The sequence below is a fragment of the Canis lupus genome, chromosome 25 (genome assembly GCF_048164855.1).
Source record: "Canis lupus baileyi chromosome 25, mCanLup2.hap1, whole genome shotgun sequence".
Lineage (NCBI taxonomy): Eukaryota > Metazoa > Chordata > Mammalia > Carnivora > Canidae > Canis > Canis lupus.
The window spans coordinates 5,108,884-5,337,128 of NC_132862.1; the positions used below are offsets into that span (position 1 = coordinate 5,108,884).

A 228,245-nucleotide genomic window follows, 5' to 3' on the forward strand; every position below is an offset into this window, starting at 1 on the left:
TGTGGGAGTATTATCTACAAAAGGAACTAGGGGAGAAGGGAAGAGCAAAGCAGGGGAAAAAGCGCTCGACACAAAAGATGGAAAAAGCACCCCGCCCCCCAAAGCGCAGGCGGAGTCAGTCACTGTGTGCAGGGGGTGAGAGCAGGTGGCTGTCGAGGAACAGAGCCCGGGCCCCTCCCCTCGCCTCCCCTCCTCCCGCTCTCCCTCCTTTCTGGAGGTCCCCAGCTCTGCTTCCAGCCCGGCTCGCTCAGCCACGGTGGCCAGGCTCCGCCTAGCTGAGTTGAGCGGTGGGAAATCCTCGGGTTTTCAAGTCAGGCTGGCCTGGATTTGAATTCTGGCTCTGCCGCCAGTGACCTTGGCGGGGACAGGGACTTGCGCTGTTAATCTCCGAGAGCATCATCAGTTCCTTCATTTGTGAAATGATCGCTCCTCAAAGGCTTGGGATGAGCTTAGCAGGTGGTTGGGGTTGGTGCTCTGGGGCCCTGGCCCTGGGTGCTGGGAACATGGAATTGGGCTCAGGAGGAAGCCTCACCGAAGGTGCCCCGTCTCCAGCAAAACAAACGAACATTTTGGAAAATGTTGAGGCCTCCAGTACTTGGCCACTCCTTGGCTGTCTCATTCTGGGTCATTCCTTTTCTGTTAGTGGAGGATCCTAGCTCGTGTGAGTAAACCATAATAAATTTTCAAACAGGAGAATCCTGGAAGATCCATGGTTTTATTTACAGATACGGAAGCTGCTGTGTACCACGGGCTAGTAAGCGGAGGAACCAGATCTGAATCAAGATTTGACTAGGTTGACAGATTGTTACCGCGCCGCCTTGCTGGGGTGCTTTGTCCTGTCCTTGGGTGAACAGCCTATTCAAAGGGGACAGTATGGTCATTTTGATGAGCGTTCAGACTGTGACCTGTAGTGCGTGCCCACGGGGCACAGCAACCCGGCCCAAGCCTCAGTGGTGGTGGTGGTGGTGGTGGTGGTGGTGGGACGACGCTGCTGCAGTTGACTGCAGGCCCCACAGGCCCCAGGTGGGGTGGGCTGGGGTGAGGGGGTGGGGGAGGGGGGAGGGGAGGCCTACTGCAGTCCTGCCCCCGTGGCAGGCAAGGGAGCGGTCTGGGAAATCTCCATCTCAATCTGCGTGTTCTAGCAATACCAGAAAAACGGATTTGTTTGAAATCAAGTTATAGAGAAAGCCTAACTGGGTTAAGTTGAAGAGAGACATAAAAAGGAGACCTGACTTCTCCCTGAGGAATCAGAGTGGGTGGTATTTGTTCCTGCTGTTTTGACGGCAGTGAAGGGGCGGCGGGCTGGAGAACAGTTGTGCTGGTGGTAGTGATGGTGGGTGAGTTTCCTCACCCAGAAAGATCCTCGGGTAGCGGAGAGCGTCTCCCCCTTGGTGAGGAGCAAAGTAGGAAGCAAAGCTGCCTCAGCACCTGGATGGAAATAAGGTTCCCTGGCTGCCCCTGGGAGCCCCAGCTCCGGCCCCACTCCTGCATGCTGCTGTGCTGGACCCACCCAGGTCAGCTCCGCAGGCAGTCTCTGGCCCCCCATCCCCCAGCTCAGAAACCTGGGGAGGCTGTGCTTCCCTGGCAGGCCGAGAGGGGTACAGAGCTCACCCCCGGGGGCGGGTATGCACGCAGGAGGAAAGCTACAGAAGGAATAGGCAACCGTCTTTGTTTTGTTCTGTTTTTGTTAATAGGTCCGTGTGGCTGGAGATAGACGTCTTTCGTCTTTCGTACGCTTTAACAGGTCAGAAGGAAAAGGCAAGGCGCTCTGGTGAGTGAGTGTTCCACTTGGCACTGGCTAGCGTAGGGCAGGGCGCGGCGTTCTGATGCGATCTGATGCCTGATGCGATCGCAGCCCCCGGCTAGCCACCTGTTCTCACCCCTCCCTGACGTAGCTGCCACTGTGTCCCCGTTATAGTTCAGGGAGAGGCTCAAAGATGTTATCTGCCCAAGGTTCCTCGGTCTGTAGCTAGCAAGTTGTGAAGTCAGAATTAATATTCAAGTATTGGGCAGCCCGGGGTGGGGGTGTGCTCAGCGGTTTAGCGCCGCCTTCGGCCCAGGGCGTGATCCTGGAGACCGAGGATCGAGTCCCACCTTGGGCTCTCAGCATGGAGCCTGCTTCTCCCTCTGCCTGTGTCTCTGCCTCTCTCTCTCTCTCATGAATAAATAAAATCTTAAAAAAAAAATCAAGTATTGTCTCAAAAGTCTGGAGCCTTTCCACTCTCCCACACTCGTAGCCACCATGCACGCCTTCTTTAAAGAAAGTGGCTGAGGACAGAGCTGGAACCATTTATCTTTGCCTCGGAACTCAGCATAGTGCCCAGCACGCAGTCGGTGCCTCGATGTTTGAGGGGAAGAATGTGCTCAGGTGGCTAATGCAAGCACAAGTCCAGCCTGACTGAAGTTATGTTGGGGCTGGCACTAGGAACTGGCCAGAACAGTGACAAAACAGCTTCTTGGTTGGTGACCTCCAAATATGTACTGATTTGAACAGCTTTTTCTTCCACGTGTGCTGCCTTATGGATATAACCGCCATCACGTCGGACAAGGTGGGATGAACCCTATAAATCGGGCCAGACAAATCCTCCACTGATCTCCACAAGTATAGGTTAGTTCACAGACCTAATCATACACGCTGGCTGGCTTCTCCAGGTCACTCCCAACCTAAAATAGTTTATCCTGCTTTTCCCTATACATACATTCATACTCACATGACTGTACTCTGGTTTGGGATTCTGCAACATGAGGTCACCCTACACATAAGCCATGGAATGAAGGCCTGACCGTTCCTTGGTATAGTCGTACTGTAAGCAGAGGACCCAGCCCTAAGTGTAGTGCTTCCTCCACTGTGCTCACACCAGACAGGCGGGCTCCTTCATGCAACACTACTAGTTCTTGTTGCTTTATTGCATGTGTCAGCTCCCAACTAGTTTATTAATTTTTTTAGAAGATTTTATTTATTTATTCATGAGAGAAAGACACGGGCAGAGGGAGAAGCAGGCTTCCTGCAGGGAGCCCTATATGGGACTTGATCCAGGATCCTGGGATCACTCCCTGAGCCCAAGGCAGATGCTCAACCGCTAAGCCACCCAGGCATTCCCCCAACTAGTTTAGCCGCCCCTTGAAGAGCTGCGGTTTACTTATCTTTACCTCTCCTCAGCTTCTAGGTTAGCAACTGTACAAAGCACTGCCAAACGTTGGTGAGAGTGTAAATCCATGCATCTTTAAGAGGACTCTTTGAATAACTATATGGCCCAGCAATTCCATCCTAGGAATCTACCCTGAAGACATACCCTCACAAGTAAAAAATTGTATTTGTATTATAAGATGTACATTTCAGCAATACTTGTAATAACAAAAAACCAAAATCATCATTAGGGATGGGTTAAACTAATTATAAGTTTGTACAATGGGATATCATGCAGGAACAAAGTATATTTATGAATACTGACATGGAAAGAGATCTAAGTTGTATACGTTTTTTTTTTTTTAAGATTTATTTATTTGAGGGGGGTTGAGGGGAGGAGGCACAGAGGGAGAGAATCTCCAAGCAGACTCCCCACTGAGCAAGGAGGCTGACACAGTCTGATCCCAGGACCCATGAGATCATGACCTGAACAGAAACCAAGAGTTGGAGTAGGCCCTACCAACTTAGCTACCCAGGTACCCAGAAGTTGTGGACATTCTTATGATGTATGCGTGCTAGTATAGAAAATCTCCGGAGGGGTATACGAGAAACTTAGTGGCTGCCTCTGGGGAAGGGACAAATAGTCCATAGTGGGGTGGAGGCTTATTTTTCTCCACATATTCTTTTAAACTGTTTAGTTGTTGTTATTGTTTACCATTTATATATATTGATTTTTCTTAAATACTAGCTATAAAAGAAGTGAAAAAAGCAAGTTATAGAGGAGTAGGCATAGTAGGATTCCCATTTATGTAAAAGAGAAAAATATATATTTGCGTGTTTGGATTTAAAAAATTTGTGGAAAGATATATAAGAAATTTATCAGTGATTTCTTCTGAGGAGTGGGACAAGGTAGGGGAGGATTTTTTATTTCCCATCGTGTATCCTTTTGTACCTTAAAAAAAAAAAAACTTTTTTTAAAAAGTGAATTTTTAAATTGCCATCATTAAGGGGCTTAGGAAGTATTTGGTGTTTGTAATGAAGCCAGGCTAATTTAAATTTTCTCTCTCAAGTGGCATATAACTGACAGAACTAAACCACCTGAAGTTTCGGTCCTATCCCTAGGCTGGGAAAGGGCAAGACACTGATCCCTAAGCAAAGCAGAAAGGAAGGAAAATGACCATTAGGCAGGTCGTCTCGGAACACACAGCAGGCGGAGCCCCCTTCTCTTGGGAAGCTCAGAGCTATTACAGGGAGCAAGAAATGGGCTGTACAAAAAAATTAAAAAAAAAAAAAAAAAAAAGAAATGGGCTGTACGGTTCAAACTTAAGTCTAACTTCTCTTCACTGAAAAAAGTCCAACTGACAAATTTAGGAGAACATCTACAACACAAAATCCTAAAGGAATTATGGCTTAGATATATTGTTTTTAAAGAGAATTATCAAATGCATATTGTATCCTTGTTTTTTTATTTTTATTTTTATTTATTTATGATAGTCACAGAGAGAGAGAGAGGCAGAGACATAGGCAGAGGGAGAAAAAGGCTCCATGCACCAGGAGCGTGACGCGGGATTCGATCCCAGGTCTCCAGGATCACGCCCTGGGCCAAAGGCAGGCGCCAAACCGCTGCGCCACCCAGGGATCCCTTGTATCCTTGTTTTATAAAAAAAAAAAAATTAAAAGCCTATGTATCCATGGGTATGTGCACGTATATGCTCTGAAAAAGATCTATAAGGATAAATGCCAAATTACTAAGTAATTACTCTGAGGAATAGAATGGGAGGGTAGAAAACTTTAACTTTTTTTTAAAGATTAAAAAAAAAGATTTTATTTATGTATTTATGAGAGACACACACACACACAGAGGCAGAGACATAGGCAGAGGGAGAAGCAGATCCCTGTGGGGAGCCTGATGTGGGACTAGATCACAGGACCCTGGGATCACGCCCTGGGCCAAAGGGAGACGCTCAATCACTGAGCCAACCAGGTGCCCACTTTTTAAAGATTTTATTTGAGAGAGAGTGAGAGCTAGAGGGAAAATGCAAGAACACACAGAGGGAGGGAGCAGCAGACTCTGCTGAGCAGGGAGCCCCACGTGGGATTTGATTCCAGGACCCTGAGATCATGACCTGAGTGGAAGGCAGATGCTTCATAACTGAGCCACCAGGCGCCTCACTTTAACTTTTTTCTTTTACATTTCTGCATTTGCTATTTTATTTTATTTTAATTAATTAATTAATTAATTTTTTATTATTTGCTATTTTAAATGATAATTTTGGGGCAGCCCAGGTGGCTCAGCTGTTTAGCGCCGCCTTTGGCCCAGGGCCTGGTCTTGGGAGACCCGGGATCGGGTCCCACATTGGGCTCCCTGCATGGAGCCTGTTTCTCCCTCTGCCTGTGTCTCTGCCTCTTTCTCTCTCTATGACTCATGAATGAATAAATAAAATCTTTAGAAAAAAAATGTTAATTTGTAATTAAAACCAAAATGTAAAAATAAGGTGTAATTTTGGTATGACATTTTATGATCATACAAAAAATCCTCAAATATTTCTCTATAATGAGATTTTAATTTCAACATCAAGGTGGGTTTTTTTTTTTTCCCCTTAACTAATCTTCCCCCCCACTGTGGGGCTGGAACTCATGACCCTGAGATCAAGAGTCACACACTCCACAGACTGAGCCAGCCAGGCACCTCTCTTCAAGGTGGTTTTGATAAACATGTGGCCTCCCGTCCACCTAGGAGGTTAAATACAATCTCACCTGGTTACAGGGATAGACCTTACAATCCTTCAAGGTTACTTCAATCTCTGGATTTTTCTATAAACTACAGGGAAGCAATTAATCAGAAAGGCAGGGCTTTTCACTGACACTCAGTGGGCTGATGGGTGTTGCTGGACAAATTCCCCAAAATAAGGTGATCAGCCCTTTAGAAAATGGCTTCCCAGTATTCCTTGACTACTTTTTTTTTTTTTTTAACCGAGACACACATACACACACACACTCTCTCTCCTCTCTCTCTCTTTCTCTCTCTCAATCTGTTCACCCAACCTGAACCCGGGCAGCAGCTAGCTCAGCTGCAGCTGAAGAGCCAAGGGAAGCCCTGAGGCAGCGAAGTTCTGCACCACTGCCGCTTACAGCCTGGACTTCAGACTCCAGAGGACAAATGCTGGAGAAGGAAAAAGCTCAGCTGTTACTCAGTCATGGATGCTGGGGGCGGTGTGGGGTGGAGGGGTCTGGCCCCAGTGCCACCTGCTAACATGCAGTAGCTCAATTATACCGTTACATTCACTACTCCTGTCAAGGGGCAGGCAGCAGAGGAGAGAGGGTAGCCCAGGAGAGCCATTGGCAACGGTGGTTTTTCAAAACTGGCATGCCTCCCTTGGAAAGTCACTGTTCCCTATACTATGAATCCTGTCCCGCAACAACAGCTGCATTTGCTCATGCTGGCCTTCACATTTTCATCTGGTTCCAAAGCTAAGCGGTGGACAAATGACTCAGGAAGCAGCCACCTTAATTTAACCCCCCAAACAAGCTGCCCAAGATACCTCTACCCCACGAGGCCCAAAGAAAACCAGATAATGAAACGGAGGCATTTGCTGCTGTGAAACAGAGATGGGAACATTTACACAGTTGTTTTTATTTATTCAACTATAAAGGCCGTGGCCATTTTTTGATGGGTAACACCTTAGATCAACACTAATTATATTGCTATAAATGTGGTTGAGGATCAGAATAGGATTCAGGAACAAGGGGAAACAATAACAACAAAAATCTTCAAACATTGAAACAAAGAAATACTTTTTTTTTTTTTTCCTTTAATTAAATGCTACTTTCCCGTAGACTTCCCTAGACTGGTCTGCAGTCTAAGGTGACAGGAAACGAGGCTGTGGGCATTCTGAAGAGACTGCAGGTGAAGCTACGGTGCCAAGCAGGAGACTGAAACCCTGATCTGAGTGTCAATCTCAAGCACATTCTGGGAGCAGAGGCAGATTCTCAGTTTCTAGTGTTCTTTCCTTTTCACCAACTGAATTTTCCCTTCTCGGGCTAATTCAGTACAGTACACAAGCCCCTCGCTGCGCTTCCTGGTTACACTGTCGTGTAGAGGGCACCGACTGGGATGTGTGGCTTCTGCTTTGGCTGGCAAGGCAGCTGGCCCAGCCCTGACCCACCTCCCCCTGAGAGCCTGTACAGAGGGAGGGGCTGAGGAAGGCCTCTTCCGGCAACTGAAAGGTGCACCCAGAACGGCACTGATGACCCTCGGGAAACCTGGCATCAGTTGCCCGTGATTCCTGGTGGAAATGACCCATCAGAATCAATCCATAACATTGGGAAAGGTCAAGGGAATAAACACCTTTCCCTCCAAAAACAGTAAAAGAGAAAATGAGGAGAGAAGAAACCAAAAATATTTAGAATGGCATAAAAAGTGATATGCGTAAACTTCTTTTTGTTATTACATCTAACTATAAGTTTCCTAAGAAGTCCAGTTACCAAGTTGAATTGTGTGGGATAGAGGAGGGAGGCCAACTGGAACTGCCCTCAAGAGTTCACAGCCCCAAGCTGAGAGGTCCTAGGTTTGCGCTGGGGGAGCCCCTTTTTGAATGAGGGCTTGGGTGGGCTGGGCTCCATGCTGGCTCCAGTTCCATTGGTCCCTGCAGAGTGGGCCTGGCCCCGCTCACTAATGTTTCCTGATGCCTGGGTTGGAGCGCTCTGATACCTGGAACCAGATGAATACCATGAGCTATTTCTGTAACGGCCCACACTGTCATGTCGCCCTTGGTTCATCGGGTCATTGGACTTTTGGCCTTGTGGCCTGTAGCCTTGTCCTCCTCGTCTGTTCCCTGGCAATACCTGAGGAAAGAAGAATACAATGTTCAAAGCACTCTGGCATTATGGCACCCTGTCTGTTCCAGTTCAGCTTACAGGAGTATTCCAAAAGCCTAAATTGTGGTATCCCATGCTCGGGACTCAGCTATCGCTAAGACTCCCAAAATTCTGTCAGCCAATCCAACCTAGCCATGGCACCAGAATTAATAAATCCTTCCCTACTTTTGCCCCACCTTTCACCCCTAGGCTCTCCACCTGGCGTTCACTTTTCTTTAGCTGGGCAAGTATCTTATCACATGTCTGAACTCTGCAGATCACAAGCCCTTGGTAAAGACAATGAACATCTGGAATAATAAAATAGACATCATTGTAATCTGTTTTGCTATACATCATTGAACCATAGATGAAATCATGCTGCTCTGACATTCAGGACATCTTTCACATTACAAACCAGAAAGCTGCTGGCATGGGGTGTTATTTTTGTCCTCTACTTTCAATGTAATACCAGTTCTGCACAGCGCTGCTTTGAATTGATCTTGTGTATCTTCTTCAAGCCAAGAAAAGAAACTACGGATTATGCTTCAACTTTCTGGTGTTTGTTCTCCAACACCACCAGGTTCACACTCTCCCTCCCTGATATATTCCACACTGTGCTTCTATAGAGTTGCTGCTTCAGATGCACTCTGGTGAACCTGCCACTGTGGTGCTCCTCTACCTCGAGATGGGTGCATGACTCCCTGTGTGACTAATTACCAGGCAATACTACCTACAATAGCTAGGATCGCCGCCAACATCAGAAAGTCAGCAGTCTTGGCAACAGGAAATCTAGCTAGCTGGTGGTTTGGAACAAATGTGCCAAATGCTTTCTCTGGAACTAACTGGGCCTGGAGAGATTCAAAATAGGTGTGGAACGGGCATCGAGAGAGGAAGGTAATGTACTGAGCTGTCAGCATTTAGACTGTAATGATCCGGTTACTTTCCTCCATAACTGGCTTACTGTGGAACCTGGGTTACCTCTCGATGAGGCTGGTAGGGCCGGCCACTGGGGTTTGCTATGGCTGCAGGCGTCTCTCCTGGTGCCGAGTTTTTCTTGTTAGCACTTGTAAGGCTGGTTGCAGAGGCACAGGTGGAAGAGGAAGCAGCAGAGGCATCACATGGGCTACTCAAGGACACAGATGTAACTGAGCTACATCGAGATCTGGTTGAGTAGCTGTTCTTTGGATGGGACACTGAACAAAAACACGAGAAGTATGTTGTCATATGATGGAAGAGCATAATGGGTAAGGTTTTTCCTATTTCTCCATTTCACAATAAGCAATTTAAGACAAAGAACTGTCTGCTTGAGTAGTTGTAAAGATAAGCTTATAAAATGGGTAACAGGAAGCAAAATCTCTGCTTTCTTCTTCCACTCCTTCCAAACCCCCACTTCTTTGCTTTTTTTTTTTTTTCTTCAAGTTTTTATTTAAATTCCAGTTAGTGAATCTCCACTGCTTTGTAAGGGAACTGCTCAGAGACAGGAGAACAGTGTGAGATCGGAGAAACCGTTCCCCCACCAACTAATGACTCCTCAGCATTTCCTACTAAACTCCTGGCTACAGCTCCAGCAGCTGACTAAGCCTAGGAACAATAGTATGGGCCATATGTTCAGTTTCCTATGCAGGAACATTTTGAAGTACTGACTTGACAAAGAAAGAAAGAGGTAAATAAAAAGCTAAATGCTTTTTTTAAAAAAATTTGTATGATACAAGATATAAATAACCAAGATTAGTTAAATATGAACAGAACTAGTCTTTATAACATGTATCTTCTCAAGGTTTTTTCTGCAAAAATAATCCCAAATTCAAAATACCAATGTATCTGAAAAATATGAATATTTTCACTTCAAACTTTGTCAGAATTCAATGACTTAAAACAGCCTCTTACATATTTTTCTTGATTTTAAGCCTGGACTGATGTTGAATTCACAATCACTGCTCTAGGTCCAACTTCACTTTTATACTGACACAGAAAGAACAAAGGAGCTGGGCTCAGGGTTTAACTGGTGCATCCCTATAAGCTCTCACCTTAGGGGACGGCTCCCCCTCCCCTTAAAGCCAGGGGAGGGGGAGCACACCTGGCACACCTACTCTGTGCCAGGCCAGGCAGATATCATTATCTCTCCAGTTGGGAGAGGAGTGAAATGAAGTTCCAGAGGTTAATATAAAGGCAACGATTCAAACTTGGTCTGACTCCAGAGCCTCAGAACATTGCAAATTTAGGGAGCTGGAAAACACCCATCTTCTGAGCTCAAAGAATTTGCATCCAGTGACTAAAGTATCTCAGAATTACTTTTCACAAAAACAAGCAAACAAACAAAAACACAAGAGTCATTAAAGACGAATCCGTGGAGAAGCCACAACTTTGGTCTCTGATGGGTGGTCTTCTCATTACCACCTTTAGCACCCAGAATCCCTCTCCATCTCACCTTGTCCAAATGACTCAATGTCCTTCTTTAGAGTCTCTACATCGCAGGTGAACCGAGCTACTCGTCCCAGATCCTCATCATATTTACGCTCACTAACAAAGTGCTGGAGAAAGGACAAAGAAGAGCCTCCAGGTGAGACAAGCAGGATACATGGGAACCAGAGCTTGCTATAGAGAGATGAAACAGAATTGTTTTCCACTGTCTTCTTTTTTACTGCTTCAAATTTTGCAAAATGGCCATTATATTACCTATGCTGGGTGACTGACGAAAATTCAGTCATTTCCTTAAGGCCCAAAGAGAAGTCTATTGGGGAGCTTTATGAAATGCTACATCATGGCCAAAGTCCATTAGGTATAAATCAAGAGAAATAAATTATAAAGATAGAAGAAAAAGTTTATAGTAGAGGGCCATCTTTCCACTATTGGCTACTCTCTATATTGTTCCATTTTATACCAAAGCCCAGAGGCAGCAAAAATGCTCATAAGTTACAACAATGATTCCATGTAAATAGATGGCTTGGTGTTTTTTAATAGGGACTTCCTTAGGAAACCCGCTTCATCCCTTTATAAAGTAGGATTTGTTATAGTCCTTGAAGTGGTGACAACTTCCTGAGGTGGAAAATCATTCGTGTGAAAAGCCAACCTTGCAAATGAGAAAGGTTTGTGCTGCAAATAATTTAATCCTTCTAAGCAGACTGTACTGAGAAGTAACCAACCCCTCGGGTCAAAACTAGCTAGAGACTGTGGGACGAGAAACATATCAAGAATAAAGCGCTTCTGGGGGTGTCTTTCAGTAAACAATCTCCAACGTAGCTTGACATAATTTTTTTTTCCCAGATGAAAAGGAGGCGAAAAAGAAAAGTTAAAAAGGCCTAGATATAATTTACAAGAATTGAACTCTCAGGCAGTCCTCTAGTAGGTGATCTAATTCCACTTTGGATTTTCAAGGGTTACAATCAAATGCATCAGAATCCCTGGGATGGATCTACAAGCAGTAAAATGGGAAAGGAGACATCAAAATTCCCTCTGAGCCTTGAAGTCCTAAAGCTTCAGAGTACACTTTGGCTTAGGAAAGCACATGAAACTCTAACATAAAGCCTTCAGACATTAATATCAGTCAGAGTAATTCTGAAACAAATTCTAGGGTTTGTTGAGCCAGAGACATAACAGGAATGACGGAAATAAAATGATCTGGAAATAAGACATTTAACTTGCACAGCACCCACTTCAGTACACTGAAAACGTGGAGAGAAACAGATCCTTAGTCAGCCTGCAGAAATATTTCTAGCAGCTTTTTAACCATGTGGGAAGGAGAACAGATGAAGCCTGTGAGAGCCAGAACTCTCGTCTAATTCCAAAGGGGTTTCCGGCTTCTCCCAGATAGTTGAATGAGACTGACTAGCATCAATGTGAAACGACGTTCTGTAATTTTTAGTAATATAGTTCTAGTTAATCAGAAACGGTAATTTCATATTGGCATTACTTTGCTATTTCAGCCCAACAGAGTCTAAGGGGAAGGAGTTAAAGACTGGGTCAGAACAGTAACAAGGATACCTGAAAAGGCTTAGATGATTTTCCACCTGCTTTTATTTTACAAAGACTGTGAAATCACCTCTGAGACAAGCATTCCTCTTAAAGATGGCAGTAAGTCTCATGCGTTTAGAAAGAACAGAGGTTAAGGACTCAGGAGAAGGGACAGACAACTCCTCTTGTTCACACAGCTCACAAGTTATAAACAATCATTTAGAATGCCAGTGTCCACAGCTACCCATGAACACCTCAACCTCTTTCAGGCTTCTACCCTTAGTCTCAGAAACATTGTTCTTTTATATAAAGAATTTAAGATATAGGAGTGTTGAACCTAGGTCATCTTTATAAACAGATTACAATATAATCAACATCTCAAACTGCTCACTTTTCTCATAAAATCAGAATCAACCAAAAAACCATTTAAGTATTTACTGAATACCCACTATGTGCCAAGGCACTATACTGGAGTTATGCTAGTTCCTGCCACTGTAAAGTTCACAATCTAGTTGGGAAGACAGATCAGTCAAATAAACACAAAATGATAAGTATGCTATGAAAGCACAAAGTAGGGGATAAGACAGGAAAGTCAGGAAGGATGAGCAGGTCACAAGTCCCCTGTGTGCTGGGAGTGGGAGTTTTGTTCAGATTGAAAAGCATATGCAATAGCCTTCTAGCAGGAGGGAACAGAATATGTTTATGGAAAGGAGAAGCTAAGATGGCTAGAGTATAGAGAACAAGGGGCAGAGAGGGCATGGTGTGAAATGAGATGGTGGCAGAACCAGACCCTGCACAGCCCTACAGGCCATGTTAAGGATTATAGTCTTTATCCTAAAAGCAATGAAATGTTTGAAGCAAGTGACTGTAGCGTGAGGAACAGATATGGAGGACTGGGGAAGGTGGGCAGTGGCAAAGTGGGGGGTGGAATCAGTTAAAAGGCTATGATGGAAGTCCAAGCGAGATAATAGTAGCTTGACCATGATGGTGGTGATGGAGATGGGGAGAAAAGGTCAGATCTGAGATTTAGCAGGAGGTCAAATGGACAGGATCTGCTGATAGATTTAATATGGGAAAGGAGAAATTTGCTAAGGTTTCCAGGTTGGACACCTGGATAGATGACAGCACCACTTATAGAGAAAAGGAACACGGAAGAGGTCCAGGTTTGAGAGGAGAAGATTTTGAGTTCAATAATTAGGCATGGCCATGAATTATGGAGATTTGCTGCTTTAGTCCCCGAGGATAAGAAGCAAGGCAGAAAGGAGAAGGAAGTTTTACCTTGATATCAGCTCTGAGCTCAACCAATTGCTCCTCTGACATTCGAACAGCCACATCAGTCATCTTCTTTAGAAGTTCAGCTTTCTTTTGTCGGCTGAGCAAAATTTCCACTATGGAGAAAAAGAGAGTATGACTCTTACATTCTGCTAAACAGGATAAAGAAAAATTGGAAATATGGGCCTTACAGTATGTATTTGGACAGCCAAAGGCTTAGCTGCCCACCCATCCAGAAAATGAAAATATCAAAGGTCCCGTTTCCACTTTCTTGAGGGACTCTGAAGTCAGTTAAATGGTAAACACTTTTTATGAATCATAAAGACTCATAAATCATTTGTCATTTCTCTTTCTCCTCAGTTAAAAAATTTTTTTATCAAGCAACATATAAATTAAAACAGAAAATATGTACCCATGGTAAAAAAAAATTCACCTAGAATAAATGGGTGTAAGATGAAAAGTAAAAGCGCCCCTCCGACCTCTGATTTTGTAGTTCCCTTCCCGGTAGAAAAATCAATGTTAACAATTTCTTATGTATCCTTCCAAATGTATTCTATGCATACACAGCAAATCTCTGTCCCTTTCCCCTCTTTTCACGAATGGGAGTATATCATATACATGATCTTTTCCTTTACCTTAGCTATTTTTACTTAACATATCTCAAAGTTCACTCCCTATTAATACGCTGGATCTCCCTCACTGCTAACAGCCACACTGTATTCTACTATGTGGCTATACTATCATTATTTACCAAGTCTCCTAATGGTGGACATTTAGGTTGTTTATATAAGAAGTATATTCTTAGGCATGCTCCCAGATATATAACTCAGATATGGCCATCAAAGACAACAGACAATTTGAAAAAAAAAAAAAATCTTTCAGAGTAGAGAACCAGGGGATACAGAGGACAGGAGCCAAAGAAACCCTCCAAGGAAGCAGAACCAGGAGCTGCCATATGAACCAAGGAACTTTCTCTACCCAAGGGCAGGGACTCTGCTATTCCTGTCTAGTAAGTTTGGATCATTGCTTTCCCAGGTGGGAATTTTTACTATAATTATTCTCTTCTTTCTCTATCTGTATAATATTGGAGAAGGGGGCATTTAGCTTTTCTTTTAACATATGGGATCCCAGACCACAACATGCCATGTTCAGACCTGTCAAAAGATCTGAAATTACCCAGCAGTTCTGGACTTTCAGCTGAATATATTAACTAGATGAGTCTTTGGAGGTACTGCCATTGAGGAGGAGGTTGAGTGTGTTCCCAGTTTTCTTTTCTTTTCTTTTTTAAAAGGGACGTTGGGTAGCTGAGGGGTGGATTGTAGCAAAGACTGTTAGCCAATTGCATATCCATTCTCCTCTTCCTCTTACTGGAAGTCCAATGTTTTGGGTACCAATCTGCTTAGGTAAAACTCTACATTTCCTGCCTTTGCTACAGATAAGATAGTCATGTGATATGGTTTGGTCACTGAGATCTAAGCAGAACTCACGGGGTGAGGTTTACTAGGATAACTATTTATTTATTTAGTTTTAAAGATTTTATTTATTTATTCATTCATGAGAGACACACAAAGAGGCAGAGACACAAGCAAAGGGAGAAGGAGGCTCCTCATAGGGAGCCTGATGTGGGACTCAATCCCCAGACCCAGGGATCATGCTCTGAGCTGAAGGAAGACGCTCAACTGCTCAGCCACCTAGGCATCCCTACAGGAAAACTCTTTAAAGGAGTCTTAGCCAGCATGTAACATTTTGCCTCTCCTCAACTGGAGCCTTAGGAAGTATCTTTTGACCATAAGCACACTCCGAGGATGGATGGGTACAAAAACAAAGAAGCCTGGGTTCCTCATGTCATTTTGGGGATGTCTTGCCGGCCCTAATCACTTACCTCTGGACCTTTCATTTCATGGGAGAAAAATAAATTCTCGTTTATTTAGGCCATTCTGTTACATGCAAACTCAGTTCCTAACTGTTATACATAGAATCCTGTAACCTACTTAGAAATTAGCCAAATTTATGTTAGAAAATAAATAGAATTTTCCAAGAGCTACATCAGGTATTCCAAAGAGCTGAATGTCTTCAGCAATTTTGCTTAACCTGACTGCCATGTGTATGCCACCCATGGGTTTTGCCCCTCCCCAAATCTGATTAATCCCCTTTACCAATAAGTGAGGAATGTGCCTACAAAAGTTTCTTGACACCAAGGTCCAATAGCTACAAATGATCTACTTGGTCTGGCTCCCAAGATAAAACCTATCTGCCATTTATGTCAAATTTACTTGCTTCTCAGCTACCATACTCTAGGATTCTAAGACAAAATCATAGATCCCAACATGGAGGAAATGTGTCAAGATCTCCATACATATCAGAGGACCCAATTACATAACTTTGGACAAGTCACAGTTTTTCCAAAGGACTAGTTTTTTCATTTATTGAATGAAACACAGGAAAATCTAATTACCTCATAAGGTTAATGTGAAGATCCTAGATAAATGAGTTTTAAAAACTCTAAGCTGTCAAGTACTATGAACATATAAATTAATAAAACGATTATGTGTAAAAAAGAAAAAGAAGCACCTTCTTGATAGTATTGGTAAAGGAGTAATTACATTTAGTGACATTGAGAACCAAGATTTTTAGCATGAGAGAAAGGAGATACAGATATACAATTGATGAAATTAAGTAACACTCTGTATGTCTTAATTTGATAAAATAAGATTGACCATGAATTCATAATTAGTTGAAACTGGATGATGGCAGTTAATTATATTAGCCCTTCTATTTGAAGTACGCTTGGAATTTTCTATAAAAGTTCTATTTTTTAAAAAAACATCTTCTCAAATGTAAGGATTATATCGTTTTACTAGTTCATCTGAAACTTCATCTTCAAAATAGAACACATAAGTATAAGAATGGAGTGAAATTGTCACATTTAGACATTTCAGGATATACCACTCGATTTAAATGAAATATCACCTCTGAAAAACAGTAGAGTACCTGTTCGACATTTCAGGTCAAAACTGAACTCAGCTCAGTGCCTCCTCTGACCCATGACCATAAACACAAATGATTTAATTGTGAGTCATCATCTCAACCTATTTCCATTCTTACCAGTTTGAGAGCAGGTTAAAAGAAACAGCCCTCCTAATTACAAATCTAGCATTCAACTCATGAAGGTAAAATCTGCTGCTGAAAAGCCCCAGATCAATGCCTTTGTAGAAGCTGCAATTGACATTCTCTTCTTTTCATACAGCTGTGTATCTTTTACCTAACCTTTAACAGAAATGACAAAAAACAGGTATCTGGTTTTTCGCTACAAAAACCTCACAGATTACCCAAGTTAGACTCTACTCTTTCAGAATCTTTTAGTAAGCTTTCAAGGAACCCTAGTCATGATATCCTAAAATCTTGTATCATTGACTTCCCCAACCTGACGATCACAGACACTGAGTGAAGACTGTTCTACAAATCGAGAAAACAAAGAAAGTTCTGAGGTACGTAATGACAGTAATGTTTACACTAATGTGTGGGTAACCCTGGGAAGTCTCTTCTGATTATGCCAAACATTTTTTGCCAAGTAAAAAACAAAAAAACAAAGAAACAAAAAAACAAAAAAACCAAATGGACTTGTTCAATCACTGAAAGCTACAAACAAAATAAAACAAAACCCAGGCACCTGGAAGGATACTTTCTTCCCCTAAGTTGATGCTGTGGTGGTAGATACCATGATGCAGTGGACTTTACATTCAAAGTACTAAAATTCAAAAATATTACAAAAACAGGTTCTTACAAAGTTGTTTCACTTGACAGGATTCAAATGCCAGGGCAATACAACTGCTCAAGATTGTATAAATAAATAAGTAAACTCTTATAGTGGCTGGCATTTATATGGAGCTTTTGTTATGAGGGTTGGAAGGCAGATATCTACTAACTGGCAATAGCTTTAACTACAGATCAATCTTACTTGCTTCAGCTTTCACTTTGTCCATTTCAGCAAGCAATGCAACTTCTCGATCCATTAAACTAGGAAAAGACAAAGGGAAAAAAGGTTTGATCAGAAACTCAAACAGATAAATAGCACATTGTTAACAGTGGAGAGAGACTTAGAGTTTGTTCACTAAAAGTGTACTACAAAGGAAACCTTGTGTGGACCACATAAAAATTCTGTCTCGCTCTCAGAAAAAATATTTTAAGGATTCCAATAAACAGACCTAATTTCCTTTTATTTCTATGTATTACAGTAAACCAGTAGCTAGAAATACAAGAATTGAGAACCAGTAGGTGGCAGTAGCAAGCTACAGAACAATTCTCACTAATTCTGTGCTAAAGCAAATGTCCTTATGGAAGTTACAAATTTCCACTTCATGCTCTGATGTTTTAATTTTATATTTTGGTCTATAAAATTGGACAGCTTTGCTTCTAATACATTTTACAAGGCAATACTCCTTCTAGGGCATGATAAATTTATTCACAGTAAGGATCTGTACACTCTCAACATTTTACCACAGTTGTACTAAGTCACTGACACTTTAGTCTTTTTTAAAAAAAACACTATTTGAATTCCAGTGAGTTAAAATACAGTGTAATATTAGTTTTAAGTGTGGAATACAGTGATTCAACACTTCCATACATCCCAGGGTGCTCATTACAAGTGCCCTCCTTAATCCCCATCACCTGTTTAGACCTCCCTTCCTCCCAACCCCCTTCTGGTTTGTTTTCTGTAGATTAAGAGTCTGTTTCTTAGTTTGTCTCTCTCTCTCCATTTTTTCCCTTTGCTCCTTTGTTTTGTTTCTGGTACTTTAGTCTTTAGAAGGCAAAGTAATTAAAAGACATATATACACTGTGCTGGTTTCAGGTAGGCTTTTTATAGAAAAAGAACATTAAATGGGTAATTAGAATTTTCTCCACTGCAAATGTAAATGGTTTGAAGGGACAAAAAACTTTCTATGTCCTTATAAAAGAGTCCACCGCCTTCAACATATATAAAGACAGTAGTCTGTCCTATTCTTCAACCTCTGGATACCAAGTTAATTTTCCTTACTGTATTGGTTTTATCAGTTATGAAAGAAAAAATCTACAATTTTAATGTCTACACAGACAGGAAAATGTTCTGACTCTCTTCAAATTTGCTATTCATTCTGATTTCCCCTTTTGAATAGGAATGTATCTATGGGGTTAATAAAAGATGTACTCTTGTTTATGACTGTAAAACTAATCATACATACATATATACACATACACATATATGAATACTGATTCAATTTAGCTCACTATGTAATGATGTTACCACCAAGTAGTTAATACAGAGACTACAGTGTGAGGTATACAAAAAAAGGATAAGGCAGGGTGGGGTGGGTGGTCAATCCCTCAAGGAGCAAAATCTTTTGTAGTGAAGTGCCAGAAAACATAGGCTTAATAATTATTATGCATATTAATAAATAGACTTGTAATGAAACAAATTTGGCTGGCATATTAATCCAAAAGCACCAGACTGGAGAGAAGATCCACACTCTTACAGGGTAATAATAATACTTTAAGAAAGCATTTCCCAGGGGATCCCTGGGTGGCTCAGTGGTTTAGTACCTGCCTTTGTTTGGCTCAGGGCGTGATCTTGGGGTCCTGGGATCGAGTCCTGCATCAGGCTCCCTGCATGGAGCCTGCTTCTCCCTCTGCCTATGTGTCTGCCTCTCTCTGTGTGTCTCTCATGAATAAATAAATAAAATCTTTAAAAAAAAAAAAAAAAAAGCGTTTCCCAAACCTTGGCAATATTTTGCTCCAAGAACTCTAGCAGCATTTGGAATGCCTAAAAGCAAAACAAAAGCACAACTGCGACAGGAGCTGCCAGGCCTCAATTTTGACACTACCCCTTTTCTGTTGCCGAATCACCTTAAGATGCAGACACTGTGTCCACCAGATGACAAATCTGTCTCTGGCAAAGCTGGTAAAATATTTATTAAAAGACTTCAGCAAACAAGTAAGCTTTCTGCAGCTTACAATTTTTATTATGAAAAACAAGAGTGTCATATGACATGTTTAGCAAGAAAAAAGTTCTGCACAGTCACAACCAGACTTTTCTGTGGTAGTAGGAGCCAGAAGTACATTGTGTTGGCTTTTTTCTTTTTCCCTGTAGGAATGACTAGGATCCATTTAAATAAACTCTGTTTTTCAGTGGACTCACTGGTGATCACAAGGAATTCAGAAGCAGTTACATGGACAGTCATCTGATCATGCCATGAAGAAAAGTTTACTTTTTCATGCCAAAAAAACCCCACTAAAAAGCAGTAATTGCTTCTATTTCTTGATTGTTTGTGATGTCTTGCCATCTACTGGTAACACCTATTGAGAGGTCCTGTGATGTCAGCCAAGAATTAAACAGAGGAATCTACTGGTTAACTGAGGTTGTTGGGATGCTTTCTCAGAAAAAAGCCTAATGAATATTTGCAACTTTCCTTAAATTTTCACAAGTCTTTATTGTACAAAAATGAATAAATGTTAAAATATAAATGGCAACGTTAGCTGACTGTAGTATAAGTGCTGACATTAAGCTTTTCATTGCTGAGATCTCCATTTCAAAGACATCTCAAATAAACAGACTGCCAGCTACACAACACAGCCAGGCTGCCCCACACATGAAGTCTCTCTTTGAGAAAGCCCTGAGTGACCCACATAACTTGAGTGGCCCTACTTTTTTTTTTCCTTCCAATGCTTTAATTCTTGCTCTTGTTTTAAATTCATCAGTAAAGAGTGAGCCCACAAAATCTCAGGAAACCTACCATTAACCCCCAAAAAGGCATTAACGCTATGTCTGTTCTCTATTTAAGCATACCCTGCTGTGCAGCCCTGGGCATGCCATGTACCCTCTAGGACATGTAAATAATAAACCCTATGTTTTTTACAAAGTTCTCTAATAGGCTAAGGCGTGTCTTGCAATCATAAGAAGCAGGAGGGCTGATCTAGTCATAATACAGCTTAAAAATGGGCTCATCACAAGTAATGTGGGGCCCAGGTCAGTGCCACCCAGCATCTCTGATAGCATCACCAGTATCATAGTCTGAGATTGATACAAAACAATATAATAGTAATTTTCTTATTAAAAGTACATCACAGGGATCCCTGGGTGGCGCAGCGGTTTGGCGCCTGCCTTTGGCCCAGGGCGCGATCCTGGAGACCCGGGATCGAATCCCACATCAGGCTCCCGGTGCATGGAGCCTGCTTCTCCCTCTGCCTATGTCTCTGCCTCTCTCTCTCTCTCTCTCTCTGTGACTATCATAAATAAATTTTAAAAAAATTAAAAAAAAAATTAAAAGTACATCACATAATATATTGCAATTGTGTAGAATGACCATGTTTTTAGGTCATCCATTATGTAAAGCATTTAGAAATGACATGTCATGATGCCTGCGACTTCCAAATGGTTCCACCAAAACACAACACACACACACACATTACTATCCTAGCATCTTTTTTGTATCTTTGAAAGTTTTCATAATAAAAAATTAGGGAAACACACTGTATCACCAAATAGGTAGAGAAGGTGTGGGAAGAGTTCAAAAGTGAGAAATATGTTAAGCATAAAGATAAATAGCAAAGACTTTTAAAAAATAATTAAAAACTATAGTTTACTGTAAGACAGCTTTCTAACAATGTGTAAGCTTAAGCTCAAGTTTTTCATCTGTTCCTAAGCTAAACAGCGGTCCCCGAATAGATCTGTGGCCAAGAGATTCAAAAGTACCTGTGGTTTGAAGTAAAAGTTTTTAGAGGCCATAAATGCAAGCAATGAGTCCTCTCAGAAAGTGATGAAAGACTCACTCAGAAGGTCAGATTTTCTCTTACCTTGCCAGTACATGAGGGCACTAAGTTCAAAACTGTTCTCTCAAGGTTTTCTTTATTATTTTTAAAACTTTTATTTATTTATTCATGAGCGACACAGAGAGAGAGGCAGAGACCTAGGCAGAGGGAGATGCAGGCTTCCTGCAAGGAGTCCGATGCAGGACTCGATCCTAGGACCCTGGGATCACGCCCCCAGCTGAAGGTAGATACTCAACCACTGAGCCATGCAGGTGCCCCTCTCAAGGTTTTCCTGAATGGAAACACACTGCAATAAGCATCTGATACACTGGATTCTGAAACTGCTAATGAAATTCAGCTAAATATGGCTGGAACTTTATTTAGAAAGACAGTAGGTCTTATTAAGCCTGAGCCTCATAACATATGCATAGAGAATTTCCATATCTTTTCTTCAATTATGAGAAATAGTTTTAGATGACTTGTCACTGTCACTAAGGGGAAAGACTGGTAAATGTCTGAATGTTCCGTATCTCCTTCCCTCCTTACCAAGACTTTTTACTATCTTCACATTTGCTCAACTTATTCTAAAGCTTTTATGTAATTTATTTAGTTGCTCAGAACAGTTTTTCCTATAGTATTATCATTCATATCTCTAAGACATATTGTATGTCTATCATTTGAAGCAAGTCCTTTAATCTTTTTTTTTTTTAAGATTTATTTATTTATTCATTCAGAGAGAGTGAGAGGCAGAGACACAGGCAGAGGGAGAAGCAGACCCCATGCAGGAAGCCCGATGTGGGACTTGATCCCGGGTCTCCAGGATCACATCCCAGGCCCCAGGCTGCAGGCGGCGCTAAACCGCTGCACCACCAGGGCTGCCCAAGCCCTTTAATTAATATGATTAACATGTAGATTATTGATTCTAGCTATTGCCTTCGGTATTCCTTGGTACCAAAAATTGTTAACTATCATTTGCTTATGGTTGTAGTTATATGTTGTCATTATATGTCGTTCTAATGTTATAATGGAAACACATCTCTGGCAATTTCACAGCCAATTATTTTTTTAAACATTTAATTTATTTATTTGACAGAGAACGTGCACTTGCACAAGCAGGGGGAGTGGCAGGCAGAGAAAGAGGGAGAAGCAGGCTCCCTGCAGGGCAGGGAGCCCAACATGGGGCTCAATCCCAGGACCCTGGGATCATGACCTAAGCCAAAGGCAGATGCTTATTAACCAACTGAACCACTCAGGTGCCCCCCCAGCCAATTATTTTAAGGGACAATACTCTAAACTACTCAATAATGTTAGGAAATATTTGTACTTGATTATATTTGCTGAAAACTTAAAACTTGTTTATTCTAACTCTACTAGCCAGTCAAAGCAGAAATCCAAGCAAAGCCAAAGCAAACACCTTTATTTCTCTGAAGACACTTACACTTCCCTCTTCTCATAAAAACAATCAAGAGAGAGAACCGTCAGTAGTTTTTATTGGCAGAAAATTAATGACATCTCAAGTTTTACAGAACCCCGTACTCCCAGCACTGGCCTTGGTGGAATATGGTACATATATATAGGCTCAAAACAGAAACAAAAAAACCTCAGTTAGATAGTAGCCAGGTCATCATACTGAGTTGAAAAAAGAGGTAGAATTAATTAAAAGAACTAGCTTATTAAATCAAATTTGGATCTTATGAAAATTTTGGTGGGTTCTTCCTTTTTTTTTTTTTTTTTAAGATTTATCTATTTATTCATGAGAGACACACAGAGAGAGAGAGAGAGAGGGGCAGAGACAAAGGCTGAGGGAGAAGCAGGATCCCTGTGGGGAGCCTGATGTGGGACTTGATGCCCAAACCTGGGATCACACCCTGAGCTAAAGGCAGAGGCTCAACCACTGAGCCACCTAGGTGTCCCTGGTGGGTTCCTCTTTATCAGGAGTCCTTTACAAAGCATGTAGACATGTGATTTCATATTTTAACAGTCTCAAGGAGCTTTTAAGAAGTTAGGATGTGAATATAAGCTGAACACTTGGAACAGGCCCTCAATAGATTACTTTTTTTGCTCTTTCCCAGTGGTAAAAAAAAGCATCTCAATTATAAAGTAATACTATAGACCACAGAACTTGAGGATATTTTACAATATATTTAGGAAAAAAAGAACCAGTAGCAATCTAGATTACCAAGGAGTTTATTATTCGTTTCTGGTTGGTAAGGAAAAATGGTTAGAATATTAAGCCATCTAGCCAGTAGCTGACTAGATCCTCATGTGAAACAGTATTGTTTTTTTTTTTTTTAATCCTGTCTCTAAAATTATGATAGCAATGTCTAGAGGGAGATAAAGACTGAAAAATAAAGGCAAACAGAAATACCTAGTAAGAACCAGAAAAAGGAAGCAGAGTATAGTAGAAAAGTGTCACTTAATACCAAGTATGACTTTGGGCAAATTATTTTTTTCTGTGCCCATCTTTTCTCATCTATAAAATGAGTATAATAGTACGAGTGATATTGTTAAACAGATTATAGAGGTATGTACATAAGAGCTTCTGACATACCATAACAGCTCAATAAAAGGCAGCAACAGTTATTATTCTAATTTCTGTACTCATCTTGATTCTTCAGTTTCGGCAGAATATATATTTAGTAAGATGCTTTCATATTAACTTTGGTTAATTACTATACATTCCAGATCCACTGTCTAGAAATTCTTAAATGAACACATACACACCCTAACACAGTGTAGGCAGTTATAGAGAGGTGAATCAAAGGTAACTTTATGTGAAGAGATTATATTACAAAATTACACTATGATTACAACTATTAAGATTATGTATGCATGTAGATGGGCGACACAAGGGAACACAGAAAATAAAAAATTAATTATTTGTTAAGTTGGTAGAGTTACATGACTTTTATTCCTATTTTTAAAAACTACTGTTATAATGATGGGATATATAGTAAACATAAGGAAAAATGGAACCTTAAAAACGGAAAGAAAAACAAAATTCAGATTCCTTTATCAAATGCTCCCATTTTACCTTGGTCTCCGACTTCATCCCCTATTACTTTCAACCACCGTCCCCTTTGCTGTAGCTGTGGAGTCCCTACAGATCCCTTCCGTGCCCTTGCTTAGATCAGATCTCCTAAATGCAGTGTTCTCGTCCCATCCTTTCTGCCAGTGTAAATTCTATCTGATGTTCAAGGCTTAATAATGATTCATTTCCTTTAAGAAATATTTTCTAATTGACCCCTCTCCATTGTAACTTTCCTTTAATCTTCACACCTTCCCCGCAACCAGGATCCTACCTGAAGGAGATGTGAATCACAAAATCACTGTAAGTTGTCACTTACGAAGGATGATTTAGGGCTTCTCAATTACAAAGTAACATTTGGGTGGACTATTTCTTCTTTTAGATTTATTTTTTGAACTAAAAAAAATACTTATATAGGCTCAGTCTTTCATAGGCTTAATATGGCTCATAGGCTTATATAGGCTCAATACTTTCATAGGCTCAGTCAAAATCTTGGTCCTCCTCATTCTAACCCTGTTCCATAATGACAAAATTCCTTAGTCCCTAAATTTCCTCACATAGCCTTTATAAACGCTGAGAAGGAAATAATACATGTGATTTATACATGTGCAATACAAGTCTCTAGCATTGTTCCTAAGCTTTAGTGAGAAGTGGGCTATCAATGATAAATGGGATGACAATCATGGGTTCTGGGAGCCAGAATACAGAGATTCAAACACTGAGTCTGCAACTTATGATGTCATTAGACAAACTGCTTAATCTAAGACTCACTCCCTTTTAAACAGTAAAGTTGAATTTAAAATTCCTACTTTGCAGGACAGAAACCCAGATAAATAAATCAGATAATATGACTGGATATGTTTGGTAAGTTGTAATTTTCATGTGTTACTAGTTATTTTCACAGATGGTTAAGGAGTTCAAATTTTATTTTTTTTTATTTTTTAATTATTTTAATTTTTTATTTATTTATGATAGTCACACACACAGAGAGAGAGAGAGGCAGAGACATAGGCAGAGAGAGAGGCAGGCTCCATGCACCGGGAGCCCAATGTGGGATTCGATCCTGGGTCTCCAGGATCGCGCCCTGGGCCAAAAGCAGGCGCCAAACCGCTGCGCCATGCAGGGATCCCCAGGAGTTCAAATTTTAAATTAAAGAAGATTGAAAACCATGCAAACCTAGGCCTAGTAGTATCATGTACTGAATATGCAAAAACTGAAGAATAATTTAAAGCTATGGAGTGGTATGGACATTTTTTGGTAATACATTATTATATTAGCCCATTCCTTTCTTTCTATGCTTTTCAGCAATTAATGAAAATGTTTTGGTTCATAAAATGATACCTAAGTTTTCACTATCTTTATATGGACTGTAATTTTTTTTTTTTTTAATTTATGATAGTCACAGAGAGAGTGAGAGAGGCAGAGACACAGGCAGAGGGAGAAGCAGGCTCCATGCACTGGGAGCCCGACGTGGGACTCGATCCTGGGTCTCCAGGACCACGCCCTGGGCCAAAGGCAGGCGCTAAACCACTGCGCCACCCAGGGATCCCTATATGGACTTTAAATTTAAGTATCTAAAAGCCTTAGGTAAGACTATTGGTAGCTTAACATGAGAGGAAAAGGGAAATTCAAACAAACGGAAGTAACTTTTCTAGGTGAATGAGGAATTAGCTAGGAAAAATTTCAATCTTAAGCACAAATATATTGACTTTATGTGTTGTAGAATTTCAGATTTCTTATCCATATTCACCTTTTAATAAGTATCTTCTTACTCTTGATAAAAGAGAAGTTTTTATTTAAAAGGCAAGTTGAGAGGATCCCTGGGTGGCTCAGTGGTTTAGCACCTGCCTTCGGCCCAGGGCGTGATCCTGGAGTCCCCGGATCGAGTCCTGCATTGGGCTCCCTGCATGGAGCCTGCTTCTCCCTTTCTCTGTATCTCTCATGAATAAATAAATAAAATCTTAAAAAGAAAAAAAGGCAAGTTGAGTGGGATTCCTGTTGGCATTTTCACCAACACATTATGTGACAATTGTCCAAAATAATTTACCTCCTTTAGCTTCATGTTCCATTCCCTATCCTGTTCCTTAATAGCCTAAAACCTAAGTCAACGAATACCTCCAACAATGTAAGTCAGACAAATTTTATGTATGAACAAGAAAAGTAAACTTGGGTCTAGAGATGATTACTGGATATCATCAACAAAACAGATTTTAAGTTTTATATACTGGAAAGCCTCTGATTTTATCTTCCTACAGGTTTGTGTCAGCTTTCATTTGGCCCCCAAATGAAAGCAGTTATCCGTATTAATTCCCCTAGTGCCCCATAAGGGGTAATGTAATCTTACCGCTGCAAATTTGTTAAAACACTTTTATTTTCTTTTATATTATAACCAATACAAAAAAAATAGCTTCCTAAGTGACATTAACTCCAAGCTCTGGTTCAGTGCCAAATGGAGTTAGCTCACCTGCCAATTATATCTTGAAGTAGCAACACAAGGGGCATTGAAATAAGGTAGTATAAAACCCAATCAGCCACAGAGAAGGGCACCAGCAGGAAAGTGCAGGTAAATCTCTTTCCTCAAGTTAAAATGACATGGTTGCCACGTCTGCTAATCAATCCTAAATATATAGTTCCCGGGCAGGAAACTGTTTCATTTGTCATTTATTGAAGGAGGCTCCCTTTGGCTGGGTTCCATGTCAACAGGAACTCACAAATCTCTCTCCCGGAACTGTGTTTCCTGGTTCAGGCTGGTTCTGAATAGAATCAGATCCTGTGACTAAGTAATCAGTAAGCTAAACAATCATGGAGACCAGAGGCTTATCAAAGCAAAGTTGTGATGACCTACTCTTAGCTCTTTTTTCTTTTCAAATGAGTCAATAATATCTGATATGATAATAACCCAGGGCAAAGGATTTGGTGCTTCCTCCCGGAAGGTTTAGAAGGAGTAGAAGTAGAAACCAATTACTTAGAAATATTTCCAGAAGAGTTAGAGCTTAACCTAATGTAAGTTTGGGAGAACTGGTTGGATTTAGAGAAGTATAAAGATACAGAAAAATATGTTAGGATAGAAAAGTGGCAATAACAATTATATGGAAGAAAAAAAATAACAGTTATATGGAAAAGGAAATGTGAATGTTAAGACTTGAGACAAGTAATCTGGCTGAAGTAAACATATATGTAAGAAAAACAGAAGATACGACATTAAGTTTCTGGCTCTAAAACCTAAAAGGGAAAACTCAGGATTCGGGACAAAGCATGGGTAGACTAGCAGATGAATTATCTATCTTAAAAGTACGTTGGTTATGATGATTTAGTGGACCATTCCATATTTTGCAAATGATAAAAGTGGGTGTCAGCAACTTTTGGAGGCTTTTTTTTTTTTTTTTTTTTTTTATTTATGATAGTCACAGAGAGAGAGAGAGAAAGAGAGGCAGAGGGAGAAGCAGGCTACATGCACCGGGAGCCCGATGTGGGATTCGATCCCGGGTCTCCAGGATCGCGCCCTGGGCCAAAGGCAGGCGCCAAACCGCTGCGCCACCCAGGGATCCCTGGAGGCTTTATTCTACATCTTCATTAATTCACCCCCTCTTCAATTCACAGGAGGACTGAATCTACCGATATTCCCTCTATCTCGTTTCTTGTGGCATGAAGTGACCAATCTGGTTTATGAACAGAAACATGGCTGAATATGACCACAGACAGGCAAGATAATGGATGGCTGGGAAGAGGAGTGGGGTAGTTCTCTCTATTCATGAACCTCTCCTCTCATATTTCATTTTTTTTTTAATTTTTTTTTTTTTTTAATTTATGATAGTCACACACAGAGAGAGAGAGAGAGAGGCAGAGACACAGGCAGAGGGAGAAGCAGGCTCCATGCACCGGGAGCCCGACGTGGGATTCGATCCTGGGTCTCCAGGATCGCGCCCTGGGCCAAAGGCAGGCGCCAAACCGCTGCGCCACCCAGGGATCCCTCCTCTCATATTTCAGATCTAGGTAAGTCTTACAAAGAAGCAAGGTAGAAGAATGGGAGAAGATATTTGCAAATGACATATCAATAAAGGGCTAGTATCCAAGATCTATAAAGAACTTATTAAACTCAACAGCAAAGAAACAAACAATCCAATCATGAAATGGGCAAAAGACATGAACAGAAATTTCACCAAAGAAGACATCACATAGCCAATAAGCACATGAGAAAATGCTCTGCATCACTTGCCTTCAGGGACATACAAATCAAAAAAACCCACAATGAGATACCACCTCACACCAGTGAGAATGGGGAAAATTAACAAGACAGGAAACAACAAATGTTGGAGAGGATGTGGAGAAAGGGGACCCCTCTTGCACTGTTGGTGGGACTGTGAACTGGTATAGCCATTCTGGAAAACTGTGTGGAGGTTCCTCAAAGAGTTAAAAATAGAACTACCCTACAACCCAGCAATTGCACTGCTGGTGATTTACCCCAAAGATACAGATGCAGTGAAACGGCAGGACACCTGCACCCCAAAGTTTATAGCAGCAATGTCCACAATAGCCAAACTGTGGAAGAAGCCTCGGTGTCCATCGAAAGATGAATGGATAAAGAAGATGTGGTCTATGTATACAATGGAATATTACTCAGGCATTAGAAACGAGGAATACCCACCATTTGCTTCAACGTGGATGGAACTGGAGGGTATTATGCTGAGTGAAGTAAGTCAACTGGAGAAGGACAAATACTATATGGTTTCATTCATTCAGGGAATATAAAAAATAGTGAAAGGGATTAAAGGGGAAAGGAGAGAAAATGAGTGGGAAATATCAGAGAGGGAGACAGAACATGAGATACTCCTAACTCTGGGAAACGAACAAGGGATAGTGGAGGGGGAGGTGGGTGGGGGAATGGGGTGACTGGGTGACAGGCACTGAGGGGGGGCACTTGACGGGATGAGCAGTGGGTGTTATACTATATGTTGGCAAATCGAACTCCATAAAAAAATATCCAAAAAAAAAAAAAAAAGAAGCAGGGTAGACAGTCTTAATCTCCAAAAATCAACCTAGCTGCTTGACTTTCTACTACTTTACTGATTTTGATCCTCAGGGCTTTTCTTTCTTTCTTTCTTTTTTAAATTTTATTTATTTATTTAAAGATTTATTTATTTATTCATGATAGAGAGAGAGAGAGAGAGGCAGAGACACAGGCAGAGGGAGAAGCAGGCTCCAAGTTGGGAGCCCGACGCGGGACCCCAAGCCTGCTCTAGTTCCACCTTAATTGACTGGGCCAAAGGCAGGCACCAAACCCAGGAGCCACCCAGGGATCCCCTAAAATTTTATTTATTTATTCATGACAGACAGAGAGAGACACACACACACAAGCAGAGGGAGAAGCAGGCTCCGTGCAGGGAGCCCGACGTGGGACTTGATCCTGGGTCTCCAGGATCACACCCTGGGCCGAAGGTGACGCTAAAACTGCTGGGTCACTGGGGGTGCCCAGGGTTTTTCTATTTTCAAAAAAATCCTTTACAAAATGCAAGTACCTCCCTGGAATGGAGTTATGGTTTCACTATTAGTTAACACTTAAATATAAAGTAGTTAAAACAGCTTGCCTTTTTTTTTTTTTAAGATTTTATTCATTTATTCATGATAGAGAGGGAGAGGCAGAGACACAGGCATATGGAGAAGCAGGCTCCATGCAGGGAGCCTGACGCGGGACTCGATCCCAGGACTCCAGGATTGCGCCCTGGGCCAAAGGCAGGCACCAAACCACTGAGCCACCCAGTGTTCTAAAAAAACAGAAGACTATATTTCTTCCCCCAAAAGATTCTATAATCAAATACACTTGAGAAACAGCATAGTATAGCTTCTTGTAGATTCACAGTGCACATCAGCATTGAAAAAGCAGATAAGAAGTCCAGGAGTAAAAATATTTCAAAAGCATTTTCAAACCTCTTTACCAAACCCTATTTCCCCTACAGAATACATATTAATATACTTTAAGATAGTATTATTTATTTATTTATTTATTTCTAAAAAGATTTTAAAATTTATTCATGAGAGACACAGAGAAAGAGGCAGAGACACAGGCAGAGGGAGAAGCAGGCTCCCTGCAGGAGCCCAATGTGGGACTTGATCCCTGGACCCCAGGATCATGCCCTGAGCCAAGGGCAGACGCTCAGCCACTGAGCTACCCAGGCATCCCAGGTGAGTATTTTTTAGAACACAGTTAAAGAATACAAAATTAAAACAAATCAATGACTAATAATAAGGCACAAAAGAGATAATTATGGCAGGTTGCATTAGGAAGGATGACAGGAGGCAGGTAAGCAAAGAGGTCTTTCCTACTTCATTACTTTGTTCAAACTCATCATGTCATTTGTTGCAGGTTCCTGGTTTAAGAGACAGACCCTGAAGTAAGGATGCAAGACTCATAATTATTTGTCCTTTTCCAAACACTATCAACCTCAGACCCATTCCTAGAACATAATGAGTTCTCTGTACCACTGATTTCTATACTGTGACCAAAAGGAGTTGAATGAAGCAGAAAGCTAAATATACCATAGGACTTCTAAGTTTCTCCCTACTATAAAGAACAATTAAGAGACAGGAATTAAAGAACCTGGTGAAGGGCTGCCCATCTTCATAAGTGATCCTTTTTGTGCCAATGTGATCCAATGCAACTTAACTTACCAGCTCTGCAACTCAGCAAAAGCTTGTTTCATTTTCTTAATGGAAGCATCCATCTCTTCTTTAACTACAACTCGATACCGTGCAAGAGACACTGTGCAGCGCTGGAGGTCTTTCACAGACTTTTCAATATTGGAACCTTGAGGGAAAAAACCCAAGGATTAATATTAAAAAAAAAAAAAAAAAAGGAGCACAGATAACTTGAAGGGTAGATATGAACACCCACACATGTAAAGTAACAAATGTCACGTGGACTAAGAATGTTCCCTGAATGGCCACCCTCCTCAACAAAAAATTGATGTTTTCATAGATTAAAAAAAAAAAAGTATCCTAGCCAAGATGGAGTAATAGGAGTTGGATTTATCTCCCTGTTTTAAATAACACATACACAAAGACAAAACATATGAAACTAGGTTTTTATACAACAGGCAGTAGGCAGTACTTTTTCCCTGAGAAAACAGAAACAAATGAAGGGAGGCCTATGACTGCCCCAATTTACTGCCATGAAAGTTTCCAGGCTGCAACGCAAGGAGGAGAAATCCTAATCTAATTGAGGGGACAGAGTTGAGAACTGGAGAGGCCCAGGCGACTAGAATTCTAAAGGCAGAATACGGGATCCCTGGGTGGCGCAGCGGTTTGGCGCCTGCTTTTGGCCCAGGGCACGATCCTGGAGACCCAGGATCGAATCCCATGTCAGGCTCCCGGTGCATGGAGCCTGCTTCTCCCTCTGCCTATGTCTCTGCCTCTCTCTCTCTCTCTCTCTGTATGACTATCATAAATAAAATAAAATAAAAAAAAAGTTTAAAAAAAAAAATAAAGGCAGAATACTGGAGAGGAGAGCTACACAAAGATGAGGAAACTGTAGAGATCACAGAGCATTATGAATGCATTGGGGTGAGGAAACTACCTGAGACAGGAAAAAGAACCACTGGAAAGGAACAGAGAGAACAATCTCAAGACTTCACCCAGGCCACAAATAGTTTATGTTCACACCAGCCAGAATGGGATACCAGTAGAGCACTTGGAAGGGTACTGCCTCAGCAATGAGGCAAAATTAGCTCTAAAGGCTGCTCTAGTTCCACCTAACAAAGCTTTTTAAAAGCAAGCCCCAAACTGTTACCAAATAACAGTCCCAGAAGAAATCCTAAGAATACTTAAATAGGGCGTCTGGGTGGCTCAGTCAATTAAGCATCTGCCTTTGGCTCAGGTCATGATCTCAGGGTCTTGGGATTGAGCCCTGGGTCAGGCTCCCTGCTCAGTGGGGAGTCTGCTTCTCCCTCTCTCTCTGCCCCTACCCCTGCTCTCTCTCACTCAAATAAACAAACAAAATCTTTAAAAAAGTACTTAAATAAAACAAAATATCTAGCAATCGACAAAGAAAAATTCACGTCTGGCATCCAAGAAAAAATTACTAGGCATACAAAGAGGCAGACAAACATGACCCACAGTGAAGAGAAAAATCAACTAACAGAAGCAGATTCAGAAATATCACAGATGTTCCAGGGGCACCAGGAGGCTGGTGCCACAGGAGGGAACTCAGGCAGCTTCCCACCCCTCGTAGGTGCCCCTGTGGGCTGCCGTGCTGCCCACCTCCCAGCGTGTGTGCTGCCAGCTGATTCTGTTCTCCACGATTCAGCGCCCCACCCTTGGTGTACTTTAAAAGGAGTTTTGTGTGATTCTCCCAACCCCTTCATTTGCGTTAAATTGTGTAATACTGATTTAAGGAAATAAACCTTTGGAATTGAAAAAAAAAAAAAAAAAGAAATATCACAGATGTAAAATCAAGTAAACAAGGACATCAAAACAGCTAATATAATCAGATACTGTATGTTCAGGAAGGCAGAGGAAGGCATAAACATGTTAAGGAGAGACATGGATGATACTTTAAAAAACCCCCAACTGAACCTCTAGAGATGAAAAAAGACAGTGTCTGAGATGAAAAATACACTGGATGGGACAAACAGCAGATTAGAAACTGTTAAAAAAAAAAAAAAAGAGTAATGAATTTGAAGATGGCAACTTCAGAAACTGTACAAAATGAAATAAAACACAGTGAGCAAAAAGGCTAAAAAAATAAGTATTTGAATAGGTACTAAAGTTTCAAAACTCTCTAAATGACAGGATTTAGTAGAATATAATTCACCATGCAGACATTACAAAATTCTCTGTAGTACAGTGTGAAGCATTATATGTGAATAAGCCAATTTTGTAGATAAAGATGAAATATACTTAACCTACCCAACATATTCTAACCAGTTTCCAAGAGTTCTACTGACCTTTCTATATTCACCAATGTCAAAGTTACATATACAAACTGAGAGGTGGAATCATGGATCTAAGAAGTTTATAATGTGCCAAGATACACTTTTTCAACTTTTAAAAAAAATTCCTTCTCATTTTGATTTCTTTCCAAATCTACTTAAAAGCTTTCAAGTCTCATCCTTTTATTTTTGTTTGACTATTTTTGATGTGCTTTTCTACACCAAGCTGAGGGTTATGTTAGATTTAAAAGGAAAGCTTCACTAATTAAACTTAGCTTGTGTGGAATAAATAATTCAATAAAGAGCTACAGGTTACGAGTATCTTTTACATTTCTATGTTTCATTTGTTTAGTGGAGTGGACCACCATGCTTAGATGTATGACACTCAGAGAGGCTAGTATCTTTAACTGTTTCATTGTTAACTGATTATTTAAATGATTATTATAGTTAAAAAAAAAAAAAAGCAAAGAGCTACCACCAATCAATGCTGAGCACTTAAGAGGAAATGATCTTGTTTGAAGCTAGAGTCCGACCGATATTAGTGAGAGCATGAAATTATGACGAAAAATGAAAATATTTCTTTAAAATGTCATGTCAGAGATAGCAGTGGTTTTTCCTGGTAAGTCAACCAGGAGATAAAAATGAAGGAAACGGTACAAAAATGTTGCAATAAAGCAAATAAAAGAAACAAGTTAATGTTAACAGAAGAGTTATCTGGGGGAGCATCTGGGTGGCTTAGCAGTCTGCCTTTGGTTCAGGTCGTGATCTGCCTGTTTCTCCTGCCTAACAGGCGTCTGTACACTTTGAATTTTTCCATAAACTGGTCCTTGGATCATTAAATCTTTAGAATTGTTAGGAACCAAGGTCCTCCTTTCAATTTTTCCCTAATTCCAACTACCTTTCAAGTTTGCTCAAATTTGTGGGTGGCTTCATCCCCTCCACTACTCGACATTTAGTCCCTATGTTAGCTTGACATCACAGAAGTCCTGAAATCAACATCAGTCCAATAAATTACAAACTAGTCATGAAAAAAAAAATACTATCAAACTCCAACTGTGCACATGGGAGTCAGAGAGGGGTAGTTACTGCGTTAAAAAAAAACAAAAAGAAAAAAAAAACACAGAAAAAGTATTACCTGCTACTATCTTGAGACCTTATCTGTGGGAACAAGGAGATAATTTGCCCTCACTAGTCAAAAACAGATTTTTTTTCTTCCTCTCAAAGGCAGCCTTCTGATTTACCTAGCTTTTTGTTGGTGGATGAGAGTGGAACATCTTCCATCCCCAGATTGGAAAACTGCAGTGCTGTGGTAGGCCTTGAAAGAGATTTGGCAGCATTCCTATTTTGCTGAGAATTCTGAGTAGACTGCATAGTCAAAGACTTGGGCTCAAAATCAGAGATGCCATTCTCCAGCGTGGATCCTGTCAAAGAAAGAGTCCAGAATTTTAAGAGTAAAATTTAGGAGTAGATCAATCAAGCAGTCTTAAGTATAAACAAATAAGAAAGGAAAAGTGTTTCAGGCCAAACTATGCCTCTTAAAGGTTGTGAAAAAAACAACTGACAAAATAGAACAAAGAACAGAATCAGCTGGATGAGGCTATGAGTAGTGTCTGGCTTAGCCCTAAACTGTATTCTGGATGAAGATGACAAGTCTATGGTAACTGCTAGATAAGTTAGTTTCTTCCCTGTATCTTGGTAGCTCTGGGCACAAAGAAGTGAAGAGAGTCAACAGCACTATTTCTGATAGCTTCTGTAAGTTATGTTGAGGAAAAAAGAGTTTTACACTGTTCCAGGGAATGAAGAATTTTTAAAGCTTTAGGAAAAGGGCAAAGAGTTAGGAAATAAGAGGAGAGCTCGCTCAGAAAAAAATGGAAGCCATGGACTGTCTTCGGTTTGTCTGAGGTCAGTATAGGTGCTATATTTTTCTCTTTTTGTGTAAGCAAACTAATCAATTAAAGAACTTCTAAGAAATACAGAATAATTCTTAAATTCTCATTACACTGATAAGGCTAGCAGCAACAGAGCAAGGGGAAATGGACTAACAAACAAGTAATTAAAACACCAACCTTAAAAAGAGATATTTCCAGAGTGCCTGAACGGCACAGTCAGTTTAGTGTCTGACTCTTGGTTTCGGCTCAGGTCATGATCTCAGGGTTTTGAGATCAAGCCCGATGTTGAGCCCTGTGTTGGGTTCCACACACAGCATGAAGTCTGTTTAGGTTTCTCTTTGGCTATCTTTGTGCCCCTCCTGTACATGAGCACCCCACCAAATAAATCAATCTTTAAAAAAAGTAGAAGAGCTATTCCCAATATTCATCAAAATGGTGGGCAAATAATGTGCCCACCACATTATGATATGTGAATTTACAACTAACACTAAGCTTAAATCTTTATTAGAAAACAAATGTGGGCCTATAAAAAACCAACAGTCTACTTCTGAAAGCCATGGAATTACAGTTATTACTATATACTCCTCATTGTGTTTCTTGGAATAATATCACTGACATCAACTCATCATCGTCATTTTCCTTAGTAAGTAAGCAATTAAAAAAAAAATCTTAAGGTTGGGACATCTGGGTGGCTCAGCAGTTAAGCATCTGCCTTCGGCTCAGGACATGACCCTGGAGTCCCGGTATCAAGCCCCGCATCAGGCTCCCTGCATGGAGCCTGCTTTTCCCTCTGTGTGTCTCTCATAAATAAATAAATAAAATCTTTTTAAAAAAAATCTTGGGCAGCCCCGGTGGCTCAGCGCTTTAGCGCTCCCTCCAGGGTGTGATCCTGGAGACCCAGGATTGAGTCCCACGTTGGGCTCCCTACATGGAGCCTGCTTCTCCCTCTCCCTCTCCCTCTCATGAATAAATAAATTTTTTAAAAAATCTTAAAAAAAAATCTTAAGGTCATCTTCTGTAATCTCTAACTACTAAAGGATTATTAAGTTAGATTTCCACAAGACTTACTTAAACTAAAATTAAAATACGAGACAATAAAGTAAAAATTGTTATTTTTCTTGGCCTTTGATAATTACAGTTGACCTAATGTGGGAGTTGGGGCACTGATACCCTTGCAGTTGAAAATCTATATGTAACTTTGACTCCCCCAAAACAATATCCTACTGTTGATCAGAAGCCTTACCAATAACATATAAAGTTGATAAACACATATTTATACTTTATATTATATTCTATATTCTTACAATAAAGTCAGCCAGAGAAATATTAAGAAAGTCATTAGGAACAGAAAAACATATTTATATTACTGTATTGTATTTTTTAAAAAAATCCACATGTAAGTAGACTTACACAGTCCAAACCATGTTGTTCAAGAATCAACTATACAAAATGTGACTCTTTCACATAAAAAGCAACAAAAACTAAAAAGTAAAAGACTAAAACTAAATGTAATTTATTGATTGCTTTCTCAACTAGGAAGCCCTAGTTGAGTATTTTTCAACAGAATGCAACTTTTAATAAACTCACCTGTTCTATCCAGCATATCTGGTGTGGCAGACTCAGGATCTTCCAATTCTCTGGCATCTATTGAAAGTATCTCCATACCCTCACTGAGAGAGTCCACAGACTCAGTATCATTGATGGCACCGTTGACATGGTAACCATTAATACCACCTTTCTCTGAAGAAGGTGCAGACTGTTCGTCTTGAATGGAAACCGATTTACTGGAATCTGGGATACTGTTACTTGGTTCTGCTGCAGGCTTTGGTTTGCTTTTCTTCTTTTTGTTCTAATGATTATTAAAGATTTGAAAAAGAGAAAAGAAAAAGAAGACCTCCCCCCCCCCGCAACCCACAGAGGTAACACTAGCCATCTAAAGATAATCAGTGTTATCCATTTCTCATATGCTCTTCTGGATATTGAAGACATTTTTATATATGTTGAGCTACTGACTGAAGTAACTATGTAAAATGCTTTGGATGAACTCAAACACATAAATATAAAAATTTACACGTGGTAAAACCCACCATAAGCAAAATCAAAACATAAATTTTAAAATGTGAAAAAATATATCCAACTTATACACAAAAAACTAAATTTATACAGAGTTCTAACAAAAACCAAGAGCTAAAAATGGTATAGGATGTAAACATATCCTATGACGTGCAACCTCAGTCTAATAAGAGACATAAATTAAAAATGCACTGCAGAGGATTCTGGGAAGATGACAGAGAAGGAAGCACCAGTCATCTGTCTTTCTAGACAGATATTACATTGGCAGAATCTGTCTGATTTAACTATTTTGGAACTCTGGAGTCTGTTGAAGGCTTGCAATTTGATGGTGAAAACCTGGATAGTAAACTATGGTTAATTTCAGTCAGCATCAGCTCCTGGTATAGAAGCAGTTACCCTAGGATACGGGCAGCTGTGCACCTGTTCTTGGGGGAAGCTTGCACAAATTATGGGAGTCTGGGTAGACAAAAAGAACCCTCTTCTCCAAATACTAGGGATCTGTGCTCTGATCACTGACTGCTGCTTTTGACCACAGAAGTGCAGAGGAAGAGGTAGGCATCCATTGTTGTACCTCCTCCCATGGTTGTACCTCTTTCCATTGTTGCAAGTCCCACCCCTCTTTGGCTGAGTGACTTTCAGGGGAATAGAAAGAGCAGTGCCCCAGAAAACTAACAATAACCAAAAATAAGCAAACGCTGAGGAAGAGGGGGAATCTAATTTCCAAAGTTAACACATTGTTAGATTCAAATGTCTGATTTTTTTTTTTTTCTTTTAAAGATTTATTTGACAGAGAGAGACAGCACAGGCAGGGGTAGCAGCAGACAGATGGAGAGGGAGAAGCAGACTCCCCATTGAGCAGAGAGCCTGATGAGAGGCCAAACCCCAGGACCCTGGGATCATGACCTGAGCTGAAGGCAGACACTGAACCAAATGAGCCACCCAGATGCCCCTTAAATATCCAGTTTTCAACTCAAAATCACAAGGCATAAAAATCACACAAAAAACAAGTTTAAAGAAAAAAAAATCAACAGAAACAGCCGCTGAAAAAGATTTGTTGGCAAATACATTAAAGACTAAAACAACTGTCTTACTGTTATCTATAGAAAACAAACTGATGGTTACCAGAGGGGAGGTGGGTTGGGGGGATGGGTGAAATAGGTGATGGCAATCAAGGAATACACTTGTAATGAGCATTGGGTGATGTATGGAAGTGTACTGTACCCCTGAAACTAATATTACACTGAATTTTAACTAACTGGAATTTAAATAAAAACTTAAAAGAAAGTAAAATAACTGTCTTAAAGATGCTCAAAAAAATAAAAGAGGGCAGCTCGGGTGGCTCAGCGGTTTAACGCCACTGCCTTCAGCCCAGGACCTGATCCTGGAGACCCCGGATCGAGTCCCACGTCGGGCTCCCTGCATGGAGCCTGCTTCTCCCTCTGCTGCCTTTGTCTCTGCCTCTCTCTCTCTCTCTGTGTCTCTCATGAATAAATAAAATCTTAAAAAAAAAAGAAGAAGAAGATGTGGAGAAAATCAAGAAAACAAAGTATGAGCAAAATGGAAACACCAATAAAGAGACAGGAAATCCAAAAGAAGTTAATAAAGAAATGCTGGAGCTGAAAAGTACAATAACTGAAATTTTTAAATTCATAAAGGGATTCCAAGGAAGATTTCAGCAGATAAGAGAAAAAATAATAAGTAAACTTGAAGACTGGAGAATGGAAATTGCTGAGTCTGAGGAACAGAAAGAAAACATTGAGGAAAAGCAAAGAGAAGGTGACTGGGTGGCTCAGTCGGTAGAGCATGCAACTCTCAACCTCAAGGTCATGAATTCAAGCCTTAAATCACATGCAAGACACTGTGGTACTCTATATACACAGCTGTGTTTCAATGTCACAGAAGACTTTTTAACCAGATGAAAGTGAAGTGGTATAGGTAAATCTTTTCAAATATTTTTGCAGGGCCTAAATTTCTTAAATAATACACATATCAATATCATACTTTTAAATTTAATTCATTTTTACCTTTTTCTTGCCTGTTACTGTCCATTCTTTGAGTACTTCACTGGCACTCCCTGTAAAATAAACCAATTACAGATTTTCTCTCCTACCATATACGTGGTCAACAAGGATTTAGTGTCCTTGCAGTTTGTCATTGTTGGACAATTTCCATAGTTCCTCATAGGAAAAGTTAAGGTTCAAGCTTCTGAGCTAATGTAGTAAGACAATCACATTATGTTTACCTTTTGGAATACCTGTCCATTTAGATCCCTCTTCCTTAGTAAGTTCTTCTGAGAGCAATGTAAGCCTGATCATTTTGAAGATTCTTTTTATTTATATAGTTTAGACCAAATACAAAGATAACTGGTTTCAGCCCAAATATGCCATCGCCTCTCATCTAGAAGATCACATATCACCTTGGCTATATTGTTTCAGAGACAGCTATACACTACCCTTGGCTCAAATACTAACATTATAAAGAAAATAGATGATGATAAAAACCTTACAGTATTTGGGTCTGTTTATAATACACTGACAAATGCAGAAGAATAGAAACAGAAGACCTAGTCTGACGTTGCTGTTCAACAAAGCAATAGCTTCAGGCAAAGTTTTTCTCAAACAAGTTATGTGGAAAGAAGTTTATAAAACAATTCTCAACTCTATACTGAAAGCTTGACTAAACACATCATTCTTCTGTGTTAGGTAAGGAAACTCACACCCATACATTTGAGTCACTTGCAGGAACCAAACTAAATGGTACAGGGGCCTGGGAGAGAATGCCGAATCCCTGATTTTGTTATCTATTGCTGGGCCACTGGATCACTGCTTTGTCACTAAGAGTTTCTTAAATTCTTATTCAACCCAATTCCAATCAACTCCCTTCTACCACTAGCCACACAATTTGTTCTTAAAACCAATAGATAGCATTTTGAATAAAATGATGAGTTTTCTCAGTTTGTGTCTTATTCTAAGATATCATACAGCTTATGAATGAATTACTTGTAGGGTTGAAAGAGGTTATCTTTAAAGAAAAACGCCATGTTATCACCGGGTCTGCTATATCATCTATAAAACACTGAATTGCTGAATGAATGTTATAGAAGTCTGAAGCAACTTCTATTTGAACAAACTTATTAAAAAAAACAAACTAGGATTACCTTCCATGAATGCTTGTACTGTTTTGTCCACACAATTATCAAAGTGCTGCAAAACCAGGATGATTTCATTATTGCTCTTATTGGGAACTATTGCACGTACTGCATTTATCTGGAAAAGATGACAGTCATTGAATTATAGCATCAGTTCATCAGTTGGCAACTGATGCCTATTACGGAGAGTAACGGAAAAAATGATATGTATCACTCTTTAATGTCAGGGAGAGTACATACAATTACCTCACTGGGAATGATTAATAGACAAGTGATAACAGTACATTAAAAATTAATTTCAAAATTTAGAAAAGTAGAACATTTCTAGAAATAGAAGGTCTGTGCTAGATGTTATTCCAAGAAAATGTGGTTTAATTAGGTATCGGTATTAATTTAATATCAATATTTCCTCATCTTAGCCTACTATGGAGAAAGGTAGAAAGTTTAATGAACCACCAACAGTAACAACTTACATTTTTCAGTATTTTTCAAGACATTTTTACTTAAAATTTTTTTACTTCATAACATTTAATTGTATAACACTATAAAGATAATTTATTATAAACTGTTTCAGGCACACAAAACATGATGAACACTCACTATATGATAGTCAGTTTAACACAACAGATGGCAATGAAGTCCCCTTGAAGTCCTCATGAATCCCCCATCTCCTTCCTCTTCAGAGATTTCTGCCTTGAATTTGGTATTATCCTGATACATGTTTTTGCACTTTTATTATTTTTTTTATTTTTTATTTTTTTAAATTTTTATTTATTTATGATAGTCACAGAGAGAGAGAGAGAGAGAGGCAGAGACATAGGCAGAGGGAGAAGCAGGCTCCATGCACCGGGAGCCCGACGTGGGATTCAATCCCGGGTCTCCAGGATCGCGCCCTGGGCCAAAGGCAGGCGCCAAACCGCTGCGCCACCCAGGGATCCCTTTTTGCATTTTTATGATATATGTATATATCCATTGGTAATATAACTATTGTCTTGCCTTACATAAATATCATATCATACATATCTATATTCAATTTGCTTTTTTCACATAACATCATTTTTTTAGATTTTTTTTGTGTGTTGATAAATGCATATCTTATTTATTTTAACTGCTACACAGCATTTCCATTGTATGAATATAGCCAATTTATTCATTCTCCTGTCGATGGCCACTTATATTGTTTCCAATGTTTGGCTATTATGAAAAATGCTGGAATGAACATTTCTATGCTTATTTGCTGCTGAATTTTCAGTGCCTAAAATAATGTTCACCACACTATAAGCAATTAAAAAAGAAAATAAAAATCACATCTTCATTGAACAGTGAGAGAATGTCTCTATTGTGTATAGCGACTAGAATTCGCAAATATTAGGGCATTTATAAATGCATTATATAACATCAAACTGCTCTTTATAATAGATATGCCAAGGGCAGCCCCGGTGGCGCAGCGGTTTAGTGCTGCCTGCAGCCCAGGGTGTGATCCTGGAGACCCGGGATTGAGTCCCACGTCAGGCTCCCTGCATGGTGCCTGCTTCTCCCTCTGCCTGTGTCTCTGCCTCTCTCTCTCTAGCTGTGTCTCTATGAATAAATAAATAAAATCTTTAAAAAAAAATATAATAGATATGCCAAGGAGCGCCTGGAGGACTCTTGATTTCAGATGGGGTCATGGTCTCAGGACATGGGATCTAGCCCCCCCAGCAGGCTCCATGCCTAGCAGGGAGTCTGCTGGAGGTTCTCTCTCTTCCTCTCCCTATGCCCTTCCCTCTGCTCATGCATGCTCTCTCCCTCTAAAATAAAATTTAAAAATCTTTTTTAAAAAAAATATACCAATTTTGCCGGATTTATTCCTAAGGCTTTTTTTTTTAAGCATACAATGTTAATTTTAATTTTAGGTGTATAATATAGCGACTCAAGAACTCTACACATTTTTTAGTGCTCATCAAGATAGGTGTACTTTTTTTTTTCTTAAAGATTTTTATTTATTTATTCATGAGAGACACAAAGAAAAGGCAGAGACATAGGCAAAGGGATGCAGGCTTCCCATAGGGAGCCTGATGAGAGACTCAGTCTAAAAGATCTGGGATCACAGCTTGAGCCAAAGGAAGATGCTCAATGCTCAACCACTGAGCAACCCAGGCATCCGTAGATAGGTATACTCTTTTAATTTTTTTAAAGATTTTATTTATTCATGATAGGCAGAGAGAGAGAGAGAGAGAGAGAGAGAGAGAGAGAGAGAGGCAGAGACACAGGCAGAGGGAGAAGCAGGCTCCATGCAGGGAGCCTGACATGGGACTCGATCCCGGAACTCCAGGATCATGATCTGGACCAAAGGCAGGCGCCAAACCGCTGAGCCACCCAGGGATCCCCTAGGTATACTCTTAATAGCTTTTAACTATTTAACCCATTCTCCTCTCACCCACATCCGTTCTGGGAGATTTGAGAATAATTGCATATTTTATTTTCACTTTTGTATATCAATTTAATATCCAGCAACCTTGATGAATTCTTACAATTTCTTGCTTTCCCAGTTTTTCTATGTAGATAGAAAATAATTGAAAAAAAAAAGAAAATAATTGTAATGTCTATAAATAAGTTTTTTTCTTCCTTTCTAATCCTTACAATTTTTTAAAAAAGATTTATTAATTTGAGAGAGAAAGAGAACACACAGAGGGAAAAGGAGAAGGAGACTGCCCGCTGAGCAGGGCACCCAATGTTGAGCTTAATCCCAGGACCATGACCTGAGCCGAAGGCAGACACATAACTGATTGAGATGCCTCAATCTTTACAATTTTCATTTCTTGTCTTACTGCACAATGTGAAGAAGACCTGGCTTTTTTTTTTTTTGGTAGGGAGTAATAGTTAGAAACCAAGGTCTAAAAGCTGTGTGTGTTTGTTTCCGGGCAGTCATTATTTTTAGGGTTTTTTTTTCCAGTGGATAGAGCTAGGAGATTTTGTTTTTTACAACATGAGTTCATAATAACATCTCTAATTCAAATTTAATATTAAAATACTTTTTAAGATTTTATTTATTTATTCATGAGAGAGACAGAGAGAGGCAGAGAGAGGCAGAGACACAGGCAGAGGGAAAAGCAGGCTACATGCAAGGAGCCCGATGTGGGACTTGATCCTGGATCCCAGGATCACGCCTTAAGCCGAAGGTAGATGCTCAACTGCTGAGCCACCCAGGCGTCCCAAGACTTTTTCTTATATAATTTTAAACACGTATCTCTTTTCTGTACACTGAAAGTTTGTACTAATTTGCTTTATTCTGTAATATTAAAAATATTAATGTACTACAATATTACCAATGATAAAACATTTAATACAATTAAAGATTTATTTGCAATTCTTTTTGTCTTTTGATGTACAGAGTAATACCATGTAATACCAGTAAGCCAGTGGGAAGATTTGTTCTAGTTCACTCTCTCCCTGAAGGTGAAATACTTTTAGCCCTAACTCAGGACAAGCCTTGGGCTTCAACAGCCCTGTGTGGTAAAACTCATTTTTATTAAGACTGGCAAAACACATCAGAGTTACCTAGCTCAGGTGTATCCACTCTGGTTTTTAGTGCCCTCTAATACTTTTGGTCCCTAGGGATATCCTTTACTTTTTTGTTATGATATGCATTTTAAATGACATATATTATTTTTCATTCTATATATTTTAGATATTTTATACCAGGAATGTTTTCAGGTTCTTTAGTCAGCCAAACTGCTTGAAAAGGAAGTACTTTTATATATGAAGAGAAGTATCTTGTCAAAATAATATGCCCAGTCTGTATTAGAACCTAAGTTTTCTTTAGTACACTTGCTTTTATATCATTCTACCCTTTTTTTCGTCTCAGGCTTACCTGAACAATGTCAAGGTTTAAAACCATACAAAGTGGGAAAATATATAATGTATAATCCAAAGAGGGCTATTTTATAATATACATTTTTGAGATGAGCCTAAAACTTAGTACCGATCACTATAAAATGGACTTTAGACAAAACTTACAGATTCAGGGATAAAAGTAAGATTCTGGTAACTTAAAATGTGAAAGTGCTTACATTATTCAACCTATATAGTATATCTGTGACTCCATAATCAACAATATACTTTTATTAATAAGAGAAAGCACATAAAGCTTTTACATTTTTCTCAATAAAACTCATTAAGGGTTATATAACTAAAAACACCTGGTTTTCTTCCACAGAAATGTTACTTGGAAGATCTTTTCTTGTGTTGTCTGAACTCTCCAAATGAATAGAAAGATCCTACTCAGATTATTCCTTAAAGAATGTTGCCAAATGAGATACACACTAGCCATATATATATTGTTATAATATTAACTAATACTTATGATATTTGTTATGCAAACAAAATCATATTTCACTTTCTTAATGAGTCTGTGTAGCTGCTGATTGAATTAGCATCTAAATTTTACTGTGACTAAATAAATAAATAAATAAATAAAATTTTACTGTGACATTCAAGCTTACTATCCACAGTAAGTAGTCATACCTTCTCTTTCATGTTCTCAAAAGCTCCTCCCTGGGCCAATACAGTATTGGACTGCAAGTCAAAAATGAATCCTGATGTATCTGCAAGAAGAAGGAAAAAAATATGTCCAACACAATCCAAAACTAACATGTGATCCATCTCCCAAATGGAAGGACCATACCAGCGGCTTTCCTCTCATAAACAGTTAACAACTTAGTTGCTATTTTGTAAATTCTACTCTACATATAACTGATAACTACATTTCAGTTAAAATGAAAAATTTGATTTTAACAGAAACCATCAAGAACTACAGAAAGAGGGATCCCTGGGTGGCGCAGCAGTTTGGCGCCTGCCTTTGGCCCAGGGCCGGATCCGGGAGACCCTGGATCGATTCCCACGTCGGGCTCCCGGTGCATGGAGCCTGCTTCTCTCTGCCTGTGTCTCTGCCTCTCTTTCTCTCTCTGTGACTATCATAAATAAATAAAAATTTAAAAAAAAAAAAAAAAAAAAAGAACTACAGAAAGACACTAATTACATCAACTATATTAGACTGTCCAGTAATCCTTGATATCTTTGTTAACTATCCTAATTTAAAAGGCTCTTTAAAAATGTTGCAAGGAAATAGCTCCCTAAGGTAAAATTTAACATTAATGAATCTGAAAACGTGAATATGAAAAGCTTCTGTACCATTAATAATAACACATAAAACTAATTTCCATTTTCTAGACTGTACCACATACATGTTCTTACGGCTATCAAAATCCCTGAATACATTCATGTTTGCATCCCCAACATAATGCTTGACAAAGCAATGTATCTGAGCTTACATTATCAGCACAATATGGGAAAACTCACTGCAAAGCGATTGATTATAGAAGAGTTTGTCTTTCTTATGCTTATAAAGAAAGGTTATCTGCAAATTTACCTGTGACTATGTAATCAATAAACTACTTCGGCTCTAACACTTGATAGCTTTGTTTTAATCTAATGAGATGTGATGGCAGGAAACAGAGTGCTTCTCAAATTCTGATGTGGATATTTATCATCTGGGGAATCTTAGGTTAAAATGCATGTCTGATTTAGTAATTTGGCTTATGGCCTGAGATTTGTATTCTCCAGTGGTATATCAACAATGCTGATCCATGCACCATACTTGAGAATATACCATACTTGGGGGTTAGAATTTCAACAAAGCAAGTAAAAGAACAAATTTTGAGAAAAGAGGTCGCTATGTTTAAATATTTGTTTTTTTTTTAAGATTTTATTTATTTATTCATAGAGACAGACAGAGAGAGAGAGAGGCAGAGACACAGGCAGAGGGAGAAGCAGGCTCCATACAGAGAGACCGACGTGGGACTCGTTCCCGGGTCTCCAGGATCACGCCCTGGGCTGCAGGCGCCGCTAAACCACTGCACCACCGGGGCTGCCCAAATATTTGTGTGCCCACCTCCCACACCACCACTAAATTCATGTTTTTTTTAAAAAGATTTATTTATTCATGAGAGACACAGAAAGAGAGAGGCAAAGACATAGAGGGAGAAGCAGGTGCCTTGCAGGGAGCCCGATGTGGGACTCGATCCTGGATCCTGGAATCATGCTTTGAGCAGAAGGCAGCCGCTCAAGGTTGAGCTACCCAGGAGTTCCTAAATTCATATGTTGAAATCCTTAAGCGTTATGGTTATATAATCGTATTAGCAGGTGGAACTTTTAAGAGGTGAATAGGTCATGAGACTGCAGTCCTCATGATGAGATTAGTGCTCTTATAAGAGAGACCCCACAGAGCTCTCCACCCTCTGCCATCCTAAGAGGACAAATGAGAAGCAGTCTGTAACCCAAAAGAGGCCCTCACCCAACTATGCTAGCACTCTGATCGTAGACTTCGAGGCTTCCAAACTGCGAGAAATAAATTTCTGTTGTTTATAAACTACTCAGCCTGTTATGGCAGCTAGAATAGAATAAGATAGGGGTATAAAAAATACAGTAATATTCTAGTACACTTTCCAAATTCTTTTGCTATTATAATAGATGTGTTTTAATTAAAGCCTCTTTTCAGGGATAAAAAGTACAGCACCGGGAATATAGTCAATGGTATTGTAATATTGCTTGGTGACAGATGGCAGCTATATATGTGGTGAGCATAACATAATGTATACAGTTGTCAAATCACAATGATATACACCTGAAACTAACGTAACATTGTGTGTCAACTATACTTAAATTAAAAAAAATAATAAAGAGTCTTACAGCTTAATCCTGGGTTTTCAAATCCTTCCTAGATTCTATAGAAGACTGGTAATTCATAAGGTAGAATGTTAAGAGCATTTTGGTATTAAAAGTGGAAAAGAGGGATCCCTGGGTGGCGCAGCGGTTTGGCGCCTGCCTTTGGCCAGGGGCGCAGTCCTGGAGACCCAGGATCGAATCCCATGTCGGGCTCCCAGTGCATGGAGCCTGCTTCTCCCTCTGCCTGTGTCTCTGCCTCTCTCTCTCTGTGTGTGATTATCATAAATAAATTAAAAAAAAAAAAAAGTGGAAAAGAGGGATCCCTGGGTGGCGCAGTGGTTTAGCGCCTGCCTTTGGCCCAGGGCGCGATCCTGGAGACCCAGGATCGAATCCCACGTCGGGCTTCCGGTGCATGGAGCCTGCTTCTCCCTCTGCCTATGTCTCTGCCTCTCTCTCTCTCTGTGTCACTATCATAAATAAATAAAAATTAAAAAAAAAATAAAATAAAAGTGGAAAAGAGGGTATGAATAGAGTCAATGTCATTCCAAGAGAAACGATGCTTGCCAATTGCCAATAAAACCATGAATTAATTTATATTTAACCTCCATAATACTGGCAGTTTTAGACTGTTATCTAAATTAAAAATTAGGTTATACTTAAGAAAAACTCAGTATTTAAGTCTGAGTTTTCCAGATGACTACATAATATGGTTAACTTTCAATTATCTTTATTAACTAAGAAAAGACACAATTTTGAAGATCCTATATAGTCAAAATACTACCCAGCAACCGACTTAATTACTATAGGCTACAAATGATTTAACTTGGATGTTATAAGTACTCTCCCTCAAAGACAAGCTAATGAGCAATGAGATGATACAAAGGATGCCAATAATCTTATTAAAGAATCAAACTATCAACCTCTTTTTTTTTATCAACCTCTTTTAAAGTGGAAGCAAAACAGCATTTTGGGGTCTGTATTTATTTTGGGATATTTAAATGAAGCATTAGTATTACTAGCTTTTAACACATCATCTAACATTTTTTTTCCCTTTAACAACATATTAGATTCGACAAAGTACAAGGAAAACAAAGGTTAGTTCTGTAAACACCTTCAGCTATTGCCCCCCTCAATTAGCATAAGTAATACTAAGGTTTATCTGGCATACATACATACCAGTTAGGATAATGATTAAAAATACATAAAGCAGTCAGGATCCCAGCAGGAAACAAATTGCGCACTCAAATTGGGCAATCTAAGGAGGGTTTAATAAAGGGACTGTTTTCAAAGATTGCTAGTAAGGAGTACAGAAATCAAAAGATATAGTGCAGTACCCTCCACTAATAAGCAATGTATCATGCTACTCTGAGGTTCAAAAGAAGTGTAAGCAGAAAATAATTCCTGGATCCTAGAGACACAAGGCTCTTTCATCTCTGTTTAATCTGGTATGGAGAGGGCCACAAGACCATAGCTATGACTTTTGGTCAAAGGACAAGGTAAGCCCACAGGTAACCTCCCCTCAGGGAAAGATTGGGAAATGAAACCACTACCTTCGCTGTCCTCCCTGGCTCTGGTCTCCTGCCTATGCTGTGTGCCTAATGGCCAAACCCAACTAGGAGCCTGAGAGCAAGAGAACCACTGAGGCAGTGCATACAGGTCGGCCTCCTGAAATTAGCACAAATGCCAGTTTCATATCTATATTCTAAATCATAAGTTCACACAAAAGGAAAGCAATAATTCAACATTTCAACTTGCCTACTCACCAGCTAACATCGCCTCTTTTAGCTTAAGCCAACAACTCAAGTACATTCAAAACCGTGCTTCAATGAACTGGTGCTTAAGTGCCTCTCAGCATTACAGACAAAGTCATTTTTAATTCCCATCAACAATATTTAGTAATTTAACAATTTTCTTTTTTCATGCAAAGGAAACCTAAGATTTACTTAATTCCACTGGTAGGAAATCAGGCAGGATCTCAACTTTTGATATCAAGCCTATGATAGAAGAGCATGTATACTCTGCAGGAAATAAGTTTTTATTTTTGTTTCTTTTTTAAGATTTTATTTATGTATTCATGAGAGACACAGAGAGAGAGGCAGAGACCCAGGCAGAGGGAGAAGCAGGCTCCATGCAGGGAGCCTGATGTGGGACTCAATCCGGGGACTCCAGGATCACAACCGGCCGAAGGCAGGCACTAAACCACTGAGCCACCTAGGTGTCCCAGGAATGAGTTTTTAAAGAACAAAAGTTAAATGCTACTCTCACACAAGACTCATAAAAGATACAAGGAGGTTTTTTTTTTTTAATTTTTTTAAAGATTATTTATTTATTCACGAGAGACACAAAAAGAGAGGCAGAGACACAGGCAGAGGGAGGAGAAGCAGGCTCCATGCAGGGAGCCCGATGTGGGACTTGATCCCAGGAATCCAGGATCATGCCCTGAGCCAAAGGCAGATGCTCAACTGCTGAGCCACAAAGGCATCCTGATACAAGGAATTCTTGAGATTGAACTTTCTTATCATTTATTTCACTCTATCAGGAACCACCTCAGAAGTTTCTTCGAATGCTTTCAAATAGCACACATTTAGGAACATTTTGGGAAAAGTATGTTATTTACAAAATCACTGACATATTTGCAAATATTGCAGGCTTTGTTATTGTTTTTGCTGGCTTCAAAAATCAGGCAAAAGTTGTTTTAGGCATTGAGGATGACATAAATATCTGAGTTTGATAATACCATGTGTCAAACCAAACTTGAACAAGTTTTTTTTTTTTTTTTTTTAACTGAGGTATAATAGACTTCTATATAAATCACTATATTATTTTCAGGTGTACAACATAATGGTTTGCTATTTTTACATACTGTGAAATAATCACCACAATAAGTATAGTTAACATCTGTCAACATACATAGCTACAAAATTTTTTTCTTGCAACAGGAACTAAGATCCACTCTTAGCAACCTGCAAATATGCAACACAGATTATTAACTAGAGCTACCATTCTGTATATTACATCCCTATGACTTACTTTTTTTTTTTTTTTTTATAACTAGAAGTCTACTTTTTGACCCCCTTTATCCATTTCACTCCCTTTCCTCTCTGGTAACCACCAATCTGTTCTCTGTATCTCTAAGCTTGTTTTTTTTTTTTTTTTTTTTTTAAGATTTCACATGTAAGTGAGATCATAGGGTATTTGTCTTTCTCTGTCGTTCACTTGGCATAATGCCCTCAAGGTCCACCATATTGTTACAAATGGTAAGATTTCCTTCTTTTTATAACTACATGATATTCCACTGTCTCAGAATTTCCTTTGTTTTTAATGGTGAATAATATTCCATTGTGTATGTGTTTGTATACACATTTTCTTTATCCATCCATCTATGGACACTTAACGGTTGTTTTGATATCTTGCTATCGTAAATGATACTGCAATAAACATGGCAATGCATATATCTTTTCAAGTTAGTGTTTTTGTTTTTGTGGGATAAATACCCAAAAGTAGAATTGCTGGATCATGCAGTAGGTCTAATTTTAATTTCTTAAGGAACTTCCATACTGTCTTCCACAGTGGCTATACCAATTTACATTCCCACTAATAGTATGTGAGGATTTCCTCTCTCTACATCCTAGCCAACACTTGTTCTTTTTTTTTTTCTTGTAGGATTTTATTTATTTGAGAGAGACAGCATGAGCATGAGGAAGGGCAGATGGAGAGAGAGAAGCAGACTCCCCACTGAGCAGGGAGCCCAACAAGGGGCTCAATCTCAGGACCCTGTGATCATGACCTGAGCCGAGGGCAAATGCTTAACTGATTGAGCAATCCAGTTGTCAATAACAACCCAACACTTGTTATTTCTTGTCTTTTTGATTATAGCCATTCTAACAGGTGTGAGGTGTTATCTCATTGTAGTTTCAACTGCATTTCCTTGCACCTTTTCATGTACCTGATGGCCATCTATCTGTAAGTCTTCTTTGGAATTGACGGGCACCTGGGTGGCTCAGTGGTTGAGCATCTGCCTTTGACTCAGGTCGTGATCCCAGGGTCCTGGGTTCAAGTCCCACATTGGGTCCCCACAGGGAGCCTGCTTCTCCCTCTGCCTATGTCTCTGCCTCTCTTTGTGTCTCTTGTGAATAAATAAATAAAATCCTAAAAAAAAAAAAAAGCCTTCTTTGGAATTGCATATGTATCTTTTTAATACATGTATCTTAAACTTTGAAAGTCTAAATGTGTTAATTTATAATTTTACCTGAAGACCATACTGTACTGAATGTTTTATAATTTATTTGGTTAAAAGTTCTGATTATACTCATATCTAACAGAATCACCATCAACAAAAGAGAGAGGGAGAAAGCGAGAAAGAGAGAAAGAGAACAAGGGTTGAGAAGCATGTAGAGAAATTGGAATTCTCATACACTGACCATTTGGGAATGTCAAATGGTATAGCTGCTGTGAGAAGCTACATGGTGGTTCCTTAAATAAGTAAACAGAATTATCATAAGACTAAGCAATTCCACTTCTGAGTATATACACAAAAGAAGAGCAGTAACCTAAACCAATATTTATATATCTATGTTCACAGCAGCATTATTCACAATAGCCAAGATACAGAAACAACTCTTAAGTGTCCATCAAGGGGCTAATGGATAAAGAAAATGTATGTTAATGTACACACACACACACACACACACACACACACACACAATGGAATATTATTCAGCATTAAAAAGGAAGGAAATTCTGACAAATAAATGCTACAGTATGGATGAACTTTGACAACATTAGGCTAAGTAAAATAAGCCAGTCACAAAATGACAAATACTATATGATTCTATTCATGTGAGATACCTAGAATTGTCAAATTAATAGAGAAAGTAGGGTGGTCTTTACTATAGGGGTTGGGGGAAGGAGGAAACAGTGAGTTGTTGTTTAGAATTTCGATTTGGCAAGGTGAAAAAGTTGTGGAGACAAATAGTGTGATAGTTACACAGAATGTGACTATACTTAATGCCAGTGAACTGTACAATTAGAAATGTCTAAAATGGTAAATTTTATAGAAGTTTTAACTACAAATAAATTTTTAAAAAATTTCTGATTATAAAATATACTAAGAAAATAGCATTCTTCTAATGTAAATTTATTTTTATTTTTATTTTTTTTTTAAGATTTTGTTTATCATGAGAGACACAGAGAGAGAGAGAGGCAGAGACACAGGCAGAGGAAGAAGCAGGCTCCAGGCAGGGAGCCCGACATGGGACTTGATCCCGGGACTCCAGGATCACGCCCAAAGGCAGGCACTAAACCACCGAGCCACACAGAGATCTCTAATGTAAATTTTAAAATGTAAGGATCCCTTGCTGAGATTCCAAATTAATTCCTGCAATAAATATTTGGTAAACACCTACCATGAGCCAAGTTAGGTATTAAGAATACACTAGTGAATAAGACATCTATGTTTTCTGGTCTCTTAAGGAGTTTTATATTCTAGTGCAGGGGACCAGTCAAAAATAAATAACCATCTCAATAGGATAGCAACTGTTCATCAGTTTATTAAATTGCACAGTACTAAATACATATAATAGCCCCCACAATAGCACTACTATCAGGCGGAGATTATTAAAAGTTCTACTACTCAGGGTCCTAAAAAGGTTTACCAGAACTAATTTTATATATATATATAATTTTTTTTTTTACCAGAACTAATATTATGAACACACAGTAAGTGTGTGTTGAAAGCACTGAAGTGAATTCAATCTGATTATGAGCAGGCTACCTACTTTGTTGGAAAAGCCTGTCCCCCAAATTCCAGGTTGCTTATCGCAGAATGGAGTATAGTGGGGACTCACAACGAGGCATGGATTCTTATAGGAGCTACTTAATTTGTGTCTTTGAATTCAACAACTAAAAATTTATGATTTTTAGATTGTTTATATGTTTTTCCATTAACATAGATGGCAAATTACTGTGCTATCCCTTCTGACGAGTGAAGAGAAATATGGAATTATAATCCCCCCAGAATACTTTAACTCAATTTTACACTGATGAGAAAATCAGTCACAGTACCATTTCTTACCCAAAGTCACATAAGAAACCTACAGCAGAATCAATGACAGAGACAAAAGCTTAATGCTATACAACCTTAATGCTGAGCTCACCAAACTTAACTAGTTCTCAAGTTGCCATTATTTTAACAGTATCTTGGTATATCACCTTTCTTCTAAAGCTCTCAGATTCTTGTTATTACACACTGATATTCTTTACACAAACATAAAACAAGCTGGATAACAAAATTATTCATATTTCACCATAGTCAAAGAGAGGCCATAGAGTAAGATCCTCCAATTAAATGCAAATAAACCCACAGGTAAGAAAACCTAGATGTAACCTAACAATGACTACGATCACTTGTCATATTTTCTCAAACTGTATCAACTTCCTCTTAAAAATTAAAAGGTAGACTCAAGAGAAGAGGTTATTTAAGTGTCAATTCTTATGGAAATGTATCTCATGAGCAATTAAATAACCTGAACACAGCCAATACTCAACCACCTAAAAGACAATAACCAGGCTCTTGAAATTGTTTTTTCTCATGACAGTTTTGAGAATAATTCACATATAAATCACAAATAAAATGACAAGTAGATTTCAGTTTCTACATGTACACTAATGACAAATATGGGACACAGGTTATATTATATAAATGTGAATGCAAGGAGAATAAAGTTACCGACATAGACATGACTAGCTAAAGCTTAGAGTATATTCACAACTTTGAAACTTTGAAGAGGCCACCAACTTCAGTTCCCTAGGTCACAATTTTCTCTTCTGTCAATTTACCACCTAAGCTTAGAAGAATTATGACTGTTTTTGTAAGAAAAAAGACATATAAAAGATAAAGAAAATATGTGAATAATGAAGAGTCAGGGATCCCTGGGTGGCTCAGCAGTTTGGCGCCTGCCTTCGGCCCGGGGTGTGATCCTGGAGTCTCAGGATCGAGTCCCACATCGGGCTTCCTGCATGGAGCCTGCTTCTCCTCTGTGTCTCTGCCTCTGTGTGTGTGTGTGTCTCTCATGAATAAATAAATAAAATCTTAAAAAAAAAAAAGGAAGAGTCAGACTTGGAAAGGGAACAAACCTTAGATGGGAAATTTAGAAAAACTATGTCAAAATGCCATTTTGTAAGATGTCTAGTACTGTTACAGCCTTCTGAAATGCTAACACTTTTTTATATTTAGTTCTTTAAAAGTTATTTAAGAAATTTCCATCTTGGTTGCCGATGGCCAAACAGAAAAATCTTCTCAGTAGACTGCAAGGATACAGACTTACAGTCTTATCAACTGGCCTTCCTAGGCATCTCAGATACTACTATGTTTTACATGTTCAGAAAAATCCACACTTCAATTACCAATTTGCTAAGTGGGTCTTCAATGAAAGAAAACGGACTTTTGTTTTCCTTCATTTTTCATATAGTCTTAACAGCTGATTAAATTTTTCTTTGTTCCTTTGAATGCTTCAACTACATTCTGAAGGATGTTGTGCCTCTTCTAAGACAAAGCAATTACACTGGGAAATTTCCAAACTTTTACAATGAGTTTTAATTTTTCCAAGTGGAGCTTGCTGGAAAGTCAGGGTTATTATTAAAGACACAAACAAGCAATTGAATCCTACCTTACTCTTACCAATATATTTTCCTAGGTTTCCATCAAGTGTAACAGAATAAGCTTCTTTTTCTTAAGTTCCAAGAATTCTTGGGGGTCCTGTTGTTTAAAAGGTTTACTGGCTCAAATAATAAATTCCTCCAAGAATGGTGACTGGATAGGAAATTTTATCCACCTTTCAAAAATCTTCTTAGTAATGTACTCTTGAGAATAGCCAGGAGGCAATGATACTGATTTTAATGCCCAATCTCTTCTGTCTCCATGCCACCTTCCATTAGTTTGGAATTAGTTCTCCCACATATGAAATGAAACACATAGCTTTAAAAAAATTCTTTCCGGGATCCCTGGGTGGCGCAGTGGTTTGGCGCCTGCCTTTGGCCCAGGGCGCAATCCTGGAGACCCAGGATCGAATCCCACATCAGGCTCCCAGTGCATGGAGCCTGCTTCTCCCTCTGCCTATGTCTCTGCCTCTCTCTCTCTCTCTGTGACTATCATAAATTAAAAAAAAAAAAAAAAATTAAAAAAAAATTCTTTCCTACTCCTTATTGTCCTTGAGATTCTCAAGAATTCTACTAGCTTTTCCAGGAAAAAAAAAATCAATTTTGCAAATTAAACAAATTAAAGCATTTGAGAACTATGATTTTTTTTTTAAAGGAAGAACACAAATCTTCAATTACTAAGATCACCACACATCCTTTGCTGATTCTAGATCATCTCTGAGTAATGCCTTATTCACAAAATATTTTATGTAGTTCCAGAGATTACACGAATTTAAATAGTTACTTAAAAAATTATGAAGCCACATGATGATTATTTTGGTATCTATTTACACCCAATTTGCAAACTCTTTAATGGAATGGGGCGCTAAAGTAGAATAAAAATTAAATATTTAGTTAAATCTTTATTTCCAAGTAGTGAAAAATACTGTCATGAGTTTTATGTTTCTACTTGCTAATCTCTCCTTGCTTTAGGGGAAAGGAAAAAATAAATTGTGGGGCACCTGGGTGGCACAGCGAGTTGGGTGTCTGACTCTTAGTTTTGGCTCAGGTCATGGTCTCAGAGTCCTAGGATCAAGCCCCACATCAGGTTCCATACTCAGCATGGAGTCTGCTTGAGTCTGCTTCTCTCTCTCCATCTTTCTCTGCCCCTCCCATTCGTGCTCTCTCTCTAAAATAAATAAAATCTTTAAAGAAAAATAATAAATTGTGATGTGGTTAAAACATGGACAGCCAGTAAAAACAGGAGAAAAAAAGAGAAGGAATCTGGATAATCAGAAAACCAGAAAATCAGTCTGCAAATGAATCAAGTCGTATAAAATGCCTGTGTGAGCTGGTCACTTAAGTCTAAAGAAAAATATAATTTTAGCTACCAAGGGTCTATTTTCTGTCTCTCTTAAGTCAAACCCTCATTTTTAGATTTAAATGAAATTTCTCTGTTTAATGAGATTGTTAACTCCTGGATGTTATACAGTATATGCCATAGTTCTGGGCTTGGCTTAACATGGATTAGGTGAACTGAATGTACCATTAAAAAAAAAAAATTAGTTCCTACTCCTCACTGTCTTTTAGATTCTCAAGAATTCTAACCAGCTATCTTAGGAAAGAAACTTAGTTCCAATGAGTCAATGTAATTAAAGCATTTAAGAACTAAGATAGTTAAAAAGTCAAATAAATCTTCAATTACTAAGCTCAGTACAGACTAGCTGCTAGAATTCCTGAGAATCTAAAGGAGAGCGAGGAAAAGGAAATAATTTTTTAAAACACTGTGTTTCATTTCATATGTAGGAGAACTAATTTGTTTAGATCTGAGAGATATTCTTTTGTCATTGTAAAATATTTTTGCTTTGGATGTTCCTTCTAGCACTGTAAAAATCTTTCCTTTCCAGCCCATCCCAATCCCTGTGCTTCAAAGTATAGAAATGAACAAGCAATCCTAATTGCATGATCTATATCTAACAAAACCACCCCATCTCATAAAACCAAAGCACTGCAAAATCTGTTACTCTTTACTCATTAGCCTTCATGCAAGTAAGAATTAAATCTGTCTGCTTCTTCTTTCTTAAACTAGAAAAATTATGGATCAGTTATCTACTTTGATTATAAATATTTCTATTTCCAAATAATCATTCAATTACCATGAGGTGGATACTAGCTTTTAAGTGTTATACATGAAGACACAAATTACCTAAATAATAAACTTGTTTAAGTTCGTCTATCCTTTTTTTAAAAATTTTTATTTATTCATGAGAGACACAGAGAGACAGAGAGAGAGAGAGGCAGAGACACAGGCAGAGACACAGGCAGAGGGAGAAGCAGGCTCCATGTAGGGAGCCCGACATAGGACTTGATCCCAGGTCTCTAGGATCACGCCCTGAGCTGAAGGCAGCGCTAAACCGCTGAGCCACCCAGGCTGCCTAAGTTTGTTCTCTCCTAATAAAATATCTTAAAAAAATTTTTTTTTTTTTTTATTGTGGGGGTGGCTGGATGGCTCAGTAGTTAAGCATCCAACTCTTGATTCTGGCCCAGGTAATGATCTCAGAGTTGTAGGATCTAGCGCTGCTTCAGGCTCCATGCTTACCATGGAGTCTGCTTGAGATTCTCTCTCCTCTCCATCTGCCCCCTCTCCACTCACACTCATGCTAAAACAAATCTTTAAAAAATAAAAATAATTTTATTGTGAAATATAGCATATTTATAGTGTACACACAGATTAATGTATCACAGCTTGATAATTTATCACAAAACAAACACTCAAATACTACTACTCAGGTTAAGAAATAAAACTGAGGAATATGAGAAAGATCTAGTACCCCAGATGCCTTCCTCATATCCCCCTTCTCTTAGTATCTCTCCCCACTCACCAAAGGCACCATTCTCCAAACTTTTCTTCATAGTTGATACCACTGAAGAAGGTATACCTACATATTATGGTTTAGTTTTACTTTTATCTATGAGAGTAATGATTCTGCATGTATTTTATTCTGGTGCATGGGTTGTTTCAACACTGTGTTTGTAAGATTTATGCATATTTTTGCAAGTAAATGTAGTTTGTTCATTTACCTTGAATAATATTTCACTGTATTTCATTATTTATTTATTCTGCTAGAAAACTGATGGACAAATGATGAACAGCTGGGCTGTCTGCTAGATAAATGATGGACAATGGGTTGCTTCTAGTTTTTGGTCAATACCAACAATGTTGTTTTTAATATTCTTGTACAAATCTCCTGATGTACCTGGGAATGCATTTCTGTTGAATACTCAAGAACAAAACTAAATCATAGGGTATGCTTATCTTCAATTCTAGTACATATGTCAAACAGCTTCTCAAAGTAGCTGCACCAATTTAAACTCCCAATAGCAGCTTTTGAAAGTTTTTATTATTTCATATATTCACACTCATTAATATATTATTAATCTTTTTAATTTTAGCCATTCCCGTGCAAGAGCAGTAGTATCTCATTGTTCTAATTTTCATTTCATTTGTTTATAAATTTTGTTATTCTTTTCCCTGACAATGACTACTCTAACCTAGCTTTTGGAGGGAGAATTGTCTTTTTCTTATTGATCTGCAATAGTTCTCTATCATTTAAACATGATACAAATTTCTTCTCCCATTCTGTGACTTCCTTGTACCTCTCTTAACTGTTCCTTCTGATGAGAAGTTCTTAAATTTTTTAAAAAGATTTTATTTATTTATTTATAAGAGACACACAGAAAGAGGAAGGGACACAGGCAGAGGGAGAAGCAGGCTCCCTGCAGGGAGCCTGATGCAGGACTCAATCCTAGGACCCCAGGATCATGACCTGAACTGAAAACAGATGTTCAACCACTGAGCCACCCAGGCATCCCAGAAGTTCCTAATTTTAATGTAATAAGGCACTGACATTCACTCTTCTCCTTTATGATTAGCGCTTTTTTTGTCTACTTAAAAACTCTTTCTCATGGTGCCTGGGTGGCTTAGTTGGTTGAGTGTCTGCCTTTGGCTCAGGTCATGATCTTGGGGTCCTGGGACTGAGTCCCACATTGGGCTTCCTGGTCAGCGGGGAGTCTGCTTCTCCCTCTCCCTCTGCTGATGCCCCCCAACTCATGCTCTCTCTCAAATAAATAGATAAAATCTTAAAAAAAAAAACAAAAACCTCTTTCTCTGAGATAATGTTAGAAACTTGTTTCAAAATAATCCCCTGGGGGTGGATCAAAGTATAGCCAAAAATGATTGGCAATGTGTTGTTAATTATTGGACCTGAGTTATGAGTATTTGGGAGTCCATTGTATTTTTCTATTTTTTATAAGCTTACAAATTTCAGTAACAAATTTTTAAAAATTAATGTTATTAAAAACTCCTGGATCTTTTAAGTGTTTATATAGCAAGGTTGCAGGATACAAGGCTAATATACAAAAGTCAGTCATTTTCCCATATAAAAACAATGAAGAAGTGTTTTGAATTTGAAATGAAAAACAATACTATTTATATTAGCATCCTACAAAATGAAATACTTATATATAAATCTAACAAAGTATACATAAGACCTTTAAAACTATAAAACCGTGAGGGAAAAAATTAAAGCATTGAATAAATGGAGAGGCAGTCTATGTTTGCAGATAGGAAGGCTCAATATTGTCAGGATGTCAGTTCCTCCCAACTTGGGTCTACAGAATAAATGCAATCCCAATCAAAATTCTAGCAACTTATTTTTGGTTATCAACAAAGTGGTTCTAAAATGTATATGGAGAGGGAAAAGACACAGAATAGCCAACACAACACTGAAGGAGAACAATGCTGAAGAACTGACACTACATGAATTCAAGACATATTATAAAACTACAATATTCAAGGCAGTGTAGTCCTGGTGAAAAAAATAGACCAAAAAAATCAGTAGAACAGAATAGAAAGCCCAGAAATAGACTGACAGATATAAGGCAACTGATCTTTGACAAAGGAACAAAGGCAATACAACTGATGTAAGAAAGTCTTTACAACAATGGTGCTAGAACAACCAGACATTCACATGCAAAAAAAAAATGAATCTAAGTATAGACTTTACGTCCTTCACAAAAATTAACACCAAATGGATCACAGATGTAAATGTAAACTACAAAACTATAAAACTCCCTAGAAGATAATACAGGAGAAAATCTAGATAACTTTGGATTTTTGCAATGACTTTTTAGATGCATCACCAAAGGCATAACCCATGAAAGGAATATTGATAAGCTGGATTTCATTAAAATTAAAACTACCTACTCTGCAAAAGACACTGTCAAGAGAATGAAAAGACAAGGCACAGACCAGGAGAAAATATTTGCAAAAGACACCTGATAAAGGGCTGTTACTCAAAATATAAAAAGAACTCTTAATTTTCAACAATAAGAAACAACACAATTTAAAAATGGGCCTAAGACCTTCACAGACACCTCCCCAAAGAAGAATATAGAGACGGCAAACAAGCATATGAAAAGATGCTTCACATGGCATCAAGGAAATGTAACTTAAAACAACGAGATACCACTACACATCTCTTAGAATAGCCCACATCCAGAACACTGACACCACCAAATGCTGGCAAGGATGTGGAGCAACAGGAACTCTCCTTCATTGCTGGTAAAAAAGGAAAATGGTACATATAGGCTCTTTGGAAGACTTCAGCAGTTTCTTTTTTTGTTGTTGTTGTTGTTTTTAAGATTTTATTTATTTATTCATGAGAGACATGGAGAGAGAGGTAGAAACATAGGCAGAAGGAGAAGCAGGCTCCCTGTAGGGACCCCAATGTAGGACTTGATCCCGAGACTCTGGGATTGTGCCCTGAGCCGAAGGCAGACGCTCAACTGCTGAGCCATCCAGGCGTCCCCAGTTCAGCAGTTTCTTACAAAACTTACCATGCAATCTAGCAATCATTCTTTTTGGTATTTACTCAAAGGAGCTGAAACCTTATACCCATACAAAAACCTGCATATGGATGTTTATATCAACTCTATTTATAATTGCCAAAAATTAGAAGCAACCAAGACGTCCTTCAGTAGGTAAATGGATTAACTATTGTACATCCATACAATGGAATGTTATTTAATGCTAAAAAGAAATTTGTTTACAAGCCATGAAAAGACATGGAGGAAATTTAATTGCTTATTACTAATTGAAATAAGTGAATGTGAAAAGGCTACATACTGTATGATTCCAGCTATATAACTTTCTGGAAAAGGAAAATTATAGCAATAATAAAAGGGTCAGTAGTTGCCAGGGGTTAAGTGGAATGAATGATTAATAAGTAGAGAACAGAGGATTTTTAGGGGAGTGAAACTACTCTGTATGATACTATAATAGCAAATACATGTCATTATACATTTGTCCAAATCCAAAAAATGTACACCACCAAGAAAGAATCCTAATGTAAACTACAGACTTTGGGTGATAATAATGTGTCAATGTAGGTTTACCCACGGTAACAAATGTGTCACTCTGGTGAATGATACGGATCACAGGGGAGGTTATGTATCTGTGGGGGTAGGAGGTATACAGGAAATCTATACCTCTCCTCAACTTTGCTGTAAACCTAAAACTGCTTTAAAAAACAAACTCCATTAAGACATTTAAAAAACCCTATTAAGGAAAAAGGTTTAAAAAGGAAAGAATCCTTCCTTCTTTGAGGTCTTAAAGATATTCTTCTAAATTATCCTTCATAAGCTTTATTGTTTTACCGTTCACATTTAGGTCTATAATCTAAACCGTAAATTGCTTCAGAGGTATGAAGTAAAGGAACAGTTACATTTTTTCCATATGGATTTCCAAATATCTCAGAATTAAGTGAAAAAAGATCACCTTTTCCTCAAAGCTCTGCAGTACCACCTTTTAGGAAAATAAAATCTCCACAGATGAATAGCTCTGTTTCTGGGCTGTTTCATCCGTCTACATTTCCATCTGACATATCTTTCATTGAATTTCTTTCTATGTTATACTTTTGACACAATTGTAAATATCCCGTTTTTAAATTTCATTTTCTAATGACTTATTGCTGGTATAAGTAGGTGTGAACTGATTTTTGTAGAATAATTTTATATCTAGCAACATTGTTAAAGTCACTAATTCGAAAAGGTTACATTCTGTGGCCTTTCTATATAGGGTATCCACAAAAATCATATAGTAAACATCAGCGTAATGGTGAATGCTAAGCCCTTTTCCTTTGAGATGAGAAGACAAAAATGCTTGCTTTGTTACTTTTTTCCCTCCTAACCTTATTGAGAAAAAATTGAAAAATATATACATTTAAACTGCACAATGTGATAAGCTGATATACATAGCTACTGTTGGAATAATGACCAAGACCAAAACAATTAACACATTCATCACCTCACATAGTTAACTCTTTTGCTTCATTACCTCTAGACAACTGGAGATCTAACAACTACAATAAAGCAAGGAAAAGGGGAAAAAATCATAAATATTGGAATCCCATTATTCAAGAATGATTTTATTTCCTTCTACATATTTGAAGAGATTGAATTTTCTAACTTTTTCCTAATTTCCTTAGAACTTAGTTCACTTATCTATAGCCTATCTTCTTTTCTAATATATACATGTAAAGCTAAAAAAGAAATAAAAAATCCCTCTAGGGATCCCTGGGTGGTGCAGTGGTTTGGCGCCTGCCTTTGGCCCAGGGCGCGATCCTGGAGACCAGGGATTGAATCCCACGTCGGGCTCCCAGTGCATGGAGCCTGTTTCTCCCTCTGCCTGTGTCTCTGCCTCTCTCTCTCTCTCTCTGTGTGACTATCATAAATAAATAAAAATTTAAAAAAAAATCCCTCTAAACATGGTTTTAGCTGCACACAAGTTTTTATGCATAAATCTCTATTATTCTATTTAAAATATTTCCTAATTTCTGTTTAATTTTTTTGATCTATTATTCAAATGTATATTTCTTAAATACTCAAATATTTGGAGATTTTCTAATTAACTTTTGGATAGCAAGCTTAAATGCACTGTGACCAAATAATAATCTGAATGATTTTAATTCTCTAAAAGTGGTATAAATTCACTTTTATATCCTTATTAATCCCACATCTTTGTTTTTTCAGTTAGAGAGATCTGTGTTAAAATCTCTTACTATAATTACGTATTTCTCCTTTTAATTCTGCCAATTTTTGTTTTAAATGTTATTAGAGGGGCACCTGGGTGGCTCAGTTGGTAAAGTGTCTGCCTTTGGCTCAGGTCATGATCTCAGTGTCCTGGGATGGAGCCCCACACTGGGCTCCCTGCTGGATGGAAAGTCTGCTCCTCCCTCCCTTTTTGCTCCTCCCCTCGTTTGTGCTTTTTTTGTCTCTAATAAACAAATAAAAACTTCAAGAAATGTAAATCTGTTATTAGAATTATTTTTTGTTAAATTAAATGATTTATCATTACGAGGTGCCCCTCCTTCATCCCTAATGATGCTTTTTTGCCTTAAAGTCTACTCTGGCTGAATATTAATATATCCACATTCAGAACAGTTTTCTTTTGTTTAGTCTCTTTTTTAAAATTCTGGTTAAAAAAAGCACAGCATAAAACTTACCATCTTAACCATTTCTAAGAACATAAGTTCAGTAGTGTTAAGTATATTCATCTTATTATACAACTAATCTCCAGAACTTTTTCATCTTACAAAACTACATCTCTGTATCTATTCAGCAACAACTCCCCATAACTCATTATACTCCATAACCCCCAAACTCCTAACAATCACCATTCTACTTTCTGTGACTTTAACTATTGAAGATACCTTATATAAATGGGATCATGTATTATACGTATTTTTATGACTGGCTTATTTCACTTAGCATAATGTTCTTAAGGTTTATCCATGCTGCAGTATGCAGTGACCAGTCTTTTAATTTAATAGCTTCCCTGGAGATTATAACATCTATTTGTGACTTGCAGAATTATACTATTAATTGGCAGTTTTACTCTCTTCCTTGATAAAGCAAGGAAGCATATACCTCTCCTAATTTATAGGCCATGACTACTTTGAAGTTAATTCTGTGTATTTTTGTTTTGTTTTGTTTTTTAAGATTTGAGAGAGTGAATGAGTTGGGGGAAGGGCAGAGAGAGAAAATCTTCATATAGACTCTCTGCTGAACAGGGAGCCCGACATGGGGTTCAATCTCACAATCCATGAGATCATGAACTCAGCCAAAACAAAGAGTTGGGACGCTCAATCGACAGAGCTGCCCAGGCACCCCATAATTCTCTATGTGTTTTAAAATCCTAATAAAACTTTCTTATTGTCTTATATAATCAATATTCATTTAGACTTGGCCATGTATTTGTGGTTTGCTTTGCTATTCATGCCTTGTTCCATCTCCAACCTTCCAACTGGGTCATCTTTCTTCTGTATTCAGAATATCTTCAGGATTTTTTCAGTGGGGTTCCAATGGTGACATCTTTTTGGTTTTATTTTTGTGTTTTTTTGCTGTTTTTTAAAACTATTTCTGGGCAGCCCGGGGAAGCTCAGCAGTTTAGCGCCACCTTCAGCCCAGGGCGTGATCCTGGAGACCCGGGATTGAGTCCCATGTCGGGCTCCCTGCATGGTAGCCTGCTTCTCCCTCTGCCTGTGTCTCTGCCTCTCTCTCTCTCTCTCTCTGTCTCCCATGAATAAATAAATAAAATCTTTAAAAAAAAAAAAAAAACACCTGTTTATTTCCACTTCATTCTAGAAGGATATTTTCACTGTATATGACATGTGTAGAATTGCAGACTGGCAGTTATTTTAATTCAGACCTTTAAAGATATCATCCCACTGTCCTCTGACTTCTATTGTTCCTATTTGAGAAGTTATCTCTAGGTTTGATTGTGATCTTTTTAAAACTGTGTATTTTTTTTCCTCTGGCTGCTTTTAAGATTTTGTCTTTGTTTCCTAGAAATTTTACTATGATGTTCCTATGATGTTTACTATGATGTATTCTGCTTGTGATTGATACTTCTTGAATCTGTGGCTTGACGGTTTTCATGAATTTTGGAAAGTTATCAACAATATCTCCTCAAATACTCTTCCTTATGCTCTTTCTTCTGCAGTTCCCATTACACATATGACATAACTAATCTCTGTAGGCCTCTAAGTCTTTCACCGTCTCTTCTGTATGTCCTCATATTTTGACTTTCTATGCATGATTTAGTTTCTTCTAACTTATGCTACAGTTCACTGATTCTTCTCAGATAATACCAATCTGTTTTTTAAAACCAGACACTGAGTCCATAGTTTCAATTACTGTATTTTTCAGATCTAAAATATGCATTACAAAGTAGTTTGCCAGTTGTCTACTGAATTTCTCCATGCTGTCTTTATTTCCTTGAATCTTTTAAGAATAGTTATTTTAAATCTGGTGACTCCAATATTTAGGTCTCCTGTGTATCTGTTCTATTGTCTAATGTTAGAGACAATATTCCATATTCTTATTGTTACATCTCCTCATGTTTCTAATTATTTTTATTGTGTACTAAACAATCTATTTTTAAAAACTGATAATGAAAGTAATCTGTGAGGATTTCCAGAGAGGATCTATTTGCTTTGCACCTATATTACCTCAAACCAATTTCAGGTACTGAAATAATTTAAAACTAAGTTGCAATTCCTACAAGGGTGAGTCTATTTCCACTCATCTTTACTGCTAGGACTCAGTCTCTTGGGGGGTCCTACGCCAGAGCAAGGTGGGGTGGGTGGTCACTAGTTCCTGCTCACACCCCAGAAGGCCCTGAACATCAATCACTGGTCTCTTGGCTCCAGGAATTTGTCACCATTCAGCTTTTCAACTGCTCTATCCTTTTTGCCTATGTTATTCTCCCTTCAAAGTGTTTACCTTCCCTATCTTTGGTCTAACAGATTCTTGCATGCACCAAGCATACCCTTCTGGAATAATTTTAAAAATAATACACTAGAAAAACTTGGGGGGTTTCTTTTTTGTAGTAAGCACATAAATGAGCAGTATAAGAAATAATTTAAACTGGTTCTTTTTTTTTTTTTTTTAAGATTTTATTTATTTATTCATAGAGACACACAGAGAGAGAGAGAGAGAGAGGTAAAGACACAGGCAGAGGGAGAAGCAGGCTCCATGCAGGGAACCCGACGTGGGACTTGATCCTGGGTCTCCAGGATCACACCTCAGGCTACAGGCGGCACTAAACCGCTGTGCCACGGGGGGCTGCCCTAAACGGGTTCTAAGGACAACCAATTTTTTAAATTGCCTAGGGTAGAAAGATAAGCCACATTTACTTACTTGTTTCCCACCTTTATATTAGATATTTTACCCCTAAAAGGAAAGGAAAAAGAAATATGTGGCCAATTATTTCTAGATATCTTTTGTAGAACAGTTAGCTAGAGCCTAAAATAAAATGTCCTCTTTATTGAACTTCTAAAAAGAGATGGCATTTAAAAAGTATATTAAGAGTATGTGACTTTCAACAAAGAGAATATGGTTGAGAGCAATGAACTAAAAGGCCCAAACACTTGCTTTGGTTCTGTATTAGTTTCCTGTGGCTGCTAAAACAAATTACCACAAATATGGTAGCTCAAACTATGGAAATTTACTGTCATAGTTCTAAAGCCTAAATGTCCAAAACCAGTTTCACTGGGCTGAAATGAAGCTAATGGCAAGGTATAGTCATTCTGAAAGCTCTAGAGAATTTGTTCCTTGCCTTTTCCAATTGCTGGTAGGTGTAGGCATTTCTTGGCTTGCCATATCACCTCAATCTCTTGCCCTCATGGTTATGATGCTCTCTCTTCTATCTGAAATCTCCTTCTGCCTCCCCCTTATAAGGATATTTGTGGCTGCACTTAGGGCTCACCTGGATGATCCAGGATAAACTCCCCATCTCAAGATGTTGACAGATGGTAGCTACACCTGTGGTGAACATACAGCATCATGCATAGTTTTCAAATCACTATGCTGTACAGCCTGAAACTAATGTAACAATGTGCATCAACTATACTTCAATTAAACTTAATTTTTAAAAAGAAAAAAATCTGAAATGTTTTTAAAATTATAAATTAACATAATTTGTTTCTAGACAGCCTACAATGTATCAAAGTACTAAGCTAGGTGTTAGAAAGACATACAAGAACAAAACCCAGTTCTTATCCCAACAGGCTCAGAGTCTAATAGGCAAAGACAGGCATACAGTGAATGTTTATAAGTATCACAGATGAAGTGGAAGACACAAAGAATAAAGAGGTCAGTTCTGATAGTTATTAAAATTTCTTTAAATTTAAAAATTTTATGACTTTATAAAAACACTTTGTAGTGCTCACATCAGTGGTAGCACATATATTAAAATTGGAATGGTACAGACAAGATTGGCGTGGCCCTCATGCAAGGATGACATGCAAATTCATTAAGTGTTCCATAAAAAAAATAAAAAATAATTAAAATTTAAAAATAAAAACAGGTTATAACTCTTGTCTTTAAAAGGAAGTCCTCGGGACGCCTGGGTGGCTCAGCGGTTTAGTGCCTGCCTTCGGCCCAGAATGTGATCCTAGAGACCTGGGATCGAGTCCCACATCAGGCTCCCTGCATGGAGCCTGCTTCTCCCTCTGCCGGTGTCTCTGCCTCTCTCTCTCTGTCTCTCATGAACAAATGAAATCTTTTAAAAAAATAAAATAAAAGGAAGTCCTCACATCCGTTAGGATAGCTATTTAAAAAGCAAACAAACAGAAAATAACAAGTGTTAGAGATAATGCAGACAAATTAGAACCCTGTGTACTGCTGGTAGGAATGTAAAACGGTACATCTCCTACAGAAAACAAAATGGCAGTTCCTCAAAAGATTAAACAGAACAACCATTAATCCAGCAATCCCACTTCTGGCTATAAACCCAAAAGAAGTGTAAACAGGAATTTCAAAAGACATCTGTACACCCATGTTCATAGCATGTTATTTACAATAGTCAGACAGTGGAAACAACTCAAGTACCCATCCACAGATAAATAAAATGTGATTAATACATACAATAGAATATTATTCAACTTTAAAAAGGAAGGAAATTCTGATACATGCTACAACATGGATTAACTTTGAAGACATTATCCTTAGTGAAATAAGCCAGTCATAGAAGGACAAATACCATATGATTCCATGTGTATGAATTATTAAGAGTATCAAATTCACAGAATCAGAAAATAGAAAGTAGGATGGTAGTTTCCAGGAATTAGGATAAGAGAAAGTAGGGAGTTATTGTTTAATGGATACAGGGTTTCAGTTTTGTGAAATGAAAAAAAGTCGGGGAGGGCAGAGGAAAGGAAGAGAGAAATATTTAGGTAGCTCTATATAAAACAAAAAGTAGTGAAGCAATTAAGCAATAGCACAGTACTGGGATTGAGAAACCGTTCATGCAAATCAACTATGAAATTTAAGTCAGCTATTTTAATGTTTCAGAGGTTTAAATATCAAATGTGAAGGTGTTTTGTAGTTGAATAGTTTTACAAGTGGGAAAAGAGGAAGAGAGAGAACTAATGTTAAGTGCAAAATGAAGTTAACAAAAAAAGTACATTGCTCTTACCATTATCATTATAATTTGATAAATATAGAGCAAACACGGTTTTTAGGTCCAGAAAAATATTAGCAAATCTGTTTAAAACAGTCTAGTGTACTATCCTCAGAGATAGTGATTCAAAAACAATTTTTTTTTAATTTCTACGATGATTCTGAGATACAGTCAATTTTGAGAGAAAAAGATTACCTAACCATAATCAGGGTTCCTAAAAATGTTAAAACTACAATCATTTTGTCTCATCGTTCTCTAGTCTCTGAAGACTCTTCAAAGTGAAAATTAGGATCATTAGTAATCTGTGGGAATCAGAACTAAACCTATTCCCAGCCTTGGATTACCCTCAGAATTGGGTTTCTTTTATCTAGTGCTTGATTCAGATATCAGTCAGGAAATGGTTAAAAGTTATGCATAATTGGGATGCCTGGATGGCTCAGCAGTTGAGATTGAGCATCTGCCCTTGGCTCAGGTCCTGATCCTGGAATCTGGGATCGGGATCGGGTCCTATGTTGGGCTCCTTGAGGGGAGACTGTTTCTCCCTCTGCCTGAGTCTCTGCCCTCCCCCCACCCTGTGTCTTTCATGAATAAACAAAATCTTTTTTTAAAATTATGCATAATTATCCCACTATAAATTCATATCATGAACCTAATAGGTTCTCAAATATCTGCTATGGGTTCTACTCAAAAGCTCTTTTATTTACTTTTTTTTAAAAGATTTTTTATTTATTCATAGAGACACACACACACACACACACACACAGAGGCAGAGACACAGGCAGAGGGAGAAGCAGGCACCATGCAGAGAGCCTGACGTGGGACTCATCCAGGGTCTCCAGGATCGCTCCCTGGGCAGCAGGCAGCGCTAAACCGCTGTGCCACTGGGGATGCCCAAAAGTTCTTTTATTTGATTTTCAACATCTGGGTGCCCAAGAAACAGTTCCAGTAATCCAAGGGTAAGGCCCACAAGAGATTTTTGGCAGAAGCATTTTTTACCTAACTAGTAAGCCACATAAACCATAGGGCACTTTCTAAAGACTTGTCCTTTGTTGCCACTATTTACATAGCTATTCAAGCTACCAGGTATGAAGAACTAGTTGTTTTTATTGTTTTAATTTCTAAGCGCTGAGGACCAGTACTTTTCTTTTTTTTTTTTTTTTAATTTTTATTTATTTATGATAGTCACAGAGAGAGAGAGAGAGAGAGAGGCGCAGAGACAGAGGCAGAGGGAGAAGCAGGCTCCATGCACCGGGAGCCCGATGTGGGACTCGATCCCGGGTCTCCAGGATCGCGCCCTGGGCCAAAGGCAGGCGCCAAACCGCTGCGCCACCCAGGGATCCCGACCAGTACTTTTCTAAAACAATAAAACTGGGCTTGAGGGTGGCATGAAGAGGTTACAAGTTCTCTCCTTAAAACACATGTATTAAACTGAACAAAACTGTCAGAAACAACCTTTTCAGGGCTGTAGAAATCAAAGGCCACAACAAATTACTGAGAAACTGCTAGTGTCTTAGGTGAAGTCTGTACCCTTCTTGCCTAGGACTGCTCCCATTCACATCTCCTGCTCCATGGAGAACAATAGCTTTAACCAAGACAGGGCTAGCTATAAAAATAGCAGCTTTATTGCCAAAGAAGGCTAACTAGAGAGGAGGGCAAAACTCCACAGCTCTCTCAGATAAAGTGGATAACTTAGAAATAAATGTAAAAAACAAACAAACAAAAACAAAAACAACAAAAAAAACCCACCTTGCTGCCTTGCTAGCCTGAAGTTGAAGTGTTGGTTAAATGAGTGGTAAACAAATAAGAAATTTAAAAGGGAAACCCTGGAAATAAAGAAAAAAACATAGAAAAGCTGTATTTGTTCTCTACACATTCCTAGCTAAATGGGAAACGAGAAACTATGCACGTGCACGGGGAATCCTAAGAGCCAGTGGAAAGTAAAAGTGAAAACAAACTTAAGATCAGCCTGAACTTTGAGGTCCTCCTCAACCCACAGTTTAATCAGCAGAAAATAAAAGCTTATGCATTTTAGATGTTTAGCAAAACCTCAGTCTAAATCACTGGCTGACCAATAAACACTGCAGACACAGGGACAATCCCTAAAAAGCAAAAGTAAAAAATAAAAATTAGAATTTAAAAATATGTGCAGATACATTTGTGACTGTACACATGGGACAGGTAGAGGTAGATATCCTAGTTTATGTCCAGGCTACTTATTTTTAAAATACCTTCAAGAAAAAAAAAAAAAAAAAAAAAAAACTTCAAGAAAATAAAATAAGAATCCAGAGTTAACTATCTGTTTAAAAAAAGCCAAGAAAGAGGGCAGCCCTGGTGGCTCAGTGGTTTAGCGCCGCCTTCAGCCCAGGGCCTGATCCTGGAGACCGGTGATCGAGTCCCACATCGGGCTCCCTGCATGGAGCCTGCTTCTCCCTCTGCCTGTGTCTCTGCCTCCCTTTCTCTCTGTGTGAATAAATAATGAAATAATATGAATGAATATTATTCATTCACTCATGAATAAATAAATAAAATCTTAAAAAAAAAAAGCCAAGAAAGAAAGAAAGACTCATACATAGGAAAAACACCATCAATAGAAACGTACTCTTAAAGGGTCCACCAAGTTGGTATACCTAAGCAATAAAAACTTCAAAACAGCTAATAAAAATATTTTCAAAAAATTAAAGGAAAATACAGTCCTAATGATTTAACAAAGAGAATCCCAATAGAGAAATAGACACTATAAAACTAAAAAGAAATTCTAATTGAAAATATAATACCCAAATGAAAAATTCACCAGACTTAATAGCAAATTTGAGACAGAAGAAAAAAAAATCAATGAAATTGAAAAGAGATCAATAGGAATTAAGCAATCTAAATAAAGGAAGAACAATATGAAAAAAAATTTGAAGAAAAAAGAAAAATGTTCCTTGGTCACCTGTAGGATAACATTAAGCTTACCGATATACACATCACAGGATTCCTAACAGGAGAGGAAAGAGAGAAAGGGGCAGGAATAATTTTTTTTGATGAAACAATGGCCAAAATTTGATGAAATTCCCAAGAAATCCATACCAAATTCCATCAGTCAAACTGCTAAAGACAAAGAGAAAATCTTGAGAAGAAAAAAAGGACTCATAGCAAACAGAGGAACAACAATATGACATATTTAGTGGAAAAGCACATTCTAAGTGCTGAATTCTATAGCCAGCAAAACTATCTTTCAAAAATTAAGATAAAATAAAGATATTCAGATTTAAAAAAAAGAAAAGTCTGAAAGACTCCATTCCTGTCAGACTTGTGCACAAGAAAAACTAAATCCTTCAGGCTGAAAGGAAATAAAACCAGACAGTAACTCAAATCCAGAGGAAGGAATTAAGAGTACTCAAAATGGTAAATATTTGAGTAAATATAAAGACTACATATATATTTTTTCTCTTTTCTCCAAATTTCTTCAAAAGTAATAATTCTTATTTCTTTAAAGTAATAATTATAACAACATATTGTTGGGGATATATATATATATATATATATATATATATATATATATATGATAGTATGAAAGTAGGGAAGAGGAAACAAGGCTATATTGGAAGAGAGTTACTATATTTTACCGGAATTAAGTCAGTATTAACCTGAAGCTTGTGACAAGTTAAAGACGTATAACTGCAATCCTAGAGCAATAAAATTATTTATTTTAATTAATAAAATAAAATAACTAATAAAATAACTAAGAAATAGCTTTTAAAAATCAGAGGAATTAATACAAAGAAGTATAAAATATAAAGTAATATAAAGATAAAATACAAAAATATATAAAAAGGCAGCAATAAAGCAGGTGCAGAGGAACGAAAAAATAAGATTTAGGAAACAGCAAATAGCAGACATAAACCCAATCATTCTGATAAATACACTAAATGTTGAATGGATTAATCAAAATGCAGTTGTGAGACTGGATAAAAAGGCAAGATCCAACCATATGATGTCTGCAAGAGACACTTAAGTTCAAAACACACTGAAAGTGAAGGTTGAGGGTTTCAGTACCACCCCCACCAAAAAAAAGAAAGTAAGAGGATGAAAAAGATAATTCCTGAAAACAATAAGTATAAGAGAGTGGGAAAAATTAAACTTTAAAGACATATTCTTAGGGCAGCCCTGGTGGTGCAGCAGTTTAGCACCTAGCGCTGCCTGTGGCTGGGGGTGTGATCCTGGAGGCCCGGGATTGAGTCCCACGTCAGGCTCCCTGCATGGAGCCTGCTTCTCCCTCTGCCTGTGTCTCTGCCTCTCTTTCTCCCTCTGAATAAATAAATAAATAAATCTTAAAAAAAAAAAAGACATATTCCTAGAGACAAAGAACATTTCATAATAAAAAACAATATATCAACAAGATAAAGCAATTATAAATGTATATTACTTAATAGCAGAATCCTAAAATATGTAAATTTAAAACTGACAAAACAGGAAAAATACACAATTCAACAATCGTAGCTGAAGATTCAATGCTAACTTTTTAGATGAAACTGTTTTATTTTAAAGTCTGGAGTCCTATTTTTACTATAGTATTTCTCATCTGTAGGAGGAAAACAGATAATGTTTCAAACATAACTGGGAAGAAAGCAAACTGAACCATGACAAAGAAGAAACAAACTTTGGTTATAAAAACTTTTCAGTTAATAATCTCATTGCATAAAATAGCTCTTAAGTAATCTAACCATTCCTTAGAACTCAGATTTCCTTTATACAGATTTACTATACAATGAAACTGCAGCTTTCAAAATCACAAGCAGCTCCAGTACATTATTTTCTTAAAATGAGGTTTGTGAACTACCAAGTCAAAATTAAGTTTAAAAGCATTTTCCTTCATATTTAACACATGAGACCTAGATCTACACCTTTGTTTTGAATGGAAGAACATTAACTTTAAATTGAAAATTAAACTCAAAGAGGGAAAAAAGCCAGGATAGCTATGGTCATTCTTCTAACAAATATATTCTAGTTATTGTATAATAATAGTTCTAGTGCTACTGTTAAATTTGTCCCTTTGCATTTTTGCAGCTATTCTAAAAAAGGTGAAAAAGGGATCTTATAGTCTTTCCCAACTATTCTTGGTATTTGATTCTTTGATCTTGTATTTTACTTTAGATAAGAAGCTAGAGTGAGTAATAATCCTGGAAGGAAAGCTAAAGAAGGAATCTAAAACTAGAAGCATTTACTCTTGCTTCATTTCCTGTCTCCAATGAAAAAAACCATCAACTCACAGGATATAGAATATCCTGCAGTAAAAGTTATCTTCCACCACCGCCCCTAACATATGTCCATACTTCAGAAAGTGTATTTTCTAGATGCAGTTGACTTTCCTGCAAATATATTCCAATTTAATACATTTATAAAAGTAGAAAAGCAATTGCTATATGAATTAATTCCCAAACTGGAAACACACAAAACTGTAATCTAATATACACAATTACTTAGATAATTAAAGAGATAATGGATAAAGTTGTGAATGTTCTTACTCCTCTAAAATTAATTGCAGTCAAGATAGAGACAGATTATACCTATCAGAAGTACTGCATTGGGTGAGGGACAATATAACCATTCAAAATACATTAAGAGAACCTTTTAAAAATATATAGATCACCATTCTACATCTATGCTTTTAACAATTTATACCCACATGTAATCTTACCCTTTGAGTTTTGTTTTCTAGACATTGTGGTTTCTTTGATCTCAAAAAATACAGATGAAAAGTATCCTTTTGCCTTGTCTGGGTCCTGACGTAGTTATCTCTGATTTAAAAGCAGGCAACGGAAGTCTGTAGTTGGAGGTGATAAATACCAAATGCTGGTTATCTGAAATTCTGCTCACTAGCTGTTGATCTCTTTTCCTTCTCTTGTATCAACTTCTTGTCAGGAAATATCATTGCAGACATTCATGTCTCTTTCTCCATGGAGATTCTGGAGGGAAAACACACAAATACATTCACTATTACAGTTAACAGCTACGTGTATAAAATTTCTAACAGATACCCAAAAAATACCCGGTATTTTTTCTAAATAAAGCTAGCTATTAAAAGGAAAATACTCTAGAAAGAATGTAGTCATAAAAAGCATATTTTGCTCCAAAAGAAACTTTAATCTTAGGGAAAAAAACAAACCAAGAAACAGATTCTGAACTATACAGAACACATTGCTGGTTACCAGAGGGGAGGTGAGCGGGGGGAACGGGAAAATAGGGGATGGGGATTAAGGAGTGCGTTTGTGATAAGCACCGTGTGTTTTATGGAATTGCTGAATCACTATATCACACATCTGAAACTAATATAACATTGTATATTAATATTAACTATACTGGAATTAAAAGAAAAAGAAATTTTAATCTTAAAATCAGACCATCTTCTTAGTTCAGAAAGAAGTTGCCTTATCTTCTGTTATCTCAAAAATCTTATCCCCATCTCCACTTCACAAAGTAAAATATTACCTCTTATTACTACCTAAAATCTTTCTTACCACCTGCTTGTCCTACCCAAATCAAGGGTCTTTTTTCTGTTCTAGGATTTCCTGTATCTAACCTCTCTTCACGTTTCCCAGGTCAAATATAGCTGCAAGAAAACTGGGGAATGAGGTGAGTGAATGGGAAGAGCACAAAGGAATTTTAGTAAGAAAAACTGGAAACAGTAAATTTCTATTAGTCAATAATGCAGGAAGCAAGTTGTAAAGATACAAATGCTACTTTTTCCCATATCACTGAACTTAAAAAAAAAACAGATCCCAAGATTTCTGGGTAAAGAAAACATGAGGATCAAAGCAACTCTTATATTTGGACACTTGACAGGAAAACCCCAAGAAGGAAATGAGAACAACCTTATATGAAATACTTTCCAATACAGACGGAAGAAAATGAAGACTAAGTAGACAGCTATAGTAAAGTTAAAAAAAAAAAATTCACCAAGAGCCTCAACGGATATAGAGAAAAGATTGGTGGTTACCTGAGGCAGGGGGAGTAGATAATGGGTGAAGGGGGTCAAAAGTTCAAATTCCGAGTTATAAGATGAGTAAGTCCAGAGATGTACAGACAATAAGGTGACTAGCTCATACTATGTTCCATATTTGAAAGCAGCTAGGAGAGTGGATGTTGAAAGTTCTTGTCACAAGAAAAAACGTTTTATATATGAGAGATGTTAACCAGACTAATTTTGATGGTCATTTTGCAATATATACAAATTCTTTTTCTTAAGATATTTATTTATTTATTTGTTTATTTATCTAATTTATTTATTTATTTAGGCACAGATTGATAGAGAGACAGAGACACTGGCAGAGGGAGAAGCAGGCTCCATGCAGAGAGCCTGACATGGGACTCGATTTCAGGTCTCCAGGATCAGGCCCTGGGCTGCAGGCGCTGCTAAATTGCTACGCCACCAGGGCTGCCCTATATACAAATTCTGAGTTATTACATTGTACACCTGAAACTAATACATCACATCAATTACACCCCAAGAGTAAGAGTCTCTACAAACCACTATGGGACTTGAGGAAAGACAGGCTGAACCTCTGGAGCTTACTATCTGTCAGAGAATTGAGCCAAATTGGGAGAATCAGCCAAAGCCTATGGAATTACATGGAATTTACCATTGGATAGAGTGGACCTGATAGAAAACACTTTTTGAGATTTAGAAGAAAGAATAGAATTTAGATCTACCACAAAGGATTAAACTCTTCAATGGCAAGCTCTTCTCTACCCTCATTTCCTCAGCATAAAGACAAGAGAATGAGGGGCACCTGAGTTGGCTCAGTCAGTTAAGGGTCTGACTCCTGATCTCAGCTGAGGTCTTGATCTCAAGGTTGTGAGTTCAAGCTCTGCATTGGGCTCTACAATGGGCACGGAGCCTAGTTTAAAAACAAAGATGAACCAAAAAAAAAACAAAAAACAAAGATGAAAATAGAATGCATGTGACAGAGGAAAGTCTTCAGAAGAAGAAAAAAAAGAGATTACAATTAGAAAATATTAGAGCATTACGGGCAGCCCCGGTGGCGCAGTGGTTTAGCGCCGCCTGCAGCCCAGGGTGTGATCCTGGAGACCCTGGATCGAGTCCCACGTCAGGCTCTCTGTATGATGCCTGCTTCTCCCTCTGCCTGTGTCTCTGCTTCTCTCCCTCTGTCTCTATGAATAAATTAATAAAATCTTTAAAAAAAGAGAAAATATTAGAGCATTAAAATGATCGAATCAGGATAATTAGGATCAATATAGGGATAAAAAATATAGAACTCAATAAAGGAAACAGAAAAAAGCATTCACATACTATGCATGAAAATTTCCTTGAAATAAGAGATCTGAATCTATTGACTCCCTACCTCCAATCTGCCAGAAGGAACTGGACCACTTCTCATGACCTCTCCTGCTACTACCCTCATCTAAGCCACAATCATTTCTCCCCTGCATTGCTATAATCAGGATGGTAATAGTCTCTTAACTGGCATCCTGAGTCTTCTATCCTGCCACCCTTTAGCTTTCATCTCACTAAAGCTGCTTTTAAAATTATAAAATAAACTGTGTCTCAACTCTACTGTTCAAAGCCCTCTAGTAGCTCCCCATTTCATTCAAAGTAAAAGCCAGAGTCCTTACAGTGAATACCCTAAAAGGTCTTATCTGCTCTAATACCCTGTCCCCAAATCTTCTTTTTACCTGATATAATTTCCTACTACTCTCTCCGTCAGGTACTCCACTCTAGCCATATTGGCCTCTTTATTGTCCCTTTCGTATCCTAGATATGTTCTCACCTTCAGGCCGTTAAGGTATTCCCTCTGCTAGGAATGTTCATCCTTAGATATCTATATGAAATAATTCCTCACCTCCTTCAGGTCTTTTCTCAAATGCTACCTTCTCGGTGGTTACTCATGAAAAACTACTGAATCTGGGGTAAAAACAGTTGGAGTCTATGGCATTATTGCCTAAAGCTGTTTCCATCACCCCCAGGTCATTGCAAATGTAGTTCTACCAAGGTAGGGAAAGCCATAAAAACCAGCAGTTTCACTCACAGAGAGGGCTGACTTGATTTGAAGCAAAGAATTCCACACCCAACAGCACTGTCAGTAACAATGTGTATTCTTGGTGGCAAATGAACAAGCAAGACAAAGGACCTGAGGATGCTGTTATAGCTGGTACAAGTGATGGACCAGCAGACTAGAGAGAATTTTTTTTTTTTAAGATTTTATTTTCGACTAGAGAGAATTTAAAAGGGAAATCTGGAAGCAAGAATATAAGTGATAAGTGCTCACCCATTCATGCTGGAGAGACCAGAGAGGACCCACTAGGAGCCTGCAAAAACAGGAAGAAAAACATGAGAGGACCCAGTGGAAAGTAAAAGTTTGGGCAGACTTTTAAAATGTCTGAATTTTGGGCAGCCCCTGTGGCGCAGCGGTTTAGCGCTGCCTGCAGCCTGAGGTGTGATCCTGGAGACCCGGGATCGAGTCCCACGTTGGGTTCCCTGCATGGAGCCTGCTTCTGTCTCTGTCCCTCTCTCTCTCTCTTTCTCTGTGTGTGTGTGTGTCTCTATGAATAAATAAATAAAATCTTTAAAAATAAAATAAAATGTCTGAATTTTGAAGGAGCTCCTCAACACATACAAAGATCTACTAGTAGAGAGTGGAAGCTCTACTAGCTCAATGCATTTAGCACAATCTTTTTGTTTTTGTTTTAATTTAAATTCCATTTGCCAACTTATAGTATAATACCCACTAGGACAATTTTTGTTGACAAGTGGTTAACTGACCACTAAGCTATATAGATACAGGTATGATACCAGGAAGACAGACTTAAACATAAAAACAAATTTTAAAAATACAAAACACTGAGCAGATATTAGCAGTCACACACTGGGGAAAAACATTCCACAGATTTAGTTCAGGCAACAAAACAGAACAATCCTCGATGGGAAAAACAAATCAGAATCCAAAGTTGCTACATTATGTAAAATATCTAAGTTTTGACAAAAATTTATAAGACATGTAAAGATGCAGGAAAGTATGATCCGAACGAAGAATGGTTAAAAAAAAAAAAAAAACACCATCATGGAATTGAAAATGTCTTAGAGTAGGTCCAAATGCCAAACTAAACAAGTAAAACCTTAAAACTGTTTTAAAGGACTGAAGAAAAATACAAAGACAATGCCTCAAACAGAAAATGTCAACAAAAAGAAATCAGTAAAAAGAGGCAACTAGAAATTCTAGAGCTGAACACTGGAGTAGAAGAAAAAAAAATCTGAAAAACAGATATCTAATTTGAACAGAGAGAGAAAAGAATACAGAAAAATAAAGCCCCAGAGACCTATGGAAACAACATCGAGTATAACATACACAAATTAGGAATTCCAGAAGAAGTGGAGAAAAAACAAAAAAAGGAAAAGACCAAAAACAATACAAACGCCCAATGCGGAGCCCAATGAGGGGCTTGAACTCATGACCCTGAGATCAAGACCTGAGCTGAGATCAAGGGTCAGACACCTAACCGACTGAGCCACCCAGGAGCCCTTATAGATTAATATTTTTTTAAGTATCAGTTTGCAGGGAACCTGGATGGCTCAGTCAGTTAAGTGTCTGACTCTTGATCTCAGCTCAGGTCATGATCTCAGGGTTGTGAGATCCAGTCTCGCATCAGGCTCCATGCCAGGCATGGGGCCTGCTTAAGATTCTCTCTCTCTCCCTGTCCTTAAAAAAATCATCATTATCACCATTATCATCATCATCATCACCTACAGACTATAGAAGCTCATTTACCAGGAAGCAACAATATAACCAGTTGCTTATATTTCATAAGAAACAAGGAGAGTCAGAAAGCAGTGAAATGACATATTCAAAAATACTGAAAGAAAACTGTCAAGCAAGAATTCTATATTCAGCAAAATCATCTTTAAAAAATGAAGGTGGGGAAAGAAAAGAAAAGAAAAGAATAAAAATGGAGATTAAAAAAATGAAGGTGAAATACAGACATCCCCGATGACTTAGAGAATCCATTGCTGGCAAACCGGACTTAAAAAAAAAATACTGGGGGCAGCCCTGGTGGAGCAGCGGTTTAGCGCTGCCTGCAGCCCAGGGCATGATCCTGAAGACTCTGGATCAGGTCCCACATCAGGCTCTCTGCATGGAGCCTGCTTTTCCCTCTGCCTGTGTCTCTGCCTCTGTGTGTGTGTGTGTCTCTATGAATAAATAAAATCTTAAAAAAAAAATACTGAAGAAAATCTCACAGGCTGAAAGAAAATGACACCAGATGGTAACCTAAATATACACAAAGAAATGAGCACTGGAAAAAGTAAATATAGGTAAATATATAAGACTGACTAAAGATATTTTTATTTTCTTCTCTTAAATTCTTTAAAAGATTGTATAATGCAGAATAACAATACTCTACTTTTTTGGTTTGTAATAAATATAGACATAACAGATATAGCAACAATTTTACAAAGGTGGGAAGCTAACTTAAAGAATTAAACTAGTATTAAAATAGACTGTGATAAGTTAAGATGCATTTTATAATGTCCAGAGCAAGCACTAAGAAACTAACTCTGTAACTCAGCACCTGAAAGCCTCTGCATTTTAAATTATATATTTCTTTTTAATTGACCACATTAATTATTTCTACCTTGGCACTTGGTGGGTAGATCATTGTTGCTTTTCACAGCATTAATAAACCCATTCACTTTTTCTCCATGTGATTAAGACTTCAAGTTACGTATCACATTCTTTTTTTTAATTAATTTTTATTTATTTATGATAGTCACACACACACACACAGAGAGAGACAGAGACACAGGCAGAGGGAGAAGCAGGCTCGATGCACCGGGAGCCCGACGTGGGACTCGATCCCGGGTCTCCAGGATCACGCCCTGGGCCAAAGGCAGGCACCAAATCGCTGTGCCACCCAGGGATCCCCAGCACTCCTTTTCAATAAGTACTTGATGTATATTTTGTTTAATAAAGACAGAATTGTCTGTACACTAGGCCAATTTAAGAATGTGATATGTTGGGATCCCTGGGTGGCTCAGCGGTTTGGCGCTTGCCTTTGGCCCGGGGTGCGATCCTGGAGAAGCGGGATTGGATCCCACGTTGGGCTCCCTGCATGGAGCCTGCTTCTCCCTCTGCCTGTGTCTCTGCCTCTCTCTCTCTCTCTCTCTCTCTCATAAATAAATAAAAATAAATCATAAAAAGAAAAACTAGGGGGAAGAAGAAAAGGGAAAGTTAGTGTTTAATGGGTACAAGTTTTTGTGGGGGATGAAGAAAAAGTTTGGGGTGGTAGTGATAATTATACAACACAGTAAATGTATTCAATGCCACTGCTTTATACACTGATGAATGGTTAAAATGACAAATACTACATTTTGCATTTATATTTTAACTTCAGAAACAGACCTCAAACAACCAAAACGATCTTAAAAAAGAAAAACAACAATCACTTCCTGATTTCAAGACACTGCAAACCTATAGTGTTCAAGACAGTGGTATTGGCATAAAAATGGACATTTAGGCCAATGGAATAGGGAGCCAAAAAATAAACTCATACATGGTGAAATGATTTCTTTAAAGATTTATTTATTTATTCATGAGAGACACAGAGAGATAGAGACATTGGCAGAGGGAGAAGCAGGCTCCCCACGGAGAGTCCGATGTGGGATCTAGGATCATGCCCTAAGCTTAAGGCAGCTGCTCAATCACTGAGTCACCCCAGTATCCTTGGTCAAATGATTTTTAACAAGGGCACCAAGATCATTCAATGGAGAAAGGACATTCTCTTCAACAAATGATGCTTAAGAAACTGGATATATATGTACAAAAGAGTAAAATTGGGCCCTTACTTTACACCATATTAACAAAAATTAACTCAGATGAAATAAAAAGCTACATAAGACCTAAACCCCTGGAAGAAAAAAAAAGAGGAAAAACATGATATGGAATTTGCAATGACTTCCTGTGTATGACATCCAAAACACAGTCAAAAGAAGGCAAAAGCAGACAAATAGAACTACATCAAACTTAAAAATTTCTGTACAGGGGCGCCTGGGTAGCTCAGTTGGTTAAGCATCCGCCTTCAGCTCAGGTCATGACCCCAGCCAGGGTCCTGGATCAAGCCCCACATTGGGCTCTGCTCAGCAGGGAGTCTGCTTCTCCCTCTCAATCTGCCTGCCACTCCACCTGTTTGTGCTTTCTGTCAAAGAAACAAATAAAATCTTTTTTTTTTTTAAAAGAAACAAAACAAAACTTCTGTACATCAAAGTAAATAATCAATATGGTGACAGGAAATCTATGAAATAGGAGAAAATATTTGCAAGTATTTTTTATCAAATATTTCCAAGTATTTTATCAAAATATTTGAAAAGCAGTTAATATCCAGAATATATTTTTAAAATTCCAGCTTCACAAAAAAAAAAAACACCAAGTAGCCCAATTTAAAAATGGTCAAAGGACTTGCACTGACATTTCTCCAAAGATAAACATATGAAAAAAAAAAAAGATAAATGGCCAACAAGCAAATTAAAAGATACTTAACATCAATCATCATAGAGAAATACAAATCAAAAATATCATCTCACACCCACTTGAATGCTGCTACCAAAACAAACAAACCCTAGAAAATCAGTGTTGGCAAAGATGTGGAGATATAGGAACAAATGTTCACTATTGATGTAAATGTAAAATAGTGTAGCTACTATGGAAACAGTATGGAGGTTCCTAAAAAATACAAAACAGAAGAACTACCATCCTCGTCCAGTAATCCCACCTCTGGGTATATATCCAAAAGGGCTGAACGCAGGATACACAGAGATATTTGCTTATCCATATTTATTACCGCATTACTCATAATAGCCAAGAGGTGGAAGCAATCCAAATGCCCATCAATGGATAAATAAACAAAACATGGTAGAGGCACAAAATGGAATATTATTGAGCCTTTAAAGAAAAGTAAATTCTGGGACACCTGGCTGGCTCAGTTGGAACAGTGTGACTCCTGATTTTGGGGTCGTGAATTTGAGCCCCATGTTGGGTGTAGAGATTGCTTAAAACAAATTTTTAAAGAAGGAAATTCTAGGGGATCCCTGGGTGGCTCAGCAGTTTAGCACCTGCCTTGGCCCAGGGCACGATCCTGGAGTCCCGGAATCGAGTCCCACATCAGGCTCCTGGCATGGAGCCTGCTTCTCCCTCCTCCTGTGTCTCTGCCTCTCTCTCTCTGTCTATAATTAATTAATTAATAAATAAATAAATAAATAAATAAATAAATAAATCTTTTTTTTTTTTAAAGTAGGAAATTCTGTCAACATGCCACAACATGGATGACCAAGGACATTACACTAAATGAAATGTCACTCACAAAAAAGCCAAATATTGTACAATTCCACTTATATGAGGTATCTAAAGTAGTCAAATTCATAGAAACAGAAGAGAGAAGGAAATGAGACACTGTTGTTCAGTAGGTATGGAATTTTAGTTTTGCATGATGAAAAATTTCTGGAGATCTTTTGCACAACTATGTTAATATACTTAACACTACTAATCTGTATAATTAAAAATAGTTAAGATGGTAAATGTTATATTATTTTTTACCATAATTAATAAATTTATTTTTAAAATTTTTAGAAATATACTTATTAAAAAGAAAGAAATATACTTATTTGGGGAAAAAATGAGAAATTTAAATAAACATGGTTCAATTAGCATAATCCATCACCATTAGTGGAAAACCAAACTGAAGTACATGCTTTACTGTTGAGGTGTGTGTATCATTAATATAGCAGTGTAGCAGATGGTTAAGTGAAGTCTCTAAAGCCAGACTGCCTGGGTTTCTATCATAGCTCTACCACTTGCTAGATGAATGACTTCAAGCAAGCTACTAACCCTCTCCATGTCTCACTTTCTTCAAATGCAAAATGCAAATAATGCTAGCAACTTCCTCACAGGGCTGTTGCATGGTTTAAATGAGTTCATACAGATGTAGCATTACAACAATGCCTAACATTTACTGAAAACCACCCAACAGGGATCCCTGGGTGGCTCAGCGATTTAGCACCTGCCTTTGGCCCAGGGCATGATCCTGGAGTCCCGGGGTCGAGTCCCACATCAGGCTCCCTGCACGGAGCCTGCTTCTCCCTCTGCCTGTGTTTCTGCCTCTGTCTCTCTGTGTGTCTTTCATGAATAAATGAATAAAATCTTGAAAAGAAAAAAAAGAAAAGAAAAGAAAAGAAAAGAAAAGAAAAGCACCCAATAAACACTGGAAGACATTAACTGCAATGAAAGATGTGTTCCCTAAAACTAAAAGGTTCCAAGAATCATAGCTTATACAAGTTACTTAACAAATACTATGGGTTTACAAGCAAAAGGTCATAATTATAGGTATAGTTAGAGCCTTAGAATGGTAACTCCATTAAATTTGGATGATGTGCAATTAGGAAATTGGAATGATCTGAAGGACTCTAAAGAGAGTGAGTATATTTTTTAAGTCGTAGGGTACACTAAATCCTCATCTTCCATAATAGGATTGCCCCTGAAAAGACTAAAAAGTCAATATAACCCTATTATTCAGAAATACAGAGGTGAATAGCAAAAGAAATGCTAATGAATATCCATGGAAAGCTAGAACTAGAAATAGGTTGGAGGGAAGGGTAGAGATTGTTTTTTAAAAAATATTTTATTATTATAAACTGTGTGATACTATTTAACTTCTTATACCTTGTGGGTATATATTTAGATTTTAAAAATGCTTTAACCTATTTTTTTCTCTAACCTATTTTAAACAAACTATTAAAATACCATTTTTACCCTAAGACGAGCAAACCAAAATGATTATATATGCTGTTTAAAAAAAAAAACAAAACAGGCCTCCTATCGAAGTGAGAATGCAAATTTGTACAATACCAACAGAAAATAAAACAGTAATTATCAGAATTAAAAATGCATATACTACATTGTTGCCATTTTAGTATTTTCTTCTCTTGTTCATCTATTCTTCTCTAGACAGGGTGACAAGATGGAAAAACCTCAAAAAGAGAATAAGAGGCAGTACTGACTGCCAGGGATCTAATCAGGATGGACATAAGTAAGATGTTGGAACTAGAGTTTAGACTAACAATTATACGGATATTAGCTGGCCTTGAAAAAAAAGCACAAAAGACACTAGAGAATCCCTTTCTGGAGAAATAAAAGAATTAAAATCTAATCAAGTTGAAATAAACAAGCCTATTAATGAGATGCAATAAAAAATGGAGGCTCTGCTAGGATAAATGAGGTGGAAGAGGGAATTAGTGATATAGAAGAAAAATGATGGAGAATAAAGAAACTGAGAAAAAGAGAGAGAAACAACTATTGGATCATGAGGGGAGAATTCGAGAGTTAAGTGATACCATAAAGCAAAACAATATTAGAATAATTGGGATCCCAGAAGAAGAGGGAAGGGGGTGTAGAAGGTATACTGGAGCAAATTATAGCAGAAACCTCCCTAATCTGGAGAAGGAAACACACATTCAAATCCAAGAGACACAGAGAACCCTCCTCAAAATCAAAAATAGGAAAAAAAAAATCAAAAATAGGTCAACAGTCCAACATATAATAGTGAAACTTGCAAATCTCAGGGACAAAAAGAAAATCCTGAAAGCAGCTCAGGACAAGAGGTCTGTAACCTACAATGGTAGTAACATTAGACTGGCAGCAGACCTGTCTGCAGAGACTTGGCAGGCCAGAAAGGATTGGCATCATATATTCAGGGTGTTAAATGAGAAAAATATGTAGTCAAGAATACTTTATCCAGGTAGGATGTCATTCAAAATAGAAGAAGAGTATAAAGTTTCCAAGACAAATAGAAACTAAAAAAATTTGCATCACTAAACCTGCCCTGTAAGAAATATAAAAAGAGATCCTTTAAGTGAAGAGAGAGCCTCAAAGTAACATAGATCAGAAAGGAATAGACACAATATACAGAAACAATGACTTTACAGGTAATATGATGGCATTAAATTCATATCTTTCAATTACTCTGAATGTAAATGGGTTAAATACTCCAATCAAAAAAACATAGATATCAGATTGGATAAAAAAGCAAGGCCCATCTATATGCTGTCTTCAGGAGACTCATTTTAGACCCAAAGACACCTCCAGATTTAAGTGAGGGTGTGGAAAACCATTTATCATGCAAATGAATATCAAAAGAAAGCTGCAGTGGCAATCTTTATTATCAGACAAATTAGATTTTAAACGAAAGAAGAGGGCAGCCCAGGTGGCTCAGCGGTTTAGCGCCACCTTCAGTCCAGGGCATGATCCTGGAGACCCAGGATGGAGTCCCATGTCAGGCTCCCTGCGTGGAGCCTGCTTCTCCCTCTGCCTGTGTCTCTGCCACTCTCTCTCTGTGTGTCTCTCATGAATAAATAAATAAAATCTTTAAAAAATAAATAAACCAAAGAATAGTAAGAGATGAGAAAGGACACTGTATCATAATTAAAGGGTCTATCCAACAACAGGATCTAACAATTGTAAATATTATGTCCTTAACATGGGAGCAGCAGTTATATAAATCAATAACAAAATAAAAAAACACATCAATTATAATACAATAATACTAGGGGACTTTAACACCCCACTCATTGCAATGGACAGATCATCTAAGACGATCAACAAGGAAACAAGACCTCAAAAAAAAAAAAAAAAAAAAAAGAAACAAGACCTCTGAATGACACACTGGACCAGATGGATTTCACAGATATACTCAGAGCATTCCATCTTAAACAACAGGATACACATTCCTCTCAAGTGCACATGGACTGTTCTCTGGAATAGATCACATATGGGCCACAAATCAGGTCTCAACTGGTACTAAAAGAATAGAATCATTCCCTGAATATTTTCAGACCAAAATGCTTTCAAACAAAGTCAATCACAAGAAGAAATTTGGAAAGAATGAATGGATTAACCAGGAAATTATAGAAGAATTTTTAAAATTCATGGAAACAAATGAAAATGAAAACACAACTATTCAAAACTTTTGGGATGCAGCAAAGGTAGTCCTATGAGGGAAGTATATGGCATACAAGGCCTTTCTCAAGAAATGGAAAGGTCTAAAGCTCACAACCTAACCTTACACCTAAAAGAGCTGGAGAAAGAACAGCAAATAAAGCCTAAATCCAGTAGAAGAAGAAAATTAATAAAGATTAGAGCAGAAATAAAAGATAAACCAAAAAAATAGTAGAACTGATCAATCAAACTAGGAGCTGATTCTCTGAAAGCATAAGATTGATAAACTCGACAGGCTTATCAAAAAGAAAAGAGAAAGGATCCAAATAAAATCATGAATCAAAGAGGAGAGATCACAGCTGACACTGAAGAAATACAAACAATTATAAGAACATATTATAGCAACTATATGCCAACAAATTAGGCAATCTGGAAGAAATGGATGCATTCCTAGAGATGTATAAACTACCAAACTGAAATAGGAAGAAACAAAAAACCTGAACAGACCCATAACCAGGAAGGAAATTGAAGCAGTAATCAAAAATCTCCCAACAAACAAAAGTCCAGGGCAAGTGGCTGACTTCCCAGGGGAATTCTACCAAAAATTTAATGAAGAATTAATGTCTATTCTTCTGAAGCTGTTTTAAAAAACAGGAATGGGGGCAGCCCCAGTGGCACAGCAGTTTAGCGCCACCTGCAGCCCAGGGTGTGATCCTGGAGACCCGGGATCGAGTCCCATGTCAGGCTCCTGCATGGAGCCTGCTTCTCCCTCTGCCTGTGTCTCTGCCTCTCTCTCTCTCTCTCTCTCTCTCTCTCTCTGTCTCTCATGAATAAATAAATAAAAATCTTTAAAAAAATAAAAAATTAAAAACAGGAATGGAAGGAAAACTTCCAAACTCTATGAGGCCAACATTACCTTGATCCCAAAACTAGGGGATCCCACCAAAAAGGAGAACTACAGACCAATATCTCTGATGAACATGGATTCAAAAGTTCTCACCAAAATGCTGGCTAATAGGACCCAACAGTACATTAAAAGGATTATTTACCATGACCAAGTAGGATTTATTTCTGGGCTACAAGGGGTGGTTCAACATCTGCAACTCAATCAATGTGATACACCACATTAATTGAAGGGAAAAAAAAGGACAAGATCCATATGGTCTTCTCAATAGATGCAGAAAAAGCATTTGACAAAGTACAGCATCCTTTCTTGATAAAAACGCTGCAGTGTAGGGACAGAAGGAACATACCTCAGTATCATAAAAGCCATATAGGAAAAGCCCCACAGCAAATATCATCTTCAGTGGGGAAAAACTGAGAGCTTTTCTCCTACAGTCAGGAACACCACAGGGATGCCCACTCTCACCACTGTTATTCAACATAGTACTAGAAGTCCCAGCCTCAGCAATCAGACAACAAAAAGAAAGAAATAAAAGGCTTCCAAATCGGCAAAAAAGCCAAACTCACTCTTCACAGACAACATGATACTCTAGGTAGAAAACCCAAAGACTCCACCCCAAAATTGCTAGAATTGATACAAGAGTCGGCAAAGTCACAAGATATAAAATGAATGCACAGAAGTCAGATGTGTTTCTATATACTAATAATGAGGCAGAAGAAAAAGAAATCAAGAAATCGATCCTATTTATAATTGCACCCAATACCGTAAGATATCTAGAAATAAATCCAACCAAAGAGGCAAAGGATCTGTACTCAGAAAACTACAGAACACTCATGAAAGAAATTAAGGATAAACACAAAGAAATGGAAAAACATTCCAAACTCATGGATTGGAAGAACAAATATTGTTAAAATGTCTAGGCTATCTAGAGCAATCTACACATTCAGCACAATCCCTATCAAAATACCATCAGTATTTTTCATAGAGCTGGAACAAACAACTCTAAAATTTGTATGGAACCAGAAAAGACCCCAAATAGCCAAAGGAATTTTGAAAAAGAAAAACAAAGCTGGAGGCATCAAAATCCCAGACTTCAAGCTCTATTACAAAGCTGCAGTCATCAAGACAGTATGGTACTGGCACAAAAATAGACACACAGATCAATGCAACAGAACAGAGAGCCCAGAAATGGACCCTCAACTCTATGATCAACTAATCTTTGACAAAAAAGGAAATAATATGCAGTGGAAAAAAAGAGTCTCTTCAACAAGTAGTGTTGGGATAATTGAACAGCCACATGCAGAAGAATGAAACAACCATTTTCTTATACCATACACAAAAACTAACTCAAAATAGATGAAAGACCTAAATGTGAGATGGAATCCATCAAAATCCTAGAGAACACAGGCAGTAACCTCTGTGACCTTGGCCACAGCAACTTCTTGCTAGATGCATCTCTAAAGGCAAGGGAAACAAAGGCAAAAATGAACCATTGGGACTTCATCAAGATAAAAAGCTTTTGCACAACAAAGGAAACAGTCAACAAAACCCAAGGACAACGACAGAATAGGAGAAGATAGCTGCAAATATCTCATCAGATAAAAGGCTAGTATCCAAAATCTATACAGAACTTATGAAACTCAACACCCAGAAAACAATAATTCAATCAAGAAATGGGCAGAAGACATGAACAGACATTTCTCCAAAGAAGACATACAAATGGCCAACAGATACACGAAAAAAAGTTCAACATCACTCAGCATCAGGGAAATACAAATCCAAACTACAATGAGACACCACCTCACACCAGTCAGAATGGCTGAAATTAACAAGTCAGGAAAGAACAGATGTTGGCAAGGATGCGGAGAAAGGGGAACCCTCTTACTCTGCTGGTGGGAATGCAAGCTGGTACAACCACTCTGGAAAACATTATGGAGGTTCCTCAAAAAGTTGAAAACAGAGCTAACCCCATGACCCAGCAATTGCACTACTAGGGATTTACCCCAAAGATATAAACATAGTGATCCGAAGCAATGTCCACAACAGCCAAACTATGGAAAGAGCCCACAGGTTCATCAACACATGAATGGATAAAGATGCAGGAGATATAGATAGATAAATAGACAGGCAGACATATAGACATAGATGTAGATATAGATAATGGAACATTACTCAGCCACTGAAAAGAATGAAATCTTGCCACTGGTAACCACGTGAATGGAATTAAAGGGTATAATGCTAAGTGAAATAAGTCAGAAAAAGACAAATACCATATGTTTCACTCATATGTGGAATTTAAGAAACAAAACAGATGAACACAGAGGAAGGGAAGGAAAAATACAGTAAGATTAAAATTGAGAAGGAAGGGATCCCTGGGTGGCGCAGCGGTTTGGCGCCTGCCTTTGGCCCAGGGCGCGATCCTGGAGACCCGGGATCGAATCCCACGTCGGGCTCCCGGTGCATGGAGCCTGCTTCTCCCTCTGCCTGTGTCTCTGCCTCTCTCTCTCTCTCTCTCTCTCTGTGTGACTATCATAAATAAATAAAAAATTTTTTTAAAAATTGAGAAGCGGGATCCTTGGGTGGCGCAGCAGTTTCACGCCTGCCTTTGGCCCAGGGCGCGATCCTGGAGACCCGGGATCGAATCCCACGTCGGGCTCCCGGTGCATGGAGCCTGTTTCTCCCTCTGCCTGTGTCTCTGCCTCTCTCTCTCTCTCTGTGACTATCATAAATAAAAAAAAAAAAAAAAAAAAAAAATTGAGAAGGAAGCAAACCATAAAAGATGCTGAGAGTTGCTGGAGGGGTGGTTGGTAGGGGAAAGGGATAGAACACTATGGATGACGGGCATTAAGGAGAACACTTCATTAATTAATGAACACTGGGTATTATCTTTTTTTTTTTTAATTTTTTTTTATTTATTTATGATAGTTACACAGAGAGAGAGAGAGAGGCAGAGACATAGGCAGAGGGAGAAGCAGGCTCCATGCACCGGGAGCCTGACGTGGGATTCGATCCCGGGTCTCCAGGATCGCGCCCTGGGCCAAAGGCAGGCGCCAAACCGCTGCGCCACCCAGGGATCCCATCTTTTTTTTTTTTTTTTTTAGTTTTATTTATTTATTCATGAGAGACACAGAGAGGCAGAGACACAGGCGGAAGGAGAAGCAGGCTCCATGCAGGGAGCCCGACGTGGGACTTGATCCCAGGTCTCCAGGATCAGACCCTGGGCCAAAGGTGACACTGAACCGCTGAGCTACCCGGGCTGCCCAACACTGGGTGTTATATGCAACTGATGAATCACTAAACTCTACCTTTGAAACTAATAATATACTATATGTTAATTGATTTTAAATAAAATATAATTAATTAAAACTTAAAAATAATAAACCTATAAAAAAAGAATATGCCTCTGATGCCATATTAGCTATTATGAATCAAAAAGACAGCACAGTTATCCTACTCCAGCATAGTCTTCTTAGATGAAGATTACTGCCAAAGGACCACCTGGGGCTCAAGAACCAAAGTCTGAGTATCACTAAACTGGAAAAACAATGGTCTGTGTTCTCTTGCTAGGAAAAATAGAAAAGATGCTTTTGATAAAATTTGCCTTGAGAGTTGTTAAAATAAAACACAAATGAAGATCAGACTTGAACACTCCCTGAGGAGACAAAAGCAGTCAGGCATATAAGCGACTTTAATTTTAATTTATTTTTTTGGTAAGATAAGCAAGGTTAACTTAACCTGGATCACTTCTTAGTTATGACTCTGAAAATCATAAACTGTTAACTGAAAATTGATATAAAGTAGCCATTAACCAAATCCCTTTAAGAAAATTCTAATATTGGGGATCCCTGGGTGCCTCAGAGGTTTAGCCCCTGACTTCAGCCCCGGGTGTGATCCTGGAGTCCCAGGATCAAGTCCCACATCAGGCTCCCTGCATGGAGCCTGCTTCTCCCTCTGCCTGTGTCTTTGCCTCTCTCTCTCTCTCTCTCTCTCTCATGAATAAATAAAATCTTTAAAAAAAGAAAAAGGAAATTCTAATATTGTAACCAATCACTGTAAAGAATAAACATTCATTGTCTTCATACTACATAAGCTGCTTTATAACAGTATGTCTCTGAACCTCATTCTATGTTTTGACCTGAGTGTTCCCAGTTTACAAATTTTCTAGTATGTGCACAATAAATTTTTACTAAATACTACTTCAGTGATTTGTTGCTTTTACTTGTTTTTAATGAACTTTTGACAACTAATGGTGTCAAAAGTGGAACCTTTAGCCAACAAACCCCTGCCCTGAAGCTGGTGAGCAAATCACCTGCTGGTACCCACAGACCACTGTGCATTCACTGCTTTCTTGCTGACTACCGAGTTCTTGGGTAAGACTCTCTAGGATTTGAGCTCCACTCTGAGTTCTAAGCTCTCCAACTTTATCATGCACATTTGCTTTCTGTCTCTCTTGAAGCTTTTTGGCAAGCTACCCTCCTGTCTGTAAGGGGAAAGCGTGTGATTCCTGGGGTTTTCAGCAATGATAAAATTACCAGGCTCCTATAGATTATTTGTTTCAGATACTCTAAAGGCAGAGATGGGTTCCAACTAGTCTAAATCTTTTTCTCCTCCCTTAAAAACTGCTCCCTCTTATATGTATACCCACTGTAGAATACTCTTGAGTCTTTCTGAAGAAAAAAACAAAAACAAAAACAAAAAAACAAAACAAAACAAAAAAACAGGACTTTACAAAGGATAATTTTGAATTGCAATGGCCATTCTGGGAAGCCTACCACTTAAAAAAACATGATCCTAAATAAAAATAATAAAAATTTTAAAAATAAATAAAAAAGATGATCTTATTGGGGTATCATTTAAAAAAGAGGATCCCAAATCTCTCAAAAACAATGAAATGCCTTCTTTTGATTGGTTTAAAGGATTTGAGAAGGCAGAATGACTCAAAATAACCTCTCCAAAAGATTCATTGTCATTCACAAGACAATGAAAAACTTATGACTAAAGCCCTGAGTCTAAAGATTTGAATGACCCTCCAAATAACCCCTCTATGCCTATCCTGATTCTAATAATCTATTTGATCTTTTACCCTCCTAGGCTCCTAATGCCCTGGAGAGTAAGATCTTATCAAGAACCAGGGGTCCCCCATCCACCGTAGAATTTAAACCTTGGTTTGAGTCAGTAAAACATCTGCTTCGGCTCAGGTCATGATCTCAGAGTCCTGGAATCAAGCCTATACCCGTCTCCTTCTGCCCCCCACTCGTGCATGCTCTCTCTCTAGTGCTTTCTTTCTCTCTAGTGCATGCTCTCTCCCTCTCAAATAAATAAAATCTTAAAAAAAAAAAAAAAAAAAAAGCTCTTGAAAGTAAACCCTGGTTTGAAGCTGACCTCCAAACCATTATTAACAATTTCCCAGATCCAAAGTAGAATCAAACTAAATTTAAAGAAGAATTTAAGATACTTCTTGGAGAAAAAAAAAAAAAAGAAAGAAAGATACTTCTTGGAGCTTATGACCTGGGTGCCTCAATTCGTACCAATTCATTCACATGGTGCTAAGTCCAAGAGACACACAAAGGTAGCTCCATGTAGCAGACTGGAAAGATCCTTCTGAGGAATTTGAGGACCATTAAAAAATAAAATAAAATAAAATAAAACTTTGAAGACCCTCCCAAGTATGCCTGAAAAGATAGAATAAAAAGAGAGAGAAAAGTAGGTCAACAGTTCCTTGAAGCTATACCCAGGGTTTTTCCTGTAAGAACTGATTTGAGTCTTAATACAATCTTGTAAAATAGAAAAAGAGTAAGTCAATTGCAGACTTTTGAATTCACTTAGGAAAAATATTTAGACAGCATCCTGGTCTTAGGGATTCTGAAGCTAACATTACCTTGTCTGCTCATTTTCTTAATGGGCTTTGCCCTGAGCTTAATGATTTATTAAAGAAACATAAATTAGAATGGAAGATCTCTCTTTTTTCTGAGCTCCAACATTTTACTGAACATTTTGAAAGAATTTAGGAACAGAAAAGGAGTTACCAAGCAAATAAACCCATGGCCCTATAATTACAACTACTTTACAACTAATTTTGCCCCTGTTGACAAGCACACTTGTGAATATTGTAAACAGAAAGGACATTGATAAAGGGACTGTCCCCTCAAACAACCTAATTATCAAAGAAAAGAGAACACTCAACCTTCAGATACCTGAGATAATAATCAACATTGATGAGGCTCTAAGGTACTGTCCAGTAAGCCACCCCCAGGAATTCCTATTAATCATCAGGGTGAAGTGAAATCTGAAATAAATGGAGAAAAGTGTACCATGCTAGTAGACTCTTTCCACTTTAAACTCCACCATGATACATCAAGAACTTCCTCAAAGCAATAAAAATATTTTGGTGGTGGCTGTGTCCAATCAAGTTCAAATCAAGTTCCTTTATCAGAGCCCACAACCTTGGCCCCTTCTAGGATCATGCCTTTTTCTTATGTGACAGGGTTCCTCTGGGAAGAGATCCACTTTCTAAATTAAGAGAGCAAATATATTTTGTCTCAGGAGAAATAATCTTGGAATTTCCAGACTCAATAGACCCCAAAATGTTATGTATTCTATAAGTCCAAAGTAATTGTCCTGAAGAAGTTAACAAACTCCATGATGAGGCAAGTACTGCAGACCTCTCTGAAGCCCTTGGCATCCTATGGGCCTCTTCTTCCACCGATCTGGGAAAAATTAAGAGTGTTTTCCCTATTAAAATTCAGGTTGATCCTTCGGAAATTCTTCCAAAATTGCCCCCAGTATCCCTTAAGACCCTAAGCTATATAACAGCTTACCCCCTTAACAGATGATTTAATAAATCAAGAACTAATAAAAAAATAAAAATTAAAAAAATAAAGGACTAATTATTTCCTGCACCAGATCTTTCCAACACTCCTATCCTACCCATAAAATATCCCCAGGACTAAGGATGAAGATTTGTATAAGATCTTAGAGCTATAAATAAAACTGTTATTCCAAGGCCTCCTGTAGTTCAACCAATGCTGAATGGTTTACGACTGCAGACCTATATTCTGCCTTCTTTACCATCCCAGTAGATAAAGAAAGTCAATATTTGGAAAAATCAACAACTGTCTAAGAAACAGTTATGCCTCAAGGAATCACTGAGGCCCCTTCATATTTCTCACAAGTTCTACATCAGGATTTAAGTACACTACAATTTCTAAGAAATTCTACCCGGACTCAGTATGTAGATGATTTACTTCTTTGCTCTTTATCCAGAGAGAACTGAAACTGACTCAGAATATCTAGTGTACCAGCTAGCTTACACGGGCCATATGGCGTCTTGAGATAAACATCAGTTTTCCACAAGAAAAAGTATGACCAAATACCTTAGTCATGACTTATCAGGAAAAGGAATCCTTCTGTTTCAGAAAGAGTAAGTACCATTCAAAATCACTGAGAACTATGACTAGCAGACGACTCAGAGGCCTCCTTGGACTTGCAGAATATTGCCAATCCTGGGTCCCTAAGTTTTCCTTATTGGCCTCTCCACTCTATAAATTAAAAGTAATACTCAGGAACAGCCTCCTTAGGAAATACAATATGAGGAAGACTTTACTGAAATCAAACAAGCCTTACAAGCCTGCACTGGGTTTCCTAATCATACCAAATCTTCTACATTGTTCACGAATGTTGACACTAGAGTCCTCACACAAGAACGTGAAAGAAAAAATAGACCTGTAACTTATTATAGTTTACAACTGGACCCAGCAGCCAGGGCATCTCCAAATCATTCCCAGGCAGTTGCTGCAGCTGGTAAAATTGTAGAATCCTTTTCAGAACTTGCTCAAAGAAGTATTTTAAATCTGTAAATTCCTCATGATATACAAAATTTAACTGAGCAAACTCAGCATTTCTTAGCTAAGTAGAATAACATCTTATAAGATTCTATTCCTGTCTCCTTCACATCTGTGCCTTCTTCACTGCAACTCCTTAAATCCTGCTCCCCTTCTACCCTTGCCCAATAAACAAGAAACTCGTAATTGCATTGAACTGACATTTGATCTGACTTCTAGATCAAATTTGTAAGAAATTCCATTACCTAATGCAGTGTTAGTATTCCTTGTTGATGGCTCTTAGGCCAAAAAATTCCGAAGGGAAATATCAAGCTGGATATACTGCAACTACTCAATATGAATTACCAGAAAAGAATAGTCCTTCCTCAGTTAAACTCAGCCCAACCTACAGAATTACTTGTCCTTACCTGAGCATGTGAATTAGCAAAAAGAAAAACTGCAAATATTTACGAGGACAGCAGGTATGCTTATGGAATGGTCCATGACTTTAGCATGCTCTGAAAACAGAGGATTTTTAACATCAAATGATACTCCTAGAGGGTGCCTGGGTGTTTCAGTCAGTTAAGTGTCTGCCTTTGGCTTAGATCATGATCCTAGGGTGCTGGGATGGAGCCCTGTGTCTGCTCCCTGCTCATTGGGGAGCCTGCCCTGCCTCCCGCTTGTGCTCTCTCTCTCTCAAATAAAGTCTTTAAAAAAAATGACACAGCTATCAAAAATGGACGTCAGCCGGCTGATTTCCTCTTTGCACTATTACTACCTTCACAAATTGCTATTATCAAAACTGAGGCTCGTAGCCACCAATCACACTCCGAATTATCAGGGAAGCAGGATATATTCAGGGTCCTAAATGAGAAAAACATGCAACCAAGAATACTTTATCCAACAAGGCTCTCATTCAGAATGGAAGGAGAGATAAAGAGCTTCCAAGACAGGCAGGAACTGAAAGAATATGTGACCTCCAAACCAGCTCTGCAAGAAATTTTAAGGGAGACTCCCAAAATTCCCCTTTAAGAAGAAGTCCAATGGAACAATCCACAAAAACAGGGAATGAATAGATATAATGATGACACTAAACTCATATCTTTCAATAGTAACTCTGAACGTGAATGGGCTTAATGACCCCATCAAAAGGCACAGGGTGTCAGACTGGATAAAAAAGCAGGACCCATCTATTTGCTGTCTACAAGAGACTCATTTTAGACAGAAGGACACCTACAGCCTGAAAATAAAAGGTTGGAGAACCATTTGCCATTCAAATGGTCCTCAAAAGAAAGCAGGGGTAGCCAACCTTGTATCAGATAAACTAAAGTTTACCCCGAAGACTGTAGTGAAAGATGAAGAGGGACACTATATCATACTTAAAGGACCTATCCAACAAGAGGACTTAACAATCATCAATATATATGCCCCAAATGTGGAAGCTGCCAAATATATCAATTAATAACCAAAATTAAGACATACTTAGATAATAATACACTTATACTTGGTGACTTCAATCTAGCACTTTCTACACTCTATAGGTCTTCTAAACACAACATTTCGAAAGAAACGAGAGCTTTAAATGATACACTGGACCAGATGGATTTCACAGATATCTACAGAACTTTACATCCAAACTCAACTGAATACACATTCTTCTCAAGTGCACATGGAACTTTCTCCAGAATAGACCACACACCGCGTCACAAATCGGGTCTTAACTGATACCAAAGGATTGGGATCGTCCCCGGCATATTCTCAGACCATAATGCCTTGAAATTAGAACTAAATCACAACAAGAAGTTTGGAAGGACTTCCAACACGTGGAGGTTAAGGACCATCTTGCTAAAAGATGAAAGGGTCAACCAGGAAATTAAGGAAGAATTAAAAAGATTCACGGAAACTAGAGAGAATGAAGATACAACCGTTCAAAATCTTTGGGATACAGCAAAAGCAGTCCTCAGGGGGAAATACATCGCAATACAAGCATCCATCTTTCTTCTGGAAAGAACTCAAATACAAAAGCTAACCTTACACCTAAAGGAGCTAGAGAAAAAACAGCAAATAGATCCTACAACCAGCAGAAGAAGAGAGTTAATAAAGATTTGAGCAGAACTCAATGAAATTGAGACCAGAAGAACTGTGGAACAGATCAACAAAACCAGGAGTTGGTTCTTTGAAAGAATTAATAAGATAGATAAACCATTAGCCAGCCTTATTAAAAAGAAGAGGGAGAAGACTCAAATTAATAAAATCATGAATGAGAAAGGAGAGATCACTACCAACACCAAGGAAATACAAACGATTTTAAAAACATATTGTGAACAGCTATACGCCAATAAATTAGGCAACCTAGAAGAAATGGACGCATTTCTGGAAAGCCACAAACTACCAAAACTGTAACTGGAAGAAACAGAAAACCTGAACAGGCCAATAACCAGGGAGGAAATTGAAGCAGTCATCAAAAACCTCCCAAGACACAAAAGTCCAGGGCCAGATGGCTTCCCTGGGGAATTCTATAAAATGTTTGAAGAAGAAACCATACCTATTCTACTAAAGCTGTTTGGAAAGATAGAAAGAGATGGATGACTTCCAAATTCGTTCTATGAGGCCAGCATCACCTTAATTCCAAAACCAGACAAAGACCCCACCAAAAAAAAAGGAGAATTACAGACCAATATCCCTGATGAACGCAGGTGCAAAAATTCTCAACAAGATACTAGCCAATAGGATACAACAGTACATTAAGAAGATTATTCACCATGACCAAGTGGGATTTATTCCCGGGACACAAGGCTCATGTAACACTCGTAAAACAATCAATGTGATTCATCATATCAGCAAGAGAAAAAAGAAGAACCATAGGATCCTCTCAATAGATGAAGAGAAAGCATTTGACAAAATACAGCATCCATTCCTGATCAAAACTCTTCAGAGTGTAGGGATACAGGGAACATTCCTCAACATCTTGAAAGCCATTTACGAAAAGCCCACAGCAAATATAATTCTCAATGGGGAAGCACTGGGAGCCTTTCCCCTAAGATCAGGAACAAAACAAGGATGTCCACTCTCACCACTGCTATTCAACATAGTACTAGAAGTCCTAGCCTCAGCAATCAGACAACAAAAAGACATTAAAGGCATTTAAATTGGCAAAGAAGAAGTCAAACTCTCCCTCTTCGCCGATGACAGGATACTCTACATAGAAAACCCAAAAGACTCCACCCCAAGATTGCTAGAACTCATACAGCAATTTGGCAGTGTGGCAGGATACAAAATCAATGCCCAGAAGTCAGTGGCATTTCTATACACTAACAATGAGACTGAAGAAAGAGAAATTAAGGAGTCAATCCCATTTACAATTGCACCCAAAAGCATAAGATACCTAGGAATAAACCTAACTAAAGAGGTAAAGGATCTATACCCTAAAAACTATAGAACACTTCTGAAAGAAATTGAGGAAGACACAAAGAGATGGAAAAATATGCCATGCTCATGGATTGGCAGAATTAATACTGTGAAAATGTCAATGTTACCCAGGGCAATTTACACGTTTAATGCAATCCCAATAAAAATACCATGGACTTTCTTCAGAGAGTTAGAACAAATTATTTTAAGATTTGTGTGGAATCAGAAAGGACCCCGAATAGCCAGGGGAATTTTAAAAAAGAAAACCATAGCTGGGGGCATCACAATGCCAGATTTCAGGTTGTACTACAAAGCTGTGGTCATCAAGACAGCGTGGTACTGGCACAAAAACAGACACATAGATCAATGGAACAGAATAGAGAATCCAGAAGTGGACCCTCAAATTTATGGTCAACTAATATTCGATAAAGGAGGAAAGATTATCCACTGGAAGAAAGACAGTCTCTTAAATAAATGGTGCTGGGAACATTGGACATCCACATGCAGAAGAATGAAACTAGACCACTCTCTTTCACCATACACAAAGATAATCTCAAAATGGATGAAAGATCTAAATGTGAGACACGATCCCATCAAAATCCTAGAGGAGAACACAGGCAACACCCTATTTGAACTTGGCCACAGTAACTTCTTGCAAGATACATCCAGGAAGGCAAGAGAAACAAAAGCAAAAATCTTGACTTCATCAAGATAAGAAGCTTTTGCACAGCAAAGGATACAGTCAACAAAACTAAAAGACAACCTACAGAATGGGAGAAGATATTTGCAAATGACGTATCAGATAAAGGGCTAGTTTCCAAGATCTATAAAGAACTTATTAAACTCAACAGCAAAGAAACAAACAATCCAATCATGAAATGGGCAAAAGACATAAACAGAAATCTCACAGAGGAAGACAGACATGGCCAACATGCACATGAGAAAATGCTCTGCATCACTTGCCATCAGGGAAATACAAATCAAAACCACAATGAGATACCACCTCACACCAGTGAGAATGTAGTTCTTAAAAGTACATATTAATTTATTATAACTAGCAACTTCCCATTCTAAATACTTTTTACTTGGATAGTTGAACCCACAGAAGGGAGGATATGGAATTGGCATTATCTACTCCAAATAAATTCTGTCCAGTAGAGAGAGGAATGATTTCCCTCATGCCCCTGTAAAATAAAGCCAGTTTTGCATCAATTTGTAAATTCATTTCAGCATTCTTGATTCTATATATGTGTGGTACTTAAATTCTTCTTAACCACTTTTAGCATCTTATAGGTTTTTCCAATTAATTAATGAGTTAAACAACATCTTATACATGTGCTTTTTATATTTGTGTGAAAATCATGATTTGCTTAATTTTTAATCCTTTAATGATGAATTTCATACAGTATGTAGTAGATACTATGGAAAGTGAAAATTTTAATGCAAAAGCTCAAGGAAGGGAAACATCCTTTTCTACTCTCACATATACTTATGTATGTATATATATGTGTGTGTGTCTATTTTTTTTTTTAAGGAAGGCCAGATAAAACATGCTTTTTTAAGACTCTGAGAACAAGCCATTGTTAAAGTTGGTCATTCTTGAAAGACCCATAACTGACAAAAAAAATTATTTGAATGATATTGACTGCCTTTTCCCCCTGATGCATAGTGTAAAATACAGCACTATCTAAAAAAAAAACAAAAGGTTCATCATTTCAGAAATACTTAGAATCTTTTGTCTGAACTACTTTCGTTAATTACAGTCACCAATAAAATAGATGGTACATTTTTACAATGAATTAAAAGTCTACATCTGACAAATGCTTTTACTAATCCAAAAGATTTTGCCAGTCAACACCTGTACAATCGTAAGAATATTAACTACATCTGTTATTTTCAAAATAGTTGTCTTCTATTGATATGTGTCACATTAAAAGGACAAAATGATTAAATAAAAATTAACTTGATTCAAATATATACATACTGCTTAAAAACACAAAACCAGAAATCAATACCCAAGCTAAACATTAAGTCAATAACATGTTTTGAACTCATTCATACATTAGGAAAAGGTGTATTAGTGCTCAGATCTTCTGGCTTTCTAAGATCCAAATTAAAAATATCTCTAATACTACCAGTCTCTATGGAATTATGGATTTCACAAAACAGCTTTATTCCTCACACAGGATCAAACTAATCCCGACGCTCTAAGAAAGAGTAAAACCAACTTGTACCAAAAATTTTTATACTCAGCATTCATTCAGATCCTTCCAAACTACTCTCTTGGCTTATAGCATGCCTGAAAAATATTGCTCTAGCAAGTAATTATTCTGTCCAAAAATGAACAGGGCAATTTAGGTTGGAAATAATTTGCTGTCCATGTCATTCATAAATCCACACTACTATATTATAATTCTCAAAATTAATGCATAATGCATGCAGTGTATCATCCATTAAATATTTTAAAAGATAAGTTTTCATCTAGTTGAAATTAGTTAAGTAATATTAACGAATTTAAAAGCATGAAAAATTAACTCTTTCTTCCCCTCACTTCTACTCCCTCCAAACCAACAGGTACCTTTCATTTGATAATGCATATCAAGTGGGGGGGAAAATGAGAATGTGGACAAACAAAACAAGTGAAAGAGTTATAGAAGGCTAATCCCAAAAGGACATGTTGCCTCTTCCAAGTTGCAACTAAAGTTAAAGGACTATAGTGAGAAGTCTTGACCATTTTTAGGAGTTCAAAATAGATATGTACTGTCCTCCCATTTTGGGGAATGTAACTCATTCCAAAATTTTATTTTCTGACTAGTCTGAAGGTTCTTTTATTGCTACCAATTGGCACATTTTTAGAGGACTCTATTAAAGCTTTGTAAAAGTATCTTTCAAGTACCAAGTAAAAAAAAAAAAAAACTGACTCACTTAAAAGCTTTTTCTCTCTACCCCCAATTCAATAACCTATATAAACCTGACAACCAAGAAAAATAAAACAGGTAAATGATTAAATACAGGCATTTCTTCTCCAGAAGTGGGAAGAGTAATATAGCAGGTAGTTAATTCTATAACAACTTCCTATCTTGTTTCAGATCATCAGAGAATTTGGATGAATCTCTCATGATATATAAATTTTCCCTTAGAAGTATCCCTGCCAGCATTAAGAAAGCTAACTAAACAAACTCAACTGAAATTGGAAATGACAGTCAAACATACTATTTAATCCTTATAAAAATGCTACCCGGAGACTCAAACAAATCTATAAATGGTAGAATTTTCCAAAGTCTGATAGTTTTTCTTCTTTGTTTCTTTTGTTTCTTCCTTTGGGATGGAAGCACCATTATGCCTTCTCTTATACAAAAAAATAAAAAGAATGCCAAGTCCAAAGCTTCCAGGTCCTATTTCTAAAAGACAGTCATTTGTTTCCTTCTCTAAAGAAAAGAGGTGTTTATTGCTGTGATGTCTCCTCCATGCTATTCCACACCTCCATTCTCAAACATTAAATGAAGGTAATCTACCTCTACCCCCATGAACAAGGAAAAGAAAGCCTGTTCTAACAAGTATAATCTTCTATATTCCAGCTTCCAAACTTTTTTTTTTTGGGGGGGGGGGCTTCCAAACCTTTTATAGGTGTATGTGTGGGGTATTTTGTGTTTTAAAACATGTTCGTACATTCTTCGATCCTACTCCCATCAAATGTAGAGTCTAATTCTCCTGCCCATGAAAAGAATGAAATAGAAGGGACACTGAATAACCTCACAAGTTAGGTCATAGGGCAGCCCGGGTGGCTCAGCGGTTTAGTGCCGCCTTCAGCCCAGGGCCTGATCCTGGAGACTGATGATAGATAGAATCCCACATCGGGCTCCCTGCATGGAGCCTGCTTCTCCCTCTGCCTGTGTCTCTGCGCGCCTCTCTCTCTCTCTCTCTCTCTCTCTGTCTCTCATGAATAAATAAGTAAAATCTTAAAAAAAAAAAAAAAATTGGGGCAGCCCCCGTGGTGCAGCGGTTTAGCGCCGCCTGCAGCCCGGGGTGTGATCCTGGAGACCCGGGATCGAGTCCCATGTCAGGTTCCCTGCATGGAGCCTGCTTCTCCCTCTACCTGTGTCTCTGCCTCTCTCTCTGTGTCTCTCATGAATAAATAAATGAAATCTTAAAAAAAAAAAAAAAAAAAAAAAGTTAGGTCATAAAAGATGATAAAACTTCTTCCTGGTACTCTCTGAGGACAACTTTGGACTCCAGAATCACCATGTAAGATATCCAGGTACCCTAAAACCCTCATGCTGGAGTAAAGGATGAGGAGTCAGAGGATTATAGAGCCATCCAAGAAATTGGTTGAATCTTCCTAGCTCAGCCACCTGATATGTGAATGAGGAATACTTGGAGATGACTCCAGGCCCAACTGCCATCTGCCTCCAACTGTGTAAGAGAGGAAGCTTTTTGCTTTTTAAATGATTCCAGCCCCAGCTATCATCTAATTACATCCACATGAGAAACCCTGAGAAGAAACTGCCTAGCCAAGTTCAAACATCAGAATCATAAAAGATTAAAAAAAAAAAAAAAAGACTGTTATTTTATCCCACTAAGTTTAGTATGGTATATTATGCAGCAATAGAAAACCAAAACAGATTTTGGTTATAGGGTTGCTTCCAAAAAATGTAAACATTTGGCTTCTGGATCAGGTGGCAGGAAAAAGCCAGAAAAGGCTAAAAGTGTTAGTGAGAGCCTGAAGGATCTTAGTGTCACTGTTAGGAAAAGCCTCAAGGAAGCTATCAATAAACACTTAAAACAGGGTCAGGGGGTGGGGGGCCCTTGGGTGGCTCAGTGGTTGAGTGTGTGTCTGCCTTTGGCTCAGGTCACGATCCTGGGGTCCTGGGATGGAGCCTGCTTTTCCCTCTGCCTATGTCTCTGCCTCTCTGTCTGTCTCTCACAAATGAATAAATAAAGTCTTTAAAAACAAAGACAAATGGGATTGGCAAACCATAAACTACCTGCAAAATTCAATTGCTGCTTTGGTATAAATAAAGTTTTACTGAAACACAGCCACACCCATTTATTTATATATTGTTTGTTTTTGCCTCCTCACTACAACAGCAAAGCTAACTAGATGTGCCACTGACCCCATGGTCCCCAAAGCCAAAAATATGTATTGTCTGGCCCCTGACAGAATAAAGTTGCCCATCCTTAGCTTAAAAGAAAGTGAGAGGGCAGCCCAGTTGACTCAGCGGTTTAGCGCCACCTTTGGCCGGGGCCTGATCCTGGAAACCTGGGATCAAGTCTCATGTTGAGCTCCCTGCATGGAGCCTGCTTCTCCCTCTGCCTGTCTCTGCCTCTCTCATGAATGAATAAATAAAATCAAGAAAGAAAGGAAAGAAAGGAAAGAAAGGAAAGAAAGGAAAGAAAGGAAAGAAAGGAAAGAAAGAAAGAAAGAAAGAAAGAAAGAAAAGAGGAAAGAAAAGAAAAGAAAGAAAAGAAAAGAAAAGAAAAGAAAGAAAAGAAAAGAAAAGAAAAGAAAAGAAAAGAAAAGAAAAGAAAAGAAAAGAAAAGAAGAGAAAGTGAGAAAAGCAAGCGGCACCATTGCTCAGCAGTCGAATGTCTGCCTTTGAATCAGGTCATGATTCTGCAGTCCTAGGTCGGAGTCCCACATCAGGCTTCCTGCAGGGAGCCTGCTTCTCCCTCTGCCTATGTCTCTGCCTCTCTCTCTCTCTGTGTCTCTCATGAATAAATAAATAAAATCTTTTTTTAAAAAAAAGTGAGAAAAGTATCACTGGAAGTGGAAAAAAAGGAAAATCCTATTAGATAAGTGGAAAGTTTAGCAAAACTGTCACCTGAAATCATGTTGAAAAGAGAAAATATAATCAATGAACTTATGAATATGGGTAAGATTTCCAGGCAGCATATCAGAAGTACCAACTATTTTTTTTTGCTAAGTATCATAAAGTACAGGTAGAGAGAGATGAGAAAAAGAAGAAATCACATATTTTCAAAAAGAATATAGAGGAAATATAAAGGAGTCAGAACTTGCTAGGTCCAAAAATAAACTATTCCTTACTTCCAAATAGCAAACATTTCTCAAATTAAGAAATGCCCTCCTGGGGCAGCCTGGGTGGCTCAGTGGTTTAGTGCCACCTTCAGCCCAGGGTGTGATCCTAGAGACCCGGGATCGAGTCCCACGTCAGGCTCCCTGCGTGGAGCCTGCTTCTCCCTCTGCCTGTGTCTCTGCCTCTCTCTCTCTCTCTCATGAATAAATAAATAAAATCTTTTTTTGTAAAAAGAAATGCCCTCCGGAGAAAGACCAAATCCAAGACAGTGTCAGGGACACATGGCCTAAGATTAAACTTTTATTCAGACCAAGGATAGGCAAACTCTATAAAGGCAAAAATAAATATTTTAGGCTTTGAGGGCCATATACAGTCTCTGTTGAACATTCTTTTTTTTTTTTTTTTTTAACAACCCTTTAAAAATGTAAAAACACATCTTAACTCACTGGTAATAGGTGACCAACCCTAGTGTAGGTAGGTCAAATATCCAAAGAGATTCAATATAAGGTGGTGCCTCATAATTCTTTTCAAACAAAAAGCTGTCTAAGAATCTTAAAGGTGGGAGATCCCTGGGAGGCTCAGCAGTTTGGCGCCTTCAGCCCAGGGCGTGATCCTGGAGTCCCGGGATCGAGTCCCATGTCGGGCTCCCTGCCTGGAGGCTGCTTCTCTCTCTGCCTGTCTCTCTGTCTCTCTGTCTCTCTCTCTTTGTATTTTGTGAATAAATAAAATCTTTAAAAAAAAATCTTAAAGGTGTTTTCCCACAAAAACTTTAAATGGAGCTGAGAGGGTTTAGGACATTCGACCCCAAAATAAGGTACTGTGGCATATTGAGTATTTTAAGCTGAAGAAGCTTGAGAAAATGGCAGAAGCAGGAAAGTCACTCGGGCCTTTCCACTGCTCTTCTCCCCTGAAATAGGTCATATGAGAGGTGCCCTCCCTGTACCTGCAAGAAGGGAGCATTCTTTATATATATATATATACATATATATAATTTATTTATTCACGAGAGACACACAGAGAGAGAGGCACAGACACAGGCAGAGGGAGAAGCAGGCTCCATGCAGGGAGCCCGATGTGGGACTCGATCCCGGGTCTCCAGGATCACACCCTGGGCAGAAGGCGGCGCTAAACCGCTGAGCCACCTGGGCTGCCTGCCCAGAAGGGAGCATTCTTAATCTCCAAAGGCAAAGGGACATAGAGAAGAATCCTAACAGAGCTTGCTAAATTTCCCCCAGCTTACTACACTTTCCTCATTCTCTTTGTCTTACTACATTTCTCCACAACTGCCCACTCTTCATTAAGCCTAGCATAAAAACACTCAGGTTTAAACATTTCTTCATGTTAAAAATAGAACTACCTTACCATCCAGCAATTACACCACTAGGTATTTACCCAAAAAACACAAAAATACTAATTCAAAAAGATACATGCACCCCAATCAATGTTTATAGCAACATTATCTACAACAGCCAAACTATGGAGACAGCCCAAGTGTCCATCAATAGATGAATGGATAAAGAAGCTGTACATACATACACACAATGGAATATTAGCCATAAGAAAGAATGAAATCTTGTCATTTGCAACAATGTGGATAGAGCTACAGAGCATTAAGCTAAGTGAACTAAGTCAGAGAAAGACAAATACCATATGACTTCACTCATATGTGGAATGTAAGCAACAAAACAAATGAGCATAAGGGAAAAAAATAGGCAAACCAAGAAATAGACTCTTAACAAATGGATGGTTACCAGAAGGGAGCTGGATGGGGGGATGGGTGAAATAGGTGATGGAGATTAAGGAGTGCACTTGCTGTGAGCACCAGGTGATGTATGGAAGGGGTGAATCACCAAATTGTACATCTGAAACTAATATTACACCATATGTTAACTGGAATTAAAATTAAAACTTAAAAAATAAACATTTCTTCAGGTCTTCATTTACTAATAAAGGCTTCACTGTCACATAAAATTTATATTAAATAAAATAAACGTGTATGCTTTTCTCCTTTTAATCTTTGCCAGTTTAATTTTCAGACCCATTCAGCAATCTTAAGAGGGAGGGTCAAGGAAAACTTTTTCCTCTTCTGCGAGGCTAAGGTGGAGAAAGGCTTATATCATTGTGTAAGCGCGGCTTTTGTCTAACAGAGTGAACCTCTCAAATAGATTCACAGAGAATTCTGTGTTGAGAAATATTGTCATCTTGTACTAAAAAAGACAATACAAAATGAAAAGAGGTTTTTGGGACACACACCCCCTTCATGCTCAAATCCTATGGTTTAGGAAATTACTCATCTGCAGACAAAGAATACATTTTATGGAAAAGGAACAATAATTGAGAGGGCAAAACCAAGAGCTATGAAGGATGGTTCCTAGGCAATACAGCTGAGCCCTAATCAAAGAAGTCATAATACAGGCCTGGCTGGATTTCAGATTTGCTGTGGACCAGCAACTATTGTGTTCCTTATATTTTTCTTTATTTTTGAAGAGCAGTGCCCATAATGGTTATCTTATGCCTGTCCACCATTGCATACTGGGTGGGAGAGATAACATAGCTCTTTGGCTTACAAGTCTTCAAAGTGAAAGCAATGGTACCCGGGGAGCTATACACAAGGAGCTATATCCAAATAGCCTACCTGCACCTGGATCTGATTTAGGTGATAAGATCCTAGACCTCAAGCCTGAACCTGATGCTGTATTATTAGGTAAGACCCCTCCTAGTGCTCACTTTGGCAGCACATACACTAAACCTGGAATAATACAGAGCAGATTAGCAGGGCTCCTGCACAAGGATGACATACACATTCATGAAGTGTTCATATTTACACAAAACAAAACAAAAAAACTCTCTGAGAAGGGGTAAGTGGGGTGTGTTTTGCACTTGGGAGGAATGTAAATAATTTGTGGCCAGAACAACAACTGAAGTGGCTTTGAAATATGTCTGCATATTCTTGACACTCTTCCCAAAAAGAGGTGGAGTCTAATTCCCTTTCCTTTGAATATGGGTTGGCCTTAATGACTCACTTCTAATGAATAAAATGCAGTAGAAATGACACTGATTCTGAATTTAGGTCATAAAAGACAATACACCTCCCTTCTGGCTCTCTTATTCAGATCAAGTGCTTTTGGAACCCTAAGCCTCCATGTAAGAAGTCTGGCTACTATGAAGCTCCTATGCTGGGACTACAAAGAAATAGAGATAGTGATGTTCAAAGAGTTATTCAGCTCCTAGTTATTTGAACTTCACTGCTCAAGTGCCAGACATCTGAGTCTAGAAGGAAGCCTTTGAGAAAACACAAGGCCCATCAGACTACAAGTGTGTGAAAGAACTTATGCAAAAATCACTTCGATAAGCCTAGTCAATACGTAGAACCTTGAGAGTTTTACACCAAGTTGGAAATGGTTTTGTTCTTTGGCAACTGATAACTGCAACAGCATGCCTGGAGACCCCAGCCTGAAATGCTGAAAGGTCAAACTTAGCCTGCCTTGCTATATATACCAACCAAATGACATCAAACAACATCTTCAGCTCATCCAGCTCCTCCTCCTTTCCAGCATCCACTGAACTATTGGATTTGATCATGGTACAAGCTATTTTATGACTAACACATACACAATTAAAATGTGACAATTATGTTTCAAATTGCATGCCAATCTAGCTTTAAGTGTTATTTGAAATTACTTAAATTTACACACACGGTCCATGTTTCTTACTAGCATACTATTTCAGTTATTTTACAAGTATTTTTGAAATGATTGAGACTTGTAGTCATACTACCTTCTCTAAACATAACACTAACTTGTAGTGTCTTAAAATGTGGTTATACCTGCAACAGAACTAGAATAATCATCACCAGTATGTAATAACCACTATTTCTAAGGTCTCTTTGGCTTTTTTAAAGTATGTATGTATGTATATATGTATGGAGCACAAGCATGGGGAAAGCAGAGGAAGGAGAGAGAATCTCAAGCAGACTCTGCGCTGAGCACAGAGTCTGACACAGGGCTCGATCTCATGACCCTGAGATTGTGACCTGATCCGAAATCAAGAGTCAGGGATGCGTGGATGCCTTAGCGGTTGAGCGTCTGCCTTTGACTCAGGGCGTGATCCTGGGGTCCGGGATCAAGTTCCACATCAGGCTTCGCACAAAGAGCATGCTTCTCCCTCTGCCTACATCTCTGCCTCTCTCTCTGTCCCTCATGAATAAATAAATAAAATCTTAAAAAAAAAAAAAATCAAGAGTCAGACACTCAACCGATTGAGCCACTCAGATGCCCCAGGTCTTTTCATTTTTAAATGCTATGATCTAGGGGATCCCTGGGTGGCTCAGCGGTTTAGCGCCTGCCTTTGGCCCAGGGCACGATCCTGGAGTCCCAGGATCGAGTCCCATGTCGGGCTCCCGACATGGAGCCTGCTTCTCCCTCCTCCTGTGTCTCTGCCTCTCTCTCTCTCTATGTCTATCATAAATAAATAAATCTTAAAATAAAATAAAATAAAATAAAATAAATAAAATAAAATAAATAAATGAATAAATGCTGTGATCTAAATTCAGAGAAAATAAATCACCTACATTTGAAAATACTTAAATTCAATGTGGTTTAGATCACTGGCAGGGAATTTAATGTTCACAGATTATAAACATGGTTAAGCTCATCTTCAACAGAGAAACTAAAAGAACTGATGAGCCAAGAACTAATTGGTCCCAGCAGAATGGAAGAAAATACTCTGGAACAGGAAGAGCAAGGAGGCCTGAGGTGAAGGTAGCTTACTCTGAAAACTCTCCATTGTAAAAGCATTCCCAACCAGACATTTTAAGGAAAAAAGCCTTAATCATCTATGCCACCAAATAACTTAAAACATCCTAAATTATTTAGCAGCAGTTTAATTAACCTTTTTCACTCTTTCCTAGACTGTCAAATGTTTGATTTTTTTTAGCAAGCAATCACTGGAAAGAGAAAAATCAAATATAATAATCAGTTTGAGAAGAAATTTTAAAGAATAAAAATGTGTTCTGCTTTAGATGTGATTCTTTTACTGAGTATTACATATACCCAAAGTTTGGGTAACTAAAAGGAAAGAGAAAGTCAGTGTGCAAAAGTCTCTTTAACCCACAATATGGCTGATTTTAAATATCAGCCTGGGTTCTGGGTTCTAATAGCATAGCCATTTAAAAGAAAAAGGTTCTTTCTTACTCACAGGGCAAAAGTTTAGGCCCTTTACAAATCTTGAAATAAATAAAGGTCACTTCCCACAGAGAATCCATAACTACTTCACTCTTCCTTCCTCATGTAAGTCTCAGTCTTTCAATAAAACTGACTTTGAGTGTCAGAAAAACACTAAACTTACTGAACTTAGTCACACTGAAGAATGAATATAGAAGAGCCCCCAACCTTCTCATGAGACTAAAGACTGTAAACAGAGTAGAAAACATTCTGGATTCCCCTCCAAAAAAAAAAAAATTCCTTTTAAGCTTTACATAAAAAAAAATGTGCCTTTCTACTTACCACCATTATCTCCCAGTACCTAGTACAGTGATAAACACAATAGTGACTATCAAAATTGTACATAAATGAATCAATATTTTGCCTTTATCTCCCATATAAGAAATTTGCATTCTAGTTCCATTCTACCAGTAACGAGCTACACAACCCTGGGGAAAGTACTTGCTCTCTCAAGCTTTACATTCCAATATACAACATAAAATGAGATGAGGTAGAGTCTGTGGAGGAGGATTAGACACTAAGTCTCATGAGGGCAACAACTCTTATTCAATACCTCTGCAACCCAGTCTAATAAAGTGGCTATGGTGCATTCAAATGTATACTGAATGAAGTTTCTTCCAGCCCTGATTTCATAATTCTTTATTATTTGCTTAAATTATATTTGTTTTCTAAGCAGACAGTATACAGTCGAACATAGTCTATACTTAGCTCAACTAAACAGTAAAGGCCTTTTAAAACTAGAATACTTCTTTTTTTTATTCATAGAGACACAGAGAGAGAGAGAGGCAGAGACAGACAGGCACAGGGAGAAGTAGGCTCCATGCAGGGAGCCCAACGTGGGACTCAATCTCGGGTCTCCAGGATCACACTCCGGGCTGTAGGCGGTGCTAAACCGCTGTGCCACCAGGGCTGCCCAAAACTAGAATACTTCTTATGGGACTGCTGGGTGGCTCAGTGGTTGAGCATCTGCCTTTGGCTCAGGGTGTGATCCCAGGTCCCGGGATCGAGTCCCACATCAGGCTCCCTGCGAGGAGTCTGCTTCTCCCTCTGCCTTGTGTCTCTGCCTCTCTATGTCTCACATGAATAAATAAAAAATCTTAAAACAAATAAAACTAGAATATTTCTAAAATCTTCTCCACCCCTCCACATGGGTGATTTGCATGACTAACATTATTTATTCCTTAGATTTAGTTTTGTTTTGTTTTTGTTTTTTTTTATTTATTTTTTTTTATTTTTTTATTTTTTAATTTTTATTTATTTATGATAGTCACAGAGAGAGAGAGAGGCAGAGACTCAGGCAGAGGGAGAAGCAGGCTCCATGCACTGGGAGCCCGATGTGGGATTCGATCCCGGGTCTCCAGGATCGCGCCCTGGGCCAAAGGCAGGCGCCAAACCGCTGCGCCACCCAGGGATCCCTTGTTTTTGTTTTTTTTTAGATTTAGTTTTTAAAAGGTAAGATTTGGGGGGTACCTGGGTGGCTCAGTCAGTTAAGCATCCAATTCTTGATTTCATTTCAGGTCATAATCTCAGGGTTGTGAGATCAAGCCTCATGTCCTGCTCCATGCTAGACAGGGAACCTGTTTATGATTCATTCTCTCTCTCTCTCTCTCAAAAAAAAAAAAAAAATTAAAAATAAATAAAACAAAAAGGTTAAGATTTGGACAAAGACAGGATGCCAGAAGCAATACAATTTTCCAAATTCTTCTGATCTGGGTTTTGCAGTTTAGTTTTACTGTGCTACTTAAAAACACTTTTAGAAGTACCTAGAATACTCAGGCTAATCCACTTACAACCCAAAAGTGTACTCCAAACTCAAACACAATGTATTATTATCTATTCTATATGTCCACCTTTCACATAAGTGATTGAAAACTGTACACATTTATTTAGGTTCATATTTTTCACAGCATGCAACCAACAACTACTACCAATTTATTATTTAGAGTTCTTTCTGTAACACCATGTAAAAGCTAATTTTTAAAAGGATCTTGTGCCTTTGGAACACTATCATCTCCAATTTAGGTGTAGCCCTCAAAAAGTTGGCCCATCTCTGCTATCAAGTAGTAATGCCTGCAATAAATTCAAGAATTTCAGCTTAAATAAGTTATTATGGTTAACATATTCCCAAATTATCCTAATTATTAAAATCTAGTAACAACTTTTGAAATATTAACCCATATCCTCACTAGCAATTTACAATTTGGACCCTGCCACTCAGCATTTACTTTCTGTTCCTTCAATCACCTACTATGTGCCAGATATTGTTCTAGCCCAAAGGTCAGCAAAAAAAATTTTTCAATAAAGGGCCAGGCAGCAAATATTGTAGGCTTTACAGCCTATGGTCTAAAGCCTTACAGTCTCTGTCACAATACTCAACTCTGCTGTTGGGAGTGTGAAAGCAGCCACAGACAATACACTAATGTATGAGCATGGCTGTGTTCTAATTCAAGTTTATTTACATTTTTGGCTTACCAGTCCCTATTCTATACTATGGGGAGACAGTAGTGAAACATACTTTTTAAATTAAAGTTAAGGGCACCTGGGTGGCTCAGTCAGTTGAGCATCTGCCTTTAGTTCAGGTGGTGATCCTGGGGACCTGGGATGGAGCCTCAAAAGGCTGAGTCCCTGCCCAGTGGGGAGTCTGCTTCTCCCTCTCCTTCTGCCCCTCCCCCTGCCCATGCTCTCTCACTCTATCTCAAATAAATAAAATCTTTTTAAAAAATTAAAGTCAGGGCAGCCCCGGTGGCGCAGCGGTTTAGCGCCGCCTGCAGCCCAGGGCATGATTCTGGAGACCCTGGATCGAGTCCCGCATCGGGCTCTCTGCGTGGAGCTTGCTTCTCCCTCTGCCTGTGTCTCTGCCTCTCTCTCTCATGAATAAATAAATAAAATTAAAAAAAAATTAAAGTCAAAATTAGTTAATTAATTACACATCCCTATGCACACAGCCTATCACATGCTGATAAATGCTATGGAGAAAAATAAAGCAGGGTAAAGGAGTTAAAGAGAGCCATGACCTCACCAATATGGTGACATTTGAGCCTTACACCTAAAAAAAGAAAGAGGAAAAGCCATGCTATCAACACAGGAAATGCATTTCAGGGAGAGATAACAGGAAGTATAAAGGCTTCAAAGAAGGAACAGCCTGGCACCTTAGAAAAACAGCAAAGATATCACTGTGACTGAAGGGACATGAGCAGAGGAAACAGTCATAGGTAATTAGGCCAGAGAAGTAAACTGAGAACAGACTCTACAGTCTTTTAGGCCACTGTCAGAACTTTGTCTTTTACTGTGAGATGAAAAGCCACTGGAAGGTTTTGAGCAAAGGAGTGACAATCTAATTTGACTTTTTTAGAGAATCATTCTGGATGTCTGTTGAGAACAGACTGTATAGAGACAGGGGCAGAAGCGGGGGAATCAGTCAGAAGGCTAATGTAAGAATCCAGGAAAGAGGGACACCTGGGTGGCTCGGTGGTTGAGCTTCTGCCTTCGGCTCAGGGCATGATCCCGGGGTCCCAGGATCAGTCCTGCATCGGGCTTCCTGCATGAAGCCTGCTTCTCCCTCTGCCTATGTCTCTGCCTCTGTGTCTTTCATGAATAAATAAAATCTTTTAAAAAAGAGAGAGAGAATGGCAGTTTGAATCTTGGTGGTAGCAGCAGAAATGGGGATCGAATTCAATATTCTGAAAGTAAAACATGATCAGATGTGAGAGGTTACAAAGACAGAGGCATCAGGGATGATTCCTACGTTTTAGGCTTGGGTAACTGGAAGGAGAGTCTTTCTATCCTGATAAGGGAATGGCTGAGGGAAGAAGTGTGGGGGAAACATTAAGTGTGCGATGCATATTAGACATCCATGTAGAGATGTTAAGTAGGCAATGGGGTATACAAGTTTGAGGTTAATATACTTTTACATCTTGACTATTCCCAGTATGTTCAATTTCTCCAACAGGTACAAAATCCTTAAGAACAAAAATACCTCACTTTTCACTGTACTCACAAGTATTATCCTCAAGACTATCTGCTCCTACTTTATACACAGTTCTAATAAGATTTCTAGGTTCTTAATCTATAAAAGGCAGAGCAGCAAATTTAAAGGAGGGGGGAGGCAGCTATTACAGCTGACAAAGGAATAGATATTACAAAAAGCTGACAAAAACTAGAAATATCTAGCATTCTGAGATATTTACTACAGGAACAAACAGCTGTACATAAATGTCACTAGTCAGTAGTCCCCGAAGGCCTTTTGTTATAGCACAAAATATTTCAAATTATCTTTAGTTACATTTAATGAAATCAATTTTTCAATGGCAACATACTTTTTAAAAATATTGCTATTATAAATAGAAGAAATGGTGGGGCACCTGGCTGGATCAGTCAGAGAAGCATGTGATTCTTGATCTTGGGGACAGGAATTCAAGTCCCAGGCTGGTATAGAGAGTACTTAAATAAATAAATAAACTTTAAAAAAAAGCTAAAAAAAAAAAAAAAAAAAGAGTTAACATCAATTATTTGAAATTTTTATGTATGTGTTATTCTCACAGGATTTGTTGCAAGGGAAAAAATGAAATTACTTACATGACAGTCATTGAATAAATCTTTATTTTGGATTCACCCTGTGCTGGAAATGATAGATATAAGAAAAAAACAGCTGTCATTCAAGTTCAAGTCTTTTCTTGATGGAAATATAAGCAGCTAATTATAATACAATGTGATCAGTGGAATGAACAGACTTTGAATTAAGGTATCTGGGTTTGACTTTTCCCAGTATTCTTGGCTTACAGTTTGAACTGCTAACCATTCTTAACTTGCCAGCCATTCAAAAACAGGTAGCAGGCCACGGCTGACCTATGAGCAGTAGTTTGCCATCCCTGGTGTACAGGAATATTGGGGATAAATATGGTGATCAGAACAGATGATTCCATTTCTTATTTCCTGGGTAAGACAAGGTTTAGAAGTTGGAGAGACACAGATAGTCCAGCTGTAGCTGCTGGACATGTAACTCTCCTCCCTATTCTCCTCACTTAACTAACTGCAGCTCATCTTTCAGGTCTCCATTTCCATGTCACTCACTCCAGAACCTGTACTCTTCTCCTCCCTACTCTATCTGAGACAAAGCTGATGCTTTTACTATGGGCTTCCAAAGAACCCTCACTCTTCATATTAAAGCATTCACATTAAATTATAATTTCTTGTCTTTCCTGCTAGATTGTAAATCCACGTAAATGGGAACCTTTCTATATGCACAACATAATATCCTGAGCATCTAGCCCAGTGCCTAGCACATAGGAAGTGCTAATAAATATCCATTGAAATGAATCTAAGAATAGTTCAGTCTCCAATCCAGCAAGAGCATCCTGAAAGGAACCTGTTAAAAACACAGATTCTTCGAGCACCTGGGTAGTTTAGTTGGTTAAGTGGCCAACTCTTGATTTCAGTTTAGATCATGATCTTTAGGTTCCTGAGATCGAGCCCCACGACAGGCTCTGTGCTGTGAAGCCTGCTTAAGATTCTCTCACTCTTTCTGTCCTTCCCACCCAGCCCCCTTCTTGCATGTGTGCCCATACATGTGCTCTCTCTCTCTCTTAAATAAATAAACAAAAACAAACAACACAGATCCTTCGGCAGGCTCCCTCCTTCCTCCTTCCGGACAGAACTTTACTCTCTCCTCCCAGGACACAGGTCAAACTCTTTCCCTCTCCTAACTCCGTTTCCTAGGCCAGATTTAAGAAATCTAAAGCTACCTCTCCCTGAAATCTCTTCCTTCCTTTCCCTTTCTAACCCTGATGGTGAGACGCCCTAATTTCTTATTATAATCTTGCTGTCATTTCCCCCCAGCAAGCTAGTAACAACATTATTTACCAGTTTCTAGAATATTTAGGATATTTAAGAACAGGGTACTGAAAACATCTAGATGTTCTACTCTAAGTTTTCAGTAAGAAAGGGAAAAAAATAGAGGCAGGGCAGGTAAACAACAGGAAATTGTACAGGAAATTCTAGCTTTTGACCAGCTGCATTAACAGCTTCTTATTGCAGAGTACTTTGGCCCCAGGAGTAGAAAGCATATAATGGAGCTACAGCTCCTCTGCCTTTCCCCCAACCTCTACACCAGCACCAGCAGGAGAAGTGAAGGGATCTTTACTCTGGAGCTTCTTCCCACACCTCCATCCCTCATCTGGTTACACTATAATTTGCCTAAGACATCAAGACCATCTCATTATGATCTCTATCCCTCTTTATATCACTTACCACAAGAATCCCAGGATTTTGGGGTCATTCCAAATCCCTAAGCTCTCATCCCCAAATGGCTAAGTATATCCTCTTTCATAAACTGCTCCCCTCTCCTACTCCTCCTCAATTTCTGCTCCAATTGCAATCAAGTTGCTCTGAGGCCACTGTTCTCTCTACAATCCTGCCTATGGTTGCTCCTCTCCCACACTCCTTATACTATGAGCCTGGGGCAAAAGAGGTAGGTATTTACATTGTCCCTCACCTCTGCTTCCAGATTATTCCCCTTTCTTCCTTCCTAAAAAGCTTCCTGGTCGGGGATCCCTGGGTGGCGCAGCGGTTTGGCGCCTGCCTTTGGCCCAGGGCGCGATCCAGAAGACCCAGGATTGAGTCCCACATCGGGCTCCTGGTGCATGGAGCCTGCTTCTCCCTCTGCCTGTGTCTCTGCCTCTCTCTCTCTCTCTCTCTCTGTGACTATCATAAATAAATAAAAATTTTTAAAAAATTAAAAAAAAAAAAAAAAAAAAAAAAAGCTTCCTGGTCAGGGCACCTGGGTGGCTCAGTTGGTTAAATGTCTGGCTTCGGCTCAGGTCCTGATCCCAGAGTCCTGGGATCGAGCTCCACATTGGGCTCCCTGCTCAGTAGAAAGCCTGTTTCTCTCTCCCTCTGTCCCCAACTCATGCTTGCTTGCTCTATTGCTCTCTCTCTCTCAAATAAACAAATAAAATCTTTAAAAAAAATAAAATAAAAAAAGCTTCCTGTAAGACGATGCCACCACCTTCAAACCCTTTGTTGCATTCATCTGGCTATGCCTAGTTCACTTCTCAAGCCTCCCAGATTTTGGTTCCTATCCCTCTGGCCTGTCATAATTCCAAGTGATTTAAATATTCACCCAGGTGGCTGTTTTGATACTTGGCCCTCTCAGTTCCTTGAACTCCTCATATGCAACAACCCTCCCTCTACTCTATTGTAGCTACTCACTCCCTCAGTCAATATCCTGTCCTAGAACAAGCCAACAACAGTAACTCCGAAATCTCTACTTCATCTGCACTCCACCCTCCAATCACCACTCCCTATCTTTTCAGGTTGTTCCCTCTAGCACTCCAACTCCAACAATACTTTGTCGCTATCAGGATTTACTAGCCATTGATTCCACTCGTCTCTCATGTCTTCATCTCCTGCCTTAGCTTAGAGTTCAAAGTCCATTATAGCTTAGATTGAGGTCCACTCTCTTACATGCACCTCAAGTGTCCTTCCCCTCCCTCACTTCATCATACTTGCCTGGCAGGCACACTCACCCTTATTAAATACAACTCCCTGTCAAACAACGAAACACTTTAGGACATTCAAGAGACAACTGTAAATTTGAAACTGCCAGGAAACTGGATATTAAGTAATTACTAAATTTTTTTGGTATAGTAATGGGGTTTTTTTTGCAAGCATCGATATCTCTTAAAAATATGAAATATTTATGCATAAAATATGATAACTAGAGTTGCTTCAAAATAATATGAAAGGGGGATGCCTGGGTGGCTCAGCAGTTAGGCGTCTGCCTTTGACTCACGGCATGATCCCAGAGTTCCGGGATTGAGACCCCACATCGAGCTTCCTGCATGGAGCCTGCTTCTCCCTCTGCCCATGTCTCTGCCTCTCTCTCTGTGTGTCTCTCATGAATAAATAAATAAAATATTTAATAATAATAATAATAATAATAATAATAATATGAAAAGGCAGACGTAGGTAGGTGTACAGATAAAACAAAACTGGCCACTAGTTAATATCTATTGAAGCTGTGTGATGGGGATGTCTGGGTGGCTCAGCGGTTGAGGCCTGCCTTCAGCCCAGGGCGTGATCCTAGAGACCGGGATCGAGACCCACATCAGGCTCCCTGCATGGAGCCTGCTTCTCCCTTTGCCTATGTCTCTGTCTCTGTCCCTCTCTCTCTGTGTCTCTTGTGAATAAATAAAATCTTAAAAAAAAAAAAAAAGCAGTGTGATGAGTACATGATGGCTCTATTTTGTGTATTTAAAATTTTCCCTAATAACATACCAAAAACAAAATATTTAAAAATAAAATAAATAAAAATAAAAACAAAAAATACCATTGTTTCACTACTCTGTGCCTATACCATGCAGCTAAAAGTGGCTCTGAAATGAAAAAAACAAAATCAAAAATACATACTCACACATCCATACCAAACAATCTCACTTAAAATTCACAATCACTAACTTCAAATTGTGTCTGAACTCAAAATGACAATCCTACGACTTTTGCCTTATCCATTCATTCTCCCACTTCCCTACAGGTCCATTTCGTGTCATTTCCCTCTCTCCTCAAGCCATCAACACCTCCTCTCCATCTTCACTCCTGGCTGCTGACCTTCCTTCCATTTTCTTGCTGAAACAGGAAGCACTCACTACCACTGCCAACATCGGTCCCTGTTTGCCTTGTCTTCTCTGTTATTTACTGTTGATGAACTGACTGCTCCCGTCTAAGGTCAAGGTCTCCACTTGGATGCCAGATCCCAAGCTCATTCTCCTTTGCCCGGCCATTCCCCACTCCCACCTTCTCTATAGATCCTCTCCATCATCATTACATAACCACATTCTTATTTCTCCCATTTTATTTTTATATTTTTACTGAGGTATAATTGATACATAACATAGCTATTTCAAGTGTACAATTATCTCTCCCATTTTATTTTATTTTTTTTAATTTTTTTTTAAATTTTATTTATTTATGATAGGCACACAGTGAGAGAGATAGAGAGAGGCAGAGACACAGGCAGAGGGAGAAGCAGGCTCCATGCACCGGGAGCCTGACGTGGGATTCGATCCCGGGTCTCCAGGACCGCACCCTGGGCCAAAGGCAGGCGCTAAACTGCTGCGCTACCCAGGGATCCCTCTCTCCCATTTTAAAAGACAACTCTTTAACCCCAATTTCCCCTACAGCTTTTTCCCCTACAGTTTTATATCCACTTCCCTGCTCTCCATGACAGCAGAAACTCCTAGAAAAAGCTGTCTATGCTCACTATCTCCAAATTCCTTTCCTCCTCTTCTCTTTCAAAATCACTCCAAAGGGCTTTTATTTCCTGATTATTCCACCAAACCCTCTCGTGTCAAGATCAGCAACAATTTCCACATTGCTAAATCCAATGGTCAATGTTCAGTCTTCATCTTATTTATATATCTGCAACATCTGGCACACCATACATATTCTTATTTTGTCTAAACATTACCCTTTCCAGAATATCAGCTCAATGAGGTTAGGGACCCTTGTTTTATTCACAGTTACCTCTCTAGCACTGTGAAAAAAAAGTCTCTAGCACATGGTACCATATTCTACTGATTCTAAAATGCCTTTTCCCCCCACATTTTAACATCTCTGAAATCCAGATACAATTGATGACATCTTTCAATTGTCATATTTATTCAAAGCATTTATGACACTACTAACCCAAAACAACCTTTAATTAAAATCTCTGCTTGAATGTTTTGCACCACCTGAGTATCTAGTGTGAATTCAGACATAGAACCAATTCAAATCTCCAAGAAAGTTTATCTCCCTCCTACACAACAACAGGATTGAGACATGCCTTCTGTCACTTTCTGTGTGGTGGGCTTATTTCTCATTTACATTCTCATGTAGTTTCCCAGCTTTATGTGAGGCCTTGTAGAGACTACCCATCTTGGGCCTATTTCCTTTTTTTAGTAGTACATAAAATAGTGGTGCATCTTACTACTGATAGTACCAAAATAGTAATACAAGCATATTATTTACAGAAATAGAAACAAATACAAAAAAGTGTTAACTAAAAAAGCTAAAAGTGTCTCTTAGGAAAGTGAAATAAAAGAGAAAAGGAGTTTTTAAAGCAAATTTTACAGAACTATTTGATTCCATACACTACATACACATATAACTTTGATAAAAATGAATCTTAAAAACTAAATAAGGGAAAAAAAATTAGGGCAGCCCTGGTGACTTAGCAGTTTAGCGCCACCTTCAGCCCAGGGTGTGATCCTGGAGACCCGGGATCAGGTCCCACATCGGGCTCCCTGCATGGAGCCTGTTTCTCCCTCTGCCTGTCTCTGCCTCTCTCTCTCTGTTTGTGTCTCTCATGAATAAATAAATAAAATATTTAAAAAAAGAGAGAGAGGGATCCCTGGGCGGCGCAGCGGTTTGGCGCCTGCCTTTGGCTCAGGGCGCGATCCTGGAGACCCGGGATCGAATCCCACGTCGGGCTCCCGGTGCATGGAGCCTGCTTCTCCCTCTGCCTGTGTCTCTGCCTCTCTCTCTCTCTCTCTGTGACTATCATAAATAAAAAAAATAAAAAAAATAAAAAAATAAAAATAATAAAAATAAAAATAAAAGAAAGAGAGAGAGAGAAATGATCTTTGAGAAAAACAGGGGAGAGAGGAAAATATATGTGGACATGGGAAAAAGTGCAGGGTTCAGAAGGTAGGAAGCCCTTGAGTCTATCTAGCAAGAGCAAGGGCAGAATAAAGAGAAAGGACAAAAACAAAGGGAACAACAGCTTTACAGGGAGGACTGGACATAAGGACGCTGAAATAGCCTAAGATTTTTAAAAAAAAAGGACCCTGGGTGGCTCAGCAGTTTAGCGCCTGCCTTTGGCCCAGGGTGCAATCCTGGAGTCCCAGGATTGAGTCCCACGTCCAGCTTCTTGCATGGAGCCTGCTTCTCCCTCTGCCCGTGTGTCTGCCTCTCTCTCTCTCTCTCTCTCTCTTTCATGAATGAATGAATAAATAAACAAATTAATTAATTATTTTAATTTTTATTTATTTATGATAGTCACAGAGAGAGAGAGAGAGAGAGAGAGAGAGGCAGAGACACAGGCAGAGGGAGAAACAGGCTCCATGCACTGGGAGCCCGACGTGGGATTTGATCTAGGGTCTCCCGGATCGTGCCCTGGGCCAAAGGCAGGCGCCAAACCGCTGCGCCACCCAGGGATCCCTAATTAATTAATTCTTTAAAAAAAAAAGCCAAAATAGGCTGTTTAACTAAAATTGTAGAGAATGACACAGAAATAGACCTTTTCAAATGAGCTCCATATTACCCATATTACCTAATGTCCATCTCCATTTGGATATCCATTTATCATATCCATTTGAATATACAGTAGGATTCCATTTATTTAATATAGAGAAATGGGGCACCTGGGTGATTTAGTCAGTTAAGCATCTGACTTCAGCTCAGGTCATGATCTCAGGGTTCTGGAATTGAGCCCCATGTTGAGGTCATTGCTCAGTGAGGAGTCTGCTTACTTCTCTTCTTCTGGTGCCCCTCCCCCTGTTCATGCTCATTCTCTTTTTCTCAAATAAATATAATCTTTAAAAAAAATATTTGGGGCACCTGGATCAGTCAGTAAAGCATCTGACTCTTGATTCCAGCTCAGGTCACGATCTCAGGGTTGTAAGATAGAGCCCTGTGTAGTGCTCTATGCTCAGTGGGGAGTCTACTTGGGATTCTCTCTCTCCCTCTCCCTCTGCCCCTCTTGTATGTGCTGTCTCTCAAATAAATCTTTAAAAATGTTTTAAAAATAAAATGTACAGCCACATAACCAAACACCTACAGAAAACTTAAAATAAACTAGTGCTATATTTATTAACAAGAAATAAATCTCAAAAACGATGCTGAAAAAAAAAAAAAAAAAAAACGATGCTGAGCAACAGAAGCAAAGTGCCAAAAGATAAGCACAATATGATGCTGCATTTATAAAATTTAAATATTAAAATATTTTCCTTCTAAGAAGCCACAGATAAGACAATTATTTGACCACTAAGAAAAAAACTCCAGTTAAACTATCATCCATTATAAAAATACATCACAAATGCAAAAATTAAATGGAGAGTTGAGGAAATACACGTCTTAGAACCAATGAAATACTCTTCTGTATAGCTTGTGTACACATTTATAGTAAAAAAATTTAAAAGCATTGTCACTAGATATGTTATAATGGCTACATCTGAGGAAAGAAAGAAGGCAACACAATTGCCATGTTTTCTGTAAAAAAAAAAAAAAAAAAAGTCTGGAACGTCTGGGTGGCTCAGTGATTGGGCATCTGACTTTGGCTCAGGTCATGATCTCAGGGCCCTGGGATCAAGTCCCACATCGGGCTCCCTGCAGGGAGCCTACTTCTCCTTCTATGTTTCTGCCTCTCTGTGTTCCTCATGAATAAATAAATAAAATATTTTAAAAATAAAGAAAAATCTGGGGCACCTGGATGGCTCAGTTGGTTGAGCATCCTACTCTCGATCCAGCTCAGGTCTTGATCTCATGATCATGAATTCAAGCCCCACACTGGTCTCCACACTGGGCATAGAGCATACTTAAAAAAAAAAAAAAAATCTGATGCCCAAATTGTGGTCTTTAAATTTTACTTCCCAATAAAGAAATTAGGACTTCTTAGAGAAATGGCTGATTCCAGGTTTTTAGAAGGAAGTAAACAGGGAGACTGTGATATTTTCTTGTGCCTAAAAGCAAGAAAACTATCCAACAATGACTGGAGTCTTATTAAAAAAAACACAGGAGTCAACTTCAATGGGTCCCACTATGCTAAGATAGAACATTGTAAACAGCAATAAGAATAATGTCTATAGGGATCCCTGGGTGGCGCAGTGGTTTAGCGCCTGCCTTTGGCCCAGGGCACGATCCTGGAGACCTGGGATCGAATCCCACGTCGGGCTCCCGGTGCATGGAGCCTGCTTCTCCCTCTGCCTGTGTCTCTGCCTCTCTCTCTCTCTCTCTCTCTTTGTGTGCGTGACTATCATAAATAAATAAAAATTAAAAAAAAAAAAGAATAATGTCTATAGGGGTGCTAGGGTGACTCGGTTAAGCTTCTGCCTTAAGAGTATGCCTGGAAAAAAAAAAAAAAAAAAGAGTATGCCTTCAGCTCAGGTCATGATCTCAGAGTCCTGGGATCAAACCCCACATTGGGCTTCTCTGCTCAGCAGGGAATCTGCTTCTCCCTCTCCTTCTCCCTGCTTGTGCTTTCTCTCTCAAGTAAATACATCTTTTTTTTTTTTAATAAATATTTTTTTTTTAATTTTTTTTAAAAAAGGATAATGTCGGGATCCCTGGGTGGCGCAGCGGTTTGGCGCCTGCCTTTGGTCCAGGGCGCGATCCTGGCGATACGGGATCGAGTCCCACATTGGGCTCCTGGTGCATGGAGCCTGCTTCTCCCTCTGCCTGTGTCTCTGCCTCTCTTTCTCTCTCACTGTGTGCCTATCATAAGTAAATTAAAAAAAAATCTGTTTAAAAAAAATAATTATAAAAAAAAGGATAATGTCTATAGTGCCAGAAACACACTAAATACATAAAAATCCACTGACTCATAATCATACTCTAAAACAAATAAAAAACTCACTAATCACTTTTGGAGATTAGTAGTGACTAGTTCATTTCATTATTCTAAATATTGATGAATAGAAAGAACTGAAGCATTTAGTCTTCCTCTTCTGTATAAACCATATTTTAGAGTAATCAAAGAGTTAATGAAGGAAAATTCTACTATGTAGAAGGATTCCAGCTCATAAATACAGAATAATAGCATTAGAAAAATCACTATTTTGCAAGTTTTAATGAAAGAATAGATCTAGGCAAAAATCATCAGTGGTTGCAAAAACCATCAGATAAAAGACTCATGAAAAACTTTTAGAAGAGGATGGATCATGTGACGGACCTAAACCCATTGACCAAAGGGAGTGGGAAGGATAGATGATACTAAGAATGGAAAAAATGTTGATAATTGCTGAAATTAGGTGAGGATACATGGAAGTTCATCATATTCTATCCATATGTGTGGAATATTGACAATTTCCAAAATAAATCAATTTGAAAAAAAAGATATGAAGCAAACTGGCATGAGACAAAGCACTGAGGAAAGTGCACAGGTGTTTCTATATTATTCTCTATTTTTAATCTGTGCATTTGAAATACTTCACAGTAAGCAAGATTTAAAGTAAAACTAAAATACCAAATAATAAAAACAGACTGGGGTGGAAAGGAAGAATGCGATTTAAGGCATTCTAAGGTTCTTGTATTGTTCAGGAAGGCAAGAATATTAATTTAGAAAGCAGTATGTCTGTATGTTAAAATTTTAAGGATTAATTACTAAAAAGAGAAATACAGGGACACCTGGGTGGCTAAGCAGTTAAGCGTCTGTGGCTCAGGGTGTGATCCTGGAGTCCCAGAATCGAGTCCCACATCGAGCTCCCTGCATGGAGCCGGCTTCTGCCTCTGTCTGTGTCCCTACCCCCCACCCCACCCCACCCCCTGTGTCTCTCATAATAAATAAATAAAATCTTAAAAAAAAAAAAAAGAAATATAATGTTCAACTTGAAAATCAGAAAAAAAAGAAAAAAGAAAGAAAAGAAAGAAAGAAAGAAAAGGAAAGAAAAAAAAGAAAGAAAAAGGAAAGAAAGAAAGAAAGAAAGAAAGAAAGAAAGAAAGAAAGAAAGAAAGAAAGAAAAAGAAAGAAGAAAGAAAGAAAGAAAAAAGAAGAAAAAGGGGCTCTCATAGTGCCTGGGTGGCTCCGTTGGTCGAGCATCTGACTTCAGCTCAGGTCATGGTCTCAGGGTCCTAGGATAGAGAGTCTGCTTGTTCCTCTGCCCTTCTCCCAACTCATATTTTCTCTCTCTCTCTCTCAGTCTAACAGATAAATAAAATCTTAAGAGAGAGAAAAAGAAAGAGAGAGAGAGAGAGAAAGAAGGGTTCTATATACGTGTAACAGAAACCAAATAAGGAGGTAGCATGGTTAAAAAAATATATAGATTAAAATGGTAGACATACCAGTAATCACACTAAGTAAAAATTAAACTTCTCAAAAAGACAGACTATCACATTGATTTTTTTTTATTTTTTTTTTAAGATTTTATTTATTTATTCAAGAGAGACACACACAGAGAGAGGCAGAGACATAGGCAGAGGGAGAAGCAGGCTCCATGCAGGGAGCCCGATGTGGGACTCGATCCTGGAACTCCAGGATCATGCCCTGAGTCAAAGGCTGATGCTTAACCGCTAAGCCACCCAGGTGTCCCACATTGATTTTTTTAAAAAATCCAACTACATACAGATTACCAAGATATACTTAAAGCAAAGTGAGCCAGAAAGTTGGGAAATTAAAACATATACTATACAAATATTAATTAAAAGAAATCCCAATATTATTAATATTAGACACAATAAGTTTTAAGAAAAATCATTAACATATAGTCATCAGGAGAGAGGCCACAGGATTCATCACAAGAAAATTCCTTATTCTGGAGTGAGATATCCATCCTTGCCATGCACAGATATTTAAAAAGATGGTCTAAGTACTTGGAATAAAAATGTCCTTCCTAAGATCCTGCCACTTGCAACAACATGGATGAATTTGAAGGACATTATGCTAAGTGAAATAAGCCAGGAACAAACAAACAAAAACCTGCCTGAGCTCATTTATACATGGAAGCTAAAGAAGTTAAATACATAGAAGCAGAGTAGGATGGTGGTTACCAGAGGCAGGAAAGTGGGGAAAAACTAGAGATGTTGATCAAAGGGTAGGATGTTAAAGCTATATAGGATGAATAAGTCCAGAGATCTAAGGTACAGCATGATGATTAGAGTTAATAACAGCATACTAAATACTAGAGAAGATTTCAGGTTTTCACACCACATACACACACAAAAGGTAATTATGTGAGAAAATATGTTAGTGACTACGGTAATCATTTCACTGTCTATATGTATATCAAAACATCATGATGTATACCTTAAATACAATTTTCATTTTAAAAATTAAATAAAACTGAAAATAAACATGCTCCTCCTTAGGATCCAGGACTCCTTGCCCTTCTTTCTTGGCTAACACTTACACGCTTACCTCCAGAATCTGCCTGATGTCTACCCGTCCTAATCTCTTCATGTACTTTATCACTGTTTATGCGGTCCATCAAAAGAAGCCCCAGACTTTCAGACCACTCATCTCCCATGTTCTAATCCCCACACGGTTTTACACATGCCCTGCTCTGTCCCTTGTGCCTCACATCTCTCTCCAAATTTTGAAACTATTTCACTACATTTTCACCTTCTACTCTGTCAACTTCTTGTTCAAATGAAAACCTGGTTCTCCTCTAAGGCCATACTTCTCTTGCAGCACTCAAGTGGTCAAAGTTCTCTTTCCCATACCCTTCATACTGGACCTGAGAGAAAGGAAAGTGTCTTCCTTCCTTCTCACTGATGTTTCTTAATCAGTCTCCTTCCCTTTTCCCTAAAAACAAAACAAAACAAAAAACCTCCACTTTGATATCATGTGAAAACTCTATTACCCCTCATCTGGCTGTGATGGTTAATTTTATATGTCAGTTTGACTGGATCATGGGGTACCCAGATATGTGGGTAAAGACCATACCTGGATGTGTCTGTAGGGGGGGTTTAGATGAGATTATCATATGAAGTGGCAGACTGAGTTAAGCAGATGGCCCTCTCCATCATGGGTGGGTATCATCCAATCCACTGAGGGCCTGAATAGAAAAGGTAGAGGAAGAAAGAATCTGTTCTGTCTCTGCCTAACTGCTGAGCTAAACTACCTATCAGTCTTCTGCTCTTGGACTAGAACTTACACCATTGGTGTTCCTAGTTCTCAGGCCTTTGGTCTTGGGCTGGAATTCACACCACTGACTTTCCGGAGTCCTCAACTTGGAGACATCAGATCATGGGACTTCTCAGTCCCCATAATTGTGTGAACCAATCCTTAAAGTAAATATCATTCTAGACAGATACAGATATAAATGCAGACATAAAGAAACAGATGACAGGAGCACCTGGGTGGCTCAGCGGTAGAGCGTCTGCCTTTGGCTCAGGTAGTGATTCCAGGGTCCTGGGATTGAGTCCCGCAACAGCCTTCTTGCGCATGGAGCCTACCTCTCCCTCTGCCTATGTCTCTCTCTGTGTCTCTCATGAATAAATAAATAAAATATTGGGGATCCCTGGGTGGCTCAGCGATTTAGCGCCTGCCTTCAGCCCAGGGTGTGATCCTGGAGTCCTGGGATCAAGTCCCGCATCAGGCTCCCTGCATGGAGCCTGCTTCTTCCTCTGCCTGTGTCTCTGCCTCTCTCTCTTTCTGTGTGTGTGTGTGTGTGTGTCTTGAATAAACAAATAAATAAATCTTTAAATAAACAAAATAAAATCTTAAAAAAAAAAAAAAAAAACAGGGATCCCTGGGTGGCGCAGCGGTTTGGCGCCTGCCTTTGGCCCAGGGCGCGATCCTGGAGATCCGGGATCGAATCCCACATCAGGCTCCGGGTGCATGGAGCCTGCTTCTCCCTCTGCCTATGTCTCTGCCCCCCCCTCTCTCTCTGTGACTATCATAAATGAATAAAAAATCAAAAAAAAAAAAAACAGATGACAGAGAGATTGATCCTATGAGTTCTTTTCCTCTGGAGAACTCTAACACTCACTCTCTACAACACAGACCCTGTCTTAAGTCTCAGTGATTTCACACAGATGATCTTTCTAATACCCTGTCTCTGAATTCCTTGATTCCAATGATCTTGTCCTTCACCTACACAGCCCATGCATGATAATGCCTCCATGATCTCAATTTTTGTATCCTACTGCCTGACCACAATCTACAATCTTTATAGCTCTCTCGCATACCCAAATTCCAACAACTTTTCATCTCAATAAGACCTTCAATTCATTGATTCGACCATCTTTTCACCACCTCTTTGCCACAATTTAAACCAGTATATTATCATTATCACTCCCTTGTATATATCCTCTATTCCCTTTACCCTCTCATATTTTATTCCACTATCTTGGTAAAAACTTCTCTCTTGTTAAATCCACTCCAAACATACACCCCTGCAGCTCAATGTGGCTGGAGGAAAAAAAAAAACAACTAATCTCACTTTAAATTCACAAGCCTCAAGAGCCCTTAATGCCACCTGGAAATCTACACTACTTCCCTGCTGCAGTCATTCTACCACTCTTCTGAACATTCACACTTTCCCCTCTCTCCACAAATCTCCATCATTTTCTCCCCACCCTCACTCTCAGTTGAGCACTGTGATTCCTAATCCACTGAGAATATTAAAGCAGTAAGAAGAAAACTTCCACAAACTTGCTCCTACTTGGTCAGTGGGTCTGAGATATATTTTGAAGATGAAATCAGGGACGCCTGAGTGGCTCAGTTGTTGAGCATCTGCCTTTGGCTCAGGTCATGATCCCAGAATTCAGGGATCAAGCCCCACACTGGGCTCCCTGCTCAGTGGAGAACTTTCTTCTCCCTCTTCTTGTCCCTATCCCTGCTTGTATTCTCTATCAAATAAATAAATAAAATCTTTTAAAAATATATTACTTTCTCAACAGTGCCTTCCCTACTACCCTCAGAGTCTGTCTTTCTCTCTTGTACACATGCACACATATGCACACAGAGTCACATGCTTATACAGTGTACCTTATCTTTCTTGTTTTTTTTTTAAGTTCTTTTTTTTTTTTTTTTTTTTTTATGATAGTCACACAGAGAGAGAGAGAGACAGAGAGAGGCAGAGACATAGGCAGAGGGAGAAGCAGGCTCCATGCACCGGGAGCCCAACGTGGGATTTGATCCCCGGTCTCGAGGATCGCGTCCTGGGCCAAAGGCAGGCGCTAAACTGCTGCGCCACCCAGGGATCCCTTTCTTGTTTTTTTATTTTAGTTTTTTTAAATACCAATTATCACCAACTGAAATACTAAACATTCTATTCCTTTGCTCAGTATCTGCCTTTCCCTACTAAAATATAAAGCAAGAATTTTTATGTTCAGTTCACTCCTGTATATCAGACTGATAGCAGACATTCAATAAAATTTTGTTAAAGAAATGAAATGTCTCTAGCAGGAGCAAATGGAAAAATGATGTTATTCACATAGGAAAAAGAATACCTTTATTTCTTTATTTTTATTTATTTATTTTTTAAAGTAGGCTCTATGCCCAGGATGGAGCTCAATGTGGGGCTTGAACTCATAACCCCAAGATCAAGAACTGAACTTATGATAACTGAGTCAGACATTTAACCAGATGAGCCACCCAGGAGCCCCTAAAAAAATTATACTTTTAAGTGGGAAGAATCATGGTCTCTGTACAAAGGAGATTGTAATCTAGTGAGAAAAAGATAATGAAACATACATTTCAACACTTTAGGATTCCATAATTTGTTAAATCAGTGATAAAAGCAAAATGGAATATTCTATGATTCCATTTTTATCAAAATTTTTTTATTTTTTTATTTAATTTATCAAAAATTTTTTATTTTTTTATTTTTTTATTTTTTTCTACAGAAAAAGTTCTGGAAGGAAAAAATACCAAACTGCTAGCTTATGAGCTAAGAAAGGTAATATGCATGGGGAATGAGACTGAAGAGAGGGAGAGGAGACTTGCTACTCGCTTTACATGTTTTACAATAAACATATTACTTTTGTAATTTAAAAAAGAGAAAGAAAATATTCTCAAAAGGAAAAAAAACTATATTTAACAAAGGAGTAATATCCAGAGTAAAAAAAGCTTCCATACAACAAACCAAATACCCAATTTAAAAATAAGCAAAGTATATAAAAAGATAATTCACAAAGAAATATAGCCAATAAACATATAAAACACACTCAACCTCACATTTAATAGGGAAAAAACACTTTAATTCATAATAGCCAATGTTGTGTGTAAGTTCGTTATCTACAACTTGCTTGGTAGGAGTGTAATTTAGCAAGTGACAAAGTAAATAATGTTATAATCCAAAGAATAAACTCCTGAGTCCATAATAATGCAAATAAATTAATTAATAAATGGCCAACAATGTACAAGCCTCCTTACAGAAAATTTCTAATTGGGGATCCCTGGGTGGCTCAGCGGTTTGGCGTGTGTCTCCGCCCCTCTCTCTCTCTCTGTGTCTCTCATGAATGAATAAATAAAATCTTTAAAAAAAAAAAAAAGAATTTCTAATTAATAAATGTAGAAGTAATGAGAGAAATAGAAAATGACCATTTCAATACCATAGTAATAACTGCTATAAGCAAGATCCACTGAGAAACGCTAAAATTAATAGGTGGAACTTTTAAAAAGAAACTAATATTTGGATAGTCTCAAAGTATCCCCATAAAATGTTTGTTTATGACTGTGGAGGTTTAAACATGTGTCCAAATTATTTGATATTTTTCCTTCCAGGAGATGGAACTTAATACTCCTCCCCCTGAGTGTGGACTGGACTTGGGGACTTGCTTTTAACGACAGAGTATGGAAAAAGAAAAGCAGAAATTTTCCAGTGAAGAAACCTGGCAGACACCACCTTAATCAAATAAGTCAAGGCTAACATCACCAATAATAAGACATGTTGATATCATCTGCCCACCTGATACAATGCAACAAGAAGGGGGCATCATCTCTGTGGTATTCTTACTCAAAACCTGTAAACTTTGCCTGGGTATCAGAAAACATCAGACAAACCTATATTTAGGGATGTTCTACAAAATACCTGACTGGTACTCTTCAAAGTGTCAAGATAGTAAAAAAGACAAGAAAAAAAAACAAACTGTCACAGACTGCAGGACACTAAAGAGACATGCTGGCTAACTGCAACATGGGATCTTGGATTGGATCCTAGAACTTTTTAGGACATTAGTGGAAAAACTGAGGAAATCCAAATAGTTTATATAACTTAGTACTATTGTACCAATGTTAATTTCTTAGTTTTGATAAATGTGTTATGGTTATGAAAGATGTTAACATTAGGAAAAGCTGGGGGAAGAGTATATGGGAGCTCTCTGTACTATCTTTGCTCTTCTGCAAACCTAAATTATTTCAAACTAAAAAAGTTTTTTAAAAAAGCAATTTGGCAGTATTCACCAAAATTTTAGAAGAGTATACCCTTTTATACCCTTTCACCCAGCATTTCACTTCTAGCAACCCAGAGAAACACTCATATAGATCCAACAAGAAGTTTAAAAAAAAAATGTTCATTGAAGTATTGTTAGAAAACTGCAAGGGAGAGGCACCAGGGTGGCTGGGTGGGCTAAGCATCTACCTTTGCCCATCCTGAGATCAAGCCTGGTGTCAGGCACTGTGCTCAGCAGGGAGTCTGCTTCTCCCTCTCCCTCTCAATTGATGGATATATGTGATGGACACACATATCCATCAACTGAAAAATGATTACATAAAATAGTATATGCATATTATAAACACCATGCAGAATAAAATGAGTCTGTATATAATGATGTGAAAAAAATTTCCAAGATACATAAGAAGAGGTTAGAAAATATATAAAATAACATAAAAACAATATATACCAGGCAGCCCTGGTGGCTCAATGGTTTGGGCTCAAAAGCCCATAGCAGTACATATAAAACATCAATGTACATCAATGGTTTAGCACTGCCTTCGGCCTAGGGCGTGATCCTGGAGACCCAGGATAGAGTCCCATGTCGGGCTCCCTGCATGGAGCCTGTTTCTCCCTCTGCCTGTGTCTCTGCCTCTCTCTCTCTCTGTGTCTCATGAATAAATAAAGTCTTTTAAAAATATATATATATATTCCTAAAATAACTTTTATGTAAGTACATAAATGTAAACAGAACAATTCAAAAGAGTACTCAGTAGGCTTATGATAGGATTGCCTCTGGACAGAGGAATGTTCTTGAAGAGGAGAGTCATTGTTTAGTAAGGACAAGAGTTAAGGATCAAGATAAAGGACTTTTCATTTTTTGGTCTATGTATTTCTATAATACTTGAATTTTTATCAGTATTTCTAAACTACTCTGCAATTAAAAAATAGAGGTAAATAAATATTTCATATACTATAAAAAGTCTTGTATCAGCCCAGAAAAACTCTGGAAGGATATATTTTAAAAAGTAAGATCAGTGACGGCCTTCGGGGAAGAGAAGTGGGGAAACTATTTTCACCATTTACCTTTGTACTGTTTCATTTTGTTTAAAATTTAATGTGCATTTTTTAGGGGCGACTGTGTGGTTCAGTCAGTTAAGCATCCAATTCTTGATTTCAGCTCAGGTCATGATCTCAGGGTCATAAGATCAAGCCCCACATTGGGCTCTGTGCTGGGCATGGAACCTGCTTGGGATTCTCTCTTTACCTCTGCCCTTGCCTCCCACCCTCACTCTCTCTCTTAAAACAAAACAAAACAAATGTGCTTTTTTAAAAGTACACTATGACAAGTGTTATTACAAAAATATGTAACAGATTTCAAAGCTCAACAGAAGGGGCTTTTAGTCTGCCTGAGAGACTTGGGAGAGTCACCAATGAAGGCATTCCAGGTAGCATTTATGGAATGGGCAAAGGACAGAGGCAATAAAAAAGACAGGCAATAAAAAAGATAGGAGGGTTCTATATGCAGCATATAGAACATAAAGCTTGGAAGTACAGGGAAAGAATACCTTAGAGGGGATTTGAATAATCACCAGTCCCTGAAAGCATACACTTCTCTTTGTTACCTTTCCCAAGAAAATAACGAAGTTTAGACTTACATACAGTTTTCAGTATGTTCTGCCTAAAGCTATGGCCCCACTCCAAATTATGACATACTGAAATAAAATACTATAAACCTGCCAAGATATATTCATCAATTCAAGACGGTACAATCCTGACAGGAGGGTAATCCTAAATTAATTACTCTGATCTCCTATTTTCATCTAGCTTCTTTTGACCAGCCCATAAAGCCAAGTTGCAATAAACAGAAAAACACTGATAACCTATCAACTACATACAGGTAATCCCTTGCTTTTCGAAAGTTCACCTTACACCACTTCTTTTACAAAAGATCCACATTAATACTAGTTTCCACTAACAGAAGGAAACCCAAAGAGGATTTTTGCTTCTATTTTAAAAAGGGGGAAAGTGAAAATAGCATTCAACATTTGTTTTGCAGCAAGCTTTTAGAGAAGCAGAGCACACCCCACACACTAAGTGGTGGCCCTAGGCTCCTTTCCTGGGAACTACACTCAGCATCTCAACATCAAGCTGCCACAGCTTTGAACTGTACTGTGAGCTTCTGTGCTTTATCTTGATTTATTTTGTGCATCCATTAGCAACATGTGTCCTAAGGTAGCAGAAAAGCCTAAGAGAGGTTAATTTTGGGTCTGAGAACGCTCAAAAATTTTTCCATATAAATTAATGATAAATGTTTCTTACTTTATGCCATTTAGACTTACAAAAAGTTTCATAAAAATGCTCTACTTTCAGATAGAAGGGGAAGCCCATAGCAGTACATATAAAAAGAAGGTTTCCCTGACCCAGTTTTCAAGAAATTTTGATTGTGGCATGCATTTATAACAAATGTATCATAACAGGGTAGAATGAAGGAAGATGATCTACATCTCAGATATAACTAGATGGCACTACCGCTTTATAGTTCTTAGGAATAAATTAAACATTGATGATATACTGATTTCTGCCAAAGATAAACTGATTTTTGCATAAGTGTTTCTAATTGCTTGATTCAGGGGCATCAATTAAAAGCGAAGTATGAATACTGACATAGTCAAAACTTTATTTTTTTAAAATTTTTTTTTATTTCTGATAGTCACACACACAGAGAGAGAGGCAGAGACACAGGCAGAGGGAGAAGCAGGCTCCATGCACCGGGAGCCCGACGTGGGATTCGATCCCGGGTCTCCAGGATCATGCCCTGGGCCAAAGGCAGGCGCCAAACCGCTGCGCCACCCAGGGATCCCTCAAAACTTTATTGACAACAAAGATTTTGTTGCCTTTGCACTCCTAATTACAGAAGCCGGGCAAAGTCCTCTTCAAATTGAAAGCCACAAGTCCAAAAAAAAAATTTTTTTTAAGATTTTATTTATTTATTCATGAGAGACACAGAGAGAGAGAAGCAGAGACACAGGCAGAGGGAGAAGCAGGCTCCATGCAGGGAGCCTGATGTGGGACTTGATCCCGGGACTCCAGGACCATGTCCTGGGCCGAAGACAGGCGCTAAACTGCTGAGCCACCCAGGGATCCCTGCAAAAATACTTTTAATTAATTAGCTAATATTTATTGAGTGTATATTATGTGTACCTACTGAACTGTTTTATGCCCACTAAAATCCAATAGTCACAACTCAACAAAAAGAAAAGCCAATTAAAAACTGGGCAAAGGGGATCCCTGGGTGGCGCAGCGGTTTGGCGCCTGCCTTTGGCCCAGGGCGCGATCCTGGAGACCCGGGATCGAGTCCCACATCGGGCTCCCGGTGCATGGAGCCTGCTTCTCCCTCTGCCTGTGTCTCTGCCTCTGTCTCTCTCTCTGTAACTATCATAAATAAATAAAAATTAAAAAAAAAAAAAATCTTTAAAAAAAAATTAAAAAAAAAAAAACTGGGCAAAGTGGGGATCCCTGGGTGGCTCAGCGGTTTAGTGCCTGCCTTTGGCCCAGGGCATGATCCTGGAGTCTCGGGATCAGGTCCCGCATCGGGCTCCCTGCATGGAGCCTGCCTCTTCCTCTGCCTGTGGCTCTGCCTCTCTGTCTCTCTCATAAATAAATAAAATGTTTTAAAAAATAAAAATAAAGAAAATAAAAACTGGGCAAAGGACTTAACAGACATTTCTCCAGAGAATATACACAAATAACAAGTTAATGAAAAGATGTTCAATATCAGTAGTCACTAAGATAATGCAGATCAAATTCACAATATCGCTTCACGGGACACCTGGGTGGTTTGCTCGGGTCATGATCATGGAGTCCCAGATCAGGTCCCATATCAGGCTCCCTGCGTGCAGTCTGCTTCTCCCTCTGCCTGCATCTCTGCCTCTGTGTGTCTCTCATGAATAAATAAGTAAAATCTTTCAAAAAAAAAAAAAAAAAGGTATCACTTCACATCTACTAAAATGGCTACAATCAAAAGGGGTAAAAAAGGAAAATTACAAGTATTGACAAGGATGTGGAGAACTGGATCCCTCACACATTGCTGCTAGGAATATAAAATAGTATAGCCTCTGTGAAAAACAGAGTGGTAGTTTCTCAAAAAGTTAAATATAAAAGTTCTGTGTGGGAGTGCCCAGGTGGCTCAGTTGGTTAAACATTCAACTCTTGATTTCAGCTCAAGTCATGATCTCAGGGTTGTGAGATCGAGCCCTGTGCCTCCCTCTCCCCTGCCCCCATCTCTCTCCTTCTTTAAAAAAAAAAAAATCTATATGACCCAGCAATCCCATTCTCAGCTATAGACGCAAAAGAACTGAAAACAGAGGGCAGCCTGGGTGGCTCAGCAGTTTAGCACCACCTTTGGCCCAGGGTCTGATCCCGGAGACCCGGGATTGAGTCGCGCGTCGGGCTCCTTGCATGGAGCCTGCTTCTCCCTCTGCCTGTGTCTCTGCCTCTCTGTCTCTCTCTCTCTCTGTGTCTCTCATGAATAAATAAATAAATAAAATCTTAAAAAAAAAAAAGAACTGAAAACAGATTATCAAGCACTGGTATATGAATGTTTATAGCAGGGATGCCTGGCTGGCTCAGCAGTTGAGTGTCTGACTTCAGCTTAGGGTGCGATCCCAGGGTCCTGGGATGAGGTCCCACATGGGGCTCCCCACAAGGAGCCTGCTTCTCCCTCTGCCTGTCTCTGTCCTGCTCTCTGTGTCTCTCATGAATAAATAAAATCTTTAAAAACAAAAAGAATGTTCACAGCAGTATTCACAATAGCCAAACAGTGAGAATGACACAACTGTCCATCAACAGATAAAAGCATAAACAAAATGTGATATATCCATACAATGGAATTGTATTCAGCCATAAAAAGGAATGAAAGACTGGTACATGGATGATCCTCAAAACTACTATGCTATAAAAAAAAAAAAATACTATGCTACGTGAAAGATGCAAACACAAAATATCACATATTACAGGTTTCCATTTATTTGAAATATCCAGAATCGGTAAACTCATAGAGACAAAAAGCATATTGGTGGTTACCAAGAGACACGGCAAGAGGAGAATGAAGAGTGACTGCTAATGGGTATGAGGTCTCCATTGGGGGTGATGCAAAAGTCCCAGAACTAGATAGAGTGATGGCTGTACAACACTGTCGAAGTTCTAAATGCCACTGAACTGTATAAAGGGTTAATTTTATGTTATGCGAACATCACCTAAAAATATTCAAGTCATGACAACTCTGTTGTCATGGGATTACTGCTGGACCAACTTAAAAATTCAGAAACACAGGCTTAGAGAAATTAAAAGACGACCAAGTCCACAGAGGGAGTAAGTGGAGGAACAGAGATTCAAAGCCAGATCTGTGCGCCAGATTTGTGACCTTTTTTTTTTTTTTGATGTTAACAGAATATAGTCCCTCTCACCAATAATTAATTCTATGCCCAGCTAGCTATAATCCAACATATTAGCAACTCCTGTGTGATACTAACAGGATTGCACTCTTAAATGTTATACAGCTTCCCTATTTTAATAAGAAATTAGAAGAAAAATAATACATGGAAATATTATAAAGATATTATCAGGGCAGCCCAGGTGGCTCAGCAGTTTAGCGCTGCCTTCAGTCCAGGACATGATCCTGGAGACCCAGGATCAAGTCCCATGTCAGGCCCCCTGCATGGAGCCTGCTTCTACCTCTGCCTGTGTCTCTGCCTCTCTCTCTCTCTGTCTCTCTCATGAATAAATAAATAACATTTTTTTAAAAAAGATATTATCAGGCAGCCCCCGTGGTGCAGCGGTTTAGTGCCGCCTGCAGCCCAGGGCGTGATCCTGGAGACCCTGGATCGAGTCCCATGTCGGGCTCTCTGCATGGAGCCTGCTTTTCCCTCTGCCTGTGTCTCTGCCTCTCTATCTCTCTGCATTTCTATGAATAAATAAAATCTTTAAAATAATAATAATAATAATAATAATAATAATAAAGATATTATCAATATTAGCCTGATCATAACCAATAACATTCAGCAAATTCACATTTTAGGCATCAAAAAGTTCAGCTGCCAAGAAGTTTAAGAATATGTTTAGAGCTATTTATTTCACAACAGAAATGAGTCAGTAGAGTGTGAAAGGATCATGTGTTCTCAGCTTTACTGCCCAACCAAAACTGTAATCATATAAAAATTGATTATAATTCTAATCGTAAATGTTAAGATTTCAGGTAACAAGTAATCAGGATGAAGGTACCAAATATCCCTCCATTTTCAAGAGCTTTTTCTACTTCAACAGGTTAGATGCCTAAACAAATTTGATAATCACTATTATTGCACTGTTTCCCATGCTCCAAATTACAGTAACATCAAATAATAATACCTTGTAGTCTAACTTACAGGATCATCATAACATTATGTATGGGCGGGCAGACAAATGACAAATATCAACTTTTTATTTATTTCAGAGAGTGGGCGTGCATGAGTCCCGGCAGGGGTTGGGGGGTGGAGAGAGATGGGACATGATGGCAAGCAGAGGTAAAAGGAGAGAGAACCCCACGCAGGCTCCATGCTTAGTGCAGAACCCGACACAGGGCTTGATCCCATGACCCTGAGATCATGACAGGCCAAAATCAAGAGTTGGACACTTAGTCAGTTGACTAAGCCACCCAGGTGTCCCAAATACCAACTTTTTAAAAACCAACATAATATCGCTTTTTGGCCTTTGGCTAAGAACAAGTGTAAAAACCAACATAAAATACATTTGCATAGTGATGGAGATGAAAAAGATTACCCAACTAAGTCTTGTTTAAAGCACTGTTGTGTCTGGGTGGCTCAGTGGTTGAGTGTCTGCCTTTGGTTCAGGTCATGATCCTGTGGTCCTGGGATCAAGTTCCTCATTAGGCTCCCCACAAGGGAGCTTGGTGCTCCTTCTGCCCATGTCTCTGCCTCTCTCTCTTTCTCTGTCTCTCATGAATAAATATATAAGATCTTAAAAAAAAAAAAAAAAAGCATTGTCAACAAGGGATTAGATTACTATCTCAAGAAACCTAGTGTGTGCTTCTCCCTCTGCCTGTGTCTCTTCGTCTCTCATGAATAAATGAATAAATTCTTTATCAAGAAAAAAAAAGAAAAGAAAAAGAAACCTAGTGTGTACTAACTAGTAAGATATAACAAAACATCAAGCTTGCAGCTAAGCTATGGCTGATTTAGTCTGTGGTGGTTCTAGATCACTTGCCATTCAGATACAATACTTTAGCTTCCTGTAATTCCATCTTAGTTATAGATGCATTTCACTGTTTCATCAAATATGAGAGAGCTTCTCATGATGAGACCCTTATGCTGAGGACTTGTACAGGATACGCAGGTAGGCAATGTAGGTAATTTACTATAAAGTTTAGTAGGCAAACAAGAGTCACGACACACTAATGCACATTTCAAATCAATGTACAGAAGGTAACCTGGAAGTGCCAGCAATGGGCTGACCACACTGACATACAATCAGAGACTAAGTGGATAATTTAAAGTATTGCTCTACTACTGATGGTAGCCTTACAGTAACAGCAAATAATTTCCTACTGGACATATGACATGTACACAAGAGAGGAAAGACTGCAAGTTGTACACATTGGTCTTCCCAGTCTTTATAGGTCAATAAGAAGTATCATCATTGGCAGCATCTTCACTTACTATCATGACTCATCTAAATCATATAATGGCCTTATCACAAATCTCCTCCTCAGGCCCAATATCCTTTTGCCCGTTTTCAAGCACACACACACACACATATTCCACAACTAGTAATCATGATGTTTTGTTAAGTAATATAAAAAATCCTTCTTCTTACCAGCAATCCAAGGTTATTATTTAGGGTTTGAACTAGTAAGAATTGCTATGTAACCCACTAACCACAAATTAGTCATAGGACAATGACTGCAGAAGTTGCCTTTAAGGGATGTCTGGGTGGCTCAGTGGTTGAGCATCTGCCTTCAGCTCAGGACGTGATCCCAGTGTCCCAGAAACAAGTCCCACATCAAGCTCCTTGCATGGAGTAGGCTTCTCCCTCTGCCTGTGTCTCTGCTTCTCTACGTGTCTCTCATGAATAAATAAAATATTAAAAAAAAAAACTGCCTTTAAGCTACTGGCTATATCCTCAAACCATGCAGAATTTGTGTAGAAGATGATGTATATTTCACCCACCTCTACAGACCACTATGGTAGATTTGAACATGGAGAGCAAAATGTTGGCCTCTGACCCATCCTTAATATCCAGTAATTTAAACACAAGGAGTTTACAAACTTTAAATCTTTAGAAATACAGTGACCCTTGAGCAACATCAGTTTGAAATGCATGTGTCCACTTATACATGGATTTTTTTTTTCAATAAATACAGTTCTGTAAATATATTTGTTCTTCCTTATGGCCTTCTTAATATTTTTTTTCTCTAGCTACTTTATTGTAAGAACACAATATATAATACTAGTTAACTGTTTGGGAAGTCCAAAGTTATACACAAATTTTCCACTGCACAGGGGTCAATGCCCCTAACTCCCACATTGTTGAAGGGCCAACTGTATTTCAGAACCAACAACCACCTCCAAAGTAAGTGTGAGCTAACTCTTTTATGAAGCTCCCAGAAAATGACATGTGAGATTCAAGTCCCTTTGTAACACAATAATCTCAAGAAGCAAGATACAGGGATAATTAACCTCTTTGTGACATTTAGAAAAAACGAATCGGGAGGTTAGATCCATCCTAAGAGACAATCCACTGTCAGTCTGCAGCTATTTCAATCTACTATACTTGGTACTATACAACTCATATACATATATATGCACACACACACATATATGTACTATAGAACTCATATATTCACTTATATGTGTATAAACATATAACAATAGAGGAAAAATATGTTTATACACACATAAATACATATATGCATATATATGTGTGTGTATGTGTATATATGTAGAGGAAAAATGGAGTCAAATAAGTGACTTGAGCTAATTTTGTTTCCTGCATCACAGCTACCTTCTTGAAATATTTAAAGCACATAGTAGGCACTCAAACTTTTTTCAGTGAATGACGGGATGCACAAATTAAGCAGTAACCAGCAGCTCATACACCTAAAACTTTTTTTTTTTATGTAAAACATTCTTAAATAAGTACCCTGAATTTCAAAGGCAGCAAAGTGAACTAAAAATGCTCTTTACTACTGACACATTTTTCAAATACACATACAAATCATGTTTTTAAGATGATTATCCACATTTACAGGTATGACTGGAAAGATCTATATATAACAAATGGTTCCTTCCACTTTGGATATATTTCACACTTTAGAACAGATACTCCCATTTTCTTCATGAGCTGAACTGTCTGAAAGATTTTCAAAAGTACTTTATTGCTAAGTTGAAATGTATTTTAATGTGCTTGCCAGATGTCATGATACATAAATATAAATAGGCATAAGCTAAGAGAGTCATGAAAAGTAGGTAAATCATTTCCTTTTGAATCACTTCCAGTACAAGTATCCTACAAACAGTACAGAAAAAGTCAGTAGAGGAACCATCACCCCTCAAACATAAGGCCAAGTGCTACCTTCAGGTGAACACACATAAAACCACAATTTAATAGTAACAACAAGGGCAGCCCAAGTGGCTCAGCAGTTTAGTGCTGCCTCCCGCCCAGGGCGTGATCCTGGAGACCAGGGATTGAGTCCCATGTCAGGCTCCCTGCATGGAGCCTGCTTCTCCCTCTGCCTGGGTCTCTGCCTCTCTTTCTGTGTCTCTCATGAATAAATAAATAAAATCTTTAAAAAATAATAAAATAAAATAAAATAAAATAAAATAAAATAAAATAAAATAAAATAAAATAAAATAAAATAAAAGTAACAACAATTCCCACAGGATTTGGGGCTCAGTCGGTTAAGTGTCCAATTCAGGTCATGATCTAAGGGTTGAGATGGAGCCTGAGTCGGGTTCCATGCTCAGCAGATTCTCTCCCTCTGTTCCTCCCTCCACTTGCACTCACTCTGTCTCTCTCTAAAATAAATAAATAAATATTTAAAAGTAGTAACACTTCCTCAAAAAGTTACACAGAGAATTATCATATGAATACCAGAAATCTCACTTCTTAGTATAGATCCAAAAGAACTGAAAGCAAGGACTCAAACAGATACTTGTATACCAATATACTTGTACAGCAGCATTATTCACAATAGCCAAAAGGTGGAAATGACCCAAATGTCTAAATGGATAAACAAAATGTAGTACACACTTTTAAAGAGAGTATTATTCAGTCCTTAAAAAGGTATGAAATTCTGACACAAGCTAAGCTAAAATATTGATGAACCTTGAAGATATCATGCTAAGTGAAATAAGCCAGACACAAATGTTCAAATACTATTATTCTACTTATATGAGATCCCTAGAGTAGTCATATTCATAGAGACAGAAAGGGATATGGCTGAGGGGAGAGAGGAATGGGAGTTATTGTTTCATAGTTTCAGTTTGGGAAGATTAAAATGTTCTACAGGTGGATGGTGGTAAATGCTGCATAACAATGTGAATGTAAAAAAAAAAAAAAAAAACAATGTGAATGTACTTAACACTACTGTAGGGAATCCCGGGTGGCTCAGCGGTTTGGCGGGTGGCTCAGCGGTTTGGCGCCTGCCTTTGGTTCAGGGCGTGATCCTGGGGACCCAAGATCAAGTCCCACATCAAGTCCCACATCGAGTCCCACATTGAGTCCCACATCAGGCTCCCTGCATGGAGCCTGCTTCTCCATCTGCCTGTGTCTCTGCCTCTCTCTCTCTGTGTTTCTCATGAATAAATAAAATAAAATCTTAAAAAAAAAAAAACACTACTGTACTTAATGGTTTATTTATTTTTTTGTACTTAATAGTTTAAATAGTAAATCTTATGTTACCTATATTTTATCACAATTTTTTTTAAAGTAACCGATCAAGAATGATGGTCAAACTTTTCTGGCAAAAACATATCAAGAAAAGTGGTAAAAGTCTATAACTGGCATGCTTCACTGTCATCCCTCCAGAACCTAGATGACTTACCTGAAAGTCAAGACCTCAGAATAGGAAGTATGGACATGCCATTTTCATGTTGTTACAGATTTACTCCAGGCAACTGAGGAAGCTGAATTATATTCTACAGGAAGTCATTTAGTAAATAATGAATGAGCTCCCCTTCCCAACAATTTAAATCAGGAAAAAACCCAAGCTCTTCCTTCCAGTCTCCAACGGAAGTAACAAGATTGAAATAATCAGCTGTACTTCTAACAAGAAGCACAAGGGACCTTAAAGAGTGACTTTAAGTTCTCAAGTTTAATATTGTAGCTCTACAATGGGAAACAGCAAGCAGCAATAATAATAATAATAGTATATACAAATTTCCTTCACTGTTTTTAGTGATTTGTACAAGTTACCTAAACTTTCTGAACCTCATCTGAAAAACAGGGATAATGTTTACATCTAATGAAGTGTTACATAAAAAAAATACTTGAGTTCAGTGCCTAGAATACATAAATGCTCAACAAAAATTCCCTCCCCTCCTGCTGTTCTCTAGTATCTGAGGCCCTCTGCTACTCCTGATCAGCCCCCAGGGGTTATGCTGATGTTTTGGCCAACAACCTACAGCTCCTCCCTCAAGCCCCAGCTGTTTCTCTCAGTTCTTCTAGTTTCACTCCCCGTTTCTAAGAAGATCCTGTCTATATTTAGAGATAATGCCAGTACCAACTGTGGACTCAACAGGTGCTTGGGAGGGCACTTGAGCTCTCAGCAGTTTTCGATTGTTTTCCAGAGTTAATTGGTTCTGACTCCACAACTGGCTGCCTTGACTTCTACAAGGAAGAGGCCACCTAGGCACAGTATTTCAACAGTACACTAGACGAAACAGAAGATTAAGTCTCTTCACAGGTCATACTCTTAGCAAGATTAACTCTATTATCTGGACCTCAGAAGATCTGTTAAATCACAAGAGCAATAAATATATATAAACTCTACAGATGTAGCCCACTAACCCAATCTTCATCTAAATCACCATTATCATATCAGATCCAAATTTCAACCAGTTCATGATGTTTGTATTACAACCAAGTTTAGGAGGAGGGAAATAGCAGGTCCAACAACCAGGCAGTGAAGATTTAAAGAAAGCATCCAACACAGCTAGGTCTGAATGCAGCTTTATTTACTAGCTCTGTGACCCTAGTAAATTATTTAACCTCTTAATTATAAAATAGGAGATAACTGTAAGGATTAAGCTAAATGAGATAATGCATGCGAAACAAACTTAGCACCTTGCCTAGTCCACTGTAAGAGGTCAATAAAGAACCACATTATCACTAATGAAGACACTCCTCGCTTTATTCAGTTTTTGTAAGATAGAGGAAAAGCAACAATTTATATCATTATTTTTGGATCTTTATAAAGTAGCCTAATGCTATCATCCAAGACCTAGCCAAGAAATATAAACGGATAAACTCCCAGAAATCTTAGGTGAGTCAGCAAAACTTAATACCCAACAAATAAAAAGATTAACATCAACTATTTACGAACACTTAGTGGAGTGGTAACTACTATTTCAAAACCAGCAATCTTGAGTCTCATACCATTCAATATTTGGTCTGGAAATCCAAGTATCAAGGGAATCAATGCAAAGATCATAACCCCAGAAATACTTTCCCACAGTATTTTCAAATCACCTTAATTCACACTGGAAGGTATAAGGCAGCCTGATAATATGATATCAGTATCAAGAATTTCTTGAGGCAGAACCCAAACTCTCCCAGGAGCATATAAAACCAGTGGCAGATGGTACATCAACATTTCTCAGTGAGAAACTGCAATTCTAACAAAGTATAGATAACTTCGATTTTATCAAGGCTATTCATCACCTTTTAGTCTAAATGAAAAAACAAAAAAAACAAAAAAAAAAAACAAAAAAAACTCTTGGTTCTCCTTCCCAAAACATCCTGAACTCTGCATTATTACCGACCTAACTCAAGGCAAGATGCCTACCGTTGGTGCTGTGTTCTCCCCCGCTTTCATTAACCACAGGTAAATTACACCCAGTAACCTGATGAATATAGGAGAAATAAATACCACAGGCATGCTTCATCAATGAAACGGGCTATAAATGATAACCGAATTATTAAAAGAACAGCTTGTACTGCTCAGCAGAGGGACCAACCTGAGGAAGATCTACCTTCCCAAAAGAACCCAATCATCCTGGATAAATTACAAGATGCCACTCTTGTCCACCTCCCCTATACTCTCAAACAAGATCTACCCCTTCCGCCTTAACTCAAGCCCAGACCACACAGATTTTATTTCTCTGCTACCCTTTGCCTTATTTTCCTTTCCGCCCTCCCCTCACCCCTCATTCCAAGAATGTCTAGCTCTTTTTTTTTTCCAAACCCCACTTTGCCCCCAAATCCTGAGGACCTCGGACGCCCACGCAGATGACCTTAACGCATCCCCACTGCATTCCCAATCCATTGTACTTCTCGTCCCAAAGGACCCATCCTTTCATTCTTTCCGAGCTCTCGTTGTTTCTCAAAATCCAATACCCCACACACGCTCACACCAGAGTCCCCCCCCCTTACTCCATTGTTTCCCCGGCCTGTGCCTCAGGAAACCGACCCCCCCCGGCCACCCCCCAACTCGGACCCGTGTGCTTCGGTCCGCCCCACAGACCCCAGAAGCCTTTCGCCCTCGGGGCACTCCAGGTCCCAAAGGGCTCACGTCCCCCTCCTCTCCACACCCCAACCCCCAACAACTACCCCCTCCCCCGTGTCCTCCCTCAAGCCCGCTCTCTGCACCCCTGTGCCCCCCCCCTTGTTCCTCACCAACCCCTCCGCCCGGCACCCCTCAGCCTCACCTCCCCGGGGCCCCCGCAGTCGCCGCGTCCCCCCAGTTCCGGGCTCCGCGTCCCGGACGCTCCAGGGTCTGAGGAGAGGAAAAGGAGCTCCTCCGCCTCCTTCTCGTCGTCTTCCAGAGCGGCCGCCGTCGCCGCCGCGCTCCTCCCCCAGCTCTCCCGGAGCCGGACGCCGCCCCGCCCCCACCGCCCCCACCGCCCCCACCGCCCCGTTCCCCGCCGCGGCCGGGCGGCCGGCTGGGGATCGCAGCCGCTGCTGAGGGCCGGAGCGCCGGCGGCTCCACACCGACCTCGCCGCGGCTCGCGCTCGTCGCCCCGCCCCGGAGCCCGCTCGGGCGCGTGCGCGCCAGCCAGCCAGCGCTCAGGGCGCGTGCTCGCGCCGGCGCGAACCGGGCGCGCCGAGCTCGACGCCGTCGCCGCCAGCCCGCGCGCGCGCCGGGGACCTGCGAGCGCCGAGGCGCGCGGGGCGGGAGGCCGCCTCCGGCACGTCGGGTTACCGCTCCTCCCGAGAGCCGCGCGCAGCGCCCGCCGGGTCGCGCGCCTGAGTCGGGGGAGCTCGGGCGTCGCCGGGCACTGGGGAGAACGAGGAAGAGCAGGGATTGGAGGAGTGGGGCGGGAATGAACTAGGTGGGCGGGCCGGGGGGGGCCACAGCTCGTGCCCCGGGGCAGAACAGCCCAGGCCCCGAAGCGCGGGGGCAGCGGGGGGGGCGGGGGGGGCGGGGGGAGATCGGCGCGCTCGGGGAGTGTTGGGCCCGAGCTGGAACTGCCGGAAAGAGCCGAAAGTCCCCCGGAGATTGCCGAAGGCCGACGCCCCGAGGGGAGCCTCGCGAGGGGCTTTAATCTCTAGGACCCAGGAAGGACCTGCTGTTTCGTGCGGCCTTCCCACGCCGAGGACTTTCCAGCTCTTTCTCCTTCGCCTCCTTCCCAAGTTGGGCTCACGAAAGGCCATTTCAGAGCCACCGGCTTCAGGAAACGTCCCGAACGTCCGGGCTTCGAGGCCGCTCGGCTTCCTGGGAGGCAGTAGAGACCTTTGCAGGGCTCGGGGCAGGAGCACCTCTGGAACGACTTGAGGATTCTCCAGCACGTCCGCCAGGCTCGGCCCAAGCCCATGTCTGAGACTGTTTTCTGGTCTGCATGCCTCCCTGCGGCTGTGGTCTGTCGAATCTTTCTGTTAAATACCCTTCTGGCTTCGTGATCACATTCCCAACCTCCCCAGGACCAGCACCAGAACCATCACTAACGTCGGTGCACCCTTCTAGACAGTGTCTGGCGTGTGTAAAGTCCTCACTGCACCCCACATCAACTGCTCAGGGGTCAATGAGGAGCGCTCAGAGGCTGGGGATTTAGACAGCACTGAAAAGATTAATCAAAAATCTGTCCCCCGTATTCTTAGCTTTTGAGGCCAAAGCATAACGGGGTCTGCACAGGCATCAGCCACAAGCCTGAAAGTGTGTATGAGTGTGATAGCGAAGACACCACAGGCACGAGTTTGTTTTCCACACTTTCCCCATTGAAGTCCCAGTACCTGTAATGGAGTAGTAGTACAGTAGATCCCTCCCGAAGTTATCTGGTCCTTTGTGTTTAACTTTGCATGATTTGGAGAGTCAAAAATACCCTGGAGCCCGCTGGCCCTTGGTTAATAATGCCTGATCTAATCCAACCATATCGTTAATAGATCTAAAGAAACAAGAGTAGGTCATCTAGCTAGTTAGGGCCCTATACCATATGTTGCTTACTACTGAATCTTTTCTGAAAGATTCAAATAGAAGCAAACTGTCCAAATATCGGCTCTCTTTTCATTCACTGAATTGACAGAAGTACCCAGTGAGTGGTAGGCCTTGTTCCAGGTTTTGGGTCACTTACAAAGAAGACTAAAACGAGATTATCCCCAAGGAGAGTATTCAATTGTAAAGGAGGATAGAAGCTATTAAATAATTAACTAAAATAGCATGTGATAAGTGTTGAAGCAGAAAAGTGCAAAGTAGTGTAAGAACGCAGGAATGAATAATTCTCCCACAATTTCCTTTCCTTCCCATATAAAGTAGAAATGGAATGATATGACCCTGGTTAATGGGAAACTTAATGCTAAAAAATGGGACCTGACCCAATAGGATTTACGATCTTTTCCATAAGGACAAATTTCACTTACCAAAAGTTGCTTGAGAAACACCTTCATTGTAGGGCCTGTTGTTACTGCAAAGCAATGTAGTTTCTTTGGAAGGAAAATAAAGTCTACTCTTGGAAATCTTATAGTGTTAGGAAAGGTATCTGATGCCTTTTGTAAGAGAGCTGTGGTCTGATTGGAGATGGTTTTTATATGTGGATATCCCATATGTAGATATGTGGAAGGGAGATGAATTAAGGAGCATGCCTAGGCCCAATCTATGAGACCTGTCAAAACATAACTGGAAATCTAACAATATGAAGAATATCACACTTAACAGATCTCTAAGGAGAATTCTGAATGTGATTGAAAGGAATATTAAAAAAAAAAAAAAAAAAGAAAGGAATATTTTGGGGATCCCTGGGTGGCTCAGTGGTTTAGCGCCTGCCTTGGGCTCAGGGCGTGACCCTGGAGTCCTGGGATCGAGTCCCACATTGGGCTCCCTGGGTGGAGCCTGCTTCTCCCTCTGCCTGTGTCTCTGCCTCTCTCTCTCTCTCTCTCTGTGCCTCTCATGAATAAATAAAATCTTAAAAAAAAAAAATAGGAACATTTTGCTAAGTCCCTGAGGAGGCAGTAGGTGCCTTCAAAAAAGAATTTTGTGTTTATTTGTTTGTTTTTCCTAACCATGGCCTTGTTCTGTCTTTCAGTTGGGACAAATTTCACTTCAAAAAATAATGGTCCTTTGGGACACCTGGGTGGCTCAGTGGTTGAGTGACTGCCTTCAGCCCAGGGCATGATCCTGGAGTCCCGGTATCGAGTCCCACATCGGGCTCCCTGCATGGAGCCTGCTTCTCTCTCTGCCTATGTTCCTGCCTCTCTCTCTCTCTCTCTCTCTGTCTCTCATGAATAAATAAATAAAGTCTTAAAAAAAATAAGAAACAAAATAATGGTCCTTCAAGGAGAATGGGTACATAAACATATGACTTGCTAAGTGAGGTTTGTAAGAGGGATCCCCCAACTTATGGCAAACCTTAACCCATTCTCTGTTCCGTACTCTATCTCTCCAAAAAGACATAGAATAAATGCTTCAAAAATATCTCTTGGATCTGAGTTATAAAGATTAATTTTATCATTGTTCTTTACATATACATTTTCTATTTTGTATGCCATACTTCACAATAAAACAAGGTGATCATTGCCTGCTTTGAAATAATTCCAAATTAAAGTCTATAAATTATACTGGAGGACAAAAAATGCTGTAATAAATTCAACATATAATACTTGTGACATACTTTGAAGAAAAACGTAAAAACAACCACATTTCTGAAATGATTAAAGTAACTGCTAAGGATTACAAAAGATCATTTGAAATAATACCTTTATGTCTCAGTTTAGCCTTAAGGGAACTAATTTATCCCAGGTTACCTAATGACCTAGTGGCAAAATTAGAACTAAAGATAAATCATGACATAATCTTCACCTTGGCAGATATATTTTGCAAATATTAAGAAGACTTAATTTGATATGTATCAAAAAGACTCTGGAGATCAGAATTTTTCTCATACATTTGTTTATGTTGACTTTTTGTATCTGATTGATTGCCAGATTCTACATTTTTATTTGGAAAAAAAAGGCTGAATTTTGTCGGAAAGACACAAAAATTTTACTCATCTTGAAGATAATTAATGACTGTTATTAAGAAACATGATTTTTTAGAAGTCTCTGTTGGCTAAATTTGAAGCTACAAACCATGATAGGCACAAAGACCACTGGAGAGCATAAGGGTATACTTTTCCCTTTGATTGCCCCACATCCAGTACCTAAGAATATTCACGTAGGCAGTCCAAACTGTGTGTCTTAGAAAATCAGTTTCACAGAAAGCTAAATAGATCTGAAAAAACTATCTCAGTTCCAAATAAATTAGGGAAACACTGGGTAAAATAAAGTTAAACTGGTTTCTTTATTTCCCAGAGCATTTAATATGGTAATATGCTTTGTTAATAATTAAAAGAATGCTCTATATATTATGCAGCTTTCCCCCAAGGAAACTTTTTTCTTCCTAAGGGACTTCCATGTGGAATTCATGTTTCTTTGAACATTCATTTTCTAAAGTTCTATTAAAAGGAATTGATAAGGTTAGCATTTCCCATTTTACAGGTAACAAAACTGAGGTCCAAAGACATGAGTAACAGACAAATTCAGTTGTGTATCAGATGTTTTTGGCTGGGGCTGCTCTTAAATTTTCAAAGGTTGAATTGTTACATCACAAAATTACTGTCAATGTCAAAACAAAAACTCATATTTGAAACAGTTCAGGGCAGCCTTGGTGGTGCAGCAGTTTAGCGCCGCCTGCAGCCCAGGGTATGATCCTGGAGACCTGGGATTGAGTCCCACGTCAGGCTCCCTGCATGGAGCCTGCTTCTCCCTCTGCCTGTGTCTCTGCCTCTCTTTCTCTGAATAAATAAATAAATCTTAAAAAAAAAAAAAAAAAAAAACAGTTCAGCAAAAGTGCCTTATAAGTTCACTAAAAACTTGAATTTGACCTTTTTTAATATTTTATTAAAAAAAAAGATGGGGTGCCTGAGTGGTTCAGTCAGTTGGGCTCCAACTCTTGGCTCTTTTTTTCAAACATTTTATTTATTTATTCACAAAAGACAGAGAGAGAGGCAGAGACACAGGCAGAGGGAGAAGCAGGCTCCATGCAGGGAGCCTGACATGGGACTCGATTCCGGGTCTCCAGGATCAGGCCCTGGTCAGTCCCCTCACTCAGGGGGTGTCTGCTTGAGGTTATCTCTCTCTTGTCCCTCCCCCCCACCATTGAGCTCCCTTATGCACTCTCTCGCTCTCCTTCTCTTTATTTTTTATAATATTTTATTTATTTATTCATTAGAATACACAGAGAGGAGAGAGAGGCAGAGACACAGGCAGAGGGAGAAGCAGGCTGCATGCAGGGAGTCTAACATGGGACTCGATCCTGAGTCTCCAGGATCATCACACCCTGGGCTGAAGGCGGCGCTAAAGCGCTGAGCCACCCGGGGTGCCCTCCCTCTCTTTAAAATAAATAAATAAATCTTGAGAGAGAGAGGGTACAAGTGAATGGGGAAGGAGCAGAAAGAGAATCCCAAGCAGACTCCAACACAGTGTTGGAACACCTGAGCCGAAAACAAGAGTCAGTTGCCCAACTGACTGAGCCACCCCGGTGCCCCAAAAGATTTTATTTTTTAAGTAATCTCTCCAACCAACATGGGGCTAGAATTTACAAGGCTGAGACCAAGCATCACATGGATTACCCAACTAAACTAGGGGCCCCAAATTTGATCTTTAGTCAGTTTGTTTCTATATGCAAGACCTATAACTAATACGGCTTTACTATAAACTCATTCATGGAATTTCAGCATGCTCTTTCATTTATATAGTCTGTCACCATTGTTTAAAAATTGATAATGCTAGGACACCTGGTTGGCTCAGTTGGTTAAGCATCTGCCTTTGGCTCAAAACACGATCCCAGGGTCCTGGAATGGAGCCCTGCAGGAGGCTCCTTGCTCAACAGGGAGTCTGCTTCTCTCTCTCCCTCTGCCCCTTCCCCCTGCTGTGTGCTCTCTCTCAAATAAATAAATAAATCTTTTTAAAAATTGATAGTGCCTACCCTCTGTAAAATGTTTTATAAAGTGCTCTCAACACATCATCTCATTTGATTGCCTCAAATCCCTGTGAGGTAGGCATCATTATCCCCATGTAACAAATAAGAAAGTGGAGGCTTTAAATTGTTAAATAACATGTCCCGTTGTTTGCGCTATTAAATGTCCTGTTATTTGCATGGGGAGAAGACAGTCCTGCCCTCAAGGAGCTTTTGCTATAGTTAAGGAAGTAAGACTTACAAACATGAGACAGAGAATGATTCTATGGCAACACATAAGAAAACGCTTGATAGAATGACCCAAACTAGACAAGAATGCTGAAGAAATTCAAGGGGGAAAGATTACTGGAGATGGAATTAATCAGTGAAGGCATTATTCAGGGATAAACCTTAAGCTGGATGTAAAAGAAGTGTAAAGATTTGGATTAGCAGAGAGGAAAAAGAATTATAGGAAAAGAAGAGTGACATTAGCAAAGGCATGAACATGAGAACAAGGAACACACTGATGGAAAAGAATTAGAGTTGGAAGGGAGATCTGAAATGATGGGTCTCTTGGCTGTGCAAGAAAAGTCAACCGCTGAGAGACAATGAATTCCCAGTCACTGAATATAAATAACATGGCACCACGTGCCCAGATTGAGCAGCTATTTGCTTGCCAATCCAAATTATACAGAAAAGCAGTAAATTTACATTCTCTGCCATGAACCCCAGGAGTGAAAAGGAGAAAGAATCAGGAGAAGCCAAATCCGAACTGGTGGTTATGGGTATGGAGGGAGAGATAAAGAGTAACATGAGCCTCACTGGCCCTCAGATCCGTGCTTTGGAAACATATGAATAGAAGACATTGATATTTCCCCCATGCCCTTCCCATTCCTTTCTTTATACTAATTCATCTGACAGGTGCCTGACCTATTGATGTTAGGGAAAATGTCCCCTGCAGGTGGTGCTTGCAAAGCCAGGCTCTTGTGCTAAGTCATCACTGCCCAGCAGCTGATGTTCCCCACAACATTTCCCAGCCCAGAAATGGGACTAAGTTCAGGTACAGAATGGATTTAAAATGATTCTCTTCCAACTTTTCCAGAAAAGGCACTGTTGACATCCAGAAAGGGGAGGTTTAAATACAGAAAAATCAAAGGTGATGTTTATAATAATTTGCAAATAAGCAGATACGGTCTATGGAAAGGGTAGATGAGAGGTGGGGAGAAAGAAGGGAATTGGGAAGAAAAGGAAAATGAAGATAAAGAGAGCAACAAATTATTGAAATGAAATTCCTTTCAGCGGGATCCTATGTAAAATTTTCACTTTTGCCGTTCAAAACCCACCTTAATAAAACAAATGAACAAAACCAAGTAGTTGAACATGTTTCAATATTTTACAGTGACCAAAAGAAAGATGGCAAGGAACATGGAGAGAACCCAAAAAAATCAGCTTCTCAGAGTGTGAACTTTAAAAGCCAAAAACTCGGTGTCATGATATGTGTGTGCAAAAGCAAAGCTCTCACATAAGAAAAACTGCCCCAGAGCCCCCAGGAGATCAAATGACATCTAGGAAACACGCTTCATTTGGAGCTTGCCCTGAATAACACCCAACTCCAATTTTACAGTTGCTCTCTCCCTCCCAACAAAAGGGGAGGACTGAACTCTGGTAATGAACTGCTAAAAAAAAAAAAAAAAAAAAAAAAAAGTGAAGGGACCTATTTGACCCTTGTGACAGCCTTACAGCGCCATCTGCAGTTCTTAGCTAAGACTGCAATAAACACAAAGCTCCTGCTAGCTTGTTAGGATCACCTACTGGTAAGGAAAAGAGAAAACAAAGAAATACTAAATTCAAGTCAGGGAGTCCTCAAAACCTCCTGGGTCCTAGAGTAGATGCAAGCATAGCTTTAAGACACAGTCCCTAGGAAAAAGATCTAAGGGCCTTCGTTGGCTATAAGCTCAATAAGCAACCAAAAAAAGCTAATAAATTCTTAGACTGCTTGATTTAAAGGGTGATATATTGTCCAGACCTTGAGAACTTAATAGCCCCACAGTACCCTGTTCTGTCTGAACACATCTGAGAATTGCATTTAGTTCTGGGCACAATTTAAGAGCAATATTGACAAGAGCCATAAAAATGTTCATACCCTTTGACCCAGTAATCCCACCCATGGGAATTTATTCTGAAATAATTCAAGAGAATAGATGAATTTAGAAACATGAAGATATCGATGCGGCATTCTATATAACAACAAAAACATATACACGAATAGCCTAAATGTCTCCCAAAAAGGGAATACTATACAGCTTTAAAATATAATGATATGCTGTTTGAAAAGATAAAACAAAAAACATAGAATGATGATGCATGCTACAAACATGGATAAATCTTGAAAATATTATGCTAAGTTAAAAAAAAAAAGCCAAACACAAAAGGAGACATTCTATGATTCCATTTGTACAACATATCCAGGATAGGCAAATCCATAGAGATAGAAAGTAAATCAGTGGTTGCCAGGGGTTAGGGGAGGGGAGGATGGAGAGTGATCACTAATGGATATGGGGTCTGTTTGGGGAAGGAATTAGATAGAGGTGATGGTTCCACAATCTTATGAATATACTAAAAACCGCTAAACTGTATACGTTAAAAGAATGAATTTTATGGTATATGAATTACATCTCAACTAAATATATGTATGTCTTCAGAGTACAGATATATATGCCTTCATAAGAATATATAAAATGCTTATGATTCAGTGAGGAAGAAAAAGCAATACCAGATTTTGTCCCTGATATGATCCAATCATATAAAAACTAATTATGTACACTCATGGATGAGGACTAGGGGGGAACAGGAATGCATGAAAACTGTAATGTAGGTGAATTTTTTTATGTGGGAGGGCGAGGGGGTGGCCATTATGTTGTTCTTCAAGCAATTTAATATTTTATTTTCTTCCCAAGACAGCGTCCACAAGAGGGCAGACAGAAGATGACAAACAGAACCATTTAACACAGGCCTCAGATGAAAAGTTAAGAACCCAGCATCCAGTGTGGAAAGCAATCTCAAAGGTCATCTAAGTCTGGCTTCCTCATATTACGAAGGAAAAATTAAGGCCCAGGGTGGTAAAGCAGCAGGCTAGTCCCACAAGAGGTAGAGGTAGCAGCCCATCTCCTCCCTTCTCCATCCCTCTCTTTCTACCAAACTACAGTGCTTCTGCAAACCCGGCAATGTTTCATCCAGAAAAGGGAAGATTTAGAGGGATAAAAAATGAAGGGCAGGTTCTTATCAAGAAAGGACTTTTTGTTGGGTTTTGCTTTTTGTAATAAGAAATGTCAGATCTAGAAAAAAATTACAGGGAAGCAAATTTCAGTCCAATAAAAGAACTTAACAATTAAGGATGTCCAAAAGGTGAAATGGGTAGCAGATTTCCAATTGAAGCAAAAGCATAAACAGAAATCTTTGAGGAAAACTGTTCTCAAGATTCTGCACTAAATGAGTGCTTGGCACAGAGGCCTTCTCAATTCCCTTCCAGTTCTTTAAAGGGTCTATACATCTTTTTATTTGTGGGAATGGGAGAATATGAATCATTGGATTTTGTTAAATCTACTCAAGGAAGTTCAGGGAAGACCTTACACTTGCTAATATCTTAGGTTTATATAAATATATAATCATTTTATAATAAATTTCTACTTTCAGATGATTTTTACATATCCTCAGAAAGGTCTCTTAGTGATTATAATGTCCTGGGGTTGGGGCAGCCCTGGTGGCTCAGCGGTTTAGCGCCGCCTTCAGCCCAGGGCCTGATCCTGGAGACCTGGGATCGAGTCCCACATCAGGCTCCCTGCGTGGAGCCTGCTTCTCCCTCTGCCTGTCTCTCTCTCTCTCTCTCTCTCTCTGTCTCTGTCTATGAATAAATAAATAAAATCTTTTTAAAAAAATAATGTCCTGGGGTTGGTGGCAAAGCAGAATTCCCTTCCAGAAGTTCTCAATTCACATGATTTGATGTCATTTCTTTCTTTCAGAAATAGCTGTGCTACACCATTGGCTATTACGTATATGAACAGATGTCCCGGGATAGGGGGAGGGGGGAGGTGCAGGTAGTTTAATCTTGGTAAGAACTCAATTTCAGTACCTGTTCACAGGCCAGGACAAGAAGGAAAATGAAATCCAAATATGGTTTAACAAATACTAAGAGGTAAACGTTTTTTAACCTCTTTTTCACTTCTCACCGAGTGCCCCAGCCCATACCCACAGAAATTTCTCCTGTACGAAACCAGTCCACACTAAAGTGACCAGTGTGGCTTGGCTAAGAGTTGTGTGAGATCACCATGCTGTAGCATCTCAGAAAGTATAAATACTTCTCTGTTCTGCAGAGGACTGAGACTCCAGATGTCAGGGAATAGCCTCCCTAATCAAAATGAATCTACCAAAGGATGACAAGAGATTTCGCAAGGATAATCTGTAGGTGAAAAGGGCCATTTTACAAGCAGTTTTCCAACCCATTTTCAGAGATTCATCTTACCTTAAGAGTTGTCTCATTCTGAGGACTTCTGCTATCACAACTGGCCCATATGAGCTCTGTCCCGTTTTATTTAATTTATTTATTTTTAAAGATTTAATTTATTTTTTTAAGATTTTATTTATTTATTCATGAGAGACACAGAGAGAGAGGCAGAGACACAGGCAGAGGGAGAAGCAGGCTTCATGCAGGGAGCCTGATGTCGGACTCCATCCCAGGACCCCGGGATCACACCTTGAGCCAAAGGCAGATGCTCAACTGCTGAGCCACCCAGGCATCCCGAGCTCTGCCCCATTTTAAAACTATAGCCTAAGAACAGCCAAACCCAAACCACTTCCCTGGTATCCCATAAACCAGCTTAAAAAGACTGGAATTGGGGACACCTGGGTGGCTCAGCAGTTGAGCGTCTGCCGTCAGCAGAGTGTGATCCCAGGTCCTGCGATTGAGTCCCACATCGGGCTCCCTGTGGGGAGCCTGCTTCTCCCTCTCCCTCTGCCTATGTCTCTGCCTTTCTCTCTCTCTCTCTCCCTGTCTCTCATGAATAAATAAATAAATTATTTTTTAAAAAAAGGCTGAAATTGTTCTTAATTATAAAACAAGAGAGAGTCTATGAAGGAATGGGTGAGGAAGAGGGACCACTGGCAACCCTACCACCACAACACAATCCACCATTCCTATTTACTTCTTTCTAATGGTTACCTGTAAGCATTACAATGATATGCAGAAAATCAAGAGGAAAATTTTTTAAAAATAGAAAATACACTAACACTCTAAGAAAATTTAGCCTTATAAGTAGAATCTTCATTCCATACCAGTTAGCTCCTTAGACACTCAAATTCTCTTTCCTTACATGGGCTGGAAAGGGGAAAGGGTTCTATTAAAGTTGTATTTCCTCACTCTACATATCGCAGCTTCTTTATCCCAGCAATCCTTTAAAATTATATACTACTGTTTAACTTGAATTTAAATAAAATCTTGGAAGAAAAAAAAGCATGTACTATAGGGAGCTCCAGTCTAGCTCAGTGGGTAGAGCATGCAACTCTTAATTTCAGGGTCATGAGTTCAAGCGCCACACTGGGCATGGAGTCTACTTAATTACAAAAATAATACGTACTATTATCTTAATTTTTAAAAAAATATTTTATTTATTTATTTATTCATGAGAGACACAGAGAGAGAGAGAGAGACAGAGACACAGGCAGAGGGAGAAGCAGGCTCCATGCAGGGAGCCCGACGTGGGACCTGATCAATGCAGGGAACCCGACGTGGGACCTGATCCCAGGACTCCAGGATCAGGCCCTAGGCCAAAGGCAGATGCTAAACTGCTGAGCCACCCAGGGATCCCTATTATCTTAATTTTAAGGGGAAACTAAGGCTCGCAGAGACTAAAGAACCCAGGAACACAAGCGGCTAGAAAATCATGAAACTAGATTCATCTTAATACTAATCCTTCTGATTCTAAAACCTATGCTTAAAGTCAGAAGACAAATCATAGATTGGGGGAAAATATCTATAACACCTATGACAAGGGTTAAGATTCCTAACAAGCAAGAATACCAACAAAATAGATTTCAGACCAGCCCAGGTGGCTCAGCAGTTTAACGCCCCCTTCAGCCCAGGGCCTGATCCTGGAGACCTGGGATGGAGTCCCATGTCAGGCTTCCCTGCATGGAACCTGCTTCTCTCTCTGCCTGTGTCTCTGCCTCTCTCTCTCTCTCTCTCTCTCTCTTTCTGTGTGTGTGCGTGTGTGTGTCTCATGAATAAAGTCTTTAAAAAATAGATTTCAAAAAAAATAGATTTCATAAAGACAAGTAGGAACATAATTTTTTTAAAAAAAGAGAGAGATAATATGTTAAGGCATTCACTGAAGAAGGAATGCAAGTACCTGAGAAAATTTTGAAAAGAGAACGTTACAATGAATCAGGGAAAGGCAATTAAAGTCATGAAATACTATTCCTCACCTATCATCTTGGCAAAAATTTAAGAGTGATAACAGTCCATTCCAGTTACAAGGGCCAGTTTCTTACACTGCTGGTGGAAGCGTAAATTGCTATAATCTTTTCTAGAAGTAACTTGATACAGTATCAATGAAAATTTAAACTATACATTCTTGGGGTGCCTGGGTAGCTTAGTCGGTTAAGCGTCTGATCAGCCCAGGTCATGAACTCAGGGTCCTGGGATCAAGCCTCAGGTTGGGCTCTGCACTCATCGGGGAGTCTGCTTCTCCCTCTGCCCCTCCCTCTGTTCCTGTGCTCTCTCTCTCTCTCTCTCTCTCAAATGAATAAATAAAATCTTTAAAAATAAAAATAAAATAAAATATACATTCTGTTTGACCCTACATTATCACTTATTGGAACCTAGCCTCAAAAAACCAAAAAGCACCAATACACACATTTAAAGAGATTTATTGTAGTTGGTCATGTTGAAACAACAAAAACTGCTCGATAGCTCCTATTTGAATAAATTAAAATACAGTCATATTTTTGTAACAAAAGCTAATAACAAAATTTGAGAACAGTAAAATAATTTTCCAAATCAAGTAAAACCCTTAATCATTCTTTTGTCTCTTTTTCCTAATAGACTATTTTTAATATATTTACATTTTGCAGAAATAATACTACATATCATGATAATAAGTTAGCAATCAATAGCCTAGAAAGTGCCTCATTAAAATTCCATGTGATAATCTGACAAATTATTAGTGTTTTTCAGAAGAAGTATATATCAATTTGAGGAACTTTAAAAAGGTATAAAAGTTAACTTGATCTTATAAATCCATTGGCAAAAATTTTTTAATTTTTTTAATATAAGAATACAAAGAAAAAAATCTACAAATTTAATTCTTCTCAATTGGTCTGAACATACTTCATTTTAATCTGCAAGGAATGTTAGCCAAAATAATTCTACTTTTTAAAAAAATATATACATCCTCAGAGTTAATTTCCAGGAAAATAAAAAAGCTTTAAGGATGTACACAAACACAAAAGAGCAAGAAAGCTGGAGTAAAGGTATATAATTTTAACATCATGCTCCTGTAGATCCTAGACTGTTTCTTCCACACTTGGCTGGTTACATAGGAATGAAATAAGACCCTGTTGAGATGCTCAAGCTGCTAGTTCCCTAGGGTTTCCCTAAAGTCCCCATAAAGGCACATGAGATATAAAATCATGAATTTTTCCATAAGTCCCTATAAAATAATTTCATCTATCCTTTCTCTAATGTTCCAGTGCATTCTATTTATACTTCTTGACACTTGGTTCAAAACACTGAAGGAGGCAAGCTTTGATACCTGTGTATGTTATATCCCCCACCAGATGGAAAGCTCCTAGGCAGCAAAGTATGTAGTCCAGAGTCATACCCCAAGTTTTGGGAATACCTGGGGACACCTGGGTGGCTCAGTGGTTGAGCGTCTGCCTTCAGCTCAGGGCGTGATCCCGGAGTTCCAGGATCGAGTCCTACATCGGGCTTCCTACATGGAGCCTGCTTCTCCCTCTGCCTATGTCTCTGCCTCTCTCTGTGTGTCTCTCATGAATAAATCAATACAATCTTTAAAAAAAAAAAAGTTTTGGGGACACCTGAGAATTCAGCCAGTCCAACCACCCATATAAAATCTGAGGACTCTCAAAGAAATCTGAGTCTACAAGACTTTATCAAGCAGAAGAATTTGTGATGGGGGTACAACCCCACACACACACAGCAGCTTGTTCCTTCTTGGGAAAAGCATAGCTTCTAGTAAAGCTCTCCTATAAATGGAATTAAGATATTTTTCTGAAATTTTAAAATTTGACCCCTCTTACCCATTGGTAATCTACAGGATAGATCAAATCCCTACTGCTACAGTACAACTTATGATATACTAGAACCTTCATATTTTCCCTTCAATCTCCTAACTCAATGCTTTGCATAAAAGAAGAAAGAAAGAGAAAGAAAGAAAGAAAGAAAGAAAGAAAGAAAGAAAGAAAGAAAGAAAACAAAACTCATCAATGTACCAGGGTGGGGCACGGTAGTATATTCTCCAAAAGATATTTTATTAGTTTTATAATATGCCTTTCATCCCACTATCTGATATTAAGAAGAAACTGTCAGGAATACAATAATGAGAATTCAGAAATTCACAACATAAACACACTCTTCTACCACAATAGCTTTCTTACTCCTTTAAGTTTTTCTCATCCCCACTGCAAGCAGTTTCTTTAACGCTATTGGGATGACCCACATGGACAAAGCTGAGCTGGGACAAGCTGCCTGGCTCTGCCAGGAAGAGTCCATCCCCAAAGGGAAATTTCTTCTCACCTTCAGGATCCCCTGAGCTTTCTGGGCTGACTCAGGACTTCATAGGCAGCCTGAATCTCCAGGAAATGCCTCTGAGCCTCCTCAGTCCGGTGCCGGTTGTGGTCAGGGTGCCAGATCTTCACAAGCTCTCGGTATCGTCCATGTATTTCTTCATCCGTTGCCCCCTCAGAGAGATTCAAAACCTTAGGGAAACAGAATCTGACAAGTTAGAATTCCATAAGTTTCAGAGCACCTGGGCTTCTCCCCACTTCCTTGCTAAATCAGACTGTTCTATCTCTGGAGTTGGCTTCTACTTGCCTAGAGAGAGGCCCAGAGCCTCAGATTAGAATTCCAGCCTTCTGAAACACGGGCTAGCTCTCCATCTAGCCTTGAATCACAGCTGCCCATTTTCTAACCTGGGATTTCACATCCCTGACAAGATCTCTTCCTTGCAAGAGAAATAAGCATATGTATCCACCAAAGACATGTATGAGAATGTTCACAGCAACTTTATTCAGAATGGTCCCAGATTGGAACTAACCCAAATGTCCATTAACAGCAGAGTGGATAGATAAGGTGTAGTATATTCATACAATGGGATGAATATACAACAATGGAAACAATTTATAGTTTTAACAGTTTCTATTCATAGTGCATGAAACAGTATGAATAAATCTCACAAGCACAATGTTGAATGAAAGAAGCCAGACATGGGGCATGTGAAAGCAGCATGTGATTCCTGATGTCAGGGTTGTGAGTTCAAGCCCCATGTTAGGGATGGAGCCTACTTTAAAAAATAAAATAAATTAATTTTAAAAATAAAGAAGTCAGACATAAAAGATACATATGGAATGATTCCATTTATATGAGGTTCAAGATCGGGAAAAACTAATCTATGGTAACAGAAGTCAGAATAGAGTCACTCCAAGCGATACAAGGCAACCTTCTTTGTGCTGGATATATTCTATACTTTGATTTGAGTGGTGGTTACATACATGTATACATAAAACCTATATGCTTTATATATCTCAATAAAAATTAAACAATGGGGGATCCCTGGGTGGCGCAGTGGTTTGGCGCCTGCCTTTGGCCCAGGGCGCGATCCTGGAGACCTGGGATTGAGTCCCACGTCGGGCTCCCGGTGCATGGAGCCTGCTTCTCCCTCTGCCTATGTCTCTGCCTCTCTCTCTCTCTCTGTGTGACTATCATAAATAAATAAAGAAAAAATATATTTAAAAAAATTAAACAATGTATCCTTTTCCCACTCACTATTGGAGCCTTTGTGCCTTCACCCTTTGCACACAGAAGCTCAAAGAAACCAGGACACCCTTCTAGGGCCTGACCCACCAGCCGTGAAAATGGTAGTTCCCCATAAGGGCATTCTCTCCAATGAGGCTTAGCTTGACTCCCAGAGCTGTCCTGGACAGGAATGAGAGGGAACGAAGCCTTACCTGGTAGGCCAGCTGACGCTTCTCATCCTGAAAACTGCTAACAAACTCATAGAGCTTCTCCCACTCCTGGAAGTAGCTGCTGCTGAACCCAGGATCCCCCACCAGCAGCCTCCAGATCCGGTAAGGCAGAAGGAGGACGGACTCCGTGAGGCGGCCAACAAGGGGGAAGAAGCTGAACCAACTCAGGAAGGAGCCAAGGGTTTCTGCCACATAGCTGAGGGTGGCAGCTGTGTTGCAAAAGACACTGTAGGCTAGAGGGCCTGTGAAAGCAAGGTAAGCCAGGCCCAGGCGATAGAGTCGAACACTGAGCGATTCCGACCCAACTGAAGCTTTATAGCGGCGATGCTTCTGGGCTGTAATGCTGGCAGCCAAGCTAATGGGCAGGATGGCGATGGGGCGGCCATAGAAGATAGGAGAAGTAAGAAATGCTGCCCCTAGAGTATTCTTAAAGTCTGAGGTCTGGTTGCCAACAGCAGCCACCAGCAAGACCCCTAAGCCAACTGCCAGTGGGAGGCCCACAATATAGAAGTTGGCCATGAAAGAAAGGCTAATGAGAGCCACCAGGCCAAAATAGATGCCCACTATCATCTGGGCAACAAAGCGAATAAGACTTGGAGGGGGTGTCCTGCCTCCTGAGCTCTGTCTCTGCCCCTGGGTTCTGTTGGCCTGAGCCACAAAACTTGGGAGCTTCCAGAACTCCCAGAGCCAGCCCACCCCACCACCCCCCAGGGTAAGCATCCAGAGCAGTGCATGACTGTCCCGCCCCAGGTACAGGTGGTGGAGCCCAGCAGGGCCCCCTACAGCCCAGAGGGCATAGGTCACCAAGAGCCCCTTGGCCATCCTCTAGGGAAAGGGTGTCAGGTCAAGTTCAAAGGCACTTGACATTGCCCAGAATGCAGAAATCTGGGATCCTCTGCGAGAATCATGGCTGTCATGGTCAGAGTCATCCTTAGACCCTAAGAGAGAAAAAAAGCAATTAGTAAGACTACATCCAGGTCCCAACCCAGTAAACCATTTCTCCTTCCAATGATAATCAAGTGCAGATCTTCCTGACTGTTCCTGCAATGTGGATTCTCTCTTTGGTCTGGCATCTCGTTCCTGTTTTTTACATGCATAGCAACTCCAAATGTAGGGGAGAAAAATGTTTTTATTTTGTTTTTTTTTTTTTTTTAAGATTTTATTTATTCATTCATGAGAGACAGAGAGAGAGAGGCAGAGACACAGGCAGAGGGAGAAGCAGGCTCCATGCAGGGAGCCCGACCTGGGACATGATCCCAGGACTCCAGGGTCACGCCCTGGGCGGAAGGCAGGCACCAAACCACTGAGCCACCAGGGATCCCCGAGAAAAATGTTTTTAAATGCTTTCATTTGATTTACAACCCAGCACAGGCACAGAAAAGCAGCAGCTTTTCAGATCACCAACTCCTGGAATGCCTTATGGGGGAGTGAAGTGGACAGGAGTGAATAGAATGCTCTTCTAAAGTTCCTACACATTTTGAAAGTCCCCTGTCCCGGGCAGCCCAGGTGGCTCAGCAGTTTAGCACCGCCTTTGGTCCAGGGCATGATCTTTGAGACCCGGGATCGAGTCCCATGTCAGGCTCCCGGCATGGAGCCTGCTTCTCCCTCTGCTGGTGTCTGTTCCTCTTTCTCTCTCTCTCTTCTCTCTTTCTCTCTCTCTCTCTCTGTCTCTCATGAGTAAATAAAATCTTAAAAAAAAAAAAAAAATCTCCTGTCCCTCCCCAGCATTCCTCACCTCCCGCTATGGGCTGCCCTCAGACACATGGGCAAGGTTTCAGCCCCTCTCCAGACTTTCCATGTCTCCAAGCCACAAAATCTTCCCATCAGTCAAACTTGGAAGAGGTCTTGAGGTCCCTCTACTTAAACAGCTCTGGAAAACCAACCTATTGACCTCGTCCCCTGGCACCCAGCAAAGGCGGCCTTGGAGTCTCTCCAAAGAGGCCGGATGAACACCAGATGCCAAGTGTGCCTGCCCCTATCTCCCCCCTACGTAGAGTGGGCCTCGAGACCACCAGCCAGTCCACCAGCTAGTCCCAGGGTGCGCGGCCATACCTGGGTACCCGGCTCCGAGACCCCGTCACACCAGGCATTTCCTTTGACTACAGAGGCAAAATGGCCCTTCTCACTCGGCTCCCACTTCCATCCCAATGGACTTTGTCTTTCTGTGTTTGCTGTGTCACGGAAGTGGGGCCGTCAGGGTCAGGCTCCTCCCTAAGCACCCCCACCCCCACCCCCGCGCCTCGGCCTCCTCGGGATCACCTTTCAGCCTCGGGATCCTCTCGCCCGCCCTTTGGGGCCAATTCGGTTTAAGGCTTCCAGGGCGAATCCAGCCTCCCCCCCCCCGCCCCTCGCTCACGGGGGCAGGCGCCTCTGCACCGCGGCACCGCCGCCACCAGGTGGCGCTGCCGCTCAAGGCCGGGCGGGGCCGGGCGGGTCCCCCGACTCACCTTGTCCAGCTGCTGGGGCAAAGCAGCCCCGAGCGGTTCGCTATAACGCAGAAAGAGGCCTTTGATCGCCCTTTTCCAATCCTACAAACGAAAGGGTGACTTGTCCCTCAGCTCAGGGTGCGCTCTCTTCCTACTCCGTTGTCTTTCCAGGCTGCCTTGGATGGCTCCACTTCCCAATTCCTCTAAGGCTGACTTCACTCACGGGGAGGCCTCAGAGGGGACCCCCAGCCCCCGAGTTTGCCTCCTTAGCCCGCCTCCGGGCCTGCCAATCGGGAAGATTACATCTAGACCTGAGCCTGAGGCCTGAGGGGGCCTCCAGATGTAGCAGGAGCCCGAGTCCGCTGTATCCTGAGGTCTACGGGCTCCAGGCAGAAACAGCAGCAAAATGGGACACAGGGTGAGGGGCGCGCCCTCGGGAGAGCAGAGAGGCAGGGAGGCCGCAGCCCAGAGTCGTCGGCCTCCTCCCACCTCGATGCTGGGAAGGAGCTGGGATGCGAGAGCCTTCCCTTCAGTGCCCTGGGCTCCAATCCTGGCTCTGCGGCGCGACCTTGGCCAAGTCACGCCGCTCCTTGGGCCTGTTTCCTCCTCTTAGAGGAAAGCCTGGGAGCTCCAAGGTCCCCCAGCCCTGACTCGGGGTTGCGGTGGGCCCGGGGGCCCTCGCCCCGCTCTCCTCCCCGCAGCGGACGGAGTGGTGCTTCGGGTCCTCCGCACGGCCGGCCCCGCACCCTTGATCCCCGCCCGGGGAGGGAGCGCGGCTCGCCCAGGGCGCCTGAGGGCCCGCAGAGGGGCCAGAGCTGGGAGGGGCCCCAGAGCCACGCGGGAGCCGCGGGCTGGGGGGCGCGGGCCGCTGGGCGCTGAATAATGAATGAGACTTAATTGGGCCCGCGCTGCGAGGCGGCGCGCTAAGCTCGGCAAACAGCTCGGGCTGCGGCGGCCGCCGCTGGACAAACAAACTCGCTCCCGGCGCTGGAAAGCGGTGGGGGAGGCCGCGGCGGAACCGGGAGGGAAGGGGCAGGCCGCCCGCCCACCCCGGCCCCGGCCCCGGCCCGGCCCCGGCCCCGGGCGGCCAGCTCGAGCCCCGAGGGACCTGGCAGGCCGGGCAGCGCGGGCCTCGCCGAGACGGCGGTCGGGGGCGCGGGCTCTGGGCTCGATCCCGCAAGCGAGGGCCGGGCGGGGAGGGAAGCGGAGGGTGCGCCGGGAGCCAGGGGCCCAAGGGCGACAGGAGTGCGCGGAAAAGATGGAGAAACGAGTGGAGGGCGGAGGACACGGGAGAAATGAGGGGAGAAAAAGCGCCCCGCGGGAGGGGCTGTCGAGGCGCTGGGGGCGGGAGAGGAGCCGGTACGGAGAGGAAAGGGAAGAGCGATGGAGGAAGAAGCGAAGGGAGGCGCGAGGGGCCGGGAGGGGAAGAGCCGGAGAAGAGTCAAGGAGAGGGATGGGAGGTGACCGGAATGAGAACGAGGGGGCGGCGGGGCGGGCGGGAGGCGCCCCGGCCTCCGCCTCGCCCTCCGCGCTCCCGCCCCGCGCTCTCTCCAGCCGCCCGCACTCACTTTGTCACAATTACGGGGCCGTCACTCGGCCCGGATTGTTTTCCCCAAATTGTTGTTCTATAAACTGGCGCGGGGTGGGGAGTGGGGGGATCTGACAAGCCGAAGCGGGAGGGGAGGGTCTGGACTGCGGCGGGGACGCGGCGGAGTGTGTCTACGCACAGGCGGGCGGCGGGCGGCGGGCGGCGGGCAGGTGAACCCAGAGACCTTCCGGGAACTCTGCGCGGGGCGCAGCCTCGGGGCCCACGGCTCTTCGCCTTCCCGCCCTTCTCAGCCTCGAAGGCCTCGGTTTCCCCGACAGAGAACTGGGAGGATGGCGGGGCAGGGCAGGGGCCGCGAAGGGCCCAAACTTCGCTGCTCACTCCTTCTCTTTTGTTCTTGATGCCCTGGTCCCAGCGGGAGGGGGCCGCTCCCGGCTCAGCCGTCCCCAGAGCGCCCCGGAGCGCCCCGGACTCCCGCTGGAGGGCCGCACTGCCACCCCACCCACTCCCGCTCGAGGCCCGCACTGCCACCCCACCCACTCCCGCTCGAGGCCCGCACTGCCACCCACCCCACCCCACCCCACCCACTCCCGCTGGAGGGTCTGGGCCACCGCTGTGCCCCGCCCGCGCCCTCCGGCCCCGCTCGGCTGCCCCAGCCACCTCGTCCCTCAGTTGCGCAAACATCTGTTGCGCGCCCACCGAGAGCGGGCGCCGCCAGCCCTCCTCCCCCCGCGCCTCTCCCCCGCCACCCGCCCCTGCCGGCCCGCCCGGCCTGTCGGCTTCGTGACAGCCGCCGCCGAAGCCCAGGCCCCGCGGGAGCGGCCTGAGAGGAGCCGCCGCATGGCTGGCTCCGACACCGGCCTCCCCGGCGGCTCCAGGGGCAACGAAGGGTGGCGGCCGCTGAAGCGAGACCGGAGCCGGCCCGCGGAGTTGGCAGAGCTGGGCCGGGGAGGGGGAGGGGGAGGACCCCCGGGCGGGCTGTCTCCCCGCCTCTGAGGCCTGTGGGTCTCCTCCTTCCACCGCCCTGGGGTCGCCGGCCCGGACCCCGCCTGGCTCCGCGCGCCTGGGACGCGGTCGCCTGCGGTGCCCCCTCCCCCAGTCCGGGTGATTTACACGCGGGCTCCGCGCGGCGGCCGCTTCCCAATCAGGAATATCGACCCCGGGCGGGGCCCCCGGGCCGCATCGATCCCTCTAAGGCTCGGGATTTAAAAATGTCAAATTTGCCTTTTCCAGGCGGGCGGAGGGGCCGGGGGTGGGGGGGGCGCCTGGCGGAGGGCGGCTGCAGGGGTGGGGGCGGACAGCGGGGCATCGACCAAGTGCTTGTGCACTGAATGAGAAGCGACCCGGTCGTGTCCATCCTTGGGTTGCAGTCGCCTCTAGATGGGGGCAGGAAGGCAGCTTTGCTCCCTCGCCCATTCCCATGGGCCTCACCGTTGCACTGGTGCATTCCCAAAGGGAGAAGCCCAGCAGAACGAAGACATACCCCCAAAATGTAGGGAGACAAATTTGGAGGAGATCCCTAAACACGGACACAAGGAGAGGTACAGAGAGAGACAAAGATATAGAGGTTCCAAGAGATACCCTAGCTATGAGGAAGACCAAGGCAAAGGGAAGGTGGCTGAAAGACACATTGAACAAAACAGGGAACCAGAGATCCAGAAGCACCCCCAACTGCCCTATAGACCCAGGAGATTCAGGATTGGGAAGGAAACAAAGCTTAATCTTTTGATGGGTTTGAGAGTGGGGGAGGACAAAGCCAAGTGAAGAATGGGAGTTATAAGAGAGAGGAATCAGACTATAATTAGCATTATTGTCCCAAGGTATCAACTAGTAACAGGACCTGTGGTCCAAAAGGTAAAGGGTTCCAGGGGCCACTAGCCCAGGCCCCAAAGAGGTGGGCTCTCTTGGAGGTCTGATGGTCTGACCCCTGCCTGAGATCCACCTCTTCCTCCTCTCTGACCACCACCAGTCTGGGGAACTAAGATGTGTTGGAGATCACATCCCGCATGCAATGAAGACTGTGTATGTGTAGGGGTGTGGACTATGGAAAACTCTAGTAACCACTTCCTTCCCCAAGGCTCAGCAACTGGGTCTCCAGGCTTTGGAGAAAGCATCCACTACTCTCAGGAAGGTTGGAGAAGAGCTGATGTTTGGGGGTGGAGATGATGGAAAGGAGCACTTGTCCAGACCAGCATCCTCACAGTTAACATCTACCCCCCCACCCCCAGCAGCATACCTCAGCTGTCACTGTGCACACTGCCATTTCTTACAGAACTGGAGAGAGAGCTGACAGCAAGTAGTGTTGTGGGGGGGGCAGCACAGACAGGAAAGAAGAGGCTGCGGCTGATCCTCACACACACACACAACACACACAACCACTGACAAAATCAGGTTGACACACTCCTAACAGTGACCCACACTGTCACTGACTTCCACATGTGAGTCACACTCATCAATCCCTGTCCTACACACCACCTCTGCGCGCACAGATAGGCACAATTCCTCCCAGGTCAGGCTGAAGCGCCCAGTCCCAAGGCCTCCCTACAGACTTTCTTGACGTTAGACCTTTAATCACCTAACCCAGGGAAAGGGCTTAGGATCCCGCCCCCGCTCCTCCAATTCTACAACCAAAGCCAGCTCCAATGGTTAGGAGGCCGAGCTCAAAGAAGTCAAGTACCAGGGTCGAGGCAGAGAATTGGGAGCTGACCGGTCGGTGGGGCTATTAAACGCTTCCCTTACTCTCTCTCCTGTCACTGGCCTCTTTCCGGGCACGTCCACTCGCTGCTCGCCCGGCCCGCCATCCGCCTGTCAGTCGAGTAATGAATGCGCGCTCCGGGCCCCGGGCCCCCCCGGAGTCGTTCATCACTGCCAGCCACCGCCCACCTCTCCGCCGCCCGCGGGTAAGGCTAAGCGGCCCAGGCGGCGAGAGCCCCTCTCCCCCCACCTCGACCACTAATTGTCAGATTGAGATGTTGATTTGTCAGCCGGGAGCTAGCGCCAAAGAATCCGCAGTAAAACCCGGACTCCTTGAACTTCCACTCGACTGCGTGCGGGTTCGCCCAGCCTTGGAGCTTTTCTGGATTTGATGTGGATGTTGGATTGCATTTAAGGGATCGGGGAATAGGAGCGCAGTATCGTTCTGTTCCGATAGGAGGCGCACCAGGCCACAGACCCTCAGTTTCCCTAGGAAAGCTCTGCCTCGGGCGCAGTTTCCCTTGTACAGACCGGAGACCCTTAGGGCTTCGTTCCCCAGTCTCCCAGCAGGGGGCGCCTGGGCCACCACCCTCATCTCTTCTGCAGCTAGAGCCCTGCTTCCGCACTGGAAGCCCCCCAAGGCTGCGGTCCCCGGTCCGCCTTCAGGTCACGCCCGGGGCCATATCCTGCCCCCCCCCTCTCCTGCAGGTGCCTCCGGCCTCCCTGCAGCCCTCGATTCTCCCGCAGGAGGCGCCCCTCTTGCAGGTCCGCCCTCGCCTCGCCCTAGGCGCCTAGGCTGTGGTCCCACCCCCGCCCTCTCCCCAGCCCCGGCCCCGGAGCTCCCCGGGCGGCCGGCTGAGTGACGGGCGGCCGGTGATTATGCGGAGGGGGGAGCGGGGTGCGCCGCGGGCGGCAGCGCTGACCCTTCACATTTCCGATCCGCCGGGACCCTCATCCATCCGAAGCTGCTCTTTGTCTGGCCGCCTAATTGCCGGCGGACAGGATGGATGGCGGGACCGACAGCCGCGGAATCCCTAATAAAGGCCGCGGCCGCCGGGGAGGGAGCGCGGAAAGGAGGGGGAGCAAGAAGGAAGGGGTGGAAGGAGGTGGGAGGCAGCGCCGGGCTGCGGCCGCCGACTCAGAGCCGCCGCGCGCGGCGCACGCGGGAGCCAGGCCCGCCTGGGGTGCAGGACCAGGCGTCCCGGGTCGGCCCGGGTCCGGCCGCGGTGGATATGGGGCTCGTTAAGTCTCCCGCCTGTTGGAGAAGTGGCAAGAACCGCGGGCACAAAGAGCATTCTAGGGCCGACCCCCGCTTAGCCTTGCCCTCGAGGCTTTGGGCTTGGCGCTGCCTCCTGGGCTCCGGGCTCTCGCCAGCTGGCGCCCCTCGCTCGGCCCCCCGCACAGCCCCTCCTCCGCTCACCTGTCGGTCTCCCAGCGCGGATCCAATATCCCGGCGAGAAATGAGGGGTCTGACAGCTGTCTGTGCGGCCGCGCGCCACATTTCATTAACTGGAGGCTGGAGCTGGCGCATGGTGGGGGCGACGGGGGAGCAAAAGGAGGTGGAGAGGGAGGCTAGGGCGGGGAGACGCACCTGGCCAGGGGTCAAGGGCTGCGGAAGGAAGTCAGCAGCACTATCTTGCCTGACAGACACCTTGAAAACCATCTCTGCCTCATCCCCGTGGGAGCCAGGAGGCCCAGTGGGGGCTGGCGGGGCCCTCTGAGCCCCAGGCTGCACCCAGCTGCGGTGCCAGGACTGGCAGCCCTAGGCCCGGTGGCACATTGGCCTCTCGCCCCGCCGCTAAAGCCCGCGGATCCTCGGCGCAATGGGCCAAAGCGCGAGCGGGATCTTGGGCCCAGACTGCTTTCCCACCCGTGGTGGGAGAAGGAGAGCCGCCCTGAGCGCCCCCCTCCCGGGCAGCCCAGCCCCGGCTAGCTGTCCTCTCTTTTGCCTCTTGAAAACAATTTTCCTCGGATTCATTTGGTCTCCTTCTCCAGCCCTATTCTCTGCCCACTCCTCTTCCTTCTGAACAGCTCCTCTCTGCAGCTAACTTCCTCCCACCGCTGGCCAACAATCGAGCACCTGTTGTGTGTCAGGCTCCCCTGCGCTGGGGTGCGGGATGAGGACCCCCAGCCAGGGCCCAGCCCTGGTGGCCTGATGCACACAGGTGTCCCCTGAGACCCGTCCACATCTTGCTCCCCACTCCTGCCCTGCTTCTCTCACCCTTCCACTGCCTCTGCCACATTTCTCTTCTCCAGGGCACTGAGATCAGAACTCTAGATCCAGGGCTGCCGCTTACAGGGTGACAAGGGATAATCCATGTCTCCTTTCTGGGCTGTTTCCTCATCTGTAAAATGGAGACCATATATTCACCTCTCAGGGGTTCTGTGAGGATGCAGTAAGAACTTATATAAAAAGGGCAGCCCCGATGGCCTAGTGGTTTAGCGCCACCTTCGGCCCCGGGGTATGATCCCAGAGACCCATCATCGAGTCCCACGTCAGGCTCCCTGCATGGAGCCTGCTTCTGCCTCTGCCTCTGCTTCTGTGTGTGTGTGTGCTGAATAAATAAATAAAAAAGAAAAGAAAAAAAAAGAACATACGTAAAAAGCCCTAAAATACAGCAAGCACTCAATTTTATGATTTCCCTTTCCATGTTATCCCCTGTCTTCTCAGGCGGGCAAAGTTCCTTTCTCTTCATACCAGGGGTCTGGTACCAGGCAACCCAGGTTGCTTCCAGTTCTGAAGACTCTTACATGTGGGAGTTGGAAGCCCCAGTGTGTGAGAGGGGGTGGGGACCACACTAGGAATTACCCTGAAAAGTGAGGAAGGTGAGAGTGCAAGAAAACAAAAGTGCTTTCTTAGATCTTAATGTGACATCAGCCAGTGGGTTCCTCTCCTCTTATAAGTGAAGAAACTGGAGCTTGTGGAGGTTCCCCTGCTAGTGACAGGGACAGGTCATTTGGCTAGGATCTTTCCTCCCATGAGCCCTCTCTTGCTCATCTCCTCACTCCTCTTCTTCCCTTGAGGGGGTCTGGGTCAGTGAGGAGGAGTGTGGGAGAAGGAACAAAAGAGAAAACCTTCAAGGAGCCAGGACCTTTCTTTCCACTAGACTTCATAAAATTTTAACACAAAAACTTCCTCAGAGTAGAAGGCACATATCACATGCAAATAATATGCTAATCACATGCTAATCCAAAGTCTGGTCCTCAGAACTCTGACACACACCTGGCTATAAACTCTGGGGGAAATTCTTGGGAGACCCCTGGGCTCCAGGACAAGACAGACAAGAGATGTGTTCCATTTGGGCTCAGGTTATGGAGTTAGGATTCATTTTAGGATTGGAGAAGAGCCAAGTGTATAATTTGGGATTAGGGTCACAGTTAGTGCAGAGTCAAGGGTGGAGGTTAAGGTAGGATTCAGACTGGGCTGTGCTTTCATTTTATTTATTTTTAAGTAAGCTCTATGCCCAAGTGGGCCTTGAACCCACAACCCCAAGATCAGGAGTCGCATGCTCCTCAGACTGACCCAGCCAGGCCCCCCTGGGCTGTGCTTTGAAAGAGGGGAGTGTAGGGGACATTTTAAAGGCCTCCTTTCCGGGATCCCTGGGTGGCGCAGCAGTTTAGCGCCTGCCTTTGGCCCAGGGCGCGATCCTGGAGACCTGGGATCAAATCCCACATTGGGCTCCCGGTGCATGGAGCCTGCTTCTCACTCTGCCCCCCACCCTCTCTCTCTCTCTCTAAAAAAAAAATAAAAATAAAAAAATAAAAATAAAGGCCTCCTTCCCCCTCCCCTTCACCCACCAGACTCGTCCCCACCTCGACTGCCCTTGCCCTGCCCTGCAGCACACTCTTCTCTGCCTACTTCCCCGTTCCTAACCTCTTCACCTCCCTGGGACCTCCCAGTTTGGCTGCCTGGGGAGCTCTGGATACGTCGTCCCAGACCCCAGCCTGGCCCTCAGCATTTCCTCTTGAGCCCAGACTCTTGACTTCTGGCCCCAGGAGCACTGGCTGGCCTTGACCCTACCCAGGTCCTCCGTTGGCCGAATGTGACAGCTGCAGGGGAAGCAATAAGGACCTGGTGAGCTGGCAGCTTCATTCCAGAGCGTGGGGAAAGAGCAACAGAACATGAATAAATTCATGGAGCTGGCCCCTCAGCTCCCTGTGAGCCAAGCCTGCTCCCCCCCGCGGCCCCCCCACCACACAGACCCGCTGCCGCCTGCAGCCCTGCTGGTCACCGCAGCTCACAGCCTGGGCTGGGGACGGGAGAAGGGACGCTCCTGAGAGAAGAGGGCTGGGACCTGAAAGGGGCTGAGGTGAGGGACTCAGAAAGAGGGCCTCGGTGAGTAGGAGTGGGGCGGGGAGTGGGGCTGAGAAGTGAGGGCCTCTGGCCAGCGGAGGGCGGGCACGGGTGGGGGGAGGAGGCAGGAGAGGGGTGGCAGGACCTGGGGACTTTGGGGTTTGAGGACCGGTCAGGGTAGGCCAGCGTGAGACCTGGCCTGCTCTCTCCTCTCTGATCCATCCATCATCCAGCCTGGGGGAGCCGTTCAGGAATTAGACATGCACGGGGCCGACATGGCCCTCAGCCACCCCCCCCCCCCCCCCAGGAAGACAAATGGCGACAAAGACCTTGAATAAAATTTGTATTTATGGTTGGAGGAGGAGGCCCCTCCCCCACTGACTGCCAATCCTTTCTCTCCCAACCCTTTCAAGCATGTAGGGGCCTCCCTCCAAATCGGCCCAGCTTCAGCAACCTATTTCTTCCTGCACTATTATGGGCTGGGAGGTGCACGAAAAGGGTACAGAAAACAAGATGAAGGGAATCACCTTCCACGCAATAATCATGCCCTGGTGTGCCCTGTACCCTCCATTTTGCACAACTTATTCCTATATACTACATTTCTGACTTATCCTAGTCAATAAGAGGTCCTTTGCAGCTGACCACTCCCAGGGTCTCCAAACATCCCCACTTTTGCCAGTCCTGGCAAAACCCCCCTTTCCAAACCTCTGGTCCTGGGGTCCCTTGTGAGCAAGAAATTTCCTCCAGAGGTGCCAGACAGACCTGAAGGAAGGATGCAGGCACTAGGCTTTTTTCCTGGACCCTGACCCCTCACAGAGAGGGATCCATCAAAGCTTGTGTCCCCTCTTGGTTTCTGGGAATGACAGAAACAGTCACCTCTCACAGGAGGGTGCCCAGCATTTAATCTGCATTTTCGTTGTGTTGATTTGCATAACCGACTTCAAATCCCTCCCTCAAACATTTATTATGGGGGGGGGTCCAACTTCTTTGCATTTCCTTCTGACCACAGATTTTTTGAGAAAGGGAAAGAGGGAGAGATGCTGGGGTGGGACAAGGTCTGGGACTCTGGCAGGGGTGGTGTGGGCCTGGGCAGGGCAGGGCAAGAGAGAGACTCCAGTTGCTTTCTGAGTCCGCCCCCCCCCCCGCCCCGCCCCGCCCCGCCCCGCCCCAGTAGATTCTCTACTCTTCAGTCCTAAGATAGGAGAGATGGTATCCGTGGGGCCCCACATTTAGGAACTAAGAGGAAGCAAAATACAAACACCTCCCTTCAAACAGCCCTCACACATACACGCACAAAGACAACACACAATCCACAATCCCACTCACCCAGAAACACACGGGGCCAGGGCCCCACGGCCTCGTCCACACTTGCCAGCACTCTGTCACAATGCACAGACCCAGAGCCTACCACTCTGTTGGCAGAACCGCCCCGCCCCCGCATCTTCCCCACAGTTGATATGTCACATTGGAGTCCGAACACGGACCTGGGTGTCTCTCTGCAGCGCGCCATTTACATTTCTCTCTCGATCTGTCAACCTGTCTCGGCTCCTGTCTCTCTCTCTCTGTCTCTGTCTCTCCCTCTCCCCCTCTGGGCCTGTCAGTCTCTTCTCGAAGCTTTGTCTCTGTCTCTGCGTCTCTACCTGGTTTTCTGTCTCTTTGATTTCTTTGCTTTCCTGTCGGTTTCCTGCTCACTCCCCCAGGCTGATCTGATTTCCCTCTCGTTCCCTCACTCTCTCCGCTGCTCTGCGCCCCCCAACATCGGGGGTCGAGGTTGGGGGTGGCTGGAAATTTGCCTTTTCCAGTTCAGGCCAACATGTACTCGTTGAAGCCTTTACCGTTTGTTATTGGGTCACGGCACTGAGGGGCGTGCGGTGGTGAATTTCTATCTTTTATCGGCCTTCTTGTTTGTTTGTGGGCTTTTCTTTTGGTGAGGGGGGCGCTTTTTAGCTCTGGAATCCACCTCTGTCTCCTTTCTGTGTGTACATCTCGACCCCTTTTAATCCCATATCTATATCCGGCTTCCTCCGGGCTCTGGGAACACCAAACTCAGGGTGGGGTGAAAGTAAGGGTAGGGTAGGGGCAATGAATCCCTGCAGAATCGGCTGGGAACAGGCAGGAAGCGAGAAGCTGGGGGGGCGGGGGGGACGCGGGTGGGGGCCTCCGCCTGCCCCGCCCCCGCGCTTCCCACTCTGGGCGCCAGGGGTCGCTCCGCCCCGGGCCGCTTATAGAGGCTCCCGCCGCGCCGCGGCTCACACCACCCGCACTGCCGCCCCGGGAGGGAGGGGAGGAAGGTGAGGGACGCAGAGAGGGAGCGCGCTCGCTGGAGAGAGACGCGGGGCCGGGACTCCAGCAGGGGCTGGGGCCGCGGCCGGGGTGGAAAGGTGCGTCAGTGCTCGCCGAGAGCCGGAGCGCAAACCTCCGAGGAGGTCGCGTCCGGTGGGCGCCACCCGCAGCGCCGAGCCCGGGACGTCCAGAGCGCTGAGCAGTCCCCCGCTCCGGCCGGCCGGGAGCGATCCGTCCGGGTAGCCGGGGACCCAGCGCCGCATCCTGGAGAGCGCCGCTGCGCGGAGAGCAGGCATCCTAGATCCGTAAGAAGCCCGCCGTCCGAGAAGCCGCGGATCTCAGGCGCCCGGGCACGTTAGGCTGAACAGGAGGGTAATAGAGGACCACGGGTTCGGAGCCGTCGGGAGCCCCCTGGCGCAACTCACCGGGGGAACCTCCGCCTTGACGGAAGGTTTGGGGAACGGCACCGCCGAGGCGGGAGCCCGCAGGGGCGGGGGGGCCCGGGCGCAGCCGTCGGGGGGGGCCCGACCCAGGCCCGAGCCCGGCCACCGCCTCCGGGGCCCGCGGAGAGCCCCGGGCCTCCGCCGCCATTGCGCCCAAGAGTGAGGAGGACCTGCTGGCCCTGGCCGCGTCGCGGCTGAGCCGCCGCAAGCGGGTGGCGGGCGCGGCCGTCGGGGTGGCCATGGTGCTGCTGCTGCTGGTGGCCATTCCGCTGCTGGTGCACAGCTCCCGCGGGCCGGCGCACTACGAGATGCTGGGTCGCTGCCGCATGGTGTGCGACCCCCACGGGCCGCGAGGCCCCGGACCCGACGGCGCTCCCGCCTCCGTGCCCCCCTTCCCTCCCGGCGCCAAGGGAGAGGTGGGCCGGCGCGGCAAGGCAGGTCTGCGAGGGCCCCCGGGCCCCCCCGGGCCCAGAGGGCCTCCGGGAGAGCCGGGCAGGCCGGGTCCCCCGGGTCCTCCCGGCCCAGGCCCCGGCGGGGTGGCGCCCCCTGCCGGCTACGTGCCTCGCATCGCCTTCTACGCGGGTCTGCGGCGGCCGCACGAGGGTTACGAGGTGCTGCGCTTCGACGACGTGGTGACCAATGTCGGGAACGCTTACGAGGCGGCCAGCGGCAAGTTCACCTGCCCCATGCCGGGTGTCTACTTCTTCGCTTACCATGTGCTCATGCGCGGCGGTGACGGCACCAGCATGTGGGCCGACCTGATGAAGAACGGACAGGTGAGGTGCCCCTCCCCCCGCCCGGCCCCGCAGACCCGGTAGCCTTCCAGATCTCCCTGCACTCGTTACACTGGAGGGCTGCGTTCGAATCCCTCCCCCAGCGGCGTCAGTGAGTCCAGAAAGGCCGGGCTGCCAAGATCGTACAAATCGGTTCATTTAGCCGATTTGGAGGAGGAGGAATTGGGACCAGAGAAAGGAAATGACCTGCCCAGGGTCTCACGGAGCCTTAGGAATGGTGTCAGAATCAGAACTCGGGACTCAGAGCTTAACGCCTCTACAGCTGCCAACCTCACATCCAACTATAGGCAGCCCCGCACCAAAACTTCTTTGCTGTCTCACCCTGCCAGTTAGCGTCTTTTCTCCTCCTGTCTTGGCCCACCCTCACTTCTGAGGCAGCCCTCCGGGCTTTTGGGTTCCTCAGCATCATGATGGGCGAGTTACCTGGAGTCTGGCTCCTTTGAATTAGAATGGAACCCAGGTCTCTGGCACTGGGCAGTCCACCGCTGTTCTCATGTGGGGGCATTCAGCTTGGATTTTCGAGTAAAAGGTAAAAAAGACAACACTCGCCCAGCGGCCGGGACCAATACCAGAGCTGGCCTTACCCTTAGCTAATACTGAGTCGGGAGGCAGAGGTGGAAATCGTGTGGCAGTTCACCGGCCAGACAGGCAGCGTGATGAAAGGGGTTTGGAGGGGGAAAGAGGCAAAGGACAGATAAAGTGGAAGCTTTGGACTAGGTTCCAGAAGCCCCACATCTTCCCTGGCAACCTCTGGCTTCTGGTCAGAGTTGGAGTCACTGCCACCTTGGCTTGGGGGAATAGCTCCAAGGACTCAGTTGGAGGACTGGGACACGCAGAGAGGGAACGAGAGGCCGCAGGGCTGGGAGTTGGGGGAGGCACTTGGGCCCCACAAGCCGCAGGGTGTAAGATTGGGGCGAAGTGGTGACCTCTGAATGCCTGGCAGGGTGGGGTGGTGTTGACCGTGGCACATCAGGCCTGCTGGTCCTGGAGGTCCGAACCCCGCCTCTGCTATGGCTGCTGCACGCTCCTGCTCCAGGACTAGCAGGCGCGGCCTTGGGGTCTCCTCCCAGTAGGGCCGCCCCCAGGAACCCAAGGAAAGAGAGTGTGTGTGTCTGTATGGGAGAGCTGTATTTGTGTAAGGGAGTGTGTGCGTGATGCGAGTGTGTCTGTGGGTGCCGGGTGCGAAGGGGTGAGAATAGAGCAGTGTCCGTGTGCATGTGGCACTGAGTAGGTGTGTGTGGTCTATGCAGGGCATCTGAGCAGGAGGAGGGGGCGAGTGTCTATCTAGACTGTGCCGGTTCCTGAGGGGGCGGGGGCGGCGCAGCTCCCCACTCTGTATTCCGCGGCGCGGGCGCTGCGGCCCTGGGGACGGTAAATAGTGATTAGAATAATGATGAATAATTAATGAGTTAATAACCAGCCCCCGCGGGACGGGAAGAGGGGGGCTGGGGAAGGGGCTGGAGGCCGGAGGAGACCAGCAGAGAGGCCAGAGGGAAGAAGGGGTTACCTGTTGGGGAGGAAGGCGACCTCCATGTCGTGGCGCCGGTGGGCGCTGGAAGGGGAAAGGGCACCCAGAGGCGAGAATGCATCATTGCACCTTCCCATGGCCCGCACCCTTGCTTGCCTACTACAGACACACCTGTGCCCTATCACTGAGGGAAGGGAATGAAAGTTTAGGAGGTCAGAGCGGGCTCAGAAATCTTAGAAATCATCCTACAGGCTAATCTTACTGTTCAAGTGAGGACGCAAACGCTGTATGGCGTTTTTTAGGTGCAAAGCGCTGTTCTAACACACTTCATAGATAGTAACTCATTCAGTCCCGACGACCGCATGAGGTCGGCTCGACCCTTACCTCCCAGCTTGTGGAGAAGGCGCGGAGCTTGCCGAGTCGCACAGCTGGTGAAGGGCAGGACCTGGGCTCAGGACCCGCTGCCTCCTGCCCTCCCAGCCCCTGCAGCCTGCAACCCTGGCGCCGCCTCCGCCACCCCAGGCCCGCCCAGGGCGTGAGCGGCGCGTCCGGTTCTCCCCGCTAGGTCCGGGCCAGCGCCATTGCTCAGGACGCCGACCAGAACTACGACTACGCCAGCAACAGCGTCATCCTGCACCTGGACGTGGGCGACGAAGTCTTCATCAAGCTGGACGGCGGGAAGGTGCACGGCGGCAACACCAACAAGTACAGCACCTTCTCCGGCTTCATCATCTACCCGGACTGAGCAGGGCCCCACCCCCCGCGCCCCCGTCGCCCCCCGCCCTCGCTCCCCTCTCACCCGCCTTCAGCCGACCCCACCCAAGGCGCCACCCCGTCCTTCGAGAGCCGGGCGGTGGGGCGGACCCTCCCGCTCCCGGAGGCGGCCTTGCTGGGGGGACTCCCCGCGCTCCGTAGTCGGAGCGGCCGGGGGAGGGGGAGCAGAGCGGCCCGGGAAGGGACCCCCCGCGTCCGAGCGCGCGCCCGGGCGACCGGGCGGAGAGGGGCGGGGGTCGGGGCCCCCCTACCGCCGGGAGCTGGGGAACAGCTCCACTGCCCGGAGCTGCAAGCAGAAAGCAAGCCCAGGCAGTATTTGGCGGTGGTCGTGTGGTGTGTGCGTGTGCGTGTGCGCGTGTGCAGTTGGAAGCGCTCGGAGGTGGAGAGCAGAAACAGGAGCCCATCTAGGTGGGAGGAGAGGAAACATCTGGCTGGCGCTGGTCCTCTGTCACCACGACTTTCTCTTACCATCCTCTCCTCCCTTCATCTCCGTTTTCGGGCTCCAGGCTCTGGCCTAGCAGCCTTCCTGTGAACTGGAGGGACCAGTGAATTCTTTCCTAGCATTTGAAACGCATTCTGTACAGTCCCCATTTCACCCCCATCCTGCCTAGGCCCTAGGGTTACAGCTGCTGTGGCCTCTTCCAATAAAGTGAAGTTGGAGAATGTGTGTGCTTCTTAACTGGGTGCAGAGTGGGAGGAAACAGCTGACCCTTTCCCTCACTCCTCTCAAGGACTCTCTCGCCTAACCAGTCTCTCTGCCAGAGGCAAAGGTTTACTTATTCCTGGCAAGGCCTGTCTCTGGGGGGAGAAGAGGAGGGGAGTAGCCCAGGGCTTCTACTCTGATATGGAAAGGGAGGAGTATCAGCTTCAGGAGAGCTTTGAGGCCTGTACTGTAGGGAGACGCCAGCCAGAATGACATGAACAAGGGAGGATTCCAGAGATAGGGGTCTGGTGCTTCTGCTTTAGGCGTGATGCGGGGGAGTTGTGAAAAGAGGACCCTAGGGGATGAGGGCCATTGCTGATGGCTCCTGGGAGTGGCATTGATCTCAAAAAGCAAGAGCACGTCCTTAAAGGTCCAGATTTGCCACCCCCCACCCCCCAGTACACACACACACACACACACACACACACAGTCACAGAGCTTGCTGAGGGTGGGGTGGGCAGGAGTGGGATGTCCCTGTAGGACAGCTCCTGGGGAGGGAGCCTGGGGGATCCGGAGAGCCGAGGGCCTGCCTCTAAGCTGGGGGACACTGCCACCGTGTGGGCAGCTGGAGAGCAACAGCTCCGGCTGACCTAGATCAGCCCAGAGGGAAACTGACATTTGGACACTTTAGAAACTTTATTGAAGGATAAAGGGTATCAGCTCCCAGTCTCCTGGGGTGGACAATAAATAAAGGCTAAAAAGGAAGGGGCAAGGCAGGGCAGGAGGTGGATGCATCATGACAGAGAGTCCTGTGGGGCAGCAGGACCAACTGGAATAAAACACTGGAGAGGAAGAAGACTGTCAGCGCAGCAATCCTTGAACTGTAGCCAACCCTTCCCCACTGACCTCTGCAAAGAAGTAGAGGCTGGAGCCCCCCGCCCCCCACCCCCGCCTCTGCCCCCCTGCCCAGGCCTCCTCCCCCTCCCCCAAACCACCATGTTTTCTGGAGGCTGGAGGCGCGCTGGGCAGGCACAGCCTGGCTATGGACAGGGGTGCTCACCAGGGCATCCTGCCATTCAAGCAGCGTGGCCACAGGGTTGGTGCAGACCCGGGGGGAGCCTGAGGGTGGGGCTCGGCTGGTGTAGAAGGCACATTCATCATCCAGGCGGGCCTCGTGGAAGCAGTGGATGGCAGTCAGACATGCTTTGAGGCGCTGCCTCAGGGCCAGGGTTCGAGGGGCAAGACCGCTGGGACCTGAGGGCCGAAGGCCAAGGAGACTTCAGGGCAGGCTCTGGAGTCCTATACTCCCACCATCTACTGCCCTTTCCCACTCCCCCGACCAGGGGCCAAGACAATTAGGAGCACATTAGAGCTCGAGGGGCAACTCCTCCCTTCTTTCTGAAAGAGCGCCAGGCTGGGGGGTGCAGGGAGCAGGGCAGGTGGAGGAAAGAAAAGCCTGGAACCACCCGGTGCAAGGAAGGGGCCCCGCTCCCAGTGAGAGATGAGGATCTCCTTTGTTCACAAGCCCTTCTGACCAACTCCTTACCTGCCTGGCCTGTTGGCGGCCTCAGAGACTGGAGTGAGTGAATAGGGGGGCTGGCACAAAGTGGGCGTTGGGAGGAGAAGGTCAGGCTGGTGGTGGCTGGAGTCCACTGCCGGCAGCAAGGCTGTGGGCTGGCCTCTGGACTTCTAGGTTCCAGGGGGCCGGCCTCTGATGCCCCAGGCTCTATCCTAGGGGAGGCCTCTAGGAGTCCAATCTGCCTGTGGGAGTCTACCTGAAGGCATCCGGGCTCTACTGGAGGGCAGGGCTCTGATACCTCAGGCTCTTCCTGGGCAGAGGGTCCTGGCATCCCAGGCTCCCTCCTATGGCCGGACTCTGAGGGTCCTGGCTCTGCTGGAGGGCAGGACTGAGCTATCTCCAGCTTTGCTTCCGGGCAGGGCTGTGGTTCCTCACACTCCTCTGGCAGGCAGGGCTCTGGTAGTCCAGAGTGCTGTGACAGTCCAGGAAGGTGTAAGTCCCCTGCATTATGCTCCGGGGCATTCAGCGTTCTAGAAACCTCAGCCAGCAGGGGCTGAAGTTCAACCATATCCAGAGAGGAGCCTCCATTATGGGGGGCACACTTGTCCCCAGCAAGCCCTTCTACCTCCTTTCGCAACAGCTGCTGCAGGATATTGATGCGCTGTGGGTAGGAGAAGAGTACACAGGGTGATGTCAAGGTGTTTGGGTTCCACTGTCTGCCCACACGGTCCTGTTCCCGCACTCTCCTCTCCGCCTTTGTCCCCTTCCCAGCTCTGTCACTGCTGATCAGCCATCAAGGCTGTCACCCACACGGACGCACCTGCAGCTTCAGCTCTTGGAGCGTGGGGGTTGTACCAGGGTGGGGTCCAGGAGGAGTTGCCACAGGAGGGTTCCCAGGCCCCTCCTGCACCTTCCTACAGCTCTCCTGGTCAAATAACCGGACTGCAATCTGCTCCTGCCACAGGGGAGAACAGGGGTTCTGTGAGGAAACCAGTCCAGGGCAGGAAGAGGATCAATCTGATGCCACCCTCAGGAGGAAGGGGTCAGGTCAGCCGAGAGGCCCTGAACGTAGATTAGGAGAGCCGGCAGAGGAGCAGGGTGGGTTGGGGGGCTTCCAAGAGAGCCCACCTGCCTCCGACTGCTGGGCTCAGGCCAACAGGACCCAGCGAGGGATGTTAGCAGGGAAAGGCTTCAGGCACTTACCCAGGGCAGGGCAGGCTCTTCAGGACATGACTGAGGGGACAGACCAGTCAAACACGGGGCCTGGGACAGAAGTGAGACCGCATCACTCTCCCCACCCATCCATTCCCTTCCTCCCCGCCCGGGGCCAGGAGGTCAGCTACTTCCCTGCTCCCTCTTACCTGTTGAACTCTGGGGCCCGACAGGATAGGCGTGAACTGGGTTTGGGGACGAATGGCAAGACGCCGCAACACTGAATACGAGGTCTGGGGAGAGAGGAGGATGGCTGAACGGGAGCAAAACCCAGACCTGGCAGGGATCCCAGCCAGACTATTGTGCCCTCACCCAGCCCCCAGGAGTGGTGGATACAAACTAAAACGGAAGGGCCAGGAGAGGGTACGCGCTGAGCCCGTCCAAAGGGCGATGGATGGCTGATGGAAGGTGGCCCCCCATGGCCAGGGGAGGGTATCAGGTGGGAGGCACTGGTGTCCTGTGGGGAGGAACAAGGTGGAAGAGTGATCCCCGCCCTCTGCATTCCTAGTCTCCTCATTATGGCAGCCAGGGTGATTCTTTGAAGACCTACTCAAATCCTGCCTCTCCCCTGTTCATCGCCCCTCCCCGTGGAAGGCCACGCATTCCAAATAAAAGCCAAGGCCTCATGCTGGTTTATAAATCCTAATGCAATCTGATCTTGCCATCACCCTAAGCTCACTTCCTGCTGTCCTCCTTATTCTGCTTCGGCCTGGCTAGGGTCTCCTTTCTTAAACACACATTCCCATGTCAGGGCCTTTGCATCTGCAATTCCCTTGGCCTGGACCTTTCTTTCCCCAGATCTCTGTACAGTTCACGTCCCCAACTCCTTTCAGTCTTCACTTAAATGTCATCTTCTCAGTAAGATTTCCCTGACCAATCTATTTGAAATCAAAATACCCCCTCCCCTACATCCCTACCCCCTTCGGTGTCTACTTTTTTTTTTTTTTTTTAATTCATCAGCACCTGACATGCTATATATTTTACATACAGGTTTTTTTTTTTGTCTCTCCCTTCTAGAATGTGAATTTATTTACTACTATATATCTAGAACCTAGAGTACTGCTTGGCACACAGTAACTGGTCGATAAACACTTGTAGAGTCAATGAATGTCAGATCTGCCTCACTCTCCGCACTGATCTGATGCGTGATACAAATCTATACCAGACCATGACCTCTCAGCCCCAGGTTCCAGACAGCTGGTAAACAGAGGCTAGTCCTACTCTGGACAGACCTTGGGCCCATGGGGCAAACACAGCTCAATTAACATCCCAAGGCCCACCCACAATCCTCTGGTGCTGGCTGGTGCCAGAGAATTCCCCCAAACATCTCCCCTGCCTCCTCCCCATCCCAGAAGGGTCACATCTCACCCTGGTGTGGGTTCTCTCTCTTAATGGTACCCGTTGGGCCAGACCTAGGGGGCCCCCTCCTCCTTCATCTGAGCGAGTAACAACTTCATGTTCTCCTTCAGGAAGAGAGGGAGCTAGGAGGAGACAGGAAGTTTGCTGTAGTGCTAGAACACATACCACTGTCTGGCACAGGGTTTTGCAACCTCCAGAGAGGGTATGCCAGTTTGACAGCCCCCACTGTACCATCGAGGTGGGGACCCATCCAGCATCCCCTTGGAGCCCAGCACTATCTCAGTAATCACTTATTAATCAGAACGCCCCAAGTGGGCTAAGGGGGTGATGATGGTCCTTAGGGCTGAGGACAGAACAGTGAGTGGAAGGTAAATCTTATAGAAAGTGGCAGAGAAAGGGTTGAAGTGGGGACCACCTCCTTTGACACAAGTGCAACAGGGCAACCTCTAGCCTATCAGGATCCCTTCCTTTGTGGCTCCTTCCGACATGGCCTTCCCCTCATGCAGCCTTCCCCAACTGCTGAGCTTTCTCCTGTCTTGCTCCCAACTTTAGGCAGCCCACCTACTCCTGTCTTCTTCCCATGGCTGGACACACTCACCAGGCTGGACTGGGGTCTCCAGGAGCAATCCTGAGGTCTGGCTCACCGAAGTCCTGATGACAATAAGGACAGCAACTAGCAGTCACTGAGTACCAAGTATGAGCTGGGCACTTTGCTAAGTGCTTTACAAACATCATCTCATGTAAGTCTTTGTGCAACAATCTCTAACAATACAAGAATTATCCTCATTTGACAGATGAAAGAACCTGAAACCTGGAGGTTAAGGCAAGCTTACACTAGTAAGTGCTGAGAATTAGGAGTCAAACCCAAATCCCATTCATTGCCATCATCTATGCTCTAGCCACTAAACAAAAGAGATAGTATTTCTCATTTCTGTTTCTTCTTCCCCCACAACCTGAAAAAACTGATGTCATACTGAAGGTTGGCCGTAGAGGCCTGAACCCTATTCCAAGGGTTCAGCCTGGGCACCCACATATTTCCCCCTTCCCCTCCTGGGTTGCTAGGAAGTCCTAAAGCTACTGGAAAGAACCCTGAATCAGACACTGGATCATTCTCTTCCAAATGATCCTTTCCCCCCTCACCGGCTGCTGCCACCTGTCACTCTTCTCAGCTCCTGGAAACTGGGGTGAGTAGAGGGGTGAAAGGAAGGTCCTGAAGGTGGAATCTGACCCACGGGAGCAAGAGGAAAAAAGCAGAGTCAGAGGTGGGCTCTGAAGCTTCAGACCTCACCATCAGCCCCATCAGCCTCCACAACCCCTCTGGCTCGTCAGGAGGTATCTTCCCTCCTAAGGCCCAGTTTTGTCCCAGGGAGGAGCTCCCAGAAGCATTGAGCATCATCAGCTCCTCAAGGGCACTCACCAGAGCCTCTAGCCTCTGAGAACACAAGGTGCGGCTGCGAGGTCCTGGTCCTTCCAGCCTCGAGAAGCAGGAAGCCCTGGTAGGGTCCAGTCGGTGGGCAGGGGTTCTAGGGGCTAAATATGCAGAAGCCCGGGCACCCTGACACCACAAAAAGAGGCTATTAGCCCAAGCTCAGGACTCCCTCCTTGGCCCACACCAGCCACTGTTCTGTCCTCAGCCCTAAGGACCTCTATCCCTCCTCATAGTCTATTTTATTACCTGGCCCCTACGGGTGGTGCCTCCTTGGCTCCCTCGAACCAGTATTCTCTGAGCCAGACTGGGCTGGCGCCCCAGGAGACAGCTCTTAACCCCCTCACCTGACAGGATGGTGGCCAGGGCTGCAGGGTCGGCCACAAACTCTACAGTCCCTGGAGCCTCTGCAAGAGAAGAGAAGGAAAGGTGAAAAGGAACAGGAAGGAGGAAGGCTGAAGAGTCAGCAGTCACCTTGTGGTGCAAGAGTGAGCTGAAGAGACTCATATTATTGAACTCAGTTCACCGAAGTTCATGGAACTTTATGTAAGACACGATCCTAGGCACTGGGGCTCAAAGAGGAATGAGAAACCCCCCAGCCTCGGGAAGTTACCATCAAACTAGAGTGAGGTGACAGGCTCAAGCCAAGGCATGGATGTGTTATGAAAGAAGTACTGCCAAGTATTAGAACACAGAGGAATTGATTGTGACTAAGGGGGCTGGAAAGGCTCTAGAAGAGATGACATTTTGCTAAAGGAAAGAGAGGGCTTCCAGGAGTAGAGAGTTTACCAGGAGCAGGGTGCAGGATTCAGAGCAGGCAGGAGACCAGGTTAGTGGAAAGCTCCCAAATCCCACTGGATGCATCATCCCCTTCCCCCACACCCACACAAAGAGACTGTGTTTTCAAGCCTCCAAAGGGTACCTGTCTGGGGAGGAGGCTTAGGCCCCACATTCTGTACCCCAGGGCTAGGCCTCAGTTCCTCCAAGGGGTTCCGGAGCTGAGTGCTCCCCAGTGATCTCTCTGATTTCTCTGTTTGATGTGTGACTTTCGGCCTGGGGCCTGCTGAGTCGACAGGGCATTGAATACTGAACTTCTGCACCAATCTCTGGGGGAGGGGAGGACAAAAGGCTGGGGCTCAGCTTTGGGGCGCATTGGTGGCATGAGCTGTCTCCTTGCAGCTACTGTCTTCACCCACAGACCCCCTCTTACCTTTGGATCTTGGTTCTCCTGGTCCAGGACACAGGATTTGACTGTGGGGAGAGGCGGGCGTCTCTGAGAGCGTACGGGAATCTTGCTAGGGGTGGGAGATACGCCCCTGGGGAGCGGATCCTTCGTGGCTTGGAGGGTGGGCATGACTGCTACAGCTGAGGTGGGGAGGGAAACAGGACCTCAGGTCAAAGGTCAGCCAGTTCGAAGCATCAGTTCCGACCTTCCTGAAGCTCCCACCTCCGCCCAAACCCATGCGCCCAGAAGACCCGATGCTTCCAAGGCCGCTGCAGGAAGCCCCTCCCTCCAGATACCCCGACTCTACTCTTCGGCTCCAGGACCCCGAGCTGCCTCTCCTCCCTATGAGCCCCGCGGCCCCCATTCCCTCTACGATCTCCATGCCGCACCTTCCTCGGAGCCACCGCGGCTCACCCCGATTTCATTCGCTCTTTCTTGACTGGCTTCAGCAGCAGCTACTTCCCCAGTTTGTAAAATACGCCAAGCCCCTGATTGGCTCTTCTGCGCTCCCCGGAGGCGCGTGACACCTGGCTGAGCTGTCCAATCCACGGGCTCCGGAGGCGGGGCCAGAAGAAGGACTGGTGGTCGAGCCGCTCTCCGGCCAGGAAAAAACTGACCCGACTCAGCCAGCCAATCGGAGAGCGGAGCGCGGGGAGGGGGGCGGGAAAAGAGAAAGAGGGCGGGCATTCTGAGGTTGGGAAGGCGTGGCCCTCCAAGTCCCGGCCACAACGGGCGCTGCCGACTCTCGCGAGGTCTCGGGACTGCTCGGAGCAGGAGCGGTCCAGGCTGTGCGGGATGGGCGGGCGCGACCCCACACCCGACTGACCCGAGCGCGGCGCGAGCTCAGGGGACGCAGCTGCAGACGCGTAGAAGAAACGTCTTTTCCACTTGGTGCCTGGGAGGAGGAAGCGCCTCCAAACGGATGGAGAGGGCTGGAGGCAATAGAACTGAGCCCAACGATGATGAACCATCTTTGGGGCACTTGGGGGGCTCAACCGCTTAAGCCTCCGACTCTTGACTTTGGCTCAGGTCACGATCTCCGGGTGGCGAGATCCAGCCCCACGTGGGGCTCTGCACCCAGGGGAGACTCCCCTTGAGATTCTTTTCTCTCTCTCCCTCTCTCTGCTTCCCCCCAACCCGATTCTCTCTCTCTCTCTCTCTCTCTCAAGTAAATAAATAAATCTTTTAAAATAATAATAATAGGGGAGACCCGGTGGCGCAGCGGTTTAGCGCCGCCTTCGGCCCAGGGCCTGATCCTGGAGACCTGGGATCGAGTCCCCGCCTCGGGCTCCCTGCATGGACCTGCTTCTCCCTCTTCCTGTGTCTCTGCCTCTCTCTCTGTGTGTCTCTCATGAATAAATAAATAAAATCTTTAAAAATAATAATAAATAGGGACGGCTGGGTGGCCCAGTCCTTGATCATCGACCTTTGACTCAGGTCGTGATCCCAGGGTTCCCAGGATCGAGTCCCACATCGGGCTCCCTGCCTGCAGGGAGCCTGCCTCTCCCTCTGCCTGTGTCTCTGCTTTTCTCTGTGTCTCTCATGAATAAATAAGCAAAATTTTAAATAAATAACCCAACCATCTCACAGGAGCCTCACAGCCTGGTCAGGCGTGGTCTCCATTTCACAGACTCAGCGTCACTGGAACTCATTCCACTCAACAGGCATGGAAGAGGGAAGACGGTGTCACTGTTACTGGCAGGCAGGGGTGTGAAACTGAGGGAACCTAGAATATCCCGGTTAGACTGGAGGGGTGACCTCCAATGGAACATGGGAAAGTGGTGATGGTTACAAGTGTACAGGACTCTGGTAGGACTGTCCCTGACTTCCGCGGGTTCTATTACTCAGGCCAAGAACCCGGAGGTATTCTGAACTCCTTGGTTCCCTTACATTCTCTCGTTCACTCTTACTACTTTTGTATCTGTAGGACTCATTTACTCTTCCTCTTCACCACAGACACCCTAATCCACCCTAACCTAGCCTAGTGGATTGGAAGAGTCTCCCACCCTCCATTCCCTCTTGCTTTCCATTTTAATACCTTCGCCACAGGGCAGCTAGAGCAATCTTTCCAAAACTGCAAATCTGGTCCTGTTACCACTGTGCCTTGACTGTTCCTCTTCCCCACTCCCCGTCTTGTTCTCTGCTTTCCAACTTCACTGCCTCTTTCAGTTCCTCAAACTCGTCATGTGCCTTCTAGTCTCTCTGCCTGGAATGCCTTTTTAAAAAGTATTTCTTAATTTAAATTCAATTAATTAACATATAGTGTATTAGTATCAGAGGTTCAGTGATTCATCAGTCATATATAACACCCAGTGGTCATTACATCACAGGCCCTCCTTAATCTCCATCACCCAATTACCCCATCCCCCCCTCCAGGAACCCTGTTTGTTTCCTGATTAAGAGTCTCTTATGGGGGATCCCTGGGTGGCGCAGCAGTTTGGTGTGGGCCTTTGGCCCCAGGGCATGATCCTGGAGACCCGGGATCGAATCCCACGTCGGGCTCCCAGTGCATGGAGCCTGCTTCTCCCTCTGCCTATGTCTCTGCCTCTCTCTCTCTCTCTCTCTGTTACTATCATAAATAAATAAAAATTTAAAAAAAAAAGTCTTATGGTTTGTCTCCCTCATGTTTTATTTTTTCCTCCCCTCCCTTATGATCCTCTGTTTTTTTTTAAAGGGGCACAAGTTTTATTTGAACAAATTATATAAACTTTTTTTTTTATTTATTTATTTTTCTTTATTTATTTATGATAGTCACAGAGAGAGAGAGAGAGAGAGGCAGAGACACAGGCAGAGGGAGAAGCAGGCTCCATGCTCTGGGAGCCCGACGTGGGATTCGATCCCGGGTCTCCAGGATCGCACCCTGGGCCAAAGGCAGGCGCCAAACCGCTGCGCCACCCAGGGATCCCCTCTTTTTTTTATAATAAATTTATTTTTTATTGGTGTTCAATTTACCAACATACAGAATAACACCCAGTGCTCATCCCGTCAAGTGCCCCCCTCAGTGCCCGTCACCCAGTCACCCCCACCCCCCGCCCTCCTCCCCTTCCACCCCCCCTAGTTCATTTCCCAGAGTTAGGAGTCTTTATGTTTTGTCTCCCTTTCTGATATTTCCCACACATTTCTTCTCCCTTCCCTTATATTCCCTTTCACTATTATTTATATTCCCCAAATGAATGAGAACATACAATGTTTGTCCTTCTCCGATTGACTTATTTCACTCAGCATAATACCCTCCAGTTCCATCCACGTTGAAGCAAATGGTGGGTATTTGTCGTTTCTAATGGCTGAGGAATATTCCATTCTATACGTAGACCACATCTTCTTTATCCATTCATCTTTCGATGGACACCAAGGCTCCTTCCACAGTTTGGCTATTGTGGACATTGCTGCTAGAAACATCGGGGTGCAGGTGTCCCGGTGTTTCATTGCATCTGAATCTTTGGGGTAAATCCCCAACAGTGCAATTGCTGGGTCGTAGGGCAGGTCTATTTTGATCCTCTGTTTTGTTTCTTAAATTCCACATATGAGTGAGATCATATGATAATTGTCATATGATATTTCACTTAGCATAATACCCTCTAGTTCCATCCATGTCATTGCAAATGGAAGGTTTTGTGTTTTTGTGGCTGAGTAGTATTCCTTTACATATACATATGTATATATATCATCTTCTTTATCCATTCATCTATCAATGGACATCTGGGCTCTTTCCATAGTTTGGTTATTGTGAACATTGCTGCTATAATCATTGGGGTGCAGGTGACCCTTCGGATCACTACATTTGTATCTTTGGGGTAAATCCCTAGTAGTGCAATTGCTGGGTCATGGGGTAGCTCTATTTTCAACTTTTTGAGAAACTTCCACAATGTTTTCCAGAGTGGCTGCACCAGCTTGCATTCCCACCAGCAGAGTAAGAGGGTTCCCCTTTCTCCGCATCCTCGCCAACATCTATTCTTTCCTGACTAATTTTAACCATTCTGACTGGTCTCATTGTGGTTTGGATTTGTATTTCCCTGATGCCGAGTAATGTTGAGCTTTTTTTCATGTGTCTGTTGGCCCTTTGTATGTCTGCTTTGGAGAAATGTCTATTCATGTCTTCTGCCTCTTTCTTTCTTTCTTTCTTTCTTTCTCTCTTTCTTTCTTTCTTTCTTTCTTTCTTTCTTTCTTTCTTTCTTTCTTTCTTTCTTTCTGATTTATTTATTCGAGAGAGAGGCAGAGACACAGGCAGAGGGAGAAGCAGGCTCCATGTAGGGAGCCCGACATGGGTCTCTCCAGGATCATGCCCTGGGCTGCAGGCGGTGCTAAACCGCTGAGCCACCTGGGCTTCCCATTTCTGCCCATTTCTTGATTGGATTATTTGTTTTTGGGGTGTTGAGTTTGAAAATGGTCTGTATAGATTTTTGGATACTAGTTTGCTATCTAATAACACATTAGCAAATATCTTCTCCCATTCTGTCCATTGTCTTTTGGTTTTGTCAGCTGTTTCCATTGCTGTGCAAAGGCTTTTTATCTTGACGAAGTCCCATTAGTTCATTTTTGCCTTTGTTCCCTTGCCTTTGGAGACATGTCTAGAAAGAAGTTGCTGTGGCCAAAGTCACAGAGGTTACTGCCTGTGTTTTTCTCTAGGATTTTGATGGATTCTTGCCTCACATTTAGGTCTTTCATCCATTTTGAGTTAGTTTTTGTGTATGGTGTAAGGAAATGGTCCAGTTTAATTCTTCTGTATGTAGCTGTCCAACTTTCCCAACATCATTTATCGAAGAAACTTTTTCCCATTGGATATTCTTTCCTGCTTTGTCAAAGATTAGTTGACCATAGAGCTGAGGGTTCATTTCTGGGTTCTTTACTCTGTTCCATTGATCTATGTGTGTGTTTTTATGCCAGTACATATTGTCTTGATGATTAAAGCTTTGTAATAGAGCTTGAAGTTGGAATTATGATGCCATCAGCTTTGGTTTTCTTTTTCAACATTCCTTTGGCTATTTGGGGTCTTTTCTGGTTCCATACAAATTTTAGGATTATTTGTTCCAGCTCTGTGGAAAAAGTTGATGGTATTTGATAGGGATTCAATTGAATGTGTAGATTGCTCTAGGTAGCATAGACATTTTAACAATATTTTTTCTTCAAATCCATGAGCATGAAACATTTTTTCCATTTTTTTGTGTCTTCCTTCATTTCTTCATGAGTGTTCTATAGTTTTCTGAGTACAGATCCTGTGCCTCTTTGGTTAGGTTTATTCCTAGGTACCCTATGGATTTTGGTGCAATTGTAAATGAGATCGACTCCTTAATTATCTTTCTTGTGTCTCATTGTTAGTTCAGAGAAATGCAACTGATTTCTGTGCATTGATTTTGTATCCTGTCACTTTACTAAATTCCTGTGTGAGTTCTAGCAAGTCTTGGGTGGATTCTTTTGGTTTTTGTACATAGAGTAGTGTGTAGGAATGGCATTTTTGCTTCCACCTTGCCTATTCATGCCTCCAAATTGATATTCACTGTTACTTCCTTTAGAGACCTTCCTTGGACCCCTCTACTCACAACCCACCCTAATTTTTAAAAAGATTCCTTGGCTATGTGCTCTCAGAGAACAGTGTTTGTTTCCTCAGAGCATGTATCTCAGTTGGTAATTGATTATTCATCAATTCATCAATGTGAACATAATATATTGTGTTTATTAAATTCGATCTCCCTGCTAGACCTCCATGAGGATGGCGACCTTTTGTTTTTGGCTTACCATAATATTTTCAATGCCTTGCTTTGTGCCTGCCTTGTAAAGTGCTCAGTGTTTGTTGAATGAGTCAATGAAGGGATGAATAATTGATCAAATGAATGCATGGAGTGACAGGGAAGACCTCCAAGAAGTATTATTTGAACTTCATCTTTAAAAGAGAGAAGGCTGTTCTACAAAGACAAAAAAAAAGAAAGAATATGGAGTGTTCAGAGAATAGTGAGCTCTTAGGGTGGATGGAATGTAGGAAATATAGGAAATAAAACTAGAAAGGTGGTCTGAGTTGAGGGAAAGAAAATCACCTCATTCCACTGACAGGCACTGTGAATGTGCCAGATTCTGGCCACTAGGCCCACAGGGCTGGTTACTAACAAGCATTGTGCACCTACTGTGTGGAAAGCCCTTTGCTAGGTGCTTGGGCTACTGGGAGGAATAAGGACAAGTTTTGAAAGATGAGGAGGCATCAGGATGGAGGTTGGCTATATTGTGATTTTGCATGAGTTTAAAGATAGCACAATCCAGGTCTGGTGCTCAGCTTCACAAACCTGGAAACATGAGTTTGTCAGACCACCCAGAGTAGATCTAAGGACCTATTCATACTAATCAAATTCATAAGAGAAATGAAATGATTTACCAAGAGGATATGCCTTTCTTCTTTTTAAAAAATTTTTATTTATTTATTTTTAAAGATTTTATTTATTCATGAAAGACAGACAGAGAGAGAGGCAGAGACATAGGCAGAGGGAGAAGCAGGCTCCATGCAGGGAGCCTGATGTGGGACTTGATCCTGGGACTCCAGGATCACACCCTGGGCCGAAGGCAGGTGCCCAACCACTGAGCCATCCAGGTGTCCCAATAAATAAAATCTTTTAGAAATCATTTATTCATGAAAGACACAGGCTGAGGGCAGCCCCGGTGGTGCAGCGGTTTGGCGCTGCCTGCAGCCCAGGGTGTGGTCCTGGAGACTCAGGATCGAGTCCCACCTCGGGCTCTTTGCATGGAGCCTGCTCTCCCTCTGCCTGTGACTCTGCCTCTCTCTCTTTCTCTCTCTGTGTCTCTCATGAATGAATGAATAGAAATCTTGAAAGAAAGAAAGAAAGAAAGAAAGAAAGAAAGAAAGAAAGAAAGAAAGACACAGGCTGAGAGAGAGAGAGGCAGAGACACAGGCAGAGGGAGAAACAGTCTCCCTGGGGGGAGCCCGATGCAGGACTCGATCCCAGGACCCCAGGATTACAACCTTAGCTGAAGGCAGATGCTCAACCACTGAGCCACCCACGTGCCCTGAGGACATACCTTTCAATAACCAAAATATTTATGCTTACTCATCAGGGCATCAACTTCACAGAATCAAGATACAAGGGAGACTGAGTTTTATATCAGAGAAGTCTTTAGAAGAGCCAATGTCCGGACTGTCTGCCAGCCTGTCAGAGTAGCCAAGCTGTTTTCCACACAACAGTCCGAGCCACCTGCTTCTGTTGGTCTCTCTAGACTTTGTGTACGGGGAGGTGCAAGCCATCTCTCCTGTCTTATTCTCTCTTATTACACACACCTCTTATTTCTCTCCTATTCCTCTGCCCTATAGACAGCACTCTAATGTGATTGATAGTTCTTGACTATGAGTGTGTGCTTATAAAACATGTAAGGTTGTACATTAGTTTCCTGTAGCAAATCGCTGCAAATTTAGTGGCTTTAAACAATGCCAGTTTATTTTCTTATGGATCTGGAGGTCAAAAGTCTAAAATTGAGGTGTTGGCACAGCTCTGCTCCTTCTGGAGGCTTCAGGGGAGAGTCCATTTCTTGCCTTTCCCAGCTTCCAGAGGCCACCAGAATCCTGTAGCTTGTGGCCTCCTCTTCCATCACTTTAATCTCTGCTTCTTCACCACATCGACCACTCACTGTGATCTCTTGCTTCTCTCTTATGAGGACCCTTGTGATAACATTAGGATAGCCTCTGCACCTCAAGGTCCTTAACCACATCTGCAAAATCTCTGTTGCCACATAAGGTAACATTCACAGATTCAAGGGGTTAAGACATGGACATCTTCGGGAGTGGGTCATCATTCAACCTACTACAGTTTGTTTAGTGTATATGTTTTTAATTTGCATAAGTGGCATTACCATATGATTTTGGTTTTACTTTTTTTCAGCCAACTCTTTTTAGGATCCCTCCTTATTGCTGTTATTTTTAAAAATATTTTATTTATTTATTAATGAAACACACACACACACACACACACACACACACACACACACACACATAGAGGCAGAGACACAGGCAGAGGGAGAAGCAGGCTCCATGCAGGGAGCCCGACGTGGGACTCGATCCCAGGACTCCAGGATCACACCCTGGGCCGAAGGCAGATGCGCAACTGCTGAGCTGCGCAGGGAACCCCCTTATTGCTGTTTTTAATCTACAACATTGCTTACAACATTATTTGCAACAATTGCATAGGATTCCATGGTAGGCATCCCTCATACTTTACTTATCCATTCCCCACATCTAGACAATTATCTTCTTTTTTTTTTAAAGATTTTATTTATCCATTCATAGAGACACACACACACACACACACAGAGAGAGAGAGAGAGAGAGAGAGGCAGAGACACGGCAGAAGGAGAAGCAGGCTCCATGCAGGGAGCCTGACGTGGGACTCTATCCCGGGTCTCCAGGATCACACCCTGGGCTGCAGGCGGCGCTAAACCGCTGAGCCACCAGGGCTGCCCGACAATTATTAAATGGTTCCCTGTGAACCTGTTAAATAATTTTTCTGGGACATATATCAAGGAGTGGGTTTCTGAGGCAGAAGGCTTATGCAAACTTAACTTCACTAAATACCACCAGATTATTTTTCAGAAAGTTTGTAGCTGTTTATACTCTTAACAATATTGCTTGAAGTTCTTATCACCTCTCTCCAACACTGGATGTTATAGAACTTTCTAATTTTTGTAATTCTAATGAGGATTAAATGGACTCTTTCTTTCTTTCTTTCTTTCTTTCTTTCTTTCTTTCTTTCTTTCTTTCTTTCTAGAGAGGGAGGGAGGCAGTGGGGTAAAGAGAGAGAGAGAGAGAGAATCTTAAGCAGGCTCCACGCCCAAGCAGAGTCTGACCAGGGCTCAGTCTCACAGCTCTGAGATCATGACCTGAACCAATATCAAGAGTTGGAGGCTTACCTGACTGAGCCACCCAGGTGCCCCAGACTCTTGGCTATATTCAATTGCATTTTTCTGATTGCTAGTGAGTTTGATAATTACTTCATATTCTTATTAACCAATAGACCTTCTTTCTCTCTGAAGTGCCTACTCATGTCCCTTGTGCATTTTTTCCTATTGGCTTTCCTATCTTTATTTTTGTTGATTTATAAGATTTTACTGTATGTTCTGCATATGAACCCCATGTCCAGTTTAGACACTGCAAATACTTCCTTTAGGCCTACAGAAAAAATAGAATTGATTTCCTTCCTCCCTTCCTTCCTTCCTTCCTTCCTTCCTTCCTTCCTTCCTTCCTTCTCTCTCTCTCTCTCTCTCTTTCTTTCGTAACTATCTCTACACCCAATATGGGGCTCAAACTCACCCCCCAAGGTCAAGAATTGCATGCTCTGCTAACTAAGCCAGCCAGGATTATCAATCCTATAATTGAGTTTCCATCTGGCAGTTTTAATGAACTCTTTTCCATGTTTTTTTTTAATTTTTTTTTTTTGCTGATTCTCTTGGGTTTTCTATAAAGATAATTATGTTATCTCTGCAAAAGAAGAAACAGTTATACACATTTCCTTTCAATCTTTATACCTTGCTGAGGTTTTTTTGTTATTCTCATTTATTTCATTTTTTTCTTACATCATTACAGAACTTCCAATATTATATTAACAGAGTAGCAGTGCCAGGGGTAACCTTGACATGGGAAACAATCTAAAGTTTCTCCAAAGAATAACCTTTTTTTCTCTTTTTTCACCTTTTTTTAAAAATCTCAAACTTACAAAAAATTGGCATGGGTAGTACACAAAACGTTTTTCTTAACCATTTAAGAGTAAGTTGCCAATACATTGCCCCATCTCCCTCCAAGGTTTTATAGAGAGAGACTCTCAAGCAGACTCCTGGCTGAGCGTGGAGCCGGTTGCAGGGCTCAGTCAGCGCTTGATCTCACCACCCTGAGATTATGGCCTGAGTGCAAATAAGAAGTCAGCAGCTTATCCGCCTGAGCCACCCAGGGGCTCCAGTTTCACCGGTCTTCTAAGTGATACCTTGATAGCAAGAGGATCTAACCCCGAAGAACAGGTTGCATTTAGTTGTCAGGCTTCTTTAGTCTCCTTCAGTCTGAATCAGTGCTTCATTCTTGAATTTCAGGACCTTAATGTTTTTGAGGACTACAAGGCCTTTTATTTGCAGGATGCCCCTCAGGTTGGGTTTGTCCGCTGTGTCCTCATGACTAGACTCCGGGTCTGCATCTCTGGCAGGGCCACCATGGAAACGATGCTCTTCTCCTCCTGCGCCTCCCACCAGCTCTTGCTCATCTCCCTATGTCCTGTTACTTTGATTATTTCCTTAAAGTAACGCCAGCTTTCTCTGCTGTAAATCACTATTTCCTCTTGTAATTTTTATTTTGTGTGTGTGAGAGGAGTTTATTTAGATTATTCTGTTCCTCTTGAGAGCTTGTTTGGAGGTTCTAGCAGGGGAGCGCAGCTACTCGTATACCCTTGACCGAAGAACGGTCCTCCTCTATCGGGGATGGTCGTCCTCTTCGACCAAGCGCGCAGCTTCGGGAGGGACGCACATGGAGCGGTGAGGGAGGAAGGGGACACCCGCCTAGCCAGCCAGATCAGCCGAATCAACCCTGGCGATCAATGGGGTGACAGATGTCGCAGCCAGATCGCCCTCACATCCAGATTATTCTGTTCCTCTTTCAACTTTCACTTTATTTAATTACACCAGTATGGACTCATGCTTTCCTATTATATTCAGTGGATTATTACCCAATTACTAATATTTTTTATTTTTACACTAGAGTTGACTCTGATTTGGTCAGCTGGGGGTCTTTCAAGTCATCTTCCATATCCTGTCATCTTGACTGCATCCTCTTAGCATTCAGCAGTTTTTAGTGTTTCTTCTCTTTCTAGCATAGCAACAGGTTTCAGACTCAGAATATACCTTCCCTACACTGGCTCTGAAATCAGCCATTTCTCCAAGAAGCTCTGGTTCCTCTTATTGGAGTATGTTATTTAGAAACCAAGAGCTGACCCAAATGAGTTGAAAGCTTATGTCTACCTAATAACCTGCACATGGGTGTTTCTGGTAGCTTTATTCACAATTGCCCAAACTTGGAAGCAACCAAGATGTCCTTGAATGGATGAATGAATGGATAAACAAACTGGTAATGCCATACAATAGAATATTATTTAGTGATAAAAAGAAATAAGCTATTACACTACCAAAAAGAATCCTAAATACATATTGCTTAGTGAAAGAACAATCTCAAAAGGCTATATACTATATGATTCCAACTATATGACCTTCTGAAAAAGGCAAGAGCTAGCAGGAAGGAAAGTTGCCAGGGGGGAGAGGAGAGGGAGGGACAAATAGGTGGATATGGAGAATTTGGGGGAAGTGAAACTATCTATAGGATATCGTAATAGTGAACATGTGACATTATGCATTTGGCAACACCCATAGAACTGTCCAACACCAAAAGGGATCCCTAATGTAAACTATGGACATTAGTTAATAATAATGTATCAACATTAGTTCATCAGTTGTAATAAATGTATCATAACAATACAAAAAGTTAGCTATAGGGGGAATACTTTCCCTCTAAGGATGGCAGAGCAAAAGTATTTGGAAACCTCTGTACTTTCTCTTCAATTTTTCTATAAATCTAAAAATCTATAGAAAAAAATAAAAATAAAAATCTATAGAAAATAAAGCCTGTTAAAAACTGAAAAAAAAGAAGCCAAGAGCTGGACACTAACTGTGCTCATTGGTATTGGGAAATTGGTGCCCAGTTCCTCTTAGTGAACAGAGTTAGGGAATATTGTTTACACACACACGTATAGTCCATACGCACACATGCATGAACACGCCACATTCACATCTAAATTTCTATATCTAAATATATTGAAAACCATGAGTTCGAGACTTTGGCCTTTAAAAATCATGTCATCGGGGATCCCTGGGTGGCTCGGCGGTTTGGCGCCTGCCTTTGGCCCCGGGGCGCGGTCCTGGAGTCCCGGGATCGAGTCCCACATCGGGCTCCCGGCATGGAGCCTGCTTCTCCCTCTGCCTGTGTCTCTGCTTCTCTCTCTCTCTCTCTGTCTATCATGAATAAATAAATAAATCTTAAAAAATAAAAATAAATAAAAATCATGTCACCAGGGCAACTGGGGGCTCAGTCGGTTAAGCATCTGCCGTTGGCTCAGGTCAAGATTTCAAGGTAGGTCCTGAGATCGAGCCCTCATCAGGGTCCTTGCTCAGCAGGAGTCTGCTTCTCCCTCTTCTCTGCCTGCTGCTTCCCCTGCTTGTGTTCTCTCTCTGTATCAAATAAATAAATAAAATCTAAAATAAAAATAAAAAAATAAAAACCACGTTATTTACCTGTTTTAAAATACTTCAAAGTTTTTCTACTGTCTTATCCAATATCTTAGGAACTTCCCAAATTAATGTGGGCTCTCTTCTCTTTGCCAGATCCAATTAATGAATCAAGATGGAAAATTTAGCAATAAAAAAGAGATCAGCCAAAAGGCTTTTTCTATAGTTCTTTGTTTTAAAACTCATATACTCAGATGTTAATAATAAGACATAACCTAGAGTGCTTATTTTCTCACTTCAAATATTTGAGACTTATCTTAAAAGGGGTAGCCAAGAGGATTCATTTACGGTCAGGTTCTGTGGATGTGGTTTGATAACTGTTTCCTAGAAAAAAGGTGTCAGTATTCCCCTTGTAAAATCTTTCCTAGTGCACAAATGACTGACAACAATGACAGCCACTTGTAGTTTTTCTTTTATTTGAAGTATTAAGAAGCAAGCATTTTCTAGTTTCTAAGAAACTTTTAAAGTAGCAAGCATACAGTACACATGCATTAAGTGTCTGCCTTTGGTTCACATCATGATCCCAGAGTCCTGGGATCGAGCCCTGCATCAGGCTCCCTGCTCAGCCGAGAGAATGCTTCTCCCTCTCCCTCTGCTAGTGCTCTCTCACTCACTCTCTTTCTCTCAAATAAATAAAATCTCTTAAAAATTAAAAAATAAAATATTAAGCATATAACTCTGAGCAAAGATATATAAGAATTTTGTTGTGTGCTGTAAAATGTAAATGTATAAATTATCTCTTGGACTAGTGAGACCTTAATCTCTAATGTAGTAATGTAGTAATGGTTAATCTGGTAACCATAGGGATAATTTATCAATTCCATTTCTTCTTGAGAAAAAGAAATACCGTAACATCACTTATTCTAAAGAGTCTTTTGCAGTTGCAGTCAGAATTCACCAAAGATTTCCCAGTGTATTATGGCTCACAAGGCCGTGTGTGATGTCCTCCCCCACCTCCTCTCCAACCACATCTCAGACCTCTTTCCTCTCCCATTATGATCCAGCCATATTGGCTGGACCAGTTAAGATAAAACCCATTCAACAGTGGCATAAATGAGATATAAATTTAATCATTTTGATTTTACTTAAAAATCCAGTAGAACACTGGTACAGGCTGATGGTGGGGGTTGTATGTGTGTGGGAACAGGAAGTGCTACGGACTGAACTGTGTCATGTTCCCACCCTGCCCAATTCCTATGTGGAAGGCCTAGCCCCAGTGTGATGGTGTTTGGAAATGAGGCCTCTGGGAGATTATTAGGTTTACAAGAGGTCCTAAGGGAAGGATGGGGCTCATGATGGGATTGGTGCCCTTATAAGAAGAGACACGAAAGAACTTGCTCCCTACTACCCCCATGTGAGAACATGGTGAGAAGGAAGCTGTCCGCAATCCAGGAAAAGAGCCCTAATCAGAAACCAACCACGATGGCATCTTGAACTTGGACTTCTCCCCTCTGGACCTGTATTGTTTAAGCCATCCAGTCTACAGTATTTTGTTATGGGAGCCTGTGCTGATTAAGCCCGGAGGTGTATGTGACCTTTCTGTACCTTCTACTCAATTTACCATGAATCTGAAACTACTCTAATAAATAACAATTATTGATAATTTTACAGTTCCAATGGTATGAGGGCCAAGACTAGTAGGGCAGCTTCTTCCAGCTTCCTACTCTGTCATCCCCAGGGTGTGGCCCTCACCCTCAGGCTTGGAGGTGGCCGCACGTGAGCAACGACAACAAGTTGGAGGAAAGGACAGAGAAGAGGGGTGCCTGGGTTCTCACCAGCCATCTCTTAGAGAGGTGGGGTGCAATTTGCCATGTGATACTTATTCTTGCATCCTGTTGGCCAGAACTCAGTCACTTGGCCATCCTAGCTTTCCCGGAAGCTAAGAAATGTGGTCTTTGTTCCCACCGGTGACATGTTCCCACCGGTGACATCTTCTTTATGACTGTGCTGGAAGGGAAAATTGAGTTTAGAGGACAGGTAGCAGTATCTGCCACCACTGGCTTCCTTTAGTTCCTCAAGCATTGGGCAGCCTGGGTGGCTCAGTGATTTAGCACTGCCTTCAGCCCAGGGCATGGTCCTGGGGACCCGGGAATGAGTCCCACGTCGGGCTCCCTGCATGGAGCCTCTTCTCCCTCTGCCTGTGTCTCTGCCTCTCTCTCTCTGTCTCTCATGAATAAATAAAATCTTTAAAAATTAAAAAAAATTGAAAAAAATTTCCTCAAGCATTGAGCACTCTTCCTAGATGATCACGACATTTTCCCAAGCTGGCCAACCCCTTCCCGACCTCAGGCACAGAGTTCAGGTTCCAAAGTGAAGCTACCTGGGTTCAAATCCCATCTCCTCCTTACCAGCTATGTGAACTTGGAACAGGTTGCTTCACCTATGAATTTCTCCATCTATGAAATGTGGATAATAACTGTATCTATTTAATAGGTTGTTCTGAGGATTAAATGAGTTCATCCTTGAAAAGCAATTTATTGAGTAAGCACTCAATAAATGTTAGCTACTATCATTTTTAACCATTATTGAGGTTTTATTTTCCCTCTCACTTCCTCAGAAAGATCTTCCCTATTATTCCTTGCACTATTATTCTCGCTTGTTCTTTTCCTTCATGGCACTCCCAGTTTCTAATTATATATTTAATTGCCTGCTTACTACTATCAGTCTTTTCTACTGAACTGTAACCTCCACAAGTGAACAATTTATTTTGCTCAGCTTAATTTTTTTTTTAAAGATTTTATTTATTTATTCATGAGAGACACACACAGTGAGAAAGAGAGAGAGAGGCAGAGACACAGGCAGAGGGAGAAGCAGGCTCCATGCGGGGAGCCCGATGTGGGACTCGATCCCAGGTCTCCAGAATCACACCCTGGGCCAAAGGCAGCGCTAAACTGCTGAGCCACCCAGGCTGCCCATTTTGCTTGTCTTTATACCCATAGGCCAGCCCTGTCCCATACCTGACATATGACCTGATACACAGGAGGTGCTCAATAGATATTTGTAGAAATGCTGACTGAATAGACAGATGGAGGACAGCAGGTAGCTCTAAGTATCCACACAAGATGACCCTCCTGGCTTTTGTTTTAGTCTTATCTCGAAAATATTTTGATTTTGCAATTAGTATTTATTTAGATTTAATATGTTTTGTTAATTTTTCTTTTTATTACCCTTGATTCTCATATCCTACCACTTTCTTCCTGGATCATTTTTTCCTACTTTTTCATTTTTTGTTGCTGTTTAGTTTGTATTTCATAATCATAAACCTAACCCTGCAATCCAGCTAGACTTGGAGGCAAGGAAAATAGGGAACCCATAGAACTGCAGTGAAAGAGCGCCTGGGTGGCTCAGTCGGTTAAGCATCTGCCTTCGCTTCAGGTCATGATCCCGTCCTGGATGGAGCCCCGCATAGGGCTCCCTGCTCAGCGGGGAGTCTGCTTTTCCTTCTGTCCATCCCCCTCCCCCTACTCATGTGTACTTGTGCACGTGCTCCCGCTCTCCCCTCTCTCTCTCTCTCTCTCTCTCTCTGGCAAAAATAAATAAAATCTTAAAAAAAAAAAAAAGAACTGCAGCAAGGGCACAAAGATTACAGAACACTTTGAGCAAATAGAGGCAAAAGGTGCTCCCCTGAGCTACAGAAGGAATGGTCTGGTAGTCAAGATAAAACACAGTCAAATTTATTAGATTTGTCCACAGTCATCAATGGTGATTTTTTTTTTCTGGTCTTGCCTTTCCTGGACCCAAAGCACTCCACGGCTTCCACCACAATATTTCTGCCCTCTTTCACCCTGCTGTAGACCGCTTGCTTGCCATGTCAACCACTCAGTGTGGCAGATGAAAAAAAACTGGGAACCATTTATGTTGGATCCAGCAATTGCCATGGACAAGATGCCAGGCACTGTGCGCTTCAGACTGAAATTCTCTTACTCAAGTTTCTCCCCCTAGATGGACTTTGCCACCAGTGCCATGATGGCATGTGAAGCCACCTTCCCAGCACAGAAATCCCCGAATAATCCCATTAAAGCAGGGACCTTTATAACCAAATCCTTTCTCTCCAGGGCTCAGAACACAAGAGTCTTCCTTCTTTTCTTTCCCTTGTCCTTCCTTCCTTCTCTCCTTCCTTCCTTCCTTCCTTTCAAGATTTTATTTGAGAGAGAGAGAGAGCACAAACAGGGGGGAGTAGCAGAGGGAGAGGGAGAAGCAGACTCTCTGCTGAGCAGAGAGCTTAACCCCAGGACCCTGGGATCATGACCCCACCTGACCTAGCCACCCAGGGGCCTCCATGAAAATCTTTTGCCTTCTTTAAAACTGTGTCAGCAAACAGCTGGAAGGAGCAGCAGCCCAGGGCAAAGTGGAAGAACCCGGTGAGGTTGACCTCTGCTGGTCTGGCAGGTGCTCAGGGCTCTGGTGCCTGCCCTACTTCGTGGTGCCTTTTTTTACTTCCTATCTGGAGTACCTCCTCTAAAGATTCTATCAGAGAGAATCTGTGGATGATAAAATTCCAAGGGGGGCACTTGACGGGATGAGCACTGGGTGTTATTCTGTATGTTAGCAAATTGAACACCAATAAAAAATAAATTTATTATTAAAAAAAAGATAAAATTCCAAACTCTAGGTCTTAAAGTTTCATCAAATCATTGATAGTTTGAGTATAGAATTCTAGGTTTCAGATTATTTCTCAGTGCTTTTGCAAGATTTCTCTATCATCTTCTTCTACCCCTTGTTTCTGATAAGTCCGACGTCAACATGATCCTTATTCCTTTGTAGAATTCTAACTTTTTATTCTCTGGGAGCTTTTGGAATTTTCTCTTTATTTTTGATGCCCTGAAACTTAAAATGCAGATTCTGATTCAGTGGGGCTGGAGTGGGTCTGAGAGTCCTGAAATCTAATTGTAACACGTCCTGGTATGTGTTTTGATTTATCCGAAGGAGCACTTGACGGCCCTTGCAACCTGAGGACTTACACCTTCCTCCTGCTTTGGAGAATTTTTAGAGGTCGGGTGCCTGGATCGGCAGCACCGCCACCCAGACCCCCTGAATCAGAATCTGCTTTCTAATAAGATCCTCACATGATTTGCATACACGCTGAAGTTTGGGAAGTACTGGTTTATTTTATTCTCTCCCACTGAAACTCCCGTTGGACAGACTTAGGAATTTCTGCATCTATTATCCATTTTTAAACTTTTCTTTTGTACTTTCTATTTATCCCTTTGTAAGTTCTGGAGCAATGCATCCCTAATTTAATCTTCAATAGTAGCATTCTGGAATTCTTCAGGCGATCTGGGTATTGTACATATGTATATATACAGTTGGCCCTTGAACGGCATGGGTTTGAACTGTGTGGGTCAAGGTGGATTTTTTTTTTTCAATAAAAACAGTATGGGGGATCCCTGGGTGGCGCAGCGGTTTAGCGCCTGCCTTTGGCCCAGGGCGCGATCCTGGAGACCCAGGATCGAATCCCACGTCGGGCTCCCGGTGCATGGAGCCTGCTTCTCCCTCTGCCTATGTCTCTGCCCCTCTCTCTCTCTCTCTCTCTCTATCATAAATAAATAAAAAAAATAAAAAAAAACAGTATGGTACTATAAATGCATTTTCTTTTCCTTATGATTTTCCTAATAACATTTTCTTCTCTCTAGCTTAGTTTGTTGTGAGAATATAATCTATAATATTAGATTGATAGATAGATATTGTATAAAATATGTATTAATCATATATTAATCAGCAAAGCTTCTGGTCAACAGCAGGCTCTCAGGTTTTTGGAGAGGCAAAAGTTACACATGGATTTTTGACTGTGTGGGGTCAACTGTGTGTGTGTCTCTGTGGGTGTGTATACATATACGTATACATTTCCTGTATCTTATGGTGTTTGGGCATTCTAAAAAAATAATTCAAAAAACATAAAACTAAAGTGAGGCTGCCTTTCCAGGGCTAGCTGGCTCTTAGAGGGCTTAGCCAGGAGCATGCCTTCGATATGCAGACTAACCAACCCAGAGCCCTGCCTCTTTTATCTGGTCCTTATACTCCAGGAGGTAATATTCCTGTCTTAATCATCCCAGGACCTGGTATCAGGCTTTAAGCTAGAGGTATCATCCTTGTAGTTAAAAGTGTACTAAGACTATTCAGACTAGGGGTGCCTGGGTAGCTCAGTTGGTTGGGCATCTGTCTTTGGCTCAGGTCATGATCCCAGAGTCCTGAGATCGAGCCCCATGTCAGGTTCCCTGCTCAGTGGGGAGTCTGCTTCTCCCTCTCCTTCTGCTCTCTCCCCCGCTTGTGTTCTCTCTTTCACTCACTCACTCTCTCAAATAAATAAATGAAATCTTTTTAAAAATAAGATTATTCAAACTAGCCAATCCTAAACTGTTTACCCTGCCCTGCCTTGCCTTTTCTGCGGACATGACAATATTTTGTGACCTAAGCTGTCTCCTTCCCATCTTTTGCCTCTTGACCAAACTTGGAACTTCCTCTGTTACCGTGTGGCGTGTAGTAACCATTCTAGGACCTGGGAGTGTAATAAACTTAGTTTTCTTGTTCCTCTCTTGTGTCTCCTCTTGTGAGACACCTCACACCTGACTGACTATCCCATGAAAGAACACAAAACGAGATGAGGTTTGATGTTTGAATGATTAGAATTTTTCTTTCCAAGATCTCTAATTGTTCTTTTTCACAACCACCTACTCTTTTCTATGAAGATAACAGTATTCCCTTATCTTTCCAATGATGTTAATTGTATTCGTTTGAAATATTGGTTCTATTTGGTCTTAGCTAGAAGCACTTTTTAAGTTTTTTTTTTAATTGAGGTTGAATTCATATAACATAAAATCCACCATTTTATTTTATTTTTTAAAAAGATTTTACGAAAAAAAGATTTTATGTATTTATTCATGAGAGACACACACAGAGAGAGGCAGAAACACAGGCAGAGAGAGAAGCAGGCTCCCTGCAGGGAGCCCAATGTGGGACTCGATCCCAGGACTCCAGGATCACGCCCTGGGCCAAAGGCAGACGCTTAACCGCTGAGCCACTCAGGCGTCCCAAAATCCACCATTTTAAAGTGAACATTTCAGTGGCATTTGAGTACATTCATGGTGTTGTATGATCATCATATCTATCTGGTTCCAAAACATTTTCATCACCTCCAAAGGAAATCTCACACCCATTAAGCAGTCACTCTCCATTTTAAAATGTTTTTTTTTAATTTTTATTTATTTGTGATAGTCACAGAGAGAGAGAGAGAGAGAGAGGCAGAGACATAGGCAGAGGGAGAAGCAGGCTCCATGCACCGGGAGCCCGACGTGGGATTCGATCTCGGGTCTCCAGGATCGCGCCCTGGGCCAAAAGCAGGCGCCAAACCGATGCGCCACCCAGGGATCCCCATTTTAATATGTTGTTATATGTTTTCTGTCATTTCTAGGGATTTGGATGTTTGATGGTCAGTTTTATGTGTTGACCTGGCCAGGTTATACAGTCCCCAAACACTAATGTAGGTGTAGTAGTGAAGGCTTATAGATATTAAAATCTGCAATCAGTGAACTTTAAGGGAGATTATCCTGGGTGGGCTGGGTGAGCCTGATTCAATTGGGATTGGTGGAAAGGCCTTCGGAGCCCAGCTGGGGCTTCCTTGATGAATCAGGGGTTGCACCAGCTTCTGTCTACGCAGGACAGTGGCAGCCCAGCCGCCCCCTCCTCCTCCGGGCCTGGCCCACAGGGTTCAGACTTGCCTGACCAGCCCCCACCATCGCATGATCTAGTTCCTTGCAATAGATCCCTTAACAGGTACCTCCTGCTGTTTCTGCTGCTCTGGTTGAACCCCAGCTGATGCAGGTTTTGGTATCTGGAAATGGGCGCTATTGCAACAAACACCTAAAAATGTGGAAGTGGCTTTGGAATTAGGTAATGGATAGAGTCTGGAATAACTTCGAGGAGGTTGATGGGAGTAGCCTAGCTTGCCTCGAATGGGCCGTTAGTAGAAATAGAGATGTTACAACTTGCTAGCGAGGGCTCAGGGAAGCGAGGAAGCACCGTACAGCGTACCTAAGTCACCACACAGACAGTTGGTAGAAATATGGACATTAGATATGGACATTAAATGCTGCTGACATCAAGGGCTCAGAAGGAAGTGAGAAATATGTTATTGATAGATGGAGGAAAGGAGATATTTTTTAGATAGTAGCAGAAAGCTGAGCAGAACTGTGTTTTACGGTTACGTGGCAAGCAGAATTTGTGAGGGTGACCTGGGGTATTTATCCGTGTGGCCAGGGGTTGAAGGTGTGGTGTGACTTTTTTCTTGCTGCTCATAGTAAAATCTGAGAGAAAAGAGGCAAAAGGGCCTCAGAACTTGGTATTTTAGAAATTTTCAGTCTACCTGGATTGCAGACAATGCTGAAATTAGGCCATTCACTGACAGGAAAGTGTGCTCTGAGGAGAAATCCAGGGAGGTACCTGGATAATCTTTTGCTAGTGCCTAGGAAGGATCAAAGGTCAGAGCATTTAATCACACGAAGGCCCCTTTGGAGAGATTAGCCATGTGACCCTTGGATTTCCTCAGCCATGTCAGCAGAAACCAAGCATCGAAATGGGATTGTCTAAAAAGATCTGTGGAGGCGCCTCTTGTCTAGTGGCGTGAGTCCCGGAGCCCTACCCTGGAGACCCACATGGTTCTTGAGAGTGTCTCACAAACAGAGACACTGCCAGCTTGTCCTGAAAGAGCCAGAGAGAGGGTAAAATGGAAGAAAGCCGTCAGATCCCCCTAGACTGTCCACCCGGGAAACGAAGAGCTGGAAACACATGAGAGAGGAAGGATGATTCCAAGGCCAGACAGTGAGGCCAGAAAGCAGGGCCAGGAGCCACAGAAGACCATTCCCAGGCCTTGAAAATTTTTTTTTTAAATATATTTTTTAATATTTTATTTATTTATTTAGGATAGTCACAGAGAGAGAGAGAGAGAGAGAGAGGCAGAGACACAGGCAGAGGGAGAAGCAGGCTCGATGCACCGGGAGCCCGACGTGGGATTCGATCACGGGTCTCCAGGATCGCGCCCTGGGCCAAAGGCAGGCGCCAAACCGCTGCGCCACCCAGGGATCCCAGGCCTTGAAATTTTATATTGTTTTGCCAGGTAGACTTTAAATTTGCTTTATAATCTTTCTCCTTTCGGGTTCTCCCTTTCTGGATGGGAATGTCTGGAGCTGTTATCTTCTGCACCCCCGTCCCCCATTGTATTTTAGGAACAGATCATTTGTTTTCTAGTGTCACAAGTCCACGAAGGGAGAGGAGTCTCCCCTCAGGGATCAGCTATCCCCGGAGCCTCACTCATGCCTAGTGTGGATGGTTTAAGTGATGAGGTTTGAGACTTCTGAGCTGATGACCTCTAGATGAGAGTTTGCCCTTCAGCTGTAATGGGTTGAGACTTTGGGGAACCCTGAAATGAGGTGAATATATTTTGTATATGAGACCAACATGAATCTTCAGAGGCCAGAGGTCAGACTACGATAAGCATAATAAAGTCTTCCCCTGTCCTCATCCCCAAGCCCAGAACCTGTGAATATTTTCTTACATGCCAAAGGGACCTTAAGGGTGTAAGTTAAAGGTTTTGAGGGGGAAGATTATGCTGGATTGTCTGGGTGTGCCCAGTGTAATGACAAGGATCCTTACAAGAGGGAAGCAGAGATCAGTGATGGGGTCACTGGTTTTGAAGATGGAAGAGGGCCACAGGCCACCGATAGTGGGCAGTCTTTAGAAGTGGACTTCTCTAGAGCCTCCAGCAGGAACACAGATCTATCATCCCATTTTAGACTTCTTTTTTTTTTTTTATAAATTTTTATTTATTTATTATAGTCACACAGAGAGAGAGAAAGAGGCAGAGACACAGGCAGAGGGAGAAGCAGGCTCCATGCACCAGGAGCCCGATGTGGGATTCGATCTCGGGTCTCCAGGATCGCGCCCTGGGCCAAAGGCAGGCGCCAAACTGCTGCGCCACCCAGGGATCCCCCATTTTAGACTTCTAACCACCAGCACTGGAAGATAATAAATGTGTTGTTCTAAGCCACCATGTTTGTGGTAATTTGTTAAAACAGTAATTAGAAATTAATACAGTATGAAGAAAGGCTATAGGACACACTCAAACTGTCCTCTTGAAATAGAAAAAACCTCTGATGTTTATACAATGGAAGAATAACTCAACTTCAATGCTTGGGTTGTAATTTATGGCCATCCCAGGCCTCCTTGCTGAAGGAAGCCGCCTGGGAGGCCATATTCTGAACCGTGTCCCCTCAGTCTCCTGCCTACGGGATAGCCAAGACCACTCAACCCTGCATGAATCGTCTCATTTATTCTTCACAATAATCCTGTGAAGTAGCTTGCTATAGTTGTCTCCATTTTACAGATGAGAAGACTGGGGAGGCAAAGAGAGGCGAAGTGTCTTTCCCAGAGTCGTGCATCTAGTAGATAAAGATCCAAGATTTAAAAGCAGATTCTTAATCCCCATGCTATCCGTTAAAATTAAAATTGTACTTTTCACATTCTTTGATGAGTTTTAAAAAAATAGTTGGTTAAACTGTGGGATTATATAACAAAACAGGTTTAGGAACAAAGAGAGCCAACAATTGCTGTGCACTTACCAGTATTTGTTAATGGGCGGGAGCTGAAGTGCCCAGGGGATGAAAGAGAGCCCCCTGTCCGCCCCAAGGGCTCAGTGTTTTGGACATTTGTTGGTATGTCTCACAAAGGCAATGGGAAATGTCAACTAATCTGTAAAGGCTAGTAAAGTGGGTATCTTCTGTGAAAAGAAGTGAAAGCAGAACCAAAGAAAGCCCCAGAAGTCAGCATGCAATTGCTCTTAGGCCATGGAAGCCATAGGACAATTGAAGCCATAAATAAGAAGGAACCATGAGGGCACCTGGGAGACTCAGTGGGTTAAGCACCTGCCTTCAGCTCAGGTCATGATCCTGGGGTCCTGGGATGGAGCCCCGCATCAGGCTCCCTGCTCATCAGGGAGTCAGCTTCTCCCTCTACCCTTCCCCACTGCTCGTGTTCTCTCTCTCTCTCTTTTTCTCAAATAAACAAATAAAATCTTTAAAAAAGAAGAGAAGAAGGAACCATGTAAGCAAAAGCCAGGCTGGATGGAGGGTGAGGTCCTGTACCCATTGTGGTGGGAGCAATAGAAGCAGTAGGACCCTCGAGCAGGGAGCAGTGTGCTCCTGCTGCTGAGGGGTTTTTCTGCCACTTGTCATGCTGGGTGAGGCCTGAGGGGCTGCAGAGTCCATTCCTCCTGGGAGGCCAGGTCACCTAGGCAGTTCTGGCGTCCTGTGAAGCCATTCCCACTCTACCCCAGGCAGCTGCAATTCTCTGTGCCCCAATTTCTCTGCGTAAGCTCCCAAGTCACTCCCCTTTGCCTGAGATGTTTGGTTAATCTCTGTCCTTTGCAGTGCAGATAACCGAGCTCCTTCCACCCACTGCAGGTGGCCCCTAAGGAACTATCCCTGGGACCCATGGGACGTACCCACCACATCTGGTTCCTTCTAGGAACACTAAATCAATGTGGCCACCTCCTTGCTTTTGAGATGACCTTCTTGTAGATGTCATGGGAACTATCTCCGTGCTTCCAACAAGCTGAGTACAATAAAATCAATGTGATATAAGCTTTCTTAATTACGATCAAATCCCAGTCCTGTCTTCTTGAGGAACATCTGATCCCCCTTGGTTAGAATTGGATTTGGAGTTTTCCTAAAACTCTTCAATCACAGCCACGTCTGAGTTTGTGTCATTTCAATAGATGTCTGGGTCCACCCATGACAACTTGATTCTTTCAAATTCTCCCCAGTGTTTAAACATGTTCAAATCTGGGTTGTTTTGTTTTTCAAAAAAAAAAAAAAAATTTTTACCACAATCCAAGATAAAAAAAAAAAAAAAACATCTTGTATGGCAAGCCAATATACATGTATATAAATACATTAAAAAGTTTCACCAGGACATCTGGGTGGCTCAGTGGTTGAGCGTCTGCCTTTGGCCCAGGGCATGATCCTGGAGTCCCAGGGTCGAGTCCCGCATCGGGCTCCCTGCATAGAGCCTGCTTCTCCCTCTGCCTGTGTCTCTGCCTCTCTCTGTGTGTGTCTCTCGTGAATAAATAAATAAAATATTAAAAAAATAAAAATAAAAAAATAAAAAGTTTCACCACTCCCTTACACTTTATATTCTTTTTTTTAAGATGTTGGTCTTGACCCAGTAATTTATATCATGATGTTTCATGACCCATGTTCTCAGTCTCCTAATGGCTTCTGGATGCCACCGTGAGAGTGATCTTTCTAAAATGCAGATCTGAATGCTTCACCCTCCTGATGAGACCATGTTCTTCCCTTTTCCTTAGGATGCGTTCAGAAGGCCTTCATCCAGCCCACAAGGTCCTGCCTGGCCCAGCCCTCATGTCATCTTCCAACCTCAGCGCCATTCCTCCTTTCCATTCTTCATTCCAGAATTATATAGCTGCTTCCAGTTCCCAAACTGGCTCTCCCTCGCCTCCTGACTTATTCTACCTAGAAAGCCTCCTCCCCTCCCTGCTTTGCCTGAATAACTCCTGCTTGTTCTTCAGCGTGATGGGGCCACCTTGGGGAAGCTGTGCCTTTACTCCAAGGCTGGATTAGATGCTCTTCTTCATGTCCCCACAATGTCATCTTCTTTCCCAGTCCCAGCGCTCTTCCCAGGACTGGAAGGACCTGCTTGGCATCTCTCCCCACTACCCCAGACCGGGAGCTCTTTGAGAGCAGAGACTCTGGCTTACTCCCTGCATGTAGCATGATAATTGAGTGGAAAAAGATCATTTTAAACTCAAAAATGGTGGGCAGCCCAGGTGGCTCAGCGGTTTAGCGCCGCCTTCAGCTCAGGGCATGATCCCATGGTCCTGGGATCAATTCCCGCATTGGGCTCCCTGCATGGAGCCTGCTTCTCCCTCGGCCTGTGTCTCTGCTTCTCTCTGTGTGTCTCTCATGAGTCAATAAATACAATCTTTAAAAAAAAACAAACTCAGAAATGGATTTTGACTTGAAGGCAAAGGAAGTATTGAGTAGAGTTGGAGGAAATTATAGAAGTAGACATTTTCAAGCAGGGTGGGGAGTGATGGCAGCAGAATGATTTGCTGGTCAAGTGTGTCAGGTAGGTTTAGGTGGGTGGCAGGGTTAGGCCAGGAGAAAGAGGCCACTGAGGGAGATAAGGTGACCCAGGCAAAAGACGATGGTGGCCTGGACTAGGGTGGTGGCAGCAGGGATGGGGAGAAGTTGACAGACTTGCAAAAGTTAAAAAGTAGAATTAACAGAATTGGGTGGTGGGGGTAGGTGAAGAAAAGAAAGAGGTAGAAGATGAGGTGTTCTAATTTGGCAGCAGAAGTCCTTAGTGGTGCCTTTTCCTGGAGTAGGGAACCCTGAAGGAAGAACATGACCTCTCTGACCTCAGGCAGAGAGGGAAACGAGGAGCTCTGTTTTGGACATGTTGAGTTTGAGGGACCTCTGGCATACTCAGGAGGCATCTGGACATTCAGGGCTGCAGCTGGCAAACAGAAGTTGAGAAGGAACAGATGTAGAACTAGAAGAAGGGTAGATAGGAGCCACAGATGCCAAGGTATGGGATGTAGAAAAGGAATGACTAGAGACCAGGGGAAAATACTGCTGAGCCCCCTCCCCACAGGCACCCCCACGGCCACAGACACAAATGCACTGGACGGGTTTCTCTTGACAGCAGTTTTATTTGATTCAAAAGTGAAACTCAGACCCTGGCCCACTCCAGTGGTCATGGGGTAATAATGGCAGTAGACTTGTTCTGGGGATTGCTGGCCTCTTACTAGGACGAGATAAGGGGAACATACAGGTCATATATATAAATATGTGTCAGGGAAGGGAGGGAAGGGCCAGCTACTGCTGGCTGGGTAGGGCTTGGCCACAGGCCAGGGAAGGGGTGACTTGCGTCATCCCCTGGACACATGCAGAGCAAGAGAGGACTAATTCAGTACTGGTGTTAGGGTCTGGGGCTTGGAGCAGGCCTAGGGCGGTGTCAGGGAGCACCAGACCAATGGGGTCAGTAGCTGTGAGTAGAAGACTTGTCCAGGTCACTGCGCTGCTCCTTCTGGGACTCAGTCACCACCTGCTGGGGGCAAGGCATGTGAAGGGCACAAACCATTCAGCACCACCCTCCTCCCCTCTCCTTTGGGGCATGCCCTCTCCTCCAGCAAAACCAGCCCAGGCTCCTGACTATCCACCCACATCTCTATCTCCCTGTCTCCCTCCCGCCCCCAAAGACCACTAACCCACAATACTCTAAAATCAGCTGCAGCCAGAAATAATATGGGCGATGATGGGGCCCCAGGCTCAAGTGGTCCATCTCACCTCCCCATCCCGGGTCTCAATGGTCTTGATCAGAACCATCTTCCTGCTGTGGCTGTCCTGCGGAGGCTCCACCTCAGGCACTGGAAAGAGTGGGATGAGGGGGTGGAGGAGAGGAGGCTTGGAGTGTCTCTCCTTCTAAGCCCTCACTCTCATCTATGAGGGGAGGGGGTGGCAGGGCATGAGGAGCAGGCGCGAGTGTGGACCGGGCCTCAGTAGCTCATGCACAGAATCCATCCCTGAGCAGAGCCCCGGCAAGAGTCTGGTCAGGGCAGAAGTGGACAAGGGGACAGGCAGGTTGGAAGCCGGGCGTGGGAGACTCACCGCTCGTCTTCATACTTAAGGACGCGAAGGAGTGGACCGGCACAGAGATCCTGGGAGCCGGGCAGGCAGTCAGCGACGCGGGCGGGCGCGGGCGGCCCTCCTGAACACCCCTCCCACCGGCCCCGCCCCTCCCCCTCCCGCAGCCCTGCCCCCACCTGCTCTCCTCGCCCTCCAGCAGCTTGCGGTAGGTGGCGATCTCGATGTCCAGGGCCATCTTGACGTTGAGGAGCTCCTGGTACTCGCGCAGGTGCCGGGCCATCTCCTCCTTTAGCTGTCGCAGCTCCTCCTCGAGCCTCGCGGCGCCCGCCTGGTACCCGCCGGCCTCCAGGGCAAACTGCTCCTCCAGCTCCCGCAGCTGTCTGAGCAGCGCCTCGTTCTGGGGGCAGGGGGGTCACTGCGGGGCAGCCTTCACCCTCCACCCCCCCCCCCCGGGGGCGCGAACCCGGGACTCACGGTGCCGCGTAGCCCGTCCACCTCGCACGTCAGACTCTGAATCTGGCGTCGGGACTCGTTCATCTCCTGCTTGGCCTGACGCAGGGCCTCGTGGTTCCGGTTGGCGGCGTCGGACAGGTCCGCGTACTGGTGGATGCGAGGCGGGGGGGGGGGGGGGGGCGTGAGCCGGGGGACTTGCCTCCCCGCGGCCCGCACTCGCCGGGGCCGGCCGGGCTGCGCACCTTGGACTTGTACCACTCCTCGGCCTCCTGCAGGTTCTTCGCCGCGATGCTCTCGTACTGCGCGCGGATGTCCCGCAGCGCGGCGGTCAGCTCGGGCTTCACGGTGGCCTCCACCTCGACCTGCTGCACCTGCTGGCTCTCCACGCTCACCTGCAGGTCCCGCAGCTCCTGCCGCCCGGAACACCGAGTTGCTGAGATTGCCGCGCGGATCCCACGCGGGCCGCGCGGTTCACTCAGAAAAGAGGGAAAACTCTCGAGTGAGCAGAAGGGGGCGCCGGGGAGTGCAGCGCGCGTAGGACTGCGCGGCCGGCGCCCGCGTACGCCCCAAGCCGGCGGCCAAGTTAAGGTGCAGCTCCGCGGCGCGCCACCAGGTGGCGCAGGGGTGGGAGTCAAACCACCTGTAGAGGGGCTGCGTCTACGCCGTCTACACCGCGAGTGTCCCTGCTCTTCCCCAGGCCGAGTCCTCCGCTCCCCGCGCCAGGCTTCTCCGGCGCCCGCCTTCCGGCGCCAGCGAGACCACCTGCAGCCTTTGAAGGCTCCCCGACCCTCGAGTCCACCTACCTCCTCATGTAGCTTCTTGAGGAACTCAATCTCGTCCATCAGGGACTCAATCTTGCGCTCTAATTCCAGGCGGGACAGGGTGGCGTCGTCCACGTCCTTAAGGGGGTGGCAGTTGGGGGAGAGGGGGTTCAAGAGCAGGGAGGGGCTGCTCAGGGCCAGGAAGGGCCAGGCCCTGCCTGCCAGTCTCTGGAGGCTTCTGGTCGCCTCCTGGCGCCCGCACAGGCCTCCCCAGATGCAAAGGCGGGGTAGAAGCGGGGAGACCGCCGACTCGGGGCCCGCGCTCACCTTGCGGAAGAGCACGAGGTTGTGCTCCGCATCCTCCCGCTTGCGCGTCTCCTCCTCCAGCCTGGCAGGAAGAATGGGCGCGCCCCCGGGGCTAGGGCAGAGGCTGCTAGTGTCCAGGACCCCGGGAGCTGCCCGAGGCCCCGGCCCACCCTCTCCCTAAAGGGCTGGGAGCGGAGATGGGAGCCCTGGATGCACCGGGCAGACCCATAACACCCCCCCTCCCTCCCTCCCCGGGGAGTCCGCGGGGCGCGGGGGGCGCGCAGAGCCCGCGGGCCACCTTGCTGCCCGCACGCGCCCGGGTGGCCGCGGGCGCCCCTCCCTGGGCGGCAGGGGGGGAAGCGAGCGGGGCGAGCAGCAGCCGCCTCGACGGCCGCAGGCCGGCCCTGCCCCTGACCTCTGCTTGAGCGCCGCCAGGTCCTCCGCCAGCCCGTCGCGCTCCACCTGCACCCGGTCGCGCTCGCGGCCCAGCAGCTCCAGCTCCCTGCGCAGCTCCCGCAGCTCCTGCTGGCACAGCTGGTCGGCGCGCGCCGGCTCCTGGCCCCGGGCCTGGCTCAGCTCCCCGCGCAGGGCCGCGTTCTGCTGCTCCAGGAAGCGCACCTTCTCGATGAAGTTGGCGAAGCGGTCGTTGAGCTCCTGCAGCTCCTGCTTCTCGTTGCTGCGCGTGGCCAGGAACTCCTGGTTGAGGGCCTCGGCCATGGAGAAGTCGAGGCGCTCCGAGGGCAGGCGCAGGAGGGCGCCCGCGCCGGCCCGGGGCCCGCGGAAGCTGCCCAGGCGCACGGAGGAGCCGGGGGACGCCGAGCCCAGCAGGCGGCTGCTCGAGAAGCGGGAGCTGGACGCGTAGGAGAAGGCCCCGGGGGACAGCGAGGGCGGAGGCCCGAAGGTGCGGCGGTAGGAGGTGGCACTGACGCCGGCCCGGAGGCCCGACGGGTGGCTCATGGCGGCGAGGCCGGGCAGTCACCGCGGGCAAGGCTGGTGGGGAGCAGGGAAGGAGCCGCAGCCCGGGGCGAGGCGGCTTTATAGGCCTGCGGGCTCGGGGGGGCCCGGGCAGCTCCTCCCACTGGCCTGACGGCGGGTCTCCGTGGGCAGGGGGACGCCCCACCCCTGCGGAGCCGCGGGAGAGCCGCACCCTGGCTCCCGGCGCTGGCGCCCGGCCTCCTCCGTTCCCCTGCTGCGGGCGGGAAGGAAGCAGGCCCCGCGACCACCGGCCACCGGCAGGCGGGCTGGGGGTCGGCACCTTCCAGCATCAGCGTCTAGAGCTGGAGCGTGGGGCGGGAGAGCCTGACGGAGCCGGGTTCCTGCCTGCAAGAGCTGTTAGAGGTCGGAGATGCGCAAATGTAGAATCATTACACTGTCCACCTGCAATTAGTGTAGAATGTGTGGTCAGTTGTATCTCAGTAAGAAAAAAAAAAAAGAATAGGGGCAAAGGAGGACAGAGGTTAAAGGGCAGGCTGCCGGCACCTGAGCGGTGAGGAGGTGGCCCCGCTGGATGGAGAGTTGGCCTGGCCTAGGCCCCAGGGCCTGTGCCTCTACTTGTCCCCTGAAGGGCTGGGCCCAGCTTCTACCTGCTATCAGCTACCCCTCTGTTACCACACCCGGGGAGAAATGGAGGGACACGAGGGCAGAGGGAGCCAAGGGGGGTGGGGGAAGGCTGGTCCCTCCGTAATCCCCAGGGCCCTGTGGAGGTCTGCTGCCTGGCGCCAGCTCCTCCGCTAATGGACTGGCCATTCCCCCTCCCCCTCCTCTGGACACTGGGCCAGGGGGTTGCCTGCTGATGTCTCAGCCTTAAAGACACAGCTTCCAAACCCGGATCCAAGCAGGCCCCAGCAGGGTGGGCACGGCAGAGGGGGCCGAGGGGGGCTGGACCCCACTCGGGTCCCTCCCAGGAGGGTCTGAGCCCTGCCAGAGGCTGAGCTGAATGAGCCAGTTGTACGCCGTCTGGCTTTACTGGATTCTCTCTCCCTTCCCCCAACCAACTGCTGCTCAGTCATGGGCCTTACGGGAAGCACAGCAATTCCTGAGGTGGGAAGGGGAGGGGGCTGAGGGGCTGCAGCCGCTGCCAAGGCTGAGAGATGAACGGACTGGCAGGGACCAGTTACCAGTATGGAGGAGCTGCAGGTCCCAGGGAGGGGTGGGGCTGGATGGGGAAGAGATGCAGAAAGAGAAAGTGCCCATCGCGACTGGTCCAGGGACTGAAAAGAAGAGAGAGAAGGCCCCAAAGCAGATCCACAAGCCTGTGCACACAAACGGATGCATGTGCGTCATAGCACCCCATTACCTATGTGCACACACATCACACTCACAGTCACACGTCCCTTCCTGCCCTCCCCCGCCCCAGTTATCGGGAAGGCTGATGTCTGGCCTTTGCATGTCTGCGGCTTCCAGAACTGAGGCACAGGCTGCCCCGGAGAGGACAGAGGCAGCTCAGATGGTCTGCAGGAGCCGGGGTGCTGAGGCCTGCTGGGTTTGCCAGGAGCCATGGGGCTGCTGCTGCTGCCGGGACTCCAGGGCTTTCCAGCACGGGCAGGTCCACCTCAGGCCCTGAGGACAAGAGTGGGGCATCTGGGGAGGCAGGTTTGGGACTCCAGGCTGGATCTCTGGGTGAGGGGGTGAGGAGGGCGGCTCCTTGGCCAGCCAGCTCCTCAGCATTGCAGGGCTGAGGAGCCTCCCCTCCTTTGTGCGTCCTCCGAGATGGGCCAACGCCCGCCTGCTCACATCCCTACCGCCTTCCTTCTCGCTCCAGGCCCCTCCTTCCTTCCGGGCCATTAGTCTCTCCCTGCACAGCTGCCAGGTCCTTCTCCTTGATGGGTCTGGTTTGGTTGCCAGGGGAATGGGAAGAGGGAGGATGGGAGAGGGGACAGGATGGTTCAACCTGGGCCTGTCCCCCTGACTTGTAGGAGTGGAGAGGGGTAGGGTGCAGCCCAGGCCGGGGGTAGGGGCTTGGCAGCTGTGTGTATCTGTGTGCATGTGGGGGGTGGGGATGGGAGTGGAGGGGATGCTGGGGAAGCTTTGGTGCTCCCTGCCACAGCCCTAGGCTCAGCTGCCCCTGGCCTGGAACCCCTGGACCCCAGCCTCGGGCCTGCCCTGCCCTGGTCTGCTATCCACGGGGAGCAAACGGGGAGTCCGAGCTGGTCCTTCCCAGGCTCTGTCTTTTTAGGGAGCTGCTGGCAGATCTGGGCCTTCGAGAGTAGCATAGAGGCCCCTTGGGCGGTGCTCAGGCGGCACCAGGTGGACCTCCCTCCCCTTCACTGCTGAAGCTCCCAGCTCATCACCAGGTGCCACAGAGGAGAGGGGACCTGGGCGTCCTCTGCAGAGCTCTGGGGGGTAAGGCCGGGGGCTGGGGTGGGGGAACCAGGCCCGCTAGCAAGTCAGAGGAGATTCCTCCCCCTTACCCAGAAAGAGCCGGGCCTGGGAGATCTTGAGGCCAGAAGAAAGGTAGGAGAGGGTCACAGCTGTCCGTCTGACTCCAACATTCTGTGTTGTACGAATTTAGGCTTGTTCCAGGGTTCTTCTATGACCCCCAGGAAAACGTGGATAATTGTACCTTCTACCTCATACTGTTGGTGGGAGGGGTAAACACTTAGGACACACAGGATAATGGCTGAAGTGTAAGTTAGTTTTACCATTAACATTATTGATCTCCCAAGTGATGGTGTCAGCTGCGGAATGCAGTGAGGACCTGAACTCCTTTTGGATTGTCCCCAACTCCCGGCTGAGAGCAGCTCTGGACGTAGGGTGGAAGGAGCCAAGTACCGCCTAGCTGATCTTTCCTCAATGTACCGATTTAAGACAAGGACTCGGGGGATGCCTGGGTGGCTCAGCGGTTGAGCGTCTGGCTTCTGCCCAGGGTGTGATCCTGGAGTCCCGGGATCGAGTCCCACGTCGGGCTCCCTGCATGGAGCCTGCTTCTCCCTCTGCCTGTGTCTCTGCCTCTCTCTCTCTGTCTCTCTCTCTGTCTCTCATGAATAAATAAATATTTTTTTAAATTAAAAAAAAAAAAGACGAGGACTCGGGATAGACGGCCTGGGTTTGAGCATGGCTCCTCAATTTACTCAGCTGTGTGCTTTGGGATTTGAGTGAGTGATTGCACCTCTGTTCACTCCATTTTCTTTATCCATAAATGGGGCAATAAGGATTGTACTTACCTCGTCATATTGGAGGATTAACTGAGTTAACCCCTCAACCCCTTAGGGCTTGGCACATAATATATGCTGTATAAATATTAGCCAGGATTATTATTACATGCCCCCCCCCCCCAATGCTCTGGTGAAGGCTTGGAGAGAAATGACAGTGAGATGCATTCAGAGGTTTGCAAGGAAGGTGAGCAATGAAGTTTAGGTTACTGGCGAGAGTGCTACTGAATGACAGGCCATGGACTCAAAGCTGCATGAGGAAGGGGCGTGTGGGCAAGAGAGGGTGGGAGATTGGGAGAGTGATGAGGTCTGTGGCTGGCCTTCCAGGCAAGGCCAAAGAACAGTCCTAGTCCAGAGGGATTGAAAGAGGCCCCAAGAGGGTAGGAAGTTGTTTTAAGAGAGTGAGATGCATGGGTTTGTGATTCTGGAGCTGGGTGTTTATGGATGATAAGATTTCCAGGGCGTTTTTAAGGGAGGCTAAAGTCGAACGAGGGAAAGGGCCATGGGAGAAGAGATCAGGGCCCCTAGCCCAGGCACTTACAAGCTGTGTGATCCTGGGCAACTTACTTGTCCTCTCTGAGCTTCGGTTTCTTCATCTGTAAAATAGGGATAATGAAACTTCCCTCCCTGGGTGTTGTGACATCTAAGTGATATCAAATTTGCATGTCATGATCTCGTAGTAGGCGCTGAGTACTATTGCTGGCCTTCTTCCCCTGCCATGTGACAGAGAGGAAACTGAGACACAGACGAGCAATGCCATAACCCTAAATACTTGTAACAAGTGTCAACTGGTGTCCCCCTGCCCTTTAGAGGTCTAGGATTGGCTCGACCTCCATCCACATGCTGGGGGAAGTCCAATGTCATCCTCAAGATCTCTTTGCCTTCCTAGTGCTTCCTCTTGACGCCCCTAGCTCCAAGTCCTGCTGCCCCTGCACCGCTGCCTATGCAGCCGACTCTCCGCAGTGTCCCAGATGTGGCACTCGGCACCATCCCTCGATTCTGTGTCTCATTTCCCCATTACTTAGGTCAAACTCGAGGGTCAGAGGGATGAAGTTGCCTGTCTGAGGGTGCACAGCAAGCTAACAGTGGCTCCCTCTGCACAAAGGCACGCCCTGGTTGGTCAGGCCCTGCTGATGGTCTGGGCTCTGAGCCTGTAGGAGCCAAGATGAGCCTCAGCCAGGAGGATTCCAGCTCCACACTTCTCAAGGTGGGTTCTGTCCCAGGCTGGCCCAGCCACAGGCTCCCCAGTGACAGACTGGCTGCACCAGAGTGGAATCCCTTCCCCATTATCTCCATCTGGGGGCTCCACTCCTCCCAGTTAGGAAGCACTCTGGGTATCTTCTCCACTCCATCACTTTTCTCACTGTATTGTACAGTAATAGCTAACATTTCCTATGTGGAATTTTACACACATTATCATTTTTAATCCTTATAATCACCCTTACAACATAGGTCATAGGTACTTTTATGAGTCCATTGTGTAGTTGAAAAAACTGAGGCCCAGAGGGGTTAAGCAACTTGCTCAAGGTCACGCAGCTAGTAAACTACCACTAATCTGTTTATTTTTTTGTATTTTTAAAAAAGACTTTATTTATTCATGAGAGACACAGGGAGAGAGGCAGAGATACAGGCAGAGGGAGAAGCAGGCTCCATGCAGGGAGCCTGATGTGGGACTCGATCCCAGGACCCCAGGATCATGCCCTGGGCCAAAGGCAGATGCTCAACCATTGAGCCACCCAGGGATCCCACACTAATCTGTTTATATGTGACTCCCCTGTCCCCAACAATATGATCTTTGAGGTCAGGGATCAGGTCTTAGTCACCTTTGTGTCTGTGGAGTTTAGCATAGGATCTAGGTCAAATAAGTGTTGCTTAAAAAAATAAATAAATAAAAATTTAAAAAAGTGTTGCTTAAACTAAAGGGAACTCTGAGGCACCTGAAAAAAAAAATCTTTCCCGCGGTAAATGGTCTGGAAAATAAAGAGAGATGTGTTGCTGCCACCTTCTGGTCAGAAGCTAGAATGACATCGGCAGTCAATACACCTAAGACTCCAGGTTCACGGAACATTGCAATTTGGGGAATTCACCATTATTGGACCTTCTTTCTGAAACAGAGAATAATTTCATAAGGGTGTGTAAAATAGAATAGCAACACTGGTATTAGGGGGTCAGAGCCCTGATTCCATCCCTTCGCGTGGTGTCTAGGAGCTTCCCCTGTACTGCCCCGGCAGCTCCCACCTGTAAGCAAAAGACCAGGGAAGCAGGGCCAAATCTGTTCTCTGCCTTCAAGCACCGTCCCCAGCCTCCTCACCTCCTACTATGTTCACAATCTCCAGGCCTGCCCCACAGTGTTCACAATCTGCCTTCCTGACCTTTCCAACCAGCTACCCCTCAGCTGGAGAACAGGAGAGCAGCTATGGAGCATGGAATGCGAGTTACTTTTCCTTCTCACGGTGTGGCCTGAGGCCTTGACCTAGTCCCTGGGGCCTTTTGAAGAGTGGATTCCAGTTCCCTACCCAGCTCTTCTGAACCTCTAGAATCTGCATTTTAACAAACTTCCTACGTGATTTTTAATGCACATGAAAATTGGGACTATTCCTGGATTAAGTTTTTTTCTTTAGATTGTCCATCTTTCCCCCATTTTTAATTTTTTTTATTTTTAAGATTTTATTTATTTATTCATGAGAGAGAGAGACAGAGAGACAGAGACACAGGCAGAGGGAGAAGCAGGCTCCATGCAGGGAGCCCAATGCGAGACTCGATCCCATGTCTCCAGGACCCGAAGGTGGTGCTAAACCGCTGAGCCACCCGGGCTGCTGCCCTCCCCCATTTTATTTTAAAGAGTTTCAAACACAGAGTTGAAAGAAGGCTGCTATAAACACCGATATGCCCTTCTCCGGGACTTACCAGTTGTCAATATTTTGCCACCTTTCCTTCGAAAGTAAGTTTCAGACATCATATTTCACCCCACGTCCTTCAGCATGCCTCTCCTAAGAACAAAGACACTTTCTTCCAGTACTATTAACCCAGTCAAGAAATTTAACATTGATAGAACACTATTATCTACTAGTTCTATTAGAATTCCCTCAATTGTCCCAATAATGTCCTTCCTAGCTCTTTCCCCCAATCTGGGATCAAAGATCAAGGATTGTATTTGGTTGTCACCCGGGCAGAGGGAAGAGCCGGAGCATAGGGGTAAGGCTGGGATGAACTTGGCATGTTTGAGGAATTAGAGAAACGTCAGTGAGGCTGGAGAGGGTGGGTGAGGAAGAGAGAGGAAAGGCGAGGTTGGAGGCGTGCAAAGGAGTCAGGGCACGCACGGCTTTGTAAATCAGAATAAAGAGTTTATAGCTTATTTTATTTTAATGCAATGAAAAGCTGCCGGAGGGTTTTAAGCAGGGGAATGACTTGATGTGATTTATGATTTTAAAAGGTCATTCTGAAAACAATTTTAGAATTGGGTCATCCTATAGAACAATTCCTCGACTCCTTAAAAAGTCAGTGTCATTTTTATTAAAGGTGGGCATGTTAATTTCCTAGGGTTGTCAAAAGAAATCACCACAAACTTGGTGGCTTAACACAATAGAAATTCATTCTCAGAGTCTCGGAGGCTGGGAGTCCAAAATCAAGATGGGGGCAGGGCTGTACCTCCAAAGGCTCTAGGGGAGAATCCTTCCTTGCCTCTTCCAGTTTCCGGTGGCTCCTCGTGTTCCTTAGTTTATGGCTGCATCTCCAATCTCTGCCTCTGCCTTCACATGGCCTTCTCCTCTGTGTCTACATCTTCTCTTTTCTTTATACAGAATTTGTCATTGGATTTGGGGACCCAGTTAATTCAGGATAATCTCAAGATCCTTAACTACCTCTCGCAAAGGCCCTTCTTCCAAATAAAGTCACATTCACAGGTTCCCGGATGTCGACATATCTTTTTGGTGGGCCACCATTCAACCCACCTCAGTGGGAGATTGTTCTAGACCAAAAAAAAGAGAGAGAGAGAGAAAGAGAGAGAGAGACCAAGATACATATATAAAACAACTAAATGCAGTGTACAAACCTAGATTGGATCCCAGATTTGAAGGGGTGGAAAAAGCGCTAATGGAATAATCTGTGTATTATATTATATGTAATGATTATTCTCTTTTTAGGTGTGAAGATGGGAATCTGGTTGTGTAAGGGATTGTTCTTATTCTTAGCAAGTGCCCACAGGAACACCTTTAGGAGCGAAGTGTCCAGACGTCCCATCCTAGACCTCCTTTCTAGTAGGCCAGTCCCACTGTCTTGGACACTATTGTGGTAGAAGGCAGAGGCTCTGGCTACTGGGTGAGTGAGACCAAGAAGGAGCAGTTGCAGAGTTAGTCACACCAGTTATCAGAATGGAAACTGACCCTCACCTTGGCCTCCACTGGATTCTGCAGGTCTCTCATAAGAGACTGTGCCTGACGAGAGCTTCTTCTCACTCTCAAGACAGAGGATGTGCTCTCCACATTTAGAGAGACCCTGGAGCAGAAACTTCCCTCCCCTCAGCCTATGGTCTCCACATGGAGTTGGCCTTGTCAGTCAAATGTGGGTGCATGGGGTTTCTTGAACACACCCCATTTCCTAGCAGCTCCCCCAGGGACTCAATGCCTCCTTCCAGTGAGTTTACAACTGGTAGGTCATTCCCTGGCCGGTAGGTCCCTGCCCGGGGAGGAAGCATGGCCACCCCATGTGAAAGGATGAAGGAGGTCATAGTGGGGGTTCTTCTGGGCCAGCTGATAATGAGCCTATAGTCTTGAACAAGTCTGATGCTCTGGTCCAACAACACAATCAGGAAAAACATTCTGTGCTGAGTTGATCCTAAGGCCTTCAGGGATGACTGGGATTTGAATGCGGCTCAACTCTAGGGAACATGATAGAGAACAACAGCGCCTTAGTGAGGCTAGGGCCAAAGAGGTTTGTGGTAAACTGTGGGCATCCTGTGTAGTTGGGACCGATTTATGGAGGGTAGGAAAGCTAGGCAGAGGGGTTTACACTCAAGATGGCTCATGTTGCAAGCAAAGAGCACCACGCCACAAATCTAGAAACCTGCTCTCAGGCCTGGGCCAGCCACTGGGCCATGCTTTCCACATTGGTTCAAAGCAAGGGGTTGGGTTAAATGATCTCTGGGATTTTTCCCACGCATACAGCTTGTTGAGTAGGGGACTCGGGGTATAAAAGAAACATTTATTAAAGATCATGGTGGGTCTCAGAGCACTGCTTCCCAAGAGCTTTAAGCGCTTCCTTCACAGGGTGATGTGCCAAGATCCTCTGGATAAGAAGGAGCGGCAGTCTCTATGCAGACAGGGGAAGGGGGCGGGGGGCGGGGGGACAGCAGGGGCAACTTGTCTTGGGATGGGACCAGAGCTGGATCATGCATGTGATCTCATCTGTGGTTGAAGGGTCCATTTTCAGAGTAGACCACAGGGAGTCCAAGGAGGGCAGTGATTTCCTCCCTAAACCCCAACTCTCTGTTTATTCAGATTGCCTCAGAGGAGGTATAGACTTTATGCTGGCCCACCCAGCAGACTCCCTCCCTCCCTCCAATTTCTCTGAGCCCTTTAGTCTGATACTGCAGAAGTTTCCAGCAGGTGGGAAACTCTGGGACACCAAGTGCTCCTCCCCCACTTTCCTAAAGAAGATGCTCTTGTCTGCAGTCATGACTCGGCCATCTATCTCATCCTACCTCCCGTGGGGAGAGGCCTGCTGACAGCTGAACAGCCAAGTTCAAAGAGTGGGATACCCTACAGACTGCCCTGCCCGCCCTCCGCCTGCAGGCCACGCAGCCACTCCTCTAACCGCTGGGCCCAACCGCTTGGGGAGCCCGTGCATCAGCTCCCAGCCAGGGAGGGCCACCATCGGTGTCTTAGAAGTTCTCACACAGTGTGGCAAGATGAACGTCCACCAAAAAATGTCCAATGTTACTAGCAACCAGAGGAAGGAATAAAATATTACTTGCACATAAAAAGGAAGAAGAGGAGGAAGAGGAAGCAGAAGCACTTTTGTGCCTCCCCAGGTGAATTCTCTCTGCAGCACACTGCAGATGCTTGGCTGGAGGGGAGGCGGGTGGGGAACTGGAAGTGGGGAAAGGGGTGACAAGTGGGAGAAAGAAGGAAGGGAGAAGTGGAAGTGAAGAGCAGAGATGAGGGGTGGAGTAGAGAGGGGAGAAGGGAGAAAGAATAGGGGAAACTGAGGCACCTGGGTGGCTCAGTGTTTGAGCATCTGCCTTCGGCTTAGGGCGTGATCCCGGGGTCCCAGGATGGAGTCCCACAATGAGCTCCCCTGAGGGAGCCTGCTTCTCCCTCTGCCTGTGTCTCTGCCTCTCTCTGTGTCTCTCATGAATAAATAAATTAAAAAAAAAAATAGGGGAAACCAAGTGGGTCAGAGAAGGAGAGAGAACCTCACAGGCTTTTTCCTCTCAAGGACCAAAGGGCCTCCACACAGGGAAACAACCAGTGGAGTGACCCCAATTCATACCCTGGAGCCCTCAGAATCCGGTTTGGTTCTTGTCTCAGGAGTCATGTTCAAAGCTCCTTAGGCTCTGGAAGATTTGGGACTGCCCCGGGGTCAGAATCCTCTGGCTGGGCTTCCTGGGGGCAGCTGACTCATCCAGACCCGGCCTCCTTGCTCTTCAACACCACCAACAAATCAGGTGCCATTCAAGGTCCCTGTGAAAGGGACGAAGGCACATTTTTTTCGAACCTGCAGATGTTCTCCGTGTGCTTTCAGTTTATGATTTAAGTTCAGCCAAGTCTCCTGGAAAGACTGAAAGGAAGAAGCAGATCAGTGTGGTTGACCAGGAACTGCAGGCAGAGGAAGGCAAAAGCTGACGGAAGGAAGGGGGCATAGAATCTTTGTTATCCCGGGGCTATGTTTGCACTGGAAAAGAGGATATACACATTTAAAAGGATCTTAATATTCTTCTTATTATTGTACCATAAGTTTCTTTTTTTTTAAAGATTTATTTATTTATTCATGAGAGACACACACACACACACACAGAGGGAGGCAGAGACACAGGCAGAGGGAGAAGCAGGTTCCACGCAGGGAGTCAGACGTGGGACTCAATCCCAGATCCCGGGATCACCACCTGAGCCGAAGGCAGGCGCCCAACCGCTGAACCCCCCAGACATCCCACCAAAAGTTTCTATGAACTATTGTGTAAGGCTTTAAAATTTTTATTTTAAGTAGGCTCCATACTCAAAAACATGGGTGGGGCTCAAACTCATAACCCCGAGATCGAGTCCCATGCCCCCCCGCCCCCGCCCCGAGCCAGCCAGGAGTCCTGCATGAGGTGCCCTGTTATATTCGTGAGCATGCTTTTGTCAGGAAGCAACAGAAGACCCAACTCAAAATGTCCCAAACAGTAAGGGGATTTTAAATCTCATATAAAGAAAAAACAAGAGGCAGAGGAGCTTCACGGCTAGCTACTTCCCATCAAGGATCCAGGTTCCTTTCCCCTTTCTGCTCTGTCACACTCAGTGTTAGCTTTTGTCCTCTTGTCCGTCCCCTTGTGGTCATAAGATGACTGCAGCACCATCAGGCATCATGTGCTCACACAACAACATCCAAGTACCGCCAAGACAGAAAATCTTTTCCGTGCATTCCTTTTCAAGAGCAAGGAAATTTTCCTAAGAACATCTTCCCCCCAACCCCACACCCAGCAGACATTACCTCACCTCTCATTTCCGTAACTCCATCACGTGCTGGCTCCTGACCCAGTCCCTGGCAAGAGAACTGGCATCACCTTCATCAGCTTGGCCTAAGATTCACCCCGGTGGTGGAGTGGCCCAGGTCCCCTGATGCCCACGGGTGCCCAACACCTGCACACAACCAGGCTGTGTTGGCAGGTAAAACCACCAGCTGGGATGGCTTTGGGGTGGCTGTGCACTGGTGGCTGCCACATGTGATAATCTCTTCAGACATGGGACATGTACTACCTTGAATTAGGGTTGTGTCTATGTGATCTGTCTCCACAGTGCAGGTGGGGTGAGACAAGAAAGCTAAATATAATCCCTCCAGTACCCAGCACAGTGACTTGTACCAATTAGGTTCATTGAAAATACTTAAAAACGGAAATGACTGTTATAACAGTATAATTGGATGTGATTACCTTTGCCAAGGGCATTTTAGTATTAGTTTACTGTCAGGCTAGACATCTCCTGTGAGCCAAACGAGATGTTTGAGAAGAGCAGAGTGTGGGCAGGGGGGTGAAGGGTGACAGCAATGACACTGAATTTACACCCACCTACTCACCCTCGGGGAATTAAACTAATGTGCGAATATAGACAAAACTCTCGTGTCGTGAGGACAGCTTTATAGTCTGTTCTCATTTTAAAAAGAGAATGTAAAAGAAACCTTCTGGTGGTGAGACAGGTGTTTCAAAGCATTCCCTGCGTTCTGGCTCCAGGGGACCTGCCTCTCCCAAGGGCCGCGCCGCTGCTGCGTTCTCTCCGGCTGCAGACTCAGGGGAGCGGTAGAGGAGGGGAAACCGTTTCCCCAGAACCTGCTCAGGACTGACAAACTCAGACACCAGGCTCTTGAATGAATGGGACAGTGGCAGGCTAGTGAGATGTGGCAAAGAGGACTTCCTCCATGGCGGGGAGAGGGGAGGCTTCTCCACCCCAACGCACTGGGTCTAGATTTCCTTCACCTCGTGTGCCCTGTGTCCCCGACGGCTGCCGTGGCTCTGGGCTCCAGGAGCCATCAGCCCGGGTCGTCTCTGCCAGCCTCACCTTGTGGCCTTGGCTGCCAAGAGCTGGCCACCGGGCCCCGGCGCTCTGGGTGGGAGCTGTCCCCTCTGCACGGCGGCTGGTGTCTTGTCAGCAGGAGTCTCGCCAGGGGGTAGCAGCTAGGCTGAAAGGACACTGTATGTCCACGATCTGAGGATGGATTCACTGAGTTCAGAGAGAGGCCTCGACCAAAAAAAGCCCCTTCGCCAGAGAAGCTGTAGCCTGGAGAGTGGGAACGGGCTGGCCTTGGCATTGCGGATAGTCACGCTGCCACTGGGCCCGGGGAACAGGGCTCCTAGAAGGTGATCTGACAATTGAGAGCCGTGGCTCTGTCCAATGCTCCGAGCGAGGGCTGGCCTCTGGTGGGCCTCAGGCCTCACATGACCCAAGATGTGGCCCTGGTTCCCCCTGGGAGACTACTCAGCAGAGAAGGCTTTGGAGTCAGGGGGTCAAATTTTAGGTTGGCCACTTGTTCTGTAGCCTTAGGCTAGATACTTTTTTTTTTTAATTTTTATTTATTTATGATAGTCACAGAATGAGAGAGAGAGAGAGAGAGAGAGAGAGGCGCAGAGACACAGGCAGAGGGAGAAGCAGGCTCCATGCACCGGGAGCCCGATGTGGGACTCGATCCCGGGTCTCCAGGATCGCACCCTAGGCCAAAGGCAGGCGCCAAACCGCTGCGCCACCCAGGGATCCTGGCTAGATACTTAAGCTGAGTTTCAACTGCCTGAGCTGTGGAGACGAGGATAACATCACCACCTGGAAGGGTGCTGTGAAGGTCATGAAACACTCCTACCCCGGCAGGACCTCCCCTGTCTCTCACAGCCCCACTCGGAGTCGCCACACATCTTCCAGAAGGCGGAGGTCTAAGACAGGGTCTCTCTGAGCTCGAACCCACCTGGCTGCCTCTGGACCAACACTGGGCCGTTTGACAGATTCCCACTGGAGCAGAGGCCTTTGCAGCTGCTTCCCAAACACGGAACAAGAAGTAGACAGCCCACACATGTCCCTGCTGGTCATTGTCTCATCACACTAGCACAAAGCAGCCAGGCCTAAGCCCACTACTGGGGCCTCAGTGGCCAGCGGCCTGGCTGGAGCAGGAGCAGATTGCTCCTCTGTTCAGGTCAGATGAGGGCAGCCGAAGCCCTCTGTCCACATAGCCAGAATCTGGGGCCCCAGCCAATCTTGAAGCCTGCATACTCCTAGCCTTTCTCCATTTATCCCCATCAAGCCTCAGCAGCATCAGCCATGGCAGCCGATCCGTCCAGACTTTCCATTTGTGCTCAAGGGCAGATCAGATGATTGTCAGCCACAAAGCAGTGACCTAGACCTTGGGGTATATTTGTTCTTGCTGCAGGCTAACTTCTATTCACTCTCTCACCAACACAGGAGAGGGGGAAAAAAAATCATGCAAGGACAGATCCCTCCCCAGCCCCTAGCCCTTTGCTCTTCCAATTCCCCAGGCTCTGATCCACTGGAATATTTTTTCTCAACTAAATTCTTCTCTCACCTTCTTTCACCTCCACACTATTGTAGCTGCTTAAAGGTTTCCAACATTTTTCACGTCTTGGCACATGTAGAAAATAATTTATCTGTAAAGGTTTACAGAGGTCATTGGAGGGGTCATTCCTGGCCAGGGGTGATTGGCCCCAGGGGCTTCAGGCTGTCTTTCAGGTTTCACCAGGCTGTTTTGAAGACTGAGGGATTATACTTGGCAACCCCTAAACCCCATTCTCGGGCACTGTGCTTGGAACATGCTGGTTTAGAGAATGGACCTCTCAGGTACCATGAGGGGTCACGCTCAGCTGAAGCTGGATGATGTATCTGCTTCTTCTCGCATATGAGCATCCAGTTTCCTCCAGGGCTCCAACTGTGGTGATTGGCAGATCTCTCAAATTGGGAAAATCTCCAGGTGCCTCTCCGTGGCTGGGCTGCCTGGCCTTTCCAAGGTTCATTTTCATCCCAGACCCCCCCCCCCCCCCACAGTCTGGCAGGAGGAATCTGGCCCATCTGATAAGTAGCAATTGCTGCCTTGGTGCTCAAGGACGGGTCAGGGCTGGGCCTTGCCCTGAAGGGCTTTTAAAACCTTGGCTGCTCTAATGATGAAAGCTAAAGCTGAAGACCCTCTGGGAGCACGAAATTGAAATATCTTGGGCAGGAAGCAATGCTGTGCTTCCAGATGGAACATGCATGTTTTTTTAGATGATTTCCTCAGAGTCAGGGGTGAAAATACCAGTGGGAAAAGAAAGAAGGGAACTGAGCCTCAGTGGAATACGGTCAGTCATGGAGCAAAGGTGAACACATCTGCAACTCTGTACCGGTCGGTCCCCATCTCCTGCCGCCTGTTTGGCATTCCCTCTCAGGCTGGTACCCAGGCACCGAAATTGGTTCCTCCCTTCTGCCTGAGGCTCAGCCCTTTCCCTTTGCTTTATTCATCCTTATGGGCCACACAACTGGTACCTGAGTACCCATCACCACGCTGTGCAGCCACTGATGCATGCCTCTTCCCCCACC

General features: G+C 43.1%; 5 protein-coding genes and 2 non-coding genes across 22 annotated transcripts; 3 read left to right on the forward strand and 4 right to left on the reverse strand.

Moving 5' to 3' along the window:
- Nucleotides 1-6,737: 6,737 nt before the first annotated feature.
- On the reverse strand, nt 6,738-73,735 carry SPATS2 (spermatogenesis associated serine rich 2). Its single transcript, XM_072798127.1, has 12 exons — nt 73,594-73,735; nt 44,555-44,634; nt 40,061-40,169; nt 38,928-38,977; nt 36,418-36,679; nt 34,183-34,362; nt 30,684-30,819; nt 17,166-17,224; nt 13,214-13,323; nt 10,413-10,515; nt 8,963-9,177; nt 6,738-7,972 (listed from the first exon to the last, which is right to left on the reverse strand). Exons 1-12 carry the CDS (start codon nt 73,616-73,618, stop codon nt 7,661-7,663), a joined length of 1,641 nt encoding a protein of 546 aa, XP_072654228.1. The 5' UTR covers nt 73,619-73,735; the 3' UTR covers nt 6,738-7,660.
- LOC140617775 (U6 spliceosomal RNA) lies at nt 66,674-66,783 on the forward strand. Its single transcript, XR_012017942.1, has one exon. It is a non-coding gene; the product is annotated as a U6 spliceosomal RNA (small nuclear RNA).
- DNAJC22 (DnaJ heat shock protein family (Hsp40) member C22) lies at nt 73,602-163,440 on the reverse strand. 7 transcript variants are annotated; one of them, XM_072798139.1, is made up of 5 exons: nt 162,695-163,404; nt 162,300-162,418; nt 160,230-161,185; nt 158,800-158,981; nt 73,602-73,861 (listed from the first exon to the last, which is right to left on the reverse strand). In XM_072798139.1, the coding sequence occupies exons 3-4, from the start codon at nt 161,067-161,069 to the stop codon at nt 158,802-158,804; spliced, it is 1,020 nt and encodes a 339-aa protein (XP_072654240.1). In that variant the 5' UTR covers nt 161,070-161,185; nt 162,300-162,418; nt 162,695-163,404; the 3' UTR covers nt 73,602-73,861; nt 158,800-158,801. The 7 variants fall into 7 exon arrangements, with proteins under 7 accessions (XP_072654240.1, XP_072654238.1, XP_072654239.1 ...); XM_072798137.1 differs by lacking the exon at nt 73,602-73,861 and having other exon boundaries at nt 156,896-158,981; nt 162,695-163,399; XM_072798138.1 differs by lacking the exons at nt 73,602-73,861; nt 162,695-163,404 and adding an exon at nt 162,507-162,563 and having other exon boundaries at nt 156,896-158,981.
- LOC140617767 (U6 spliceosomal RNA) lies at nt 106,775-106,881 on the forward strand. Its single transcript, XR_012017936.1, has one exon. It is a non-coding gene; the product is annotated as a U6 spliceosomal RNA (small nuclear RNA).
- Nucleotides 163,441-173,393: 9,953 nt separating the features above from the next.
- On the forward strand, nt 173,394-177,634 carry C1QL4 (complement C1q like 4). Its single transcript, XM_072798030.1, has 2 exons — nt 173,394-174,709; nt 176,761-177,634. The coding sequence occupies exons 1-2, from the start codon at nt 174,173-174,175 to the stop codon at nt 176,938-176,940; spliced, it is 717 nt and encodes a 238-aa protein (XP_072654131.1). The 5' UTR covers nt 173,394-174,172; the 3' UTR covers nt 176,941-177,634.
- Nucleotides 177,635-178,289: 655 nt separating this feature from the next.
- Nucleotides 178,290-184,895, reverse strand: TROAP (trophinin associated protein). Of its 3 annotated transcripts, none has more exons than XM_072798028.1 (15): nt 184,743-184,895; nt 184,339-184,493; nt 184,051-184,234; nt 183,378-183,535; nt 183,120-183,257; nt 182,843-182,925; nt 182,301-182,353; nt 181,712-181,824; nt 180,684-180,800; nt 180,493-180,576; nt 180,335-180,394; nt 179,952-180,086; nt 179,159-179,792; nt 178,673-178,866; nt 178,290-178,454 (listed from the first exon to the last, which is right to left on the reverse strand). In XM_072798028.1, the coding sequence occupies exons 2-15, from the start codon at nt 184,480-184,482 to the stop codon at nt 178,407-178,409; spliced, it is 2,145 nt and encodes a 714-aa protein (XP_072654129.1). In that variant the 5' UTR covers nt 184,483-184,493; nt 184,743-184,895; the 3' UTR covers nt 178,290-178,406. The 3 variants fall into 3 exon arrangements, with proteins under 3 accessions (XP_072654129.1, XP_072654128.1, XP_072654130.1); XM_072798027.1 differs by having other exon boundaries at nt 178,290-178,520; XM_072798029.1 differs by lacking the exons at nt 182,301-182,353; nt 182,843-182,925; nt 183,120-183,257 and having other exon boundaries at nt 178,290-178,520; nt 183,476-183,535.
- Nucleotides 184,896-210,359: 25,464 nt separating this feature from the next.
- PRPH (peripherin) lies at nt 210,360-223,935 on the reverse strand. 8 transcript variants are annotated; one of them, XM_072798036.1, is made up of 14 exons: nt 223,477-223,935; nt 220,636-220,954; nt 219,895-219,977; nt 216,247-216,411; nt 214,954-215,664; nt 213,252-214,213; nt 212,858-212,918; nt 212,573-212,668; nt 212,012-212,179; nt 211,791-211,916; nt 211,493-211,713; nt 211,338-211,387; nt 211,017-211,096; nt 210,360-210,777 (listed from the first exon to the last, which is right to left on the reverse strand). In XM_072798036.1, the coding sequence occupies exons 6-14, from the start codon at nt 213,791-213,793 to the stop codon at nt 210,709-210,711; spliced, it is 1,413 nt and encodes a 470-aa protein (XP_072654137.1). In that variant the 5' UTR covers nt 213,794-214,213; nt 214,954-215,664; nt 216,247-216,411; nt 219,895-219,977; nt 220,636-220,954; nt 223,477-223,935; the 3' UTR covers nt 210,360-210,708. The 8 variants fall into 8 exon arrangements, with proteins under 8 accessions (XP_072654137.1, XP_072654136.1, XP_072654134.1 ...); XM_072798035.1 differs by having other exon boundaries at nt 214,316-215,664; XM_072798033.1 differs by adding an exon at nt 218,925-219,092 and having other exon boundaries at nt 213,252-215,664.
- Between the last annotated feature and the right edge of the window lie 4,310 nt (nt 223,936-228,245).

Coding starts and splice junctions, on each gene's coding strand:
- TROAP (XM_072798027.1), bottom strand. CDS start 184,482: ATGCCCACCCTCCAAGCCACGAAGGATCCGCTCCCCAGGGGCGTATCT. Junction 183,536..184,050: donor TAAGCCTCCTCCCCAGACAG/GTACCCTTTGGA, acceptor CTTCTCTTGCAG/AGGCTCCAGGGACTGTAGAG. Junction 182,354..182,842: donor GTGACAGGTGGCAGCAGCCG/GTGAGGGGGGAA, acceptor TATTGTCATCAG/GACTTCGGTGAGCCAGACCT.
- SPATS2 (XM_072798127.1), bottom strand. CDS start 73,618: ATGTCTAGAAAACAAAACTCAAAGG. Junction 38,978..40,060: donor AGTACAAGCATTCATGGAAG/GTAATCCTAGTT, acceptor TTTATTTTACAG/GGAGTGCCAGTGAAGTACTC. Junction 34,363..36,417: donor AGATATGCTGGATAGAACAG/GTGAGTTTATTA, acceptor TTTCTTTGACAG/GATCCACGCTGGAGAATGGC.
- DNAJC22 (XM_072798139.1), bottom strand. CDS start 161,069: ATGGCCAAGGGGCTCTTGGTGACCTATGCCCTCTGGGCTGTAGGGGGC. Junction 158,982..160,229: donor AGCGTCAGCTGGCCTACCAG/GTAAGGCTTCGT, acceptor TGTTTCCCTAAG/GTTTTGAATCTCTCTGAGGG.
- C1QL4 (XM_072798030.1), top strand. CDS start 174,173: ATGGTGCTGCTGCTGCTGGTGGCCATTCCGCTGCTGGTGCACAGCTCC. Junction 174,710..176,760: donor ACCTGATGAAGAACGGACAG/GTGAGGTGCCCC, acceptor TCTCCCCGCTAG/GTCCGGGCCAGCGCCATTGC.
- PRPH (XM_072798032.1), bottom strand. CDS start 213,793: ATGAGCCACCCGTCGGGCCTCCGGGCCGGCGTCAGTGCCACCTCCTAC. Junction 212,669..212,857: donor ACCTCGTGCTCTTCCGCAAG/GTGAGCGCGGGC, acceptor CACCCCCTTAAG/GACGTGGACGACGCCACCCT. Junction 211,917..212,011: donor AGGAGTGGTACAAGTCCAAG/GTGCGCAGCCCG, acceptor CGCATCCACCAG/TACGCGGACCTGTCCGACGC.